This window comes from Balaenoptera acutorostrata, chromosome 2 (genome assembly GCF_949987535.1).
Source record: "Balaenoptera acutorostrata chromosome 2, mBalAcu1.1, whole genome shotgun sequence".
Lineage (NCBI taxonomy): Eukaryota > Metazoa > Chordata > Mammalia > Artiodactyla > Balaenopteridae > Balaenoptera > Balaenoptera acutorostrata.
In genome coordinates this window covers 110,141,838-110,430,195 of record NC_080065.1, presented here as the reverse complement: position 1 = coordinate 110,430,195, position 288,358 = coordinate 110,141,838, and the positions used below count along the sequence as shown (strand labels likewise).

At 36.3% G+C, this 288,358-nt stretch overlaps 1 protein-coding gene and 2 non-coding genes across 10 annotated transcripts; 2 read left to right on the top strand and 1 right to left on the bottom strand.

Moving 5' to 3' along the window:
• Nucleotides 1-52,149: 52,149 nt before the first annotated feature.
• Nucleotides 52,150-52,256, top strand: LOC114238654 (U6 spliceosomal RNA). Its single transcript, XR_003623968.1, has one exon. It is a non-coding gene; the product is annotated as a U6 spliceosomal RNA (small nuclear RNA).
• Nucleotides 52,257-104,584: 52,328 nt separating this feature from the next.
• Nucleotides 104,585-232,824, bottom strand: CSNK1G3 (casein kinase 1 gamma 3). Of its 8 annotated transcripts, none has more exons than XM_057540792.1 (14): nucleotides 232,460-232,822; nucleotides 193,919-194,344; nucleotides 185,353-185,393; nucleotides 174,422-174,491; nucleotides 153,458-153,606; nucleotides 151,690-151,924; nucleotides 135,456-135,541; nucleotides 135,254-135,338; nucleotides 132,884-133,032; nucleotides 129,858-129,953; nucleotides 126,025-126,114; nucleotides 116,241-116,347; nucleotides 115,701-115,724; nucleotides 104,585-105,693 (listed from the first exon to the last, which is right to left on the bottom strand). In XM_057540792.1, the coding sequence occupies exons 2-14, from the start codon at nucleotides 194,094-194,096 to the stop codon at nucleotides 105,639-105,641; spliced, it is 1,365 nt and encodes a 454-aa protein (XP_057396775.1). In that variant the 5' UTR covers nucleotides 194,097-194,344; nucleotides 232,460-232,822; the 3' UTR covers nucleotides 104,585-105,638. The 8 variants fall into 8 exon arrangements, with proteins under 8 accessions (XP_057396775.1, XP_007188550.1, XP_057396773.1 ...); XM_007188488.3 differs by having other exon boundaries at nucleotides 126,019-126,114; nucleotides 232,690-232,822; XM_057540790.1 differs by having other exon boundaries at nucleotides 126,019-126,114; nucleotides 232,460-232,821.
• Nucleotides 166,889-166,995, top strand: LOC114238652 (U6 spliceosomal RNA). Its single transcript, XR_003623967.1, has one exon. It is a non-coding gene; the product is annotated as a U6 spliceosomal RNA (small nuclear RNA).
• Nucleotides 232,825-288,358: the final 55,534 nt, after the last annotated feature.

The following is a 288,358-nucleotide window of genomic DNA, read 5'->3' as shown; positions in this document are numbered from 1 at the left end:
AGAAATAGAATGGAAGCACAGATTGAGAAAATACAAGAAATATTTAACAAAGATCTAGAAGAAATAAAGAACAAACAAACAGAGATGAACAACACAATAACTGAATTGAAAAATAGAAGGAATCAATAACAGAATAACTGAGGCAGAAGAACAAATAAATAAGCAGGAAGACAAAATGGTGGAAATAACTGCCGAGGAGCAGAATAAAGACAAAAGAATGAAAAGAATTGAAGACAATCTCAGAGACTTCTGGGACAACACTAAATGCGCCAACATTCGAATTATAGGGGTCCCAAAAGAAGAAGAGAAAAAGAAAGGGTCTGAGAAAATATTTGATGAGATTATAGTGGAAAACTTCCCTAACATGGGAAAGGAAATAGTCAGCCTAGTCCATGAAGCACACAAAGTCCCATACAGGATAAACCGTAGGAAAAACACACAAAGACACATATTAATCAAACTAATAAAAACTAAATTCAAAGAAAAAATATTAAAGCAGCAAGGGAAAAACAAAAAATAACATACAAAGGACTCCCCATAAGGTTATCAGCTGATTTCTCAGTGGAAACTCGGCAGACCAGAAGGGAGTGACAATATACTTAAAGTGATGAAAGAGAAAAACCTACAACCAAGATCACTCTACCCAGCAAGGATCTCATTCAGATTTGATGGAGAGGTCAAAAGATTTTCAGGCAAGTAAAAGCTAAGAGAATTCAGCACCACCAAACGAGCTTTACAACAAATGCTAAAGAAACTTCTCTAAGCGGGAAACACAAGAGAAGAAAAAGACCCACAAAGACAAACCCAAAGAAATTAAGAAAATGGTAATAGGAACATACATATTGATAAGAACCTTGAATATAAACGGATTAAACACCCCCACCAAAAGACACAGACTGGCGGAATGGACACAAACACAAGACCAATATATATGCTGTCTACAGGAGACCCACTTCAGACCTAGGGACACATACAGACTGAAAGTGAGGGGATGGAAAAAGATATTCCATGCAAATGGAAATCAAAAGAAAGGTGGAGTAGCAATCCTCATATCAGACAAAATAGACTTTAAAATAAAGACTATTACAAGAAATAAGGAGGGACACTGCATAATGATCAAAGAATCAATCCAAGAAGAAGATAAAACAATTATAAATGTTTATGCACCAAACAGAGGAGCACCTCAATACATAAGGCTAACACCCCACTTACACCAATGGACAGATCATCCAAACAGAAAATAAATAAGGAAACACAAGCTTTAAATGACACCATAGGCCAGATAGATCTAATTGATATTTATAGAACATTCCACCTGAAAGTGGCAGAATACACTTTCTTCTCAAGTGCACATGGAACATTCTCCAGGATAGATCACATCTCGGGTCACAAATCAAGCCTCGGAAAATTTTAAAAAATTGAAATCATATCAAGCATCTTTTTTGACCATAGCACTATGAGACTGGAAATCAATTAGAGAAAAAAAACTGTAAAAAACACAAATACATGGAGGCTAAACAGTGTGCTACTAAATAACCAAGAGATCACTGAAGAAATCAAAGAACAAGTAAAAAAATACATAGAAACAAATGACAATGAAAACACAACGACCCAAAACCTATGGGACTCACAAAAGCAGTTCTAAGAGGAAAGTTTATAGCAATTAAATCTCACCTCAAGAAACAGCAAAAATCTCAAATAAACAATTTAACCCTACACTTAAAAGAACAAGAGAAGAAAGAACAAAGAAAACCCAAAGTCAGTAGAAGGAAAGAAATCATAAAGATCAGTGCAGAAATAAATGATATAGAAACAAAGAAAACAATAGCAAAGATCAATAAAACTAAAAGCTGGTTTTCTGAGAAGATAAACAAAACTGATCAACCCTTGGCCAGACTCATCAAGAAAAAAAGGGAGAGGACGCAAATCAATAAAAATAGAAATGAACAAGGAGAACTCACAACTGACACTGCAGAAATACAAAGGATTATAAGAGACTAGTACAGGGCTTCCCTGGTGGCGCAGTGGTTGAGAATCTGCCTGCCAATGCAGGGGACACGGGTTCAAGCCCTGGTCTGGGAAGATCCCACATGGCGCGGAGCAACTGGGCCCGCGAGCCACAATTACTGAGCCTGCGTGTCTGGAGCCTGTGTTCCGCAAGAAGTGAGGCCGCAATAGTGAGAGGCCTGCGCACCGCGATGAAGAGTGGCCCCCACTTGCCGCAACTAGAGAAAGCCCTTGCACAGAAACGAAGACCCAACACAACCAAAAATAAATAAATAAATAAGAGACTAGTACAAACAACTATATGCCAATAAAATGGACAACCATGAAGAAATGGACAAATTCTTGGAAAGGTAGAATTTTCCAAGACTGAACCAGGAAGAATTAGAAAATATAAACAGACCTATCACAAGAAATGAAATTGAAACCATTATTTAAAATCTTCCAAAAAACAAAAGTCCAGGACCAGATGGCTTCACAGGCAAATTCTATCAAACATTTAGAGAAGAGCTAACACCAATCTTTCTCAAACTCTTCCAAAAAATTGCAGAGGGAGAAACATTCCCAAATTCATTCTACAAAGCCACCATCACCCTGATACCAAAACCAGACAAAGATATAACAAAGAAAGAAAATTATAGACCAATATCACTGATAAACATAGATGCAAAAATCCTGAACAAAATACTAGCAAACAGAATCCAACAGCACATTAAAAGGATCATACACCATGATCAAGTGGGAGTTATCCCAGGGATGCAAGGATTCTTTAATATACGCAAATCAATCAATGTGATACACCATATTAACAAACTGAAGATAAAAACCATATGATCATCTCAATAGATGCAGAAAAAGCCTTTGACAAAACTCAACACCCATTTATGATAAAAACTCTCCAGAAATTGGGCATAGAGGGAACCTAACTCAACATAATAAAGGCCATATATGACAAATCCACAGCAAGCATCATATTCAATGGTGAAAGACTGAAAGCATTTCCACTAGGATCAGGAACAAGACAAGGATGTCCACTCTTGCCACTCTTATTCAACATAGTTTTGGAAGTCCTAGCCACAGCAATCAGAGAAGAAAAAGAAAGAAAAGGAAAAGGAATTGGAAAGGAAGAAGTAAAGCTGTCACTATTTGCCAATGACATGATACTATACATAGAAAATCCTAAAGATGCCACCAGAAAACTACTAGAACTAATTAATGAATTTGGTAAGGTTGCAGGATACAAATTAATGCACAGAAATATCTGGCATTCCTATACACCAACAACAAAAATTCAGAAAGAGAAATTAAGGAAACACTCCCATTTACCACTGCAAAAAAAAGAATAAAATACCTAGGAATAAAACTGCCTAAGGAGGAGAAAAACTTGTACTCAGAAAAATATAAAACACTGATGAAAGAAATCAAAGATGACATAAACAGATGGAGAAATAGACCATGTTCTTGGATTGGAAGAATCAATATTGTGAAAATGACTATACTACCCAAAGCAATCTACAGATTCAATTCAATGCCTATCAAACTACCAATGGCATTCTTTACAGAATTAGAACAAAAAATCTTACAATTTGTATGGAAACACAAAAGGCCACAAACAGCCAAAGTAATCTTGAGAAAGAAAAACAGAGTTGGAGGAATCAGGTTCCCTGACTTCAAAATATACTACAAAGCTACAGTAATCAAGATAGTAGGGTACTGTTTTTCTTGACAGCCACAAGAAATCCAAGGTTTCAGGACTTTTTTTCTTGTCTTCAATATATGAACTTTTTCATTTGAGTTTTTTTCTATGTTCCACAACAATACATTTGCAAGCCTTTGAGTATGTTTTTGCCTTGTGTTCCTCTTCTCATGGTTACCCCTGAAAACATAGCTTAGAACCATAGTATTCGACTATAGTCTTGATTTAAGACTGTTTAAAGCACTTTCTATACCCTGAGCAGACACATTTCTTCAGTGGGTTTGAGTAGGACTGACCAAAAGTTTGTGCCAGTTGACTATTCTTTTTTGAGATCCACTTTGTCTAGCCAGATACAGGCTTCGCCAATCGAGGTCTTTTTCATAAACTTCCCTCCATTGGAAAAAAGTAAAATCTAGAAAGAAAAAAAAAGATAGTATGGTACTGGCACAAAAACAGAAATATAGATCAATGGTACAGGATAGAATGCCCAGAGATAAACCCATGCACATATGTGCGCCTAATTTATGATGAAGGAGGCAAGAACATACAATGGAGAAAAGACAGCCTCTTCAATAAGTGGTGCTGGGAAAACTGGACAGCTACATGTAAAAAAAATGAAATTAGAACACTACCTAACACCATACACAAAAATAAACTCAAAATGGATTAAAGACTTAAATGTAAGACCAGATACTATAAAATTCTTAGAGAAAAACATAGGAAAAACACTCTTTGACATTAACCACAGCAAGATCTTTTTTGACCCACCTCCTAGAGTAACAGAAATAAAAGCAAAACTAAACAAATGGACTTAATTAAACTTAAAAGCTTTTGCACAGCAAAGGAAACCATTAACAAGATGAAAAGACAACCCTCAGAATGGGAGAAAATATTTGCAAACAAAGCAACTGACAAAGGATAAATCTCCAAAATATACAAACAGCTCATAGAGCTCAATATCAAACAAACAAACAATCCTGTTAAAAATGGGCGGAAGACCTAAATAGACATTTCACCGAAGAAGACATACAGATGGCCAAGAGGCACATGCAAACATGCTCAACATCACTAATTATTAGAGAAATGCAAATCAAAACTACAATGAGGTATCACCTCACGCCAGTCAGAATGGCCATTATCAAAAAAGCTAGAAACAATAAATGCTGGAAAGGGTGTGGTGAAAAGGGAACCCTCCTGCACCGTTGGTGGGAATGTAAATTGACACAACCACTATGGAAAACAGTAAGGAGGTTCCTTAAAAAACTAAAAATAGAATTACCATATGACCCAGCAATCCCACTACTGGGCATATACCCTGAGAAAACCATAATTCAAAAAGAGACATGCACCACAATGTTCATTGCAGCACTATTTAGAATAGCCAGGACATGGAACCAACCTAAATGTCCATGGACAGATGAATGGATAAAGAAGATGTGGCACATATATACAATGGAATATTACTCAGCCATAAAAAGAAATGAAATTGAGTTATTTTGTGAGGTGATGGACCTAGAGTCTGTCATACACGAGTGAAGTAAGTCAGAAAGAGAAAAACAAATACCGTATGCTAATGCATATATATGGAATCTAAAAAAAAAAAAAAAGGTACTGATGAATGTAGTTGCAGGGCAGGAATAAAGAGGTAGACATAGAGAATGGACTTGATGACATGGGGTGGGAGGGTGAAGCTGGGGCAAAGTGAGAGTAGCATCGACATATATACACTACCAAATTTAAAATAGTTGGCTGGTGGAAAGCAGCAGCATAGCACAGGGAGATTGGCTCGGTGCTTTGCGATGACCTAGAGGGGTGGGATAAGGAGGATGGGAGGGAGGCTCAAGAGGGAATAGATAGGGGACACATGTATGCATATGGCTGATTCACTTTGTTGTGCAACTGAAACTAACATGGTACTGTGAAGCAATTATACTCCAATAAAGACCTATTAAAAAAAAAAGACAACATGTTGATAAAGGTAAAAAAAAAAGATTAAAACATTATAAGCCAACCTCACTTGAGTACAAATACAAAATTCCTAATTAAAATATTAGTAAAAATTATCCAAAAATGTATTAAATGAGTAATATAAAATAGGGTTTTAAATATCAATGTTTGATGAAATGGGAGATTGGGACTGACGTATATACACTAATATGTATAAAATGAATAACTAATAAGAACCTGCTGTATAAAATAAATAAATAAAATAAAATTCAAAAATTCAAAAAAATAATATCAATGTAACTATGAGTAATGAAATTCAATACATCAACAGAATTAAAAACTACGAAGAGAATTTCCACTTCTGCAGTGAAGGAATAAATGGTACCAGACCTGTTCTCACCACCATAAATAAATAGAAAACTGGATATATTACAAGAAGCAACTGTTTTCAGACATTGGGTACCAGGCAGCATGTGATCCCTGAAGAGAGGGAAACAACTGAAGCAAGCCCTATGGTCATACTGTCTTTCTACCTGAAGGTATTTTTTTTGAGTCATAGTTCAGAGAGTGGGAATCCAAGCAAATCACAGTTAATGAGTAACTGGAACCTCTACAAAGCCAGGTGGCAAAGTACTGTAGGTGAATTCTAATCTAAACAGTCCCCAAGTTCACACAGAGCTGAAAGATACACATGTTCTGAAAAGTTATAGTAAAGAGACCTCATTGAGAGCCCAAGATATTGAAGAAAGATCTCAGAAGGGTTGTGCTTGAATAGCAGAGCCAAATCAGCTAAATAAAGACTACTGCAGGCCCATAATAACAAAGCATAAAATAAGCCTGGAAAAGATCAGGATGAAAACAAAATTCCATACTTTTTAAAGGAAAACAAGAAAACCAACAACCTCAACAAAATTTCTAATATCCAACAAAAAATTACTGTACATATGAAGAAGAAACATGTGACAAATAACCAGGGGAAAAGATGTTCAATAAAAATAGGACCAAAGTGGCAGACATTACAGAATTATCAGACAAGGACTTTAAAACAGCTAGAATAAATATGTTCAAGGATTTAAAGGAATATAAGAATATATGAAGAGAAAATAGAAACTATAAAATAAAATGACTAAATGAAGCTAGTACAAGTAAAAAGGATGATACCTGAAATAAAAACTTTAGTAGATAAAATTAGCAGCAATTTAGACACTATAAAAGAAAAGATCAGGAAACTTGAAAACATGGCATTGCTAATTATCCAAACTGAAGCACAGATGAAAAGTCATAGCCAATTATATACAGTCTATTTAAAAAGATGACATTAAATAAAGTTATAGAATGATTAAAAATAAAACAATGGAAATAGATACATCAAACTTTACTAAAAAACAAAGCTAGAGTAGTAATATTAGACAAAATAAATTTCAGAGCAAAGGGTATTACCAGGGATAAAAAACATCATTTCAAAAGATAAAGTAGACAAAAATCAAGAGGAATAACAATCCTAAATTTTCATGTCCCTGATAACAGAGATTCAAAATATATGAGCAAACATACATAGAAATGAAAGGAGAAATAGAAAAATTCAAAACTATAGACAGAGAGCTCAACACCTTTTTCTCAATGACTGCTAGAATAAGTAGACAGAAAATCAGTAAGGATATAGGAGACCTGAATACGACTATCAATAAACTCAAACTAACTGATATTTAAGGAACCTTTCACCTAATAGCAGCAGAATATACATAGTAACCAATTGCACACAGAATATTTATTAAGATAGACCATATTCTAGACCACAAAATGAGTCTCAAAAATTTAAAAGGATTCAAGTCATACAAAGTATGTTTTCTGGCAACATGGAATTATATTAGAAATTGATAAGAAGAAATTCCAAAATATTTGGAAATGTAATGACACATTGCTAAATAATCCATGTGTCAAAAAAGAAATCACAAGGGAAATTGAAAAGTATCTTTAACTGAATGAAAATGAAAACACAACATATCAAAATTTGTATACTGCAACTACAGCAGTGCTTAAAAAGTAGTTTATAGGGACTTCTCTGGTGGCACAGACTCCACGCTCCCAATGCAGGGGGCCCAGGTTCGACCCCTGGTCAGGAAACTAGATCCCACATGCGTGCTGCAACTAAGAGTTTGCATGCCATAGCTAAGGAGCTGGTGAGCTGCAACTAAGGAGCCTGTGAGCCACAACTAAGGAGCCCGCCTGCCACAACTAAGTAGCCAGTGAGCTGCAACTAAGGAGCTCACGAGCCACAACTAAGGAGCCTGTGAGCCACAACTAAGGAACCCATGAGCCACAACTAAGGAGCCTGCCAGCAGCAACTAAGGAGCACATGTGCCGCAATTAAGGAGCAGGTGAGCCGCAACTAAGGAGACCGTGAGCCACAACTAAGGAGCCCTCCTGCCGCAACTAAGACCCGGCACAACCAAATAAATAAATATGATATTTTTTTAAAAAGTAACTTATAGACATAAATGCTTTTATCAGAAATAAACTACTTTAAGAAAATAAAGAGGAATAAATCCAACACAATGTAAGCAGGAAAATGGAAATTACAAAGATAAAAGCAAAAATGAATGAATTAGAAAACAGAAAAACATAATAGAGAAAAATGAATGAAACAAAGAGCTGTTTCTTTGAGAAAATCAATAGAATTAATAAACCTTTAGCCAGGCTGATCAGGAAAAAAAAAAGAGAGAAAGCAAAAACTATCTATAGCAGGAAGAGAGAGGGTACATACCTACTGACATTAAAAAGGTAATAAAGGAATACTATAAAGAACTTTATGTCACTAAATTTGACAATCTACATAAAACGTACAAATTCATTGAAAACAAAAACTATGAAAGCTCACTTAAAAAAGAATAGATAAGTCAAATAGTCCTATATGTATTTTTTAAAATCAATTTGTAGTTAAGAACATCTTACAAAGAAAATCCCAGGCTTAGGTGGCTTCACTGATGCAGTCTACCAAACCTTTAAGGAAGAAATAATCCAATTTCTTGTAAACTCTTAGAAAAATAAGAGGAGGTAACACTTTCCAACTCATTGTGTGAGTCCAGCAATACTTTATTACCAAAACCGGACAACAATATTAAAAGAAAGGACAGTTACTGAGCAATAACCCTCATGAACATAGAAACAATTATTCTTAACAAAAACTTCGTAAGTTGAATTCAACAGTATATAAAAATAATAAGAAATCATAACCAAATGAGATTTATCATGGGAATGTAGAGTTGGTTTAACTAAATAAAATTAATCAATGTGGCTCACCATATTAACAAATCAAAACAAAAATTATGTGATAATCTAAATGCATGAAAAGCATTTGACAAAATTCAAAATTCATTCAGGATAAAAACCCTCCAAAAATTAGGAATAGATGGGAACTTTTTCAACCTGATAAAGAGTAACTACTGAAAATCTAGAGTGAACATCACACATGATGGTGAAATATTGAACTATTTGCCCCTAAAAAGAAAGGTGTCCATATTTTATTAGAGGTCTCAACAAGATAATAAGGCCAGAAAAAAGAAATAATATGCATGGATAGGAAAGGAAACAAGTAAAATTATCTTTCTTAGCAAATAACATGTTATCTATATAGAAAATTCTAAGTAATCTCCCAATAATCGCATGAATGAAATACGGAATAATCATGCTAAGTGATAGCACCCTGAAGGAAGTAGAATGGAGTGTAAGAGATGAACAGGATGAGAGTGAGGAAGAAGGGCAGTGCTACTGCCTGAGTAACCCAGAAGACAGTCTCTGAGAAAGTGAAACCTGAAGTGAGATCTAAAGGATGAGACGAGACTTCTGGAAGAGGCTGGTGGAAAGTGTTCTAGGACGGAACAGCAAGCACAATGCCCTGAAGCAATATGAAAACCAAAGACACAGCAGAATAAAGATTTTCAGTGGAAGAATAAATATTGCTGTGATTAGCATATTATGTGGTTTCTACCTGGTTAACCCAAGACAAAAAACTTTAAAAAAATGATTAGAAGTTCTAAAAGGATTTAGGAAGATGCCCAGGAACATGACCATTGCACAGCTTAATAGTATAGTGGTTCAAGAGCACAGACCGTGGAGAAAGTCTTAGCCTTGGTTTAAACTGGTTCCACTTCTTCCTGGATCTATTATAGCTGTGGTATAGTTATTTACCTTCTCTATGCCTCAGTATCTTCATCTATAAAATGGGATTAATAATGGCACCCACCTCAGAGTTGGTTTGAGGATTAAATGTTTTAATATGTGTTAAGAACTATGCCTGGCATATGGTGAAGTCTATCTGAGTGTTAGCTATTTTCTTCTGAGTGTTAGCCCAAGGAATCAACAATTCAAAGATATTATGAAGAAAGCTACACTTTACAATGCCAACAAATACTGTATCATGATTTAACCCTAAATGCTAGAAATATGTGAAGAAAATCATAAAATATATAAGGAAAACTGTAACAATTTATGGAAGTTCATGAAGTAAAAACTGATTAAATTGGTAACTATATTTTAGACTTCAAATCTCAGCCTTCCAAAACTGCTAGTTTTCATCCAAATTTCTACAGCTCAGTGCAAGCCCAATCATAATCCCACAAGAATATTTTATAGGACTTGATACATCGATCCTAAAGTTCATCAAGAGGAGGAATGAAAAGAAACTTGCCCTACCAGATACTGTAATTATGACAATATTGTAGTAATGAAAACAGCATGAAATTGGCTCAGGAATGGAAAAATAAAATAATAAAACTAGAGTGTAGAAACAGAGCTAGTATTAATGGTACATAAAAACATTTAAAATGTCAGAAAAACTCAATAGAGTTTGAGTTATCCACTTGAAAAAGAATTACATTAAATTTCTATCTCACATTATTCACAAAAATAAATTACAAATAGATCACTTAACAATGAATTATATACATACATATGAAAATAATATAATGAATTCACATATATTATATATTGAATTATATATAAATATTATCTAAATATATATTATTTATAAAATATGTGATATTTTATATATTATAATTATAATGAATATATTATTTATAAGTAATTTAATATATGAAAATACAAAGTGTTTTAATATTCTTGTGGTAGTAAAAGTTTTTGTAAGCAACACATAAAATCTAGAAAATTTAAAGGAAAGAGAGAGCTTTGACTACTTAACTTTTTTAAAATTTATCTAATAAGGGTGTGAGCAAATGGGCATTTCCATAGACCCTGAGTGAAGACATAAATTGGTACTGTTTAAAGATTAATCTGGGGGACTTCTCTGGTGGTCCAGTGGTAAAGAAGCCTCCTTCCAATGCAGGGGACGTGAGTTCGATCCCTGGTCAGGGAATTAAGATCCCACATGCCGCAGGGCAACTAAGCCCATGCACCACAACTGCTGAGCTCGCACACCACAACTAGAGAGCCCACATGCTGCAACTACAGAGCCCACACTCTCTGGAGCCTGCATGCTGCAACAAAAGATCCCAAGTGCTGCAACGAAAGATCCCACATACCGCAACTAAGACCCAACTCAGCCAAAAAAATAAATAAAATAACATAAAATAAAATTTAAAAAATATATTAAAAAAAAAAGATTAGTTTGGTAGTGTCTACAAACATTTTAAAATGTGTATGCACTTTGAGCCAACTATTATACTTCCAGGAATCAATAATACAGAAATATTGATAGTTTAACATGTACACAATAAGGAGGGATTATTAAATTGAGGCCAATTATACCCAAGGACCTGCAGTATGAAAATTGTAGGTTCAAATCCTACTTCCAACTCTTGATAGCTGTGGGACTCTGAGCAGATGCAAAATCTCTGAACCTCGATTTTCTCATCTACAAAATAGAAATAATAATAGGATCTAGTTTACAAGTTCATTGGAAAGAAAGAATCAAATAATTCATGTGAAGGGCTTAACACATGGCATGGCATCACATAAGCTTTCAATTAAAAAACTTTTCTTCATTCTCTGCTGTGTTTCCCAGAACTTAAGACAGTGCCCATTATATCACAGGAGCTTCATAAAATACTTGTTGAATGAATTTCACATTATGATTTCGCCAGCAGGCCTCATTTCCTCTGGGAAATGTCTGTGATGGACCCTGTCATCTCTGTGATGTGTCTCTCAGGCCCTCCTTCAAGAATGAAGGACTTATTACTCCAGCATTGGGAGTGCTGCCAGCAGCCAGCACTCCACTGTCAACCCCCTTGGAAACTGCCTTAAATGAAGAGAGCCACCTGGTCCAAGAACACACCCCCCTCCCAGAGCAGTCTACATCAATTGACTTGTTGACGTGGGGACTTAAAAGCCCAGACCCCGCAACCAAACTTAGTGGAGCTTTGAGGAGTCATCCCATCTTCAGAATTCCCCAAAGGATAACCTGAGGTTTCCACTGAGACAGCATTGCAACCTCTCACCCTGCCAAACCCCGCTTCTTTTCCTTCCTTCTTGGGTGTTCATCCCAAGAACATGCCTTAATAAATCCCCTAAATGCTAATCTTTGAAATGGCTTCTCAAGCAACCCAATCTGTGACAGTCTCTGAAACCTAAATATAAATTAGCACAAAATCATCTCTTGTAATACTCTATTTTTTATCATAATTTGTAAATAACAGTAATAATAATAATTTTGTGATTATTACTATCTCCATAACTAGACTGTAAGCTAAGCACAGTCTTAGTTATGTCTGCTTTTGCTTAAAATGTTCATATTTTATTCATCATGGAATTTTAAAATTAATTTTTATTTTTTAAAAATTATATTAAAATATTATTTATCCTGGTTACTCAGCTTTTTGGTATTGTCTTAAATTTTGTGCCTAAAGTAAGTGGCTCACTCACCTCATCCTGGTTCCAAATCTGGCAGGAACTATATATTTTTATTATTGTTTATTTTGTGTTTTGTGTTCATTTTTGCCACACCTAAGGCAATATCTGACATGTAGTAATCGTAATAAATATCGGGTAAATAAATGAATGAATTATCTATAAGGATTTTCATTGCAGTTCTGTTTGTGACAGAAAAAAAATGTATCAGTAAATGAAAGTTTAAATTATGATACATCCTTGCTATGTAAAAATTTTCAAAAGGATAAGACACACATATATATATGCTAACATGAAAAGATCTCTAATACATATTGACAAGTTAAAAGCAAGATTCAAAATAATGTATACGGTATATCATACAAACATAGATGATAGATAAAGAGATATCTGAAAAGATAAATAGGGCATTACATAGTAAATGCTAACAGAAGTTATCTTTAGATAAGTTAGTGGACTTGTGTGTTGGAGGAAGGCTATGAAGGAAAATTTATATCCAGCACTGTATGTAATTCTGAATTATTTAAACTTTCAGAGCACTTGCAATCATGTATTAGTTTTTTAAGCTTTTTAAAAAATTTTTCAAAAAGGTTTACCACCTCTAGGAAACCTTCCTTAATGGAGTAGTATACTATTGAATACCGCTTTTCTGTGAGTTTCCTTAGCCTGGCGCACTGGGTCTCCACTTGTTTGCAGGGTGAACCATAAAGTTCCAGTAACTCACATCTACTTATATTCTACCTCACCCACCAGATTGAAAACTCCTTTGAGGATGAGCTGATACTTCTGTTTCTGATGCCTTTCCAATAATACAGCTCAATAGTATTCTATCCAGAGTTGTATCTGACTACCTCAAAAATGTGAGGCCATGTGGGTCTTACTCATTGTATTTGTATATGGCATACAAATCTACTACTATGGGATTTCCTTTTATATACATTCAAGAAACTAGAATGAATACACAGGTGAACCAAAGTTATAAAAAACAGTTAACAAGCCACACTTAGACATTCTGAAGGTTACCTTCCCACAGAAGTTTCTATGCACCAATACTATTATACTTATGCTAAAACTAATACACTATCATAGGATACCAACTTAATGCCAAGCTTTAAGAGAAATGCCTCTGACACAACATTCAATCAAATAGGTTGTCAAACAACCTCTATTACTTATAAAATGTTCCGAAAAGTACTGAGTCAGATTAAAGAGACAACAATAACCAATGACAGATTTTTAGTGAGGTGTCTTATACAAAGATTTAATCTTTCTTCTTCTAATTCCTGACTCTGGAGATCATTTGACATGTTCCTTGGGATCCTGGAATTCCCACAGGGAGTGGATAAATTGACACCAATAAGCATGACTGTGAAGATTTGGAGAAGACAAAATTACCAAATGACCTGCAAAGAACCAAGTCCATGGAGGTTTACCATTACCTTTCTCTTTGTAAATTTCCTGCAGCTTCTACCTATATTGGATTACATTACAACATATTCAAAGTTGACTTAAGTTTGTGTACAGCCTGAAATGAATAGAGTAGGTCCTGACATGAGTTTAAATCTCTGAATGCAGAGAGATTCAGTATGTCAGTCTTACTATAATATTACCTGCTGACACTGCACTGAATTTAGAGATCAGTTGCATTTAAAATTTCACTGTTCTCATGCTTGCATTCAGATTTAGAGCCTAGTTTTCTTATCTACAGATTTCAAAACTATTTGGATTCTAAAATTTGGATTGGAGGAGGGGGAGGAGGAGGAGGAGCATATTTAGAAAAAGTAAATGGATGTGAAGGAGGTTTGGGAATCTGACATCTGATAGTTATAAATTTTAAAAGCTCTTCTTAACTTCCAGCTAAAACTAATCATCTTTATTTAGTGTTCCTATTAAAAATAAATGTGATGTAACTGCAAACATGTTAAGATTAACAGATACCTAGGAGACAAAAGACACAGTCACAGTTTTCTGGTTTACAACAAAATAAGGATGCTTCAAAGTCTTCTTTTAAAAAAGAAAAGTGATCCCTTGGCACTTACCATTTATTCATTATCCATCTGTCACTACTTCACTTACTATTTCTCAAATAACCATAATTTCTTGGTGCATTTTACATTCTTTTCCTGAAGGTCATTGACAGTACAGATGATAAGTCAATACACGCATTAAAAGCATAAAGAGACCAGATAGCATCTAACGTACTATTTAATCACCCAGGCCCAGTCCTACTTGGGACCCTTCAGACCTAATGTCAGCTCAGAGAAATGCTGATTCATTTTAATAAGATTCAGTGCATAATCAGGCTGGAAAGACAGAGGAATCATACCAAAAATAAGTGCCATATTAATTAACAAACTGAAGAAACTCATATCATCAAACACAAAGGCTGAAAGGACATGTTTTGGATGAATTCTGTTTTATAGGAGAATATTAAATTATTTAATTAAGGCTAGAGTCCTAGTTTAAGATTGAGGATCATTTCAAGTGTCTTTTTCCCTAGAAAATTTAAACTAACAACTGAGATATTGAAGCTCTCCACAAATTGGGAAGATAATGAAGCCAATAAACAGATTTATAAATAATACAGCCTAGAAAATATTTGTGAAAACTTCTTCCTCCCTCCTTTCCTACGGAACCCTCAACTTAAATCCAGAGGAGTAAGGAGCGACATCCATCACATCACCAGAAATGAATTCTAAATGCAAAATAGTGTGTTTCTTGAACAGCAGTTCTCCCCCTCCACTTACGGAATTTGTTCTGGAAGCATGATGGCATCAGAAAAACATAATTCTTTTCTTTTCATCTTCCTATTCTTCAGCCAATGATTTACCTTTGTTGAGCCTCAATTTCCTCATCTGTAAAATGGGGACAATAACACTTTGCTTAGGACATTTGAGGCTCAAATGAGATGTCTACACAGTAAAGCACATAACACACTGACCCTGTACATGAGGTTGCTCAGAAGGCCTACTTCTTCCTATTGTTTTCCTTTTGTATGATTGTGTCTTTCCACAATGTGGCATACTTTCTTCAAAACGAGGGCACCAGCAGTGTCTGCCATACTGGGAAAGTTTCACAGGTACTAAGCAGCATCTCAGATTACTACATTAATGAATTATAACTCTGAATTACCAAAGAGATGAACAAAATCATTCATTTAGTGAGGACTGAAGTCTTTGAGACCAAATTAATATTTATGTCTTTTAAGTAACTAATTGGGTAAATTGTCTGGGAATGTTGAAAGAAAAGAAATTGCTATTAAACAAATATAATTTGGATCAAATGAGCTAAGCTTTTATGATTTTTACTTTATGATTTATACAGAAATATACATGTCAGTGAATTAGTGCTAGGCTCCTTAACGTTCTATTTTGGAGAGTTTTTTTCAAGTGTTCTTTCTTCACAAAACTCTGACTGATTTAAGCTTGGTGCTTAGAATGAAATATCAGAATGACAGTTAAAATATTGAAACTCTTCATATATTAGGAAGATAATAAATACCACCAACAAATGTATAAATAATACAACCCAGAAAACATTTCTGTATATTTCTTCCTCTTCCCATTCACACCGAACCATCAACTTACTTCCCTGAGGCATTTGAAAGAGTGACCAGAGTAGTAAAAATGAAAAGTGTAGCACGGTAAGCAAAAAAGAGACAGCTGATTCCTCTGGAAGAAAAAAAGGTGTCAGCACTTACCAAAATATGTATCCCAATGTGTGCTCACAAAAGCAAACTTTTACAGGGTTCTTGGCTTTATAAATACTAAAGAAAGGAGGGAAAGCGCATATTAACCACAGTCCCCTCATTAAAAGCAGTTTGGCATAGAAAAGATGAGTTGCTGCTAAAATAGCAAATAAGACCTTTTCGGTTCAACACCCAAAGTCTATCTGACATGAGGGGCGACAGTATGCCACTTAAAATGATGTGCTTCCTGCCTAGGAAATGATATGGATGGCAGTACCTGACTGAGTGTAACAGTAGTATAATGGCAGCCTCTGAAGGCTGCTTTATTTGGTAATTGTTTGGGAATAGGTCTCTATACTAGCTACATAATTTCTCACAGGGATGCTATATCATCTGAGGGCTTCAAGTTGTATTCACCTGGAAAAGGTAATCTACAATGAGGGGAAAAAGTATACAACAGCATGACTATGATGTCTCTACAAGGTGAAAATGCCTGCAGTAAAGAACAGCACACTGATTTAAGAGCTGCTGTCAACATGTGCTTCCCGTAGGCCCCAAGGACTAATACACTCTTGCAAGGAAGCAAATTTGGATCTTAGAGACAGACAAAGCTCCTAGAACTGATTATTCAGTCAAGTCCCTAGGAACTCTTAACACATTTCATATTTTTCAGTTTGAAAGAATGGTACTACTTATCTAGAAACCTCCTTTCTCCCAGAAATATTATCCATCAACAAAAATATGACATAAGCAAAAAAAAAAAAAAGAATTAGATGTCTTCTTATTTACTGTTTCCTTTACAGCATCCTATACACAAATATATGTCTAATATCCAGCAGCCTGTCAGAAAAATTATTACTCAGCCAAACTATTTGTGCTCATCCCAGTGAATGACTCAGTAAAATGTTGCTGAGTCAGGGTCTCAAATTCTACCAATTCTGATGACCAGCTTCACAACAGAGTTCATCCCTGGACATTTTGCTTTTAGAAAACTGATCAAAGAAAAATGCACTAAGAGAGATGGACATAAAAATTCAAGTTGTTAAGGTGGGTTTTAGCTCTGGTCACAAGTTCTGATATATTGGTAAATTTACAGTTTTCACCATGTCATTTGATATTATCACTAGTAATTTAACACTTGTTTTAATGTTATAAATTGTCCTGTTACTCTTAGCCAATGACTCAGACCAGGCCAGAGCTAGAAAGAGCCTTAAATAAATTGTCACTCTTTAAAACTGACATATATACCTAAATCTACCAATTTCTATAAAAATTCAAAATTCTGAAGCAGATAAACAAAAATGAAAAATTACACAAAGTGAGGTAAACCAGACAAAGACAAATATATGATATCACTTATATGTGGAGTCTGAAAAAAGGATACAAATGAAATTATTTACAAAACAGAAATAAACCCACAGATATAGAAAACAAACTTATGGTTACCAAAGGGGAAAAGGTGGGGGGGAGTGATAAATTAGGAATTTGGGATTAACAGAAACACACTACTATATATAAAATAGATAAAGAACAAGGACTTACTGTATAGCACAGGGAACTAACTTCATTTTCTTGTAATAACTTATAATGGAAAAGAATCTGGAAAAGAATATATATTATATATATATATAATATATATATAACTGAATCACTTTGCTGTACACCTGAAACTAACATAACATTGTAAATCAACTATATCCCAATTTCTAAAAAAAATTAAAAAAACCCTACACATACAAATTGAAGTGAAAGGAAGTTGATGAATCATAGAACACTAGTCTGGATCATGAGAAAGTTGGTGTAGCCCAGCTGATTCAGTAGATCGAGGCAAGCTTCTATTCTATCTCATTTCACCCCACACTCTCTGCTCCCTTGAAGCTCCAGACATTGTCCTAGGCCCACAGCTACAAGAGTGAATAACACAAACTCCTTATTCTCAAAGACCTCTCCATTTACTAACAGAGGAGATAAAACACAAACCTTTACATAATTCATAATAAGGGTACTAAGAAAGAAGCATCTGAGTAGATAGGGAGGGAGAGAGGCAAGAAACCTGACTCTTCCTCCAGATGACCCTGGAATGGTATGAAGATTTAAAGAAGTCTCAAGCACAGAGGAACTTGCACTTCTCATGTCATGTGATAAGTGAAGGTTCTGGCCTCAGAAAATTGATAAGGGGATCAAATGATGTCATTTGTTACAACAGATAGATAAATCGCTCATTGTTGACTTAAAACTTGTGAACACTTTAACACTATAACATGATCAGATTGCCTGGGAACAGGATAATCCATCCCAATCTGTCCTCTTCCTACTAGGTGGCCCCTCAAACAGGTGCATCACCATGTGTGGTCACCTTGTAATAAGGTGCCTCCTTTTATGCCACAGTGTACATGGAGGATGTACGTCTATGTGAACTCAGGGAAATGGAGGGTTCTATTGGCCAACCCAAAATGCCACTGAGACTATGATGCTGCAGGCATTAGACTCCTCATGAGATGCTGATTTCTCAGACATCACAGCAGTAATCTCACAGGGTAGAGATGTTCAATGAAAGCAACTCCTTCCAACTGAAGTTACTGTTTAAGTTATTTATGACAAAACTTTCTTTTTGACTCTCCTCGATGAATGGCATTATCTGAACCCATCATTACTTTCCGTTCCTCCCTATGATCTTACACCAGTCAAAGAAGCCCTTATCAAATCATGAGCAGCAGAGTGTAACTCAAAAAAACCTTCAGTTCTAGACCTGAATGAAATCCCGAAGGACAATGTCCGTGACCTATAGGATTGTGACTGCTGCCATGGAGCACACTCATCACCCTACACTTCCCTCCCCACCTGCCAATCACTCCCTTCCAAGACAACCCCTGTAGTATTATGATCAATTACATTCCTTAAAAAATGAAACAGGAGGTGGGAGTAAAAGTCACATGACATACTCAACCAATCAAATTTCATCCTTTCTTTCTCCTCTCCCATTCACACTTGAATGTTATCACATAATACTTATATTTAATGGTCTATGTAATAGTTCCTCTGGTATCTATTACTGAAGTAGAACAATTTTTTCTTTTGACTAGAAAAGATTCATAAGGTTATTGTTTTCAAATGAGGTATTATAAAGTATCTGAGACCCTTCAGAGACATGGGCTGGGCTGCCTCTCAGAAAGAAGAGAGGAAAACACTAAAACACCTGTAAATCCCCTAAGTAAAGTCCCTTTGTTGAGAAATCATGCTTGCTTATGTTCTACACCAGAAATGCCATTTGAATATTCATTCATTTACCAATAAATTTAAATAGCTACTATGTGCCAGGCACTGTCCTAGATGTTTAGGATACATCAGTGAACAAAAATGACCAAGATCTTTGCCATCATAGATCTTACATTCTAGCAGAGTGATACTGGGTTTAGGATAAAAGTGGCATTACAAAGAGAAGAATGGATAAACCTGTCAGTAGTGTTGGGACCATTGTGCATCCATTTGGAATAAAATAAAACTAGATCTCTAGCTCACACTGGACATGAAAATCAATAATAGGTAGAAATATTTACAATAAAATACAAAAAAAATCGGTAGGAACTTAAAGCAGAAAAGAATTTCATAAACAGGACACAAAGTAAAATCCATTTTGTTATATTTGGTTATATAATAAGCAAAAGCTTCTGCAAACAACAAAAATGAAGCCACAGTTTGGGAGAAGGCACACAACCAGGAAAGAATTTGTACCCAGGATTCACAGAGCATTCCAACAAATTGATGGGAAGCAAAGATTGAAAGCTTAGTTTTAAAAATGGGTGAAGAATATGACCAGCAATTCATAGAAGGGAAAATCTGGATAGCCAATAAACTAATGAAAGGTGTTCAACCCCTAAAGTTACAAGGAAAACGCAAATTAAAATATCAATGAGATACAGTTTTATGCCCATTAAAGTAGCAAATATTTTAAAGTCAAACAATACCAGGTGTTGATGATGTAGTGTAGCACTAGGACTTCTCATTCACTGCTGAGGAGAGACGAGTCTGGTACTCATGCATTATAGAGCAACTTGGTAATACCTAGGAAACTTAGCTTGCATGCTTGCACAAGGAGACCTGCATGAGAATGTTCCTCATACTACTATGTGCAAGAGCAAAAGTTCAGAAACAAATCCCATGGCCCATTACAGGGGACTAGATAGATTGCAGCATATTCAACAATGGAAAACTGCAGCTATTAAAATGAATGCACTGGGGCCACATATAATTAACATAGAGAGTCTTCAGAAAGAACGCTGAAAGAAAAAAATGAGTTGCAGAAGGAAACACACAGTATAATAATACATAGTTTCAAAATCCACAAGTATTTGTTAAACGTTTATGGAGGTTTAGATTTGTACAGAAAGTATTTTAAAAACCATCAACATGAAAGACATTAAATTCATGATGGTAGTTATTTTTGGAGCAGGGGCAGGGGAATAGAGTTAGGGAGGTGGATACTGTACCCTCAACTCTTTTTTTAATATGTCCAGTGAAGATGGCAAAAATCTTATGATTTAATAAATGTGATGGATAGACATGTAAGTGTTCACAACATTAACCTTTACAATTATCTACAAATGTAAAATATTTCATAATAACTGTTGATTTTTAAATAAGAGAAAAAAATAAAATAAAATTAGATGAAATTTGTTCCTTTGTACCTAATTAAGGCAAAAAGGATTTGAGACCATGGGCTCACACTATCTTCTCTGAAAAAAAAAAAAATTTAAAGAATGGGGCCATGCTCCTACCATTTTCCACTTCCCCCTTACCCCCCTCCAAAGTGACAAAGGGATCTGGCTGTCCCTGCAGTGGTTGGCTGCTGGCTGCCAATTGTATGCAAAATCCCTTTGCCATTGCCCCCATAAGTCACACCCTAGGATTGTTTGAAGCTGTGGAGAAGCCCACCTTCAGGAAAAGTCTGGAAGCAGGACAGGAAATACTCAGCCTTGCAATCAATAGGGAATAAACTGACAAAATTCATTGATCAATTTCCACCTTTTGGTATCTTTTTTAATTTCCACCTTTTTGCAATTAGAAAAAAAAGAATCAAAGTGTGATTTTGTCCAGAGAGAATAGACATCACTAATTTTGGCAGTATAATATTAAATTATTATTCCCCCAACTTCTTCCTCTCAGGGATGTTTTTAAACCCTATCTTAAAGGTTTTTTTAAAACAATGGTTTAATTTATTCACTTGTAATTTCCATAGCTAATAAATTCATCTGTCATCTTGTTTTAGGCACTTCACACTGCTTCCTTTGTGAAATGACCCCATCCTCACAGAGGCAAAGAATTTAGCACAATCTTATTTCCCACATTATACTGATCTTAGCCAATATAACCTAAGGGTTTAAACATAAATTGTCTTATTACATTTTTACATTATAGATCATATATTTCAAAGATGATTTTTAATGCTTAAGGATTATCTAGACAGCTCTATATGTTTAAATTGTATTAATGGATAATATAGTCTTTTTATAGTCAGACTTCCTCATTTTTTTACTTCTTATTTTTGAATTTTGATCAGTAAGAGCTGTGCTTTCCAAACTTTAATGTGCATATCAATCACCTAGGGATCTTGTTAAAATGCAGGTTCTAACTTCTGTAGGTCTGGGGAGGGGCTTGAGACTCTGCATTACTAACAAGTTCCCAGGTGATGCTGATGCACTACCTTTGATTAGCAAAGAGCTCAAGAAAATTTTTCAATGTTGTATGAGTAGTACTTTTTCTGTGTCTTAGCATATTTGAGAATGTTTTTCTATTGTCTATACATGTGAATAATATCTTCACTAGGAAGAGAATACTTGAAACACAGACATTTCTCACAAATCTCTTTGCTAGATGCTCTACTATCTTCCAGCACTTCTCATTTCAGGGAATATTGAGGTTCACCTTGTTTCAGCCCCTTGAAATACAGCAACAATTTTTTTCATGCCAGGAAGTTTGCAAGAGATTTTCAGTATCACATAAGTTCAAACTTTTGCCAAGAAAAAGTCTAGATGTATTTGTATTTATACTTAATTTGGTTAAAAAAAAAAGTAAGCAATTTTAATTGGAAATTAAGAAGTTTTCCAAGCTTGTGAAAAAAATTTTTCTTCATCTCTGATTATGACATTTGCCCTATATTCTTATATTTATTTATCAAGAATTTTTATTTTCCTTAAATTGGATCATCTCCTTTATTCTCAATACCTACTTATTTCATCAGTTATAGTTGGAGATTTTAATATCCCACTTTCAATAACTGGTAGAACTAGATAGAAAAATAGTAAGGATACAATGACTTGAACACTATCAACCAACTTGATGTAACTGACATTTATACAATGGAATACTTTACAACAATGAAAATGAAAGAACTATGGCTAAACTTGTCCATATCAATGAATCTTAGAAACAAGGTTGAGGGAGAGGAAGGCATTTTATAAAATAATACCTTCACTATAATACTATTTCTGTAAAAACAAGCAAAAGTAAATAATATGTATATGTTGTATACGTGTATATATATACATATATCTATATCTATCTATCTATCTATATATATAGATAGGTATGGATATAGATAGCTCATGAGAAACAAACAAAAGAGGAATACAACAAAATTCAGTTTACTTCTACTTCTTGGGGAAATGAATACACATACATTTAAAGTTCTTGAATGTTCTACTTCTTAAAATAGATAATAGATCTATTGTTTTTATTTCATTATTATCATAATCGTAATCAAATATTTAAAATTCCAATCACAGAACCAGCTCCTACTGAGGCTCAGAAACAGGTGGAGGGAATGATGGAGTGAGGACCTCTATAAATCTGTTCCTACATAAATGTAGTAAAAACCTAGCAAAATTTATTTGAATTAATTCAAGAATTAACAAAAATAATAATAAATTCAGAAATCTAAAATTTAACCAAAGGTTTTCAACAATCTTGGGAATCTTCATTAAAGAAATAATGCAGAATCTCAGTAAGAACTTTCGGCATTTTAACTTGACCTACTCCCGACCCCCTTCCCCAGCTCCATGGGAGCCTTGAAGACCAGCAGTCTTTCAACCACCAAGAGCCAACAATAGCCTTACAAAAACAAGAGAAGGAACACTAGGTTTGAAGAGCCTCAAAAAGCTACAGCCCCAGAGCATTGACACTATTTGACTTATTGCACAGCAAGTTGAAAAAGTGCCAAGTTGCAGTATTTTTAAATTATTTGACCTAATTAGGAGTTCATTCCAAAGAAAAAGGTCTATCCTGATAGTGTCTGTCAAAAACAATCAGTGACAACTGTTTACCATCACAGCTTCCTGAGGCTCTGATAACCACTTTGGGCAACCAAGAGCCTGGCCAAAATTTTAAAAAGGAGATCTTGGGAATGAGATGTCCAGAGGGGAGGCACAAAAAAGCTCTGATATATTTCTGAGGATTTAGAAGAACCAAGTCATGTGCGGGACTATGCACAAGCCCAGGAAAGACCTGTCCATGCACCTATCTCTTGCCTCTGGTTGACCTTGAGGCCTCTGTAAGCAGAAAAAGAAGGCTAGGGTGAGAGTTGTAAGTTGAATAAGGCTGATGGTGTGGTCCAACACACATAGAATACCACAGCAAAGGGTGGAAGACTTATTGCTCTAAGCCATTTAAGGAAATCTCTAACCAATCATTACCTGATTACTAAGTTAACCAAGCAAAGATTTCAGTACTTGCATAAAATAGGGAGTACATACTTTACAGAATTAGTCTAAGAAAGTCACTGAACAAACATATAAGAAACAACAAAAAACAAACAGCAAGGACCAGAGGGCAGACAGCAGAAGCAAGAAGAACTACAATCCTGCAGCCTGTGGAACAAAAAACAAATTCACAGAAAGACAGACAAGATGAAAAGGCAGAGGGCTATGTACCAGATGAAGGAACAAGATAAAACCCCAGAAAAACAACTAAATGAAGTGGAGATAGGCAACCTTCCAGAAAAAGAATTCAGAATAATGATAGTGAAGATGATCCAGGACCTCGGAAAAAGAATGGAGGCAAAGATTGAGAAGATGCAAGAAATGTTTAACAAAGGCCTAGAAGAATCAAAGAACAAACAAACAGAGATGAACAATACAATAACTGAAATGAAAACTACACTAGAAGGAATCAATAGCAGAATAACTGAGGCAGAAGAACGGATAAGTGACCTGGAAGACAGAATGGTGGAATTCACTGCTGAGGAACAGAATAAAGAAAAAAGAATGAAAAGAAATGAAGACAGCCTAAGAGACCTCTGAGACAACATTAAACATAACAACATTCACATTATAGGGGTCCCAGAAGGAGAAGAGAGAGAGAAAGGACCCGAGAAAACATTTGAAGAGATTATAGTCAAAAACTTCCCTAACATGGGAAAGGAAATAGCCACCCAAGTGCAGGAAGCCCAGAGTCCCATACAGGATAAACCCAAGGAGAAACACGCCGAGACACATAGTAATCAAATTGGCAAAAGTTAAAGACAAAGAAAAATTATTGAAAACAGCAAGGGAAAAACAACAAATAACATACAAGGGAACTCCCATAAGATAACAGCTGATTTCTCAGCAGAAACTCTACAAGCCAGAAGGGAGTGGCATGACATATTTAAAGTGATGAAAGGGAAGAACCTACAACCAAGATTACTCTACCCCTCAAGTATCTCATTCAGATTCGATGGAGAAATCAAAAGCTTTACAGACAAGCAAAAGCTAAGAGAATTCAGCACCACCAAACCACCTCTACAACAAATGCTAAAGGAACTTCTCTAAGTGGGAAGCACAAGAGAAGAAAAGGACCCACAAAAACAAACCCAAAACAAATAAGAAAATGTTAATAGGAACATACATATTGATAATTACCTTAAACGTGAATGGATTAAACACTCCAACCAAAAGACACAGGTTCGCTGAATGGATAAAGAAACAAGACCCATATATATGCTGTCTACAAGAAACCCACTTCAGACCTAGGGACACATACAGACTGAAAGTGAGGGGATGGAAAAAGATATTCCATGCAAATGGAAATCAAAAGAAAGCTGGAGTAGCAATACTCATATCAGATAAAATAGACTTTAAGTAAAGAATGTTACAAGAGACAAAGAAGGACACTACATAATGATCAAGGGATCAATCTAAGAAGAAGATATAACAATTATGAATATATATGCTCCCAACATATGAGCACCTCAATACATAAGGCAACTGTTAAGAGCTGTAAAAGAGGAAATCGACAGTAACACCATAATAGTGGGGGACTTTAACACCTCACTTACACCAATGGACAGATCATCCAAACAGAAAATTACCAAGGAAACACAAGCTTTAAATGACACAACAGACCAGACAGATTTGATATTTACAGGACACTCCATCCAAAAACAGCAGATTACACTTTCTTCTCAAGGGCACACGGAACATTCTCCAGGATAGATCACATCTTGGGTCACAAATCAAGCCTCAGTAAATTTAAGAAAATTGAAATCATATCAAGCATCTTTTCTGACCACAATGTTATGATATTAGAAATCAATTACAGGGAAAAAAACGTAAAAAACACAAACACAGGGAGGCTAAACAATACGTTACTAAATAACCAAGAGATCACTGAAGAAATCAAAAAGGAAATCAAAAAATACCTAGAGACAAATTACAATAAAAACACGACAACCCAATACCAATGGGATGCAGTAAAAGCAGTTCTAAGAGGGAAATTTACAGCAATACAAGCCTACCCCAAGAAACAAGAAAAATCTCAAATAAACAATATAACCTCAAACCTAAAGGAACTAGAGAAAGCAGAACAAACAAAACCCAGAGTTAGTAGAAGGAAAGAAATCATAAAGATCAGAAGAGAAATAAATGAAAGAGAAACAAAGAAAACAATAGCAAAGATCAATAAAATTAAAGGCTGGTTCCTTGAGAAGATAAACAAACCTGATAAACCTTAACCAGACTCATCAAGAAAAAGAGGGAGAAGGCTCAAATCAATAAAATTAGAAATAAAAAAGGAAAAGTTACAATAGACACTGCAGAAATACAAAGCATCATAAGAGACTACTACAAGCAACTCTATGCCAATAAAATGGACAACCTGGAAGAAATGGACAAATTCTTAGAAAGGGATAACCTTCCAAGACTGAACCAGGAAGAAATAGAGAATATGAACAGACCAATCACAAGTAATGAAATTGAAACTGTGATTAAAAATCTTCCAACAAACAAAGGTCCAGGACCAGATGGCTTCACAGGTGAATTCTATCAAACATTTAGAGAAGAGCTAACACTCATCCTTCTCAAACTCTTCCAAAAAATTTCAGAGGAAGAAACACTCCCAAACTCATTCTACGAGGCCACCATCACCCTGATAACAAAACCAGACAAAGATACTACAAAAAAAGAAAATTACAGACCAATATCACTGATGAATATAGATGCAAAAATCCTCAACAAAATACTGGCAAACAGAATCCAACAACATATTAAAAGGATAATACACCATGATCAAGTGGGATTTATCCCAGGGATGCAAGGATTCTTCAATATATGCAAATCAATCAATGTGATACACCATATTAACAAACTGAAGAATAAAAACCATATGATCATCTCAATAGATGCAGAAAAAGCTTTTGGCAAAATTCAACACCCATTTATGATAAAAAATCTCTCCAGAAAGTGGGCATAGAGGGAACCTACCTCAACATAATAAAGGCCATATACAACAAACTCACAGCAAACATCATTCTCAATGGTGAAAAACTGAAAGCATTTCCTCTAAGATCAGGAGCAAGACAAGGATGTCCACTCTCACCACTATTATTCAACATAGTTTTGGAAGTCCTAGCTACGTCAATCAGAGAAGAAAAAGAAATAAAAGGAATCCAAATCGGAAAAGAAGAAGTAAAACTGTCACTGTTTGCAGATGACATGATACTATACATAGAGAATCCTAAAGATGACACCAGAAAACTACTAGAACTAATCAATGAATTTGGTAAAGTTGCAGGATACAAAATTAATGCACAGAAATCTCTTGCATTCCTATACACTAATGATGAAAAATCAGAAAGAGAATTTAAGGAAACACTCCCATATACCTTGAAACAAAAAGAATAAAATACCTAGGAATAAACCTACCTAGGGAGACAAAAGATCTGTATGCAGAAAACTATAAGACACTGATGAAAGAAATTAAAGATGATACCAACAGATGGACAGATATACCATGTTCTTGGATTGGAAGAATCAATATTGTGAAAATGACTATACTACCCAAAGCAATCTACAGATTCAATGCAATCCCTATCAAATTACCAATGGTATTTTTTACAGAACTAGAACAAAAAAATCTTAAAATTTGTATGGAGACACAAAAGACCCTGAATAGCCAAAGCAGTCTTAGGGAAAAAAACGGAGCTGGAGGAATCAGACTCCCTGACTTCAGACTATACTACAAAGTTACAGTAATCAAGACAATATGGTACTGGCTCAAAAACAGAGATATAGATTAATGGAACAGGATAGAAATCCCAGAAATAAACCCATGCACCTATGGTCAACTAATCTATGACAAAGGAAGCAAGGATATACAGTGGATAAAAGACAGTCTCTTCAATAAGTGGTGCTGGGAAAATTGGACAACTATATGTAAAAGAATGAAATTAGAACACTTCTTAACACCATACACAAAAATAAAGTCAAAATGGATTAGAGACCTCAATGTAAGACCGGACAGTATAAAACTCTTAGAGGAAAACTTAGGAAGAATACTCTTTGACATAAATCCCAGCAAGATCTTTTTTGATCCACCTCCTAGAGTAATGGAAATAAAAACAAAAATCAACAAATGGGACCTAATGAAACTTAAAAGCTTTTGCAAAGCAAAGGAAACTACAAACAAGACGAAAAGACAACCCTCAGAATGGGAGAAAATATTTGCAAACAAATCAACAGAGAAAGGATTAATCTCCAAAATATATAAACAGCTCATGCAGCTCAATATTAAAAAAACAAACAACCCAATCCAAAAATGGGCAGAAGACCTAAATAGGCATTTATTCAAAGAAGACATACAGTTGGCCAAGAAGCACATGAAAAGCTGCTCAGCATCACTAATTATTAGAGAAATGCAAATCAATACTACAATGAGGTATCACCTCACACCAGTTAGAATGTGCCTCATCAGAAAATCTACAAACAACAAATGCTGGAGAGGGTGTGGAGAAAAGGAACACTCTTGCACTATTGGTGGGAGTGTAAATTGATAGTCACTATGGAGAATAGTATGGAGGTTCCTTAAAAAACTAAAAATAGAGTTACCATATGACCCAGCAATCCCACTACTGGACATATACCCAGAGAAAACCATAATTCAAAAAGACACATGCACCCCAATGTTCACTGCAGAATCATTTAGAATAGCCAGGTCATGGAAGCAACCTAAATTGCCATCGACAGATGAATGGATAAAGAAGATGTGGTACATGTATACAATGGAATATTACTCAGCCATAAAAAGGAACAAAATTGGGTCATTTGTAGAGATGTGGATGAATCTAGAGACTGTCATACAGAGTGAAGAAAGTCAGAAAGAGAAAAACAAGTATCGTACATTAACACATATATGTGGAACCTAGAAAAATGGTACAGATGAACTGGTTTGCAGGGCAGAAATTGAGACACAGATGTAGAGAACAAACGTATGGACACCAAGGGGGGAAACCGACATGGGGTGGTGGTGGTGCTGTGATGAACTGGGAGATTGGGATTGACATATATACAGTAATATGTATAAAATGGATAACTATTAAGAACCTGCTGTATAAAAGAATAAATAAAATAAAATTCAAAAAAAAACCCCAAGCAAACAGCAAGAAAAACTCTTGGGGTGGCAGTGGGTGGGAATGGGGATCTGATTTCCAGAGTTACCACATTATATTATCTAAAATATCCAGTTTTTAACAACAAGGACAACAACAAAAATAGTAAGGCTTGCAGTGAAGCAGAAAAGTATGGCCTGTACACAAGAAAAATAGCAGTCATCAGAAATTTATCTGAAGGGCACCAAATGTTGGACTTATTTTATGAAACCTTTTATTATTATTATTATTAATTATTATAAGTAGTTCAAAAAATTTTAATCCCTGTATAAAGAATGATCAAGAGAATACAAACCAAAGACTATGAGAAAATATTTACAAAAGACATATCTGATAAAGGAAATATATATCTGATAAAGGAATATAGTCAAAATATACAAAGAACATTTAAAACTCAACAATGAGAAAATGAACATTCCAATTGCGATCAACAGCTGATTTCTACCAGAAATCAGGGAGACCTCAAGACATTGGGTTGACATAAATAACATGCTAATAAAAAGATTTTAACCAAGAATTCTATATCCTGAAAAACTATCCTTCAAAAATGAAGGAGAAATAAGACATTCTCAAATAAACAAAAACTGAAAGAATTCATCACTAACAGACCTGCCCTATAAGAAATAGTAAAGGGATTCATTCAAGTTAAATGAAAAAACACAGGAGAGTACTTGAATCCAGGTGAAGAAATAAAGAAACACTGATAAAGATAATTATATAGATATATACAAGAAGTACAACTGTATTTTTTTGTAACACTTTGCCTATCTGATTTATAAGAAAACCTCATAAAGTAATAATTATGAAACCATGTTGAAGCACTTACAATATGCTGACGATGTAGTTTGTTTACCAGTAATCACACAAAGGAGTGGGGAGAGAATGAAATTATGCTAGAGCAAAGTTTTGTGTTCTACTAAAATTAAGTTGGTACTAAGGTAAACTAGATTGTTTTCAGTTAGGATATTAATTTTAACCCTAGGACAACCACTTAAAAATGCAAAAAATATATTAAAAGAAATAGCAAGGTCAGAAATTGTAGAATGGATTTTAAAAATAGTCTCTATATGCAACACACTTTAGACTTAAAAGACACAAAAAGTTGAAAGTAAAGTGGTGGGAAATAATACCATGCAAACAGGAACCAAAAGAGAACTAGAGTGGCTATACTAATATCAGACAAAATATACTTTAAGACAAAAATTGTTAACAAAGAACAACACTTATAACGATAAAATGGTCAATCCATCGGTAAAATGTAACAATAATAAATACACATGCACCTTACAAAAGAAACTCAAACTATATGAAGCAAAACTGACAGAATTGAAAGGACAAACAGAGAGTTCAAGAATAATAGTTGAAGACTTCATACCCCACTTTCAATAATAGATAGAACAACTGATCAGAATATCAATAAGGCTATTAAATAGTTGAAAAACACTATAAGCCAATTAGACCTAACAGACATCGCTAGACCACTTCACCCAACAACAGCAGAATACACATTCTTCTCAAGTACCTGTGGAACATTCTCTAAGATAGATCATGCGCTAGGTCATAAAACAAGTTTAAATAAATTTAAAAGGACTGAAATTATACAAAGTAGATTCCCTGATCAAAATGGAATTAAATATAAATCAACAGCAGAAGAAAATTGGGAGAATTCACAAATATATTGAAACAACATACTCCTAAATAACCAATGTATTAAAGAAGAAATCACAATAGAAATTAGAAAATATTTTGAGATGACTTAAAACAAAACTATAATGTACAAAAACTTATAGGATATAGGCAAAACAGTTCTTAGAGGTAAATTTATAACTGTAAATTCCTATGTTGAAGAAAAATAACTACGTTAACATTTATGAAATATTAATCCTTGGGTTGCTCTTAGTTTCTACTTTCTCCTTGGGTTTCCCACCACCCATTCCTCAAGGTAACCAGGCCATTCTGAATTCATCACCTTATCCTTATGAAATCATTTCATTATCACAACAACCCTAAGCTATAAGTACTATTATTAGTTCCAATTAATGAGTTACGGAACTAAATCACAGGGAAGTTAGGTAATTTGCCCAAGGTCGCAGAACTTATAACTGAGAGATGGGGAATGAAACTTCAAAGTCTGGCATCCAGAGATAGGCTGAAGTCAGAGAAAGGACTCAATTCTTGGCTACTGAGTTTCAAAATGAATATTTAAACTTCATGGTATATACCAGGACTTGGGAAATATCAGCCCATGGCCTGTTTTTGTATGACCTATGAGTTGAGAAGGATTCTTAAATTTTTAAATGTTATAAAAATTTGAAGAAGAATATTTCATAACACATGAAAACTATATGAAACTATTTTCAGTTCTTTGCATTTTGTCAGAATAGAAGCTGAATATACTCACTTGTCATACCATACAGCAGTTCCATGGCTTAGCAAGATAAAGTTTTATTGCTATTTTTTGAGCTCAAGGCCAAGATTGAAATTTTTCTGAATGAGAAGAATTGCCTTCAACTATGATTATCCAACACTGAATGGCTTTTGAAATTAGTTTTGCTGAAGACTCAATAATGTTTCTAGACTTAAAAGCTTTCCTTCAGATTTCTAGCTCTGGCCATGACAATGTAGATGGTACTGGACTAAACCTCCTGCTTAACATTGTTATGAAAGCTGGACAACATACTTTACAAATAGTTGAAGGCATATAGAGAAGCCAATGCAAGCAGTATATAAGAGGCTTTGTGTTTCTTCAGAAAAGGGAAACAGAGGAAATGAACTTTACAATCACCTTGGCTTTTTTCCCCTAAGAATATTTCCCAATTTACAGAGCTCAGGAATGAAGCAAACCTAAACAAAAACAGTGGTCCTGCTGGGCTGGCAAGGCAGAGGTCCAAGTCTGGGCAGCCAAAGAGGCTAAAATGTAAGGGGCAAAGTCTCAGAGAGCAAGGAACCACAGTTCTTCTAAAAGATTTGCCAACAAATTCCTTTTTGGTAGTCAGCTGACAGCAAGGCTCTATGTGCACAGGATTGTAGTACACACACAAAAACAAACCCACAAACAAAGACAGCAGCTAGGAGGCTAGAAAGCTAAGCATAGAAGTGAGCAGCCTCCTGGTGCTAGGGAGACAGGGGTTGGAGTTCAAGGTCCTAGCCAAGTGAGAAGGGCTGGAATTTCTGCGTATTTGGAGAACTGCACTCAAGGTCTAAGGACTAACCTTAGGATTACGGGAAAAAACTTGAGCCCTAACAAACAGCCATTTCTAAGATCAAAAAGATTTGCTATACTCATCTCTCTGCCAAGAATATTAACCCTCTGTGGTCCATTTTTTAGCCCATGGTCTATTAACAATTGTGTGCAGGTAAATGTTTCACAGCTGGCTCTCCAAGTCCTGATTTATAGCATTTGTTTGTTTACATTGTGAACTTACTCCCACCATGGCCAATTTCAAGCTACCAGTGTGATATCACTGAACACAGACCCGTAAAGAGATGTGCTCGATTGACTCTCACCAGCTGGTGTAAGCCAGCCCCAGCACACTCCAGGAATCATGCAGCCCAAACCCTACCCTTTACACCTTCAAACTCAACAGAAAGGAAAGAATGACTTTAAAAACTCCAATACATGTCATAATTTAGCATTTGTTTTAGTATTTGAAAATGTTGAATTTATTTGAATAATTACCTGTTTTTAGAGATTTTCTTTTCTGTTAAGGTAAGACTTATAAGATGATATTATTCCTGAACATAATTTCTCTTTTGGGCTACAGCATGAGTCTCTCTCATTCAAAGACAAACAAAAGAAGTGGCTTGGACACCAATGAATAATTTTCCCATTGATATGCCTTAAACAGATGTTGATTAAACATTGTTCGATTCAACAAATATTTATGGAGTGTGTTCTCTACTTAAGGCACTCTGCAATGTAATGAAGGGTTTCTCCTGCCTTCAATTATTCTTATCAAAACAAATATTAACAGACTAAAAGAAAACTTATGGTAAGGGAGTATTTCTCAAGATTGAAGTGGGGTGGGGAGGGAAATACCCAAAGCAAAGAGCAGGAATATAACAGCACACATGAGATTGAAAGATTAGAAAATGAAAATACTATGATTCCAAGTCTCCATTACGTGTCCTTTCAGTGGTGTGGGAACTCAGTTTGAAGTCATCCCCACAATAACCCATGATGGAAAGGCACAAATTTCCATTCTGACTCCATAAATTTGGGATCTTATCACCTTTTTTGTGGCTCTCCTTCTCTGTCAAGAGTCAGCCAAGTTCTTCTGGGCTGTTCACATATGTCTAAATCACCTGTTTTCTAGCACTTAGGAAAAGCATTCTTTTTCTTCCTAAAACCCTGGTCCGTTAATGAATTTACTCCACAACATAGTATCTCTTTGAGGAGGAAAAAACATATTTGATTCTCTAGAGGTGATGGTTTGACTTTCCTTTGCATCTTGATATATAAAAACATACATTCTAATATTGCATTATCTATCCTGCTGAAATGCAGTATTATGCTTGCCTTGGCTTATTTGATCCCACTTGTGCCCCCTTCTGCTTAGCTTTGTTAAGCTTAGTTTATCTGACCTAGTAATGTGGGAAGGTATATTAGTTTCCTACTGTTGCTGTAACAAACTACCACAAATATAGTGACTTAAACAATACAAGTTCATTATCTTACAGTTCTGGACATCAGAAGTCTGAATTGGTCTCACTGGGCTAAGACTGAGGTGTCAGCATGGCTGAATTCTTTCTGGATGCTCTAAGGGAGAATTGTTTCTTATTTTTCCAGCTTCTAGAGGGTGTCTGCATTATTTGGATCCTCCCTCTTCAAAGCCATCAAAGACCAGTCAAGTCTTTCTCACCTCATATCTCTCTAACAATGATTCCCTTGGCTCCCTCTCTCACATATAAGGACCCCTGTGATTACACTGGCCCCATCAGGATAAACCAAGATAATCTCCCCATCTCAGAGTCATTTGGTCAGCAGCCTTAATTCTATCTGCACCTTAATCCCCCCTTGCTATGTGACATAACATATTCCCAAATATCAGGGATTAAGACATGCACATTTTGGGAGGGCCATTATTCTGCCTACTGCAGAAGAGGAGGGAGTAACAGAGAAAGGTCAAAGAGTATGCATAACATTTTTACAAGTCCACTTGTTCTCAAAAAAAGCACTGGCACATTGTCATTCTAAAACTAAAATATATAATTTATAATGATCAATCCCTCTATCCTGTGTATGTGTGGTTGAAGCCCAAAGTTGAAGCATGAAAGCCACTCATTTCACAGTTTAAAAACTGAGGTCCAAAGAGGTGATATAATTCACCTACATTTTCACAGTAGGCAAACCAAAGACAGACTTAGAAACCAGGTCACTTGACTCCCAATTCACGACTCTTTTCCTACACAAGGCTACATACCAGTGACTGAAGGTCCTTGATAACTTTCTTATTGTCAGCATTAGGGAGAAGTTAATTGTAGAACTCATCACTCTAGGAAATGAAAATGAACCCAATCTCTCTGGTGATGAAAACCCATCACACTACCATCTGAATGCTAGTATAAGTGCAGATACAATTTATTGCTGCAAGGAGACCAAGTGGACCATAACTTAGCTCCCAATGTTCCTCTGGCAGGCAACGGTGATTGGCTGACTCCACAGTTATTTCAAATCTTCTCACAAGAGTGAGATTAAAACATATAAATATTCATTTTTCCCCCTAGCATCCAATGAGAAACAAGAACTCTGCCAAAGAGACAAAAGGTTTTCTGAGAAAGATTTTGCCTTCATGATAAGTGGACAGTAAGACCTAGGTTGTATCTTCCTTTTTATTCCTACCTGGGGAACAAGAACTTTTTTGTTTGCTGCTCTATCTCAATAAGAACAGTGCCTGTTTTCACAGAACTAGAACAAATAATCTAAAATTTATATGGAACCATAAAAGACCCAGAATTGCCAAAGCAATCCTGAGGAAAAAGAACAAAGCAGGAGGCAGAACCCTCCCTGACTTCAGACTATATTACAAAGCTACAGTAATCAAAACAGCATGATATTGGCACAAAAACAGACATATAAATCAATGGAACAGAATAGAAAGCCCAGAAATAAACCCACACACCTATGGTCAATTAATCTTCAGCAAAGGAGACAAGAATATAATATGGGAAAAAGACAGTCTCTTCAGCAAGTGGTGCTGGGAAAGGTGGACAGCCACATGTAAATCAATGAAGTTAGAACACTCCCTCACACCATATACAAGAATAAACTCAAAATGGCTTAAAGACTTAAATATAAGACAAGACACCATAAAACTCCTAGAAGAGAGCAGAGGCCAAACATTCTCTGACATAAGTCGTACCAATGTCTTTTAGGTCAGTTTCCCAAGGCAATAGAAATAAAAACAAAAATAAACAAATGGGACATCAAACTTACAAGCTTTTGCACAGCAAAGGAAACCTTAAACAAATTGAAAAGACAACTTACAGAAGGGAAAAAATATTTGCAAATGATGAGACTGACAAGGGCTTAATTTCCAAAATATACAAACAGCTAATACAACACAACAACAAAAAAACAAACAACCCAATCGAAAAATGGGCAGAAGACCTAAATAGACATTTCTTCAAAGAAGACGTACAGATGGCCAGTAGGCACATGAAAAGATGCTCAAAATCGCTAATTATTAGAGAAATGCAAATCAAAACTACCATGAGTTACCACCACACACTGGTCAGAATGGCTATAATTAAAAAGTCTACAAATAACAAATGCTGGAGGGGGTGTGGAGAAAAGGGAACCCTCCTATACTGTTGGTGGGAATGTAATTTGTTTCAGGCACTATGGAAAACAGTATGGAGTTTCCTCAGAAAACTAAAAATAGAGTTACCATAAGATCCAGCAATCCCACTCCTGGGCATATATCTGGATAAAATTATAATTCAAAAAGATACATGCACCCCTATGTTCACAGCAGCACTACTCACAATAGCCAAGACATGGAAACAACCTAAATGTCCATCAACAGATGAATGGAAAAAGAAGATGTGGTACCTATATACAATGGAATATTACTCAGCCATACAAAAGAACGAAATAATGCCATTTGCAGCAACGTGGATGGACTTGGAGATTGTCATACTGAGTGAAGTAAGTCAGACACAGACAAATACCATATGATATCACCTATATGTGGAATCTAAAATATGACACAAATGAACCTATCTACAAAACAGAAACAGACTCACAGACATAGAGAACAAACTGGTGGTTGCCAGAGGGTGGGGGTGAGGAATGGACTGTTGAGTTTGGGGTTAGTAGATGCAAACTATTACACATAGAATGGATGGACAACAAGGTCCTACTCTATAGCACAGGGAGCTATATTCAATGTCCTGGGATAAACCATAATGGAAAAGAATATAAAAAGAATATATATATATATGTATGTGTATGTATACATGTATGTATAACTGAGTCACTCTGCTGTAGAGCAAAAATTAACATGACATTGTAAATCAACTATATTTCAATAAAAAATAAAGTAAAAATAAATAAATAAAAAATTAAAAAACAAAAAAAGAACAGTACCTGCAATATACATAAATATTTATTGAATAAATAAATATTGTTGAATGATGCCAGGAGTTACAACAGCCACTTGAAACTTAAAGGTAAAATCAGGAGAATTCCAGAGATATCATCCTTGATATCACTGTGTCACTGAATTAATACCAACAGCTTCCTCCCTCCAGACACATTATGTGACAAAATTTAACTCTACTTGATATTTACTGTGTGTCAGGTTTTCTGTTATTTGCAGCCAAAAGCAGTACTTACCTATAGAGTTGCTTTGTGCACTATGACTTTGTAAATCAGACATACAAAAAGAGCCCCCTCTCATATAGGGAAAATTTATAGGGTGGTGGTAATATTTAATATCTTTATAGGAGTGGTAATGTTCAGTATCTTGGTAGAGGTTCAAGCAAGCATTCTTCAAAACTCAGTAAATGTACACATTTGTTTGTGCATTTAATTATATCTAAATTTTAACTAAAAGAATAAAAGAACAAATATTGAACACTAGATAATGATTGATATGCATTCTTAAGTTTTCTTAAGGAAGAATGCTGATATCTGAAATTTACTTTGAAATGCAAAATGTAAGATATGGATTGCAGAAGGATTGATAGATACATGATAAAGCAAGTATAATAGAATGTTTGAGGTGGGGAGGGTGACACATGGCGGTCATCCTCAAATATTTTTCAACTTTTCTGTAAATTTTCTGTAAAATAGAAAATGTTTACAGTAGTCCCATCTTATAAATATATACGCCAGACCTGGAGGAAATGATGGCTTTGAAATTTTTATTTATGTTAGAAAGAGTAGCTCTGTAGGGGAAATGGCTGGAAGACATCTCCTTAAAGTGTGTAGCAATCATAGTACTAATCCACACATAATGAAATTCTCAGTGGCACTTTCTTTTGAACTTGACAAAATTAATAGTAAATTTCCTTGAAAGAATGAACAGACAGTAACAGTTAAGAATTAAGAAAAAATGAGTAATAAGGAGGAATTTATTCAGCTGCATAGTAAACCAAAATAGGAAGGTAATAAGAAAGCATTTTCCCTGATTGAAATGTAATAACTCCATTTCTGGAATTATAGTATATATGATACATTTTTTCAAAACCTCCTGGAAATACTGGATTAAATATAACTAACATTCTTTTGCAGGGATAGTTGAGATGTGAAAAAAGTAAGGGAAGTCTCCAGAGGTCAAAACCCCAGACTTGAACTAAGAATCATTTGCCAACTACCCCCCGTCTGACATAGCAGAACACACTTGACTACGATAAAGTGTGAGAAAAGAGACAGCAAAAAGAGGAATTATAAAGACAAATAATTTCATTATGTAAGTACTATACCAAACATTTGAATAACAAGGACAGCTTTATGGGCAAGTGTACAGATGATCATCTAAATAAATAATCTCCAAAATATTTGCCATTATAGTTTGATCAGGAAAAAAACAACTGTTGATCATGATATCTGTGTTTGTCAGGGTTCTCCAAGGAAACAGAACAAATAGGATATATACAGATATATAGAAAGAGATTTATTATGAGGGATTGGCTTATGCAACTATGGAGGCTGAGAAATGATACAACCTGCCATCTACAAGCTGGAGGCCCAGGAAAGCCAGGAGTGTAACTCCAGCCCAAACCCTAAGGCCTGAGAACTGGGGGGCCCATGGTCTCCCACTCCTGGTCCAAGTCTGAAGTCCCAAGAACTAGGAGCACCAATGTCCAATGGCAGGATAGCACGGATGTTCCAGCTCCAGCAGAGAGCAAATTGATCCTTTTTCTGCCTCTGTATTCTATTCAGGCCCTCAGAGGCTTGAAGATGCCCACCCACACTGGTGACAGCATCTTCTTTACTCAATCTAACAACACAAATGTTAACCTCTTCTGGAAACACTCTCACAGACACACCCCAAAATAATATTTTGCCAGTTATCTGGGCATCCCTTAGCCCAGTCTAGTTGACACATACATCCATCAAAAATCCCTATATGTTTATTTGTATATTATATACATGTAATAAGTGCTAGCGTATTATGTGTATTATAAAACTATACACAGAAATGTGAATTTAAAATATGAGTTTGAGTGTGTGTGTGTGCATGTGTATCCATGTTCTAATATAGATTATCTTGAGTACCTCCTGAAATGCTCACCCACCTCCCTCACTTTGGAAACAAATGGTCTGTATGAGTCTATATCATATAAAGTGAGGATGAGGTGGTTAGAAAGTCCCACATCCTTCCTCTACCTCCTGGCGCATGAATGAATGTTTACTCATTTCTTTAGTTTTAGCCTTTAGCATAAATAGCTTCCAGGTCCCTTCCTGAGAACACATTTAATTACAGAAAGTGGAGAGAGAGCATGAAGGCAGCAGTTAACTCAGGGGGAAACAGATCAATATGGAAGGCAGAGGGGAGGGCCAGAAGTCACAGAGGCTCAGATAGCAAACGTCCCTCTAAGTGACATGAAGCCATTTACTCAGAAAGAATTCACTGCACATACTTAATAAAACTGGAATATTCTTCAGTTCTTACAAATTTTGTATTTAAATGAAATGTTTAACAAACAGCCCACTTTCTTTTTTTTTTTTTTAACAAACACTGGCTGAGACCCTGAAAGCAACACCACCGGCGTGCCCTCCCCTCGTTTCTTATTTATTTATTTATTTATTTATCCTTGGCTGTGCTGGGTCTTCGGTTCGTGCGAGGGCTTTCTCCAGTTGCGGCAAGCGGGGGCCACTCCTCATCGCGGTGCGGGGACCGCTCTTCATCGCGGTGCGCGGGCCTTTCTCTATCGCGGCCCCTCCCGTCGCGGGGCACAGGCTCCAGACGCGCAGGCTCAGCAATTGTGGCTCACGGGCCCAGCTGCTCCGTGGCATGTGGGATCTTCCCAGACCAGGGCTCGAACCCGTGTCCCCTGCATTAGCAGGCAGACTCTCAACCACTGCGCCACCAGGGAAGCCCCCAGCCCACTTTCTTATTCCGGACAGATAAGCAGCAAGCCACACTGTCTTCCACCCCATCGATCTGCGTGGCAGGATCTGTGAAGCTGGCTGGCGTGACCAGCCATCTCCCACCCTCACCACTCACATTCTCCTCACACTGCACGCCTGGTCAAAGAGAGCAGGCCCCAGATGAAGGAAGAGGTTCTTTGGTAAAGAACTTCTGAGTATGATGCTTCTTTCATTCTAGTTGAATTGAGGACCTGGAATTTTTTTAATTCTGGAATTTTCCATGCTTCTAATCCTAATTATTAGAAGCAATCCTTTTTTAAAAAAAATCTTTGGATCATTTCAAATTTATACTCTTGCAACTGTTTTAGTTACCTTCCACCCATTTTCTCTTGAAGGTATAGCTACTTTAGTGTTGAGTAAATGTCTTAAATAAAACTGAAAGTAAAACCCAATAATTTTTCTTAGCTTTTACAGAAAAAGAAATTCTAGCTAACTGAATGAGGAAAGAAACTGGGGTGGTTTGGGTTTTTATCTAGCTATTTGTTTGTGAATATATAGAAAACTTCCATTCCTCTTTTCATGTGTGATCCTAAAGCTGTCTTCTTGCCCCACTGGCACAGGTCTGGGCTGGAGTTGGAGAGAGTGACAAACTCAAAGCTTCCATTCCAATGAATCCACACATCTGTAGATCAAATATGGCCCATGAGTTACAGTTTCCAATCTCCTCCTTAAGAAGAAAAAGCTGCTCAGGAAGCTAAGTTTTGCAGATAAAGGAGAATATAAAGCTTTGTATATCAAAAGGTTTTAAATTTTATTTACTTATTTGGTTGACAAACTTTCCAAAATTGATTTCATGTTCTTAATCAAAAGATAGCAATCAAAGTTGGACATCTTCTTGGTAAATTCAGGACAATCAGGATGAATATCAATTTATGTACTCACCCAGACACATGTTCTTTTTGAGTTCATATTTACTTTCTATCTTGTTCTTGTCCCTTTCCTCCCCTACAGCTCTCACACTGAAGGCTTCTCTTGTTATGAAACTCCCTGTAGCCAATGTATCTGACTGCAGGAGCTCTTCTATCAACCAGAAATCTGCACATTCCTAATTGACCAGAGCTTAGAAAACAGAAGCCATCTTATTCTAAGTGGTAATGTAGAGGTTTCACAGGAGAAGCTTAAAGATGTTCATATGAAAAGTGCAAGGTACAATGGAACACTACTCAGCCATAAAAAAATAAAGAAATTTTGCCATTTGCAGGAAAAGGGATGGAAGTGGAGGGCATTATGCTAAGTGAAATAAGTTAGACAGAGAAAGACAAATACCACATGATATCACTTATATGTGGAATCTAAAAAATACAAGAAATTAGTGAATATAACAAAAAAGAAGCAGACTCACAGATGTAGAGAACAAACTAGTGGTTACCAGTGGTGAGAGGGAAGGCGGAATAACAATATACAGGTAGGGGATTAAGACCTACAAACTACGGGGTATAAAATAAGTTACTAGGATGTATTATAGGACACAGGGAATAGAGCCAATATTCTATAATAACTGTAGATGAAGTATAACCTTTAAGAAATGTGGGAGAGACCTTCAAGATGGTGGAGGAGTAAGACATGGAGATCACCTTCCTTCCCACGAATACATCAGAAATACATCTACATGTGGGTGGGAAAACTCCTACAGAACACCTACTGAACGCTGGCAGAAGACCTCAGACTTCTCAAAAGGCAAGAACCTCCCCATGTACCTGGCCGTGTGGATGACAGGGTATTTATTGGTGCTCCAGCCAGGTGTCAGGCCTGTGCCTCTGAGGTGGGAGAGCCGAGTTCAAGACATGGGTCCACCAGAGACTTCTTGGCTCCACGTAATATCAAACGGCGAAAGCTCTCCCAGAGAGCTCCATCTCAACACTAAGACCCAGCTCCACTCAACGACCAGCAAACTACAGTGCTGGACACCCTATGCCAAACAACTAGCAAAACAGGAAAACAACCACACCCATAGCAGAGAGGCTGCTTAAAATCATAATAAGGTCACAGACACCCCAAACCACACCACTGGAAGCGGTTCTGTCCACCAGAAAGACAAGATGCAGCCTCATCCACCAGAACACAGGCACCAATCCCCTCCACCTGGAAGCCTACACAACCCACTGAATAAACCTTAGCCACTTGGGGCAGACACCAAAAACAAGGGGAACTACGAACCTGTAGCCTGCGAAAAGGAGATCCCAAACACAGTAAGTTAAGCAAAATGAGAAGACAGAGAAACACACAGCAGATGAAGGAGCAAGGTGAAAACCCACCAGACCAAACAAATGAAGAGGAAATAGGCAGTCTACCTGAAAAAGAGTTCAGAGTAATGACAGTAAAGATGATCCAAAATCTTGGAAATAGAATGGAGAAAATACAAGAAACATTTAACAAGGACCTAGAACAACTATAGAGCAAACAGACAATGATGAAAAATGCAATATGAAATTAAAAATTCTCTAGAAGGAATCAATAGCAGAATAACTGAGGCAGAAGAACGGATAAGTGACCTGGAAGATAAAATACTGAAAATAACTACCACAGAGCAGAAAAAAGGAAGAAGATGAAAAGAATTGAGGACAGTCTCAGAGACCTCTGCGACAACATTAAACACACCAACATTCGCATTATAGGGGTCTCAGAAGAAGAAGAGAAAAAGAAAGGGACTGAGAAAATATTTGAAGAGATTATATTTGAAAACTTCCCTAATATGGGGAAGGAAATAGTCAATCAAGTCCAGGAGGCACAGAGAGTCCCATACAGGATAAATCAAAGGAGAAACACGCCAAGATACATACTAATAAACCTATCAAAAATTAAATACAAAGAAAAAATATTAAAAGCAGCAAGGGAAAAGCAACAAATAACATACAAGGGAATACCCATAAGGTTAACAGCTGATCTTTCAGCAGAAACTCTGAAAGCCAGAATGGAGTGGCAGGACATGTTTAAAGTTATGAAAGGGAAAAACTACAACCAAGATTACTCTACCCAGCAAGGATCTCATTCAGATTCGATGGAGAAATTAAAACCTTTACAGACAAGCAAAAGTTAAGAGAATTCAGCACCACCAAACCAGCTTTAAAACAAATGTTAAAGGAACTTCCCTAGGCAGGAAGCACAAGAGAAGGAAAACACCTACAAAAACAAACCCAAAACAATTAAGAAAATGGTAATAGGAACATACATATCCATAAGTACCTTAAATGTAAATGGATTAAATACTCCAACTAAAAGACATAGACTGGTTGAATGGATACAAAAACAAGACCCGTATATATGCAGTCTACAAGAGACCTACTTCAGACCTACCAACACATACAGAATGAAAGTGAGGGGATGGAAAAAGATATCCAGTGCAAATGGAAATCAAAAGAAAGCTGGAGTAGCAATTCTCATAACAGACGAAATAGACTTTAAAATAAAGACTACTGCAAGAGACAAAGGACACAACATAATGATCAAGGGATCAATCTAAGAAGAAGATATAATAATTATAAATATTTATGCACCCAACATAGGAGCACCTCAATACATAAGGCAAATGCTAACAGCCATAAAAGGGGAAATCAACAGTAGCACAATCATAGTAGGGGACTTTAACACCCCACTTTCACCAATGGACAGATCATCCAAAATGAAAATAAATAAGGAAACACAAGCTTTAAATGACACATTAAACAGGATGGACTTAACTGATATTTATAGGACATTCCTTTCCAAAAACAACAGAATACACTTTCTTCTCAACTGCTCAAGGAACATTCTTAAGGATAGATCACATCTTGGGTTACAAATCAAGCCTTGGTAAATTTAAGAAAATTGAAATCATATCAAGTATCTTTTCCAAACACAACACTATAAGACTAGATATCAATTACAGGGAAAAAACTAAAAAATACAAACACACGGAGGCTAAACAATATGCTACTAAATAACCAAGAGATCACCGAAGAAATCAAAGAGGAAATCAAAAAATACCGAGAAACAAAAGACAATGAAAATACGATGACCCAAAACCTATGGGATGCAGCAAAAGAAGTTCTAAGAGGGAAGTTTATAGCAATACAATCCTACTTCAAGAAACAAGAAACATCTCAAATAAACAAGCTAACCTTACACCTAAAGCAATTAGAGAAAGAAGAACAAAAAAAACCCCAAAGTTAGCAGAAAGAAAGAAATCATAAAGATCAGATCAGAAATAAATGAAAAAGAAATGAAGGAAACAATAGCATAGATCAATAAAACTAAAAGCTTGTTCTTTGAGAAGATAAACAAATTTGATAAACCATTAGCCAGACTCAACAAGGAAAAAAGGAAGAAGACTCAAATCAATACAATTAGAAATGAAAAAGGAGAAGTAACAACTGACACTATAGAAATACAAAGGATCATGAGAGATTACTACAAGCAACTATATGCCAATAAAATGGACAACCTGGAAGAAATGGACAAATTCTTAGAAAAGCACAACCTTCCGAGACTGAACCAGGAATAAACAGAAAATATAAACAGACCAATCACAAGCACTGAAATTGAGACAGTGATAAAAAATCTTCCAACAAACAAAAGCCCAGGACCAGATGGCTTCCCAGCCGAATTCTATCAAACATTTAGAGAAGAGTTAACACCTACCCTTCTCAAACACTTCCAAAATATAGCAGAGGGAGGAGCACTCCCAAACTCATTCTACAAGTCCACCATCACCCTGATACCAAAACCAGACAAAGAGGTCACAAAGAAAGAAAACTACAGGCCAATATCACTGATGAACAAAGATGCAAAAATCCTCAACAAAATACTAGCAAACAGAATCCAACAGCACATTAAAAGGATCATACATCATGATCAAGTGGAGTTTATCCCAGGAATGCAAGGATTCTTCAATATACACAAATCAATCAATGTGATAAACCATATTAACAACTTGAAGGAGAAAAACCATACGATCATCTCAATAGAGGCAGAAAAAGCTTTCGACAAAATTCAACACCCATTTATGATAAAAACCCTCCAGAAAGTAGGCATAGAGGGAACTTACCTCAACATAATAAAGGCCATGTATGACAAACCCACAGCAAACATCATTCTCAATGGTGAAAAACTGAAACCATTTCCACTAAGATCAGGAACAAGAAAAGGTTGCCCACTCTCACCACTATTATTCCACATAGTTTTGAAAGTTTTAGTCACAGCAATCAAAGAAGAAAAAGAAATAAAAGTAATCCAAATTGGAAAAGAAGAGGTAAAACTGTCACTGTTTGCAGATGGCATGATATTATACATAGAGAATCCTAAAGATGTTACCAGAAAACTACTAGAGCTAATCAATGGATCTGGTAAAGTAGCAGGATACAAAATTAATGCACAGAAATCTCTTGCATTCCTATACACTAACGACGAAAAATCTGAAAGAGAAATTAAGGAAACACTCCCATTTACCACTGCAACAAAAAGAATAAAATACCTAGGAATAAACCTACCTAAGGAGACAAAAGTCCTGTATGCAGAAAACTATAAGACACTGATGAAAGAAATTAAAGATGATACAAGCAGATGGAGAGATATACCATGTTCTTGGAGTGAAAGAATCAACATTGTGAAAATGACTATATTATCCAAAGCAATCTACAGATTCAGTGCAATCCCTATCAAAGTAACAATGGCATTTTTCACAGAAATAGAACATAAAATTTCACAATTTGTATGGAAACACAAAAGACCCAAAGCAAACTTAAGTAAAAAAACAGAGCTGGAGGAATCAGGCTCCTGGACTTCAGACTAGATTATAAACCTACAATAATCAAGACAGTGTGATACTGGCACTAAAACAGAAATATAGATCAATGGAACAGGATAGAAAGCCCAGAGATAAACCCACGTACATATGGTCACCTTATCTTTGATAAAAGAGGCAAGAATATTCAATGGAAAAAAGACAGCCTCTTCAATAAGTGGTGCTGGGAAAACTGGACAGCTACATGTAAAAGAATGAAATTAGAACACTCCCTAACACCATACACAAAAATAAACTCAAAATGGATTAAAAACCTAAATGTAAGGCCAGACACTATCAAACTCTTAGAGGAAAACATAGGCAGAACACTCTATGACATAAATCACAGCAAGATCCTTTTTGACCCACCTCCTAGAGACATTGAAATAAAAACAAAAATAAACAAATGGGACCTAATGAAATTTAAAAGCTTTTGCACAGCAAAGGAAAACATAAACAAGACGAAAAGACAACTCTCAGAATGGGAGAAAATATTTGCAAACGAAGCAAGTGACAAAGGATTAATCTCCAAAAAATACAAGCAGCTCATGCAGCTCAATATCAAAAAAACAAAAACCCAGTCCACAAATGGGCAGAATACCTAAATAGACATTTCTCCAAAGATGATATACCAATTGCCAACACACACATGAAAGAATCCTCAACTAATCATTAGAGAAATGCAAATCAAAACTACAATGAGCTATTACCTCACACCAGTCAGAATGGCCATCATCAAAAAATCTACACACAATCAATGCTGGAGAGGGTGTGGAGAAAAGGGAACCCTCTTGCACTGTTGGTGGGAATGTAAATTGATACAGCCACTATGGAGAACAGTATGGAGGTTCCTTAAAAAACTAAAAATAGAACTACCATACGACCCAGCAATCCCACTACTGAGCATATACCCTGAGAAAACCATAATTCAGAAAGAGTCATGTACCATAATGTTCATTGCAGCTCTATTTACAATAGCCAGGAAATGGAAGTAACCTAAATGTCCATTGACAGATGAATGGATAAAGCAGATGTGGCACATATATAAAATGGAATATTACTCAGCCATAAAAATTAATGAAATTGAGTTATTTGTAGTGAGGTGGATGGACCTAGGGTCTGTCATACAGAGTGAAGTAAGTCAAAAAGAGAAAAACAAATACCGTATGCTAACACATATATATGGAATCTAAAAAAAAATAAAAATAAAAAGGTTCTGAAGAACCTAGGGGCAGGACAGGAATAAAGATGCAGACATAGAGAATGGACTTGAGGACATGGGGAGGGGAAGGGTAAGCTGGGACGAAGCGAGAGAGTGGCATGGACATATATACACTACCAAATGTAAAATAGCTAGCTAGTGGGAAGCAGCTGCATAGCACAGGGAGATCAGCTCGGTGCTTTGTGACCACCTAGAGGGGTGGAATAGGGAGGGTGGGAGGGAGACTCAAGAAGGAGGAGATATGGGGATATATGTATAGCTGGTTCACTTTGTTATAAAGCAGAAACTAACACACCATTTTAAAGCAATTATACTCCAATAAAGATGTTAAAAAAAAGAAAGAATTGTGAATCACTACATTGTACACCTATATATAATAAAGGAAAAAGTGCAAGGTGTTATTCCTTAATTTGGTTATTTATCAAACACTTGGTTATATCTAGCTTTCAGGTGTAATGCCAATACGTGAGTGCTGGGTAGGTAAAATATCACTTAAGGACTAATCCTCAAATATTTGTGTAACAGCCCAGAGTATATCAGTATTTGAGTAGAAAAACCAAGGCTCCAAGCAGAAATGTTTTATCCAGATGACATTAAGTCCATTAAGGTACTGAAAACTAAATTTCATTGTATGCTAAACAGATCTGTTTTGATTTGGAGGTTAATAGATACTCTAAATTCTGATTACATATTACTTAGTCCGCTAGTCTAACCCACAATCTCTCATTTCACTCTATGCCTTGGAATTTTATTCCATTAAGAGTTCCTCAGACATGAGTACAATGTCAGAAAGCCAGAATGAGTGCAGGTCAACCTTAAAATGGAGATTTAAGCAAAAGGGACAAAAAGCAATGCATACAACTAGCCAGAAATAATCATGTATCCTTGAAACTGAGTCTTTACTTTCAAAGGTTAAAGCAATTTTTCCTTTGCCTGAGTGGCCAAGATCATAACTCCAATTCTTCACTTGTTTTTACTTTGTCAGATTTGGTCTCAGATTGCATGGTATTGATGTCAAACACAGTAAAGAGACCTAACATGAAATTCAAGCATCAGAAAAGCAGCATCACAAGTAACAAGAAAAAAGGAGCAAACAAAATGAAACAAAACCAAAAAACCCTTGTTATCCATTCCCAGGATTTGTAGGACATGAATTAAACCAGAGAATCCCCTCTATATGGTAGAACTTTTTTCTCTAGGTGATTTCCACACATCAAAATAACCCACATGACAAATCAAGAGGATAGAACCAGATTGCTAAATCCTGTAACAGGCAAGAAAGCATCAGGCATCATCTATGTCATTAAGTTGTGCAAGTTCTTAGGCCTGATAAATCTGAAGTTTGACAAATGTATTTTGTTATTTTCATCTCTTTAGTATTGTACTATGTTTCTAAAAAAAAAGTCTTGTATTTAACAATTTTGGAACCCTAGCTTCTGGAGTAGATAAAGCACCTCTTTGTTGTAGGAAAGCAGACTCTGAAGGGTATCCATTTACGTAGAGAGGGGGCCTCAACCGTAGGATGGAAGAACTGCCCATTGAAAAACATGTATTGTATTTCTAAAAAGGTGTTCCCACATTTTTTTAGAACAAATGTACTTGCAACTCTTTTCTGCATAGTCTTTGGTTCTTCTTTCACTGAACAGCACCATTACCCAGCTCCTCTTCCCACATTGCAATGATGAATACACTAAATGTAAGAAAATCATATGGGAACAGACATGAGTGGGATCAAATAGGTCCAAGAAAGCACAATGGCTGCATTTCAGGAGGTTGGATAATTCAATACTAGAATATTTGCCTCTGCACACCAAGATGCAAAGAGCAGCCAAGCCACTTCATTCAGCGAACCAAATAAGGTCTTTCCTCCTCAAAGAGAGTCTATGCTGTGGGGTAAATGCATTACAAGATCAGGCTTTCAGGGAAAAAACGATGCTTTTCCTAAATGCTAGAAAACAAGGCGGCTTATTCATATGTGAATAGACCAAAAGAACCTGGCTGACTCTTCCCTGACAGAGGAGAGCTGTATATAACAATATTGTATTAACTTTGTATTATGACCTGGTAACTAGACACAAACTGGAGTGCAAACCCCTTGTTCCTCAGGGAGAATGTCTTTTTATTATTATTACTATTATTATTATTCTGAGATCCATATCAATTGTCAGTCACCATGCTGGGGGTGAGGTTTTTTCTGGTAATAGCCTGTCCCTGCTCCTTCTATCCATTTCAATGCGACCCTTTTATCTTTTATTGTAGGGCAGGTATTCAGCTAGTATTTAGGTTCCTTTCAGAGGGAACTGTTTCATATGTAGTTGTACATCTGTTATGTTTATGGGAAGAGGTGAGTTCAGGGTTTTCCCATGCCATTATCTCACTTTAGTACCTAGGTGTAAATTTTGACCCTACTGTAATAGCTAGAATTTATTGAATGCTTGCCATGTATCAAAAACTGCCCTAATTAACAACACTATAATTCAAAAAGATACATGTACCCCAATGTTCATAGCAGCGCTATTCACAATAGCCAAGACATGGAAACAACCTAAATGTCCATCAACAGATGGATGGATAAAGAAGATGTACATATATACAATGGAATACTACTCAGCCATAAAAAAGAATGAAATAATGCCATTTGCAGCAACATGCATACAACTAGAGATTATCATACAAAGTGAAGTAAGTCAGAAGGAGAAAGACAAATATCATATGATATCACTTATATGTGGAATCTAAAATATGACACAAATGAACCTACCTATAAAAGAGAAACAGAATCACAGACATAGAGAACAGACTGGTGGTTGCCAAGGGTGACGGGGTTGGGGGAAGGATGGAGTGGGAGGCTGGGTTTAGCAAATGTAAGCTTTTATATATAGAATGGATAAACAACAAGGTCCTACCATATAGTACAGAGAACATATTCAATATCCTATGATAAACCATAATGGAAAAGAATATTAAAAAAAAGAATTATATATATGTATAACTGAATCACTTTGCTGCACAGCAGGAATTAACACAACATTGTAAATCAACTATACTTCAATTTTTAAAAACCTGCCCTAATTAAGCAAAATAAACATTATTTCATTTAATCTTGGTGTAGTCTAATTATCTTCATTTTACAGGTAAGGCAACTGAATCTCACAAATATGATAAAGCCATATCTAGAGCCAAGTAGCATTTCACAAATTATCACCAATGAATAATCAGTTACTTCAAGTGTTTTCTTCCTTCCTCACCCATTTGGCAGTCAGATACCACATAGAGAGATACTAAGGGTTGCTCTTTGCACTATGGGTGGGAAGGAAAGAAGAAAATTCATCTCACCAAAGCTGAGATTTTCTTCCCATAACTAGAGTTTGCTTTCCTTGCCTTTTTCTTAACAAAATTTCCAACTTTGTGGCAAGAGACACTGAATAGGAAAAAAAAAAAAGGAAGGAAGAAAAAGAAAAAATCTATGTGTGCAAACCTGGACTAGATGGTAGTTTCTATAAATTAGACATTTCTCATGTCTCCTTCCCAGACTAATTCACTATGTGCCTAATTCACATAAAAAGGAGTGGCTATCAGATATTCTTCAACTCTTAGTTCTGAAGCAAGAATTATGAAATCAATATACACATTACTTTAAAAATTCTAATGCAATGTGATTTTGGTGTACCATAAAACTTAATATAAAAGAACTTCATTTTCCTGCCATCCCTTGGGACTAGGCCTAGATTCATTGATATTCAATGTTCTCCATTAGAATCCACTCAATCATTTCTACTCCTTCACAGCTCTGAAAAACTTTTGCTCATAGCACCTGAATCAGACCACACAGGATTATAGAAGATACCCTATGCTGGACAAACCCTGCCCCACTCTGTCATGTAAATTTCATTCTCTGGTTCTTTGACCAACAAGCCATCCCTGAAGCTGAGGAGGCAGGTCTGGGTGCCAGCCATCAGCTGTGAGTTGGAGAGCTAGAGTTGGCCCAGGCTCAACTGGGAGCCCAGAAACCAAGGTCCCCGCAGCCAAGCAGTGCCTAATTTCAGGCTGATTGCTTTGCTGAGAGTTTCCAGGGCACAGACAGTACCACTGAACAAATTCTGCATGGTTGTCTCCATAACTTGTGTAGCCATTGTCAGACGGATGAGCTGGGAACTTTTTCCCAGACAGCCAAAAGCAGATTTCACTCCAGCTACTTCTACATTTCTTTCTTCTTCTTCTTTTTTAAAAATTTATTTATTTTGTTTATTTTTGGTTGTGTTGGGTCTTTGTTGCTGCGCATGGGTTTTCTCTAGTTGTGACGAGTGGGGGCTACTCTTCGTTGCCGTGCGCTGGCTTCTCACTGCAGTGGCTTCTCTTGCTGTGGAGTAGGGGCTCTAGGCATGTGGGCTTCAGTATTTGTGGCACGTGGGCTCAGTAGTTGTGGTTCGTGGGCTCTGGAGCACAGGCTCAGTAGCTGTGGTGCATGGGCTTAGTTGCTCTGAGGCATGTGGGATCTTCCCGGACCAGGGCTCGAACCTGTGTTCCCCGCATTGGCAGGCGGATTCTTAACCACTGTGCCGCCAGGGAAGCTCCTACATTTATTTCTGCATTCAAAAAAACCCACAGGAATTCCTTAGGATGTCTTACTTGCTTCTGTATACTCTCAATATAGAGCCTGAAATACAGTAAAGTACTCTCTAAATGCTTATTGAATGAATGAATGATAGAAATAATCAGAAAAGCAAGGATAACCATGTAAAAATAGGTTAAATTTTAAAACAGCTATTCTTCAACCTGACGTCATTGTCTAGATGCCAAGGGATGATTCCCAGTATGTCTCAACTTTAAGAACTTAAGAATCACCTGGGGATCTTGTTATAATACAAGTTTTGATTCACTAGGTATGTGATTGAGCCTGAGTTTCCACATGTCTGAAAATCTCCCAGGTAATTCTGTTGGCTTAGACCACATTTTGAGTAGCAGTTTCCTAATCAGCGTCAACTAATTGGTCTTACCATCATTAGAATCTCAGTGAACTTCATGGGTCAGGCAAACTTATCCATGGTTAATAAAACAACATATATGTCTTGGCACACAATAAGCAATCAATTTTAAAGAATCAAATCATAATTTCATCAGAAAGAAAATTTACCTAGTAAATTTTAGGTAATTTACCTAAATTTTCCTAGTAACTAAAGAAAAGAGTTACATGAAAAATCTTCTCATTCCCATATCTCAGAATGAATTTCAGAACTTTCTACCAAGTGAATATAGTGTGGTCAGCTTTGAACCATGGCTTAAATTCACCAGCCAAATCTTCAGTTATAAAATGTCTTCAGATCAAGGTATAATTTTTCCAAATTTCTTCATGAACTTCAATCTCATGAGAAATGGAAAAACAGTGAAAACCTGATCACTATTACAGAGGAGTTTTAAAATTTTAACATTGTTGTTGATTTTAAAAAGGAGTAAGTGCTCATTTCGGCAGCACATATACTAAAATTGGAACGATACAGAGAAGATTAGCATGGCCCCTGTACAAGGATGACATGCAAATTCGTGACGCGTTCCATATTTTTAAACTAACACACCATTGTAAAGCAATTATACTCCAATAAAGATGTTAAAAAAAAAAAAAGGAGTAAGGAAGTAGAGCAAAATGGAACTTACATTGAGTAAAATTACAGATGAAGTTGTCTGTGGTTTTTAAGAAACTAAAGCCTTTGAGACAATGGAAAAGACAACATATCCTCATCAATAATTTAAAAGTGTGATTTTGGAAGAAGGTACTCATTTGTTTACAGTGAGGACTTATATTGGTATACAGTGGCTTCTACAAATTAAATAATTACTGCAAAGTCTCTATGTAAAATTTATTTATTAACAACCAATATTTAAAATAGTGGGTATGCTTAACTAGGAGCTAGCATGCAAGCTAGAATCTTCATAGGACTTAGAAAGTAAACATATAATCTAGAATGCAGAGAACTGAGTTGGTTGTACTCCAAGTTCATGACTCAGTCATCGACTGTCCATGCAAGGCTTCATTGCTTTATTTTTCTTCTTATCCTCAATCTCCACTCCCAATCCACTCCTCCACCTGTAGGAAATTACTCTAATATGTTTAGCACCTTTCCTGAACATGCGGGTATATTTGAAAAGAGGTACTGTTTTGTTGTGTGTTTATGTTTTAAATTTGCCAGGTAAATCATGTTACAGGTCTTTTGTTATCTTACTTTTTCCTCTCAACACTATGTTTGAAAGACTTCTCCACATAACTCTATCTTTAATTTGTTACCTCTGTGAATATCCACAACATTTCACCCATCTGCTCCCCTAGAGTTAGATACCTATGTTGTCTACAATGTCCTGCTCTACAAATGATGTGTAATCAAGCATTCTTACACATGCCTCCTTAGAAACCACAAGTTCCCCTGGAGTGGACTGGATGGGTCCAGGGACCTATGCATATGAAATTAAACTAAGTATCTCCAGACTGTTTTCCAGATTAGCTGTTGGAGTCTATAGATTCTGCTTTACCCATTGATCTGTTTCCTCTTTTTTTAATAAGCGTTTCTTAAATATTCTAGATATTATCCCTTGTCAGTTTTTTTTTAATAATTAATTTATTAATTTATTTATTTTTTGGCTGTGTTGGGTCTTCGTTTCTGTGCGAGGGCTTTCTCCAGTTGCGGCGAGCAGGGGCCACTCTTCATCGCGGTGCGTGGGCCTCTCACTGTCGCGGCCTCTCCCGTTGCGGAGCACAGGCTCCAGACGCGCAGGCTCAGTAGTTGTGGCTCACAGGCTTAGTTGCTCCACGGCATGTGGGATCTTCCCAGACCAGGGCTCGAACCCATGTCCCCTGCATTGGCAGGCAGATTCTCAACCACTGCGCCACCAGGGAAGCCCCCCCTTGTCAGTTTTTGAGCTCTCAGATAACTTCTCTCAGCCTATTCCCTGTCGGTTGACTTTACTGATGGTTCCCTTCATTGAATAGAAATTCACAGTTTTTTATGTAGTCAAATTCATCATTTTTTATCTTATGCCTTGTACTTTTGGGGTCTTATTTAATAATTTTTCTGCAACTCAGAAACACAGAGATATTTTTCTGATGTATTTTTATTCACTTTGTAGTTTTACCTTTCATTCTTAAGCCTGTGATTAATCTAAATTGTGTTTTTGAGAACTAACTTTATTTTTCCCTATATAGCGGCTTGTTTTTCCACTGTAATCTAATGAAGAAATCATCCTTTTCTATTAGGTCCATTTCTACATCTATCAGGTTCCCACGTAAACATGGACTTGTTTTTGAGAACTCGATTCTGTTCCACTGATCTATTTATGTTTCTGCACCATATTGTCTCATTTCTATGGCTTTGTAGTAATCTTCTGTTTCAGGATTTACTTACATTTTTCTGAAATAACTCAACTACTTCATGACTTTTTTTACTTGCTGGATTCAACTTACATTTGGGTAAGAATTTTGGTACCTATAATTCTAAGAGTCACATAAAATTATTCTTTCTTGAACTATTTGTAGCAGATATGATTTCCCTATTTTTTCCTGGCTAAAAGAACATAGATACTGTAGCACACATAGATCTCTGATTTCAAGGAAAAATAGGTCTCTCTCTGACCTAGAAGATGAATCATGATTGATTTAATCCAGACATAGGAATTTCGCTCTCCTCTACCAGTGATTTCTCTCTGTATCTGTGTGTGACACACTTCTGGCCAAAGAAACATCATAGGACACATGCTTGGGAGCTCTCCTTCCCCATATATAAATAGCCTCACTTAGGGAAAGCCTTGCCCAATCCTCTTCCTTTCCTTGCAAATCTTGAGATTGTGAGGCTCTAAGTTATAGCATGAGGTAACAACCATGAAGATAAAAAGGCAATACTAAAGATGGAAGAGAAGTTAGAAAAAAGCTAGGTTTCTGCTGGCATCACTAAGCAAGTGAATTAATTCTATCAAATTTAAGCACTATAATTTTTGTTGTGTGAGAAAAGTAAATCACTATTTGTTTAAGCATGGCCAAGATTTTTTATGACTTGATGCTATATTTATCCTGTATTATACATTCTCTGTCTGATACTAGGTTTTCCCAGAAGCAAACAGTAAGATAAGGATTCAAGATGTAAAAATACTATATAAAATATTAGCAAAGTACAAAGATATTTGAAAAGGACAATATATCAAGATCAAATTTGGTTTATTCTAGTAATACAAGGCTGATTTAAGATCTGAAAATCAATGTAATTCACTACATCAAAAGATTAAATTAGAAAAATCACATGATCATCTCAGTAGATGCAGGAAAATGATTTTATTAAATTAAGCATCGATTCATGATAAAAATTGCTACTATAGTAGAAATACATGGGACCAGCTTATTGCAGAAAAACATATCTGTGAATCCTACTGAAAAAAATTATACTGAATGGTAGAATAATGAAAGCTTTAACTCCAAGAATACGGACAAGATGTGAATGTCTGCTGTTACCAATTCTAATCACCACTGTCCTAGCTATTGCAATAAGGCAAGGCAAGAAAAACATAAGAAAAAGATTGGAAGAAAAAAACAAAACTGTCATTTTTCCAGATAGTATAATAAGTATTTAAAAAATCCAAAAAATTCTACAGATTAACTATTAGAATTAATACATGAATTCAGAACAATCACAATATTTAAAATCTATTTTATGTCTAAATACTAGTAACTAACAAATAGAATTTAAATTTTAAAAATTTAAATTTAAAGAACATTTATAATAAGATTTTAAAAACACCTAATAGCTTAGAATAAATCTAATGAAAACTATGTAAAAACTATAAAATATTACTAAGAGAAATTAAATAAGAACTAAATAAACAGTGAGATGTAGTATGTTCACATACTGTGAGTTAAAATTGTAAAGATGTTAGTTTTCATGGTTCATCTTATAGATCCAATGAAATTCCAAACAAAATTCCAGCAGGGTTTTGTGTGTGTGTGTGTGTGTGTGTGTGTGTGTATGCATGAAAACTGGTTAACTTAAAAGCTATATGGAAATTTAAAAGGTCAAAAGCTCTGACCTCTTGAAAAAAAACAAATTGGAAAACTTCCACTACTGGATATAAAACTACTTTAATTAAGACAGTGATGCATTGGTACAAAAACAGACAAAGCCAAGATAACAATAGAGAATAGAGAGCAAGGTGGCAGAACAGGAAGCCCCATACCCTCTTTCCCCCCATGACATACTGACACAACAATACAGGAACCAATTCCCTTTGTGAGAAACCTAGAAACCCCTGTAGCCCAGACGAGCACAAAATCAGCCACATCAAAGTGGGTAGGAAAACTCACAGCACTCACCATAATTCCTCCCCCTACTCAACGTGGCACAATCAGGAGAAATTTCCCAGATCTTAGATTCTCCCTAGTGAGAGAAAGAGAAGATTGAAACATATGTCTAACATTTAGACTCTGGGTGGCAGGGGGGAAGGGGTGGCTGCCTGAAGGACTGGTCTCTGTCTTGCCTTAACCTAAGCACTGACAAGAAAGAGCACCAGATTGCAAGCCACTGAGAACAAAGGCAACATTTTGGAGCACTCACTCGCCATAGACCCTTCCCCAGCTCAGCGGATCAAGTAGGAGAAAACCCCCAATTCTCTACTTCTCCCTGGGGAGGAAAAGAGTTGGAACATATATCCAGCATTCTGTCTTTTCTGTGGGCTGCCTGAGGACGGGTATCTGTCTTCTGTCTCAGAGCACTGATGGGACGTGATATACTCTAGATGTCCGGGGGTTGCTGAACAACAGAAAAGAGCTTGGCAGCTCGCTGCTGCCCCAGAGGGCCTGCGGAACAGCATACAGAGGGAGGCTGATATAGCTCCACACCTCTCCCTCTGGGGAAGGAGAGGAGTGGAACACGTGTCCAAAATTCTGACTGAGTGCTGAAAGAAAACTGTCAACCAAGAATACTACATCCAGCAAAATTGTGCTTCAAAAATGGAGGAGAAACAAAGCTGAGAGAATTCATCATCACCAGACTTGCCTTACAAGAAATGCAATTTCATTTTCATTTAGTCATCCAAGGAAAATTTGTACCTACCTGCACCAAAAAAAAAAAAAAAAATCACACAGGAAAAAAAGAATTTTCATGGCAACATTATTCATAAAATTTGGGGAAAAAAATCAAATGTCCATAAAGAATAGAATGGATAAATTACAGTTTATATGATAGGATATTACACAGCAACAAAACTAAACAAATTATTGCTACATGCACCATCATGGATGAACCTCATTAATGTAATGTTGATTTACAATAGCCAGACACAAAAGAATGATTTCTGTATGATTCCATTTTTATAAAATTTGAAAACAGGCAAAACTAATCTATGGTACTTAAACTCAAGGTTATCTTTGGAAGAGTGACAGGGAGTAGTGAAAGGAAGGGGCACAAAGGGAGTTTCTGGGGTCGGGTCATATCCTAGTTCTTAATCTGAGTGGTAGTTATGTGGGTGGGTACATTTTGTGATAAGTCATCAAGATATAAATTTATGATTTGTGAATTTTCCTATGTCAAGAAAAAGGCACATACTAAAAGGTATCCCTGCCACTACTGACTCTTATCCACTGGGCACCCATATCTACAATCCAACCCAGGGTAACCACATTTTTCTTTTTATTTGACCCACTCTGTGATTTGTTGTTTATGTTTTTTAATTAAGCTTTTTGTTTTGATGTAATTTTGGATTAACATGCAACTGTAAGAAATAATACAGCAATATCCCACGTACTCTTTACCCAGTTTCCCCCATTGGTAACGCTTTGTAAAACTATAGCAATATCACAACCAGGATATTGACGTTGATACAGTCAAGGTACAGAACATTTCCATCACAAGGATTCCTTATGCTGACTTTTATAAACATATCTACTTCCCTCCTGTCCCAATGCCTGGCAACCACTAATCTGTTCTTCATTTTCATAATTTTTTCATTTTAAGAATGTTATATATAAGTGGAATCATACAGTATGTAACCTATTGGGATTGGCTTTTTCAGATCGGGACAATTCTCTGGAGGTGCATCCTGGTTGTAGTGTATTAGTAGTTTTTCCTTTTTACCGTAGAGTAGCGTTCCTTGGTATTGATATTCCACAGTTTGTTTAGCCATTCACCTGTTATTTCTAGTTTAGGGCTATTATGAATAAAACTACTATAAACATTTGTGTACAGGTTTTCATGTGAACATAAGTCTTCATTTATGTGGTTTAAGTCTCCAGGAGTGTAATTGTTATGTCATATGGTAGTTGCATGTTTAGTTTTTTAAAGAAACTGCCAAACTATTTTCCAGACTGGCTGTACCATCTTTCATTCCTGTCAGCAATGTATGATTGATCCAGTTTCTCTGTATTCTCTCCAGGATTTGGTGTTGTCACTATTTTTTATTTTATCCATTCTGATAGGTGTATAGTGATATTATCATGGTGGTGTTAGTTTGAATTCCCCTGTTGTCTACTGATGTTGAACATCTTTTCAAGTGTTTAATTTGCCATCTGTATATCTTCAGTGAAATGTCTATGCCTTTTGCCCATGTGTTAATTGGATTGTTTGCTTTTTACTGTTGAATTTTCAGAGTTCTTTATATATCCTAGATACTAGTCTTTTGTTTAATGTGTGGCTTGCTACTCCTTTGTCAGAAACATGTGTTTCTTCCCATTCTGGAGCTTGTCTTTTTATCTTCTTAACGGGGTCTTTCACAGAGCAATTTTTAAAATTTTAATAAAGTCCAATTTAGCAATTTTTCCTTTTGTATGTTGTTCTTTGGTGTCAAATCTAGGAACATTTGCCAAGTCCTAGATCCTGACATTTTTCTCTTCTGTTTTCTTCTAAAAGTTTATGGTCTTATGTTTTACATTTAAGCCTGTGATTCGTTTTAACTTTTGTATAAAGTGTGAGGATTAGGTTTAAGGTATATTTTTTTAACATATGGATGTCCAATTGTTCCAGCACCATTTGTTTAAAATTCTATCTTAACTCTATTAAATTGCTTTTTCACATCTGTCAAAAATCAGGCATGTTTGTGTGTATTTCTGGGTTCTCTATTCTGTTCCAATGTCTATATGTCTATCCCACCACCATTACCACATAGTTATGATTATTTTAGCTATAATAACTCTTGAAGTTGGAAAGATGGATTCCCTCCCACTTTATTCATCTTTTTCAAAATAGTTCTAGCTACTCTAGTTCCTTTTTCTTTCCATGTAAATTTTAGAATAATCTTGTCTGTATCCATAAAAAATATTGCTTGGATATATATTAAGCCTGTTCATCGATTTGGGAGAATTGAGATGTTGAGTCTTCCAATATATAATCAGATATTTCTATTTACATAGATATTTAATTTCTTTCATCAGTATTGTATACTTTTCAGCATACAAGTCCTGTACAAGTTTTGCTAGATCTACACTGAAGTATTTCATTTTTTGAGCGATTGTAAATGATATTTTAATTTCAGTGTCCATGTGTTCATTACTAGTATATATACATACAATTGATTTTTATATGTTTATCTTGTATCCTGCAACATTGTTGAACTTAGTTATTAGGTATTCTCATGTTATATTTGTTTAATCTCATTCTTTTTCTCATTTTCTTGACATTTAAGTCCTTAAGAATCTAAAATATGCTACTTTTATAGTATAAATTTCACATGAATTATATCTGAACTTCTTGAGGGTCAAATTTTACTGGCCACTGATTCTTATACATGCTTGATTATTTCCATGTGTGTTTTATATTTTGGAGGTTATGATCTCTTTAGTGACACATTATTAGAAGTAACTCAGCATAACCTGATTTATGCTGTTTGTGTGATTTTACATTTTCTTCTCAAGCACTCAAGGGATAGTATTATCTTAGGACTGATTTTTATGTCAACTAAAAATGTATAGATGCATTAGGGCATACCCACAATTAAAAGTTATTTGAGAAGAATTTTTTCTACTATGAAAAAAGAATTTTTTTCCTTCTATGCTGATGAGATTAAAAAAGACTGGGAAAATGCCAGAATTTTTCTGGTCGATTTTGCACACAGTGTATAGTTCTTTGAGGGTTTAATTTCAGCATCTCTGAGTTCAAATTTCCTACCTCCTGTAGCCTGTTTTGTTTGACCACCAAGACCAAGTCCGTTGGTTAGTGAAACTAGTATCCAATCTCTAAGACAACCACAGTATCAACTCATCTTTATTTTTTTAGTGTTCAACATTCCTACCCCACCCCCCCACCCCTCCATTTTGGATCACTACTGATTTCCTTTACTTTCTTAGAGTTCAGTTATACATTTAAGGTGATTCGTTATACTTTTTCCAACATTTCAGGATATTTTGTAGTATGAAGGTTTTAATTCTATTTAGACAGACATAATGTCAGTTAAATTATTTTCATTAATATTTTACTTAGAATTTATCACCTAGGCTTATAAGTGAAATGGGTTTATAATTTTATTTTTTACACTTTTTATTTGGCTTTGTAACCAAGGTTATAGCAGCTTCTAAATGAGTTGGGTGGCTTTAATATTCTTCTAATTTCTAGAACAATCTGTATAATATAGAGAGATTCTATTACTCAAATGTTTGGTAAAATTCTCCTATAAAATATTCTGGGTCTGAGACTTTACTGGCAAGAGGTCTTTGATCGCCATTGCTGGGTTATTTTTAGTGATTATTGGTCCACTCATGTTCTCCCTTTTCCTCATATGAATTTTGGCATTTTCAGAATTCACCCATTTCATCTATGCTTTCAACTGTATGCATATACTGCTTCATAATATTTTTATTATTTTAAATCCTTTGCTACCAGTAATGATAGGAAGTTTTTTCTTTATTTTTGTCTTCTCTCTTCTTGTCTAGTCTAGGTCAGTCTTGGTAGAGGTTTGTCTGTCATAAAGCTTTCAAACCAGCTCTTGATTTTGTTCTGTACTGAAGAACTTTAGACACAAAATAATAAAATTAATGTCTTCCAGGCATTTTGGCTATAAAGATGTTTTCTACAGCTATAAATTCAAAATATCATAAAGCAAATCAAGAATTTATTTACATCTAGATACTGCTCAAAATCAATGTTTTTTTTCCTATTATGACCAGTATTTTCACTTGTCTAGCCCTCCTGCACTTATCACCTGAATCTTATCATCCGTAACACCCATTGTCATGATGAACAAATCACTAGAACACTCAAAGCACCTGAGTTGCTCAGGCAACAGCTTTACTCCAGCAGTTACCACATCATGACAAATTGCATCTTCCATAATATAAATCCTGCTTCCTAAGAAAACAAAAAAGTCATCTCCACTTACATTGATAAAAATGCATGCTGTGGGAGAAGGCCCTGCGATTACTTTTTTAAAAAAGGTAGAAAGCAAAGTGAACTCTTTCTGAGTTTTTCCATAGGGGAACTGAAACTAAGAACCACAGGATTTTAAAATTAAACGTGACCATAGCAGTCAAACCGTTTATCATCCTCATTTTGCAGGTGAAGAAGTCTTGGCCTGGAGAATTGACATATACTAGATGACATGTGAAAACCAGAACTCAGTCAGATCAATGACTACAACCTGATAATGAAATGAATTTTTTTCCCTTACTGCAATATGCTAGAAAAGGAGCGAAATTCCCAGGAACTACAAACTTGATCATGATGAAGGGAGGATGGAGAATGGGAAGTGCAAGAGGGGAAACAGAACTTAGGGAAGAGTCCTACAAAGCAACTTTAATGAGGACAGATGAATTTGAGAACACTAATTAAGTTACCATTTGCTAATAAATGAGAATTGACCTTTTTATTCATGTCACTTCTGTAAATCAAAGCCAAAGGTCCCATTTGTGTTTTGTTACTCAAATTGGTATTAGTGTTCTCACTGTTCAAACAATGCCTGAATATTTACCTGTAAGTTATCTTTGCAGTTATGAAGGATGGGGCAACAAGAAAGACGGCAAACAGAAAGCAGACATCAGTGTTTCTTTTAGTAGAAAATGCTAAGCTGTGCCAGTATTTCCTGTCACATTTGCAATCTAGGAGGAAGAGGAAAAAACATATTGCAATTTAATTTAAACTCAGAGCCTAGTCATCAATGACCTTTAAACTCTGAAACCAGTGTTACTGCCCACATGGTAAATGCAATTATGAAATTTGATTTCCTATATGTTGTAAGCAATGAAACTGTTTTGACACTGACAAACATATTTGTAATACAAATATATTTGTAATAACTTCTGTATAAATTAAAAATCAATGCCAATTTCAACTCTCTGGGTAATTTTTTACTGAACATACAAAAATTTCACAGGGGCCAAACATTTGCAAACAGCAAGATGACAAATAAACAAATTTGACACAGAACTCAATTGTTCTAAACCCAGAAATGGTATTTGGCTACAGGGCTTACCAAGCCCTTTAAGCAAACTTGCAAGATCTAAGTTTGCTTCATAGTTCAGGGAGATTCCTACAAGGTTATGGCAGGTAGGAGCCCCTCAATCACTTCAGCCATTTCTCCACTCTTACCCTCAGACTAAACCAGCACAGTCCGCTTCCTTCTCTTTTCTGAAACCCTTTTGTTCTGCTTTAACTGAGACACAGCTGAGCATAACGGAGCCGCCCTCACTGTAGTCAAGCTGGGTACCTGTATTCAGAGACCTCACACTGTTTGAGATGGGTTACCCCTCAAACACTGACCCAGGTTCCTGTGGCCAGGCTTTGACTGAACTATGCTAACTAGAAAACACAGCATGCAAGTTTGAACACACATTCATGCGTGCAAGAACATACACACACACATACACACACACAAATTAATTGGTGAGAGGGCTGCAGTTGAGACTGCTCTGACTTCCGGTTGGTATTTCTGGGCAGGCAGTTCAGAGCACCTTCCATCACCAATGAGGGAGACAGCACTGTGCTGGGGCACTCAGCAGTTCAGAGCACTGGCAAAGTGAAAGCAAGGCTCTCCTGAAAGACAACCAGCCCCTTTCTAGTGCAGCCACTTAAGCGTTTCCTTCCTTTCTAAACCGCTGGCTAGAACTGAACAGCACTTTACATACAGCAAAGCCTGCAGATTGGGAAAGCTGTCAGGGTTATTATTTTCTTTTTCTTTTCTGCATTGATTTCATCTGAGACTGAAGATCACAGCAATTATGCCTGTCAGATCTAGACCGTAACTTCCTATACAATTTTGAAAGTGTCCCTGTTGACATCAGGCCATCTGGAGTTGGGTCTTCTTTATGAATTTCCATATGTATGCAATCAGACCTGGTGGGTCTGACTAGAGTGGTATCACTTAAATGTTCTTTTTCCAGGGGTCCAAACCAGGTAGCATGTCTCATAATGATAAATATAAAAATGAGGATTATGTGCTTATGTTAAAAAGAAAAGGAATATAAGTGAATTGTGTAGCAATAGAAATTGTGTCTGGCTCAGCTGTGAAAACCTGTACAAGACTAATGTGTGACCCAATTCCTATAATATTTTCGTATTTATTTGCAATATATATATATATACATATATATATATATATATACATATATATATGACTATAACACTCAAATAATGGCATGGTAAGATATTATATGTTTTTATTTACTTTTCACATACCTATATTTTATAAGTAATCTTGCATTACAGTAATCTTGCATTACTTTTATTATAGAATCTTTTTTTAAATTTTAAACTAGCATAAGATTAGTTACAAGAAGAATGTATACGGAACATAAGTCTCCTTTTATAGACTCAGAATACCCAAGCATATATAAACAAAAGGAAATGTACAATTGTATGTAAGTAAACATACATAGAGCTCAGGAAAATAGAGTTGAGCTTGTGAAAATAGCAAAGCTGGACTCGCCTCCCCAGAATATTTATATACACCCACAAAGATATTTATATAAACTCGCCATCAGTCCAAGACTTCCCACGTTACTTTCTTGCCATTTATGCAGCCCTGATGGTCCAGCAGAGCCTCTTTACAACCCTATATTGAGTACCTTAACCTTACTCTGACATATAAATTCAACTGGCAGGGAATTATAATATGGGGAATCTTCTCTGGTAAAAGCTCAAAAAACAAAAGCCCACCAAACTTTTCCACATGCCATGGTTTTTTTTTAAGAGAAATAAGGGACCAGGGGAAAACAGGGGATGGTTAAAAAAAACAAAAACAAAAAACAAAAATACTATTCCTTTCTTTCAAGCCAAAAGCACTAAATCGTAACTGCCTTGTAAATCTCTACCAATTTGTGTTCCATGTAAATCTCAAATGGGAGTTCTCTTAGTGAACCCTCCCCTAGAAAGTACCTGCCGGGATGTTTATACAATCATTACTGGTAGGTTTTTCTCTGCATGAAAAAAGTCACGGCTGCAGTTCCAATCTTTAGGGGGTACAAAAACATATTTCAGGAGGCAGTAAGCCTTTTCATTAAAAAAAAAAAAAAAAGACTTTAGTTCCAACCATAATTATATTCTCACAAAGAAATTGAGAAATGGGATTTTCTTTTTTGGTAGATCAATGGCTTTATCCAAGCAACAGCTCATGAATAAATCTCTTTTTAAAGATCTAAGATGTGACACAAGCTCATTATTAGAAAATATCCAAATAACTAAGTATATAGATATAAGGGGGAAAAATTGTGGTACAGTATTCTGAACCAGAGCTGCATTCTCAATGATGTATCTTTTTTTAAAAAAATTATTGGGAAAGTATATTTTTGGTTAGATTAAAGTGTATCTTCTCTGAAATCACTTTCCCTACATATTTCAACTGTAACAAAATAATGCAACACTAATCTGTAAGACTTTTTTCAGTAATAGATGTTTTTCCTCAGTAAATCAATGCAAAGGCTAATTGGGGTGGAAGGTGACTATCTCTCTTGGTTATAAATACATTTGCATTGCTATCAATCTTTTCCACTACCAATGTTAAACGAGGCTGAACAACCTAGAGAGAAAAAAAAAAGTTCAATGTTAACACATAGTAAATGCTGCCATCAAGTGGCTCAATAGAGAGTTGCTCTAACAAAAAATAAAGCTGTCAACTAAATTACTAACACAAGGTTTAAAACCTGGAATCAATCTTACTTAGAGTTTGACAAGCATTTTTATCATAAAGAGGGGTTTTAAAACTACTACCGTGGGCCAGATGTGCCCATGGTATATTTCTGTACAGCCCTCAAGATAAAACTGTGGCCCACAAAGTTTGAAAAAAAATTACAATGCTCTGCAAGTGAATATTCTTTAGTTTGGGTAGCTTGTTACTAAATCATATTTCCTTACCCCAAAGCCTATCTATGATGATTTATATGTTAGTGACATTGAACTTGAACTATTTAATGTTAAAAGTCATTGAACTCTATTCTCTCACATTTAAAAAAATATATTTTATCTAATAATCTTAGGACCTTAATACATGCAAACTTTATTTTAATAATTTCTACTGTTCATTGCTTAGAATTAACTTTGAAGTAGATAGGGTATGTCTGAGAAATGAGAAATGGCTTCCCTAGAACACAGCATGATACTTTCACATATTGGGCAGTGGGAGGTACAGGTTTTTAACTTATCAAAGATTGGCCCCCACATCTGTATGAATAATTACAATGTTAACTTATTTCCATTTTGCATGGCAGGGAAGAAAAGTATGATATAAAGATGAGAACTTTTTGGGCTTCCCTGGTGGCGCAGTGGTTGAGAATCTGCCTGCCAATGCAGGGCACACGGGTTCGAGCCCTGGTCTGGGAAGATCCCACATGCCGCGGAGCAACTGGGCCCGTGAGCCACAACTACTGAGCCTGCGCGTCTGGAGCCTGTGCTCCGCAACGGGAGAGGTCGCGATAGTGAGAGGCCCGCGCACCGCGATGAAGAGTGGCCCCCGCTCGCCGCAACTGGAGAAAGCCCTCACACAGAAACGAAGACCCAACACAGCCATACATAAATAAATAAATAAATAAATTTATTAAAAAAAAAAAAAAAAAAAGATGAGAACTTTTTAAACATACAATTTTTTTAATCAACAGATTTTAATGATGCACATGAGAAGCTGATTTTTTCTTTCATTTCCATAATGGCAGATGTGAAAGCACTGAGCCCAAGTTAGGATGTTTATTCTCAAAGACATTCTAAGTGATGCAGGTAATTAAATAGTTTATCATTGCTCAAATAACAAACACATTTTAAATATACATGTCATAATCAATAGAATTTTGCAAATGGGAGCTGGTTCTGAGGTTTTCAAAGTTCTAATACAAAACCTATGGTGTTAAGTATTTCTCAAAGCATGGTCAAGAGACCACCCGCAACAGAATCATATAAGATACTTATTAAAAAATCAGGTTCTTAGATCTTGGACCTACTGAGTCAGAATTTCAAGGGAGAAAGAGACAGGATTTGAATGTTTAACATCTCATAGGTAACTTCTATGACCTTAAAGTTTAAGAACCTCTTCATTTTAGTAAATGAGTGACAAAAGTAAACTCATCTTCTTAAGATCACAAAACTAGGATTAGAAGCAGAAATAGAAGACTGTCTTCCTGCCCTCCAGTCTAAAATTCATTATCCTTTACTATATAAACTGGAAAAAGCTTTCCCATTTCAGGTCTCAAAATCCTTGCACTATGATTGGGAGCTATTAACTACATACAGGAGAGTCACTTCTTAAGTTACAGCCTATGGTCTTTAATAAGTAAAAAATAAAAGGTGCTATATTATTATAAAGAAGGTATATTATTATTAATTACCATTAAAACTAATAATAGCTGACTTCCTATAAAGGCAACAGTGTAAAACTGTCTCTGTTCCTTCCTTTACCATTAAACCAAATGAAAACATGGTCAAGAAACATAAATCAAAAAACGAACCACAACGTTTTAGATTGTTTGCTCAAAGAGCTAAATTCCTTCTGTAACTGGATGACAATTACAATGTGACTTTGCCACCTCTTGAAACTGGATTGGTCTTCTGACTTGCTTCGATTAATGGAATGCAGCAGAAGTGTTGCTTTGAGACTTTCTAGTCTCTGCCATGAGAGGTTTTGAAGCTTCCTACCCTCTTGGAACCCTGAAATCATCATGCCATGAAGGTAGCCAGGATGAAACCATGTGGAGAGAGAGGCCCAGACATCCCAGCTGTCTCAGCCATTGCAGATGAGCCACCAGCTGACTGAAGCCAGGTAAATGAACCCAGATAAGATTGGCAGAACTGCCCAGTCACCAACAGAATTGGGAGAAGTAATACATTGCAGTTGACTGAAGTCACTAAGTTTTGAAGTGCTTTGTTACATAATAATAGATAACTAAGACACTAAGAAACAACCATAACCACAAACCATAACATATGAAGAAACAACCACAATGCTAAAGCACAATGGCTGCCAGGTACAGTGAAAATAATACAAAGACAGAGGAGGGTTCCACAAGAGACAGAAGCCACTACAGGCCCTGAGCACAGTGAGGCATTCACCACAGTAGGTGGGATATACCAAGACAAAAAAGAATCTCTCTTCACTTGAATGGCCAACTGGGTTTCATGCAGGAGCTGTGGAAACCTCAGTAAATCTTACTTTGTACCACAGAGTGGCAGATATTGCCAAGCTGAATATGAAAGCATACAGACATGTCATCTTCCCAAGAGTTGCTGTGGGTGAAACATGGTGGTAGAGAAATTATCAGTGGAAATAGCCCTGCAGACAAGCAGGAATAAAAGGAAGAAAGGAAGTGGGGAGGAGGGAAAAAGGGAGGGTGGAAGGTGGGGGAGGGAAAGAGAGAGGGAGAGAGAAAGGAAAGGGGAGGGGAGAGGAGAGGGAAAGAAAGAAAGAGAAAGAAAGAAAGAAAGAACAAAGAGAAAGAAAGAAAGAAAGAAAAGAAAGAAAGTGAAAAAGAGAGAAAGAGGAGGAAGGAAGGAAGGAAGGAAGGAAGGAAGAAAGAAAGAAAGAAAGAAAGAAAGAAAGAAAGAAAGAAAGAAAGAAAGAAAGAAACTGTGGCTTCACTAGGTGCCAGAAAGACTTCTAGGTAACACAGAATTGGTTTACTATATACCTCGGGTAGAATATTCATGGGAATGTGTTCAAAAGCCATGGTCTAAAATTCAAACTTCCTGCTGCATTCTACCTAACTCTCCTCTATATTATCCATCATTGAATAGCTGATTCAGGTATGTATTATAGATGAAAAATAGAAAAAAATCAGCTGGGACATATGTAAAAATAGTACTAAAAGTCTAAGGAAAAGAATATAGCAAGCAGAAGGCAGATAAAAAATTCATAAGACTATAACAGAAATCAGGCCAAAAATTATGAAAAATATAGTATTCCTTAAATTAAAAATCACAACCCCTCTGAAACAAGAATCCAGATAAGACATAGTTGGACTCAAGGAAAAAGATCAGAAAATAAATGTAATGAAAAATGCTGTGTCAGAGTCAAAAAATAGAAGAGAAAATGAAACTATTACATTATTAAAGGTCACATTAAAGGTATCAGAAGGAAAAAACAAGCCATTTCTAAAAACACATAAATATAGAAGGACAAAGACTTAAGTATTTGAAAGAACATTACTGTTATAGAGCCAAAGGAGATCCAATGTGTGTATAGTGACATTTCTAAAGAAGAAATATAAAAAATATCCAAAGATATAATAAAAGAACATTTCTTTGAAATAAAGGAAAAATCAAGCATATAGGTAAAATGAGTACATTGTATACCAGGAAAAGTTGCTATAGAATGATCAGCACATAACCTGAGAAACTTTCTGGAGTTTAATGATAGAGCATTCTGTGGGGGGGCAAGAAAGAATCTATTCTCCCATAAGAAAGAAAAAAAATTGGCTGACCTCAGACTTAAAAATTACTGTAGAGGGCTTCCTTGGTGGCGCAGTGGTTGGGAATCTGCCTGCCGATGCAGGGGACACGGGTTCGAGCCCTGGTCTGGGAGGATCCCACATGCCGCGGAGCAGCTGAGCCCGTGAGCCACAATTACTGAGCCTGCGCGTCTGGAGCCTGTGCTCCGCAACGGGAGAGGCCACGACAGTGAGAGGCCCGCGCACCGCGATGAAGAGTGGCCCCCACTCACCGCAACTGGAGAAAGCCCTCTCACAGAAACGAGGACCCAACACAGCCAAAAATAAATAAATAAATAAATAAATTTAAAAAAAAAAGAAATTACTGTAGAAGGCAATAGAGCAATATCTACCACATCTTTGGGAAAGGGAATATAAACTAAAAATGTTAAATCTAAACCAGTTATCATTTCAAGTATAAAAGTAATTGACAGATCATACGAAACATGCAAGAAATCAGGAACACACCACCTTTGAGCTCTTCTTTAAAACAACTATTATAGTATGGTATCCTAAAAACTTAGAGGTTAAGTGGAGAAATCACTGTAAAAACACTACTCAACTGTGAGAGTTATAAGTAGAACAGAATGTAAATGTTATAGACCACAGTAATTTAGAAATAATAATATAATCTGCCTCTGGTGATAGAAGAGAAGGGGAAGTAGGTTAAAGAGAAAGCATACTCATATCTGTATCTCCTAGAAGAGGAGTCAAATAGATATTGAATCTTAAAGGGATAACTCATTAAATCATGACTTAATTATATAAACACTTGGAAAAATATGAATATCTCAGATCATATAGTAAATAAAAATGATTAAAAACTAAAAGTATATCATAAAGAGTGACAAGTTTAAAACAAAAATGGTTGCCAACAAACTAAATACAAATGAGCAAAAAAATCCCCTATAGTTCTATATCTAAAACCTTCAGATTATATTAAAAAGAAAAAAACCATCTGCTATATAAAAGGGTGATTCCGAAAGGCCTGAAGAAAAAGAAAAGGCAAAGATAAACCAATAAACAAACAGACCTGAAACTGCTGGTCAAGGAGGAGCCGGAAATCCAACAAGTTTCCTTGTAAAGACAGGGGATTTTACTCTTCCCTCATCCATGACGAGGACAATGAAGCCCATTCCTGCCTGCAGGAGGTATACCATTTAAAATGGGAAACCAAAATTCCACAAATAATTATAATAAATCATAGCCCCATTTCAAGACACCTCACTTATCTCATTCAATATTTACTCAACAGCATTAACAATTTTTAAAAGCCTTTTAGGTATTTGTATTAGTAAGTCATTTTAAACTGAGAATTTAGATGGGTCTATTCTAAATTTTTTAAACATTGCTTCTTTCAATAGCTGTGTTTTAGGGTTGCTTTTACAAAAACAATACTTCCCTCTTTTCAAGTTGTGTTTTTTTAAAAAATATCTTTCATTTCACTGGCACAAGGGCCAAAAGAGAGGAGAGAAAAATGAAGTTTATCTGAAAGATGATGTTAACCCATTGAGTTCGATAGTCTTCTCTTCATGTATGCATAACTCTCACAATATGCGTCAAATGCTTCTTCTCAATGAATTAAAGTGGTTTGACAGCCCCAGAAAGCTGTGTCGTCGTCCTCTAGGAAATGATACCCCCATTTTATTCCAAGCAGCTTAGAAGAACTGTAACACTCATGGAAACTATTAGCTGTTCCTGACACTAAGAGAATCACAGGACAATCAGAGACAGCGATCTCATTCTCCACCAACAGAGGAGGTGAGAAATAGAGATGACAATCTAGGTCATAACTTAGAGCCAAAAGAGGAAGCCACTAAGATATGAGCAAGGAAATTTTCACAGGGAGGTGGCAAGTTTAAAAGACATTGTGACTATCACAGGGCTGGACATACTAGTGAAGAAAGGAATCCTTAGCAGAGAATACCAAATACCAATATGCACCATACGTGCCCAAATAGAGGAGTACATAACCTCAGTTGATTTAAATCAATAAGTAAATAAATATTAAAGTTTACAGATACCTGATTGTGAGCTCTTAAAATTATTTCTAGTTAAGCTATAACATTTGAAAGTGGATTCACTTTAACCTTTTCACTAAAATGGATCAACCAGGTTTGAGATCAGTGCTTGAGCCAATGAAACAAGGGTAAATCACCAAGAAAGCTGCTTTCTTAGGTTCTTCTAATAAGATTATTACCTAGTGATCACACGACTTTCCTGAGGTGATCAATCATATCTAAACAAACTTTTAAAATGCACATCTTGGGTGTTATCATGTATGAGATTAGCTGGAAACCTGGCGGCCCTTGTCTCTGGAACAACTGACATAAGCAGTGTACTTACGGAGGAAGGTGGCTGCAGAGCGAGTAAGGCAGAGACAGGAAAGAACAAAAAGCTCAACACTGGATTAACACTTTACTTTTCCTTATAGTCTAGATGTGCATGGGCCCAACAATTCACTTTTTATTTTTTCAGCTGCGGCAGGTCTTAGTTGCGGCATGTAGGATCTTTATTGAGGCATGCAGGATCTTTCATTGCAGCGTGCAGGCTCTTTGTGGTGGTGCGCGGGTTTTTCTCTAGTTGTGGCGTGTGGGTTTTCTCTTCTCTAGTTGTGGCACGCAGGCTCCAGGGCACGTGGCCTCTGTAGTTGTGGCGCGCGGGTTCCAGAGCGTTTGGGCTCTGTAGTTTGCAGTATGCAGGCTCTCTAGTTGAGGCGTGCGAGCTCAGTAGTTGTGGCATGCAGACTTAGTTGCCCCATGGCATGTGGGATCTTAGTTCCCTGACCAGGGATCGAACCCTCGTCCCCTGCAATGCAAGGCAGATTCTTTACCACTGGACGACCAGGGAAGTCCCACCAACCATTCACTCTTAAGCCATTAACTCTCTTAGTAGAATCACCTGTTTGAGAAATTACCTATATCTTAATTTCATGCAGCTCATCACACAAAAATGAGAAGGCTAGCTGGATTTCACATTCATAGGTTTCAGGACTTCCCTGACCTCAGGAAAGAGTTAAGAAGCTTTTGTTTTTAAATCCTAAGGAAAGTGGCCAAAAGTGATCATAATGAATACTTACTTACAGTACCTACAAGTGCCAGGCTTCTCACACACTCTCATGTAATCCTCACGACAACCCAGAAAGATAGGTGGTCCTATCATTTCTCAATATTTTACAGAAGAAGAAACAGGCCCAGAGATGAAATAACTTCTGCACTCCCGTCAAACCACACCTCTTTCAAGAAGTTTTTCCTGAATTCCTGCCCATCCTCTAATCAGACGGAGTGGTATCAGCTGGGTTCTCTCTCAACTTCAGCATTTCCTTAGCACTCTGAACCGTAACTAGCATAAATGCTTGATCACCATGCCCACCCTCTCGAAACAGTGTTGAAGGCAGTAACTATGCTTCACTGACATCTCTGGAAGAGCAGCTGGTATATAGTTGGGGTTCAATTAATGTCTGATAAATTTAAAGATTAAGTAAGTACGAAATTCCCCAAGGGCTGAGGCAACGTTGATGGCTCATCCATCAGTTCAGGTGTGATATTAGGGATCTTCTGGTCCTCCTACAAGTTCTTACGGCCCCCTCCAGTCTTCTCACTAGGGAATGAGCCTAGGCAGTATACCTCAAATCCAGGAATCAGGCAGAGATTAATATAGATATATATATATCTCTTATTCTTACCTCCAGTTGTTTTTAGCTAATATTGTTAAAATTAGTTGTTTTTAGCTAATGTTGCTGAGTTCAAAATTACATAAATTTGTCTTCCTAAACTATCCCATAATATCTTGCATGTTTATCTAAGGGAAAACACACCATTTCTAGATAAAGTACTTACACTATTTTTTTTTTTAATTACACTATACTAGGTGTGCTTTATTTATTTATTAATGGCTGTGTTGGATCTTCGTTTCTGTGCGAGGGCTTTCTCCAGTTGCGGCAAGCGGGGGCCACTCTTCATCACGGTGCGCGGGCCTCTCACCATTGCGGCCTCTCCCGCTGCGGAGCACAGGCTCCAGACGCGACTTACACTATTTTTTTGAAAACCTACCGTGTTGGTAATGTTTCTAGTCATTAATTTCAGATTGGAGGAAGAGAGAATTCAGCCATTTTTCATAGTCTTGCAAAAATCATCCACAGCTCTGCTGAATCAAGCACAGGATAAAGCAGCAAGATTCACTCAACTGAAACACATCACCTCAGCCACCATGTGTTACTAACTATTAAAACAAAATAGGAATCGGGTTTTCAACCCAATGGTTTACCTAAAAGTCTCTCTTAGGCAAGTCTGACCTTTACAATACGAATTTCATTTTGTTGTAAGCTCTTACATTTCTATTACTGCTTAACATGCACTCTTCATAGAGATCTGCCCTAACAATTTCTAACTGTATTTATTCATGCTGAGCATTCTGCTTAACTACTTGCCTAAAATGCAGTACGGTTACCAGAGAAATAATATTTCCTGTTATTTCAGGACGGTGAAGGTCAGACCAGTTTCATGCAAAGGGAAATGAAATGTTTTGTGTCTTTAGGCTGTATAATTTCAATGCTTTTCTTGCTGTTTATGGTAGAGCCTTCGACTGTTCCTCATTTTACTGTGATCACCATTGTTATACCCTGCCCTCTCTCTCATGCCATTTTAAATGAGCAAGGTTATTTCTAACATTCTACCACCTATAGGAATTGTGTATCATGCACAGCATTGAAAATTTAACTTAAAAGCAGCCTTTGTTACCAGAGAGCAAGAAGAATTATATTCTTGCTTATATTATATTCTTATATATGCTTATATTATATTCTTTAATCAAGTAATTAATCCTCTGGATAAAGTAATGTATTTCTTTCTCTACAGTATTTTGAGGAGTCAGATGATCTCATAGAGATTGCCTGTTGTGGGGTTCTGTTAAACTTGGCCACAGTGGTGACATAAGCCCATCCCTGGTTCAAGTGGCTGCTTTCCAATGGAACCTTACAGCATAGTGGCTACACGCTTGGACTCTGGAGTTAGAAAGACCTGGATGTGAAACTTAGTTCTACCAGTAACCTGCTGTGTGAACCTAGGTAGGTTGCCTAACTTTGTTTTGCATTCAACAAATTGGGTGCCCACTGTTCTATTATTACTACTCCTTGCTTACAGAACTACAGCAAAATGAGCTTAAGTACAATGACAGAATTTGCAAGCATTTTCTTCATTGAAAATGCAGTATGCACTGAAATCATGCCAGGACCCTCACAATATGGCTGAGAGTGGAAGGGGAAGTTCTACAGAACCAGGCAGTGTGTCAAAGTGTGGGCCCACATAGGGTCAGCAAAGTAAAACGCAAAAAGAACAGAGCAAGTGTAGATGAGGTTGGGACACATGTCAATGTCAGGAGAGTTCAACCTTGTGGGTGAGGCACAGCAAAAAGTAAAATCCTGGCTATACACAAAGACAGGCATTTAAGTGGCCTTATATTCATCCACTGATTTTCAACTACCACTGCAACAGTTCACTGTTATGTTAGAGGTGAGCAGGCAGGAAGGAGGTGGGGTTGTAGCTACCTCCTTGAGAATCTCACATAAATCACAGCTTACAATTTTCCTATATATCAATTTATTACTGATGGACTATGTCTGTCATACATGAGAATGTTCTCCAATACATGTTTTGTAAGTGTAGAGGGTTGAATGCCTGCTCCCAAAATATATATCCACCCAGAACCTGTGAATATGACTTTATTGAAAAAAAAAGGGGGGGGGGGTCTTTGCAGATGTAATTAAGGATCTCAAGATGAGATCATCCTGATTAACCAGATGGGCTCTAAATCCAATGACAGAGTCTTTGTTTCAGACAGAAAAGGAGAAGACAAAGGCATAGAGTAGAAGGCCATGTGAATACAGAGGAACTGCAACAGGGCCCCAGATGAGTAGCCAGATTTGAAGCCTGACTCCAGTCCTAGAAGGGAATCAAAGCATTCATTCATTCAGCAGTTATTTTATGGAGGGCCAGAATTTGATGGGTATAGTCCAATCATAAAATAAAAGCTGGGTAGTAGGAAGGTATTTCTGCAATTTGTCAGCCACCTGAACACCTTGGGCTTACCCTTGATCTGTGGACAGCACTGCTAATTCCAGGTCTTACCAACCAATGAATCTGGGACTGTTAACATCTTGCCTTGTTCAGAACTGTCTCAGGAACCAAGGAAGTACAGAGTCATTAGGAGAATGCCAGTGGCTGTCACTGTGAAAGTCAGTGCCTGGAGCAACAAGGCAACACTTCTTCCCTCATCAATTTCTTCACCCTTTAGGCAGCTGCCACTCATGCTTCTCCAGCACTTTCCCATGCCCTTCAAAACATGATAAAAATAAATTTAGACTCCAGTGTTTCTGACTTAAAGTGTCACCATGTCATTAACTCAGTGTCTTCATTCTAGAAGGTGATTGACAGTGAGAGAGCAATGCTTAGTCCAGAGGAATGGCTTTCTCATATGACCATTTCAAGAAGTCTAGTTAATATGGCAAAGCCTAGGCTCTCTTCTTTGAAACAGACAAAACTACAATGTGAAGAAGAATGGGAAATATGAAATAGAACTAGAAATATGAAATATAAATGTGTATGTGTATGCAGCCACAATGAGGAACCATACTTTAAGAAGTTTGTCAAAGAATGTCTGCATGTGGATAACTGAGTCACTTTGCTGTACAGCAGAGATTGGCACAGCATTGTAAATCAACTCTACCTCAATTAAAAAATATGTATTTAAAAAAAAGAAGTTTGCCAAGCATGGTGAGTATTAGACCTCATTAAGAAAGAAAGCTGAGAGTGGATTATGCATATCTCTGGATTACTAGAGGGCACCAGATAAGGAGTGAAATCCACAACTCCTTACTTGCAAAGGTAAGATCTGGGTGCATGGCAGAGCACTTGAGAGCAATGAAGCCAAGAAAGGGAAAACTGACATACTGAAAGAAAAATTCACCTGTTGGGTGAGAGGTGAGAAGAGAGATGGAGGACAGTCACCAGTTCTTGGCAAGGTAAGAGCTAAACACTAAATCAGTACACAAGAAATCCTGAAACACAGGAATTTTCAACATGACCCAATAAGAAGTTCTACTAGGTAACAGCAGAATCCAACCCACAGATGAGGTTTTCTCTTAATTTATAAAGCCTACAAAGACAATTAATTAATCCAGTTCACTCTTGAAGCTCTTCCACTATACTTTATCTTCAAAAAAAAAAAAAAAGCTGGTCCACTAAGAAATGGCTTTCCAAGCCTATTCTACTCATCATTGACTATGTTTTCATGCTGTCTATTTTATCTTTTGCAGCATCTAATGTTGTCTTCATTTCTGTTACAATTTTGTTTTTCCCTCCCATTTCTTTTTGAGCTCCACAGTTCACTATTCATTTCTTTCTGCTGTCTTATCCTTTGTTCTTTGTCTTTTGTGCTTTTTCATCTCTTCTCAGTGCTCTTATTTCAAAGGATCATATCTTCTGTTATTTCGACAAATGACTCAGCTTTCCCTCCCCCTTTTTTAAAAGCCTTAATTCTAAGATGAGTAATAACTATAAATGAACCATCATGAAATATGTAAAAAGATACACCAAAGGAAAAAACCCACCAAAATATGTAAAGAAATACTTGAAGAAAAAAATTAAGACAGCCAAAAATTACACCAGGAAAACTATATCACAAAACATATAAAGAAAGCAGATGAAGGTCATAAGGAGCTTTTACATAAAACTAATGCAATAAAATAAACAGAAAAATAAAATCATGATTTAAATGAATGAAACATTAGAAGCATCAAAAAAGGGGCACTGATACTACTGAAAGCAAGGCCATGAATATGGAGAACAACATTGATAAAACTGAGCTAAATAAAATGAAAAAGAGAAAATACTTCACAAATAGTAGACAGAAAATGAAAGAATATGACAGACAAAAGAGTTCCAAAATAGGCATAACTGACATTGCTGAAAAAGGAAACAAAACAAATGCGACAGAAGTTTGCTAAAAGATATAATAGAAGAAAACTTTCCTGAAATAAAAGATTGAAAGATAAATTTTCCCCTCCAAAATTGATATAAAACAATCAACCCCAAAATTTCAAAGATGGACTTAAAAGATATTATGAGCACCCAAGCCAAAAAATCAATCAAGTCACCTATTGGTGTGTGGTGCATAAGAACCTGAGTTCACTTTCCATGAGAACTTTCATTGCCAGGTAACAGTAAAGCAGGTCTAGAGGATCCAGGTGGTAAAAGGGTGATGTAGAAATTTCATTCCCAGCCAGATATTCTTCACAAATAAAGGAAAATAACATCTCAAACATGAGGGAACTCAAGAATAATTGCAAAAATAATAAAGGGCTAATGGAGTAAATTGATTCTACTTGAATAAAAAAGCCATGGAAATTATTTAAGAGTAGAATTTGGTGAAAGAATAGAATATAAATGCTGTAAATAATAAATATGTTGAAAAACAATCTAATTAATAAATATTGAGAGGAAGAACAAAGGAAAGAATATGGTATAAAGAATATAAGCACACTGATTTTTCTAATTTTGCAAGGCAGATTATCACTAGATATTGTTTAGAGCTGATAAATCAAGCAATGGAGATAATCTTATTTTAGAATATAAATGGAAACACTTAAAGATATACAAATAATAGTAAAACCATGTAAACTAAAATAATATGCATGCCCTTTTATTACATAAGGAGACACTTAATGATTTTAAATCTCCATAAATCAATCCAAACTGTTTGAGGATTTCTTTTTAAACTTAAAAAAAGCGAATTTTAAGGATTAGATCAAAAAGCAAACATACAAATGTAGGTGACCAGCCTATTCTGATATTAATATAAAAGCTATGGTAGGGCTTCCCTGGTGGCGCAGTGGTTGAGAGTCTGCCTGCCAGTGCAGGGGACACGGGTTCGAGCCCTGGTCTGGGAGGATCCCACATGCCGTGGAGAGGCTGGGCCCGTGAGCCACAATTGCTGAGCCTGCGCGTCTGGAGCCTGTGCTCCGCAACAAGAGAGGCCACGATAGTGAGAGGCCCATGCACCGCGATGAGGAGTGGCCCCCGCTCGCTGCAACTAGAGAAAGCCCTCGCGCAGAAATGGGGACCCAACACAGCCAAAAATAAACATAATAAATAAATAATAAATAAAAATTAAAAAAAAAAAAAGCTATGGTAATTAAAAAGATGAATAGATTAGTTGACTGACAGAATAGAGAATAAAGTCTAAATATATATATACATATGGAATATATATATATATGGAATATATATATATATGGAATTCCATATATATGGAATTTAGTATATGATAAAAACTATGTATGTTGGAGTAGTAGAGAGAGATTGATTGGTCAGCAAAGAATGTTGGGGAAAACTAGCAGCCATCTGGAAATGGATCAAGCTAGATCCCTACCTTACTCCTATCAAAATAAATTCCAAGCAGACCAAAAGTTTTTAAAAGTTGTAAATACACATGTTCTTTGATCAAGGAATTCCAATTCTAGGGATATATCCAATTTTTATATTTGCTAATAAGTAATACTAGTGTTAATATGGAATAATTTCTAAGATCTATTTTTAAACAAAGAAGCAAGTTATAAAACAGCATGTCCAGTATGTTTGTACTTACACAGCATTACACTGTATGATATATATATGTGTATATTTAACATTTAACATTGTGTACATGTGTATACATGTATATTTTAAAATTTAACATTTATATATAAATATATATATATATTTTATATATGTGAAGTTTACACATGCACAGAACATTTCTAGACAATATATTCAAGAAACTTAACAGTTGCCTTTGGGGAGGAGGGATTGGTGAATTGCATATCTGGCATCAGGAGGAGACTTTCCTTTCCTTGCATAACCATCTATATCATTTGGATTTCTATCATTGGCATATATTGCTCTTTGGATGAATAAAAAGATATTTTAAAGCTCCAGGTAGCAGAAGTAGTCAGAGAAGCTCTGCACGGAACTGTACTTCCCAGGACCCAGGTATCCCAGTAACAATGGACTTACTGCACAAGTTACAGGCAATATTGCTGCAAGTTATAAAATACTTGATTAATTATAAAAGATGAATGGAGTCAGAATCAATATTATACAGCTGTAGTATATCATTTATTCAAAGAGTTAATTCTAGAATCACTGGCCTAATATCTTAATACTCGGTTGTGAAGATAGAAAAGTTATATTCATTACATATATTCTAGAAAAACTAAATATGGTTTAAGAAATTATGGAAATTAATATCAAATCTGGTCTCCTTTACTTGAGGGCAGATACTTGGATTTCAAGGCATCACTAGAAAAAACTATAAAAAAATATCTGGTGATGTTTGAGGACCACAAATCTGAGGGTCACAGTCAAAATAATTCTTTTGTGAGCCAGTTTAATATGGAAATTTTATCTATATTTTTCTAATCAGTTTACAGATGCTGCATGGAAAAAGATCTAAGTTAAAAGGCAGAGCTTTGTCAAATTCTTGGTAATAACTCCTTCAGTTTCAGCATTCCAAAAGTGGACTTATGCCCATAATTTCACATGAAATTTATTTGAGCCAGAAAGAAAGAAAAGCCCACAGAGTAGCTCACATGAGAATGACATACTCATTTACTCATGCCATTTTGTTCTGAAAACATTTTACAGTTGAAGAGTACATTTTTAAGGTATGTGATGATGGTACATTCAACTCTGTGAAAGGTTAAGTAAAGAGGACTTCAGGGTATCATTGCAATTTAGATGTAGTTAATCCATCAAGAAGGCTCCTGAAAACCTGTCACAAGTTAACAGCCTGTCATTTCCTAACTGAACTACAGGTTTCATTTACTATCCTTACAAAATGGAGAGAGAAGTCAATAGCTTCAGAAATGCATTTAGTATAGAGATTCTAGGGGTTAGATGCTATAAAATTAACAGAAATTAAAAAGCATTTCACTAAATAGTACTAGGTCTACTATATAATGTTACTTAAAATTAAATTTATCAGAGTGGTCCTTAGCCTCAAGTAACCAAATAAAGATATATAGACAATATGAGAACCGTTTTATACTGCAAAACCCTTAAGAAGCTGGTGTCTTGGAGACACCAGGAAAAGAGGGCTCATGGGTGAGACGTGAATTAAAAACAGGGAAATGGTTTATAAGTTAATTTAAGGAAGAGATGTCACCTCTCTCACCACCAAACATACAACACTAGGAGCTAGGCAAGTACACTTCTGTGGGAGAGATGAAATCTTCTCAATAGATATTAAACAATCTCAGAAGACATTCACATGCCAATAAGAAAGAATTCCCTATGTAAAAACAAACAAAACAAAACAAACAAAAAACTAATAAACAGAAACCTCAATTAAATAGAGTCAGGAGACCAGAAGAGGGAGCTCTCATGCCCTGCAACAATAGCAGAGCCCAAAAGGAAGAAAGACTCCTCTTCTTTCCCAGCAAGAGCTCAGTCAATGAAAAGCCATGGACTCTTTGTTTACTCTATTCCTCCCAACTTCCTTTTCCTCTCAATAAGAGCACTCTCCTTCCCTTTGCCCTGTTGGGACTTGCAGGTGGCTCACTACGGTAACCAACCCCAACTTGCAATTCTCTGCTAATCTCAAAGAACTGGCAGTCTATTTGTTTTAGGTCAATATTTTGGTGGCCTTTAGGGGGACCAGGGAAGACTCCTGATGGCTCCGGGGCTAGTGAGCAAACAAGTGAGATGTCCACAATTGAGTCCACTTGTCACTCACTTAAAAGGCTTTTCTTGCCAACCCTGGAGTTTGAAGGTACATCTTTCTCTGGGATCTGAGCTTCTGCCCTCTTTGCATTTGAAGCTCTCCAGGCTATATTCAGGATCTATTTTAAGGTTTTGTCCTTTCTCGTTAAGGTCTTGTTCTGTATACGAGTATTCATTCGGCACTTCAGTCTGATTTGGGATCAGACTGTTTCAGCTGAAACTGGCCAAGAAACCTTCAGGCCATTCCTTCAGGAACAGGGGGTGTTTCGATATAACTGCACTGGTTTTCAGCCTTCAGCCCATTCCTTTGGAATAGGGGCTGTTCTATGGGAACTGAAAGAGAAGCCTTCAGCCTGGCTCCTCCGGGACCAAGCTGTTCCCTTAGAAAAGCCTGCAAGTTGAGCTGTTGGAGCTGTTTAAGCTGTTTGAATTTCAAGCTGTTTGAGCTGTTTAAAAAGTATTCTTTTACTCTAGAGAAAAATCTCTGAGAAAGGAGATCCCAGTTATCTAAATATTTTGAGGGTGCCCCGCCTGCCCTACAGGGACTGCAGCTGATGTCATATTTAAAAACTGTGGTCCTTCCTCATGCGCATGTCTAACCAAATGGATTGGCCTGACCAAAGGCAATTTAGGATATCAATGGCCATTACGGGAAACTTTTGAAATCCCCAAACAATTTTCTTAAAATCAAATTGAACTATGATAGCTCCAAACTTTCTAAAACGGAATGGAATGCCTATCTTGACTGGTATTTTGAGACTTCCACGTGTTATCAGGAGCCTAAAACTGCCTCTCTGCAAAATAAGATTTTAAGATTAACTGAGGCAAATAAAGAAAGATAAAATGGCTCCCAAAGCCTCAGGCTCTGCTTCCCTGGCCTCTGTCTCAGGCTCTGCTTCCAGCACCTTCTTGTCTGCCTCCCTCAGCTTCTCAGGCTCAGGTTCCGTCCACCTCTGGCACTATCTTCCTGCTTCCCTTCTATGCCACCTGCACCTCCTCTGTGCCCTCAGTGGCCCCATACTAATTCTCCCACCCAGCCTCCCCTTCTCTGTGAAACTCTCCCCACTCCCTTTTCCTCTGAACTTAGCAGAACTGTCCCTTCAAAATTAAGCCTTCTGAGGGTCCAGACGCTAAACTCTTATTAAATTCTAATATTCTCTGGACTAGAGATGAACCGCCAGCCATAGTCAAAGATTTTCCCAAAGTAACGGAAGACCCTCACAGGTGTGCTGAGGAACTTAATCCAGCCATTCAAATGTATCAACGTGGTTTCTCTGACTTACATCGACTAGTGCATATGCTTGTTGGTGAAGGCCTGGTCCAGAATTGGGTGAAAACCACTAACTGGGAAAGGTCTCTAAAATTACAACAGGGAGAACAGCCTGCTAACTTATTACATGATCAGGCTTGGGCAATCACTAGCCCACTTCACAGGGCAATACCTAAGGCTTTTCCAAAGCCTGTTGATTGGATCCAAAATCAGGCTTGCACACAAAAAGTTGATGAGCTTGTTCATGACTACTATCACAATTGACTTCAGATTGCTTTTAAAGAAAATTCCGGGCACTTCCCTGGCGGCACATTGGTTAAGAATCTGCCTGCCAAAGCAGGGGACACGGGTTCGAGCCCTGGTCTGGGAAGATCCCACATGCTGTGGAGCAACTAAGCCTGTACGCCACAACTACTGAGCCTGCGCTCTAGAGCCCGCTGGGCCACAACTACTGACGTCCGTGCGCCTAGAGCCCATGCTCCACAACAAGAGAAGCCACCACAATGAGAAGCCCGTGCACCGCAGCGAAGAGTAGCCCACGCTCGCCACAACTAGAGAAAGCCCACGCACAGCAACGAAGACCCAACACAACCATAAATAAATAAATAAATTAATTAATTAATTAAAAAAAAAGAAAGTCTGGTCTCCCTTCAGATGTTGATTCCACCCGGGTAGCTTTTAACTCTGTTTATCACTGGGCTGAACGAAACCTTTCTCTTCTAGTAAAAAGGGCCAGGATGGAATGGGAAACTATGTCCACTCCAGATTTAGTTCATCTGGCAAACCAGCTCTCTCATACTCTAGATGAGCCACCTCCAAGGAAGGCCGTGAAAATTCTTAATCTTTAACTCCAGCAAATGAAGGCTCCTAAACAAAAACCAAAACCCGCTTAGTTTCTGCTACTATTACAAAGAGCCAGGACACTGGAAAAGAGAGTGTTACAAATTCAAGCACTTCAGGTACCTTCACCCCTCTAACCAGCCTTTCCAACGTCCTCCCAATTCTTAATGACAGGTCTCCAAGGAACAACAGGGGCTTTTCCCAATCCTCCCTCTTAGCTTGAAGAAGTATCTCTGCAAACTGGGGACGAATATCTTCCAGTCCTGACACCAGAGCCACAGTCTTGGTGCTCAGACCCACTACTATGAAACAGCCCCTGCCTCGGAATACTAAAACATTTCAAATAGTGGAGATCTCTGATGAGCCTCGAGGTTCCTGTCTCTGAACCTATTCCCTTTTGTGTAGGTCCTTTGTAGATACCCACCCTTTCCTCCTTTCTTCCTCTACCCCATCCATTTATTAGGCTGAGACTTGCTAAAAGTATCATGTCAAAATTTCTTTCTCCCAAAAGGGAGAAATAACTCTAGAATTTGACAGTAGTCATCAAGTAACCAACCAGGTGAATTATGTGACAATTTAACATCTTTTATTTGTTCCATCCCTGATGGTACTAGAGCTGAAGCTGCAAACACTGGTCATTTGTCCCTATTGCATCAGCCACCATCCTCCTTATGGGCAAAATCTCCAACTATTTTTGGCAAAATTCAAAGCAAGATTTTTCAGATCAAGATTCAAACAGATCCTTTAAAAACTCTTCCCAGAATTAACCAATATTCTATAAGTAAAGAAGCCCTTCAAGACATAAAGCTCAAAGTATATTACAAGGCTCAAGGCCTTATTATCCCTTGTACTAGTCCCTGTAATAATCCTATTTTATCAGTGAGAAAACCTAAGAGCCAAGGCTGGAGGTTGGTCCAGGACTTCCAAGCAATAAACAACATTGTTATCCTTCAACACCCTATCATTTCTAACCCTCATACTTTACTAACATCCATTCACCCAGAAGCAAATTCTCTACTGTAATTGATTTATTACATGCATTTTTTAGTGTTCCAGTTGATGAATCTAGCAAACACCCTTTTGCCTTCACTTGGGAAGAAAAACAATTCACCTCCACAGTAATTCCTCAGGGTTTTACTGAGAGTCCTTCGTATTTCTCACAAAACCTGAAGGCTGATATGGGTGATATAAAATCCCCTAGGGGTTCTACTTGTTGCAGGATGTGGATGATTTGCTTCTTTGCTCTCCATTTCAAACCTCTTCATAGGAAGAGAGTATCCACTTGCTGTAACTTTTAGCCTTAAAGGGACATAAAGTCACCAAAGAAAAATTGCAGTTTGACCAAACTCAGGTTTGATATTTATGACCTCTGATATCAGAACAAGGGCAACACCTAGATCCAGATAGGCTTCAGGTGCCCTAGGTTTCCCCAAATCCAAAACTAAGCGCCAACTGCAAGGTTTTCTTGAGCTCGCTGGTTAATATTGAAAAATGGATTCCAAATTTCTCTCTTATGGCCAAAGCTCTGTATGTTTTACTAAAGAAAAACAACCTCAACTCAATCTTATGGTACAAACTGGATGACATAGACTTTCAGGCCTTGAAGGAGAGTTTGATGTATACAACTTCCCTTGGACGTCCCAATTATCAGACTCTGTTTTACCTTTTCGTTTATGAAAAGGAAAGGAATGCTCCTGTTGTGCTCACTGAAACACAGCAGGATCACGATCAACCCATAGGGTAGCATAGCCAGCAACTGGACCCCGTGGCATGGGGATATTCCCCTTGCATTAGAGCCATTACTGACACTGCCCTTTTGGTTAAGGCCATCAGGAAAATCATTGTGGGATCCCCTTTAACCATTTTTGTACCTCATGCAAGTAGAAGCCCTCCTGAACTCTCATCATACTCAACATTTCTCAGTCAGTCACCTCACCTCCTATGACGTCCTTCTGTTAAATGCTCCTCACGTAACTCTTTTACAGTGTAATAACCTTAACCCTGCTATTCTTCTCCCCCGTCATTAACGAAGTCCCTCATGACTGCTTAACACTGATGGATCACCTTCTGACTCCTCGGGATGATCTGCAGGAAATTCCTTTGAGTAACACTGACTTCTCATGGTTCACTGATGGTTCTTATTTAAAAGGTGACAATGGCAAATACCGTGCTAAGTATGCTATTGTAACTCCTTTTGATGTTGTTGAGGACCTATGATTACTTTGGTCCAACAGGCTGAAATATATGCTCTTACTTGGGCTTGCACTTTAGCCAAGGGCAAAACTGCCAATATTTATACTGAAAATATATATGCTTTTGGAGTAGCTCATGATTTTGGAATGTTGCAGAAGCAATGTGGCTTTCTTATTTCCAGCAGAAATAAAATTTTAAATGGCCCTTATGTTCAGGAATTACTGGATACAATACGTTTACCTTTAACTTTAGCTATTGCTAAGATTCTGGGGCATTCTAAATTTGACTCTCTGGAAGTTACAGGAATTCACCTTGCTACCATTTCTGCAAGGAATGATGCCTTTAAAGGAACCAACAGGCACCATGTCTCTGTCATGGTCCAAAGGGATATTTCCCCAAATGATAACTTAGAAAAACTGGTTAGAGAACCCAATAATTGGCCCTAGAAAAGGAAAAATAAGACTGAAAATTCAACAATTGCTGGTTTGATAAAAAGAAAAAGCTCTGGTTTAGGCCAAACAACAACTCAGTCCTACCAGAGAATCTTACCACTCCTCACCACTGTACATGCATTAAACCATTGGTCTACTGAAAAAATGATTGCAGTCATGAATCAGTATTGGTTGGGAAAACATTAACAAAAAGTCCCTACCTCACTTGTCCCACTTGTTTGAATTACAACCCAGGGAAGCCTGTTCGTACAGTTCCTGGACATTTTAAACTGCCTAATGGACAATTTAGGGCCTGGCACATAGATGTCATACAAACTCCTCCCCTAATGGATATAAATATATTTTAGTCATGGTCTGTGTATTTCCACATTGGACTGAAGCCTTCCCTTGCAGACAGGTTACTGCCTCTTCTGTGGCTAAAGTCCTTTTGAAAAAATATTATCACTACCTGGGTAACTCCTCTCAAACTTCCTAGTGATTGAGGAACCCATTTTACTGGCTAGGTACAAGTCTGTGCTGTTTGGCTGGTTTTACAACACTTACACTTCATTTACCACCCTCAATCTTCTGGTTTAGTAGAACACACTAATGGCATTATTAAGACTCATTTGGTAAAATTTGTAGAGGCCCTCTAAGTACTTTGACCAAAAGCATTGCTTCTAAATCTTAGATCCACCCCTTTTGGAACTATAAACTCTCAACCCTTTGTAATAGTCACAGGATGCCCAATGCACTTGACTCTTGCCTCTTTTGACCCACAATTGACAAAAGAAGAGATAATCCAATATAGCAAAGCCTCAACTGCTTCTATTAAAAATAACCATGTTTTGGGACTTCCCTGGCACTCCAGTGATTAAGGCTCTGTGCTTCCACTGCAGGGGATAGAGATTTGATCCCTGGTTAGGGAGCTAAGATCCTGTATGGTGTGTAGTGTGGCCAAAAAAAAAAAAACACACCAAGTTTTGGTAGAGCAATCTTTTTACAGTGCACTCTTGGGAGACTTAAGCATCACACCTTGCAACCTGGAGATTTCCTTTATTGGAAAAGACACCTCCAGAGAGACTCCTTTCAACCTTATCAGAAGGGCCCTTATCAGGTATTGCTAACCAACCCTGGTACTACGAAACTCCAAGGCACAGACTCTTGGATTCATGTAACACACCTAAAGTAAGCACCAAACTAGACTGGAACTGCACATCATCTGGTGACCTGAAAATAGAGATTTCCTGGAATCAAAGCAGACAATAATTGATGACATGGCTTTCTCAAAATATCCAGACCAGGGCCACTGGAAGATTATTGCCAAAACTCTGATGATGACATAACACTTCAGATGATCTCCAATGTCTATAATCTTGACAACATGTGGACTTCAGATAAAAGTGTCTGAGAGTTTTCCCTCTTAACCCTCCTTGTTACTTGAATGTGACCTCATTAGGTTTCCAATCTGACCACTTACCCATCCATATGAGACACTATACCCAGGAAAGGTCCTTCCTGGTATTGAGGGACAAAAAGCCTCTAACACTGGAAAACCTGACTCTTACTCATGATGCTTTTAGGGAAAGATCTTGATCAAAAGGGGGAAATGTAAAGAAATTAATAAACAGAAACCTAATTCAAATAGAGTTAGGAGACCAGCAGGGGAAGCTCTCATGCCCTGCAACAATAGCAGAGCCCAACAGGAAGAAGAAAGACTCCTCTTCTTTCCTGGCAAGAACTCAACCAATGAAAAGCCATGGACTCTTTGTTTATTATAGCCACACAACTTCCTTCTCCCCTCTATAAAAGTGCTCTCTTTCCCTTGATGAGTGGGAATTTCCATGTGGTTCACCATGACAGCAGACCCAGAACTGCAATTCTCTGCTGATCCTAAATAAATCCATTTTTGCTGGAGAAATAACTGGTAGTCTATTTGTTCTAGGTCAACACCTAGAGAAAAAATGGCCTCCTGCCTGGCCACCCTAAAAAGAAGGCTAGGCAGCCACAAGACAAAAACACGTTTTGACAATTAGAGATCCACATGTAAAATTAATTTGGACCCTCACACCACATACAAAAATTAAATCAAAATGGATCAAAGACCTAAATGTAAGAGGTACTACTGTAAAACTTTCAGAAAGATACACAGGTGAAAATCTTCACCTTGAGTTAGACAATGGTTTAGCAAAAGCACAAGGAACAAAAGAAAAAATAGATAAATTGAACATCAAAATTTAAAACTTTTGTGCATCAAAGAACATTATAAATAAAATAAAATAGAACCCAGAATGAGAGAAAATATTCAAAAATATATAACTGATAAGGGTCTAGTATCCAGAATATATAAAAAACTCTTACAGCTCAACAATAAAAAGAGAAATGACTCAATAAAAAATGAGCAAAGGACTCAAACATACATTTCTCCAATATACATACAAATGGTCAATAAACACATGAAAAGATACTCAAGACCATTAGTCATTAGAGAAATTCAAACCAAAACCACAATGAGATACCATTTCATACCCACTAGGATGGCTATACTTTAAAAAATTATTCTGAAAAATGAAAAGTGACAAGTGTTGACAAGGATGTGGAGAAACTGGAATCTTCATATGTTGCTGCTGGTGGGAATGAGAAAAGTACGATTGCTGTGGAAAAGTTTGACAGTTCCACAAAATGTTAAACATAGAGTTACCACGTGGCCCCGAAATTCTATCTTAGAAATTTGAGAGCCTAAGTCTACAAAAAACTTGTACACCAATGTTAATAGCATCACTATTCATAATAGACAAAAGGCAGAAACAATCCAAATGTCCCTTAACTGATGAATGGATAGACAAAAATGGTACACACATGGATAAACAAAAATGGTACATACATACAACAGAATATTATTCAGCCAAAAAAAGGAAGGAAGTACTCTTACATGATACAGTTGGATAAACCTTGAAAACTTTAGGCTAAATGAGAGAAGCCAGTCTCAAAAGGCCATATACTGTGTAATTGGATTTAGATGAAATGTTCAGTATAGGCAAATCAATAGAGACTGAAAGTAGATTAGACGTTCCCAGAGGCTGGGGTGTTGAGGGGGAATGGGAAGTGCCTGCTTAATGGGTACAGGGTTTCTTTTGAGAGTGATGAAAATGTTCTAGAATTAGATAGTGGTATTGGTTGCATGATGTACTTAATGCCACTGAATTGTACATAGTTGAAATAGTGAATTTTTATGGGAACTTGATCTCAATGTTAGATAGAAGTTAGATAGAAAGAATTCTCCATCTGTGCTTACACGTAGTGAAACCCACAAGCGTTTGCTTATTTTGAGGGTTTTTATTTTTTTTAATTAGAGAATAATATCTTTTCAATGATAAAATGCCTACTAGGAAAGAACACTTTTAGATTAGCAGTTGAGAATGTTGCTGATCTGCATTCATATTCTTTTTGGCCCCTAATCTTTATTTAGCAACACACACAATTTATTCACTGTACCTATATTGTGAAAGCACAAAGGATGGAAAGAGATAAGTAAAATCTAATTTTTCCCACTACAGGAAGAAATTTCTTAGGTGAATTGATATATAGACATAAGTGCAAATAGAACTTACATATTTGTGTCTAAATCATCATAAAGACTCAGACCTTAGCTGGTTAAAACTTTATTTTGTTCTGAAATAGAATTTAAATTTATATTTTTAACCAATCTGACTTGGGAAAACTTTATCCTTTGTATATCATACCCCATGTAAATATATAAAGATTATAATTTATGGTCTATACATATCTGAAAGTAAAACGTTGAGTTGCATTAATACTGAATTTTTAGATCTTGAGCTAACTAGGTTTCTATATCTATACCAAGAACAATGTAGTCTGATTAATATGAAACATTCATAAAATGTCAACTAAATGCATAATACAACTGATATTACCAAGGACTCCTTAAAAGAGCAACTTGCTTATGAAACACTTCTTATATGAAAAGGTCTTTTTAAAAGTAGATTATTATCATAGCAGCAGGTGAAGGCTTTCTTTCATTTTTAACTACTATATTATTATTCAATAATTTTTATGTCATTAACTATACATTGCCTAAAGAAAAACTGAAGGTCATGGGTAGCAAATATTATAACAAAATTAAGTTTGAAATAATTGTGCTTGCTCTCTGACTTTTTTCAGAACCACCCCCAGTGTCTTAATGGTTCCATTTTCTTCCAGATAAACAGCAACCCACGGGCAGCCTCCTCTCAGGCTCACGTATATCTCAAGTCAACAAAGACGCTATAGCCAATCACTTGAATGACTTTCTCACTTCCCTCACACATATCATCTCTACAAAGCCCAACTAGCCCTTTCTCTTTTCCACTTTCCCCTTTCTTTGGAATCCTAGCTCATTCCCCCAGGGATTTCCTTTCCTCCACATCATTCTCTCCAGCAGCTTTTACCTCATCTTCACTGATAGATTCTTCCCCCAGTAAACAAACACATTCAAGCTGCTCCAATCATAAAAACACAAGCCAAACATCCAGTTATTCCTCTCTCCTTTTCTCTCAGCCAAGCTTCCTGAAAGAAGAGCCTGTATCCAAAGTTTCTGTTTCCTCATCTTTCCACTCATTTCATTGGTTTTAAATTTTCATTTGCAAAACACTGGAAAAAAAATCTAAAACACTAAATTCACTCACAATCTCACCACTTTTAAAGAGAAATTATTTAAGTTAATAAATGAAAGTTTCCCCTCTTCATCTAGGCCTATCTTTGTCAGGGGGCTTCTAGAAAACTCGGCCAAGGTTTCTTGGCCTCTGGCCAAATGGCCATTCTTCCTTCCTCTGGGATAAAAATGAGCCATCTCCTGGATATCAGTTTAACACAAAACATGCTCTTTTGTTCCCCAGGAGTAATTTATATAGCTTTTAACCAGGGGAGGAAACAACCCCAAGCAATCATTTTTTTTTTAATTGATTGATTGATTGATTGCTGTGTTGGTTCTTCCCAAGCAATCATTTTTAATCATTTTATCTTTCTCTGTGGCATGAGAACTTTTGAATATTTTCATCTTTGAATATTTCTATTTGAGAAGAGAGGAAATCTACTTCTCATTGTCCTGTGAAAGGTTAAATTGGGCTTGAATATCGTTATTGTTGATGTTCTTTGGTATATTAAAAAGGGAGGAATGACCAGATTACATCATGGAGCTTAACCACAGACACACCTCTCATTTGGCTGTTTTCACTCTCTGGGCTTTTTGAATTATTCAAGGAAAGAAGCTACATCAAGAGAGAACTGAGAAACTGGTGAGGACAATATCTAATAACCACTTTATATTAAGTGGAAAATAAAAGGGTCTTTGCTGAAGAGACAGAATCTGTCCCTTGGTGTTCTGGACCTTTCACTCACTGTCTTATGAAAAGAAGTTATTAATTAAGCTGGGACCTGGTCAGGAGAAGGGTTTTAGCCAGAAATCCCCCTAAATGTCACACCACCTGGCTTCTAACAGTTTTTTAATTTTTCCTTACATCTGTACATACTTAGCCATGGATGCTCACAAAACCAAAAAAAAAAAAAAAAGCATTCAAATGAAGTAAATAGTATAGCTTTTACCATTACAGTCCTGGACCTCAAAGCAGACCACATAGAGGCTGGGCCTGGGAGGGTCACACAGTGGTAATGTTACACATTGATTCAGGTACTGGAATATTATAGTACAATATTGTAACTCTTCTTTCAAGACGCTTGGCTGAGTGAAAAGAAGAAAAATAGAAGAATAACTGGATGGGGGAGCATGATCAATGGAGAGTGTTTTGTTTGTGTCTTTGGGGTTGGAGGGGCTTGACTGTGTTTACTGAGGGAAGAATCTAACAGGAGACTGGGCAAGTGTTGGCCCAGGTCTGTGGAGGGAGGCCAGTCAGGAGCTAAAACACTGAGTGGAGTCAGAAAACAATGGTCTAGGCTGTGAGTCACATGGCCTTACCCAACCACAAGCGAACAGGAAGTATAGCACTATCATGTGATTGGACAAGGGGAGAACCAGAAATACTTGCTGAACAGCACTAAGAGTACCATACCAGGGAAGAGGGTATTTTAAAGAGACATCTCAGTAGCCAACTCTCAGAAGTTTACCTTATTTAAATCACCACCTTCAAGGACAATTTAGGAAGGTTGTTTCAGAGTAATGCATCCCAAAACTTGTGATACATGAGAATTTTTAGAGGAGTTCTTTAAGAATAGTTTCTCTTTTCCTCCATTAGAATGCCTAGGAGTAGGGCCCAAGAATCTTCTTTGAAAAAAAAAAAAACAAGAAAAAAGTACTATCTATAAGTGACTCTGACTTCCAGCTAGGTGTGGAAATCCCCACTTTAGAGATCACAATGTCTTCCAAATGTATTATTTCATTTGATTATCACATTCTTGCGAAGATGTCAAAGGCTAACAGAATCATCTTCATGGAAACTTTAAGTTAGTTTTCTCAACCAGTTTCTGTATTAGTCATCTCAGGCTGCTATAACAAAATACTGTGGATTGGGTGGCTTAAACAATAGACATTTATTTCTCACAGTTTTAGAAGCTGGGAAGTTCAAGATCAAGGTACCAGCAAATTCAGTTCCTGGTGAGAGCTCTCTTTCTGGCTTGCAAATAGCTGCCTTCTCACTGTGTCCTCAGTGGTGGGGGGCAGAGAGAGAGCTCCAGTTTCTCTTCCTCTTCTTATAAGGACACTAATCTCATCATAGCGCCCCCCCTCCCCCAGCCATGACTTCATCTAAATCTAAATACCTCCCAAAGGCCCCACTTCCAAATACCATCACACTGGGGGTTAGAGGCTTCGACATACGAATTCTAGGGGGACACAAACATTCAGTCCATAACATTTCATCCCCAGAACTCATGTCACTCTTATAGGCAAAATATATTCATTCCATCCTAACAGCCCCACAAGTCTTAACTCGTTCCAGCATGAATTCTAAAGTCCAAAATCCAGAGTCTCATCAAAATATCATATAAATCAGATAAGAGACTTGAGGTATGATTCATCCTGAGGCAAAATTCCTCTCCAGCTATGAACCTGTGAAACCAGATAAGTTATGTGCTTTCAAAACACAACGGTGGGCCAGGCATAGGATAGACATGCCCATTACAAAAGGCAAACTGGAAGGAAAAAAGGGGTGACGGGTCCCAAGCAAGTCCAAAACCTAGCAAGGCAAATATGATTAGATCGTAAAGCTCAGGAATAATCCCCTTTGGTTCAATGCTCTGCCTTAAGGCCACTGGCACAGCAATCTCACCTGTAGCTCTGCCTGATGGGTCACAATCCTTAGGCTCTGGGCAGCCCCACCCGCAAGGCTCCAGGCAGCCACTGTCTGACCTGTTGAAACTGAGGTGATGGCCCCAACCTTAGAAGATATGCAGGCAGCTCTTATGATCTCTGAATTGCCTTCTGGATCATTCTTTCCTTGTCTTGAAGAATAGCATATGTTCTAAAAAAGAATGAAATAATTCCATTTGCAGCAACATGAATGGACCTAGAGATTATCATACTAAGTGAAGAAAGTCAGACAGAGACAAATACCATATGATTATGACTTATATGTGGAGTCTAAAATATGACACAAATGAACTTATCCACGAAACAGACTCACAGACATAGAGAACAGACTTGTGATTGCCAAGGGGGTTGGGGGGTGAAGGAGTGATGGATAGGGCGTTTGGGATTAGCAGATGCAAACAATTATATATAGAGTGTATAAACAACAAGGTCCCTGTATAGCACAGGGAACTATATTCAGTATCCTGTGATAAACCGTAATGGAAAAGAATATGAAAAAGAATGTATATATCTGTATAACTGAATCACTTTGCTGTACAGTAGAAATTAACACAACATTGTAAATCAACTATACGTCCATAAAATAAATTTAAAAAAAAAAAAGAATAGCACATGTTCACAGCTGGATAGCTGTATGATCCAGTCCTGTAGGATCTGAGAAATCTGACAGCCTTCTTTCACTTCATCCCAACTCTGTTCCCTTCAGTTCAAAGTGGCAGTGTTTCTCCTGGGGTAGTTGATTTAGTCTGTGGTTCACACCCATATGAATCTCCTTATCAAATGGTTGTTCAGCCACACTCTTAATGTTCTTCTCAGAACAAGCTGTTCCAGTTTTTGCAATATGGATAGGCTAAGAATTTTCCAAATCTTTAAGTTTTGGTTCCATTTTGCTTAGCAATTCCTTCTTCAATTCATCTCTGTCCTCTCACATTTTACTCTAAGCAGTCAGGAGGAACCAAGCTCCTCCTTCAACACTTTGCTTAGAAATCTGCTCAACTAAATATCCAATTTCATCACTTACAAGTCCTACCTTCCATAAAACACTATAAGACAGTTCAGCCAAGTTCACTGCCACTTTATAACACGAATCACCTATTTTCCATTGTCCAATAGCCTTTTCCTCGTATCGGTCTGAGACCTCACTAGAACAGCTTTTACTATCAATTTTTCTACCAACATTTTTTGCTGGCATAATTTATGTATTCTTACTCTCTAAGGAGATGGAGGCTTTCTCTACGGCTCTCCTCTTTTCTTTCTGAGTCCTCACTAGAATCACCTTTAATAGTCCCATCACGGCAATCTCAGTTTTATCTAGCATGTACCTCAACATTTTTCCAACTTCTACCCCTTGCCCAATTCCAAAGCCACTTTTACAGTTTTAGGTATTTGTTACAAGAGCATTCCATTTTTTGGTATCAAAATCTGTGTTAGTCTGCTTAAGCTGGCAAAACAAAATACCATAGACTGGGTTTCTTAAACAACAGTTTTGGAGGCTGGGAAGTCCAGGATCAAGGTGCTGGAATGGCAGATTTGGTACCTGGTGAGAGTCCTCTTCCTTGCTTGCAGAGGGCTACCTTCTCGCTGTGCCCTCATGTGGCAGAGAGAGAGAGAGAAAGAGAACTCAGGTCTCTCTTCCTCTTCTTATAAGGACACTAACCCCATAGTGGGGGCCCTACCCTCATGACTTCATCTAATAACCTCTCAAAGGCCTCACCTCCTAAAACTATCACACTGGGTGTTAACGGTTTCAACATATGAATTTTGAGGGGATACAAACTTTCAGTCCCTAACAGTTCCCTTAGAGATGAAATGGATACCCAGAAAGATTGACAAAGCTAGTTAGGGGTTAATTCCTGAACAGAACACATTTCTAATTTCCTATTCCAGTCCTCTTTCTCTGAAGCCAATGTGTCCCTGCTGGGGTGGAAGAGAAGAGAGCGAGGGAACATATGACACTTAGTCACTGGAATCACTACCATCTCTCTCAGTAGTCTTTTTTTCTGTTATCTCCAAAACAAATTTAATTTCCCCATTGATTTGTTCCTTGCCACAAACGCATCATTCACAAATATTTGAATTACTACAAACATATGCCTCAGTTTCACGCTAAGTGTACAATCGAGGTTTCCATCACATCATCTTTTCCTTGGTAATTTTCTGCCCTGTACTGCTTAAATAATAGCCAATAACAGCTACTATTCATTGAGCACCTACTATGAGCCAAACTTGGCTACAATTAACATATCACATCTTCCTCACCAAAACTTAGTAAAATCAGTGTTATTAATTTCCTTCTTGAAATGAGGCAACTGAGGCTTAGAGAGGTTAAGCAGTTTACCCAAGGTCATAGAGCCATCAAGTGTCAGAACCACGACTTAAACACAGGTTTATCCAACTATAAAGTCCAAACCTTCAACCACAGCACCCTAAGCCCTAACGGTGCCCAGTTTCTCACTGCTACCTTTCCTTCAGGGTCCCATATCCCCCCAGTGGCTGAGACTCTAACTGCCCAACACCACTGATAATATTTGATCCTTCTGGGAGAGACCTAAAACTCAGAGCTGTTTCTCTTAAGATGTGCACAAAGGAGGCTTAATCTACTTTGCCAAGCAGGCCTTCTTGAGAAATGAGTCGGCACAAGTAGATAGTCTTGACCATGAAAGCTTTGTTGATCCAGGTGTCAGATCTTGTTTAATACATTAGGATAGAAATCTTCCTATATACTATTAATATATAGAATATATAGTTTTCTGTTTTCTTAAGTACCACATAAGGAATGAATATAATATTCCCCGATGATTTAGGGCAGTACTTTCCAAATATTTTTTTACATTAAAATCCATTACTCAAAAAAATTTTTTTCCTAGTACCTCAATGTATCAGTCAGCTTCACAGAAGGAGAGAGAGAACACAGAGTAATAGAGAAAAATGTAAAAAATGAACTATTTACAATGGTGCAGCAGGGTTTAGGGAAACCAAAAAGGCTGCTAAAACCCCTGGGGTGTGTCGCGGGAGGAAGGCTGCTGCTGGCCAGCTGCCTTTCAGCAGTGTGGCCCCTGGAGTGAGGCACTTCTGCTCAGCTGTTGTCCGCAAACGTGGGGCTGTCACTGATTTGCTCTGCTTCAGAAGGCTGGAGTCAGGTTGCTGTCGACTTGCTCATTTTCAGAAGCAGGGCCACTGCAGTGATACTGTCACTGATTCACTGTCAGCGCTTGTGAATTGATTGGAAGTTATCTTGATTAACAGTGGTTGCTTGTTCGCAACTTGGGACTTTGACTAAAGAATAGTCTTAAACCTTTCTTGAATATGAAAAATAAGTACTTTCAATTCTTAGTCCTCTCTTTCGGTCTTCTACCAGCCAAACCTGTAGAAGAGACCATACGGTATTGTCCGGATGTTAATTTGTCAACGTACTATTTTCAGCTGTTGTTGCCATTTAAGTAACTTAAACACCAATTACTGTGGAGGAAAAATAGCTCTAATTGCCAAATTTTTATAATTCATTTTATATATATACATATTTATACACAATTTATAATATTAAACTCCAAAAAAAGCTGACTATAGAATATTTAGGGCATCCTGACAAAGTCAGTATGGGATTCTGGACAAAATACAAAGTACAAGAAGGAAGTAAGTGATTTTCTTGCCCATATGATATTTTTAAATGAGACTTTAATTTCCAAGGCACAATTTAAAATGGGTAGAATGTCATCTCATGAGATATTGGTATGAGTATATTTGACTTGTTAAAGAGATTTTTTTAACTGAATGAGGAGGCGGGTGAAAAGATAGATAAAAAACAAGAAAGTGGCTGTTATATACACCATCAGGTTAGAGATGGCCAAGTGATTCACTCAAGAAGAGAACTTAAGCAGGAAGTTTGAAAACAACACCCAGCAGTCTTCACACTAATGTACAGACAAGAGCTATAAACAACAAGACTTAGATAAAAACAGGGCATGGTAGATATGACACAGGAGTTACTGATACTGGGTATGGCGAGATTCCTGATTGGAATACACACAAATGAGAAGAGAGGTATAGGGAAGTATCCTGGACTTATAACACTGAAACTTGGACACCCAAGGTAAAATGCACTGTGGAAAATATGTGGGAAAAGAAGAGAGGAAAACATCAGGATACAATTATGAAAATACATTACAGAATGCCAGGCCAGAAAAAGAAAATCAGATTTAAGCACACAGCCCATTGCCTGAAACAAGGTGTTAAAAAAAAAAAAGTAGTTGAATACATAAACCTTAATTTAAAAAGCCCAGAATTGGGAAACAAAATTTAGTCATTATAGAGAGCTCCAATTGTCCAAACAACAGCTCTAACTCTTATTTTAACATAACCAGAGCATCTGACAATTCTTTATATGCCAAAAAAACTAGTCTTCCAGAAAACAGAGGTAGCAAAAATTGAAGTTACTACTCTGGACCACCAAAATGACCAGCAAGAAGGAAGTGATTGATAAAGTGGTAGGGTCAGGAATCTTGAGAGAATGTGATCATCTCATCTTAAGATTGGTGATACCTAGTGAAGGGAACTCAAGACTGTGATTCCAGTTCTGCAATTAAAAATGGCTCTGATAAGGGGGGAAAAAAGGAGCAAGCCTGCAAAAAATGTCTCTTCTGACAAGTTTGACTCCTAAAAGACTGGAAATAAATAGAGTGTGCATAGCAAATGAATATAAGAAATGGTAAAATCTTTAAGCACCCCCCCCCCAATTAGCTGATGATTTCTTAAAAGGAAAAAAAAAAAGCTAAAGTCAATAAAAAAGGGTTTTATAAACTACATGTAGAGCCAAATGTAAGGAAAGGGTTGAGGAATGACAAAAAGAATGTAAGACTTAGCTTCTTTAAAAATTTTCTTTTACCATCTTTTTTTTAATCAAGAATAATCTTCAGTCTAGAAAGTTAAGTGGGGGATGAGGGGGAAAAGCAAGAAGGAAATGAAGCCCATCACAGGTACAAATATTTTCAAAGAACAACTAAGTCTCCAGACCTGGACAAAAGCCATCCTGAGAGACTTGGCAGGTGGTAAATGGAGCAAGGCAAAAAGACTAGACTGGAAATGAAATTCCTATTTTAAAAAAAGAAAAGGGTAGATTATACAGCTACAGGTTGTTAAATAATGTTGATTCCAAGTAAGATTAGACTGAATTAGTTAAAAGGCAATTTGTAATATTAGAAATGGTGATCTTTAGAAGTAAACATGGATTCACTAGGAAAAGACATCGCAAACTAAATCCAGTTCCTTTTTCAGATGGGATAATGAGAATGGGAGGGCAAAGAAATGGACTAAATGGTTCACCGAGATTTCAGAAAAACATAAATAGCTAATGGTAGTCAAGTGGTGGAGAAGGATTAGAGAGACCACTTAGGTATCGTGTTATGCGTTCAGTGGATTGATATTCACCTTAGGGCAGGATTAGAGTGACTTGATATAGGGTTTTGCCCTTGCCCTCTGCTGTTTGTTATTTTTATCAAAAAAGGTATAGAATTAATGATTTTGAATTTATCAATGCCATTAATTGAGTCAAAATAGTCAATTGTGCAACGCGACAGAATTAGGGTGCAAATATTTTTAAACAGATAGGAATGACAGCTTCAATCTAAGACACAGTTTAATAAATACCAGAACTTATTCTTGTCTCAAGGAGCAGAAGCATACACTCTGTGTGAGAAATAAAGGTGCTGCTCAGTTTTCAATGATAGTTTATCACGAAAATAATGGTAAATGGCAGCTTGCATGGAGAGCTATTATAAATATCATTGCTAAACTTCAGAGACATGCTGCAAAGAAGGCATTACTCCAATCCGAGGTGAGGAAACTGATGCTAAGAGGTCAAATAACTTGCCACCGTTCTCACAAGGAAAGTGAAGAAGCTGAGAATCAAATTAAATTTGTTTGGTCCCCAAATTCGTGCTCTTTCCAAGACCATGCACTGCTTCAACATCTAAGTTCATATGGGAGCTGGAATTATCTCATTTATTTCTAACTCCCAAATGTGCTATGACGCATTTTCTTTAACATTATCATAATTCTTGATGTTACTTCAAAATGACCCTTCCTTTTATAAAGTGAGAGAAAAGTTATCTTTTGATAAGTTGTGTCACTCAATTAGGTTAAAAAGAATTAACCTCCAACATCCAAATAGTTCCAACGTGGTCTAGAAGAGAGGTTGGCAAAATACAGTCTACAAGTCAAATCCAGCCCACCTCCTGTTATTATTTGGCCCACGAGCTAAGAATGGTACTTACATTTTTAAATGGGTTAAAAAAAAATCAAAAGAATACTTCGTGACACATAAAAACTATATGAAATTCAAATTTCAGTGTCCATACATAAAATTTTATTGGAACACAGCCATACTCATTCATTTACATATTGTCTATGGCTGCTTTCATGCTACAAAGGCAGAGTTGAATAGTTGTGACAGAGACCATATGTGGTGCTCTCACTGCTTTACACTGCTGTTCAACACACTACAAATCTCAGTTGCAGTTATAATTTGACAGCATCTCAAGTGCCACACATACTGTCATACAGACATTTTACTATTTTTATTACTAATGAATATTAATCATGTAAAAAAAAGTAAAGTGAACTTTGAGTGTTACGCTTTTAAGGCACAGTCGAATGTGGATTATTTTGTTATACAATTATATGGCAATTATATGGCAAAGCATCATGTTTATTATGCAATGACACTTCACCTGTGTTAAAAGAATACAATTTATTTTCACATTACCAGACTAAGCACTCATCACAATATCCCCAACTCACAGAAAAGCAACAGTAAGAACAATCAGAAAACTTTAAAACAGAATATCTCATCACAATAGAATTTATTCAAACACAAAAAAATGAGAATGAGGGTGCAAGCCACTTACTTTCCAAGTGGCTCATTTGTTAGCCAAGCAAAGAATGCTCTTTATTGATGGTGAGTTCAAGTTAATTGTGTTTGACTGCAGCAGCTAAAAAGTGTGTCCAGAGGAGAAAAACATGTTGAAGACCACTAGCTTTTTAGCAAGGACAGTTGCTTGAAGACTTCAATTGCCAACTAAAAGACAAGGCAAAATGATTTGGCTTTTGATGAGTCAATAGATGTTACCAATACTGCCAGCTACTGATTACTAGGGAAGTCAATACTGAGTTTGAAGTGCCTCAAGAAGTACCCTCTGTGAACAGTCTCCATGGAACAACTACAAGAAAGAATATTTTTAAACAACTTGAGAAAACATCAGTGCTAATTAAAGTAGAATCTGCTAAGATGTGAAGTAACTTAATGGTGGTAAAGACATGTGGAGCAGAAAAAGGTTTACTGAGCAAATTTACAAAGCTTGTGAAAATGTAAAATGTTTAAAGTCAATGTTTATGCTTTATATTATTCATCAGCAGGTATTTTGTGGGAACTACTTGAATGTCATGTTAATGAACTAGTAAAGTCAATGGTGAATTTCATTCACTCTCGCAGTCTTAACTATCATTACTTCCATTTTTATTAGAAACAGAAACTGAATATCCTGACTTGCCCAACTACACAGCAGTTTGATAGCAGTAATAAAGTTTTATTGCAATTTTTTGAGCTCAGGACCAAAAGTGAATTTTTTCTGAATGAGTATCACCCTCACCTATTACTAACGAACACTGAATGGATTTGAAAATTAGCTTTTGCTGCAGATTTGATAATGTTTCTTAATAACTTCAACTTAAAAATTACAAGGCAAAACAGCACTTATATGTGAAATTTATACTGCAACAAAGTCATTATGATGACAACTAATGCTGTTTAAATCGCAAGTTATGTCAAGCTGCTTTATATACTTCCCATGCTGTCTAGTTAAAACAAGCAGCAAGATACCCATTCCCACACAAATATGCAGTGGATGTGTTTTCCAAACTCAACTGCAGTTCCAGCTACATTTTTGGATCTCAATCCAAGTGCACAGGAAATTTCCATATTTCAAAATCCACTTAACTGTATAAATAAGGAGCATCCATCTAACCTTTAAAAGGAAGTAATTGGGCTTCCCTGGTGGCACAGTAGTTGAGAATCTGCCTGCCAATGCAGGGGACACGGGTTTGAGCCCTGGTCTGGGAAGATCCCACATGCCACAGAGCAACTAGGCCCGTGAGCCACAACTACTGAGCCTGCGCGTCTGGAGTCTGTGCTCCGCAACAAGAGAGGCCGCGATAATGAGAGGCCCGCGCACCGTGATGAAGAGTGGCCCCCGCTTGCCACAATTAGAGAAAGCCCTCGCACAGAAACGAAGACCCAACACAGCCATAAATAAATAAATAAATAAATAAATAAAAAGAAAACTGATTCCTTAAAAAAAAAAAAAAGGAAGTAATTAATCTGCGGTGTAATGCTATGTCAAAAGCAAATATTAAGGGCTTCCCTGGTGGCGCAGTGGTTGAGAATCTGCCTGCTAATGCAGGGGACACGGGTTCGAGCCCTGGTCTGGGAAGATCCCACATGCCACGGAGCAGCTGGGCCCGTGAGCCACAATTGCTGAGCCTGCGCGTCTGGAGCCTGTGCCCCGTGACGGGAGGGGCCGCGATAGAGAAAGGCCCGCGCACCGCGATGAAGAGCGGTCCCCGCACCGCGATGAAGAGTGGCCCCCGCTTGCCGCAACTGGAGAAAGCCCTCGCACGAACCGAAGACCCAACACAGCCAAAAATAAATAAATAAATAAATAAATAAATAAGAAAATCCTTAAAAAAAAAAAAAAAAAAAAAAAAAAAAAAAAAAAAAGCAAATATTAAGAGCAGAATCTAATGGAATTCCATAAGCACCTTCCAAATGGTGAATATGCTCAATTAACATCCACACACTTGTGGACTGACAACAGTATTTGGTAGTTATCTACCTGTATGAAGACATTTTCAAAGATGAAATACATAAAATCACATTACAGATCAGCATAACAGATGAACATTTGCAATCGATTTCAAACCCCAATTAAGTGAAATATTATCCTCTCAAAATAACTTAATTTTTACCATTAGACCTGTATTACAAAAACTTTGTACTCAAGTGTTCATATATATTTTTAATTTCATCAATAAAAAAGTAGTGGAAATTTGTTTTCTTTCTCATTACACAAGTATATAAAAGCCTCAATTTTGCCTTTTGGCCCATAAATCCTAAACTTTACAAAAAAGTTTGCCAACCCCTAGTCTAGAGCAGTGCAGGAGTGTTCTTCAATTTGAATAAAATCACAGTATGGTAAACACTGCTGTGAACAACTGTTCCTTCTAAAACCATTTTCATAACCCAGCAGTATTACCTGAGAATACTTCTATATGTAGTTCTTTCCTTGGTTACGATCCATGCATTCTTATGAAGTACATTTCCTAAGAAAATAATATGTGGGTCTGTATTAGAGATGGTCAGAGAAGAAACCAGTTATCCCAAACATCAGCAAAGCTTTATAATCCCATTTATTTCTCTTCTAGAAGAAAGGTTAGCTTTTAACTCTACTAATCCAATTCTATCACAAAAACCTTTAAACAAAAGCACATCAAATAGGGTACTTACGACCTCTGTTTTTACCTGAGTCCAAAACATTTTTCAAATGTATTCATTCACTATATTAGTGATTTCCAATAATATATTCACATTAATAAAAGTCTCAGTAATAACAATGTTTTCTAATTTAAAACAATTAAGTTTGCCTTTATACTCTATTTTGTTTTTCTCACCATGACTGCAGATATCTAGATTGCCTGCGCAGAATCCATTCACTCTCCTTCTGATAACAATATCCTCATTTCCTTTTGGGGAACACCCCTTCTACCTTATTTCTCAGTTCAGTGTGTCCTCTGAAGATGGGAGAACAACATTCCCTGGGTCACAGTAGTTGGCTCGAGGGTGGGCATGTGAACCAATGAAGGAGTAAATGTCAGTCTTAGGATTTTGTTGGAACTGTTGAGAGAAACTGTCCTTTGTTTCGGCTGAGATTATGGCAGAAGTCTGAAGCTGCTGGGTGGTCACTTTACCATCACACATGAAGAATCTCCCTGACAATGAAAACAGCAGGGTAGGAAGCAAAACAGAGATAAAGAGAAAAACAGACTCCTGAACTTTGCACCAGGATCAAGCATGCCTGAAGCTACTCCTATCACTGGACTTTTCAGTTAAATGTAATAATGTGCATGCCTATTGCTGAAGCCATGTTAAGTTTCTGTCACTTGCAAAAGCAAAGGGTGCTAATGCAACTATAGTCATTCAGATTGAACTCTAATCTTGTATCAGATATTTCTAGACAGGGCCTTTTAACCCATGCTTAACCTGTTATGTTTCATCTCTAGATCTTATTGTTTCGGAATGGTGGTGCTTAATGGACACACATGGGCTTAGTGTGTGCTGCTTTGACTTATCTTACCTTTGGCATCTTTCAGTAAACAGAGCACCATTTTGTAAAACCCTTTAAAGCACCTAGCACAATGATGAACTGTGAGATACTCTCACAGATATACGCTCTTCATCTGGAATGATATTAAAGTCATTCACTTAAAATTGGATTTAATAATATTTCATTTCTGTGAACATCATGACTTCATTTTTGAAAAGGGATGAAATGATTCAGCTTGTTTCCCTCGGTTTATTAGTGGCATTAGTTCTAATTAATTGCTCTATTAAGGAGTTCAGAGAAGTATAAAAAAATTTTTTTTAACTTTCATTAAAGAAAGCTGAGATACTTCCAGGTATGTACTCTTTACAGTAGGGTTCCAACAAAGCAAAACAAAATCAAAAACACAAAAGAATATTCCTTTAGCTCTGTTTTTCACATTTAGTAAATTAAATAAACTGAATTTTTAAAATTCCTATCTTCAATTAGTGAGTGGCATTATTTTACCCATATTAGAGGAAAGGGGAAAGAGCAAGTTTAAAAAAACTACCTTTATTTTTTATTTCTTTTTCAGTTACATACTTTTAAACAGGGATGTGTTTCATTATTCAGACATTCAGGCAATGTTGACTTCATTAGTGTTGACAGAAAAGAAGCATAAAAATGCAAAACATTGTTGGCTTAACCTGAACATACCTGCATTACCTATTATTGACCAGTTTGTGTTGCCAAAAGACTTATTCCTTGGCATTAAAATGGAGCACTTAAAAATATTGCTAAAAAGCAAATGTCTACACACTGGTCTTTGCAGCAAATAAGGGTATTTATAGTTTTAAAATATTTTAAGTCCATAATTGGATTAATATACACACCTTCTTATGTATAAGGAGTTCAGATCATATAAACACTGTACAGTCCAAAAACCCTACTGAGAATAAAACTAAACAGGCTTATGATAAGAAATACAGATATCGCATGTATTTACAAATATCATAGACACACAAATTTGGTCAAATACTGTAAAGAAAGAAGTGGTTTCACATTATAATGGCCAAAACATCCATCTACCTTGCTCAAAGCAAACAAAAATAAAAACTCAGTATGTAACTCCTGTAGTTTTAAGACATCATGACAGTATACAAATAGATAAAATGGAAACTGTTGACCAAATTATACAACAAGTGTTTTCTAGGCTGAGTGTAGGTCTTTAAAATCAAGAACTTATAAAGATCATTCATAGGATTCAGAGCAACAATGATAATGTCCTGATTTGCGGTATTCATATGGGTGCCTAATTCATCAAAAACAATGCACTGAACTTTTGGCTAACAAGAAAAATAAATTACAAAGTACAGTTAAATTCCTGTAAATGCAATAATGAAGTCAAAAATGTAGATTTATTTACTTTAATTACATATTTTAAATGTTACCTTGAGACAATAAAAATAAATAAGCATGCCCGGAGGCACACACTTAAAGACAAAAAGAAGGGGCTGAGTGGAAGGAGTAAGCAACAAGTTCATAAATGAAAGGTGAATGTGAGATTTGAACAACATAATTATCTTTCTAGCCAGTGTTTTTGTCTTAACTCTCCTTGCAAATTCTGGCTAGTAGAATGTGACAAAAGTATACCTGTGTCTTCATGGCTTAAAACAAAGCATACTTGAAAAGTGGAATGGGTTTCCTTTTTTTTTTACAGAACCATTACTTTGTTCATATGCAGGCACTTCAAAAGACTACGGGGACAAAGCACCTGACCCATCCTCTCCAAAATAGTTTTCAATCATCAAAATTATGCTAAAAAGTAGGAAAATTCCAGAGAACCAGCAAAGTTGAATACAAGAGACTAATGTGCGCAGAGGGCAATAGAGTGACCCCGCTTTTATTGCTGAGGGTCTTTTTTTTTAAATCAAAGGGCAAATAATTAATAAACAGACACCATTGTGTGGCACATCCAAAGTTTTCTGCTTAAGGAGAAGGTAATCGTTCAGCAGCAGGTTTCAGTGGGATCTCCTTAGACTTCAGCCTCATATGATGCGGTGAGATTCACATTTATTCCTTCTCCTTAGTGTACTTTTCAAAAAACTCCAACATATCTCACTTCTCAAAGTATTCATTTCTTGCTGTCTAACATACATTATTAACTGGAAGCATAAAGTTACATTATACAGATATTTTGCATTTTTAAAAAATAAGCGCTTTTGCCACTTCGGCAACACTGTACTTCACATAGTGGTGCAACAAAAGCAGAGCTCATATTTACCACACTACTTGTGATTCATTTTACCACTACCATCTACCAAACCCATAGAGCTTTTTCCTCAGTACCTCTGGGCAGTAACTGTACCATGATTTCACAGAGAGAATGTTAATATGACTCATGAATAGCAGTACCGTCAGTAACAGTGAAATCAATGCAGATGTCACACAGATAATGATCTTCTCAAGGGATAACTTCTTTTAAATATTTGGGCAACTCTGTTTTCTCTGTTGCATTATCCACTGGGGAGAAAATTCCTCTTTGATTATTCTCTTACAGAAGTTATAAAAACCAGATTAGGTATATAACTGGTTGACATTTAAGATACTGTACTGCTTTCTACAACAGGAGGAGAGCTTCTGAAAAATGTTCTACAGAACTGTAATTCATCAATACCACCTCATTGGTCCATTCCATTCAATGATGGGCAAAGCACTCATGTTTTGACAAAACTTTAAAGCTTCCATAAAAGTTAAATTAGAAAAAAATACGAATGTAAGACAACCACAAAATGAAGTATGAAAGTATGACATTTTTGTTTCTAACAGTGAGTCCTTGAAAATATATGTGGTCACTATAGAGATGATTTTAATCACAAGACAGCAGATGAACACGTAAGTAACTCCCCATGATCTGTCTGTGTCCAGAGTCATTTGTGGCGCTGTATGGTTTTCCTTTTCCTTCGTTTGAAAAAACAGCAGCACCTGCAGATGGAGGGAAATACTCCTTTTATTATAAAAATACTAAAATGTTTCAAAGTAAGGTTGAATCTATCATATTAACTTAAATGTCATAGAAAGCCACAGGCTAGTGCAACATAAACAGTGAACATACTAATGAAGCATATATATTAGTGAAACGATGGCAGAGTTGTTACTATCATTTCATCAGTGTGCCTTTTTAGAATAGCAAGACATTCTATGCAACATTAAAAGGAGCCACTAAACTGAAAAGGCTCTGCACGAAGACTAACTAAAAAGCCATAAAGTTCTGAACCCCAACTGACCCATCACATTCTATTTTAGATACTATTTTCTGGCAATGGCATGCTGTTATATAAAGTACATCTTACGTATTCTTTCCCTTTTTTCCTGGTATTCATATATGATTGTTGAAGCCATTGTTAGAAAAGCAATAATAAGCCTAATTTGGGGATTTTATTTTCACTAAGAATTAGTTTAGATTCCAAAACTAAAAAGATAAATCCCCAAAACACTCTTCAACAAACATTTTCCATCATATTTACGAAGTGGAAGAGAGAAAATACATTAAAGAGAATAAGAATGCGAAGATTGGCACTTTTAATTCTTCAGAGGTTAAAGAAGGTCAAGCTGATCATAAGTTATTTTAATTAAGGTAAAAATATGCTTAACATTTAAAATAGCATAATCAAGATGATTCAGTTTTGCAATTGAAAACTGATTCAGTTTTTGTAGTCTATTTAAGAAATATCTGGTTTTTACTCCTAGGCGGAAAAAACGTAGACATGACCCCTGAGAGAACTAGTTTTTCTCACAGTAAATTCTCCTAGTCATGAGAAGATGCAACACATGTAGAGCAATGCTGAGGTTGGTAGGAACTGAAAGTTAAATGAGAATCACTGATCAGCAACTAACAAAAATACACACATATGTATATATATTCTAAAAGTCTAGCATTCCTTCAAATAAAGGTCTGGCCATTTTCCCCTTCCATACCTAAAAGAAAGTCAATCTATCAGAATATCAAGATGACAGGTACCACATATAGAGAGGCTCCTTTTTTTTTCCCACTGAAGTCCTTACAAAGATGTTCCTTTAATTCTTACCAGCCCACCTTCATAAAACAATATTAACTCAACATTTTCAAGCTAAGCGTAAAATAAAAGAGACCATGTAGCTTCAGGTGTCCTAACCAGCAAAAGATCATGGAAGATGAAATAAAGGCTAGATATCGTTATTTCTGTGAAATAAATGTAAACAAAAATCCACACTGTCCAGTTAAATTACATGCTCTCTCCACTCACATTATCTTTAGTCAAAAATAATTTCAGACCATTTATTGTGATTTATGCCATAATTATGAAATCACTATGGGGCATTCAAAACCAAATTACACAATTGCATTTTTAAATTGCATTTAAGTAGTACATAATGACTAGACCATGGAATGTGAATAATTCAAAATTGTATATATCAGCTGATAAAGATTCAACTAGAAATATGTGCCATTATCAATCCTGATGGGTTTTACTCTTACTGAGGTAACTACCAGAAAGAATGGAAATAAATTACCCAATCAAGGGCCTTAAAAAGAGACACCACTGTAAAAGAAGACTCTAGGCACAATACATTTTTCCTAGACTTAGAGAAGTAAGTCAAATTTTTCTAACTGTTAGGTACCTAATACTTTCTCAAATCTGTTATATATATTTTCTAAAATAAAAAAGCAAAACAAAAAAACTACTAGGAGATAAAAATCATTATTCTAAAAAGAACCTTTCAATTAAAAACTTAGAAAAGAGTTAGAAAATGTCCATATTGTAAAAAAAAAAAAATTTAAAAATTGGTATTTAAAAGAAAGACCAAATAATTAGAATATTAAATTTAAGAATATGGTCATATATCAATGGAAATTTATTGTTTAATATAAAGTTTTATTAACAATGTTCACTGTTCCTAAATAATGTCATTTGTCTTTTCAAATTCCTAAGTATATTCTTTTAAAAAGTTTTCTACTAAAAAAGTGTTGTAAGGTATACATAAGCCTTTTGGAATGGGGAATTGAATATAATAGATGTTTTGATGAACAAGTTCAAGTCTCAGCTTTACCACACTTGAATTAGTACTTCACCTTGTCTGATTTATTTTTTACCATTAATCTGCTTTCAGTTCTGAGAGTTGAGTGCTTCCTATTTCCTAGGTAATCTTTCCTTCCATTGTGTAAGTATTGTTGAACACAGAAAACTACTCCAAGCATTTATTTAAGATTAAATAAGATCTTCAAATGCATTATAATTGTAGAGACCTTTTAAAATCAAAAGCAATCTAAAAAAGGCATCTATTTTTTAGAAATAAATCCCACTGAATAGAGTACACCCTTGAAATAGATTTGCCATTTGCCTAAGTAGAGCTGGCATGCTATTAAACTGACTACCACTAGAGGACAGCATTACTTTATGCGATATGAATGCATCCAAGTACAGAGAACAGAGGTGCTCTCAAAATATGATATACTCACAGCAGTTAAGAAGGAAATTGACATTAACCTTGCGGCTGACTTCTTAAAAGTCATTATCAAAACAGCTGATTTATAGTCTTAGTGATTAATGAATTAGGTCTCATCTCAATTGCCCTGAGCACTGAGTCTAAAACACTGTTTCTCGCATATGGCCACTCTGACACACGACTGTGTTATTTTCCTCAGTACATAGTACTAATCTGAATTTATTTTATTTATTTACTTATTATCTATCTCCACATAGAATGTAAGTTTCCTAAGGTCTTGCTCACAGATACATCCCACAAATGGGCACAAAGTTGGTACTCATTTAATACCTATTGAATTAATGAATGATTTGCCTCATAAATGCAACTAACTTCTAGAGTAAGAACCTGGTCAAAACTCTAAAGCATGTTCTAAAGCTAAAGTTCTTACCCTTGGGCCACAGACCCTAGTGAAACCTTACAAAATACAGATTTTAGTGCCCGTGGAAGCTTTTCTGGAGAGAGATGATTTGCACCAAATTATTAAAGGACTCTGAATCGCAAGGAGCACCGCTTTCTATATCCAACTGCCAGGTCACCCTTCTGCGTCTCCATTTCAATGAGGCCTCGTCCTGGATGCAATAAGCTGACCCCTGGAGATACTGAGTGGACACCATGTCATCAGTTCACACGAGAGCAGGCAAACGCATAAAAAGAAACCATGTAATTTTAACTTGGTACAGTTGGGGGGCGGGTGGTATTGGAAACAATAACTGCAAATAACAGCACAGATTCCGGGGATCAGCACATACAGAAGTTTTCACAGATGACGTGAGCAAGTTATTTTATCAATAAATTCAATTATCTGGTCTTAGAAAATAACTCACACCTTTACAGTTTTCAAGGATATTTTCTCTCCTTGCTGCTCAGTGGCTACATTGTCTTATCCACTATTTCATACCTCATGTGGGGTCTCCTCAGATCTAGGCTATTGACAACTACCTTGGGGAAAGAATAAGCTGACCAGACATTTAAATCATGTTCTTGTCAATGATTCTCCTTTTCTTGGCTCTTTCTTGATTATTCCTTGTGTGGTTCCAGTGAGCCAGTATGTCCTCACAAGTCAGGTTCATGCTTCTGACCTGATCATTTGGTGGCTAGCCTAGAAGCTTTGAAGCCACATCTCTAGTCTTAAATCCTTTGGGAATAAATGTTAAGTTCTGCTTCTGATGAACATTAAGGCTGTTGCTTGAAATACTGTTTAGGTAGGAAACAAGAAATCATAATGGGTCAATGTCCTAAATTCTGTAGAAAACATAGATGATAATAGCCAAGGTTTTCCTATTGACATCACACCACCATTTCCCGTTATTGATTGCCCTTTTCTTCTTGGAGAATATGGCTTGTCTTCCTGGATTTATGTCATATACTTTCTTCTCAAAAGTCTACCTAGAAACTGAAGCGTGTTCCTCTGTCTGGATCTGAAGTTCTTTTTTTTTTTTTTAATTTAAAATAAAGTTTTTTCTTGATTTTACATTTTTTTTTTAACATTTTTACTGCAGTATAATTGCTTTCCAATGATGTGTTAGTTTCTGCTTTATAACAAAGTGAATCAACTATACATATACATATATCCCCATATCTCCTTCCTCTTGCGTCTCCCTCCCACCCTCCCTATCCCACCCCTCTAGGTGGTCACAAAGCACCAAGCTGATCTCCCTGCTTCCCACTAGCTATTTATTTTACATTTGGTAGTATATATAAGTCCATGCCACTCTCTCACTTTGTCCCAGCTTACCCTTCCCCCTCCCCGTGTCCTCAAGTTCATTCTCCCATTCTCTACGTCTGCGTCTTTATTCCTGCCCTGCCCCTAGATTCTTCAGAACCATTTTCTTTTTTTAAGATTCCATATATATGTGTTAGCATATGGTATTTGTTTTTCTCTTTCTGACTTACTTCACTCTGTATGACAGTCTCTAGGTCCCTCCACCTCACTACAAATAACTCAGTTTCGTTCCTTTTTATGGCTGAGTAATATTCCATTGTATATATGTGCCACATCTTCTTTATCCATGCATCTGTCGATGGACACTTAGGTTGCTTCCATGTCCTGGCTATTGTACATAGAGCTGCAATGAACATTGTGGTACATGACTGTTTTTGAATTATGGTTTTCTCAGGGTATATGCCCAGTAGTGGGATTGCTGGGTTGTATGGTAGTTCTATTTTTAGTTTTTTAAGGAACCTCCATACTGTTCTCCATAGTGGCTGTATCCATTCACATTCCCACTAACAGTGCAATAGGGTTCCCTTTTCTCCACACCCTCTCCAGCATTTATTGTTTGTAGATTTTTTGATGATGGCCATTCTGACCGGTGTGAGATGATATCTCATTGTAGTTTTGATTTGCATTTCTCTAATGATTAGTGATGTTGAGCATCGTTTCATGTGTTTGTTGGCAATTGGTATATCTTCTTGGAGAAATGTCTATTTAGATTTTCTGCCCGTTTTTGGATTGGGTTGTTTGTTATTTTGATGTTGAGCTGCATGAGCTGCTTGTAAATTTTGGAGATTAATCCTTTGTCAGTTGCTTCATTTGCAAATATTTTCTCCCATTCTGAGGGTTGTCTTTTGGTCTTGTTTATGGTTTCCTTTGCTGTGCAAAAGCTTTTAAGTTTCATTAGGTCCCATTTTTTAATTTTTGTTTTTATTTCCATTTCTCTAGGAGGTGGGTCAAAAAGGATCTTGCTGTGATTTATGTCATAGGGTTTTCTGCCTATGTTTTCCTCTAAGAGTTTGATAGTGTCTGGCCTTACATTTAGGTCTTTAATCCATTTTGAGTTTATTTTTGTGTATGGTGTTAGGGAGTGTTCTAATTTCATTGTTTTACATGTAGCTGTCCAGTTTTCCCAGCACCACTTATTGAAGAGGCTGTCTTTTTCTCCATTGTACATCCTTGCCTCCTTTATCAAAAATAAGGTGACCATATGTGTGTGGGTTTATTGGATCTGAAGTTCTTATCTGTCCCTACAATGACTCACTGGCTCATCTGCCGGTTGAGGGACTGTTGGTACCTGCCAGACCCCACTCACTTAGGACTCCAGAACCTAGCCTCTCCTCGTCTGGTTGATGAGTATACAGAAAATATCTTTCATGACATCTAAACTTTAGTTCATTGACAAAGGATTTTTCTCCTGAAAACTTATACTTGAAATGTAATTTCATTTCTCTAGGTCTCTCGATTATAAAAATGAGAAACTGTTTGGTTAGGCAAGTAAGTTTAGATCAGAGAGCAAGACCACATAACTACTCTAACTAAGAACCTGCAGACCCATCCTCACCTTCAATTTCTTCCTCTCCATCCACGTGCAATTAGTTCCTCAAGTCTGAAATGACTTTTAAAATCTCCCCACCCTCTCATGCTGGCTTAGTTCATAACTTCTTGCCTCCACCACTAAGAGCCTTTTAACTAACTTCTAGCCTAAGACCCTCCTCTCTCCAATCTGCCATCCAAACTTCCCCCATCATAATATGGCCATGCCCTTTTCCTCTTAAATCTCAGCAATGGTTCTTCACTGTCTGAGGCATTAAGTCCACACAGCTTTTAAAATTTGGTTCCAACCTATTTCTATTCTCCTCTCAGTCTCATCCTCCATCAGCCTTCCTTACCAGGCAGCCTGTACTTTAGGAGGAAGGAAGGAAAGGAAGGAGGAAGGGAGGGAGGGAAAGAGGGAATGGAGATTTTCTGCAATCTGAGGAACCCCAGGAAGCAACATAAGTCTCAAACTGCTGCTGAATTAATTTTCTTAAGATTCAATCTGATTATACCATTTCTTGGCTTAAAACCCACAGCATGCTTTCTTGTGCTAAGAAAGATAATGTCTAATTTATTTATATTTTACCTTGCTACTAAAGGCCCTTGAAGATTGGGCACTTAGCCTATCTCAGTTCCCAATATATTCACACTCTCTATGTGCACAGGTTACTACTCAAACTAACCCATTCTTTCCTTGCTCCACATTGTTGCTCAACCTCTTCTTCTCTCTGACCCCCATTCCCTTGCCAAATCATACTCATCTTTGAGAACTAGTGCAAATGTATCCTTACCCACAAAGACTTCCTGATCTTCAGCTAGCAGTGCATACTCCAGTCTCTGAACTCCATACTGCTAATCCTATAATACCTTGCTTTAGACCAGTGATTCTCAATCCTGGTTGCTCCTTAGAATCGGCTTAAAGGCATTTAAAAAATACTGGTAACCAGACTCTACAACTCAGAAAGTACAGCTTAAGTACTGGCATATTTTTAAAACTCCCCAGATGATTGTGATATGAAGCCAGGGTGAGAACCACTATGTAAAATTCACTGGTGTACGTACTATCTCCTCTAATGGAACAAAAGGGCCCTGACTTATCTTCATAATCATCATATTACCAAACACACAATAACTGTTCAGTAAATGACGGAAAGCGGGAAAAAAAGAGAAACAGAGAAACAGGAAAAAAGATGACTTCACAGTACTTAAAAACTCAATAACTAAACTTAAAAGAAGCCTTGTTCTCCTAAATTCCTGGAAGAAATGATGAGGGTGCTATCATTTGTATCACCTGCCTTAAAAAAAAAATTCTCTGCTACAGTAAAAAAAGGTAAGGCAAAGTCTCATTACTAATGAAGGAGCCACTTTATCTTGGGGGAAGAGACTATTTTCCATCACTTGGAAATCATACATTTACCCCATGAGGTACTATTCTAGGAAACATGAGACTCTAAAATATCCATTATAGAATACATTCTAGTAATGAGATGGGGTGAGAGGGATCTCTGCCAATCAGAGGTAAGAAGAAGAGAAGGAAGTAGGAAACAAATTCTGAAAAAGAATTCTAAGCAGGTCTCTAGCTACCCATAAAATAGTGGAAGAGAGAAGAGAAGCATTAGATGCAATTTAGAAAAAGAAATCACACTCACATTTCTTAATCACAGACGAAGAGGATACAAGGAATGCAATAATAAGCCTGTAGTAATGTCAGAATAACCCTGATTAAAGACAAGACAAAATGCTGTGTGTTTTAAAGGAGTTTTTAACTAGTGAAGAGTTGGGGAAGATCTGAGGATCTCTGTAGCCCATCTGGAATAAAGCTTCCTTGAAATCATGGATTGCTATCCATTTTCCTAAATAACTGCTTTTTTCAGATATAATTCACACATCATTAAATTCACCTTTTTAAAGTGTATAATTCAGTGGTTTTTAATGTATTCAAAGAGTTTTGCAGCCTTCACCGCTACTTAACTTCAAAACATTTTCTTCACTCCATAAAGAAACCATATAACCTATCAGCAGTCACTCCCATCTTCCTCAAAGCTGCCCTAGGCAATCACTGTCTATTTTCTGTCTCTACATATTTGCTTATTCTGGATATTTAATGTAAATGGATCATATAATACGTGGCCTTTTATGTCTGGCTTGTGTCACTTAGCATCGTGTTTTCAATTTCATTTTTTATATTGTTAACTGATAGTCCATTGTATGGATAGACTACATTATGTAGTCAATTATTTAGTAATAATTTGTTGAGGTCTTGGGGATCTTAAGATAAAAAAGACCTTGTTTTTAAGAAATCCAAGAAGTTTCAAGAAGTGGGAGATAGATAAAGAGAATAACATATCAATGGCAGACTTAAGGAACTGACGGAACATAGACTTCAGAATGGAAAATGAGGCTGGGAAAGACAGGCAGGAGCCAGACCATGAAAGGCATGAAGGGTGCCTTGCCAAGTGATCTAGACTTGACACTCTATGCAAAAGAGAACCTCACTTCAGGAAGAGTCTTCCCACCATTTTCCTTTTTCTCATCTTCCAACACCTACAGATAAAAACCCAAACCATAAATATACACACTCACGCCCATCTCAGCTAAATAAATTACTACTCATTCTTCAAAGCCCCCTCCAAAAAGCATTCTCTGATCATCTTGTCAGTAAACACTCTTTTTCTTTACAAGCTCTAATGGATTTTTCATACCTTTTTCATAGTATTTATCATACATTGATAAATGCTAATACAACTGCAATCACCCCCACTGGAATATGATCTACTTAAGGGCAAGGATACTATCAGATATTTCTGAAATCCAAGCAGTGTAACTGTTGAATGAATACATGGAAAAATGTAATAGATTTGGTGGAAAGCAGGTCTCTCGGAGGATGCGAACACAGAAGAGCCAGTTTCAGGGAAGAGTGGTGTGGAGGTAAAAACACAGAATACTGACGGAAGAGGCACAAGCCTGGGAAGAGCACAGATGAGAGGTCACTGGCAGCCGGAAGCGGAGAAACAGATAGGGGTGATAATGGCAACTGAGCACCTGCCGTGTGCCAGACAAAATGCCTGTGCTTTATCACATTTAATATTCTCAACAACCTATGAGGCAGATATTATTAGCCTCATTTTACAGGAAAAGAAACAAGCTTGAAGGAAACAAACAGTGGCAGAAGTAGGATTCTACAACCTATGTTTAATTGCAAAGGCCATGTGCATTCTTATCTGCCACATGCCACCCACCTTTATAACCGTGCTTAGGATTGCACAAGCACATATATACTGTTGCTTTTATTTTTGACGTAAAAATACAAAAGTATGTAGCTGACTAATTATATCCTGAAATCCACCAAACTAAGTCATACTGACTATGAATTAATTCCACAGTCAAACTGGTTAAAATGGACATTTGATCATTACTCTTTAAAAAGAAATATCCACAAAAGTTTCCTCATCTTGCAGCCAGCAAATGAGCATTTATGTAAGGTTCCCTTTGGATATGAGTAGATGAGTAAATGTTCCAAAATTTACTAATTTAAACAACTTTCTTTATTCACTCCAAGGCTGACTCAAAATTTGTCCTGAAATTGAGAGAAGCATTTTAAACACAGCATTATAACTAAAGGCAAGGGCAGGAAAATAGTTTAAATTCAACATTATTGCAACAGATAAGAATATTATTTTTCATAATATCTTAGCAGGAACTATTTAGATGAGGATTTTTCATAACACTCTCTCACTATAGTTTATCATGAAATTTATCAATGTATACCATGTGTATTCAATGGCAATATAATTAGTAAGTGAAATACTGGTTTAGTGATACTATTGCTATGTGTACTTAACAATTACAAACAGGAAAAAAAGAAAGCTTAACTCAAAAACTTGCCTTTCTATTTAAAATAGCAAATAAAGCCTTGTGTTACAAAACAAATGCATAAGCGCAAGCAAGGTTGGTGTATCATCTACTCAATAAAAAAGTGCCCCCAAATCTATGTCACTTGAAGCAAAAAAGTTGCAGCAGGCAAAAGAGCTCCTCAATTATTTCTTGCTTTTCAGAGCTAATGTAAATGACATCAAATACTTTTGGACAACTTTTACCAATTATAATTTCTATGTTGAAAAGTTTGTTTTTAAAAAACACAAAATGGTGCTAAATCTTTGAAATAACAGTCAACGGAGCTATTTCTGCCTGCCTACACTTGAGAACTCACCACATGTTCAACACTTTCTGGCAGCTAAACACAAAAAAAATACAAGGAAAAAGAGAGAGAGAGAGAGATCATCAGAAACTGCACACATTGAAATTATCACATTGTTTTTCACGCTTAATTTTTTTCCAAGCAGAATTATTATAATTTACTTTAACAAAAAAAAAGTAACTTAAAACTAATACTAATACATGCAGCATACTACAAAATTAAGTTATTTATTCTTATGTTTACAGAAAAAAATGAGCATCTATAGTGTAGCAATAACTTTCATGCATCAACATTCTTAAAAATAAAAAGCTAAAAATATGCTGTTAACTCTAAATAAGAATTTGAGCATAGTTCTTATTTTTGTATTATTAAAACATCTACTGAAATAGCGCTATTTTAAACTTAGTGATTAAAATAATTAAACATACCACTTGTTTTGCATGCATCTATTCCTTGAAAAAAATTTCCTTAAATAACTGTAATGACTATAAATCTCAAACATGCACAGTTTAAGAAAAAAAAGTTACTAAATCAGGCAAAACCAATACATACTTGGTTTCATCCATCACTTCTACTTCCGTAGGGGCTGTGATAGGTGCATTTGAACGTCCTGCAGTAGGGTCATCTGTGTTTAATTCTCCATTTGTAGAACTTACAACCTGCAAAAAAGAAAAAATACACATACACACACACGAAGTAACAGGTTATACAATGATAAAGTATTTAAATTAGAAAGTTAATATGAGGAACACAAAACAATTAGTATGCAGTTGTTCATAACTGAATATACTAATAGGTCTACATTTTATTAATGATAAGGTCACTCATTATTTGCTTTGCAACTTGCTTCCTTTTCATCTTGAAATCTGTCCTTTGGTTTTTAAGGCTAATGCAATCAGTTCCCTCTTGTGTGCCAATATCTTTTGGTACCTTGCTACATCATGAATTACTTCCTTTGGAAACTTCAATATTGTTCCTTCCAATGGATCCTTCATTTCAATCTGTAATCATGCTCAGGTCTCACTCTCATGTTGCCCATTCATTCACCCAGTTGTTCAAGCTCCAAATCCAGAAGTTACTGTGATTCCACTCTGACTTAAACCATCAGCATATCCTGTTAAATCCTCCCCGACACACACCCCAAACCTAATTGGTCCTCCCCACTCTATGACTACCAGATCTGCAGTCCAGACCACCATTATCTCTTGAGTGAAGAAGAGCAAAAACCTATTAACTGGTCTGCTTTTACCCGTGTCCACCTCCCATTAATGGATTGTCTACACAACAACCAAGGTGCTCCTTTTAAGATGTAAATTAGATAACACGTAATTCTCTGCTTAAAGTTCTTCTAATGTCAACTTCCTGGTTTCATTTAAAATAAACATCCATACTCTTTACTCCAGTTTACAAAGCCCCACAAGATCTGAATCCTGCCTACCTCTCTGATCTCATAGCACTTTCCGTTTACTCACTAGCCTCCATCCAATGTCAAGGTTATTTCCACCTTAAGGCCTTGGCACTATCTATTCTCACTCCCTGGAATTCTCTTCTTGATTATTGTCTGTCTTCTTACCTTTCAGATTCTCAGAGAACATCTCTAAAACAGGACTTTTCCAACATACAATCTAGAACTTCCATGCAGACACACTCTTACATGTTATACTTCACTTTTAACTCTTTGTATAGCATTTATCCATGTTGATGTTTTTCTGATTGACTGATTGATGTGTTTCTTGATACCCACCCCCATCTCCATTAAAATTAAGCTCCGTAACAGCAAGAGCCTTGTGTTGTTCCCCAAGAGATCTCCCCACTCTATCTGGCATAGAATAGGCACTCAATAAATATTTGTTGAGATAAATAAATACATGCATGCATGTATGAAATCTTAAAGCAAGATAAAAACCATAACAAAACTCCCAAATTCTCTTGGTCCTACAAAGTCACCTTACTGTCTTATCTCTTGTTTTCCTCCAAACTTCTTGAAAACTATTGTCTTAATTTACCACTTCCATTTTTATAAAATTCTCCATTTATTCCTTAACTCCTCCCAATCTACACTCTGTCCCTATATCAGAACTCAAATAAGAGTTTATTTGAAGGTTGCCAATGATTCCTAGAAAATATGTTAATAGTCTTTGTTCAGTCTTCATTTGCCTGTACCTCTCCCTATGACTTGGCACCAGCTAATAACTTTGGAGTAAGACGAATCTAGATTCAAAACCTAGTTCTACCACTTACCAGCTATGTGACCCTGGAAAGACATCTTACCTTGCTAAACCTCAGTGTTCTCAACTATGAAATTGGAAACAGAAGTATCCATTTAATAAGGTTGATATCAGGATGAAATGAGTATATAAAGTGCAGTGACTGGCATATAGTAAGAGTTCAACAAACGGTGGCCATCATTATTACTGTCAGTCTGACCTAAAGTGTGGCTTCAACTGTCATCTCTATGTAAAGGATTCCCTGAGCCTAACCACTCACCCACATGGCCAGTTAGCTAGACCAAATTTGGCACCTCACTCAGTATTTCTAAAACCATATTTTTCATACTCCCTTTTAAATCTGTTACTTTCCCTATAGTTCCTATTTCTATTAAAGCCCTAGCCTCTTTCCAGACCTCCAAGCTCAAAATCTAAGAATCATTTTTGATGCTTTCTCTACCTGATCTTTTTATAATGTAACAAGGGCCTAAGCATCAGAGTTGACAGGTGACTACTAGACTTAAGAGTTCCATTTACAGAAGCCCATATTTCTAAAACTTAAGTTCTAAGAGGCTACAACACGTCAGGCACTGCTCTAGGAACTTGGAATACCATAGTAAACAAGAGAGACAAACATCCCTGCCCTTGTGGACTTAATAGTCTAGTTTGGAGAAATATGCTCTCTCCCCACCAACTCAAGAAAAATAACCAGAAATTAATCAATGTATCTAGATTAAGTCATGATTTATATGTATCCTATATGGAACAAGTACTTAGAAATGCATTTGTGCCTACAGCTGAAAATATAAAAGTGCCTTGATCATCTTTAGAGGCAATGCAATGGGAGGGATACTCCTATGTCTAAGTCGCCCTCTCTGCTTCTGTGCCACCTGCTTCCTCCTTTCTGTCATTCTATTGATCTCTGTGGCTCTGTGCCAATTTTTTTCTCTTAAAATTCTCCCTCTTTCTGAACACATTAGAAAATACTTATTTGTTCTAATTACTGAATATAATTGGGCTCTTTATTCTTAATTTTTAAAATGTCAGAGCCTCTGCAATGAACTGGAAAGGAACTAGAAAGCAGAATTCTTATCCTATACTTTTGTATTCTCCACCACCTTTAACTAGCAGAGTGCCTCGCATGTAGTGGATAATCGAAACAGTTCACTGAACAATTTCCATTGTTCTTTCCTTAACATAATTATTCAATGGGTTTCTTTTCCCACTTTTGTTCAATGGCCCTAAATAGGTGGAGGGAGACTTACAGGCAGCTCCCCAAAAGTGTCTTCCCCTACTTAAGCAGCACAAATGAGAATTTGAAACTCAAGTACTCTAAATTTCCAGCAACAGTAATTATATATGCATTATAATTATAAAATCTGATTTATGTCACTTCACACACAGTAATAAGTGACTTTAATAGTCTTTATTTTAGTGAAATGTTTCAAGTTTCATTCTTCCTGGCTGATCAGAACCAGATCAAAAGGAAGTAACATCTGACTTTATGAATTTTTTTAATGTAGTTTTCCCTGGGCTTCCCAGACTCCCTAACCCTCTGAGTAAAGGCCAATATCCCAGGGTCAGAAGAGAAGCAATGTGGTGACGGAGTTCTGTGAAGCTGACCCACTTAAAAGTAGTGATGTGAGAATGTATCACAGCATTAAAATTGTTTCCACTTAAGAAAACTAGTGGTCTTTTTGCAAACAGATTTTAGAGGAAGAAACAAAGACATAATATTATAAATAATGTGTCAGTATCTTCCTGGAAACCAAAATTTGGCTTATTTTTGTAAGCCAAATTTTGAAGAATGATTCCATTTAGGTAACATTTCTAGAATTATAACTCACACTAGAACATAAGAGTCTCTGAAATATTAGTGTTTATCAGGCTCCTTAACGAAAGTATATCTAAAAATCACAGATGCCTTGAGGTTTGACATTTCAAAAGAAAATTCAGGGGTTTTGTTGCTGCTGTTCTTGTTCTTAAAGAAAATTTCTGTTATTCCCACTTGATAAGAAACTTAGTGCAATTCTTGTTTTAAGAGGTTTATAAAAAAGGCAACTAGGCCACAGTTTTACTATCACTGTATCAGAGTTGAAGGGGAGGCAGTGGGGAAACAGCGTGCAGCTAAGCGTGGGAGAAAAACAATGGTCCATTTAATGGCTGCCTGCCCAATCTAATTCCAAAAGAAGTCATTCTCAAGGACTTGAGTACAAAGATAACACATGGTATCTTTGTGATCAACCATGTCAAACGGCCAATTAATACAGTTTCCAAATATAATGAATTCAAATTAGTTATACTACTATCTTCCTAATTTGGAGTCTTGTAAGCATGTTACCAAGCGCTCAGTAGAGGCGCAATATATTAATTAACCAGATCTTCATCTATCCAATAAATATATTAGAAACATTAAAAGATTATCTATTTTACTTACCCACTCAGCTTTTTCTAAAAGTCATCTATAAGAAAGCACACTAGTAAATAAGATATAGTTAAAAGAGTAACTTCCAAAGAGTTTATTGGACCTGTGCTAGGGTTCACATAACTATATGAAACCAACTTTCCAACATATTCTAAAAGCTATAGAGTTACAATTAATATTCTTGATATTCCAACTGATAATCCAAAGGCCCAGTGACACACTCACTGACTTTCAACAAAGAGAAACCAAAACGGATTCTCAATCTAATGTTCACTTACAGAAGTATTAAGCAGAGCACTCTATTCTTTGAGTATTTCAGTCTTTAGAGATGTTACTGTAAATGTTACAGGCAAAGTGCTAAATTCCTTAACTTGAGATATCTGGTTTTCTTTAATTAACAATAATCTTCTGATGTTAACACTACCTGCCCTTTGTTGCAAAACTCCTATTTATCCTAGCTCCCCCCATCACCTCCTTGGATCAGTTCTCTAAGGGTTACTTGACATGCTGCCTTCTGGGCCTGACATCCTAAAACTTCCTGCCGAATTAAATATAACTCTCAACTTTTAGGTTGTGAATATATATTTTTAGTCGACAAAACCCCAGCATTTAAAAAGTCTCCTGCCTTTTGTTTTGGGAAAAGCAAGCTCAGTTTACACTATATTCTCTTCCCTACTATAGTAGTTATTAAAATCTTTCTTTACTGCCAGAAAAAAAAAAAATATCGAAACAAATGCGTAATGCTGATTTACCCCAATTATAACTAGACAAGGAATTCCCTAAACTAAATAAAAAAGATGAACTGGAAATTATTTATGTAATAAAGGCAGTAACTACTCCCCTTCCACAACCTCCCTCTCTTATTCAGACTTCAGTACCCCTGAAAACAATGAATAGAAAGATATGACTGTTCTAGTCACTCAATTCTTTTTCTTGTTAGTACCTCAGTATTTTCAAAGATTTGATAAAGAAAACTGAAACTGGTTATCTGAAACATTTTAGAAAGGTCTGCATTAACAATTAGCATGATGGAGAACTGACTCAGATATGACATCTATTACTCCTCTGACTTTTAATCACATATGTTTTCTTACCGTTTCAGGATACATTTGTCTAATTCTTTTTCTGTTATCATCACCTGTATCTGTATTTCTGAAGTGATACCGACTAAAATATCAGACTGCTTATTACAACAATTAATGTTATTCTTACATTTCATAATGTTATTCTGGCTGCATAACACATCTGCACCACTTGTGATTCTGTCCTTTTTCCCCCAGTGTCACATTGTTCCTTAAATGCAAAGCAGAGGGGTTTTCCGAACAATCAGAAGGTATCCCATACCATGTAAAATAGTAGTGCCCTTAACAGCTGTCTTCTTCCCTCTGCTTGCCATGCCCTCTCAGCTTTTTTTGGATCAGATTTTTAGTTAGCATCGAGCTCCATGGACTGTGTTACAGTGAAAGGCTCAACACAGTGGAATTAGAGACTAGTACTATCTGCTGCCAGCAGTACATTTTAAAACCTAATTTTGGAAATCCTGATTTGCCAGGTACTGACCCCTCCCTTTCCCTCAACCCCCATACCCAACTAAATTCTATCTTCTAATTATCTTTCAAGTCCTTTTATTTCTCTTCATCTCCACTACCCATCATCTCTCCTCAGCTGTGGACTTTTGAGAGTTGTGTCCTTGCCTTAGACTTGTCTCCCTTCAATCTAGTCTCCAGCAAAAGTAAGCTTTGTAAATACTAACCTAATCAAGTTAGTTCTCTATCTAATTCTCTTTATGGCTACCCAATACCCTCAGACCAAAGTCCAAATTTAATAACAAGACCTTTTAGGTCCTTCACGATTTGCCTCCTGCCTACCTGTCAGTCTCATTTCTCAATACGTACCAGCTTGACCAAATTGCATTTAATTCCTCAATCTGTCAATCTCTCCTCCCCAGTCTTAGGTATGTTGTTTTCTCTGCCTGGTACACTCCTTTCTTAACCCCTTCTACCTTCTTCGACTGCTAAGCCCTACTGATTCTTCATTGAAAATGTGTGAAAAAATAGAATATAAATAATACCATTTTTTCCAGGAAAACTTAACCCACTAAACCCAAGTTAGGTGCTTCTACTATACATTCTCATAGCACCTTGTACTTTCTCCACTTATCACACTGCCTGTTTATTAGCCTTTCCCATTAACTGAAAGCTCCACGGGGACAGGCACCATATTTGTTATTCTCCCTTTTATTCAAAGAACCTAGCACAGTGCCGAGCACCTAGTAGACATTTATATATATTTGCTGAATAATGAATAGCCAAGAAACTGAAAGTGGTAGTTCTAAGCTTCTCAGCCATATTTATTACCAGTGATTCTAAGGGGAGCAGGAGGGGGCATACTTGTTCCCCGAAGAGCTTTTCCAAAACACATAAAAGCCAAGAACAGATTCAAAATAAACTCTTTAAGGTATTTGAATATTATTCGTAGTCTCTTAAGTGGGAAAAGTTTATCAAATGTATAGCATTATCCTTCTGGTTAGTAAATTAACATGATTTCACTAAAGAGACAGAATAAAATTAGATAAATCCCATTTCACAATGCATTCGTTTGGCTGTATCTCTATACTTCACTTCTCAGAGATGGATAAAAATACTAGTCAAGTTTCTTAATTTGCAAAAGCAATAGATTCTACTATTTAGTACTTCCTAAGCCTCAGCCTCTATGCTAAATACTTTAAAAAATTCTCACAACAAAACCATGAGGTAGAGCTATTATTATCTCCATGTCACTGATGAATAATCTAAGGTACAGAATTTGAACTTATGCTGCTCACCACAATTAAATCAACTTGGTAACCTATATGTCTGATCTGTAATAATACATATAATAATTGTGAAAAGATAAGGAGTTCAAATGTAGACTCCAACGTGCAGTTCCTATTAAAAGAACATGTGAAATAATGAGTATCTGAGGATTTTTCTGTAGGTCCAGTCAAAAAGGCAAGAGGTGCTGGTATACCTTTTATTAACAGATACCAACCTACTTATTTTGGAAATGTCTTTCCTGAGAAACTATTTGATGATATGCCCTTAGTATTTGTTGAGGATAATTTTTTTCAATTGCCATTTAAAGTCTTTATATTTCTTGCAAAGCTAATACTTGAAACTTTGTCCAACAGGTGGATTAAGAACCATGGAACAAAGAACCTCAAGGCAAATTCTACTCATACTTTTGTATTAGGAAAAAGATTTTTCTCTTTATCAGATAATGAGAAAGAAAGAACAAATTGTTTTCCTTTCTTCCTTCATTCAAAGTCAAATATAGTATTCAATTATCGTAATAATATTAGCTCAGATTTAAGGCACTTTTATTTCCTCTATTATTAATTTTTAAATTACAATTTCATTAGTCCAATTATACCAGTGTCATATTATAACTTTTCAAATTTTGAAAGTGGGTAGGATAAAAATTATAAATAAATTCAACATTTTGGAGTGGGGCAAGATTCAGGCATGATCTTACTTAGGCTGCTAGCAAATTCTTCATGACAGTAAAACTACCTTAATGTTCATCACATCAGGTTAGTTAATTCAGGAAGTAAATGAAAAATAGTGTAAAATTTTTTATCTTACTTATGTATTACCAGAATTCTAGTAAGTAAACTGATCACTTACGGAATATTATAATGAAGCCAGATGTAATCTCTACAAGGCAGAAAAGTTTTAAAGAGATGATGAGAGATAAGCAGAGTTGAAATATATCTTTGAGAACATGTGAAAAAATAGAACAAAGTTTTTGAGTGATGAGCCAATAATCAAACTCATTCACCCTTTGATAGTCCAAAGAGATCCCATGAGCCATCTTTGGAAATTCCAAAACGTAAGAAAAAACTAAAGGTAAATTTGTGGTAATGGTACAGAAGTGGTAGGAAAGCTTTCTAATAGTGCCTTAATTGTTACAGATTTCCCTGAACACTGAGCAAGACATCTGATATAAAAACATACAACACTTAGAAACATGTAAACGTATACAGATACATACACAATCCAGTTTGTGTTTATGGGAATTAAACATAATTTTCTTAATTAACTTTCCAGTGATATGAATTTGGGTCACAAAAAATTTTACAATTTAGGCACCCTTGCCTCTGAATCCCTCACTCTAGACTTTGACAGCGCTATTCAAATACTTCTGTTACACACGACTGAAAGTTCCATAGACTACGAAGTTCTTTAAAAATATTTGGTTTCACAATTTAAATTACCTCTAAAAGTTAAAGATGGGAAAAACATGATAACTAGTAAGAACTGATCTTTTAGAATTCAAATCAAGAAAGAATAAAACCCAAGCATAGATTCAGATTATGTATATGTGTGTGTATGTGTGTGTGTGTATATATATATATGTATGTATATGTATATATACATACTAAGAAAAATGCAGATTTGGTAAAACATAATAGAAAATTGTTCAAGTGGAAATATGTGGAGGAAAAAAAATAAAATCTAGGTTCTAGATTGAAATGGATTGAGATAACATTTATCATCTCAATTACTTTAAACCAGCATTCAGATTACCTTAAACTGACATTTTTAAAAGAAATAAGAGACACAGTAATCTTTTTCTATTTTTATAATACATACAAAAGGTTAAAATTTAGGGGGGCATGTGAGGGCAGAATATAGTAGCTATCTCTAAATATATAGAAAAGGCGGAAAAAAGGAACACATCAAAAAGAATAAGGGACAGCATTAAATTTTTGTAAATATCCAGAAAATTGAGGGAAATATTTTTTTTTTTAATGGAAATGCTTATTTCACCTTGAGGATTATGTGTGGATCTTTTTTTTTTTTTTAAGTATTTCTTTTTATTTATTTATTTATGGCTGTGTTGGGTCTTCGTTTCTGTGTGAGGGCTTTCTCTAGTTGTGGCAAGCGGGGGCCACTCTTCATCGTGGTGCGCGGGCCTCTCACCATTGCGGCCTCTCTTGTTGCGGAGCACAGGCTCCAGACGCGCAGGCTCAGTAATTGTGGCCCACGGGCCCAGCCGCTCCGCAGCACATGGGATCTTCCCAGACCAGGGCTCGAACCCGTGTCCCCTGCATTGGCAGGCAGATTCTCAACCACTGCGACACCAGGGAAGCCCAGGGAAATATTTAATAAATACTTGTCCTTGAAATTATTTTCTCCATGTGCTATTTTCTCCAAGTACAAACAAAATATATCATGATAAAATTAGGGTCATGTTTATTTGACCAATTAATCAGAAAGTACATTCTAAGGACTGAGAATGAAAAAGTTAGATATCTACTTAACTAAGTTTGAAGGAGGCAAAATCAATGAAAGGTAAAAGATATAAAAAATGTTCTATTACTTAAAGCATGAAAAAAGACTGAGCTTATTATTGGAAAATCAAGTTTAACACATATTTCAAGTAATACATTTTGTTTTTCTAACCTATTGTGAGTATAACTTAACTTAAATACTGTTGCATATGCTTGCAAAAATGAACAAAGGCAAAATCTTAGTATCCCTGGTGGTCTTGCTAGACCATGTTAATTCTGTTTTTTGGTTAAATACAAAGGAATAGAATTATGGAGGTTCAGCAACAAGTTTTTCATTAGGATATGAAATCATGCCATGAGTTCCAAAAAGGGTTAGTTGTATAAATTTGGGAAATAATCGCTCATGCAAAAATCAGAAAATACCTGTACCGAGCCACCATGTCTGTCTGCTGCAAGGTGAGCTCTCAAATGATGGGGATTTGCCTGCTGGGAGTCCCAAGCTGCCCTGTGGTCTGCCGACTGCCATTTATTTAATGCATGTGGCATGCATGGAAGAAGAGAAACCCAAAATGTTAAACATCTCATCCTTATAATATAGAAAACAAACGTATAAAAGGAAATTTAAAATACCCTTACTATTCTGAGTCACAGATGCAGTTATCTTTGCATACTGAACATGGAGAGATTTCAGTTAAAATGCTACAATAATGTAATGATCAACCACAAAAATAAAATAGAATCACAGAATTTTAGAAGAGAAAGGACTTTAGATATCATAGACTCCACTCGCTAACTTTATAAAGTTAACAAAAACTAGAGAGGTAAAAATGATGTGGTCAAGAAAGTACTCCAAATAAACCATGAAATGTTTTAAAAAGCCATCCACTATATTTTCTTACAGTAGAGGTCCCCATTAGTTTTCTGATGAGGAACTACTTCTAGCAAGGTGAAAAAAAAGATAGTACTCAAATAGCCATACTTAGGTCCCAGAAAACTTTTCTCTTCTTGCTTAGTACCCTGTTTCTGATTGTGAGGATAATACAAGAAAACAGAAAAATTCTTCAAAAAGCGAGAAGTGCTATATAGAATACCAAGAGGATATGGTAAACAATTTTTTTAAGTGACAATCTTACATATACGAATCTCTTTGCCTCCTTGATCTTTTTATCTGGTTCAAATTAAGAAACCCATTTCCATGAAATAGGCTGATAATTCTTGAAGCTTTTAGATGACTTGGCAAACTTGTATGGCAATAACCACGAACTAATAATAATCTACTAACAGAATTAGGAGTTAACTGCTTAATAGGGGTCAATTTCTATGTTTCAGGAAAATGTGGACAGCACTAATAAGAAGAGGGGGAAGGTATACAATATTTAAGTTTCTATTACATGTTTGGTTCTGCATTAGCTGCTTTATATGTGTTATCTCATTTTTGAGATAGATAGTATCACCCTCATTTTAGTGATGAAGACACTGAAACATTAAATACTTCTCTAAGGTCATAGAGGTAGCAAAGAGTACACAAAGGATTCAAACTGAGAGCCTACTGCTCTTCCAATATTACTACCTAGCTCCTTATCACAATTACATTATGTCTTAAAGACTTCAGGGCTCTTTTCTTTCTTTTTCAACCAAAGTAAGGAAAATCTTGCCACAAAGTGCCAAGTACACTGGGCTATTCGGAGCCTAAGCATATCAGGAGCCAGAGTAACCCTTTAGGGGAAGAGATGTTGAAATCAAGTAGACACAAAGAATAAATGTTCCAGCACTAAACTTCCTAAATTAAACTGTACAACGAAAAACTACATTCTGTGGCATGAAATATGTCATCAAAACAATTATGACAGTTCTATAATATCTTTTCATTAAATCCTCCAAATTTATCACCAGAATTGAGCAGATTTGTAGGTTAAAGTGAAATAAATTAGACAAGGCCAAATCTTAACAAGATGAAAGAATGAAAATCATACTAAAAGAGAGACAAAGATCTAAATGTTGCCTAGGACAGCAGGCAACATTTGGGAACCATGGACCTTTTAAGAAGACAGTAAGAGCTTTGCAACCTCGCCTCAGGATAAACATTTGCACGCACCCAACATTTTCTGTAAAATTTCCAGATTCCCTGAACTTCAACCATTGACTCTAAGTTACAATTGTTTATCTGGGGATAAACCATTGTACTTCAACCATTGACTCTAAGTTACAATTGTTTATCTAGGGACATTATGAAGGTTTCAGACATTTAAAGAATTAACCTTTCTTCTTTTGGGATTGTGAACTATGGGTTTATCACACAACTTAAGCTGTTTACTGCATCACAGATAGTTAAGCAATTTTTTCTAGATATACAATGTTTCTATCGTGGTAAGAATCTGCATCTCCTGGTTTCAAATTCAATATATAAGCTATCCTAAAGGATTTTCTGAGAAAAAAACTGACTCCCTACATTTAGTGCAACAAGGACTACATCAACAAAATATGTTTCCCACCCTCAGTGAGCTGGCAATCGAGCTAGCAAGATATATCTGAAACATGTAGAAAGTTAAACTTTAAAACATTTAAATCTATTTCAACAAAAATTTAATTCAACAATAAAAGAGGAGTTTCACTTATTACAATACCTAACAGCTCAAGTGGAGATCTTCACAGAACATGAATTACTGATTTTCTTCCACATACATTTGAGAAATTAACTTATTTATAAAACACAAACTCCCAAGTTTTGATTTCTCCCATTTCTTTCTATATACAGCATCTTATCAGAGTACTCAAGCTATCAACAAGTTGTAATTTATATTGGAAGTAATTTATATATAAGACCCTTTACGGTCCCAATTTTTCTAAGGTGAAATTATAAAACTAATCTTTTTAAATTCTCTATACTTTAAAGCATAATGTTGTTAAATATTTCTTAAATGCAGCATTTTATTTGGCTATTATTTTTAATAAGTTGTGCTTTTTCTTTGATTTCATTTCTTATTTAACCCTCACCTGAACCCTGATGGGATATAAAAAGGATAAAACACTATCCTTCTCCAAAAAGGGTTATAACCAAAAATTCTAAAGGCCCTGTTTAACTCAGGGTGACAGCAAAACTTTTTATGTCAAAAGGATTCAATAAAGCTTCTTTATACAAAAATGAGAAGAGTGAAAACGTTGCTCAAAAGTTTCAACAGCTTCCAATATAACTTACCCAGGAAATACAAACTCTTCAATGAATCTTCTATGCCTTGTCTTGAACCTACTCTCTGCTCCAAGCCAACTGCTTATTTCTCCTCAAACATATTCTACATTTTTAAACTTCTGCTTTATATTATATTTTTTACTGTTCACTCTCCCCAAAATGCTCTTATTCCTTCACCTGCCTTTAAAAATTCCATTCATTCTTCAGGCTCATCTCAAAGGCCACCTTTGCCATAAAATCTTTATAGATCCTACATATTCCAATGATCCTCCTTGGCACTTTATTAATGTATTTCCTATGGTAGAGTTTATTCTGCATTGTAATGTAGTTATTTGTGAATTTATTGTAATAATGATAACAGTAATACCAGCCACAAGAGTTGAGACTTAATGAAAGCTTACTATATGCTAGGAATTAAATGCATTATTTCTATTTTATAGATGAGAACTGAGGCTTTGAGTGAATGAGTAAACCGCCCAGGGTCAAGCCATATCCAGGTATGACTGATTCCAGAGGCTGAGAGAGGTCTTAGCCACTGATTACAAAATCATTTCTTACAGGTTATATGTTTTCCTTACTTCCGAATTTCTGCAATGTGGAGAATAGTAGCTTTCAAATAACAGGAACTCAGTAAATAATTTAGTACACTAAACTACACTATAGTTAGAAAGACAAACCGCTATTACAATTCATTCCAACAGGGTATCCACATACTTCCATTCTAATAGAATATCAAACATTGCTCAAAGTTTATTATACTAACTTACACCACTAATTTGGATTTATGATTAAACATGTTTAATGTGAACATTAGGGGAAATAGTCTAGCTATTGAAAATATATGCATTTTCTATCCTTAATATGTGTGTATATAGTCTGCTTTATAAAATAAAAAATATGTGTTTCAATCCTTTAATACGTATATACAAGTATGTATAGACACACATGCACACGCAAATACATACACATATAAAGCTGTCACCTGTGCATGATAAAACACCAAATATATTTATAAACTGTGAGAAGGTAATACAGAAGCAAATTAAGACATTTCATATCTAAAAGGGCAGCAAACCTGATTTTTGGATTGTTGTATCTTATCTCTGTGTTGATGTGCTTCTCTGTTTGATGACAGAGCAGGATCTTGCTGAACTGCACCCACTGGAGTAGGCTACAATACAATAACAATTAAAATCAATGCATTCTATTTCAGAACTCTTATTTAAAATTATATAGCTACTTAACATAATCAAGGAAAAAAAATAAAAGACACTGTTAAATAAAGTAAGGCCTTAAGAAAAGATATCTTTCCTAAAATATGTTGTTAAATACAACAAAGAGATTATAGCTACTTTTTAAAGTATTTTCAAAATATTTAAATACTTTATCAAGTATTTATTTTTATATCAACAAACGACCCTCTAATACTGTCATTACTTTTAGGTTACTTTTTCATATCAAAAAATGAAAGTGTATTTGTTTATGTTTCTCATTTCCAAAGCCAATATATAAACAGAAAAAATTATTTTAAGAAAATTAAGGGAATAATTTTTTAAATAAGCTAATAAAATTGTTTACTGTCAATATTTTAACTCAGAAGAGGCTTATACAAAATTTAAATTTTCAAATATAATTCAAAACTTCATATAAATACTTTAATCAAAGTATATTCAGATTTGCATTTTAGATACCATATATATTCAAATCACTTTGGAGTTAAGAAAAATACAGATTAAATGCTTAAGTAAGTCAGTTGTTCAAAAATACTTGAATCTGAGAGTTCCGCAGTTCCAAATTTGGAAAAAAATTTGCTAACAGTGAGCCATAATTATAGAAAATTTTGTAAGGCATTCTTACTTATTTAAAAAAAAAAGACTAGTGAGAATACATATTTGATTTTCTGCAAGTCGTCTCTTCAAAGAAAGAATTAAATGATAATTTCATTTAAGTAATGACACCCATCCCACAGTTATGATCAAGACAATTTTTTTTTTAACTATGAAAACTTGGTACAGTTTTAAAAACCTAAACATGCTCCAATATATAAGTATCAGTCCATTCCAAGATAACCTAAAACTGCTAGAATAATTAAAACATATCTTAAAATTACAAATGTTTTGAAAGATGACTAAAGGAAAAAAACTAGCTAATCTTTTAAAAGTAATCACTAGAATATTATATTTTTAAAAAGTATATTTGACATTAAGGACTAAATCAGAAGTAAAAAGTTCAAAATAACTCATCACTCTAAAAAGTAGACTCCAAATGTAAGGTTTTTACAAAATTCAAAGAATAATTTTTATATTATGCTACCTGAAACATCCATAAAAAAGAAATAAAATCAACCCTTTAAAAATTATTTATTCTCAATCCTAAAATGTATATGGAACCACAAAAGACCCTGAAATGCCAAGGCAACCTTGAGAAAAAAGAACAAAGCTGGAGGTATCACACTCCCTGATTTCGGACTATACTACAAAGCTACAGTAATCAAATCAGCATGGTACTGGCACAACAGACATATACGTCAATGGAGTAGAACAGACAGCCCAGAAATAAACCCACACACTTATGGTCAATTAATCTATGAAAGAGGAAGCAAGAATATACAGTGAAGAAAAGAGTCTCTTCAATAAGTGGTGATGGGAAAACTGGACAGCTACATGTAAATGAATGAGATTAGAACATTTCCTAACACTATATACAAAAATAAACTCAAAATGGATTAAAGACCTTTATCTATGAAACCATAAAATTCCTAGAAGAGAACATAAGCAGAACACTCTTTGACATAAATTGTAGCAATATTTTTTAGATCTGTCTCTTAAGGCAGAGAAACAAAAGCAAAAATAAACAAATGGGACCTAATTAAACTTAAAAGCTTTTGCACAGCAAAGAAAACCATCAACAAAATGAAAAGACAACCTACTGAATGGGAAAAAATATTTGCAAATGATATAACCTACAAGAGGTTAATATCCAAAATTTATAAACAACTCATACAATACCAAGAAAAACAAAGGACCCACTTAAAAAATGGGCAGATGACCTGGATAAATATTTTTCCAAAGAAAACATACAGATGGCTAACAGGTACATTAAAAAATGCTCAACACTGCGAATCATCAGGGAAATGCAAATCAAAACCATAATGAGATATCACCTCACACTTGTCAGAATGGCCATTATAAAAAAGACAAGACATAACAAGTGTTGGTGAGGATATGGAAACAATGGAACCCTTGTGCATTATTGGTTGGAATTTAAATTGGTGCAGCCACTATGGTAAACAGTATGGAGATTCCTCAAAAAACTAAAAGCAGAACTACCATATGATCCAGCAATTCCACTGCTGGGTATATATCCAAAGAAAATGAAAACAGTAATGCATCCCAATGTTCATAACAGCATTATTCACAATAGCCAAAATATTGAAGATATGGAAGCAACCTAAGTGCCCAACGGATGAATGGATAAAGAAGATATGGAGATGATACAGATATAGGTATAGATATAGATATACACACACACCCCCCCACACACACATATATATGAATATTACTCAGCCATAAAAAAAAGAATGAAATTCTGCTATCTGCAACAATGTCGATGGACCTAGAGTACTATGCTTAGTGAAATAAGTCAGACAGAGAAAGACAAATACTCTGTTATCACTGGTATGTAGAATCTAAAAAATAAAACCACCAAATGTACATAACAAAATAGGAACAGACTTACACATATAGAGAACAAACTAGTGGTTACCAGTGAGGAGAAAGAAGGGGGGAGGGGCAAGACAGGAGTATGGGATTAAGAGACAAACTACTATGTATGAAATAAATCAGTAATAAGGATATACTGTACAGCGCAGAAAAATATAGCTCTTATTTTGTAATAACTTTAAATGGAGTATAATCTATAAAAATATTGAATCATTATGTTGTACACCTAAAACTAATATAATATTGTAAATCAACTATACTTCAAAATAAAATATTATTTGTTCTCAACTCTTTTCAAATAAAGGATCTGTACTATGAAAAAGAAGGTTAAGTACTACAAATAATCTTTTATTTTTATTATATAGCCTAGAGTACTCACCAACTGCTTACCAATCCAGTCATATTCATAATCAAACATATACCCTTTTCGATCAAACAAGTCAGTAAAAAGTTTTCTTAGGTAGTCATAGTCTGGTTTTTCAAAAAAATCTAGCCTTCTTACATAACGAAGATATGTTGCCATTTCTTCTAGAAAGGAAATAAAAATTTTCTCTCATTAAACTTTTCTAATACTCATTAATAATAAAATTATAAATATCTAAAAGCACAAGATATTACAAAAACATGAAAAAGTAACAAAATTCTACTAAAATTTAAAATATTATGAACTTAATAACAATGAAATTAAAAGCGGGAAAGAAGGGAAGAAAGGAAATAGGGACAAAAGATAAATCAGAGATTTAACAAACATTATTTTTGCTTCAATTCATTAGGAAAGGCTAAAATTTTTATTTTACATTATTTTTAATAGAAACCTTGGACAGTATTCAAGGTTGAAATAGAAACTTAATAATGCATAATTATTTAATCACAAAACACCATACTAAGCTCATATTTTTAAAAAATTATTTTAAATACTCATAGGAATTGATTTATACATGAAAGCATTTGCACTACCTTGCTGGATTTCCTTTAGAATCAGTAACACTAACTGACCAATAGATCAGTAGAAGATTCAAATTCTTAACCTTGGCTAAATGGTATTCTAATCAACTGACCTAGCAACATAAAGCTAAAACAGATTCAGGAGGATGGTTTAATTTTTCTCTTAATTTCTGGTCATAAATGTAACAATTATTTCGTAATACGTAAACCTTTGCATGCTATTATAATTCCCAAATATATTAGAGATATGTATTCTTTTTAAAGTCATATTTTCCAGAAGTAAAAGAAAGAAAAAGCCATAAAAATCAATAAGTAAAATAGTCAGCAATTAGTAAAACAGTGTTTAACCATCAGAGCACATAAAAGCACTATCATAAGAGATGGTAGGTTACACCTAGCTGCTTTTTTGATCCCATTTATTCATGGCAGCTAATAAGAAAAGGATCACCCATAGCCTAACAGGCATGAAAGTAGCATCCAGTGACCCAGTCACATGGTGACTCTCCCACTATTCCACCTTCTAGCTAATCACCTGGCTAATTTACTTTGGCACCCTTATTTTTCCTGTAGAAATTTGTATAAGCTTCTTAATAAGGTATAGCCAATCTGCCTACACCTAAACTGTTAGTACTATCAACCGATTTTTTCTTTTAATCTTCCAGTTCTAGATGTTATAGCAAGAAAGCAAAATACATAATTAAAGTTTACTGTCAATGAATAATAAAAGCAAACTTGAAAAAGGGCTACCTGAGATTATGCTGCTGATACTACAATACAATACAATGCAATAATAATGCTAGCACTGTACAGGAGAACCTGTAAATACTGAAGTGAGATATAAGCTCCATCTTCTATCTTTAAGTTTGGTTCTCATTTAATGTTATTGCATAAATCACAACAGGTATTTTAACACATTAGGGACACATTATTCTTATCCCTTAATTGATTTAGGAATCTTAAGTAAATTTTTGTTGATTTCACATGAGTTGCCAAAAATCTACATGAGAGCAAAGCTATCTTCATAAAGCTCCCCAATACAAAATTAGCCTAAAAGTAGTAAGGTTAGTAAGATTTTACTGTACTTGGAAAACTAGACTAAATCATACATCACATACCTCCTTTGAGCTTGACATTGAGACTCAAATGACTAATATTGGATACCAAAACTTTAGTTAGTATTTCTAAGCAAATATTTCAACTTATTAAAAGTATTCTATTGAAGAAAATATTAATTTAGCTGGTACTGGTCAACACTATTAAAAGATGAATTTTCTTCCATTAATACCATTTTACAAAAGCAAATATACACATTGCCCTGTGGTCTGTGTATCAAATGCTGACATCTTTTTTTTCTTTTATTAATTAATTAATTTATTTATTTATTTTTGGCTGCGTTGGGTCTTCGTTGCTTCACGCAGGCCCTCTGCGTGGCGAGCAGGGGCCACTTGTTGTGGTGCACGGGCTTCTCATTGCAGCGGCCTCTTACTGTGGAGCATGGGCTCTAGGCACACAGGCTTCAGCAGTTGTGGCTCACAGGCTCCAGAGCTCAGGCTCAGTAGTTGTGGTGCATGGGCCTAGCTGCTCCACGGTATGTGGGATCTTCCCGGACCAGGGATCAAACCCATGTCCCCTGCATTGGCAGGCGGACTCCCAACCACTGTGCCACCAGGGAAGTCCTGCTGACATCTTTTGAATCATATTTTTTAAGCATGAAAAAGGTACTTATCAACTTAAGCAATGAAAATGAACAGTTCTAGTTTTCTGTGTATAATAAGCACATGTATCAAGCAGCATTATTCATTACCTGGAAAATTTTCACATAACACTTCTATTGGTGTGGCTCGTTTTGTATCTCCAATTTTCTGATACCTCTCTTTTAATGTGTCAGCCTAAAACAGAAAGAAAAAGAATCTTGAGACATAATTTTAAAATTAAATATGTGGAAGCGAGTATCTTAATATATTAACAATTTATGAAATTCAATAAGGAAACACAAAAACAATTACCTTTAAACCTTGCCAAGGAAGACTGCCTCTCAGAAAATACATGAACATATGACCTAAAGCTTCTAAGTCATCTCTTCGACTTTGTTCTGAAATATAAGAGAAACATAAATTTCATTTTCCTTTCCCAGTTTAGGATGCAAGAATGGAGAAATGATTCTTTCCTTATATGTAAATTAATTCCCCAAAGCTCAGCATATAAATATAAAATACAGATCTGGTGCTTACGAGAGAGAAAAATCATGTTTAAACAATAATGTTTTACATTAAATTTATCATGCATCTTTAAAACATGCCACTATGATTTTTTTAGATACTACTGGAGATTTCTTTCTTTCCTTAAATATCTATTCATAGAACTATAAGGCAAGGAGGAAAGGGTTCCATGATCAAAAAGAGAGTCACTGTGTACTACAGCTCCATCTTAAAAGATTCACAATGTAACATATTAAAAGTTTTGAAAATACCTAGAGCTAAAAGTGTTTAACTTTAGCTCTCCATTTCCTAAACTTGTATGAGCACAAAAATTCCACCCCACATACTCTCTATTAATATCAAATACAATTAGTATATTGTGTAACATATTTTTAAAAGCACTGTGTTTGACACAGTCCAACAGTTAATAACTCCTCTGACAGCACCAAAAATATGCTGCCAGAACAAACTGCCATTTTCTAGTTGCTATTGTTGTTCTAGTAACAAAATGTTGTATAGCATATAACTGAATGATAATCACAGACCAAGACTCAGGGAGGTACTTATAAATATTTGCTGAGTGAATCTTTTTTCAATTTTTTGTCACTTAAGTTAAATATTTAAGTTTTCTTAGTATTTTAAAATAATACAAAAATGCTAACAATAAGAGGAGAAAATAATACTTTAATATGGGGATGTTCATGTGCAAGTTGTTTCATCCAAATGAATACTCATACTACCCAAGCAGTACTAAATACTTTAGAAAAAGCACACTTTTCAAAGGATGGAACCAAACTAGGGTAAAAGGGTCAAAAATGGTTTTAATTTTTACTATGTAATCTTACAACATTCTATAATTGTCTTCTGTAACACTTGCTACAGTTTTAATATATATGTTTATGTTTTTATTTTATCAACATCTATCCTCCCATCTGACAACATCACAGGAGAGCAGGTATCTCTTTGGCTCAATAGTCTCAGGGCCTAGTGTAATGGCTCCCACAGAGCAGGCACTCAACGCATACTACTTAAATATATAAATGACTATTTAAAAACATATAAAACTAGATTAGAATATATCTCTTTTCTATAAGCATAGGGAAATATCTAGAAAAATATGCATCAAATCATTAGTAATTAGGGGTATGAGACTGGAGGATTAGACAGGACATTTCAATAGCTCATTTCATATACTCAAAAATGTGATATAATGGGAATTTTTCTTATATTTCATATTTTAACAATGTAAGCATATGCTATTAAAAATAGCAAACTTTCAAAATAAGTAATATAAAGTTCTTCTAAAAGCCATTACTGAAAGCAGGATGTGAAAAACATGAAAAAAATCAGTAATGCCTTTTATAACTAAAATTTCACTTTATTAGGTCCTAGGAGTCTTAAGAATGAAAAGTCATGGAAAGAAAAAAAATTATTTTTGAAGTCCCGCTGAGAATCAGAATCACCTCTGAAACTCTTAAGAACCTCAAATGAGAAGGCCTAATGCTGAACATTGATTCTTTGGGTATGACATAGGGTAGAAAAATGTACACTTTAAAAAGCTTAGCAGATGATTCTGAAATACAACCAGATTTGATAATCACTAAACAAGAAACTTCTTTTACTTTAGTATAATTTTACATATAATAAAATACACTTATTAAAGGGTACAGTTTGATAAATTTTGACAATACACACAACTAAGTACTGCCACAATCAAGAATTATTTCCAACACTCCAAAAGATTCCCTTTTACCCCTTGCCTGTTATTCTCCCCCTCCTCTGGTCTCAACCACTCACCTGTTTTCTGTCACTCTATAGCAAATTTGATTTTTTACAGAGTTTCACATGAATAGGATCATACAGTATGGACCCTAGTGTCCGGATTCTTTTGCTTCATTCCTGTTGTTGTATGCATTAGTACCTCATTACTTTTAACTGCCACAATTATTTATCCATTCGCTTATTGATGGACCTTTGAGTAACTTCCAGTTTGGACTTAATGTGAATAAGGCTGTTAGGAACGTTCTTGTACAAGTCTTTGTGTGGACATATGTTTTCATTTCTCTGGGTAAATATCCAGGAGTGGGATTACTGCGTCATATGGAAAGTGTAGGTTTAACTTTATAAGAAACTTCTAGGGACTTCCCTGGTGGCACAGTGGTTAGGAATCTGCCTGCCAATGCAGGGGACACGGGTTCGAGCCCTGGTACGGGAAGATCCCACATGCTGCGGAGCAGCAGCTAAGACCCTGCACCACACCTACTGAGCCTGCACTCTAGAGCCCGCGAGCCACAACTACTGAGCCCACATGCCACAACTACTGAAGCCCATGCGCCTAGAGCCCGTGCTCTGCGACAAGAGAAGCCAAGCAATAAGAAGCCCGCACACCACAGTGAAGAGTAGCCCCCGCTCGCCACAACTACAGAAAACCCATGCACAGCAACAAAGACCCAATGCAGCCAAAAATAAATAAATAAATTTATTTTTAAAAAAAAGAAAGAAAAGAAACTTCTATACTGTTTTCCAAAGGGGTTGTGCCATTTTATATTTCCACCAGCAATACATGAGACTTCCAGTTGCTCCAGAGCCTGTCAAACATTTAGTATGGTCACTCTTTCAAATTTAGCCATGCTAATGGCCATGAAGTGTTAGCTCACTGTGATTTAATTTGAATTTCACTGGTGACCTTTTTTGAATGTTGTTTCATGTGCATTACTGGTGATTCATATATCTTTTTGTCACATATCCAAACATTTTACCCATTTTTTAAAAAATTGTACTATTTGTCGTATAATAAATCTGTAAGAGCTGTTTGTATATTTTGGATATAAGTCATTTTAAGATATAAGTTTTGCAAATACTTTCTCTCACACTGTAGCTTGCTTTTTTCATTTTCTTAACAGTATCTTTCAAAGAACAGAAGTTTACACTTAGATGAAACCCATTTTTTGGGTTTTTCCGTTGTTGTTTTATTGTTTATGCTTTTTTATGTCTTAACCAGAAAATCTTTGACTACCCTAAGGTCACAAATATTTTCTCCTATTTTTCCTTCAAGAAATCCTATAGTTTTGGTTCTAACATTTAAATCTATGAATCATTTGAAGTATTTTTTTTTGTTTGCTTTTGTTGTGGGGTAAGGGTTTAGATTCCTTTTTTTCCATATTGATGCCTAGTTTTCTCACACAGTTTCTTGACAAGGCTATCTTTTCCCCTTGAATAACTTTTGCACCATCCTCAAAAATCAATTGCGAATCTATGTATGGGTCTATTTCAAGACTGTATTATGATTCACTTATCTATGTTGATGCTAAGACCATCCAAAATAAGTAGACTAGGAGAAAATAATGACAAATCAGAAAACCAATAATGAGAAAATGGACAACCAGTAGAAAAAATTTTGAAATCAAATGCTGGTTATTTGAAAAGTTCAATAAAATTAATCCTCTCATTAGGATACAGGAAAGAAACCACAAATTACTAATATCAGGGGCAACAAGGGGACATCAGGACAGAGCCTACAGACATTAAAAGGATAATAAAGGAGTATTACAAACTAACATTATGCCAATACATTCAACAACTTAGATGAAATGGACAAATATCTTGAAAGCTACAAATTACCAAAACTGCCTCAAGAAGAAAATGTGAATAGCTCTATACCAATTAAACAAAATTTAATTTCTAATTTCTGATCTCCCCATAATATAACCCTAAGCCCAGATGCCATCACTGGTGAATTCTATTAAACATTTAAGGAACAATACTATTTCTACACAAACTCTTTCAGGAAATAGAAGAGAAGGAAACCCTTCCCAAGTTAATTCATTACACCGTTACCAAAGCCAGACAAAGGCATTATAAGCAAAGAAAACTACAGGAAATATCTCTAATCAACACAGATGCAAAATACTTAAAAAGATAGTACACCATGACTAAGTGGGGTTCATCCTATGACTTTAAGGTTGGTTTAACTTTCAAAAAGCAATCAATGTAATTCTCCATAATTAAAGAAGAAAATATATAAATCATAAGATTATCTCAAAAAACATAGAAAAAGTACTTGAGAAAATCTAACATGCATTTATGATAAAAACTCTCATCAAATGAGGAAAAGAAGGAAACTTCTTCATTCTGACAAAGGCCTTCTATGAAAAACCTTCAACCGATATAATTCTTACATGAGGAAAGGCACCCCTAAGATCAGAAACAAAGCAAGGGTGTTCACTCTCACATTTTCTATTCAATGTTGTACTGGAAGTTCTTGTCAGTACAAAAAAAGCAAGAAAAAAAATTAAAAGATATTCAGATTGTAAATGAAGAAATGAACCTATCCTTCTTTGCAGACAACATGATCTTTTATGTAAAAAAATCCTAAAAAAAAAATCTATTAGAGCTACTAAATGAGTTTTAGCAAGAATATAGGATACAAGGTCAACATATAAAAATTAATTGTATTTCTATACTAGCAATGAACAATTGGAAAATGAATTTGAACAGCAATAAAATTTACAACAGCATCAAAAAACATGAAACATGTGGGGACAGATTTATCAATCACAAGCAAGATCTGTATATTATAGCATATGGTTTTAAAGCTAAATGCTAAGTGATATATAAATATAGTGAGCCCACCATATCTATGGGTTTTACATCTGTGGATTCAACCAATCACAGACTGAAAATATCCATGAAAAAATAATTCCAGAAAGCTCCAAAAAGCAAAACTTGGCCATGGGCTGGCAGCTATTTACAAAGCGTTTACATTGTATTAGTTATTATAAATAATCGAGAGATGCTTTAAAGTATACGGGAGAATGTGTGTAGGTTATATGCAAATACTATGCGATTTTATATTAAGGGCTCGAGCACCCCCGGATTTTGGTATCCTCAGGGGGTCCTGGAACCAATTCGTGGATACCGAGGGACGAGTGTACTGAGCCCTACAGTAGGATTATTTATTAGGGAAAAGAATTCACCATAAAGGCAATTCTTTGAATTCAATCCGGGGGGGGGGGCTTTAGTTACCACAGTGACAATAAGCCATGATCATAAGGTGATCTTGCCTACATGCTTGTCTCAGAGAACAGTATTAGTCTCATAACCTACACAGAACGTAAAAATTCAAGCCACAACTATGAGCTAGTAAAATAAATGTACTACTGAAACTCAGTCTGCTAATGCTCCTTACCCTCATAATTCCCTTCTTTGTGTTCTATCACCAACTGACAAATTTGGAAGTAAATTTTGCCAAGAAATAGAAGTCACGAGGAAGGCTTTCTCTTTGAAACACAGTAACTAAAGAATACATCCGTCTGGTTTTTAACAGTTGTGTTAGATGAAAAACATTCTCCCAAAGGTAATTTGGCCCTTAGTAAACCCTGTTCACATTTTTAAAGCACTTAACTACAAAGGCCTGTTTGAAAATGGATGTTTTTCCCAAAGGCAAATATCCTTATCATAGGAACACTTGCTTTAAGCAACTAAAACATTAAAACGTGAAAATTTTCTTTACAACAGGTACCATTAAAGATTATTTTAAATAGGTTCTCCAATAAATTTTAAAGTTATGTAAAGAGTCAATTAAAATTTTGCTCCTCAGGAATATATGTATCACATAAAATATACAACCAACACATATTAATAGCCTAGTATGTGTCAGTGCTTCATACAGATGATCTTTTAAAACTGTAGCTATTCCATGACTTCAGACTATACTACAAAGCTACAGTAATCAAGACAGTATGGTACTGGCACAAAAACAGAAATATAGATCAATGGAACAGGACAGAAAGCCCAGAGATAAACCCACACACATATGGTCACCTTATTTTTGATAAAGGAGGCAAGGATGTACAATGGAGAAAAGACAGCCTCTTCAATAAGTGGTGCTGGGAAAACTGGACAGCTACATGTAAAACAATGAAATTAGAACACTCCCTAACACCATACACAAAAATAAACTCAAAATGGATTAAAGACCTAAATGTAAGGCCAGACACTATCAAACTCTTAGAGGAAAACATAGGCAGAACACTCTATGACATAAATCACAGCAAGATCCTTTTTGACCCACCTCCTAGAGAAATGGAAATAAAAACAAAAATTAAAAAATGGGACCTAATGAAACTTAAAAGCTTTTGCACAGCAAAGGAAACCATAAACAAGACGAAAGGACAAACCTCAGAATGGGAGAAAATATTTGCAAATGAAGCAACTGACAAAGAATTAATCTCCAAAATTTACAAGCAGATCATGGAGCGCAATATCAAAAAAACAAACAACCCAATCCAAAAATAGGCAGAAGACCTAAATAGACATTTCTCCAAAGAAGATATACAGATTGCCAACAAACACATGAAAGAATGCTCAACATCATTAATCATTAGAGAAATGCAAATCAAAACTACAATGAGATGTCACCTCACACCAGTCAGAATGGCCATCATCAAAAAATCTAGAAACAATAAATGCTGGAGAGGGTGTGGAGAAAAGGGAACCCTCTTGCACTGTTGGTGGGAATGTAAATTGATACAGCCACTACAGAGAACAATATGGAGGTTCCTTAAAAAACTAAAAATAGAACTACCATATGACCCAGCAATCCCACTACTGAACATATACCCTGAGAAAACCATAATTCAAAAAGAGTCATGTACCACAATGTTCACTGCAGCTCTATTTACAATAGCCAGAACATGGAAGCAACCTAAGTGTCCATGGACAGATGAATGGATAAAGAAGATGTGGCACATATATACAATGGAATATTACCGAGCCATAAAAAGAAATGAAATTGAGTTATTTGTAGTGAGGTGGATGCACCTAGACTTTGTCATACAGAGTGAAGAAAGTCGAAAGAGAAAAACAAATACAGTATGCTAACAAATATACATGGAATCTAAAAAAAAAAAAAAAAAAATGGTCATAAAGAACCTAGGGGCAGGACGAGAATAAAGACGCAGACCTACTAGAGAATGGACTTGAGGCCACGGGGAGGGGGAAGGGTAAGCTGGGACGAAGTGAGAGAGTGTCATGGACATATATACACTACCAAATGTAAAACTGCTAGCTAGTGGGAAGCAGCCGCATAGCACAGGGAGATCAGCTCGCTGCTTTGTGACCACCTAGAGGGGTGGGATAGGGACAGTGGGAGTGAGATGCAAGAGGGAGGGGATATGAGGATATATGTATATGTATAGCTGATTCATTTTGTTATAAAGCAGAAACTAACACACCATTGTAAAAAAAATAATAATAATAAAAAAATTTAAAAAAAAAAGATGGAGCTCCAGTCATCTGAAGGCTTGACTGGGGCTGAGGATCAAAAAAAAAAAAAACAAAAAAAAAACACTGTAGCTATACTCAAAGTGTCAGTAATAACCCAATAAAGAAACTAAGGCTCAGAATGGTTGTGACTAGCTCAAAACTATGCAGGATTTCAGACCACGTATCTGGAATTTTTTCCATTTCGGAAAACAAGGTAGAACCAATCAATTAATCAAATGTTTATTACAAACCTCTGCAATCCTTTTCTATTTAAAAATTCTACTCTTGCTTCTCAACATTATTTTTCTCTTTTTTTTTAAATAAATTTATTTGTTTATTTATTTATTTTTGGCTGTGTTGGTTCTTCATTTCTGTGCGAGGGCTTTCTCCAGTTGTGGCGAGCGGGGGCCACTCTTCATCGCGGTGCGCGGGCCTCTCACTGTCGCAGCCTCTCGTTGCGGAGCACAGACTCCAGACGCGCAGGCTCAGTAGTTGTGGCGCACGGGCTTAGTTGCTCCGCGGCATGTGGGATCCTCCCGGACCAGGGCTCTAACCCGTGTCCCCTGCATCGGCAGGCAGACTCTCAACCACTGCACCACCAGGGAAGCCCTATTTTTCTCTTTTTAAAACTGATTTTATACCTCATTTACCTAGTTTCCATTTCAACTGAATTTCTATTCAATTTTCAACAACAGAAAAATATTGTTTTAAATGAGCTAAAGTTTACCTCTCCGCCCCCCAAAAGATCAAAAGCCTCACTTAAAAGTGGGAAACTTTCTAATATACAAGTGTATACTAGCAAAAATAAATTTACTACTGCATTTCCCTGCAAAAATAAAAAATGAGGCCAAAAGACATGTTAGTTAACTAAATACAGGCATGACAAGAGAGTTGAACAACAAAAATTCTCACTGAAGAAGGTTTAAATCATTATTTATATGTAACCAAAACAATAAAAACAAAAATTACTATAAGCAAATAGAAGTTTCACTTTATATTTCCTTCTAAAATGTTAAAAGGTACATTTCCTTGGCACCTCACAAAAGAAAAAAAATTTTTTTTCCACAAGATTCACTGAGCTCATTTACATTTTTCAAAATGACATAATTTGAGTTTTTTAGAAGTGAGAACACAAACCCAAAAGAAAAAAGCACTATTATGGAAGACAATTCACAGCAATAAACCAATAATCCAGATACCTAATCTAGCAATATCAAGAACTCAGAAAGAAAAAATACATTTCTGAGCAATGGAACTCAGAACAAGCATTCATCTGATTCCTCAAGAAGTCCTCTTGAAATCTAGTTCTCTTAATTTAGATATAATTCCAGTAAGTTTGTCTATCAGGTCAGAAGAAGCAAATCAAAAGATGAGAAAGTGCTGCCAGCAGTAATAACAAAAAGTAAGCAAAAATACAGTTGAATGGAGAAAAATCTGTTAAAAAATACACTACTTCAAGACTTACTGAAAAGCTACAGCACTCAAGATAGTATGGTATTGGCTAAGGAACAGACAAATAGATCAATGAACAGAATAGAGAGCCCAGAAATAGACCCACATAAATATAGTCAGCTGATCTCTGACAAAGAAGCAAAGGCAATACAAAGAAGCAAAGATAAGTCTTTTTAACAAATGGTGCTAAAACAACTGAACATCCACATGTAAAAAAGTTAATCTAGACACAGAACTTACACCATTCACTGTTCAAAAATTAACCAAAATGGATAAGACACCTGAACGTAAAACACAAAATTACAAAGTTCCTAGAAGATAACATAGGAGAAAATCTAGATGATCCTGGGTTTGGCAATGACTTTTTAGATATAATACCATAAGCACAATACGTGAAAGAAATAATTGATGAGTTGGACTTCATTAAAACTTCCACTCTGCAAAAGACACCATCAAGAGAATAAAAAGATAAGCCACAGGCTGGGAGAATATATTTGCAAAAGACACATCTCATAAAAAACTGTTATCCAAAATAGACAAAGAACTCTTAAAATACAACAATAAGAAAACAAACAAATTGATTAAAATGGGCCAAAGACCTTAGTAGACACCTCACCAAAGAAGATATGCAGATGACAAATAAGCATATGAAAAGATGCTCCATATCATATGTCATCAGGAAATTCAAATTAAAACGAGGTAACACTACACACCTATTAGAATGGTATAAATCCAGAACACTAACAATACCAAATGTTGGTGAGAATGTTGAGCAACAAGAATTCTCATTCATTGGTAGTGGGAATGCAAAATGGTATAGCATTTTGGAAGACAATTTGGGGGCTTCTTACAAAACCAAACACACTCATACCACATGATCCAGCAACAGAGCTCCTTGGTATTTACACAGAGTTGAAAACTTATGTTTATACAAAAACTACACAAGGCTGTTTATAGCAGCTTTAGTCATAATTGCCAAAACTTGGAAGCAATGAAGAGGTCCTTCAGTAGGTGAATGGATAAACAATCTGTGTTATCTCCAGACAATGGAATATTACTCAGCACTAAAAGAAATGAGCTATCAAGCAATTAAAAAACATGGAGGAAACTTAACTGCATATTACTAAGTGAAAGAAGCCAATCTGAAAAGGCTACATACTGTATGATTCCAACTATATGGCATCTGGAAAAGGCAGAACTATGGAGGCAGGAAAAAGACCAGTGGTTGTCAGGGGCTGGAGAGAGGGAGGGATTAGGTAAAGCATAAAGGACGCTCAGAAAGTGAAACTACTCTGTAGAACACTATAATGGTAAATACATGTCATTATAAATTTGTCCAAACCCAGATAATATACAACACCAAGAGTGAACCTTAAACTATGGACTCTAGGCAATAATGATGTGTCAGTGTAGGTTCATCAATTATAACAAATGTACCACTCTGGCGTGATAGTATGATAGTGAGCACGTGTGGGGACAGGGGTAAAAGAGAAACCTCTGTACCTTCTGCTTAATTTTGCTGTGAATTTAAAACAGCTCTAAAAATAATGTTATTTTTAAAAATACACTACTATTCAAATGCATTTTCCTCTAAACTTTTTAAAATATACATACTAACACTCTCCAAATGACCTTGAAGGTATCACTATATAATAGTAATCATACAAAAACTATAACACTGAAATACCAAGAAAACATCAATTAGGTTTATCATACTTTATTTCAAAAAGCAAGGAATTGTGTAATACATTTTTAAACTGTTAAAATGTAATCATAAAATGTAAATACATGGTTTTAAACGGTTAAAAAGCTGTTTGGGAGGCTTAAAGAGTAGGCCTCAGGATTGGAGCAATTAGCTGGAAATTATATGAAACACATCACAGAATGATAGCACAGAAAGAAGGCATTTTTGTAACACCATAATTCTGTGATTACTTCTCTCCCACTCTGAAAGCTTACCACTTAGGGGCTTGAAATGTCATTCTTCTATGGAACACAGATTTTTCTTGACACTTACAAAGCAACTGGCAACTTATTCCTCAAATCCTAGTCTTTTTATTCATGAATACTCAATAATATTTAAAAATAAAAGACCATTTTATTTCAAGACACTAAAGAGAAATACATTTCTCTTATTTACTTAATTTCAAATCACTTCAATTAAGACATAAAAGAAAAAATAGTAATCCAAAGGAAGATTATAAAATGAGGTTGAAAGCACTTGACAAAAAAAAAAAGCCTTTAAAAAGATATTAAAAAGATACTTGATGAGACACAATTAAAAATAACAATTCAACCTGACAGTACTAAAGAATGCTTCCATTAAAGCAGACCAAGGAAATCCACATCTGTCACATGCAGCTTTATTGAGATTTCATCTTGATCAGTGACTTCAGGAGGTATATATGAAAGGTGTACAAATGAATCACTACATCTGCCTTCTGAACAGAAATCACCTAATTAAGATCAATAGACACACACCACAGGAATAAAGATGCTAAATTCTACAATGTGATTTTACACTATTCCTCCTTATTATTATGTTAAGGGACAACTCTTTCCTTTTCGAATCTGATACAGTGTCCATCTCCACAAAGGAAAAATACATATAAACCTGCACAAATGTTCCTCTGACCAAATTCTCTATTTTGAAAAGTTCATGTGAGTAGGAAGTCCTTGAATGCACAGAGTGAATGAATGAATAAGAAGGCTTTAAAAGTAACAACCAAAGTTCAGGTGAAGCAGGAAAGGAAGAAATTATATATACACAAATTAAAATCAGCACTAAAAGGTCACGTTTTCACTGTTCTTTTTTCTTAATCTCTTCCTGATTCCTCACAAAGCCAAGTGCTCTAAGCTCAAAACACCACTAAATATTTCATGTTCACAGCCATCTCAAAACTTACAGAATACTTTAACTCTTTAGCACTCAAACTCACTGTACATTAGTTTACTCTTAATTTTAGAAAAAGGGAAATCATGTAATCTGTCAAATTTTCTATTTGTACCCATCTACTCCCAAGTTCTACATCAAAACTGAGAAGCAGGGCTTTTACAAATGACAGAAAGTAAGGATTAAAGCTTTTGTTCTTTGCAGTACCTGCCAAAGAAATAATTTTTTGTTTTCTTCCTGAAAGAAGAGTAAAAAGAGATTATTACAATAGTTAAATGCCATTTCCCAAGCTCTGAAGGCTTTTCCTAACAAGGACAAACATATCAGACTTATTTTGCCCTTTCTACAAAAAGAATGCTGTTACATTTACCATTGTTCAGATAAAGAACACTAGGCCAGAAGGAAGTCGTGACTTCATGGCTCACAATAAAATGGTGGTGAACCTTTGTTAGTTGTTATAAAGCAGTCTTAACAACTACCATGAAATGAAAATTTCTCACAGACACTGTTCATATAAACACAGATATGCCTGGTTTTAACAGAAGAGACAATCCTGAAAGTTGTATATCTACCCAATCATATTTTAAATCTATCAGGAAAGTTTGCTATTGAAACGCACTTGCCCAAATGCCACCTGAAATGTAAATACTACTACTGACTTTTCTTAAAGAAAGGCAAACCTGCATTTTCAGGTATTTCAAACACCTGAAAAAATACCATGAGCCTACTATCAGGTAAGCCATCAGGGGAAGATGCCAAGTGCTATTTAGTTCTGACTGAGATGCAGAAGCAGGGAAACACAGTGGGCAGCAGATAGGTCTGGGGAGAATGGTTAAAGAAGCTAAGACTAGGAGTTAGAGGTTGGATTAGATGACTTCTAAGGTTCTGGACAAATTGTGATTGTACTGTAAGGTACATCTGAGCAGTGACAGTGGATAAGTACTGATCAGTTTACATTCCTGTCTATTCTCCCTTGTAAGTGAGATGTTAGATATAGAATCTAAAAGCAGAAAATTAAGTTATTAGACTTCCTGTGATATAAAAACCGACCATGGCTTAAGACTTAGGAATAACCTATTGTAAACACAACCTAGAACTGATTTTTTTAGGAACACACAAAAGTAATTTGATGGGAAAGAATATGATATCATAAAAAGAATATCTCAATCCCTATCTCACACCATACAAAAAAATGAATTCTAGATGGCAGAAGAAAACACAAAATGTTCTCATTACAAGGGGTAAAGATTTCTTAGGATTTAAAAAGTAGTAATCATAAAAGAAAAATTTGATAAATTAGACTTCATAAATATTTACAACTTCTGCTCATCAATTGTCAACACTAGGAAAATGACTAGACAAGCCACAGACTAGAAGACAATGTCCACAGAGCATGTATTTGCCAAAGGACTTATATCCAGAATATATAAAGAATTCCTACAAATCAACAATAAAACAATGTGCACAACACAAAAGAAGACATACAAGTGGTCAATAAGCACATGAAAAGCGCTCACCATCATTAGTCACAGTAAAATACAATACCACTACACAAATTCACCAGAATGGCTAGAATGAAAAAGACTGACAACACCAAATGTTGTCAAGAATGTGAAACAAACAGAACTCTCATTCACTGCTGGTAGAAACAGAAAATGGTATGAATGTTTTGGGGAACTGATTGACAGGTTCCTATAAAGTTAATACCTATAATATGACCCAACAATTCCAATCTTAGGTATTTACCCAAAAGAACTGAAAACATATGTGTGCTGGAAGATTTGCAAGGATGCCATAGCAGTTTTATTCATAATAGCAAAATACTGTTAATAATCAAAATGCTCATCAACGTTAGGATGGATAAACAATTTGTGGTATATTCATATTTATGTAATGGAATACTACTCTGTTGCATAGGAACAAACCCTAATCAACTTAGATGAATCTCATACATATTAGACTGAACAAAAGAAGTCATATGATTTCATTTATAAGAATTAGAGTCAGCAAAACTAACCTATGGTGATAGAAATCAGATCAACAGTTGCTTTTGTAGACTGACCGAGGAACAGCAAGAGGGAAGTCTAAGGAGTGATGAATAGTGTTCTAAATCTTGGTAGACTTGTGGGTTATATAGGTGTATACATTTATTAATACTCATAAGTTATACACTCAAACGTTGTGTATTTTACTCAATGTATATTTTACTTGAGTCAATTTTATTTCTTTATTTCTTTATTTATATTTTTGGCTCTGTTGGGTCTTCATTGCTGTACGCAGGCTTTCTCTAGTTGCGGCAAGCGAGGGCTACTCTTCATTGAGGTGCACGGGCTTCTCATTGCAGTGGCTTCTCTTGTTGTGGAGCACGGGCTCTAGGTGCGTGGGCTTCAGTAGTTGTGGCACGCAGGCTCAGTAGTTGTGGCTTGTGGGCTCTAGAGAGCAGGCTCAGTAGCTGTGGCGCACGGGCTTAGTTGCTCCGCGGCATGTGGGATCTTCCCAGACCAGGGCTCGAACCTCTGTCCCCTGCACTGGCAGGCGGATTCCTAACCACTGTAACACCATGGAAGTCCTACCTGAGTCAATTTTAAAAAGGACTCTTCAATAAAATAAGAATTACAAACATCGTAATTCTAGTAAGCTTGCATTAACACAGTGTTATCAGTTACCAATTCTGAAACTACATTCTGAGTATCCTAGGCTTCTAAAAATGAGTAAATATACTAGAGTAGTGGTAGCCAGATTTCTCAATGTTGGCAAAGGAAGATATAAATATAGAAAAGGGAAGGGAATTACAAATACGAAAAGGAGGGGATCCTACTTTGTGCTGTTAGACTGAAATTAGAAGTGTCAGTATAAACTCATAGTTTTTAATAGATAGATATTAACATATGCATATAAGTGCATACACATGTGTAGGCATATTTGTACGTGTACATAAATGTGTGTTGTATATACACACAAATGAGTATATATGTGTATATTCACACACACAGACATATACACATTTCCTAGTTCTGCTACAGAAAGGCCTTAGAAACAATAACATACTAGGAGCAATAAATACACCTAGTGTTCCAAAATCTTGGTTTCTACATACCATTATCCAATAAAAGGAACCAGGGCTTCTTAGAAAAATGTTGTATCTGGGCTAGAGCCAAGAAACTATAAGATGAGCCTGGAACAACTTGTTGCACAAGAAAAGAGAGAAGTTTTCAAAGAATCATGAGAACATGCCAAAGGAACAGCCGAACCAGCTTGACGGAGCAACCAGTAGCCAAATCTGGGACAATCTGAGCATCAAAATAAATAATGATAGTAATGGACTATAATACATCCAATTAAGAATCCATGAGTCCATGAGTCCATACTGATGTAAGTTAATAAATAAGGGAAAGCTTTTGCCTACACCAGAATGAAACTAGTAAATTCATAAGGAACGATGGAGTTAGAAAATCATCAATTGATATTAAATCTAGTGGGTAAAAATTTGATGAGAAACAACATATTTACATAATCTCAAAAACTGACTTAGAAAATATTTTCTAACTACAAAGGGAAAATAAGAAACTTTTAAGTGGAGAAACTTAGCAGTCACTACCCTAAGCAAGTGATCAAAGCTACTTGGAACCAAGTGACATGTGCCTTCTGACATGATGCACTGAGAACACATCACTTCTATGATACTTGTGCTAAAACTGGATACCCAAATGTAATCATTATGAAATATCAGACAGCTTCAAACACAGGACATGCTACAAAACAACCCGTACTCTACAAAAATATTAAGTTCATTAACCATAAAGAAGGCAAGGAACTGTCCCAGATGAAAGGAAACTAAAGAGATAGGATGATTAGGTGAAATATGTGATCCTGGATGGGATCCTGGACCAGGGAAAAAAAAAATCTATAAGAAACCCTGTGCAGTTGATATTTTACCCTTTTTACAAATAAGGAACCCTCTTAAAAAGGTTGAATAATAGCTAGTACAAAGTAAACAGTACCTGTAAGATACGTATTCTCAGTATTCAATGTATTAGGCAGGTGGCTACCACCCTGGCCAGCTGTATCAGAGTTATAGTCTCAATCAAAAATCTTTACATACATTAAATTCAGTTAAAATTAAGTACTCTATCACATTCTTTAATAGAAATAATCAAATGGATCACCCTAAGTGTATCAAAGTTGAACATTTCAAGTAAAATAAAAAAGATATAGTGAATATAAGGATATCTGTCATTCATTTATTTTAAAGCCACTTACTTTAAAAGACTTATTAAATGTAAATGAAAGTAAACTCTAGTTAGATGTGTAAAATAAAAATTACAATACAAGCGATTGTAACCTGCAAAAACTGAACCATAATAACAAATAAAAACCCACACTATTAGCGTACTGAGTTCAAACTTCCATACTTACAAAAGGTACACATACCTTTTCCTAAATGTGTGTTTATGCTCATGTATCTAGCTGTTCCTGTAAGGCTCTTATGTTCTCTGTATGGTATGTGTTTCTTTGTCTCTGGATCAATATATTCCTTTGCCAAACCAAAATCTATAATATGAATAACTTGCTGGGTTTTGTTTCCTGGTCGTCCTATTAAGAAGTTCTCAGGCTTTACATCTCTGTATATCAAGTTCTTTGAATGGACATACTCCATGCGAGAAATCTTGATTCAAAAAAAAAAAAAGATACATTTTATTTTAGGCTTTGACTAGCATAAAATAGTATGATAGAGGCAAGACAATTTTTACAATGAAAACAACATTAAGAAGAAAAAATCAGAAATTGTTTCAACCCTTTAAAAGCAACATGATATCACTCTATAGTTTCTTAAATATATGTCCAATTATGATTAAATATCTTTGTTTTTTACTATTTTGGTCACTTATAAAGGAAAGTGCTTCAATTTTATGAATTCCTTTCTTATCAGGAAGCCTGATTCAATCAACACTTTCAGATGATGCTATCTTACAGAATTAAAAAGCTTTACTAGTACAAAATCTTGAACTCAAAAATATAAACAGATATATTCACAAAGTTGCAATTTATTCTTCCTTATCAGTTCAATAATGGAGAAAGTTTTACAATTACACTAAAGAAACTTAAAGAATCTAAACTGTTAAATAAAAAGAATTAACAGAGCACTTTGTTATCTTTTTTATAACTTGTTTACTTTTTTCCTTAGGTATTAAACATTTAAAAAGATCTTGAGACTAGAAAACTTTGGAATACAACTCTAATAATAATATAATACATTTTTATTCATTGCTTTACACATTCTCAAATAATGTTCATTGTATAAACTGTCAGAAAATAGAACATTACAAAAAATAAAAGTGCTTCATTTAATGATATTCATGGTTGACAATGCAATGTAAGTGAACACAGTCACTCAAGCCATTTTAGTTTGTTAACAAATTTTGGATCATATAACATATACTATTCTATGACCTATACTTCTCATTAACAATATATTATGAGCATTTTCCAGGTCATGAAACATTCTTTTAATGTATACTTTTTAGTGGCTGCATATTATTTTATGGCTATTAATAATTTATCCAACTAACACTGTTATTTCTGTGCATTCGGGTTGTTTCCCACTTTATTATAGACGTCTTTGCACAAAAAGCTTTAAGTACATCTGAATACTTCCATTGGATAAATCTATAGAAGTAGAAGTAATGAGTCAACAGATAAAAACAATTTTAAGACTTCTGCAGCATACACTTATTGGCATTTATTTCAAAACTGTCTTAAAATTATCCTCTAAGTTATTTCCCCATAGGCTCCCTGAAATTTAAATGATTTATACGACTTTCTCATTAGTTTGTTTCTTCTTTTTCTAGGCCATTTTAATTTATAACCAAGATTAAAAACCCATGTTTCTGAGGGTTCTCTTCTCTAAGTATTCATTTTCGACATGAAAAGAGTGCTGGAAACAACTTAATTCTCAAACTGAGCATTCTGACCTTAAAGTAGTAAGATACTAATTTTTTCATACAAATAAAATACACCTGATTCAGTTACTTTAAGTTACAGTCATCCTAAAAGGACAATGATATGAAAAGCAGACATTTTTATTAGGTCAAATGCTGTGGAAGATAATGTCACAAAACTTTAAACTTTCAGTGTAAATTAGTGACCAAACGAACCACATAATTGTTCAAACAGCTTCAAAACATCCTGCTTTACTTACCAGTTGGATAGCTATCATGAGAACCGTTTTAAGAGAAAATGTTCTGTCACACAAATCAAACAAATCTTCCAAACTAGGTCCCAGCAGTTCCAGCACCATAGCGTTGTATTTCCCACAAGGGCCAAAATAGTAAACTTGAGGTATACCATCTGGAGGAAAAGAGTAACAATAAACAATATTTTAATAATTTTGTAGCTTCAAGAACTGCAGCAGTATTTTTATTTTTTCCATACAAACAATAAACTTCTCCTGACCCAGCCTCCTCCCTCCCTATACCTTCTCCTTCATGTTCACAGAGTAGCCTGGTTACACTTCTACTGAACCTGCATTACTGAAGTACATTATAAACAGTGCTTCACTGTTGGTCTCCACCAACCTCACTATAGAAAGGAACTGTGCCCTTGAGCCCTGTATTTCCATGGCCTACAGAAATGCTTGGCACATAGGAAAGATCTTATTTTTATTGAACAAAGGAGTTACTGCACTCTTTCTTAACCCTGTGGTAGGCATAATGCTAAGTTCAACCCCCAAGACTGCCATCCTCTGGTGTACACAACCCGTATAATCCTTTCCCCCCAAGTGTGGGCAAGATTCCCAGACTTTACTCTTGTCATTAGATTATGTTATATGGCAAAGGTAACAAAATTAAGATCCCTGTTAGTGGAGGTTAAATTAATCAAAAGGGAGATTATTCTGTTGGGCATGACTTTATCAGGTAAGATGTTTAAAAAGCAAGTCTAGAAGTCAGAGATAATCAAAGCAGCAGAGTAGTTCTCCTGTTGACCTTAAAGACACAAACTACTATGTTGTGGAAGAGGGCCACATGCCAGGGAATGGTGGGCAGGCCCTAGGAACTGAGAGCCTCACACAGCCATAAGGAACTGAATTCTAGAAATAACCAGTGAGCTTGGAAAAGGACTCAGAGGCTCAGAAAAGATTGCAGTCCAAGCTTACACCTTGATTTAAGCCTGGAAAGACCCTCAACAAAGGACAAAGCTAAGCTATGCCTGGACTCACGACCAATAGAAATTGGGAGATAATAAAGTCTCTTATTCTATGTCACTAATTACTAAATAAGTCATTATGCAACAACACAAAATAATACAAACTCCAAATATAAAGTCTAAATACACAGAAATCACCTGTATTTTATTTTTAAAACTAACAGACTCCCAATAAACTAACATACAATAGGGGGTCATTTTATCTTAACATTGTATCTATTTATTTGTTATGAGGAAATGAACAACTTCCATCTTAAATGCCTCAGTTTTACTTACAAGTATTTTTTGTTTTGTTTTGTGTAATGATTTTAGAAAGGAAAAAAACTTTCTAAAATATACTAAAACCTTCCCATCCTTTTTAAAATAAAGAGTATGGAAAACATAATTTCACTCTGTTGTTTATTTTATCATTTTGCATAATAATTATTGCATGGGCAAAACAAAACATTGAACTAGAAGCCAGGATAACTAGGTTCTTAGTTTGGCTTAATACTAACTATCCAACCTCTCAAACAGACTTCAGTTTACCTATATTAGTAGTTTAGATAAGACCAGTTTTTCTAAAATGTGAGTATGAGAAAGGCAGCAGAACAGCTGAAGATAGGAAGGTAAGATAATATAATCATGATAGGGGTAGGGGAAGGAGACAAGTTCAAATTGTGTACATGGTCCCCTCCCCCAAAATATAGATTCTCATACACCCCCATGTGTACACATCACCACCCAGTACCACACCACACACACACACACACTTCCCCCTGCCACTGAGAATCATTATCTTAGCATAAGCCACTCTTACTAGAGCCACTCATATCATATTTGAGTCATATCTACCCCCATTATGAGTCAAAAACAGATAAAAGGCTTAGAAATAGTGGATGAGAGACTCTAACATTTATTCAACTCTCAAATACTGATTTTAGTATGCTATATACATCAAGAGCCTAGAGATGCAATTAAGACTTACCAACAGCTCTCAGCTACTAAGTTTTAAAAAATATTTCTACAATGCTCTTTCCCCCCTCTATTCCACTGAAAGTGCTAACTTTTATGCTCTTAATTTAGCAATCTCTTAATAACCCATTTCCACTCTTTAGTTTGTTGCTTCTTGGTGATAAAGATGTTCACCGAACTCAGGAGGAGAATGGATGAACACAGTGAGAGCTTCAACAGGGATTGAAATATAGGAAAGTACCAAAGAGGTTGGTAAATATTTCAATTGAAATATTTCAATTGAAAAATATACTAGAGGAGTTCAACAGTAGACTGGATGAAGTAATGAATCAGTGAGCTGCAAGACAAAACAACTGAACTCATCCAGACAGAGAAGCAAAATGAAAAGGAGAATTTTAAAAAGCGAAATTAATTTAAGAAACCATTGAGACAGCATCAAGCAAAATAACATTTGCATTATATGGATCTCAGAAGAAGAAGAGAGAGAAAAGGGGCCAGAAAAACTATCTGAAGAAATATGGCCAAAAATTTCTCTAATCTGGGGAAGGAAACAAATATCCAGGTCCAGGAATCCCAGAGAGTTCCAAAAACGATTAACCCAAATAGACATACACCAAGACACATTATAATTAAAATGGTATAAGTTAAGGATAAAGAGAGGATCCTAAAAGCAGTGAGAGAAAACCAACTTGTTACATACAAAGTAAACTCCATAAGACTCTCAACAGATTTTTCAGCAGAAACTTTACAGGCCGGGAGTGAGTGGCATAACCTATTCAAAGTGCTAAAAGGAAAAAAACTCCCAACAAAGAATTCTCCACCTAGCAAATTTATCATTCAGAATTGAAGAAGGGATCAAGAATTTCCCAGATAAACAAAAGCTTTTAAGAGTTCATCACCACAAAACTGGCCCTACAAGAAATATTTAAGAGATTTCTTAAGCTGAAAAGAAAAAGTACTAATTAATAATAAGAAAACATATGCAAGTAAAAAATCTTTCTGGAAAAGGTAAATATATAATAAAGGTAGTGGATCAATCACTTATAAAGCAAACATGATGGTTTAAAGACAAGAAGTAGTAAATTTAAATTAAATTCCAATAGTTAGTTAAGGGATGCATAAAATAAAGAAGTAAAACGTGTCATCAAAAGTATAAAACATTGGGGCAGGGGGCTGGAGTAGTAAAAAGATAAAGCTTTGGAATGTGTTCAAATTTAATTTGCTACCAGCTTAAAACAGGCTACTACTTACATAGGATGTTATATATGAACCTCACAGTAACCACAGGGAAAAAAACTTACAGTAAATACACAAAAGAAAATGGAAAGAATTTTAAATATAACACTGAAGAAAACCACCAAAACACAAAGGAAGAGGAAAAGAGAAGAAAAGAACAGAGAGGAACTACAAAAACAACCAGAAAACAATTAACAAAATGACAAGTACATACTTATCAATAACTACTTCAAATGGACTAAAATAGCCAAGAAAAAGACAGTGAGGGACTGTTTGAATTAAAAAAAAAAAAAAAAAAAAACAGATCCATCTGTATGCTGCCTACACAAGACTTACTTCAGGAGAAAGGACTCACACAGACTGAAAGTGAAGGAATGGAAAAAATTTCAATGCAAATGTAAATAAAAAGAAAGCTGGAGTAGCTATACTCATATCAGACAAAACAGACTTTAAAACAAAGACTATATTAAAAGACAAAGAAGGGCAAACATAATGATGAAGGTGTCAATCCAGCAAGAAGATATAACATTTATAAATGTATATGCATCCAGTAGAGGAGCACTAAGATATGCAACACAAATATTAACAGACTTAAAGGGAGAAATTGAAAGCAAAACAATAATAACAGAGGACTTTAACACCCTACTTACATCAATGGATAGATCATCCAGAAAAAAAATCAAAAAGAAAACATCAAACTTAAATCACACATTAGATCACATGGACTTAACATATAGGACATTCCATCCAAAAGCACCAAAATGTAAATTCTTCTCAAGTGCACATGAAACATTCTCCAGGATAGATCATATATTAGGTCACAAAAAAAGTCTCAATATAAATTCAGAAAGGCTGAAATCATATCAAGCATATTCTCTGGCCACAATACTATGAAACTAAATATCAATCACAAAAAGAAAATAGTAAAAACCACAGAAACGTGGAAATCAAACAACATGCTACCAAACAACCAATAGGTCACTAAAGAAATCAAAAAAATACCTAGAGACAAATGAAAGCAGAGATACAACGTACCAAAATCCATGAGATGCAGCAAAAGTGGTTCAAAGAAGAAAGACCATAGCAATATAGGCCTACCTCAAGAAACGAGACAAATCCAAAATAAATAATCTAAATTTACACATAAAGGAAACATAAAAAGAATAAATGAAGCTCCACATTAGAAGAAAGGAAATAATAAAGATCTGAGCAGAAATAAATGAAATAGACATTTAAAAAACAACAGAAAAGATCAATGAAACTAAGAGCTAGTTCTTTGAAAAGATAACCAAAATTGACAAATCTTTAGCTAGACTAACCCCCCAAAAAAAGAAAAAGAGGGGACTCAAACAAATAAAATCAGAATGAAAGAGGAGAAATTACAACTGATACCACAGAAATACAAAATATCATAAGGGACTACTATGAACAATTATAGGCCAACAAATTAGACAACCTAGAAAAAATGGAAAATTCCTAGAAACATCCAAGCTTCCAAGACTGAATCATGAAGAAATAGAAAATTTGAATAGAACAATTACTAGTAAGGAGACTGAAACTGTAATCAAAAGCTCCCAACAAACAGAAGTCTAGGATCAGATGGCTTCACTGGCAAATTATATAAAACATTCAAAGAATACCAATCTTTGTCAAACTCCTTCTCAAACTCTTCCAAAAAATTAAAGAGGAAGAAAACCTTCCAAACACATCTTATGAAGCCAGCATTACCCTGATACCAAAACCAGACAAGGACACCATAAAAGTAAATTACAGGCCAATATCCTTGATGAAGAAAGATGCATCCAGCATCTCAGGTTCAGGAGCAGCTGAGCAGACCCTGGAAACTGCAATTTCCTGTCAGGTGTCAATGCTCCACATCCTCTGCCTGCCTCTGAGATCACATTGCTTTATTTTACCAGTCTGGGCACCCTTAACATCCAGGAAGTCTTTCTGTATGAATCTCAAGGGAAGTTTAGTGGCATTTTTGATATCCAGTCAGGAATAGAATAAAATTTTGTGTTCCTGTCACTGTAGAGGCCTACCCTCACAGCAATCTAAATTGATTTTATCACCTGCTCATGGGTTACAACCTGCAACTGAAAACCACTGCAATAGAGAAAATTACAAAGAATAAAGTAAAATCATCACTCAAACTAAAAAATTCTTACTGTTTTGTTCAACAAGAAGCCTGGCTGGGACTTCCCTGGTGGCCCAGTGGGTAAGACTCCATGCTCCCAGTGCAAGGGGTCTGGGTTAGATCCCTGGTCAGGGAAATAGATCCCAACATGCATGCCGCAACTAAGAGTCCCCATGCTGCAACTAAAAAGGTCCTGAATGCCACAACTAAGACTCGGTGCAGCCAAAATAAATAAATAAATAAATAAATAAATAAATAAATAAATATTTAAACAGAAAAAAAAAAAGAAAGATGCAAAAACCCTCAACAAAATATGAGCAAACCAAATCAAGCAATACATTAAAAGAATCATACACCACAATCAAGCGGGATTTATTCCAAGGATGCAAGAATGTTCAACATCCGCAAATCAATCCACATGATACCATATATTAACAAAATGAAGGATAAAAATCACATGATCATCTCAATAGATGCAGATAAAGCATTTGACAAAATTCAACATCCATTTATCATAAAAATTCTCAACCAAGTGGGTATGGAGTGAACATACCTCAACCTAATAAAGGCCATATACGACAAAGCCACAGCTAACATCATACTCAATGATGATCAGGAATAAGAGAAGGATACCCACTCTCACCACTTCTATTCAACACACTACTGGAAATCCTAGCCGTAGCAATTAGGCAAGAAAAATTAATAAAAGTGATCCAAATCAGAAAGAATGAAGTGAAACTGTCACTATTTGCAGATGACATGATACTATACATACAAAGTTCTAATGATGCCACAAATAAAACCTGTTCAAACCAATAAATGAATTCAGTAAAGTCACAGGATACAAAACCAATATACTTAAGTCTGTGGTTTTTCTATACACTAAGAATGAACTATCAGAAAGAGAAATTAAGAAAATCCCATTTACCACTACATAAAAAAGAATAAAATACCTAGCAATAAATTTAACCAAGGAGGTGAAAGACCTATACACTGAAAACTTTAAGACACTGACGAAAGAAATCGAAGAAGACACAAATGAATGGAAAGCTACTTCATGCTTATGGACTGAAAGAATTTATACTGTTAGAATGTCTATACTACCCAAAGCAATCTATAGATTCAATGCAATCCCTATCAAAATTCCAATGGCATATTTCACATGACTAAAACAAACAATCTTAAAATTTGTATGGAACCACAAAAGACACCAAATAGCCAAAACAATCTTGAGAAAGAAGAACAAAGCTGGAGGTTATCATGCTCCCTGATTTCAAACTACAGCAAACCTTCAAAAAGCACATGTTTGAACTGCACTTACCCACGGATTTTTTTCAATAATAAATACTAGATAGAGTACTACACAATCTGAGGTTGGTTTAATCCAAGGATGCAGAACCATGGATATGGAGGAACTGTGTATACAAGGGCCAACTATAAGTTATACATGAATTTGCAAATGCATAGAGAGTGGCAACCCTAACCTCCATAATGTTCAAGGGTCAACTGTACACTACAAAGCTACAGTAATCAAAACAGTATGGAACTCACACAAAAACAGACACACAGATCAATGGAACAGAACTGAGAGTCCAGAAATAAAACCACAAATATATGGGCAATTAATTGACAACATAGGAGCAAAGAACATACATGGAGAAAGAATAGTCTCTTCAATAAATGGTGCTGGGAAAACTGGACAGCTACAGCCAAAAGAATCAAACTAGACCACTATCTCACACCACACACAAAAATTAACTCAAAATGGATTAAAGACCTGAATGTAAGACCTGAAACCATAAAAACCCTAGAAGAAAACATAGGAAGTAACTTCATTTATATGAGTCTTAGAGATATTTTTATGGATCTAATTCCAAAAGCAAGGGAAACAAAAGCAAAAATGAACAAATGGGACTACATCAAACTAAAAAGTTTCTGCACAGTGAAGGAAACCATCATCAAAACGAAAAGGCAACCTACTGAATGGGAGAAGATATTTGTAAATCCAATAAGAGATTATTATCCAAAATATATAAAGAACCCATACAACTCAAAAACAAACAAGGTGATTAAAAAATGGACATTTTTTAATGAATAGACATTTTTCTAAAGAAGACATACAGATGGCCAAAAGGTACATGAAAAGATGTTCAACATCACTAATTATGAGGGAAATGCAAATCAAAACCACAATGAGAGATCACCTCACACCTGTCAGAATGGCTATTAGCAAAAAGAAAAAAATTATAAATATTGGAGAAGATGCGGAGAAAAGGAAACCCTTGTACACTGTTAGTGGGACTGAAAATTGGTGCAGCCACCATGGAAAACAGTATAGAAATTCCTCAAAAAATTAAGAATAGAACTACCATCTGACCCAGCTATTCTACTTCTAGGTATTATCTGAAGAACACAAAAACAATTTGAAAAGATATATGAACCCCTACGTTTATTGCAGCATTATTTACAATGGCCAAGATATGGAAATAACCTAAGTGTCCATGGGTGCATGAATGGATAAAGAAAATGAGGTACATATACACAAAGGAAAATTACCCCACCACAAAAAAGAATTAAATCCAATCCTGCCATTTGCAACAACATGGATGGACCCTGAAAGTTTTATGTTAAGTGACGTAAGTTAAGCAAAGAAAGACAAATACCGTAAAATTTCACTCATGTGTGGAACGTAAAAAAACAAATGAACAAACAAAATAAAACAAAAACAAACTCATAGATACAGAGATCAGATTAGTGTTTACCAAAGGGAAAGGGAGTTGGGTGGAATGGGTGAAATGGGTAAAGGGCGTCAGCTGTATGGTGATGGATGGTAACTAGAAATGTGCTGATGATCACGTTGTAGTGTGTACAGGCATATTTAGGGGATATTTTGGGTTCAGTTCCAGACCACCACAATAAAGGGAATACCGAAATAAAGTCACACGAATTTTTTGGTTTCCTGGTGCATACAAAAGTTATGTTTACACTATACTGTAGTCTATTAAGTGTACAGTAGCATTGTCTAAAAATACCATGTACATACCTTAATACCTTAAAAACACTTTATGGCTAAAAATGCTAACCATCATCTGACCCTTCAGTGAGTCACAGTAGTAACATCAAAGATCACTGATCACAGATCACCATAACAAATATAATAATAATGGAAAAGTTTGAAATACTGTGAAGATTACCAAAATGTGATACAGAGACAAGGTGTGAGCAGATTCTGTTGGAAAAATGACATCGAAGACTTGCTCATTGTAGGGTTGCCACAAACTTTCAATTTGTAAAAAAAAAAAAAAGAAAAAAAATGTGTGAAGCACAATAAAGCAAAGCACAATGAAACAAGGTATGCCTGTAGAGATGTCAAATTATAATGCTGCACACCTGAAACTTACATAACTTAAAAATATTATTCTGGGACTAGAAAGAAAAACTTGAATTGGAAAAAGATTTAGACCACATTTATTTAATCCAAGTATTAACTATAACTGAGCAAGTATTTCTCAAACACTCTCCCTAATATTTAAAGTTACAGAGCCTTACTTCTACTCTTAACTATTAACTTCATTTTGGAGCTACTCGGAATTAAGCAAAGTAGAGTTGACCCTTGAAAAACACAGGAGTTAGGGGCACTGACCCTCCATGCAGTCAAAAATCCATGTATAACCTATAGTCGGCCCTCCACATACATATTTCAGTTCATCTGTGTCTGTGGTTCCAGATCCTCGGATTCAACCAACCTTATATCGTATAGTACTGTAGTATTTACTATTGAAAAAAATCCATGTATAAGTGGACCCACACTGTTCAAACCCACATTGTTCAACGGTCAACTGTGTACTATTCAGACTCTGTCGCCCTATAAAATAATTTTGGCTTCCTCTCCCTTCCTACCATACCTCCTTAACAGAAGAAATGGATCAATCCTAGGGCTCAGATTTACTCTGCCTTACTGTTTGAGCTTTTCTAAGGCTGCATTTCAAATTTTTCTACCACAGTTCTGCTATCCAAATTGCCAACTTTTCCTTTTACCCAACCTTCAAGTCTCCTCTTTTCAAACTTGTCGATTAAGCATGACTCAAAATTCATAATTATTCACACAGAATTTCTCAGAGTTGAAGAGATATAAGCATAAGTAAATCTGCTCTGCTGTATTTCATATAAGCCAACTCATTGTTGAGAGAATTACTGTGTACCTAACATGTACATTCAATCAAGCTATACACATAATATAACTTTGGGTTTCTAAAATAACACCAAGAAAAAGATCAATAAAGGGACAAATGAGAACTGCTTCAATTTTCTCCAAAACTTCCTTTCTTTAATGGTTTCAAAGTGTCTCAAAAATATTTATCTCTACCTTACCCAAGATGGCTAAATTCCATAAACAGCATTACATTTCACTGAGTAAATTAAACAGACATTTAGTCTCCAATCCGAATAAAAGTACCTCAGCTTTATCACGCAACATAATTTTACCTTAAAACATGACTCAGCACAGATCTCTGGTGAAAAAAAAGACGATCTCACTCTGACTCTTTGAGATACATACTGTTTTATGAGTCAATGAATGCAAAAACTTCTTACATAACTACTAATGTATTTCAACACATATTTTGTCATTGAAGTATAGGATCAAGAGTCATATTTTTTTTAAAATCAAGAATATAAAGCAAACACTGTAAAGACCAAACTAAAATTTCATTTCCCAGGACAAGGCTGGGCAGTTTTCTAACACTGAGCAAACAAATTAAACTGTTATGAGTTAGGAAAAGTTGCAACTAACAAACAGGGGCTGAGGAGTACCCTAAGCAAACACCAAACAAAACAACCACACCAATATAAATATGATACACAAGAAAGAGGGTTTTTGAAAGTGGGAGAGGTGAAGGTCAAGAGGGCAAGAAAGAAGAGAGAGGCTCAGAAAGAAGGCTGAGGACAAAGAGTAATGAAGGTTTTAAGTTACTAGCTGTGTCTCTTGATCAAAGTTTTTGGCTACTGAACTGCACGAATGCAATCCAACTCATGGGCAAAAGCAAGCTTTTTTATTTGTTCTTACACCCAGTGAATTTTCAACTATAAACTTATACTCCACCCAATTCCAATTGTTCTAAGAGTATTTTTGAGACTACTATAAAAAGTCATTGATGGTGAGTTGATGAAAGTTAGTCTGATAGCTTCAAACACCACTAATTTTCAGTGATGCTTATCAGCATCCCCAATATTCAAGACAAGTATATTTTTTCCCAAGAAAAGCTCAAGAATTGGCAAGAATACAAAATTCACATATTGTATGAAAATACAATCTCACCATCACTCTCCCAAAATTAATTTAATTGAACACTTCATTTTATATTTCAGCATTCCACTTAAGTGACAAAACAACATTAATTAATTAAAGTCACAAAATAACACTTGGAGGTCTAATACTCTCAATACTGCTTGGTACTTCAGTTCCTTATAGGTGGGCAACAGTTAAGCATGTTATTAAAAGAAATATTATCATGATGTTTCTTTCCATTTTCAGGTCCAGTATTGTTCATGTAGGAAGAACTAGAACAACAGTATTAACATTCTTAACAGGAAATTTAAACTCTACAGATTCGGTCAAGAAAAACTAAAATCCGGGACTTCCCTGGTGGTCCAGTGGTTAAGAATCCATCTTGCAATGTAGGGGACGCTGGTTCGATCCCTGGTCGGGGAACGAAGATCCCACATGCTGCGGGGCAACTAAGCCTGTACGCCACAAATAGAGAGCCCAAGTTCCACACTACAGAGCCCATGTGCTCCGGAGCCCATGCGCCACAACTAGAGAGAAGCCTGCACACCGCAACGAAAGGCCCCATGTGCTGCGACTAAGACCATTAAAAAAAGAAAAAAAGAAAAACTAAAATCTGATTAGAAATAACTAAGTATAGAATTATCAGATAGGCTATGTTCTTTTCCAAGGAAGTTTTGCTTTCAGGCATTCTTAACCTTTAGAACAAAAGCTTATACTTCTAGCTCAGCAGTTCTCAACACATCGTCTGGAGACACTTAGGGACAGGGGTAGGTGGTCCATGAGACTCTTTCAGGAGGGCAGTGACATCAAAATTATTTTTATAATAACACCAAGATGTTATTTACTCTTTCACTCTCATTCTCTCACAAGTGAAAGTCAAGTTTTCCAGAGGCTATGTGAATGTGACATGGCAATGGATTGAAGGCAGAATCCATTGTTTTTTATTAAGCCATACATTAAAGAGATGTGCAAAACATGTAAAACAAGACCACTTTTCTCACATTTTTTTAAATTTGGAAAATAGCATCAGTTGTGATTTTAAAATACTATTGTTGTTATTTTAAAATGAATTAATATAGCAATATTTTTATATTTGTTTTAATTTCTCATATGGTAAATATCAATAGCTATAACCCACAATAACAAAAGCCCTCTGGGATCCTCAAAAAGTTTTAGGAGTCTAAAAGGATCATGAGACCCAAAAGTTTGAGAATTACTGTTCTGTCTGATTAGGAACCCCTAATATGAACAAATAGGTGCAATGAGTTCCAGACTTGGTAACAGTCATTCCATTAAAACACCATATCACCCACATTTAGTAGTAATATTCTAGCAATTAACCCCAAATAAAAGGAAAAGCCACCCCACTGTAAAACAGAAGAAAAGAGTCCTTTCAGTGATAATTCTATATTTACACATTTAAAAATTAGTCTTAATTTCAAAGAACATTAAAAATAACATCACCTACAAACAAGTAATGTTTATTACAATATATGGAATATTGAATAAATATTATATATTATATACTATTCAGTTACTATCCTCTTTAGGCATAAACAGTTAAGAAAAAATGGACTCTCTCTTACCATTTTTACACTCAATCTGCAAGCTTACAGATCTGTTCTTCTCACAATATGCTTCTTTATATTTAAATCAAAAATAAAAATAAAACATGAAATCATATTATTTTTCAAGGCTTTATACTTCTTATGATTACATAGGGAATTACAAAAATGATGCTGTATTTCAGAAAATTAAGTCCTTCATCACCATTTAGTTATACCCTATTCAAAAATAAGGTCTGTTTTTTATGTAAGATTATTGTGTGATTAATTAATCACTGAAAATATTAATAGTATAATTACCACACAACATAAACTATCCTAATACCTGGACCATATAAACCAAATTGAAACCACTATCTGTTAACCTTTCCTTCTTATATTGATAATGCATAGCATTCTTTAAACACACACATTCTCCATAAACTACAAATTTAACAGAAAAACTTTGTACACTTCTATCCAACAGTACCAATATACATATTCACATATAAATTAGTAAAAGTTTAGCAATGCATAACTTATAGAAATTCCCATACAGAAAGGCCTCTATAAAGAGACAGGAATATTACATATACTTAAGATGCCTTCTAAATGTAATTAAGCTAATACAGAAAAAGGAAGTCTAAGAAGCTGCTACATAAACTGTTGGTTATTTAGGCTGAAATAAGTCTACACTAACTACCACCTCACCTGTATAGTATTCTTCATTATTTTTGTTAATACCAAAATATAATAGGTAATGTTCTAATTATTTTATTCACTTAACTTTCATGGTTTTGACAATATTTTCTCTTTTTTCTCAAAAAGACACTTATAAGATATACAGAAAGAGTAGAATTTCTTAAATTCTTAAAACATGGTCAGAGAAACTCTAATCTGGCAACTTAATGAATAAAAGAAATTTTAGAAATTATTTAATGCATATACCCACGTTTAAAAGGTTTATACTATTACCTACAACCTTTCTCCAAAGTGAACAGTATGATAAAGTGTTCATACAATATGGAATCACCAAAGCCCACTTAGCTAGGAGACAGGGCTAAATAAACCAATAAACAAGACATAAACCAAGAAGCCAGAAGGGTCAGTATAAAGAATGAAGAGAAGTTTTTCTAATTCTTCGAAGACGATACTATGACGAGTGTTAATTTTAGAAACAGCCACTGCTGCTATTATCAAATTATTCTTTAGAAGTACAAAATTATTCTTTAGAACTACATAGTTCAGGCAACATCAAAAAGTCAAGCCGTGCTTGCTTCGGCAGCACATATACTAAAATTGGAACGATACAGAGAAGATTAGCATGGCCCCTGTGCAAGGATGACACGCAAATTCATGAAGCGTTCCATATTTTTATACACAAAAATAAACTCAAAATGGATTAAAGACCTAAATGTAAGGCCAGACACCATCAAACTCTTAGAGGAAAACATAGGCAGAACACTCTATGACATAAATCACAGCAAGATCCTTTTTGACCCACCTCCTAGAGAAATGGAAATAAAAACAAAAATAAACAAATGAGACCTAATGAAATTTAAAAGCTTTTGCACAGCAAAGGAAACCATAAACAAGACCAAAAGACAACCATCAGAATGGGAGAAAATATTTGCAAATGAAGCAACTGACAAAGGATTAATCTCCAAAACATACAAGCAACTCATGCAGCTCAATATCAAAAAAACAAACAAACCAATCCAAAAATGGGCAGAAGACCTAAACAGACATTTCTCCAAAGAAGATATACAGATTGCCAACAAACACATGAAAGAATGCTCAACATCATTAATCATTAGAGAAATGCAAATCAAAACTACAATGAGGTATCGCCTCACATCGGTAAGAATGGCCATCATCAAAAAATCTACAAACAATAAATGCTGGAGAGGGTGTGGAGAAAAGGGAACCCTCTTGCACTGTTGGTGGGAATGTAAATTGATACAGCCACCATGGAGAACAGTATGGAGGTTCCTTAAAAAACTAAAAATAGAGCTACCATACTACCCAGCAATCCCACTACTGGGCATATACCCTGAGAAAACCATAATTCAAAAAGAGTCATGTACCAAAATGTTCATTGCAGCTCTATTTACAATAGCCAGGACATGGAAGCAACCTAAGTGTCCATGGACAGATGAATGGATAAAGAAGATGTGGCACATATATATGATGGAATATTACTCAGCCATAAAAAGGAACGAAACTGAGTTATTTGTAGTGAGGTGGATGGACCTAGAGGCTGTCATACAGAGTGAAGTTAAGTCAGAAAGAGAAAAACAAATACCATATGCTAACACATATATATGGAATCTAAAACAAAAAAGAAAAAAAAAATGGTCAGAAGAACCTAGGGGCAAGACGGGAATAAAGATGCAGACCTACTAGAGAATGGACTTGAGGATATGGGGAGGGGGAAGGGTAAGCTGGGACAAAGTGAGAGAGTGGCATGGACATATATATACTACCAAACGTAAAATAGATAGCTAGTGGGAAGCAGCCGCATAGCACAGGGAGATCAGCTTGGTGCTTTGTGGCCACCTAGAGGAGTGGGATAGGGAGGGTGGGAGGGCGGGAGATGCAAGAGGGAAGAGATATGGGGACATATGTATATGTATAACTGATTGACTTTGTTATAAAGCAGAAACTAACACACCATTGTAAAGCTATTATACTTCAATAAAGATGTTAAAAATAAATTTAAAAAAAAATCAAGCCACTCACTTGAGAAACAATTATTTAACAATTTAACATATGCATGGTCTCAAATAGTATATTTAATATCATTTCCATAGTTAGAGATCTTCCAAGAATAGTAATTTATGACAGGAAAAAAAAAAGGTTATTTGACTTTCTGTGATGAAATATCAGCTGATAAAGAAATTCCAAGGAATAAATGATTGCAAATTAGGTCAATATGGCCTATATAAACCATCTGATGTCAAGGAAATAATTTAAGACACAGAAGCATTATTCGGAATCACAGATCTTCAAAAAAATTTTCCCCATAAATTGCAAAATCTGTCCCATGCATTTTCATGAAGTGTCATATCAACAATTCAACTAAACTTTTTTTCAAGTAAATAAAAAAAAAACTGAATTAATTCTAATAATTAAAACCTATGCTTCTCTAGAAAGTGATTATTTTTAGGCACCTGAATTGTACAGTCAGTTAATTAAATAACTACCTGCATATGTCCTTGGTTTATTGTTTCTGATCATTTAAAAATTACTCATCACTGACTTTTTTTCCTTCTATTTCTGGACCTCTAAAATTAAATTTACCTAATCATAGGGTGATACAAATGATATTAATTAAAATAAATAAGTTTTTGAAATTACATGGTTATGTCTATTTGTCAAAAGTGGAATAAACTCAAAATGTAATAATATGATTTTACATAATATTAATATATCAAACTTTAAACATACGATCACAAAAGTTAAAAAGCTATAGGAAATCTTGGAGATTATGTACTGCAACTTCACATCTGATGATAGAAAACAGTCTACTATTCTCATTAAAGAATTTACCATTTCAACCATTTACCAAGGGCCCACAATCGTCAATCATTCTGCTCAGTTTCAAGGATAAAAATATGATTCTCACTGCCCTCAAAGAGTTCAAATTTTAATGGAGGAGAGAGACATAAGCAAATAGAAATATAATATGGTATGATGAAAGAAAAATGAAGATATATTCAAAATAATTTCAGGTCAAAGAAGAAGCTTTGTCTGTAATGAAACAGATACCAGAAAATGCATTGCAAAAGAGGAGACACTTTAGCTGGGGACTGAAGAAAGAAGAAATTCATTGAGAAACTAAGACATTCCAGAAAGAATACAGATATATGAAAATAGTAATAAGATCTATTCAGAGAACACTAAGTTTAGTGCAACTAAAAAGTGGGTCAAGTAGAAAGAGAAAGAAACGTGGACTATACTAAATGACAAGTCTCTAACAGGAATGGAGGGAAGAAGGAAGTGAGATGCACAAAAAGAAGCCCAATTCAAAAAAAAGGTGACAATGAAGAATGGGAGAAGAGAATGAAGTCAAGAGATCTCTTAAGAGACATAACTGACGTACCTTTTTGATGATTATCCCAAAAAGTCAAAATTTAAGGCAACTAACACTTTCAGCTCGAATGGGTGAGCCACTAATGGAACAAGATAATCCAGAAAAACAAACAGGTCTTTTGGAAGAGAGAGAAATCATTGGAAAAGTAAGGGGAAAGAAGATAGGGAGAGAAATTCCGGGTATATAGAATTTCTGATTCTAGTAGGGACATACATGTATGACTAGATTTTAAGAATGAAGGCTAGCATAAAGAATGGGAAATTATCCTTATATAGATAGTAATTTCATCCTTTCCTTCCTCCCTCCTGTTACAAAAAAATCCAGGATCATAAAAATGAAAGCCACATACTAAAAACAGAAGGAAGAAGCTAGAGTGAGCCTGATTGCTTACTTCTGTGTAGCCATATCAATCCTACAATTGCCTACTTCAGGACTCCTTGTTTATTTTTCCTCACATAACATTGCTTTACTTGTTTAAGCTACTGCTGGCATGATTTTTGATACTGACAGTCAAATTTATTCCTACCCAATCCAGTGGTCATCATGGTTTTGCCTGTGTTCCTCTTCTCTTGACACTCTCTACACTCTCCTATGGGAGACCTCATCCATTCCCTTACCTTTAAAAACCACCTATGTGTTGATGACTCCCAAATCTAGATCTTCATTTTACTCAATAAATGCTGAGTGGATATTTCAAAACAAGACCATTTGAAACATTAAGTTTTTGCTATCAGGGAAAGTGATAATGGTATAAAACAATATTCTAATCCTATGGAAAGCTATAAATAATATAAAGAGTCAACCCTCATATGCACACTGCAGTAAAGCTGTACAGTCCTACTGTATATATGTAACAGATTCAGTGAACAAATAAGAGAGAAAAGTGAGATACTGCCAGGGAGGTTAGATAAGGAGAAAGACTTACAGGAGAATCAAAACCTAGAGAGTAGAATTAGATAAACTGTATATTATTTCCACAGATATCTCAGTAAATAATTCCAAATAAATCTGTTTTAATTTGTTTTTGCTGTGGCAAAATATAAATAGAAAATTTATCATTTTAACCATTTTTAAATGTACAGTTCAGTGGCATCAGGTATAGTCACATTGTTGTGCAACCACCACCACTATCCACCTCCAGAACTTTTTCATCATCCCAGACTGAAACTCTATAACCATTAAACAATATTTTCCCACTCCCCTCTCCTCTCAGCCCCTGGCAACCACCATTCTGCATTCCGTCTCTATGAATCTGACTACTCTGGGTACCTCAAAAAGTGGAATCGCACAGCATTTGTCCCTTTGTGACTAGCTTACTTCATTTAGCATAATGTTCTCAAGGTTCATCTATATTGTAGCACGTGTCAGAATTTCCTTCCTTTTTAGGGCTGAATAATATTCCCTTCCATGTATATAACCACACTTTGTATATCCATTCAAAGTTGTTTTCACCTTTTGGCTATTAAAAATCACACTATGAACATGGGTGTACAACTATGTGTTTAAGTCCTTGCTTTCAGTTCTTTTATGCATATAATTAGAAGTGGAATTGCTGGATCAAATGGTAATTCTATGTTTAATTTTTGAGGAACAGTCGTACTGTTTTCCACAACAGCTGCAGCAATCCACATCCCCACCAGTAATGCACAAAGATTCCAATTTCTCCACATTCACACCAACACTAGTTGTTTACTGGTTTTTGGTTTGCTTTTCCTTTATTCAGTTAATAACAGCCACCCTAATGGGTGTGAAGTGGTATGTCTTTGTGGTTTTGACTTACATTTTCCTAATGATTAGCGATATTCAGCATCCTTTCATGTGCTTATTGGCCATCTGTATATCTATCTTTTTTAGAAAAATGTCTATTCAAGTTCTGTGCCCACTTTAAAGTTGGATTGTTTGTATTTTTGTTGTTGAGTTTTAGGATTTCTTTATATATTCTGAATATTGATAAAATATATCTACTTTTAAAAATTTATTTATTTTTGGCTGCACTAGGTCTTCATTGCTGTGCGCGGGCTTTCTTTAGTTGCGGAGAGCAGGGGCTAGTCTTTGTTGTGCTGCGCGGGCTTCTCATTGCGGTCGCTTCTCTTGTTGCGGAGCACGGGCTCTAGAGCGCAGGCTCCGTAGTTGTGGTGCATGGGCTTAGTTGCTCCGCAGCATGTGGCATCTTCCCGGACCAGGGCTCAAACCCATGTCTCCTGCACTGGCAGGTGGATTCTTAACCACTGTGCCACCAGGGAAGCCCAGTATATCTATTTTTAAAGAGAACACTAACAAGCAAGTTGCTACTTAAATGAAACTTACAATATCATAAAAGAATTATAGATTAAATTACTATGAATGCCCCACTTATGATTAAGAGCAGTCTGAAAATACAATCCTTTCAAGTAGCAACTCCAAAATCAAATCATTTTTAAGTCATCAGTCTCTCCTCAAAACAATTAAACACTCTTGTTTTTCTATAAAGCTCATACGAGTACTCAAAAATGTTTTTAAAATTCATGATTGATAAAAACACTAACAAGTAACTAAAATTCACATGATTCACATGAAACACTCAAAACTACACACACCTGTCAGAGTTTCAGAGCCACCATAACACACACCTTCAAGCAATAACACTCATATTTCAATTTATGTAAGTGCTATGCCCTGGAGTACAGGGGAGCACCCTTATATATGCAGACTAAATGGCGGTCCCTGGAGTCGTGGGGCACAACAGCCCTTTGGCATTCAAGTGCTAAGAGATGTATGTTCCACTTTATTATTACTATCCCTGACATAAATTTTAAAGTTAAAAAAAGTAAAGAATATAATAATAAAAGTGCACCATGGTATTCAATTCAATGACTCCCTAAACTCTAAATTAACTTATTCATTCTTATCCAATTAAAGTATTCAATCCTATTTTTCCAAATGATAGTTTTACTACTTAAGTAGATAGATCTCTTATTTTCATCTCCCCAGCATCCAATCTTCCTTCTTCTGGTAACACCCCAATTTCCCATTAGACAACACCTCTCCCCATTCTCAGTCCCTGAACTTCACAGGTAGTGCCTGAGATGAGTAAGTCTGGGCAATCAAATTCAGTGATTAAATCATTAGACACAAAATAAGACAGTAAGATTCAGTCCTAGAACTTTTGCTGAAATTTTTAGTTAACAGATACTTTTAAAACTGCTAAGCTGGGCTGTTGGTAAGCACCTCTGCCATCTCATAAGAAGGGCCAATCAGAGAACAAAGCTTACACACACACAAAAAGGCAGAGCATAAAGACAAACTCAAGAATGTCCCTGATGACAGTATTGCAATGTCTTATAGATAAGTCCTTTCCCTGAATTTACAGTACATGAGTCAATAAACTCCTTTTTTTTTTTTTTTCCACTTAGCTTCTCAGGGCTTTCTGTCACTTGCCAGTCCTAACTAATATGTATGGTTTCACATATAATTAGTTGTGTCCCCTTATCATTTACATCTCAGCTGTCAGTGATAATTTTGATAAGTCCTGGAGGCCTGTCTGTATCAGACTTAAACATGCACTATAGAACGTTTATAATGATAAAAACATTATTACAAAATGTCAACTTATTGTCTCCACAATGACTACTCATTCGGAAAGTATGCTCTTAGAAAAAAAAAGAATGCAAAATTGATAATGTATTAATAAATGTACAACTCTAACAAGTAGAATGTAAACATGTGCTTACAAAAAAAACACATGAAAAAATTCCATTTTATTAAATCTGGGGAAACAAAATATCCCTACTTGATAAGAAACTGTATGTATAAAATCATTACAGTTAGAATAGTAGTGAACAGAAAAAGGGGAGCTGAGAGAAACGTTAACATAAAGTAAATGCAATGTAAACTGGGAAATTTTCTCATTAGTTTTTTCCAATGGCACAAAATATCCATTCTCATTTAGATTTAGAGTTTATGTAAAAATATATCTGTATTAATTTCCTACAGCCACTGTAATTACTACACACCTGTGGCTTAAAATAACAAAAATTTATTTTCTCACAGTTCTGGAGGCCAAACATTTGAAATCAGTTTCAACAGACTGAATCAAGGAGGTTCTATAGGACAGTCCTATACCAGGTTTCCATGGCTGCCAGCATTCCTTGGCTTATGGCTATATCACTCCAATCTTGCCCTCTGTAGGCACTTTGCCTTCTCCTCTTCTGTGTATGTAAATGGTTCCTCTGACTCTCTTTTACAAAGACATTTGTGACTGCATTTAGGGGCCACCCAGATAACCCAGAATAACCTCCTGATCTCAAGATCCTTAACTTAATCATACCTGTGAAGTCTTTCTATAAGGTAACATTTACAGATTCCAGGGATTATGATATGGATATTTTTTATGCAGCCATTTTTCAGCCTACCACCATGTCGTAAGTCATTTCAATAACTATAATACCACCAAAAAGGCTAAGCATCTGGAAACTATATGCACCTTATATTCTCAAATTAAATTTTTTTACAATGTTCTCTACTTATATTAGTACCAACACAAAAAGCTCCAAAAATGTCATATTTAGAATAAAAAGGGAAGACTCTAGTAAGAAAATATCTACTAAGCATTGCCTTAAGAAGTGATTAATATTAACTAAATTTAACATACTATTCTTTGAAACTACAGAGTTATTATCATGACAATCCATTTTATTACAAATTTAAAAATTAATATAAGACTTTACCTCCAGATCCTAACTGCTTGTAGAATCTGTATTCCAAATGTAGCTGTGGTGCTCTGGATTTCATGGGCTCCTAATTAAAAAAAAAAAAAAGCAACAACAAAAAATATTTAAGTTATTAAAATATCACTAGGCCCTAATTCTGAATTTATAAATCTTGGTGTCAACTCTTTTTTTTTGTTGTTGTTTGGTATTCCAAGGATTGTTCCTTATAATATTTCAACTTTTTGCCTTGATTAAAATACAATCTGAGACAGAGTAAAACAGTGTTCAACAATTTCCAGAAATACATATAGTATCCATACATATGAAAATACCCACCTCAATAAAGCAAAATAATATTTAATATTTCAAACATTCAGAAGCATATGAATGCATTAGAAAAGGTCTTTAAAAGCTACATAATAAACCAGTATTTAACTCAGGAGAGGAATCTAGGTTTGAGTAAGGTCAAAGGTGAAGTTTTAATTTCTGTTGATTTCTTTTTAAAGATCAAATATATATATATATATATATTTTTAGACAATACATATGGTCTATTTTTGCTTCTTTCCAATAGAATACATTTGATCATTTTTTTTTTATACAGCAGGTTCTCATTAGTCAACCATTTTATACACAACAGTGTATACATGTCAATCCCAATCACCCAATTCATCACACCACCACCACCACCCCCCCGCTGCTTTCCCCCCTTGGTGCCCATACGTTTGTTCTCTATATCTGTGTCTCAATTTCTGCCCTGAAAACCGGTTCATCTGTACCATTTTTCTAGGTTCCACATATATGCGTTAATATACGATATTTGTTTTTCTCTTTCTGACTTACTTCACTCTGTATGACAGTCTCTAGATCCATCCACGTCTCAACAAATGACCCAATTTCGTTCCTTTTTATGGCTGAGTAATATTCCATTGTATATGTGTACCACATCATCTTTATCCATTCATCTGTCGATGGGCATTTAGGTTGCTTCCATGACCTGGCTATTGTAAATAGTGCTGCAATGAACATTGGGGTGCATGTGCCTTTTTTTTTTTCACTTTTTTTTTTTTTAACATCTTTATTAGGGTATAACTGCTTTACAATGGTGTGTCAGTTTCTGCTTTATAACAAAGTGAATCAGTTATACATATACATATGTCCCCATATCTCTTCCCTCTTGCATCTCCCACCCTCCCACCCTCCCTATCCCACCCCTCTAGGTGGCCACAAAGCACCAAGCTGATCTCCCTGTGCTATGCGGCTGCTTCCCACTAGCTATCTATTTTACGTTTGGTAGTGTATATATGTCCATGCCACTCTCTCACTTTGTCCCAGCTTACCCTTCCCCCTCCCCGTATCCTCAAGTCCATTCTCTAGTAGGTCTGCATCTTTATTCCCGTCTTGCCCCTAGGTTCTTCTGACCATTTTTTTTTCTTTTTTGTTTTAGATTCCATACATATGTATTAGCATACGCTATTTGTTTTTCTCTGTCTGACTTACTTCACTCTGTATGACAGTCTCTAGGTCCATCCACCTCACCACAAATAACTCAGTTTCGTTCCTTTTTATGGCTAAGTAATATTCCATTGTATATATGTGTCACATCTTCTTTATCCATTCATCTGTTGATGGACACTTGGGTTGCTTACATGTCCTGGTAAATAGAGCTGCAATCAACTTTGTGGTACATGACTCTTTTTGAATTATGGTTTTCTCAGGGTATATGCCCAGTAGTGGGATTGCTGGGTCGTATGGTAGCTCTATTTTTAGTTTCTAAGGAACCTCCATACTGTTCTCCATAGTGGCTGTATCAATTTACATTCCCACCAACAGTTCAAGAGGGTTCCCTTTTCTCCACACCCTCTCATGCATTTGTTGTTTGTAGATTTTCTGATGAAGCCCATTCTAACTGGTGTGAGGTGATACCTCACTGTAGTTTTGATTTGCATTTTTCTAACAATTAGTGATGTTGAGCAGCCTTACATATGTGCTTCTTGGCCATCTGTATGTCTTCTTTGGAGAAATGTCTATTTAGGTCTTCTGCCATTTTTGGATTGGGTTGTTTGCTTTTTTAATATCAAGCTGCATGAGCTGTTTATATATTTTGGAGATTAATCCTTCGTCCGTTGATTCATTTGCAAATATTTTCTCAAATTCTGAGGGTTGTCTTTTCGTCTTGTTTATGGTTTCCTTTGCTGTGCAAAAGATTTTAAGTTTCATTAGGTCCAATTTGTTTATTTTTGTTTTTATTTCCATTACTCTAGGAGGTGGATCAAAAAAGATCTTGCTGTGATCTATGTCAAAGAGTATTTTTCCTATGTTTTCCTCTAAGACTTTTATCGTGTCCGGTCTTACCTTCAGTTCTCAAATCCATTTTGTGTTTATTTTGGTGTATGGTGTTAGGGAGTATTCTAATTTCTTTCTTTTACATGTAGCTGTCCAGTTTTCCCAGCACCACTTATTCAAGACACTATCTTCTCTCCATTGTATATCCTTGCCTCCTTTGTCATAGAGTAGTTGACCATAGGTGTGTGGGTTTACCTCTGGGCTTTCTATCTTGTTCCATTGATCTATGTTTCTGTTTTTGTGCCAGTACCATATTGTCTTGATTACTGTAGCTTTGTAGTATAGTCTGAAGACAGGGAGTCTGATTCCTCCAGCTCCGTTTTTTCCCCTCAAGACTGCTTTGGCTATTCGGGGTCTTCTGTGTCTCCATACAAATTTTAAGATTTTTTGTTCTAGCTCTGTAAAACATGCCATTCGTAATCTGATAGGGATTGCATTGAATCTGTAGATTGCTTTCACAATATTGATTCTTCCAATCCAAGAACATGGTATATCTCTCCACCTGTTTGTATCATCTTTAATTTCTTTCATCAGTGTCTTATAGTTTTCTGCATACAGGTCTTTTGTCTCCCTAGGTAGGTTTATTCCTAGGTATTTTATTCTTTTCGTTGCAATGGTAAATGGGAGTGTTTTCTTAATTTCACTTTCAGATTTTTCATCATTAGTGTATAGGAATGCAAGAGATTTCTGTGCATTAATTTTGTATCCTGCTACTTTACCAAATTCATTGATTAGCTCTAGTAGTTTTCTGGTGGCATCTTTAGGATTCTCTATATATAGTATCATGTCATCTGCAAACAGTGACAGTTTTACTTCTTCTTTTCCAATTTGGATTCCTTTTATTTCTTTTTCTTCTCTGACTGCCGAGGCTAGGACTTCCAAAACTATGTTGAATAATAGCGGTGAGAGTGGACATCCTTGTCTTGTTCCTGATCTTAGAGGAAATGCTTTCAGTTCTTCACCATTGAGAATGAGGTTTGTTGTGGGTCTGTCGTATATGGTCTTTATTATGTTGAGGTAGGTTCCCTCTATGCCCATTTTCTGGAGAGTTTTTATCATAAATGGGTGTTGAATTTTGTCAAAAGCCTTTTCTGCATCTATTGAGATGATCATATGGTTTTTCTTCTTCAATTTGTTAAGATGGTGTATCACATCGATTGATTTCCATACATTGAAGAATCCTTGCATCCCTGGGATAAATCCCACTTGATCATTGTGTATGATCCTTTTCACGTGCTGTTGGATTCTGTTTGCTAGTATTCTGTTGAGGATTTGTGCATCTATATTCATCAGTGATATTGGTCTGTAATTTTCTTTTTTGTAGTATCTTTGTCTGATTTTGGTATCAGGGTGGTGGTGGCCTCATAGAATGAGTATGGGAGTGTTCCTTCCTCTGCAATTTTTTGGAAGAGTTTGAGAAGGATGGGTGTTAGCTCTTGTCTAAATGTTCGATAGAATTCACCTGTGAAGCCATCTGGTCCTGGACTTTTGTTTGTTTAAAGATTTTTAATCACAGTTTCAATTTCATTACTTCTGATTGGTCTGTTCATATTCTCTATTTCTTCCTGGTTCAGTCTTGGAAGGTTATACCTTTCTAAGAATTTGTCCATTTCTTCCAGGTTGTCCATTTTATTGGCATAGAGTTGCTTGCAGTAGTCTCTTAGGATGTTTTGTATTTCTGTGGTGTCTGTTGTCACTTCTCCTTTTTCGTTTCTAATTTTATTGATTTGAGTCCTCTCCTTCTTTTTCTTGATGAGTCTGGCTAATGGTTTATCAATTTTGTTTACCTTCTCAAAGAACCAGCTTTTAGTTTTATTGATCTTTGTTATTGTTTTCTTTGTTTCTATTTCATTTATTTCTGTTCTGATCTTTATGATTTCTTTCCTTCTGCTAACTTTGGGTTTTGTTTGTTCTTCTTTCTCTAGTTTCTTTAGGTGTAAGGTTAGATTATTTATTTGAGATTTTTCTTGTTTCTTCAGGTAGGCTTGTATAGCTATAAAATTCCCTCTTAGAACTGCTTTTGCTCATCCCATAGGTTTTGGATTGTCATGTTTTCATTGTCATTTGTCTCTAGGTATTTTTTGATTTCCTCTTTGATTTCTTCAGTGATCTCTTGGTTATCTAGTATCGTAGTGTTTAGCCTCCATGTATTTGTGTTTTTTACATTTTTTCCCCTGTTATTCATTTCTAATCTCATAGCACTGTGGTCAGAAAAGATGCTTGATATGATTTCAATTTTCTTAAATTTACTGAGGCTTGATTTGTGACCCAAGATGCGATTTATCCTGGAGAATGTTCCGTGCACACTTGAGAAGAAAGTGTAATCTGCTGTTTTCGGATGGAATGTCCTATGAATATCAATTAGATCTATCTGGTCTATTGTGTCATTTAAAGCTTCTGTTTCCTTATTTACTTTCATTTTGGATGATCTGTCCATTGGTGTGAGTGAGGTGTTAAAGTCCCCCACTATTATTGTGTTACTGTCAATTTCCTCTTTTATAGCTGTTAGCAGTTGCCTTATGTATTGAGGTGCTCCTATGTTGGGTGCATATGTATTTATAATTGTTATATCTTCTTCTTGGATTGATCCCTTGATCATTATGTAGTGTCCTTCCTTGTCTCTTGTAACTGTCTTTATTTTAAAGTCTATTTTATCTGATATGAGTATTGCCACTCCAGCTTTCTTTCGATTTCCATTTGCATGGAATATCTTTTTCCATCCCCTCACTTTCAGTCTGTATGTGTCCCTAGGTCTGAAGTGGGTCTCTTGAAGGCAGCATATATATGGGTCTTGTTTATGTATCCATTCAGCAAGCCTGTGTCTTTTGGTTGGAGCATTTAATCCATTCACGTTTAAGGTAATTATCGATATGTATGTTCCTTTGACCATTTTCTTAATTGTTTTGGGTTTATTTTTGTAGGTCCTTTTCTTCCCTTGTGTTTCCTACTTATAGAAGTTTCTTTACCATTTGTTGTAGAGCTGGTTTGGTGGTGCTGAATTCTGTTAGCTTTTGTTTGTCTGTAAAGCTTTTGAGTTCTCCATCGAATCTGAATGAGATCCTTGCCGGGTAGAGCAGTCTTGGTTTTAGGTTCTTCCCTTTCATCACTTTAAGTATATCATGCCACTCCCTTCTGGCTTGTAGTTTCTGCTGAGAAATCAGCTGTTAACCTTATGGGAGTTCCCTTGTATGTTATTTGTCGTTTTTCCCTTGCTGCTTTCAATAATTTTTCTTTGTCTTTAATTTTTGCCAATTTGAATACTATGTGCCTCGGCATGTTTCTCCTTGGGTTTATCCTGTACGGGACTCGCTGCGCTTCTTGGACTTGGGTGGCTATTTCCTTTCCCATGTTAGGGAAGTTTTCGACTATAATCTCTTCAAATATTTTCTCGGGTCCTTTCTCTGTCTCTTCTCCTTCTGGGACCCCTACAATGCGAATGTTGTTGTGTTTAATGTTGTCTCAGAGGTCTCTTAGGCTGTCTTCATTTCTTTTCATTCTTTTTTCTTTATTCTGTTCCACAGCAGTGAATTCCACCATTCTGTCTTCCAGGTCACTTATGCGTTCTTCTGCCTCAGTTATTCTGCTATTGATTCCTTCTAGTGTATTTTTCATTTCAGTTATTGTATTGTTCATCTCTGTTTGTTTGTTCTTTAATTCTTCTAGGTCTTTGTTAAACATTTCTTGCATCTTCTCAATCTTTGCCTCCATTCTTTTTCCAAGGTCCTGGATCATCTTCACTATCATTATTCTGAATTCTTTTTCTGGAAGGTTGCCTATCTCCACTTCATTTAGTTGTTTTTCTGGGGTTTTATCTTGTTCCTTCATCTGGTACATAGCCCTCTGCCTTTTCATCTTGTGTATCTTTCTGTGAATACGGTTTTTGTTCCACAGGCTGCAGGATTGTAGTTTTTCTTGCTTCTGCTCTCTGTCCTCTGGTGGATGAGGCTATCTAAGAGGCTTGTGCAGTTTTCATGATGGGAGGGACTCTCAACTCTTATATAATGTAATACTCTACTAGCCATCTTTGTCTCCCTAAGGTTAATAAATCCAGATAGTCAACTTTAAGCACAGTGTAAAATAAATTAATGCCATAAATGTACACAAGGTTAAGTGGCTATTAGATCAAGCATTAGGGAAATCTGTGTTTGACTCTTTGACCCTGAAGAAGAGTATACTGTGAACATTCATGACTAGAATGGTGGCCCTGATTCTATTTCTCCTGTTCCCAGGAATTCACCTCTAAACTATATATTTCTAATGTAAAGAGAAGTAAGAAATTACAAAAAAGTAAGAAAGAACAAAGACGGAGATAGGAAAATTCTGATAGTAGCAACAATATATATTTTTTTAATTTTTAGCTGGAGTACAGCTTACAATAAAACACACAGTTCCTAAGTATTAGGCCCATGAGCTTTGAAAATTGTATATATCCTTGCAACCACCATCTCAAAAAACCTTTAGCCTCTAAAGTTTAGAGCATTTCAATCACCCTTCTCTCAGAGATAATCACTTTTGGACTTCTATCACCTTTGGATTTGTTTTGTCCGTTGTTGGATTTCATACAAATGACATTATACAATATACGTTTTATATGTATGTGTCTGGCTTTTTTCATTCAACATAATGTTTTTGAGATTTTTACACACACACGCACACACACACACAGAGAACATAAACAGAAGCAAAATAGATTTAACATATAAGAAATAATAAATGTGTGAAAATATTTGCAGGAAACAAAACTATAACCAAGTAATAACACAGGAAAATTGAACAAGATTCAACAGGAAAGTACAGTAAGCTAACAAAATTTAAACAAAACCAACAAAACTTCAAGAAGTACAAAAAAACTACAATAACAAAATTTAAAACTAATCTACCAGCACATTAACACAACAGAAAAGAGAATTTGGAAACTGGGAGATAGAAAAATGTCTAAAGAATGAGAAAATTTTGTAGACTGCATCTATATAAAGTATACAAAATACATTATGAAGGAAGAAAAATAGAAAATATAGTAAAAAGATTAGAGTTCTGGACAATATAATGAGAAGGTCTAATATGCATTTGATAAGTGTCTCGAGAGAAAAGTGAGCAGAGGGAATAACTGAAGAAATAAATGCAAGAACTGATGAAACATAAACCAGAGATTCAAGAGGAATGTGAATCCCAAACAGAATAACTAAAACATTTATACTAAGATATATCGTAGTGAAAGAACCAACGACAAAGACTTCAGATAAAGAACCTGTAAAATCCCAGTGGAACAATTATAATCATAAAGATTATTATAAGAGAAAACAATCAGCTTAGTTCTTGAGAGGCAGAATGGTAGGGTACAACTCTAGTTAAAAGCACAGGCACTGAAACTAAATTGTATTGGGTTTGAATTCTAAATTCACTACTTACTAGCTGTTGTAGAGACTTTGGCAAGTTACTTAATCTTTTTGTACTTTTCAGTTCCCTCATCTACGAAAGAGGGATAGAATATTCTTTCTCATTTTGTTTATATACACATATATATGACTTAAAATAGCTCCTTCCACATAGTGGAATTCTTCAGTTAACTATATAATAGTATATAACCATAAGATATAATAGAAGATGCCCACTCAGGAAATCACAAGTAAAATTAAATACATAACTGGGCTTCCCTGGTGGCGCAGTGGTTGAGAGTCTGCCTGCTAGTGCGGGGGGCGCGGGTTCGAGCTCTGGTCTGGGAGGATCCCACATGCCGCGGAGCAACTAGGCCCGTGAGCCACAACTACTGAGCCTGCGCGTCTGGAGCCTGTGCTCCACAACAAGAGAGGCCGCGATAGTGAGAGGCCCGTACGAGTGGCCCCCGCTTGCCGCAACTAGAGAAAGCCCACGCGCAGAAACGAAGACCCAACACAACCAAAAATAAATAAATAAATAAAATAAAATAAAATAAAAATAACTTATTCAATCACTAATATTCCGTAGGTAAAAACAGAAACTCAGATCTAACTTAGTTGAGTCAGTTCAACTTGATTCCAATACTTTACTAGCAGTAAAATTTTATTGTGCCACCATATAACAAAAGTCACCTCACCACAGGATGAATTTTTCATTATTCATGAACGACGGGTTACTATATAACTACAAACAACAAGATATGAGGGTGGTGGCTGAGGTCAAATTTAACGAATTACCTTGAAACATACTATCAATACGAACTAGGGTAACATTAAATAAATGTGAAAACCTTTATAGGAGATAACAGAGCTAAAAGTAGTCACTGAAGTTTGCTCTCTGAACACCACTGTCAACAAATAATGCCTTTATTTGTACCAACATACAAAAATAAGATAGCACTGAAGGTATACAGACATAACATTTTCAAGTGGTTACTTTTTCGGGAGGTTCTGAACAAAATTATATTATTTTCAATAAACAGAGACAATAGATACAAACAGATAACATAAGATACAAAAAAATATATAAGGACACTTTATATATATATAATACATACCCATACACACACACACACACACACACACACACACAAATATTTAGTAAACTAAGTACCAAACCCTGGTCCAACAGTTTATGTGAAAAATTTTCTGCCCTGCCAATATATTTTTTGGATGAGTCTGAGGCAAGCATGACTCTATACCATACTTCAACCTCAAAGTACCACAAAGAGATCCAAAAATATTCCCAGTTCTCCCAAAGAATACCGAATAACCACAATTATTATATGTAGTCCTGATCACTGTGCTTTAAAAAGGGATAAATCAGAGCAGAAAAAGAATGTCTGCCCGCCAAAAAAAAGAAGAAAAATAAGGGGATAGTGATATGGCATGAAGGTAAACTAAAAAAAGTGACTTATGTGTGTATACATAAGAAGGCTAAAAGATGACATAATACATGTTTACTAAGGCATCAAAGATGTCAACAGGGTAAACAAGTTCCAAATCTGAAAATAACAGGACCTAAGGGTCACCAGTTAATGACTGAAATGGACAAGTAAAGGTCAGCCTAGAGGGGCTCCTATTTTGACACAACGGTTTATTTGCCCTAACATATCAGTTAAATATCTGAAGCTACTCACTACGGGCCATCAATAACACAGAATATGGGTGTTGCCACACTTCCATTCTGGTGTGCCCCCCCAACTCCCAACACCGTACAACATCTAGATCCCAGACCACTGGCCTAGAACATGGGAAAAGAATGAAATCCAAAGAAAAAGTCAGCAGTGCCCATTCCCTGCATCCTGGGCCTCCCTACTGTGATTCACACAAACTAACTCCCCTCGTCCTGATTTCACACTCATGAGGGAACCTTGTAATTTTAACTTAGCATTCTATGTATATCAGCCTACAGAAAGAAAGCATATTATTTATACTGATGTCGGCATTCTGGACCCATAACAGTAAAATACCTCACTGTAAGTTAGAAATTAACTCTTCCTAAATATTTACACCTCTGAGAGCTTGACTGATTGCATGAATTAATACTGTGAATCCACTTCTGATTAACAGTGACAATCTTAATGAGACAACCTAACCAGATTTTCTGTCATAAAGTCAAGGACCAGAACTTAAACCTAGGTGAACTCATGGCAGGTAAATGCCAGTCCCAACTCACATGTCAGCCAGCTAGTCTCTCCTGGTGGCACCACAACCCTTCTGTACATTTTTATTTCCCAGTAAAAGTAAACAGCATTTGTTGCAGTGAAACTTGGTTTACACTCACAGGACACTTAAAATTAAGTAGCACAGTTTTCTATCTCATCCCAAAAGTTTTTTTTTAATTTTTTAAATTTCTCCCACTTGCCTCTTCCTCAAGTAGTCTCTCTTTCTATATTAAAGCACATTACCCTAATAACAGTGGTTATATTGGCAGAGACAAGATTGAGACTAGCAGGCAGGCTGGGAAAACCAAGCCATGCTCAACCTCAGGGAAACATGGCTGGCAAACCAGATAGAACAGATGTGCCAGGACAAAGTTATATCTTATGAAAATTCCCAGATCCCAACTATTCAAAAAAAAAGCTGCCTTATAGCTGTCATACCAGGCACATTTGGGACTTCAAAACAGTCCCAGGGGAGTTTGCTTGCCTGGGTATCCACCCACATCAAGAATTTCTGAATCCTAGAAGGTCAAGCAATAGCCAAGTTTTACCAAATATAAAAACATCAACAGAAAATGAGATTTTGGAAGGTACCTCAAATACATTTTCAAATAATGTAATCCTGAATACTAAGGACACCTTTGTCCAAATGCTTGAATCAGGAAGAAAAATCTTGCATTCTAACTTTTATCTAATTAAAAATGCCAATACGCCAGCTTCCTTAAATTCAAAATTTTTAAAATTCAGTTCTATAATGCTGCCAAAGTAAAGGGATTAAGTTTTTGTAACACACAAAGACACAGATATCTTATATATACATTATCATACACTTGAGGGGCATGATGATGTTAGGAGCTTAATAACAAAAGATCAGTTACACTTACCACTTTCCCAATAAACACTCAAGTTAAAATGATATGAAAAAAAAGTAGTGAAAATGCAACTTAATCATTAAAGAAATAACAAGAAAATAATTAAAGAAAAATAAGAAACATGAACTTACCAGTTTAATTGCCACATATTCATTTGTGTATAAATTTTTCCCTTGAAAAAAAAAGAAAAATGTCAGATTCTACCAGCAATGAATTTTTAAAGATACCTTATGTAAAACTGTACTCTGGGGGGGTCGGGGGAAGCACATAACACATTTAAATGAAACATAGGTTTTTGCTTCCAACTGTTTAGCAGAAGTCTCAATAACAAGGAAATATTTAAATTTATGATCAACTCCATAACATATTTAGTATTTCACCTGGATTCAGAGTAGAAAGCAATACTAATAAATACTTTAGTCCATTTATTAAAAAAAAAAAAAGAAAAATTCTTGTTTTGTTGGAATACTGCATACAATTTACAAAGTAATCAGTAGGCAAACACATGCTAAACTAAATTTCAAAACTAGAACCCTATATAGAAACAGGAGTACAAAATTCCTTTCTCGATCACCACCTCGTTTTAAATCCTTCATTATTATGGGACGTGATCTTAATAGGGCTCATATGCAATCTAGTAAATAGATCAAATATATAGAAAAAATCTGGAATACCTTTAAAATAAAATAAAATTTTAAAAGTATTATTCAATAATTGGCTTTGACAAACTAGTTAATTACTCTGAGGGGAAGAGGGTTATTAATAACTTGCCTTATAACCAAATTAAATTCCAGGTATTTTAAGAGTTAGATATAACCCATAAAACAAGAAAAAATACTTATCAGGCCAGTATATAGAAGCCTTTTTGAGCATTAAAAATAAATGGAAAAAGATTAAAAGATCAGAAGATTTTATACAGATTTGATAGCTTAAAATATTTTAAACTTTTGTAAGTTGAAAAAAACTATTATATACAAAGAACAGGTGAAAGACAAATCAGAATAAAGATTCAATATAATTAATATGTAAAGAATTCAAATGAATTACAGTAATCATTGGCACCAGCAAGTTGAAAATAATCTAGAAAATTCCAAGGGGTCAACATCTGTAGTTCAATTAAGATACTATGGAGAATTAAGTATATGAAGAAAATCTGATACAGAAATTAATGTGCTTCTTTACAAGTACAGTTCAAAGAATAAAAAACAGAACAATATTTGATTTCTGGATTTCCAGTATTCTTTCAATAAGCATGTACTATTTTCATAGTAAGAAAAACAGAACACTGATCATTGTTGTTTTTAACTGTGATAATAACTGGCCCTGGTCACACTGGCTACTTAACACAAAATAGGTAATCATCAACTTTCACACATGTGATTTTTCCAACATAATACTCCTAACTTCATTTTATACAACAGCTAATAAATGGCAGTAAAACTTCTAGACAAAATTTCAGTCTTGGATATGCTGCCACAGTGAGCAGTATTTTCACCATAAGAATCTTTGCCACAAGCAGTATCGCAGCACAGCTAATTGCCCATGAGGCAATTTTGCTGGAAAAGATAAAACAATGAAAATAAAATTTAAAATGAACATTAAAAAGGACACAATGACACATGAAAGACTAGTAATAAAATATTTTTAAGATTCTACTGTGCAAAATGAAAATACAAAAAATATCTGAATACATTTAAAACGTGTATAGATTCATGATTATAGTTGTATTATGGTATATCTGCGAAAAGGTGACACTTCCTTTGTCAAAGTCAATCATTAAGGATTCAGAATCTCATGTTGGACCTAAGTTCCCTACAACATAAAAAAACTAACTCGGTCTTCCCTGGTGGCGCAGTGGTTGAGAATCTGCCTGCCAATGCAGGGGACACGGGTTCGAGCCCTGGTCTGGGAAGATTCCACATGCCATGGAGCAACTGGGCCCGTGAGCCACAACTACTGAGCCTGCGCGTCTAGAGCCTGCGCTCTGCAACAAGAGAGGCCGCGAAAGAGAGAGGCCTGCGCACCGCGATGAAGAGTGGCCCCCGCTTGCCGCAACTAGAGAAAGCCCTCGCACAGAAACAAAGACCCAACACAGCCAAAAATAAATATAAAAATAAATTAAAAAAAAAAAAAAAACTAACTCTAAGTCTCCACAGATATCCCTGGAAATAAAATGAACAATCGAGGGATGCTCCTATTTATTATCAATATATGTAACCTATATAACTGGTAGTAAATCTCTAGACTACATTTAAATGTTCCATCACATGACCAGTCTTTATGTTTTATCAAATCATCTAAGCCAGATTCTGTACTAAATACAAAAATTCTGTCTCCATAATGTTCTCCACTATCAAAGAGCAAAAATTTTCACCATTTTCAAGAAACTTACACTCATCAGGAATCACGTAACCATTTCTTTACGGGGGATAGGAAGAGCTTGATTCTTCTTTTGCCTCCAACTTCTAATATTGCATGATAAATCTGATAAAGACAGCATTAGAGCGCAAGCTGTTGTATCTAAATTAGCCAAAGAATTGACAATGCTCTGAATGACTGTTGTGAGTTACTAGCTGCTTCTTTATATTTGCTATAGCTTGGTAAGCTTTTGGTTTGAGGTGTGGCAGGGATGACTGCGTTCCCTGAAGGATCTGCAAAGTGATGTTCTCATTTTCTAGTATTGTATGCAATCTGGCTTTTCACTCTCTTATGTCATACCTCTAGTAAGTTTTCTTATCATTTTATTTTCTATCAAGTCAATATATGTAGTTGTTTTATTCACTATTTTAAGACCACCACGCTACTCGTCGCTATTTAGACCATTATGAGGCCTAAGATTTATATAAAATAAAAATATAAGGAGGTTACGAGGTTGGGCTAGACATACTACTATATATAAAATAGATAATCAACAAGGACCTACTATATAGCACAAGGAACTCTACTCAATACTCTGTAATAACCTATATGGGAAAAGAATCTGAAAAAGAATAGATATACATATAACTAAATCACATTGCTGTACACCTGAAACATAACACTGTAAATCAAGTATACTCCAATATAAAATAAAAATTAAAAAAAAAAAAAAAATGAAAGCACTGCATCAGTGGAGAAGTGAAACCAAACTGTCAACCAGTCGAAACCAAACTGTCAAACCAAAATGTCAACCAGTTATTTTATCTTTTACAGCATTGAAACCAAATTGTCAATCATTTATTTCACCCTTTACAGCAAAACTGCCTTATGGCCAATGAGTTGTATGGCCAAACAGTAAAACTGCTTGCAGCAAAGACTTATGGCGAAAATACCTAGAACCGTTGCCACTACTGTACAGCAGTGTTTGTTCGTATAAATATTATAATGTTTTTCTGAGTTTTGTCCTTATTTTATAAAAATTAGTGAAAAAAAAGCATTCATTCTAATGCTAAATAGCATGAGTCTCATAAACCCGTCACACTTATCACAAAGATGGAGCTCAATAGGAGTACCCAAAGTGGTGAATGCTAAGCTATAGTGAGGTACTCACTGAGCCCATAAATATAAAAAAATTTTAGAAAACATACCATATTTTTAGCCAGTAAGTTCAGCATTTAGATGTGCCTTCATATATATTTTCAAGAATGCATTATGTATAAAATTGTAGTCTTCCTCTAGTAAGCTTGAGGTGAATAATTTAATGGTACAATGAAAAACTTAATCTTGAGGAACTGGTGTCTAACAAAGGAACAATTGTGTTTTGAGTTTAAATATGGAATTTATATTTCCTCAAGACATTATCATCTTTTCATAATTATCCTGTATATGATATTTATTCGCAAGCGCACAGGGAAAAATATTCATAGGACAAGAAGTTAGGTTAAACACAAATTCCACAGAATCAAAATAAACCATATACTTCTAAAAGTACTGTTTTTGTTGGCATTTACATGGTCAAATGTCTACTTTTAAGTCGCAGCAGAAAGTACAAAATCCTAAAAGCGTCACCTTTTTTGAACATAAGAGATTTTGCTGAACTTTGAGGGTTATATTTATAAAGATGAACATAGACTGAACAACACTACCAATGCATTTTTGTCACCTTGCATAGGCACAGCCTTCAATAATTGGCTTTCAATCGATATTTGTTATATATATGAACTAACAATGCACAGAATATGTGTTTGTGGGTAAAATACGAGCGAAAGAGAGGGAGTGTATGTATAGAGGGAATGCAGTTAAGAGAAGGCTCCAAGTAGACTGGTTCCAGTTAACTGATGTTTTAAATCCAATTTCAAAAGACATTTCCAATAGAGCTTTGTGCCACACTGAACTTGAAAAGATAGTTTTACCAATTCTGCGGCATTTGGGTGGTCATTATTATAAAACTATGTTCTACAGAAACTACATATATGTTTATATCAGGGATTACTAATTAACCAAAATATACCTGTGCCCCTTCCCTAATAATAGAATGCCCAAGTTTTAAAATGGTTGTCCAGCTACACTAAATTTCTAGCCTCTTTTTCAGCTTGGTGCGGCCATGTGATCAAGTTCTGGATATGAGTCAATGTTAAGGTATGTCGCTCCCCACTTCCAAGAATGAACATGTGCTCTTCTGGCCCTTTTTCTTCTTCTTGCTGGCTGGCTGGAAGAGAGACTGAAGCCACATATTGAGGATGCAGAGATACCCTGACAGCTCTGGGTGCTGTCCTTCTGGTCTGTGTTATGTGAAAAAGAAACGATTTTGCCTAACACCACTATATCCTAGGTTCTCTTTGTCATAGCATCATAGTCTATTCCTTATCATTACATTTTTCAGATAAGTTTTAAGCTTCAGTTAGTAAAAGTAGAAAATCAATAAACATTCATAAAAATGATGAATCCACTCAAATCTGTATATTTACTTGATATATACTGTAAGGCCTGCAGAATTTTCAACAAAACAATTCTTAAATATAAACAATAAATTAAGAAGAGTTATAAGCTATACAGGAACAAGAGGAGAAAAAACAAAAATAAAAGAAGTTATAAAAACTCCTGTGGTCTACTTAATTATATCAAAATTTACAATATCTTATTTCAGATAATGGGAATTCATAGACAAATATATAACACCCTTGTTCTGTGTTCCTTTGCGTCGTGGTCAGTCAGGTGTAGCCACAAGAGGGGACACAGAAGAAGCTCAGGAAAACAAAGTTTATTATACTCCAGTTCCTAGAAGGGGGGTCACAGAAGAAGCATCATGTTTTGGTCAGGTGGTAGAAGACAAGAGCAAGGGAAGAGCTTAGGCCAAGGCCTTTATTGGTGTTTCTGCAGGAAAGGCAAGGCAGGGCAGGGTAAACAGCTTAGGACTGGGTAATTTGAATAATTCTGTTAGCCTTTGGTGGGCAGGCTCTAGTTGTCTTGTACTTGGCCATGGGATGAGTTAAGGAAGAGGAAAATTGCCTCCTGGAGTGTATGGGCCAGAGAGGAGGTATGGCTCCAGATTGGTTAGTTTGCAGATCAAGGCATGCTCCCAGTTGAGTCCTTTGCTATCTTTAAGAACTGGCTAGCCTGTAGAGGAGCAGTCTCTCCACAGCTAAAAAGGTTTTGAGGTTTTTTTGTTTTTATTATTAAAGCAATGTTATGTTGGCTGAACTGTAAAGCAGAAAGGTATTCCATATATTCTGGAATACATCTGCAGTAAGAGGTCTCACCTGAGGTTTTTCTTATTTTTTTTTAATTGAAATATGGTTGACCAGAAAGGTTTTTTTAAGATGTTAAAGCATCATGGGAAAATAAAAAATATATACAGTATAACCCCACATTTTAGCTAGCTTTGTTTTGTCTCATTCAGTGCCTGTTAAAAACATTTCTAGGGGTTTTGGTTGACTGTCTAAGCTAGAAATACATCTAACATGCAGCAGGATGCAAGCCTTACCACAATACAAAGATAAAATAAAACCAAAAATATATCAATTCATCATTTAACAATTAAAAATACAGATAAAAATGATAGTAAATACATTTACTTAAATTTAATTTTAGATTACTTCAAAAGTTCAACAATTTTTTTTTAATCTCAAGGCCAATTTTTATGTCCAACTTTCTTTTTTTTTTCCTGTACTTTCAACAGAGGGTAATAGTGTCTCTCCTTGGGGCATTTAGAAATGGCAGTGGAGGTTGGGGGAAGGGCATTTGGGGTTGTATGTGGAGATGCAACTCCTATTTAGTGCCCAAGAAGTCTGAAGTTCTAAACACCATGCAGTGCATTGGACAGTCCTCTACAAAAAAAAAAAACAACAAAAAACTGTCCAGCCCAAGGTGCTAATAGCATCTTTGTTGAAAATCACTTACCTGTAACATATATACCTTATATTCTTTCTTACCCAATACTAAGAACAAAAATTTCAGTGCCAGAAATCAAATGTCTATTAACATGGTTTTAAAGAAAGCACCTTAAGAAGTCAAACCAGCTTTTAACATTAGCATGCTTATCTAGGTACAGAAAGAATGATACTTATCACAACTCTTTCTGTACAGAGAAATCACTTGGGACCTTTAGAAAAAGGAATAAAATGTCCCTTTATTTAATAGTCTATCAAGAAAGAAAAATATGATTAAATTAGTTCTGCAAGTGTATATGTTACATGTATCATAAGTACACATAAAACACAGTTACATGTATAGATAATACATTTAAATAAATAGATGTACACAAATATATAATAAAAACCCATAGATAGATTAGGTACAGAGAGATAGATAGATGATGGATGGATGGATGGATGGATGGACTAGTAAGTCATCTTATGCCTATTCCTGCTCATTCACAGACTGCAAAAGAAAGGGTTATTTTGCTGTTTTTTCAGTACATAGCATATATAGTTTCAGTATACATGGGTACATATAGTTTCTCATATTGCCCTAGTTAAAATGCTCCACTAGATTGTTTTGTGTGTATACACACACATACACACACACATATATACATACATGCACACACACAGATGTATATATACATAGTTATTTTGAAATAAATTACATGAAACCAATTTTGAATAAAAAAAGGCCGAAGTACTACGGTACTATAGTCAATATACACAAAGAGAGATAGAGTGACAGGTGAAGTACAAATATTTATATAAGACAAAATATATAGCTATAAAACTAATTTATATAAATAAATTTAAATATACATATAACATGCTATAATTTTAATTAAAAACAAATATCTTGATATCTTTTAATGGAGCAGAACAATCATTGTTTTCCTAAAACAGGCAAGTATAGTGCTGGTCCTTTTACACTATTATCTAAATTTAATCTTCACAATAATTTAGGAAGTGGAAATAATCCCATTTTAAAGTTGAGAAATCTGAAGCCCCACATAGTTAAATGACTTATGTATTCCATAATGGCAGAGACAAATTTTATATTTTTCTAGTGTATCATCAGTGCCTAATCATGCCTCATACATAATACTGTAGACATGCGATAAATTTTGAATGGATAGATGGATGTATAATAGTTCAAGGTTGGATAAGTAAACAACCCGGTTTTTTTTCTAATGCCAAAATCAGAAACAATTTAAGAATTTCAAAATATCTAATTCAATATCCTTCAAAAAATAAAATGTAAAACATTCACCCTTACAAATATTTGCGTCCCTTCTAAAATGCAGAAGAGTCTGTCAGACACATCATTTAACAGCAATGTACAAAATATGTCATTGCCTTTTATTGCCTTGCTTCAGTCAAAGATTTAATGTACATTAGCTACATAAAACAGTAATAAAATGAAGGAATAACTACAAATTAGAGTGCTTTACAAGATGAAAAAGGAGAAGTCGAGTAGATGAACATACAATTGCGTATATTTCTAACACCAGGGTTGAATCTAATGAAAATTGTGAAGCCAAGTTTTTTCTTTTTATTTCCGAAGTTTACACTCTTGCATTGACCAAAGAGCCCTCAGGGTACCTCAATACTGACTCCCATAAAACTGTGCTACCCTCCTTCTTGTTTCTCTTCAGTGAAGATAGCCACATCTTTATTGCACTAGGAGTTAAAAATGTAGATTTGGATCACGAGTCCATCTTAAATTGCTGTGTGACATTTGGCAAGAAACCTTCCCTCACTGAGTTTCAAATGCCTTAAATGTAGAGTTAGGAGGTTTAAATTAGACCAGTGTTTCCCAAACTTACCTGATTATAAGAATAAACTGAGTCAGTACTTTGTGTCCCTTATTAAGAATATAGATTCCTAAACTACCCTGGATATACTTGGGGGAAGGGGAGAATAGATTACAACACTGTAAATTTCACTGATTTTTGATGCAGTTTCAGCATATTACCTTGACTTTAAGCCATACATATCCTCCTAAAGTAACCAGTTACTAAATGTTTTCAAATCAGAAAAGGTAGCCTAAATATCATTCCTAAAAAATACATTGCAAAGGCTTTCCTGGTATCTATTTCAGCCTGCTGGGGCTTTTAAATTTACTTTCTTTTTTCTCATATTCTGGATGGTTTATCTCAAGTAAACAGACATTGTTATACTAGGGAATTACTGACAAATGAAAATAGAAGTATATTAGAAATTCCTAATATCTATATTCTTTAAAATTACCACAATTAAACAACTAAACAATTAAGTAACTAAATCATTTCATTAAAAAGTATCTTTCATTTTTAAAAATGCTCCCAACTTTATGGAATAAACAAAATAGTCTTACCTAATCGTAATTCTCCAAAATTCCCACATCCAATTTTTTTTCCGACTCTAAAGTTAGGTCCAACCATTAAAACTCCAGAGGATGAAGAACCAGTTCCTCGAGTGTTGTGTCCTGACCGACCACTGGGTCGTGCCATTCTATCATCTGATTTGTCCTTGTCTTTCTTTTTATTATCCATATCAAGTTTGCGGTACTCCACTTTGAATTCTTTAATCAAGACGAGCACACTGAAATAGGGTATCGTGAGAATAGGTACATCACTAAGTAACTGTACCAGGTGGGTAATGTTAACATTCAAATTGCAGTAGGTAGTCAATTAACTGGTGCGTGTTCATCCCATTCGTAAAATTTTTCTCAGTTTTCTTTTCAGCAAAACATGTCTTCAAAATTATCTTTTCAATGATGTGAGCTAATATTGATAGTGACCTAGAATAGTAAGAAAAGAAAATCAGTCAACTTAGAGAATTAAAAAACATATGTTTGGGAAATTAATAACATAACCAAAGTTTAGGCAATGGACTATTACTATTTGTTGATGCCCACTGAAATCAAACCTCAGTAGACTCTTAATCATTACCCTTTATTCCTATACTTTAATACCAAAGGGATCACAAAAACGTTTTAAAACCAAACAAAGAAATCAGGGATTTGGTTACTTCTTAAAAATAAATAAAAGTAACAAAAATGTATTGAGAGGGACTTCCCTGGTGGTCCAGTGGTAAAGAATCCACCCTCCAACGCAGGGGACGCGGGTTCAATCCCTGGTTGGGGAACTAAGATCCTGCATGCCACGGGGCAACTAAGCCCGCATGCCACAACTACTCAGCTCACACGCCTCAACAAGAGAGCCCGCATGCCGCAAACTACAGAGCCCATGCGCTCTCGAGCCGGTGCACCACAACTAGAGAGAGAAAACCCACACGCCGCAACTAGAGAGAAGCCTGCGCACCACAACGAAGAGCCCGTGTCACAACGAAAGATCTCGCATGCCACAACTAAGACCCAACATGGCCAAAAAAAAAGAAAAAAGAAAAATAAATAAAACCACTGTTTAAAAAATATGTATTGAGTGTTTCATAAGCCAATATACATTCACTAACCAAGTCCTTCCAACTTAAAATCATTTCAATTAAAAAAAAAATACTCAAAGAATTCCAGTAAGTCAATATAAGATTTTCAATTTAAATTAAAGCAAAAAAAGAGAATACACTTCGCAAATTAGTAAAAGATCTTAATAAAAATATCTTCCACATATTCATACACTTAATAATTTTCAAAGGCTTTTCAAATATACATTCTAATTTGGTCTTCATTTATTCAAATATTTATTACCCATTAAGTATATATTATCCATAACTATATATGGGAATGGAGCAATCATAACAAGGGTTGAAATAAATAGTATTTTCTGATCAGCTTTTAGCAACCCACCAAATATGCAATTATTCCTAACACCTAATCTATTTATAAAGTTTCTTATTATATTTGCTATACTCAGTATTGCAGATGAAACTATAAGCATGTTTGGTATAAGTAAAATCGAATCATTTTTACATATACTGTTTGCTCTCTTTCCAGCTATAATAGAGTAACTAATACTGAACTTCCCCTCTTGCTATAAATAATTATGAAACTGGACAAAACATATGAAGCACCTGTTTTCAGGGACTGGATAATAGGCAGTATAAGAGAAAATAGAAACACAGAAGGTGATTTCCACCATCACCCAAGATCTCCAGCTAGGGACAATTTTCTGACTACAGCACAGGGAAATGGAGGCTCAGGCAGTGCACAGTGATCATAGATCAGAGTTTGGGACTGTTGAAGCTAGTGGAATTTGCAGGAACTCACAGTACTGAAGGTGAGGCAGTTGTACAGTTTTAGGGATAGGAGGTGACAGGGCAGAAGCTAGGCTAGCAGACAAAGGCTACTATGGGGTTAAATAAAGAGAGATACTAAAGGCTGTGCAGTGCTAGAATATCTTAAAGTTCCTATCTAGTCATGGTGGAGGAACCTCATTAATATCCCAGAATTCAGCTGAAATACCAGAAAGACCAAGTCTTTAGAATAAGGACCATACCCTAGAGTAAGGACTACTATACACTGGCCCAACTAAAGCCTAAAACCAAGCCTAGATAGGATTAAGAATACCTCCAATTACACTAACTACATTCCAGAATGAAATTTGACATGCTTAAAAAAACAGAGGAAAAAAACCCCCAAAATCAGACTTCCAACAATGTTGAATTCATAATGTCCAGACATGAAAATGAGCAGTAAATGTGACGTGCAGCCACGAAACAAAGCCATCAAAGGAAATAGACTCCAAGATTACCCTGATATTGAAATTAGAAGACAGGACTTCAAAATTACTAACCAGCTGTTAAAGTCCTATTACATTAAAGAAAGAGACTGGAGCAGAAAAAAATATTTGAAGAAATAGTGGTTGAAAATTTCCCAAATTTACTGAAAAACATTAACCTACAAAATGAGGAAACTCAGCAATCCCATAAAGGATAGGTACAAAGAAAATTAAACCTAGGTACATCAAAGTGCAAAAACCCCAAAATAAAGGGAAAATCTTGAAAGCAGACAGAGAAAAACTACACGACATACAAGTGAACTTCTAACTTCTTATCAGAAACAATGGAGACCCAAAAGAAAATGGGAGAATACGTTCAAAGCAATGAAAGGAGGAAAAGAACTCTCAACCCAGAACATGACATCCAATAAAAATTAGTCTTTAAAACTGAAAGTGAAAGAAAGCCATTTTCAGACGAAGGAAGCTAAGAATTAGTCACCAGCACACTTGCACAACAAGAAATACTTTTTAAATAGTGCATTAGGCTTAATTAAATCACATGATACCAGATAGAAATCTGAAACTTTAAGAAGAAATGAGGAACACTAGAAATGCATGTGTATTCATTTCCTTAAAAGATAAATTACTCTTTAAAGCACAAATAATTTCTTAGTGTCACTTATAACATATGTGGAAATAAAATATATGTATAACAACAGAAATGGCAGGGGCAGGTAGTAAATGGAATTATGTTATTTTAAGAATTTTTTTTAAACTTTTTTCTTTTTTTAAAAATTTATTTATTTATTTTTTTTTATTTTTGACTGTGTTGGGTCTTCGTTTCTGTGCGAGGGCTTTCTCTAGTCGTGGCAAGCGGGGGCCACTCTTCATCGCGATGCGCGGGCCTCTCACTATCGCGGCCTCTCTTGTTGCAGAGCGCAGGCTCCAGACGCGCAGGCTCAGTAATTGTGGCTCACGGGCCCAGTTGCTCCGCGGCATGTGGGATCTTCCCAGACCAGGGCTCGAACCCGTGTCCCCTGCATTGGCAGGCAGACTCTCAACCACTGCGCCACCAGGGAAGCCCTAAGATTCTTATATTTGTTAAGAATGAAGTGGTTCAGTATTAATTTTAAGTAGCCCATGACAAGTTAAAAATGCATATTGTGATACCTAGACCAAATACTAAAAATTAATTACAACAGAAATATCTAAAAAGTTAACACAAGAAATCAAGTGGAATGACAAACATTTGATTAAAACAAAAGAAGAGAAATAAGAGATATGAGACAAAAAGGAAAACAGCAAGAGAATAGACTTAAAAACACACATATAGGGCTTCCCTGGTGGCGCAGTGGTTAAGAATCTGCCTGCCAATGCAGGGGACACAGGTTCGTGCCCTGGTCTGGGAAGATCCCACATGCCACGGAGCAACTAAGCCCGTGAGCCACAACAACTGAGCCTGCGCGTCTGGAGCCTGTGCTCCGCAACGGGAGAGGCCACAACAGTGAGAGGCCCGCGCACTGCGACGAGCAGTGGCCCCCGCTCGCCGCAACTGGAGAAAGCCCTCGCATAGAAACCAATACCCAACACAGCCAAAAATAAATTAATTAATTAATTTTAAAAAACAAACAAACAAAAACACACACACATATAATGAAAATGGATCATATTTTCCTAATAAAAGGCGAAAGGCTATATATTAAAAAATCAAGATCCAACTATATGCTGTCTCTAAGAAACAACTTTAAATACAAAGACACAGATAGACTGAAAGTGAAAGAATAGAAAAAGAGGGCTTTCTTGGTGGCACAGCGGTTAGGAATCCTCCTGCCAATGCAGAGGACATGGGTTCGAGGCCTGGTCTGGGAAGATCCCACATGCCGTGGAGCAACTAAGCCCCTGCGCCACAACTACTGAGCCTGTGCTCTGGAGCCTGCAAGCCACAACTACTGAGCCCGTGCACCACAACAAATGAAGCCCACATACCTAGAGCCCGTGCTCTGCAACGAGAAGCCACCACAATGAGAAGTCCACGCAATGCAACAAAGAATAGCCCCCGCTCACCACAACTAGAGAAAACCCGCGCACAGCAATGAAGACCCAAGGCAGCCAAAAATAAAATAAATAAAATAAATTTATTTTTTAAAAAAAGAAAGAATAGAAAAAGAGATACTATGCAAACAGCAAGTATAATAAGCTTGAGAGGCTATATTATCATACAAAGTAAACACCAAAACAAGGGAGTATCTCCAAAGATACAGAGGTCCACTTCATAATAACAAAAATATCAATCAACAGAAAGACATAAAAATCATTAAAATGACATAAAAATGAGCAAAATGAAGCAAAGACTTTAAAAAACAATGATTTGTTTGAAATGATTGTTTGAAAAAGACAATCATAGTTGAAATGTTAACACTGTTGTTTCAATAACTGATAAAGTAGAAAACAAAAATATCAGTATGTATACTGACACAGGAGATCTAAATAATACCATCGATTACTCTGAACTAACTGACATTTATAAAATACAATATCCAAAACTGAAGAATAATATTCCCTTTCAATGTTCATCAAGAAAGATCATATGCTGTCATTATTTAAGTCTCAAATAACTCAAACATTAGAGTATACTCTCTGATCAAAACAGAATTAGATGAGGAAACAATAATTATATGATATCTAGAAAATCGCCAAATATTTGAAATTTAAACACACTTTTAAGTAACTCATGAGTTGAAAAATAAGTCAGATGGGAAACTAGAAAAAATTTTTCACAGAATAATAAGGAAATATAACACATTAAATTTTGTAGGTTGCAACTAAAGCAATGCTCAGAACAAAATTAGAAGCTTTAAATGCCTACATTAGAAAAGAAGTTTTTAATCAATGATCTAGATTTTCTCCTTACAATGTCAGAAAAATTAGACATAACTTGAGGAAGTACTTTAATAGCGCTATTGTTAATATTCCATAGGCTTACATGAAAACATAGTCTTAACAAGTGAAAACATTGGAATTCTCGGCAGATAAATAGGAGAATATCAAAGAAACAAAACAAAACAAACAAATAACAGAAACGTTAGAATAAAAAGGATCATATCTGAAATGAAAAACATCACTGGATACACTCAAAAGTAGACTGGATAAAGCAGAAGGTATCAACAGACCTGAAAGGAGATCTAAAGAAATTATCCAGGGAGCAAAATCAATACAACAGAGAAAATAAAGCCGAAGTTTACTCTTTGAACACAGTCAATAAAATTGGTACTGCCTAGTAAAAATGATCAAGAATAAAAAGAGAAAATATACAGATAACCAATAACAAGAATGAAAGGAGGGATATTACTAAAGATCTTATAAATACTATAAGAATAAAGAACTATTATGAGCAACTTTATGACAACAAATTTGATAACTTAGCTGAAATGAAAAAATTCTTTGAAAAATCCAACATAGGGATACAAGATGAAACAGAAAATATCAATAGTTCTGAATCTAAATTGAATTTCTTTAAAAAAAAATCTTCCCATAAAGACAGTATCACTGGTGAATCTATCAAATATTTAAGGAAAAAAATAAGACTATTCTTACAAAAACTCTTTCAGAAAAAACAAGAATAAGGAATACCTGTCAATTTACTTTGTGAGATCAGCAGAACTCTGATAAAAAGCCTGGCTAACACTTGAAGCAAAGAAAATTAGACCAGTGTTTCTCATAAAAATAGACACAAAAAGTTCTTCACAAAATATAAGCAAATATATAAAAAGTTTAATAAATAATAATCAAACAGGGTTTAATACTAGAAATGTAAGACTTAATATTTGAAATAAATTTACCAAATTAGTAGGAAAAGAAAATATCTCGACAAGAAAATACATTTGACAAAATTCAACCCGTTAATGATTAAAACCTCTCAGTAATCCAGAAAGAGAATCAAACTTCAACCTAATAAAAGGGTTTTTCCTACAAAAAAAACTACAGCCAATATCACACTTAAATGGTGAAACACTGAACTCTTCACCAAGACTAGGAGAAAACACAAGAATGTTTGCTCTCAGATCTTCTATTCAACATTGTACAGAAGAACTAGCCTGTACAATAAGGCAAGAAAAGATGCAAAAGGCATGAAAACTGGAGAGGAAAAGGCAAAACTATTGTTATTCAAAGACATCATGATTGTGTGTGCAGAAAACCTTATAGGGTGACATCATCAAGAAAGCAACACAGGTCATTCCAAACTTCAGTCCCCCTCACAAGAAGACCAACTAGCAACTATCCACCGACAACACTAAAATAAAAAATCCCAGAACCCGGGGGTAAGGCTAAAGCACCCTCCTGGACCAGAGAGACAGAGAAGGGTAAGAGGAGTGGCTACACTCTGACCACACTGTCCCTCCCCCAAGCCTGGCACAGCACCACACCTACAGGGCCCCCCAAGCCTATGGTTTCTCCAGCAGGAAAACAGGAGTCCAAGACAGACATCCAGCTCCCCAGGTATGGCTGGATGCTTCCTGGGAGGCCCACTCAGATCTCGCCTCATCAGGATTACTGAGGGAATCTGTGGGAATCATTAAAGAAAAAAAAAAAGAAAAATCTCAACAGAACAATAGCAAGTAAGGATATTGAATCAGTAGTCAAAAACCTCCCAACAAAGAAAACTCCAGGCAAGAATGAGGAGTAAACAGAATTCGCAATTCCTGATGGAAATATAAAATAGTACAACTTTGGGGGAAAGTTTGACAGTTTATTGTAATTAAAATATATACCTATCCTATGACCTAACAATACCACTCTTAGGTATTTACTCAAGAGAACTGAAAACATATGTTTAGAGAAAGACTTGTACACCAGTATTTATAGCAGCTTATTCGTAACAGCCAAAAACTGGAAACAATCATAATGTCTATTAACAGGAGAATAGATATGTAAACTGATATATTCATTCAATGGAATACTACTCAGTAAATAAAAAGGAAAGAACTGCTGATACATGTAACAACATGGATGAATCTCTCAGATATGAGATTGAGGTAAGTCAGGCACAAATGAGTACATATTATATGACTCTTGTTATATGAAGTTACAGAATCAGCAAAAATAAGCTGTGGTGAACAGAAATCAGATCAGGTGTTGCCTAGGGTGGTGGGAAGTTTGGAAAGTGGCATAAGGGAACTTTATGGTGGGAAAGGAATGTTCTATATCTTGATTGGGAGGGGATTACACAGGTGTATACATTTGTCTAAACTCTTCAAACTATACTAAAAATCTATGTGTTATATTATATGTAGATGATGCTTCAAAACATGATTTTTAGAAATAACCCACACCAAAAATAAATCAAAGCTATATCTCTAAGTTCATGTTTTTTCCCTATTATAACTTTATCATAAAACTCACCTGAAAACACTACAGTTTTCTAAAGTTAATGAACATACACATATTTTATTTTAGACTGTTTTCTTTAAAATGGCCCTTCTACACTTTTTCTATTTAGAAGTAATTTCCCATTTGCAATGTTTCATGTTATTTTCAATATATAGCTTTTTGTTTACCAAATATCCAAAATACATTCTACATGTTATAAGAATTCAAATAATACAAAGTAAAAACACCCTTGAGATGCCCATACCCCTTGTCCCTCATTCCGCTTGCTCTACTCAGAGGTAAACATTATTTTCCATTTGTTTTGTATGGTCCAGACCTTTTTTGTAATATATTTATGTATAGCAGTATTTGTAAGTCTGCTTGTTTGTTTTACAGAAGAGGTCAGCGTAAAGCCTCTGAAGAACCAAAACTTCCTCAAAAAAGAAACAGCATTTGAAAGCATATCATACATTGAAAAACTCTTGCCTTTTCCCTTTCATACCCCACCACTCCATGTGAACCCGGGAGGAGCAAGGGCCAGCATAATGAATGGCTGAGGAGGCAGGAAGAAAAGTCAAGAGACAATGCCAAATTCCTTCCCCAAGAGAAATCCCAGAACCAGTGGCCAAGCCTGAAACTAGGAGGTGGGAAAACAGAAGCAGGAAGAAGTGATCAATTAGCTTAAAATTGAACTTCAAATACAGCACAAGTGGGGCATGCCTTCAAGATGGTGGAGGAGTAAGACGTGGAGATCACCTTCCTCCACACAAATGCATCAGAAATACATCTACAGGTGGAACAACTCCTACAGAACACCTACTGAACGCTGGCAGAAGACCTCAGACCTCCCAAAAAGCAAGAAACTCCCCATGTACCTGGGTAGGGCAAAAGAAAAAAGAAAAAACAGAGACAAAAGAATAGGGATGGGACCTGCACCTCTGGGAGGGAGCTGGGAAGGAGGAAAGGTGTCCACACACTAGGAGCCACTTCGCGGGCGGAGACTGCGGGTGGCGGAGGCGGGGAGCTTCAGAGCCACGGAGGAGAGCACAGCAACAGGGGTGCAGAGGGCAAAGCGGAGAGATTCCTGTACAGAGGATAGGTGCCGACCAGCACTCACCAGCCCAGGAGGCTTGTCTGCTCACCCGCCAGGGCGGGCGCGGGCTGGGAGCTGAGGCTCGGGCTTCGGAGTTCAGACCCCAGGGAGAGGACTGGGCTTGGCTGCGTGAACACAGCCTGAAGGGGCTAGTGCACCACAGCTAGCCGGGAGGGAATCCGGGAAAAACTCCGGAACTGCCTAAGAGTTAAGAGACCATTGTTCCGGGGTCTGCGAGGAGCGGGGATTAAGAGCATCGCCTAAACGAGCTCCAGAGACAGACGCAAGTGACGGCTATCAGCACGGATACCAGAGATGGGCATGAAACACTAAGGCTGCTGCTGCAGCCACCAAGAAGCCTGTGTGCAAGCACAGGTCACCATCCACACCTCCCCTCCCGGAAGCCTGTGCAGCCCGCCACTGCCAGGGTCCCGTGATCCAGGGACAATTTCCCCTGGAGAACACACTGCGCCTCAGGCTCTTAATAATTTTTTCTATTTTAATAACTTTATTTTCTTCCTTCCTTCCGTCCTTCTTTCCTTCTTTCCTTCCTTCCCTTTTCTCCCTTTTCTTCTGAGCCGTGTGGATAACAGGCTCTTGGTGCTCGGGCCAGGTGTCAGGCCTGAGCCTCTGAGGTGGGAGAGCCAAGTTCAGGACATTGGTCCACCAGAGACCTCCCGACCCCAAGTAATATCAAATGGCAAAAGCTCTTCCAGAGATCTCCATCTCAACGCTAAGACCCAGCTTCACTCAACGACCAGCAAGCTACAGTGCTGGACACTCTATGCCAGACAACTAGCAAGACGGGAACACAAACCCACCCATTAGTAGAGAGGCTACCTAAAATCATAATAAGTTCACTGACACCCCAATACAAACCACCGGACGTGGTCCTGCCCACCAGAACGACAAGCTCCAGCCTCATCCACCAGAACACAGGCACCAGTCCCCTCCAACAGGAAGCCTACACAACCCAGTGAACCAACCTTACCCACTGGGAGCAGACACCAAAAACAACGGGAACTACGAACCTGCAGCCTGCGAAACGGACACCCCAAACACAGTAAGTTAAACAAAATGAGAAGACAGAGAAACACAGAGCAGATGGAGGAGCAAGGTAAAAACCCACCAGACCAAACAAATGAAGAGGAAATAGGTAGTCTACATGAAAAAGTGGCAGAGTAATGATAGGAAAGATGATCCAAAATCTTGGAAATAGAATGAAGAAAATACAAGAAACATTTAACAAGGACCTAGAAGAACTGAAGAGCAAACAATGATGAACAACACAATAAATGAAATTAAAAATTCTCTAGAAGGAATGAATAGCAGAATAACTGAGGCAGGAGAACAGATAAGTGACCTGGAAGATAAAATAGTGGAAATAACTACCACAGAGCAGAATAAAGAAAAAAGAATGGAAAGAATTGAGGACAATCTCAGAGACCTCTGGTACATTAAACGCACCAACATTTGAATTATAGGGGTCCCAGAAGAAGAAGAGAAAAAGAAAGGGACTGAGAAAAATATTTGAAGAGATTATAGTTGAAAACTTCCTCAATATGGGTAAGGAAATAGTCAATCAAGTGCAGGAAGCGCAGAGACTCCCATACAGGATAAATCCAAGGAGAAACACGCCAAGACACACATTAATGAAACTATCAAAAATTAAATACAAAGAAAAAATATTAAAAGCAGCAAGGGAAAAGCAACAATTAACATACAAGGGAAACCCTATAAGGTTAACAGCTGATATTTCAGCAGAAACTATGCAATACAGCAGCACGTGGCAGGACATATTTAAAGTAATGAAAGGGAAAAACCTACAACCAAGATTACTCTACCCAGCAAGGATCTCATTCAGATTCGACAGAGAAATTAAAACCTTTACAGACAAGCAAAAGCTAAGAGAATTCAGCACCACCAAACCAGCTCTACAACAAATGCTAAAGGAACTTCTCTAGGCGAGAAACACAAGAGAAGGAAAAGACTTACAATAACAAACCCAAAACAATTAAGAAAATGGTAACAGGAACATACATATCAATAACTACCTTAAATGTAAGTGGATTAGATGCTCTAACCAAAAGACAAAGACTGGCTGAATGGATACCAAAACAAGACCCATACATATGCTGTCTACAAGAGACCCACTTCAGACCCAGGGACACATACAGACTGAAAGTGAAGGGATGGAAAAAGATATTCCATGCAAATGGAAATCAAAAGAGAGATGGAGTAGCAATTCTCATATCAGACAAAACGAGGAGACAACCCTCAGAATGGGAGAAAATATTTGCTAAAGAAGCAAGTGACAAAGGATTAATCTCCAAAATATACAAGCAGCTCATGCAGCTCAATATCAAAAAAACAACCCAATCCAAAAATGGGCAGAAGACCTAAATAGACATTTCTCCAAAGAAGATATATAGATTGCCAACAAACACATGAAAGGATGCTCAACATCACTAATCATTAGAGAAATGCAAATCAAGACTACAATGAGGTATCACCTCACACCGGTCAGAATGGCCATTATCAAAAAATCTACAAACAGTTAATGCTGGAGAGGGTGTGGAGAAAAGGGAACCCTCTTGCACTGTTGGTGGGAATGTTAATTGATACAGGCACTATGGAGAACAGTATGGAGGTTCCTTAAAAAACTAAAAATAGAACTACCATATGACCCAGCAATCCCACTACTGGGCATATACCCTGAGAAAACCATAATTCAAAAAGAGTCATGTACCACAATGTTCACTGTGGACATGGAAGCAACCTAATTGTCCATCAACAGATGAATGGATAAAAAAGATGTGGCACATATATACAATGGACTATTACTCAGCCCTAAAAAGAAAAGAAATTGAGTTATTTGTAGTGAGGTGGATGGACCTAGAGTCTGTCATACAGAGTGAAGTAAGTCAGACAGAGAAAAACAAATACCGTACGCTAACACATATATATGGAATCTTTAAAAAAAAAACAAAAGGTTCTGAAGAAACTTGGGGCAGGACAGGAATAAAGGTGCAGACGTAGAGAATGGACTTGAGGACACGGGGAGGGGGAAGGGTAAGCTGGGATGAAGTGAGAGAGTGACATTGACATATATACACTACCAAATGTAAACTAGATAGCTAGTGGGAAGCAGCCGCATAGCACAGGGAGATCAGCTTGGTGCTTTGTGACCACCTAGAGGGGTGGGATAGGGAGGGTGGGAGGGAGATGCAAGAGGGAGGAGATATGGGAATGTATGTATATGTATAGCTGATTCACTTTGTTATACAGCAGAAACTAACACACCATTGTAAAGCAATTATACTCCAATAAAGATGTTAAAAAAAATTTTTTTTAATGCCAAAAAAAAAAAAAATGGCCCAAGTATTTTTAACACCCCAAAATAAGTCTTGCCAAAACTGAACTTATTCCTATAAATATGTGGCAAGAATCAATGGAAACTGACCAGGATATCATTTATGAGTGGGGAAAAAAGAATAATCAAAGTATAGAAGTAGTGGTTAGTGAGAAATGAGTGAGGCTGTTTTGTATTTTACTCCATCCTTTTTACCACATTCAAGAAACTGTTCAAAAACTTGTCATACTAGATTTTTTTAGTTTTTAAAATATATTTAACAAATTGGATTTTTGATTAAAATATTTTTTATTAAGGATCTCAAAGAGTGCTAGTACTTTCCCTGTTGTTGCACCTATCAAACAATATTAGTATCGACAAGTTTGTCTATAGCCATGGTCAGCAAACTCCAGCCTGCAGGCTAAATTCAGCCTATTGTCTATTATGTACAGTCTGCAAACTAAGAATCATCTTTATAGTTTTACATATTTGGGGAAAAAATTAAAATAATATTTTGTGACTCATGAAAATTATATGAAATTCAAATTTTGGTGTTCATAAATAAACTTTCATAAGAATGAATCCATGCTAACTCATTTATGCATTGTTACAGCTGCTTCATACTACCAGAGAAAAGTAGTTTTGAGACCATATGTGGCACTCTTATCATTTCACAGTGCTGCCCAGAGCATCACAAACTGCAGTGATTTTCATGCTTTTAAGGCACAGTGAAGTCTGGATTATGTATTTCAAATTATAATAGATGGCAAAGCACTGTGTTTATTATGTAATGAAACTACACTAAAGAATATAATATACTTGGACATGACCAAAAGTATTAGTTTTCTATTGCTGTGTAACAAATAACCCAAAACTTAGCAGCTTATAGCAGTACATTTATTAGTTCACAGTTTCCGTGGATCAGAAGTCTGGGCATGGCTCAGCTGAGTCATTTGCTCAGGGTTTCACAGGCTTCATTCAAAGTATCAGCTAGACTACATTCTTATCTGGAGGTGAAGGTGGGAAAGAATCTTCTTCCAAGCTCCTTCAGATTGCGGGCAGAATTCATATCCTTGCAGTGTATAACTGAGGGTGTCAGCTTTTTGCTGGCTCTCACAGGCCACCCTCAAGTCCTACATGGTATCTACAGTTCCTAGAAGCTGCCTACAGTTCCTTGCCACATGGACTTCTCCAACATGGCCACTTACTTCTTCATGCCCCTAAGAAAAATCTCTAGCTCCAATCTTTTAAGAGTAAGTCTTAAATAAGGCAACATAACCTTCTCTCACAGCTAAATCCCAATCTTTGTACCCTGCTCCAATACACCAGTTCTCCCAGGTCTTGGAATCCCTGCCATCTGCTTCCAAACCTCTTTGATGCTGCCTGCCTGTCTATGTACTAGAAAGAGCACTGGATTAGAAAAAAGAAGTCTTAAGAGTCCCAACTACTTGTGAAGCCTTAGGCAAGGCTTAATCTGTCTAAGCTTATTTTAATAATTATAAAATACGAGGATTAGACTAGGAGATTCTGAGGATATTTCTGTATTATACACAATATTATAACTGCCTGTTGCATTTGATGACAAGGACTCTTGTTATATGTAACTTGGTGATCTCTGAACCTAGCACACTGCCAGGCACCTAGGACAGTCAATAGATATTATACATTAAGAAATGAGTTTTTTCTATCTCTAAACATTTCTAGGTTTTGGTTGTGTGATTCCCACCTAGAGCTCTCTCAGTTACATATCACCACACCCCCTAACATCAGTCTCTTCATTCACCTGAAGCACATCACTGAACCTCACCAACCAGTGTAATACTCCCAAGTACTCCCAAGAATTTCTTGTATGTGACAGCATTCCCTTGCCTGAATTACTCTTCTAATACGGTCTATGTTTGTGCCTTCGGTACTGATTCATCCCAACACCAAAGAAAAATCAGCTCTGAAAACTGCAGATATTCTTTCAGCTACAGCTAATACCAGTACATCAGAAGTCACAAATCCAAATGCCCAGAGACGAGGAAGGTAACATAAAGAGAGTGAATCAAACTGAGTATGAGACAATAAGGAGTACTAGGGGTATGGCAAACTGGAAAGCAAATACCCCAATTAAAAAAGGCACCTACTACTCAGCTGTAAACAATTGCTGCCATTCAGGAACATCAGATGTTCAAATTTTTGAAGAAAATCCAGAAACCTGGATTTTACATAAAATCTCTCTAGTTGCTATTTGCTGAGCACTTACTGTGCTAAGTATTTTAAATAGATTAACTCATCAGTTCTCACAGTTATAAGATACTATTTCAATCCCTATTTTTACCAATAAGGAAACTAAAATTTAGAGAAGTTACACAACTTGACCAGCATCATAAAGTCAGTAAATGGTATAGTGAGAATATGACTACAAAGAGTCAGACTCCTGAGTTCATATTCTTACCCACTTTACCTCTGCTGATGTTTTTGCTAATTCTCTGACCTCCCGAAGTCTGAACTGTGCCTTTCTCTCTGGATCAGCACCGTCGCTCTGTCCCTTCTTGCCAGCCTATACTGTCTCTCCCTACAATACCTCAACGTCGCCAGATCCTAATTTGAGCCAACATAGGAGATGGGAGGGGGTACTCACCAGTCAATAAGCCCCATGCATGTGCACAGGGCTCTGAGACATTTATGAACAAAAAGACAATATATATACACAACAGCAAAAGAAACGTTAACCCACAAAACTGCAATGTGTTTCCTTACTATGATACACCCTCCTGTGGTGATATTAGATTTTTTTGAGTTAACAACTGCAACTTTGTATTTCCCTATCAATAAGAAGGCTTAAAGGGAGACAAGAAATATTAAAAAACTTTTGGAAGATGGGAAGAAAAGAAGCATATATATATATTTTTTTTTAATAAATAAATTAATTTATTTATTTTTCTGGTCGCACTGGGTCTTCGTTGCTGCACACAGGCTTTCTCTAGTTGCGGTGAGCAGGGGCTACTCTTTGCTGCGGTGCACGGGCTTCTCATTGCAGTGGCTTCTCTTGTTGCTGAGCATGGGCTCTAGGTGCTTGGGCTTCAGTAGTTGTGGCACGCAGGCTCAGTAGTTGTGGCTCGCGGGCTCTAGAGCACGGGCTCGGTAGTTGTGGGGCACGGGCTTAGTTGCTCCGCAGCATGTGGGATCTTCCCGGACCAGGGCTCAAACCTGTGTCCCCTGCATTAGCAGGCGGATTCTTAACCACTGGACCACCAGGGAAGCCCAGAAGCATATACTGACAGATGAAGCAATGAAGGAAGCTAATGCCCAAACTAAGTACTGGAGAAGACCACAGCAGAGTAAGGAGCTGATCTGCCAGACAGACTTCCAAAAGGCTTCCTAAAGGAAGTTAGGTGAAAAGGTAATAAGCAGGAGTAAAAAAGGGAAGGGAGGCAGGGACAAAATGGGGGGAGGTGGATAATTGCTACTAACTATTGTTACTGTCTCCTATGTAAAAGAACAACACAAAACAAAAAGAAAAATAAATCTCTAAAGAAATCAAAGGAAGTTCCAAAGAAGTGGGGAGGGGGGAGTATTTGCTGGCATCACAGAATAAAACCTGTCCCCGTCTGGCATTTTAATGTATCTGTGGGAAGGAAGGTGATCTCCTCGTCTTACTCTTCCGCCATCTTCTTCTCCAACCCCATCTGGCATTTTAATGTATCTGTGGGAAGGAAGGTGATCTCCTCGTCTTACTCTTCCGCCATCTTCTTCTCCAACCCCATCTGGCATTTTAATGTATCTGTGGGAAGGAAGGTGATCTCCTCGTCTTACTCTTCCGCCATCTTCTTCTCCACCCCCATCTGGCATTTTAAAGAACTCTTTGCCTAAAGACTAATTCCCTGAGTGCATACCTGATGTGGAATGTGCCAATCAGTAAGCCCCATCTGTGTAAACAAGATCCAAGAGATTGATAAAGAAAAAAGCAGCAAACAGAACGACAAAGAAAACCCAAGCCATTTACGCAGAAATATTAACCTATCACTCCTTCACAAATATGAACTGACAATCAAGAATCGCTAGATTTATGAAGAAAGGTAACAATATGAAAGAAAAATACCCCCAAAAAAGCAAATTTTAAAAAATATGAAAACTAAAAAAAAAAAAAAAATCCTCAGACACTTTTGAGAAGGACAATAATATATACACAGAATAAGAAAATCATGCTATATTATATGGAATAATCAAAGACAAGGTGGGAGAACGATCCTATTATGTGAAACAAAAATATAAAGAAACAAAAAATAAAGGAAAAGAGACAGAAAGAAGCAATCCAATACCTCCAACTTCCAAATAATAAGAGAAATTAATATGAAGGACAGAGGAAGTTAAGAAAAAGAAATTTTTCCTGAGCTATAGCAAAAACGGCCCAGAGAGCTAATCAAGAAAGAAAACTAACCCTGGCATTCTACTGTTAAGTCCTAAAAGTGTAAGCAAGCTTAACTGATTTTCAGCTTTTAGAATCAATTTTATCCCCCCAAAAAGCAAGATAAATGTTATTGAAGAAAATATAAATTTTTCCAACCTTAACAGTGTTAAAATAACACTACAACTGACAGATGCTCAGCTGTTAAGGGGGAGTAGAAGAGGTAGAGGGAAAGACAGGGATATGAACATCTGCACCTTACTAAATTCAGATTAAAGAGATAATGTAAAATTTGCTAGAACAACACAACAAAAAAAGGTGAGCAAAAGATGAAATAAACATAATAACTATCCAAACATTTAAACACAGAAGGGGAAGAGGTAGTATGTGAGCTAAAATCTCATCACTCAGTAGACAAAAGATAATGCATCTGCAAACACAATTTTACTTTTTCCTTTCCAATTTGGGTACCTTTCTTTTTCTTGCTGAATTGCACTAGCTAGGACCCCCCCGTATTATGTTCAACAGAAGTGGTGAGAGTGGAAATCCTTGTATGTTCCTGATCTTAGAGGAAAAGCTTTCAACCTGTCACCATTAAGTAAGATGTTAGCTGTACACTTGTCACATGTGGCCTTTATTATGTTGAGATACATTCCTTCTATACCTAATTTGTTAAGAGTTCTATCATAAAGGGATGCTGAATTTTGTCAAATGCTTTTTATGCACCTATTAAGATGATCACACAATTTTTATCCTTTATTATGTTAATGTCATGTATAACATTTATTGATTTGTGTATGTTGAATCATCCTTGCATCCCAGGGATAAATCCCACTTGATCATGGTGTATAATCTTTCAGATGTTCTGTTAAATTCACTTTGTTTATACTTTATTGAGAATTTCTGCATATATATTCATCAGGGATATTGGCCTGTAATATTCTCTTCTTGTAATGCCCTTATCTGGCTATGGTATCAGGGTAATACTGGCCTCCAGAAGTAAGTCTGAAAGTGTTCCCTCCTCTTCAATTTTTTGGAAGAGTCTGAGTAAAACTGATGTTACTTCTTCTTTAAATGTTTGGTAGAATTCACCAGTAAAACCATCTGGTCCTGGGCTTTTGTTAGTTAGAAGATTTTTGATTACTGTTTCAATCTCCTTAGCAATTACAGGTCTATTCAGATTTTGTTTCTTCCTGATTCAGTCTCGGTAGGTTGTATGTTTCTAGGACTTTATCTATTTCTTCCAGATTATCCAATTTGTTGGCATCTAATTACTCACAGTAGTCTCTTAGGATTCTTTGTATTTCTGTGGCATCAGGTGTAATATCTCCTCTTTTATTTCTGATTTTATTTGAGTCTTCTCTCTTTTTCCTTAGTCTAGCTAAGAGTTTGACAATTTTATCTTTTAAAAAAAAACTCAGTTTCATTCAACTTTTCTATTGTTTTTCTAGGCTCTATTTCATTTATTTTGCTCTGATCTTTGTTATTTCCTTCCTTCCTTCTAACTTTTGGCTTAGTTTGTTCTTCTTTTTCTTGTTCCTTGAGGTGTAAAGTTAGGTTTGTTTTATTTGAGGCCTTTGTTTTTTTCTTAATGTAGGCATATATCGCTATAAATGTCCCTCTTGGAACTGCTTTTGCTTCATCCCATAAGTTTTGGTACAATATGTTTCCAAAGACTCTACCAAAAAACTATTAGATATAATACACAAATTCAGTAAAGGTTATAGGATACACAATCAACATACAAAACTCAGTCGCATTTCCATACACTAACAATGAATTCTCTGAAAGAGAAATTATGAAAGCAATCCCATTTACAATCATATCAAAAAGAATAAAATACTTAGGAATAAATTTAATCAAAGAGTGAAAGACCTTTACATTGAAAACTGTAAGACATTAATGAAAGAAACTGAAAAAGGCACAACTACATCAAAAGATATCCCATGTTCTTGGATTCGACGAACTAATATTGTTAAAATGTCTATACTACAAGAAGTGATCAACAGATTCAATGAAATCCTTAAAACTCCAATGGCTTTTTTTCACAGAAATAGAAAAAAATCAAAAAAATTCAGATAGAAACACAAAAGACCCCAAATAGCCAAAGCAATGATGAAAAAGGATGAATGAATAAAGACAATATGGTCTATTCAACAGAATATTATTCAGTCATAAAAAAGAAGGAAGTCCTGCCACTGTAACAACATGGATGAACCTGGAAGGCATTATGCTAAGTGAAATAAGCCAGAGAAAGACAGATACTGTATGGTATCACTTGTTTGTGGAATCTTAAAAAAAACAAAAAAAGTCAAACTCATAGTAACAGAGAGTAGAAGGGTGGTTGCCAGGGGCTTGGAGAAATGGAAGATGCTGATCAAAGGATACAAACATTCAGTTATAAAAACAATAAGTTCTGAGGATCTGATGTTCGGCCTGATGACTATAGTAAATAATACTGTACTGTATACTTTAAACTTGCTAACAGAGTAGATCTTAACTGTTCTAACCATGGGGGGAAAAAAAAGGTAACCATGTGACATAATGGATGTGTTAATTAACTTGATATTGATAATGATTTCACAATGCATACATACATCAAAACATTACAGTGTACACTTTAAATAGATACAATTTTATTTGCCTCAAAAAAGCTGGAAAAATAAAGTTAAAATTAGTTTAAAAAAAAAGAATGCAAAACTTGACACAGAATCAAAGAGAAAATTGTATGCACATTATTTTAAGTTATGTCAGTAACCACCTGAAGCATTTAAAAGTGAAGTAATTAAAAGTGGTTTCAAACATGCTCAGTCTTAGAGACAGTTTAGATATGGAGTTTGGGAGACAGGAAGGAATCTAGAACAAGACACTGGAGAGTTTACAATCTATATACTTAAATATTAAAGTCTGTGAAAACAATAAATTCCTTTTCACTTTAGAGTACTCTGAAAAATATCAAAATGACCCATCCTTTAAACATCAAATTTTCTTCTGTCTAGGATCCTGATTAAATGGTCCTATTCAAAGTAGTGTTCTTTTCTTCTTTTATCATCTAATGACAGGCTTTTAATATTTCCTCAAGAAAAAAAAAAGTGGTTTCATCTACTGAAAAATTCAAAGACATGAGGCAAGAGACTATTAATTATACATCTTTCTGTATTATTTTAATATTCTACCATATATAGGCATTAACTTAATAAAAAGATTAACTCTACTATGAACAGGTAACTTTCATCCTAAAATAAATAACTAAAACATACTGTCAGAACTTGATAAGAATATTTCAAATAACTGAATAGTAAAGTATTAAGCCCTTCTATAAATTATAGTTTTTGTTTTGATTTGGTTTGCCCTGCTTTTGCTTTACATGATAATGGAGTCCACCAATACTAAAGACAGGTGCAGCGTTCTTAACCTGAAATCCATGGACCTCCCTAAGCATTTTCTCAATAGAGAATCCATAGCTTTCAACAGATTGTATGACGCTAAAAAAGTTAAGAACCACTGAAAAGTACACTGTTATTTTCTCACTGTATTACTTTATAAATATATTCTTAGAAACAATTTATCCTAAAATTAAATAACATTTGTACTTAATTTAAAAGCCAACCTTGTTATAGAAAAGTATATAGGGCAGTTCACAATACACACACACTACCAAAAGACTGAGAACAGTTTTAAGTAAAGAAATCAGGAGGGAAGTAAAATAATATTAGAAATAAAACTATGTAATACTAACAGGAAATGGATAACATGCAGTTCAGCACCCATACTTAATTTTTCCACTTTCTAGTAGACAAGCAAAAACAGAAATATGAGTAGGTAAGATTCAGAGTGTCCATTAAAATTATACCAGTTGATAAAAAGCCCACAATTAATCTTAGTATTGTATTATATCTACAGATTCAGTCAATAGTAATAACTGAAAATTTCTCTCAGAAGCTTTAAATTCAAAAATTACAAGGAAGAGAATAGAAAAATACAGCTTGAAAACTTAAAAATTAGACAACCATAGAAATAAAAACTATTGAGAAAAGACAGTTTCATAGAAATATGCCTGGCTTACAATTTCTGATAACATAAAGTAGTGATTTACAGGGCTTAAGGATATTTTAATTTTTATAAGAGATATTACCTCTTTAACTGAAACCTTAAACATTATACAACCAAAAAGAATAAACATGTATTTAATGTGATTAAATTGACATGAATGCACACAAATGGTAACAAAATATTTAAAATTATGTTTGATTCTATCATAATTCTCAGCACACTGACTTACTTAAATATCTATATTAAAAAGATGGAATTGATCAAAAGGATGAATTTTCAAATTATCCTTGAGAATAGATGAATAATCAATTACTTTGCTTTCATAAACAATTACAATTTTGATGGAGTATCATCCACTAATAAAGATAAAAATGAGCTGCTAAATACAGAAAACATTAGATATAATCTGATTATATGAGTAGAAATGTAGGCCACAGGCATACTTCTAATTTGATGATCACTGATGAATCTTCAAAACAGAAAACAGAAAATCAGATTCTTTAATCTGCATGGCCCAATAATTTAGGACATTACAGAGCCAACTGACCTCCTTGAAGTTGCAACTAGATAAATCAAAGTAGTCTGAGAACATATTAGTATGTATGTTCTACTTCCACCACAGCTAGCTAAAGTTTTCAAGTAAACATTAATGAGCAGTTCTAAATTTTTAAAAATAATTATTAGTACTCTACCTATCTTCCAAAATATTATTGCAATCAATATAGAATTGTTTCATATACCTGTGATATTAAATATTAAAAGTTTCTATAGGTATATTTTCGTGTTCAGCATGCTATTCAGTGTCCTTTGTAAATAGAAAATCACAAGGAATGGAAATTTTTAAATTAATTTTTTTCACAAGTTACTTGTCACAGCATTGATTTCTCACTGCTTTGTTATCTTAAATTAAAAAATCCATTTTTAATACACGAAAGGAGCCACTCAGTGTTTCAAAGGCCTTATGCAGTCTCTATAAAAATGACACTACAATACATGTCTACAAGCTTCTCCAAAATTTAAATGAGTAAGGATATTTGTGATGTGACGGCTAGCCGTTACATCACATGCTTCTATTAGCAGCAAGTGTCCCAGTTACTGGTTTCTGGCATGAGCTCAACTGTGGTTGTCTAAGAAAAGACTAAACACTTATTTTTAAAAGCTAAATCATTAACTGTAATGTCAAAAATGGAGATCAATTTTTCTAATTACATACTAGGGAAACTTATTTTGTCTCAGAAATGTTTAGTAACTATCATCTACAACACTTTACATTTTTGAAACCTGATTTCAGTGATGTCCCTTGTATATTCCTACTAAGAGAGCAGTGTTCTCCAAACTGTGGACTATGATCCATTATTGGGTCTTTAAACCAACTTAATGGGTCTTAAGCAACAGTTTTTTAAATAAAATAGTATCAAAAAGAGAAACAAAATGGAGTGCATAAATGTAGTAAGAATAGTTTTGTTTAGTGAGATTGTCTTTTGGTTCCTTATATGAATACATAAGTATCACTAGGTCACAATGTAAAACATATTTCTGTAAGTTGTGGTAAATATATTTCGATGAGTTGTAGTCAAAAATATTTCTAAGTTTGAAAGCTACTGTAGAATACATAATAGCAAAGGAATAGCAAAACATACTATATTATAATCAGTTATAACTAAGTCAATTTTAAATAGGAAATTGTATTAAAAGCTAAACTTTCTTAACATACATAAATATTACTGAAAGTCTAATTAAGTAAATTTTCTAATTATCCAGGTCTGACTATTCTCTAGTAACTAGGATATGACTGTTTCATTGGTCCTCAAAATGTCTTTTTGTGCCTCCTCTTGTCAATTTCCAGGTGAATTTATACTCCCATTGGTAATATCCTTTATCATAGCTAATGAGTCTCAATATTTGGAAGAGAAGGGAATGTTTAATTTGAAAATGTCCAGCCCCTTAAGCACTTATTATAAATACAAGAGAAGCATAGATCACCCTCATCTCCTACGTGATGGAAATCAAATATCAAGTAGACATCATACTAAATTTACATTACTGAAATACTCCCAATATCAATCTCTAAGAGTAGGTATCTCACTACCTCTAAGCACAAACTTGACTGCAAATCCCAATCACAGGAATGATATTAAATTTAAACTCCAAGCTGTCAAAGAAAATCATGTTCTATTTGGCCACACTTACTTACATCCAACAAATATTTATTGAGTATTTACCCTGTACCAGGCACAGAAATGACCCAAGAAGCAATGAACTTCCCCAGAAAAGGTCTCACCAAGCCTCTTAATGACTTTCTACTTACATGACTTCCAACTTTCTGTAGTATATTTTTTACATCAGTTAAAAAAGGATATTCTTCTGTACCTCAGCAAAACCAAAAACAGTTGATTCATAGTTGTTAACGTTTTATAAAGGTTGCAAACACTGAACCATTGCTCCTACGAAAAATACAGGGTTAGGTTCCTACAATCCTCTGGTCACAACATTTTCATCAACTGATCAATACATATCCTTGTTTTATGTGTGATTCTGTTTAAAGACACCTTATTTAATATACAGCTGACCCTTGAACAACACAGGAGTTGGGGCACCTACCCTTCACGCAGTTGAAAATTCACATTTAACTCGTGGGTGGCCCTCCATATACACAGTCCCTCCCTCACCCGATCCGTGGTTCCGCACCTGCAGATTCAACCAACTGGACATCGTATAGTACTGTAGTACTAATACTGAAAATAATCCCAGTATATAAGTGGACCCACATGGTTCATATCCCTGTTGTTCAAGGGTCAACTGCATATTGTTGAGTCATTAACACTGAACTCACAGCCAACAGCACTGTAACTCATGCCTGAACTAAGCTCATCTAATGTATTTTCTCCATAAGGCATATCACAGCCTTTTTGGGTTTAGGAACACTAGACAGCAGTGCAGCACTACACTTGGGGGCCAATTTAAACAGTAAAATCACCCAAAAAGCACTAAATAGGCCTTAAAAAACAAAACAAGACAGCAGAGCACCTAGTTTGACTTCAGCTGGGAACATGCCCCTCCAGTGACTCAAAGTTTTTGCCACTCTACCCAAGCTCATGTCCATTAATGAATGGCAAAGCACAAGGGATACTGATTTGGGGGTTACAAATAAATTTTAGCAAGTAGACAAATGTGCAAATATGGAATCTGGGAATAATACCAATCAATGCTAATTGATGAAGGGAATTTTTTTCTTTAAATTTATTCCAGTCTAATAAAGTAAGAAATGATAGAATTCAAATCTCATCATTATGCAACTCCTAATGAATTAATGGAACTAGGCAAGGATCATCAATTGCCACTAACATCACAAAAAGAAAAAACAACCTTTGATCTTCCTGATGGAAGAAAAAAATTGAAACTGAATCTGATCAAATCTCTACACCTCACAACCAATTTACAGGGAAGACAGGGAACAATGTTTTTACTCTTTAATTTTAAGATAGCCCATTTTTTAATCTGATGTCCTCAAGGACAGGGATCATAATTTATTCGACTCTGTCTCCCCATTATCTGTTATAATACATAGCACACACCAGACATTGGTTAAAACTTTGTTGAAGAAACAAGTAAATGAATGAATGAACAAATGAACTGTCTTAGAAGTTTAAGAATGTTAATTTATATGATCATCTCTTTTCCAAATAAAGAAGGAAAGAAAAAGGTATTGGCAGGCAGGCAGCAATTTATAGGTCTGAGAGATACTACAAGCAAGTGGAATACCACCTCACAAATCAAAGGTCATTTATACTGTAATTTCAACTCTCCAAGAGCTATGAATCAGAAGAAAATAAATTCACTACAGGAGGTCACAAAAGGCATATTCTGTTCATTAAATAAGAGCCCCTAAACTCCATTTTAATTTTAATATAATTCTAACAAGTTTACATTGGAAATCAAACTTAAAAGAGAAAATATGAGGTGAATAGTAAAAACATGAGAGAACAGGAAGAAAACAACCTTATAGACCTCAATAAATTCATAGACATCTATGCATAATAGCATACTTTATAAGTGATGTTCAGAATGAGAGCCCTGCATCAGCAAGATCTGATATGTTTAGAAAATACTGAGAAAACAGTACTACCGTGTAAAGTTTACCATTTAAAAAAATTTAAATAAGAAAATATTTAAGTATAAATTCAAGCTCCTAATTTATCTAACAGGTTGTTCCCTAATAATGCCAGATAAATGAGAAAATACTTGAGGAACCTCAGTAGCTGTTTCATGCATGGTTCTCATAACAAAGTTATATCCTTTCTTCTTAACTACAATGCTTATTTCTTAATTTATAAAAATATATAATTACAAACAACAGTCTAGTATAGGCAAAGGCCACAGACTTAAAACAGTCATTCAAGGGTATTAGCATTTGGAAATTTCAGTTATGAAGCTAATATTGTCAACTCTCAACACAGAAAGGACTGAATAGTATGACTGACAGTAAACCATGAATAAGCAAGTTGACTTCTACAAAACTGTGGAATGAAACATGCAACAGGTGACAAAAATAAGCTGAAAGTACAACCACTTCTCCACAGGAAGGATTTCCTTCTGCCCAGTCCAAATGACAAGAATCCAAAGTAAGTGCTGTAAACCTGAAGACAGATAACACAGAATTGATCCAAAGGCACCTTAATCCCCAATATGAACCAGGGTTAGTTAAGGCCTAGTTTTTCTTACAAAGCTCAGGGCTGCATGATCTCAGCAAGAAAGAACAGTTCCAAAGCATATGGAAGACTGTATTCACTGAAAAGTGAGGCTCCCCTAAATTACATCTCTGACAGATCTACAGCTATAAAAATATCATGTTCAGAACTAATATTATTGTCAAGATATTCTGGTGTGCAATCAAACCAACAAATTACTAAAAAGTAATTCAATATAGCCAATTTAAATTTTACGAACTGCTTATTACTAGAACTCTCCCACATTAGTGGTGGGAATGCAAAATGGTATACCTGCTTTAGAAAACAGTTTGACAGTTTGTTATAAAGTTAAACATACACTTGCCATATGACCTAACAATTCCCCTAGAAACTTACCCAAGAGAAATGAAAACTTAGATTCACACACAAAACAAAAACTGCACACAAAGGTTTGTGGCAGCTTTATTCATTATCACAAAAACTAGAAACAAATACTTCAACTGGTGAATGGATAAACATGCTGAAGTACATCCATATAATGGAATACTGCTCAGCAGCAAAAAGAAAGTACTGACACACACTACAGCATGGATGAATCTCAAATGCATTCTGCACAGTGGAAGAAGACAGATTCAAAAGGCTACATACCACATGATTCCTATAATTTTATATTATATTCACGATTCATTATTCCTATAAGTTATATGATATCTGGCAAAATTATAAGAATAGAGTAGTGGTTGTCAGGGGCTAGAGTGGGAAAAGGGGTTGGCTACAAAGGAGCAGCATGAGGGAATATTTTAAGGTGATGAAATTGTTTTCTAATTTGATTGTGAGGGGGAATGAATTTTCCTGTGTGAAAAACAGAAAAAAGAGAAAAACTTTAATATAAAAAATATCTTACAACACAATCACAGTTAACTGAAACGCTCAAAAACACAGAATATTTCCTCTAACTAAATTTTCTGGATAGCCCATGAGTGCATTTCATTTCAGAAATCTTTCTATAATGTGTTTCTCTACTTTTAAGCCTGAGTAAATAAGTCACAGGCTTGTGTTTATCCTTTTATTTAGATTAGGCCCAATTTATTTGTTTGAAATTTGTCTCATACAGCTGTGATGATGCCAACTAAATTGGTTTGGGATGAGCATGGTGCCTCAGGAGGCATTTAATCAAGGTTCTTCCATGTTAAAATTCTCCCTAATAGAGATGAAATGACTAATCTATTCATTCAACAAATTAGTAATCATTAGAGGCCTATTATGTACCAAACACAGGAAATACAAATGGCAAATAAGACCACTGTAATCCCTGACATCACATAGCTTAAACAAACAATAATACAAGGTATAATTTGTCCTACAAGAGAATTATAGTGCTTTCAGAGCACATAGCAAGTGCACATAACCTAACCATATAAAGTCTAAATTTCCCATCAGGATCTATACCTTAAAGTGCCTGGAATCTTGGTAAACACAAAAATACATGTACCACAGTGCTCACGACCCATTACCCTTCAGTATTTAAAGATGGAAAGAAGGCAAAAACCATATACACAGAACACTATCACTGAACAAGCAGTACAATAATCACTCCCCTACAAAAGGTCCTCTTTACGGAAATACCAGAATATGCAGATTTACTTCTGTCACCTTTCCAGCAAACATTTTTCTGTATTTTTCTGATACAGAATACCATAAGTATGAACTTCTCTGGCTGAGGAATATTATTTTAAAGGGGGTGGGGGCAGGGAAGTAATAAAGAAAAGAAAAAGAGAAAAAGAGACAGGATGGGGAAAAAAAAAAGAAGCCAGGGCTTCCCTGGTGGCGCAGTGGTTGAGAATCTGCCTGCTAATGCGGGGGACACGGGTTCGAGCCCTGGTCTGGGAAGATCCCACATGCCACGGAGCAGCTGGGCCCGTGAGCCACAATTGCTGAGCCTGCGCGTCTGGAGCCTGTGCCCCGCGACGGGAGGGGCCGCGATAGAGAAAGGCCCGCGCACCGCGATGAAGAGCGGTCCCCGCACCGCGATGAAGAGTGGCCCCCGCTTGCCGCAACTGGAGAAAGCCCTCGCACGAACCGAAGACCCAACACAGCCAAAAATAAATAAATAAATAAATAAATAAATATAAATAAATAAATAAGAAAATCCTTTAAAAAAAAAAAAAAAAAAAAAAGGTTTAAAAAAAAAAAAAAAAAAAAAGAAGCCAGAGTAGGTGTAAAGATTTTTGCAGTGAACTCTTAAAAACAAATTAAGGAAGTTTAAGGAAACTAAAATAGAGGCACTGCAACCACACCCCTTCTTTCTGTTATGAAAAAGGAAGCCAAGATACGTAAAAAGAGGGCTGCCTGCAGGTGTTGTGGCATGAAGTTACCATGTACAGAGGTAAAATTACATAACCCCAAGGACTAAAGAGAGTGTGATGAATACTCAGCTATTCCAAAGTTACCCGAAACATTTTCCATCTCAAGAATCCTAATTACACAATGCTTCTGGGACCACAGTGGGCCACACAAGACATAGTGTCAAAAAACCAGAAAAACTTTCAACTGCTAAAGAAATAAACACAGATTAAAATAAAGTGCCTCTTGGTATATACATATTTACAAGAGTAAAAAGCAAAAGAAATTTACCAGGATCTTACTCAAACTCCATCTCACAGTACTAAGATGCTGAGTAGTTTCTATCAAGAAATAAATGGTAGAAGCAAATTAATGCAGTTCCACAGTTCCTTTTCCAAAGTTCCTGCAGTTAAACATTTTGGAATTCAGAATTTCAGGGCATTTTTGACAGGTGATACAGTGTGTAAACACCATATACTTTTGAACACCCATAGAGAAAGCTGTAATGGCACAGAGAAGTCTGGGACAGCACACTGTGATTAAACATTTACTATTTTTGCAGTGAAACCTACAAATACATGAAATAAAGACAAACAGTTCACAACAGGTTTTGTGAAGAAAACCAATTTGTGCCAAACATACAAAAAAAGAATTTTGGTTTTCAGAGCATTTTAGATGTCAGAATTGTTGATAAGGAATTGTGGTCCTACAGAACAGTACCCATTACTCTATTACTAATTATATGTGCAAAATGTAACTGGTAACCTCTTTATCATGTGCTTTCATTGTAGTATTTTGATGAACTCAAAATAATTCTAAAAGTCTCCCAATGGTTCATACATAATATGCCCTCTACACTCTATCCACCCTTAAATTTCTCTAACACAAATTCTCCTATCAGGGCAGTTTACAGAAATCTAACCCTTGAAATTTATAGAAGAAATGCAAATCCAATTTTGCCACCATGCAAAAAATGTTCATTGAATGGAATTTAATGTATTGAACTCATAAAATGGCTTGCTCTTATGTTGTCACAAGAAAAATGCTAAAACTGGTAAGAGTGTTCCTGACCTAGGAAGCAGTAGCAAATGAGTTACCATGGACCCTGATTTGCCATAAATGATAAGATACAATAATCATAAAACCCTATTATCATAGTGCATTTATATGTATACATTTACTGACTACATACAATATAAACAATATACTACACACACAATATACTACAACTGAAGTACTAAACTATTTCTACCGAGGGGAAAAACAGAGACAGTACCTCATCAACAACGGTATAAAAGAGAGTAAAGCGGTAGAAGTACAGTTATACTAAATAACCATTAAGGCCCCTTCCATCCTTACGTTCCATGAAAAATACAACTCAATGATACTGCAAATATGATAAATATAACTAATAAAATATGATAACTAAAACTAATCAAATTTTGATGAGCAACATTCTTATACTAACTTTAAAGATAGGATTGCTTTCATCACTTAGGTTTCTTAAGATTCCTAGGAGCATCTGAATTGGTACCTTAATTTATTCTAGATAAATTTCCCTTTAACAAATTTTCCAAACTTCAAAACTCCTCTAATTTTGGTGCTATACTATTCAAAAGCTGCTAATGAACAAGGAATATAGTAGCTTCACTAAGCATTCTGAGTATGAAACCCTGAAGAGAAGTCATTTCATTAACCTGGTCCTCTTGCATATATTTTCTATGCATTTCTATCTCATCTTCACACCTCCATCTCCGATTAAAAAGAGAATTTGAAAGTATAAAGAAAACATTTTTTTAAAAAAAGCTAACAAATGTGTATAAAAAGAAGGAGAAATCAGTCATTATCAACCCTGAAGCACACTGGAATCACCTGCAGAAATCCTAAAATAGATCAATGCCTTGGCCCCATCCCCAGATTCAAATATAAAGTAGCATGGGTAGAATCCCAATATCTGTAATTTTTTCAAGCTCCCCAGAAAATGTTAATGTGAAGTCAGGGCTGAGAACCACTGGTCCACGCTGCCTTCTCCACAAATCCTTTTCTCTCATCTACTAGTAAGTTAGCACTCCCAGCCCTACAGCAAGGACTGAAAGCACTGTCTTTAAAATTGCCCTATTTTGTTCTCTCGTTTACTCTGTCACAGAAAAAAATTTACTAATTTTCAGTTGGAAGATTTTTTTTAAAGTGGGTACGGTAAAATTTATTTTAACTTATTTGAAATTCTCATTCCCAGTGCTCAGGATTTTATTTTTCAATCAGCCTTCAAAAAACAACCTTCATTAGTATTTAGATTAACAGTATACAATAAACACACAATACACATTCCAGTTATCAACTTTCAACAGACTATCAGAAAATACTCAAGGGAATGAGTTTAAAGAGCTGATTACATTTTGATATTTTAACTGCAAATATTTTCAGAATCTCAAATATATAAAGAAATATTAGCCATAATATGCCCTGACTCTCATATGATAGAAAAATAACTCAGTAAATAATCTACCACTTTTTAAAATAAAAACTGGCATTACAAGATTCCACATCTTTAAGATTTACACTTTTTGGGGGGGGGGGGCAGTGTTCAAGTTGTTTTCAGATCCTTGGAACAAAAGGAGAAAATAAAATAATGTTTTACAAAAATATGCATCTACAAATACCAGTTTCTTTTTCAGATGTCACCAACAACTGATACCTACTAGTTTCACCTCCAAAACAATGCTAGGTTATTTTTGCACACCAAATTAGGATTTTATGAAAAGGCCTTATAGCCATGTGTACACACACTGTAAGACTAGTGGAATAGTCTTACGGGAATTTTCTCTCCCTATAACATTACCTACTATATTTGCCTGCCATTTGAAAGTATTCATTACTAGAATATATAATAAGTATTTCACAGAAATAGAAAATAAACATAACACAGACTGGGTGTAAGGGAAAAATAACATTTTCACTTCCCTTTTTACTATAGGAAACTCTGACTATAACTTTGACTCCAATATATCATACTGATACCTTGCCAAGTGTACCACTTGAAGTCAAAACCAAACAAGTTAAAAAAATAGATAACACAATTAATAATTAGAAAAATTCAGAAGTCCACTACTTTTATAAAATATACTTGTATCAAATGGTATCATACGGCCAATTTCAACTTAAAATTTTAAGATATATAATTTGTAGTAAGTCCAATTTTTAAAATAAATACTATTACAAAGTATCAGTGCATTCAAGGCACACTCTATTCAAGGTAATATACAATGAAAGCAGAATTATATGTTAAATTCTAGGTTGGTAGAAAACATCCCACCCCAGAATTTTAGTTTCTTCCCTCAAAAAAAAAAAGTAATATTTTTTTCCAATGGTAAAAATAATGCACAATCACACCTGAAAATCCAAACACTACAGAGAAGTATAAAAAGTATAAAAATAAAAATCATTCCAAATCTATAAATATCTGTCATTAATGTAAATATCCTTCCAGGGCATGGATGGATTTACTCTGTATATTTATAACAATACTGCAACAATTAGAATTACAACAATTAATTCTGTATATTAATTATGTATTTATACATACATGTATCTCCATGTATGTCCCCATACACACACACACACACACACACACAATTTTCTTTTACATATACTGAAAACAAAGAAATCTTTAAGATAACAACTTTCTTGAAAATAAAAATATATGAATTGTTCCAAGCACTCATTCTGCTTCTGCATTTTCGTTTCAGCAGTCCAGGTTTGAGGTTACTTTGTGTGTGTGTGTGTGTGTGTGTGTGTGTCTGTGTGTGTGTGTGTGTGTCTCTGTGTGTGTGTGTGTGTGTGTGTGTACGCACGCTGTTTTTGTCGACTGCTTGAGAGAAGATTAAAAGATTTGTCTGTTTGCTTGTTTTACTTAAACACGCACACACAGACACACACACACACCAACTCTGGCTACAATTTTCCAAACCCTGAGAACCCAGATATCTGTATTAAAGGTACTTGGCTGACTGCTTTACATAACTAGCCCATGGTCCTGAGCAAAACTGCAAGGTAGACAAAACTTTTCATGGCCTCCCACCTTTTGGTCAGAAAGAGCACTACACTATCAATGATAGGAGAGTTCTACCAACCAGGTGTGTGACTTAAGCATTTCACTCAACCGTCCCACAATTCATTTCAATTCTGAAAGTCTGTGATTCTCCTCTGCCCCTATTCCCCCACAATTTTTATTTATTTTTTATTTTTTTGCTGTATTCAAGATATGTAACACCTATCTTTCCCTCCTACCTCAATCAGATTCCTTGATTCAAAATAAACCATTTCTCTGACTGATAAATTCCCATTTCCTCAAGGCATCTATTCTCCTCCAGGTATGACAAAGAAATCTGATGAGATCAAAGATGTGGACAAGTTTTGTCCAAGAAGGAGGGTAGCAACACAGAAAAAAATTAAATAAGTTTACAAGCACAAATGTTTAATTTAAAGTTAAAATAGCTTTATAAGTTCCATGAAAAAAAGTATAATCTTTAACTGATTTTACTGACTCAAAGTTAGTCAATAAGAAAACCAGCAGTGATTTCAGTTCCTAAAATATTCATACCTGAGCATATTTAAGAGAGTCACATAGAAGCAGCTTTCTAATCTTTCATCCGTTACATTGTACAACACTTTAAAGTTCAAAGTGCATTTAGATGCATTATTTATTTTCATCCTTAAAACAAGTAGCTGTGTAGATGTGGTGGTCACTATTGATTGCCTCTCTAACATCCGTTTCCCCCATATTCCTCCTTCCCACAATTTTTTAAAATATCCTCCCTCCACCATGTAACTCAGGGAAATGTGACCCCATCGCCAATTGCAAGGGTATATATCCTGATTGGTGGAAACTCACTATGATAACCCTGTCCCCCTTGTCATAACTGGTTTGGGAGTGTACGTGACCTAATTCTGGTCAATAAAACATGAAGGGGAAAATATGCTGGTAGGCTTGCGCAAAAGATGTCCTGGCCAGTGCACCAGGATCTTGCTACCAGTCTGAGGATGAATCCAACACACATGGGAAAGCAGAGCCAAGTAAATTTCACAGAGGCTAACCAAAGCTCTGAAAAACGAACCCTGCCTTCATACTTCAGCATTCCATTTCAGGAGCTACTGCATTTCAGGCGTTGTAATGTAGTGACACCAAGATAAATAGTATACCCCATCTACCTTTCCTTCTCCAACTTCGACCTCCTTTTTCAACACCTATAAGCTTTCCTTTGCCTTTGGGCTGAGCTAGACAAGAAAGGCAAGTAGTTACTGTAAGCTGTTAGACCAGCACCCTTTGCACCAAGCTCAACTGCTCCTGGGTATGGCATTTCCTCTTCCAAAGGACAATTTCCTCTACCAATTCACTCCTGCAGTCCCTACTCAGGTTGAGGAGATGGTGGAATTACAAGAAGGCTCTCTCCAACCCTGATGCTGTAATAAAAGCTGTAAGGTAACATACAAAATCAGAGGAGGGATCCTATCAGGAAACATGTGGGAACCATGTGACCTGATAATTAAACAATTCACCCTAACGTATGAATGACTATATGTTCAGGAATACCAGTATTTCTCTTTTTTAAAAGAGGATGCTGTTAAACAAATCTCTATGAGAGAGTATAAACTAGGTGTTACTTTAGAAGTAGATACCCCTTTAATATATTATTATTAACCAAAAGTTCATAACTTAGTTAAAAAGGGGAATCATAAAAGAATCTACCTTAAACAGTTTAATGCAACTAAAACACAAAAATATACAATCACAAAACAGTCTTTTAATGCAGGGCCAAGGCCTTTCCTTCAAGCATGAGTCCACGGATTACAGTTCTACTTTATCTTTCTTGCAAAAACCACACCCATAGTACATCACCTGTGATTTCCAGTTTGTTTCTTAAACATGGACAGACATCTCACAAACACTTATAAGCAATTTTATTGCAGAATCTTATTGCAAAATCTACAACTTTTAGGGTTTTTTCCCTAGTCATTTAATTTCACCTACACTGATTTTAACTGTAAGTGACTTCAGCTACTCACCTGTTTCCAAAGCAGCCACTGGCTCTCATACAAACACCTTTTCGCCTTCATAGTTCACTGAATAACATCTCATTAAACTATGTAATTACAACAAGTACAACTGCCATTAACAATTTGTTGGGTACACAGACAAATGATTCTTGGTAGGTATACACGGTATACAATAACCGGTGGGAATAAAAGTTCAAGAACAAACTAGAGGATAGTCTACTGCCATTTAATGTAGCATGGACATCAAGTAGTAAATGAATGAAGAGTAATAACTTAATCTTTTGAGTGGGTTAAAGAGAGGTGAGCTCAGAGATTCTCCTGTAATAGGCTATCCCCAAAAGTCTTTGCTCATTCTACGCACCAATCAACACTCTGACAACTCATATAGATCAGCAACTCCTAAATTTAAGAGAAGATTTGCAAAGCGCCTGCTATGTGCCAGGCATCATATCATGGCACTTTATATAAATTTTCTCAATCGTGATGAAGAATATAATGGCAGAGAAACCCTCTCCCCCGCCCCCTTGTTTTTCTAACATAGCTATCAGCTAAGGAAAGTAGTTCAACACAAAATCAACTAAATATATGTAATAAATTTGAATACAGTTAAAATCTGCATTACCTCACTGAAGAAGAAAGCATTAGAAATTTGTGTTTAAGAAAAAGATTATATACATCATGAGATTTTACTAATTACAGTAAAAGCTATAAAAAATGTGGACGTGATATAGTCATGTGGACATAGATTTTAGCTATAGATTTTCATTTAATTAAATTATAACTATGTGATATATCATTAGTAAAGAAAATGATCAAAACGTGTGTCTTATCTACCAAATACACAAGCACTTCAAGTTCACTGTTAAGAATTCTTCCTCAGAACTAGGATGATTGGCAGGGAGTAGAAGGAGAGAACATAATATAATAGAGTTTAAGAACAAATCACTATGCACCTTCCATAGGTCCCATTATAGAAGGAAACCCAAACATTTATAGTTCCTAAATCTCAGCTTTGAGAAGGGAGCTAGAAAAAACATGGCTAACAGCAGTCTCCACTGTGTCTCTAAAACTTACCCATCCCCGCTTATCTGTCCCATTCCATGTTTTCTGACTAGTTCAGAGGCTCTCCAAAGTCACTTCACATTAATAGACAATACACACTTGATTTCCACACATTAACAATCTCATGTATGGTTCTTTCCTACAGATCAGCACAAAAATGATACTCTGAGGTAGCTTACGTTACTAGAACCATATCCTCTGCTCCTAGAGACTCACTACTAGTAGAGAACTACAGATATTCCCAAACCGCCATTTCCAAAGAAATTATATCTTAAAGAACAAGCACCCAAACACATACTAACAACACCAGTCAATACCACTAAGTGCCAACTGCATGAGAAAAGACAAAAAGGAAGAAGATGGAAGATTAGAGAGGACATCATTGGTGTAAGACTGTGAAGTCAGAAAAAAAAAGAAAAAGATTTAAATATGCACTCTACTACTTCCAAGATATATCTTAAACAGGTTGCTTAAATTCTAGAAAACTCTGCCTCCTACTGTCAAAAGCAAGGCGTACACCACCTAACTCACAGAGTCGTCTTAACAGTTATCATTTATGGTCCTTAGACAAAGTGGGCACTTAATAAATTGTAATAGGTATTGTTATTATCGGGAGGTTCAAGATACAAATTCAGTTATAATGTAAATCCTTATTGAACACTAAGAGGGGAATAGTCAGTAAAAAACTATCAAACAATCCCCCCTGTTACATGACTGGATGATTAAACAATGGTGTCATAAGGGTGATATTTTTCTATGCACTCCTTTGATAATGATTAAGTTTGGGATTAAATTTTTTAGAGTCGTCAATATTTAAGATGACTAAAATCCCTGTATATATTTATCCATAACTGTGGAAGTTTCTCATGTTGTCATCTTACTGGTATAGTCAATTCTCTTCCTATGTAGATTCTTCACATTTCACTTTATCCAGAGCAAATCTCACCTTAAAGTGTATTAACAATAATATAATTATCCAATGACCTGTATTTTGTTACTTATTGTTTCAGCATTCCCACTATTTAGTTTGATACATCCTTTTGGGAAGCCCTTTGAAACTAAACAACTACTTGTTCCATTCTGAAAAAATCTGAACCAATAAACCACACCAGAATGATGGTCTATTCCCAGCATGAAGGGGATTACAGAGGGGACCCAGAGAAGAAAATGGAAAGATTCCCATTTCTTCCCAAGTCATATGTTTAAAATCTAGATTTATTTCATATAAAACCAATTACCAGGTTACCACACACTCATATCCAAATGCAAGCAAAGAAATATGACAAAGCCATGCAGGAACTGTTTTAGATTATATACTCTTCTGCTTTCCTCCATTAGCATGAATGATAACAAACTGACTATTCTAATTTGTTTCCTTTAAACTTACTAGCCTTATTTGCCTACCTACTTGCTATCAGCATAGAATCTATACACTTGGACCTTCATACTTTAAACTGACTCACTTTTAAATACAAAGCATTCTAGATGTCCATGGACTGATCTCCACCTAATTTTACAGCTTCAATTCCCACAGAGACCTCCTGGCACAGCAGCCTTAGGTCCAGCTCAACAGGCCCCATGATACCAAACCAGCATGCCGGTTCTCAACTGCTCCCTTCACCTACAAAACTACCCACACCACCCCACACACACACGGACCCATTTTGACCATTAAAATATTTTAAGCCCCAAATGGGGTACTACTAGCTCTAAACTCGTTTATAATTCCCCAGTCAAAATTGGTATCTCACACACACACACACACACACGCATGCTTCCATACATTTCTAATAAACCCCACAGGAGTCCTGTGTTGCAATTACTTCTGTGCATGTCTGCTTCTCCCTTAAAGGTAGCTACTGGGTCTTAGTCCTCCTCATGTTTCTACCACTCCTCCATCCTCACCACACAGTAAAAGTCGCCTGCACAAAGTAAAGGTTCAGGTTCATCTAAACTATTCCTTTGTTCTAACCTAGTTCTTTTATTTGAAGGAATAAGTGACTTCTGTGTGCTGAAGATTTTGTTAATAGTTAATGCTTGCAAATCTAACAATGAAAATGTCAATAATTATATAATGCATTAGTTTTTAAGTTGATGAATGGCAGAAGAGGTCAGTGAGCACAATAAGCCATCAGAAAAGATAATCATTTTCCAAGATTCCCCCAAAAGTCTCATACATATCAACATTAAAATTAAACTTTCTGTCCCCCATTCTAATAAGAACTACTTACTCCTTATACCTGAGGCATATCCAGAAATGCAAGCACCCTGAATGCAAAAGTGTCTATACACTCTGCTACAAATCTATACCAAAGCCACGCAATTTATTTTATTACACCTTTCTTCCAATTCCCATAAATATGATTTTCATCTTTTGTGCAACTATAAAGGCTAATGTATATAAAATAAGAAAATAATTGATCTTAGCTCAGAATACAGTTGGAGCAAAGTTTGGGACTAATTACAAAATACACTAAACACAACTCTCCACTCTCCTCTGCCAAAAAAGTTATTAAGAATGTCACAAACCAGATCTGATTTTTGGTGGGAAATGTTTTCTTAAATTGGCCTCACATCTTATAACTTTTGTGATACTTTTCTTTCACAATCTGCTTATTTACAGGAAAAGCAAATATTCTTCAAAAATATATACATGGCTTTACTAATTAGATATTTTTAATTTTAAAAAGCATTCCAACTCAGATATAGTTTAACCTCTTTTACTATCTGTGGGCAAATGTCATTCCTATCACAAGAAGTAATTGCAAACGTAAAAGAAATAAGTACTAACTTCTTTCCTTAACTTATTAAAAATCAGTAGGTTTTTAATTGTCCAATTAAAGTCGATGTTCTAAAACCAAAGGTTAAAAAAGGGTCACTTGCTGACCAGCCTTGGTACTCATACAACAGAGTTAAAACTAATTCGCACAGTGTAGCAACAGTAGCCATCTCCCACACACACTCCCACCCATTAACTTTTCCTCCTTCCCTGGGAGAACTGGAATGATCGTAACACAGGCCTAACTATCCACCCCAGGAGCAAACACACATCTCCATCACCACCCCGCAGAAAAGAAACGCGGGGGCTGTGGACCAAGAGAGCCGACGCTCCTGTGGGTCACTTCCCCTCTGCAAGTGGGAGAAACAAAGCAGCAACCTAACAGTAACCATCAGAGTAATTTTGAGCCCCCGACTAATGCCTTGGATAAGTTCTGAGCTAAGTCAAAAGCTCTATCGAATAGGTAAATCCCTACCCCCCCCTTAAAACAAACACCCCATCGGGAAGTTTCTCCCAGAAATGAATGCTGGCCCCTGACACCTCCTCCAGCCGACCGACGGCTCCCTCCCTCCTGCCTAAAATCCCCACTCTGAAGGGCCTGCCTAAAATCCCCGCTCCGAAGGGAATTGTCTGGACACAATCGCGGGGCGCTGGGGGCTGCACTCCCGACCTCTCAACCCTCCCCCCAAAAGCCTCTGCCTTTTCCCAGCTCGCCCACCTCCCCGCCGTCCCCACTCGCTCCGCACCACTCGGGCAACTTCTACTGCCAGCCCGGCCCGCCGCCCGCGGACCCCTCCCTGTCCAGCGAGCCCGAGGCGCCCTCGCCCCCCGGCCGCGGCCGTCTCCAGCCCGCGCCTCCGCGCCGCCCGCCCGGGTCCTCGCCCACCCCTCTCCGGGGCCCGCGCCGGCGGCGCCGCCCCCGCCGCACCCCACCCCACCCAGCCCGGGACCCCAGCCCGCCCAGCCCCACCCGGGCAGGAGGGCGCCGCGGCCGCGCCGAGGCAGCCGCCGGGCCGGGGCCTCCCGGCCAGGCGCCAACGCGAACGGGGCTTTACCTCAAAGGCGCGGCCGCAAGTGGCGGGTCGGTCCCGGGCGCGGGCGGCGCCCCCCGGTCCGTCAGTCAGCGGCGGCTGGGGCAGCGGCGGCGGCACATCGCACCCGCCGGCGGCCGGAGGAGGAAAGCGAGGCACGCAGGGAGGGAGCGAGCGAGGTAGGGGGGAAGGAACGAGCGAGGGAGATAACGCAGCTCGGACTCGGTCCCCGCACTACTGCCGGTGCGTCCTACCGCCGCCTCTGGCCGGAGAGTCGCCGCCCGGGCCGCGGCTGTCGCCACCAATGCAGCCGGGAATGAATGCACAGCGGCGCCTCGCTTATCCGGAGGTCAAACATCCTTCTGCCTCGGGCATCCGGATCGGCGCCGGACCCGGAAGTGAACGCTTGGAAAAAAAATTAAAAAGGAAAGCGTCTTTCTAGCGGCGGCGGCCACTCGAGCTGCCCGCATCAGCGAAAAGAGCCGAGTAGAGCCGAAGGTTACACCGACTTGCTCGGATTGGTTGGCTCGCCGACCGGAAGAAAGGCAGCACGCTCATTGGCTGGCAAGGCTTATAAAGGCGAAGCCACGCCTCCCTCCCCACCTCCGCACCGGCGGTGAGCGTAGGGAGTGTGGAGTAATTGTGGATGCGCGATGTCTCCCTGGGTGAGGCCTTGGGAGGAGACGTTTGGCGAGGTCTGTGGAGACAGCTGGGAGAAAACGCTCCCATGGTTTAGAGGAGCTACGAAAAGTTCCCCGCTGCTTGAATGAGCAGAGAGCCTAAGGGCGCCATTGTGCCAAGTCAGGGTGCCGAGGCTTTTCCGGGTGTGCGGAGCACAGCCCTTCAGGTGCCAAAGAATTTTAGGGCCCGGCCAGAGGGAGTGACCTCACTGGGTTGACGTTTTCCCCCACTTTCTTGTAAATCCAGGGCTGTATCAGCGATTCAGCTGCTTAGAAATGTAAACCGTGGCTCACGTTTGCATTCCGTTTGCTGTCTATAGAGAACTTCGTTTGTGAGTTCAGGTAACCCTCTCGACTATATAATGTGGTAGCTATTATCTCGGTTTTTCTAGTGAACCTCCTAAAGTTCCTAGAGGCCAAACATCACTCAAGTCATCAAATTGTAGACACAAATTGGAACCGATGTTTTCTGACTACTCTCCAGTCCAGTCTGCCCACAGAGGGGAGGCAGAAGATTACATTCTTTCACTTATGGTTGGTTAACTGGGATGAAGATATGTTACTATGGAAGACCTGTATGGAAATCGATCCACCATGAAGGCATTGTAGAAGACTCTGAAACTATCATTTTTTTAAAAATTGTGTCTAAAGACTTTTCAAAAGTCAGACATAAAGGTGTGCATGAAGAAAAATCATAGTCTGGTGCTATGTTTAAATATTTATCAAACATATTTTTATATTTTCAATACACTTGCTGCATCAAGGAAGTCTTCAGTCTCTTCTCTCTCCCTCTTTCTCTTTCCCTCTCTCTCTCTCTCTCTCTCTCTCACACACACACACACACACACACACACACAGACGAAAAATTTGAAAGCCTCCAGTGAAACAAATGCACTTTAAAATAATTGAGGATTTATCTCATTCTCCATTTCTACTTTAGCAGACTGATGATAGGGTCGATGTGTAATCTGCAGGGGGTAGTTAGTATGGAAAGATGCCGTTTTTGTTTTTGTAATACAACAGTGCCTTTTTTTAACTCTCTACTCTCATGCTTTCTCAAACGGGAGGTTATGAAGTGACTGGTATCACCCATCTTAGAGGAAAGTGATAGTAAGGACTGCTTCTGTGTTTACCACACTACCATCTTTCTGTTAGAGACTCAAAAGCAACTAAGATTTGTGCATGCTCAGGCTTGAGAATAATTTGCCTAATAAATAAAACATCTCCACTTTTCTGATATATCCCAGGACCCGATACTAGACAAGAAACAAAGTTAACCCTATCTCACTAAATGGAGAAGAAATGTCTGCAATACTGGGAACTCTAAATATTGTCATCAATGACCAACAAACCATTTTATACTCTACACCTCAAAAACCTCAGTTTAGATCAAGAACACCTCTACTGACCCCTCAAAGTTCTGATAAATGTTTAAGAAATACAAGCATATAAATAGATCATCAAATCACATTTTTAAATTATATATGGATAGGAATAAATATTTATGTTTTTGAACACCTCAGTAAAGACTGCTTTTAGTTAAAATTTGACCTAGACGCTCCTATAGATTAAAATTCACAGGTAGCCTAGGTAGGAAGCCAAAAAAATTTCATGTCATTCTATTAACTTGTAAGGAAAAAACTGGCAATATGAAAACAGCCTGTGTTAAAGAGGGAAAGACCAAATTACTTGCATCTCAATCAAAACTCTTTGTTCTGTAGCGTGATGTCTCAACATAAGCAGACAGATCATAATTTCCATCTGCTATATTGTACATCAGATATAGTTAATTTTTTGTGTCACCCCATGTTTCCTAGCATTTGCTACTCTTCAAGTGTTTATATACTATTAATATGTTTTCATGTTTCCCAAAGCAGTGTCATATTTTTTATTACCCAGAACTTTATTCTGTTGAATTATATCTCTATAGATATAAGTAAATATTTGTCCCAACATTTGGGCATGCAACAACTGTTATGATTACTATGAAAAACAGGATAAAAGCAAAAGAAGCTTTACTAATATATTTCTATTAAAACAAGCGGGGGTGGGAGAGTTACTTCAAAATAACTTCAGTCTAAAACTATCATGAATTCCTTAGGAAAAAACAATTTATCAAGTGGGAATTTGAAAAGGGAAGAAAAAGAAAGTAAAATTTCTGGGTGCCTTTAATTTCATATCTGAGATAGTGTAAGTGTTCCAATATCTCCCTTACATCTTTTGATTCTTTACTTCTGTTACTATTTCTCTTCTTCTCACCCTTCTGCACACTCACTGTGGTTGCCCAGCCATGCCAACATACACACATAGACACACCCATACAAACAGAGTGGAGAGACTGTAGGAATAAGACCTTCAATTAGAGCAGGAAAACTATTCCATTTCTTTCTTTCTCCCAGTTGAAATCTTTTTTTAAAAATAAATTTATTTATTTTATTTATTTATTTTTGGCTGCACTGGGTCTTCGTTGCTTCGTGCGGGCTTTCTCTAGTTGCAGTGCGCGGGCTTCTCATTGTGGTGGCTTCTCTTGTTGCAGAGCACAGGCTTTAGGTGTACAGGCTTCAGTAGTTGTGGCTCACGGGCTCTAGAGCGCAGGCTCAGTAGTTGTGGTGCGCAGGTTTAGTTGCTCCGCGGCATGTGGGCTCTTCCCGAACCAGGGCTCAAACCCGTGTCCCCTGCATTGGCAGATGGATTCTTAACCACTGCGCCACCAGGGAAGCCCTTGAAATCTTACTGCTTACCAAAAAAGAAAAAAAGACCAGCTTTACTTTCCGCAAAATATACCTACCAATCTCTCTCTCAAGCAAAGCACTTGTAGGACATGAAAAGAAAGCATTTGTCAAAAGAGAAATTTGATAAATATAAGTTTCCAGGGTACCATTAAAGATTATGAGCACTAACACATAGATTTGTGTTATAATCATTTTCCCCTCCACCCCTCATTCATACCATTAAAATACTCTCCTAAGCCAAACTTGTTTTGCACAGATTGGTCAAGAAATACCCTAAAAATACAAATAAGCACCAAAGACTAATCTACACTCAACTATGTGGCCAATCTGGCTGAGTTAAATACAGGCAGATATTTCCCAACTAACAATGTAACAACCAACATTTGCACAAACTCTGATTTATATGATTCTGTCTGATTCTGACAACAACCTATGAAGTAATATAGCAGCCATTATTATTTTTTCCCTGTTAGGAAAGAGGAAGGATGGTCTCAAAGTGATGAATTGACTTGCCCAAGATGATATAAGTGATAACCTGTTAAATGTAAAATACAAAATTATGTGATTAAAATCTTTACCAAAACTTTTCAAAATAAAAACAGAGGAAACGTTCATTCACCTGGAGGACAGATGTAATTAGGAAAAAGTAAATGGTCTTACAACTGGAAGTTATAGGATAAATAACTGCTAGGGAGGTAATGTACAACATGATTAATACAATTAACACTGCTGTACGTTATATATGAAAGTTAAGAGAGTAAATCCTAAGAGTTCTCATCTCATGGAAAAATATTTTTCTCATCTCATGGAAAAATATTTTTTTCTTTTTATTTTGTGTCTATATGAGATGATGGATATTCACTAATCTTATTGTGGTAATCATTTCATGATGTATATGTAAGTCAGATTATTATGCTGTACACAATGTTATACAGTGCCCTATGTCAATTATATATCAATAAAACTGGAAGAGAAAAAAATTTTAAGGTATGTGCCCTCAAAAAATTTTATTTTTGTAAACATTAAAAAAATAATAATAATAAGAGGAAAAGAAGAAGTAGATAGTCAAATAGAAACAGGAAGAGTGCAAAATGAGACACTGTAACAGTAGCCAGAGCCTGGGAGCAAAGCAGCATATTTTACTCAGACTAGGAAAATAACCTCTTCCCCAGTCAAGCCTGCAGTCAGGAGAGGCAAAGGAAGGATTCTGGGAGAAAGCCAGTCACAGACAGCAGCTAGGTCAGGTTTGGGGAAGGCTGTCACTTAGCAAGCTTTCCTTCAGATTGTTACATGAGTAAAGCCAGAAAGGATCAAGACACTGTTTTATACATCCCAGGAAGGATGATTTTAAGTATTCTGTAGTTGGCAAAAATGAGAGTAGAGGAATCACAGAACTTTTCTGAGAGGATTTATCGTATTTTATTATCATAATCTCCAGTATTGTATTTTATAATCGCATCTTTAAGACTCCTTGTCTTAGCTCAGGCTGACATAAAATATCATAGACTGGGTGGCTTAAACAACAGAAATTTATTTACTCACAGTTTTGGAGGCTAGAATTCTGAGATCAGGGTGCTAGCATGGTCAGATTCTGGTGTGAGCTCTCTTCCTGGCTTTCTGATGGCCAGCTGCCTTCTCATTGTGTACTCATATGACCTTTCCTCAATGTATATGATCTCTCTCTCTCTTCCTCTTTCTAAAAGGGCACCAATCCCATCACGAGAGCCCCACCCTCATGAGCTCATCTCAACCTAATTATCTCCAAAAGGCCTCATCTCAAAATGCTATCACATTAGGGGCTAGGGTGTTAACATATGAATTTTGGGGGGACACAATTCAGTCCATAGCATTCCTCAAAGGAATACTTTCTATGTAGAGAGTATGTCATCTATAAATGAAAGAAAAGCTAAAGGTTAGACAGGATAAAAATAAGGAAAGACAATTGTAAATAACATAACATTAAAACCTCATAGAGGAAAAGAATACATCCTTAAGAGAAAGAACTTCAATAAAGAAAACTGTCTATAGAGAAAAGCTACAAACACCATGAAAAAGTGTAAAAGTGTCTTGCCAAAAAAAGTGGTTAAATCTCTAAGTAGGCAATTTAATTTTTGGTTTTTTTCCATTAACAGACCTGAAGTTTGGCTGCTTTTATGCAAGTTTGGCTGTTTGAAAGATGCTGTTTTGTGATAAATGGAAGAGTTAGCTAAAGCTGTGATTTTTTTTTTGGTAATGTTTTCAAGAACAGTTTGAATTCTGGATCGTATATGAATCTAAGGTTTAGAGATGGCCATAATCATTGGTCCCTGTTCCATTTTCCTTCCCCTGGTCTCCTTTTGCTTTCCATAATTATATTTCCCAATATCTTCCTCAAGAGCCCATCCTAGCTCATGGGCTACATCTGACCAAGACTGAGTGTCTCATCAGCCCCACCCACAGGAATCATACAGTCCTCTGGCTGAAGAAGCAGAGTGCCAAGTAGGAGCTCTGGATTAGAGTGTAGCCTTCCAACTGTGCCACTCCCCTATCTGTTATTCCTTATAATGGTTTCCCAGTCTATAGCACTGGACTTCTCCTTTGGTTTCCTTTTCTAATCGAAACTGTAGCCTTTCCCAGAACCCCATCCAATATAGAGAAGGTATAAATTTGGTTTGGAAAATTATTCACTAGTCCAAGTTCTGACTAGATCCTAGGTCACTGGCTAAGGTCCTGCTCTGAGGCTCAAACTACTAAACTTCTTCAGATATCACCCACTGACTAGGCTTACTGGATTACTATATCCTTCTTCCGGATAGTACCACATTGTTGCCAAAGCTCATCTCAGCCATGCCTGAACTTCCTGTGCCCTTTGGGCAGTGAACAAAGGACTACCTTGATTGGGGTCAGAATCTGTGTTTAATTACGTTTCTTTAGTCTCTGTCATGTTTGATCATTCTTGGTCTTAACTTCATCACTCTCCTCACCAAGCAGTACTGCTCAATTCCTGACATATTGTCATCGTCCCACCTGTTCCTATTGTGCTACCGATGCCATATCTGACTGGACAAGATCACAAGGTCAACAAAAGTTAAAACTGATGTGAGAGGATACCTTAGTTAGAACCTCACTTCCGTTTAGTTCTCCTTCTACTTCTTCTATAATTAGAATTATACCATTTTTCAGTTTCCTTCTATTTTCCTTCCTTGGACAATTTAAGTAGTCAGAACCTCATTTGGCTCATATGTAAAATGAACTGGTAATACCTACATCATATAGATATCAGGAAGATTAAATGCAATGATCTATCCACTTACCACAGTGTGTAGCATATAGAAAGCACTAAATGTATGTTCATTGTTAGCTACCATGTGACCCCTAAGAACCTTCATTTTCTAATTCAACATGAATGACAATCAATAGTTGAAAATATCAGGTCCCAAGCTGTTCCATAGCTTTAAAAGCCCAGGAATTATGGAACTGGATTAGTGGTTCAGAGCAAATCAGTATTTTAATTTGCTCCAGGCCCTATTTTTCTTGATTTTACCATGTATACTTGGACACTCATGGTAGACTGGCTGTCCAGCATCTGTCTACCCTTTCTTAAGGGCACCCAGATTTCCTTTTGATAAATATTCTCCATCTCACTGTATTCCTTGACCTGGGGCTCTGGCTTCCTGTAGGTGTGGTATGAGGTGGGGAAGAGTAATAGGGGACACATTGCCCAAACAATGCCGAATGGATGCCCTGCCCCTAAATTTGAACCTTGAGTAGAGGGACATGGAATCTGAAAACAGTTGGAATTGCATTCCTTCCAAGAGCAGCATTCTGACCATACAGTTTCTGCTCTAGGACAGTGGCTATGATCTTACTTCCCAGCCTTTGGAGCATTTTGGATTCTGCCCAAACCTGGACCTCCAGCTTCCTGTTAACTCTGTTAGACCACCCTTATCACCAGTCCCCCCAACACACACACACACACACACACACACAATGCCTTTCACTCAATTCTGTTTTGCTTGCATTACCAGAGCAAGTTTCTATCATTTGCAACTGAATAATCCGGACCACTAAGCTTTCATTCCTGGCTTTTGGTTCAGCTCACCACTGTCTCTCCTATATGTATTCTTTCTTTTGTGGCCTGGCTCTGTGTCCACGTGAACACTTGAATTCCAAACTGTAGTTCAGTCCTGCTTCACGTCTTTGGCTTCGCCCTAGTATAATCTCTGACTATCTTACTGTTGTTGTGAGGCTGCCTGGCTTCAGGTTTGTATTCTCCTAATTGACAAAGCTGGCCACACCCTGCTGAAGCTTTGTATTTCAGTGCAGCTGCCTCCAGTCACCAGGCACCTCTACCTAAGCTTCTGGCTGAAACCCTGCCAATTGCAGACCTAACCCTCTGGACTGTGACTTAATGCTTTGTTTTCTCCCAGCTTGGGTGACTTGATATTAACTAAGAACAAACTTCAACCAAATGCCAGTACTTGCTGCTCTCTAGAACTGTTACTCTGTTACATAGTAGTATGTATTTGTCAATTTATATTCATGACAATGAAAGCCAATGTCATCCTGTATCTCATTGCCTTTCTATATATTACGTCTGCTCTTCTGATCTGGACTCGTATCAGCAAGGAGATATCAACCTGGTCTCCTTACAGTGGAATAAATTCTGTAGTCTAAAATTACTATAGCTACTTGAGTACTTAGTGATGGGGTACCCCTTGTTTTTACAAGCCATCTAATCAACTTAATCCTGGTTTTGGAATACTAAAGAGAATCTAGTTGTGGAGTGTTTGGACTCCAAACCAAAGCTACAGTCTTCAGCTTCCTCCTGCATGCCTTTAAACCAGACATTGATATCTCACTTGAAATTTATAAGTGGTGTCGAAAAGAAACAGAGTCATGATCAAGGTTTCAAAAAAGAAAATAGAATCTGGCTTTAGGATTCATTTCCAGATATCAGAAAAACCCAATTGTATGCGATTGTTATAATAAATGTTAATTATTTCTGAACTCAATAGGCTAAAACATTGTCCAAAGAAACAGAAATAATTATCTGGCAGATATTGGAATGATGACTGGTAAATAGAGGAAAAGAATGATGATTTTATCCTGTACATGTAAAATGATTTTTTTAAAATTTTTATTTATTTATTTATTTATTTATTTATTTATTTATTTATTTATTTATTTATTTTTGGCTGTGTTGGGTCTTAGTTTCTGTGCGAGGGCTTTCTCTAGTTGCGGCGAGCGGGGGCCACTCTTCATCATGGTGCACGGGCCTCTCACTATTGCGGCCTCTCTTGTTGCGGAGCACAAGCTCTAGATGCGCAGGCTCAGTAGTTGTGGCTCACGGGCCTAGTTGCTCCGCGGCATGTGGGATCTTCCCAGATCAGGGCTCGAACCTGTGTCCCCTGCATTGGCAGGCAGATTCTCAACCACTGCGCCACCAGGGAAGCCCCCTAAAATGATTTTTTAAAAGATTGTAATTCCAAGTGACTTTAAAATACAGTAAATTGACTATATATCCCTCATAAGTTATATCCTAAGGACAAAAAAAAAAAAACACAAAAAGTTTTCTTTCTTTTTTTTAACCTTTCAGTCATCATATTGTTGGTGGTAGTCTTGTTTTTCTGAGAGTGTTATATGTGTAATGTGGGATAAAGCAAAATAAATAATTATGGTATCTTATTCTACTATCCCTGATGTTGATACAGGTGAAAGAAGAGACCAACTAAACAGCCAATAATCCTGAATTTGGATGGGAAATATCCTCATGAACTCACAGGAATTTTATATAGATGTTTCTTAGCTCCGTCCATTGAAAAGTTGCAGAAACAAGCCCAATACAGTTGCAATGAGTACCTTTAGTCCCCACACTTTACAAATAACAGAACCTTTGGAAGAGAGACAAGCAGAAAACGGCACAATATTAGCTTCCTATTGCTGTGTAACAAATTACCACAAACTTAGTGGTTTAAAACAAACAAATTTATTATCTTACAGGTCTGGACATCAGAAGTCCAAAAGGGTTCTCACTAAGCTGAAATCTTGTTGTTGGCAGGGCTGTGTTCCTTCTGGAAGCTTTAGGGGCGAATTCATTTCCTCGTGTTTTCCAGATTCCAGAAACTTCCTGCATTCCCTGTCTCATGGCCACTTTCCACCTTCAAATCCATCATCACATAACACTAAATTCTGCTTCCATCATCACATCTCCTCTGATTCTCTCCTGCCTTCCTCTCTCACTTATAAGAATTCCAGTGATTGCATTGAGTTCTCCGGCATAAACCAGGATAATCTCCCCGTCTCAAAATCCTTAACTTAATCTTAAAGCAAAGCCCCTTTTGCTATGTGAGATAATATACTCATAGGTTTGGGGAATTAGGGTGTGGACATCTTTGGGAGGACAATTATTCTGCCTACCACAGGCACCAAGTCAAAGAGAAGGATTTGAGTTCTTTTTAAGGAGGTAGAGCCTAACCCCAGTTGCCAAGATAAGGACCCACTTACAAATGCCACTGTTAGTATAATTTTATCAGTATTGCCTACAAGCCTTACATAATAATAAATAGGATAGAGTGGAACTAACAACTACTGAGTGCCTGAATAAAGAGTGTCAGGCACTTTCTAAAAACCATCCTTTTGTTGTAGGTAAGTATCCTTTCCTCCTTTTCATAGTTGAGAAATTAAGACTCAGAGAGGGTTTAAGCAACGTTCTGATCACTCAGCTAGTGAATGGCAGAGCTAAAATTTCAATACAGATATGTCTGACTCCAAAGTCCATGTATTTATGCTGCTTTTCGTGATGTAACAGGAGAGGTAAATAAGGAGACCCTGGCACATACTGTCAGACGGAGGGGTTACTTACTACACTGCTTCTCCTCTAGATTGAACCCGTTTAGGCAAAGAAAGAAAGAAGGAGGAGGGAAGGAAGAAGGGAAAGAGGAAGGGAGAAAGAAAGGGGGGAAAGGAGGATCTGAAATTAGTGATTTATACCCAGCTGAACTAGAGCAACTCCAAGTATGCATATGAAAGAGGGCTGGAAAAGGACAGGCTGAAGGAAAACCAAGACCTCTTTCTAAGCACAGCTTCAAGGATTTTAGCACTCACAGAAAACAGCACCAGTCAGAGAATTACTATGGTCTGTAGTCAAATACATCTTAATCAACTCTTATTCCAAATGTCAAGTCCCAATGAGTGAGAGGATCATTAAACCAAAGAGCCAACATTTACCTGCGTACAATTGGCTTTGTTATATATATAGGTCTTTTCAGCCATGTAAGTACACAAATAGTTATTAATAATTATTTTTAGTAAACATTCTCCAACTGTTAACTGCTAACAATTCTATATCCCAGGCATTCTTTTCAACTAGTTTATCCTTGAGGACTCTATAGGAAGTTACATTGTTTGAAATTAGGTAGTGTCTGTTCTAACATGTCCAGATTAGGCTTAGCTTTGATAAGAGGATGTCCATCTAATTAATAGGTCTGCCAATAATTAGCAAGAGAGACATGTGTTTGAGAGTATAACTTTAAGCTGCTTGTTGTGTGATACTGAAAATTCATCTTAAAAAATATTTTTGGAGGATTTGCTAAAAAATATGCAGTCCAATTTCAACAGATACTCCCAAATTTATCACTGGATTTAGTCAGGTGTATCTGGCCCGCATTCTTTTGTGTCTCTTCTACTGCCCCCCAAAACACACCTTCATAGACTTGCTTTACCAAACTCTTCCTTTCTGTTGTGATACTGCTTTCATTGAGGGACATTATAAGAAACAGCCCTATGAAACTCATTATAGTAATTACTGTAGGAATACTTTAATGATAATATTTACTATATCATATCATATCTTTTACATGAGGACTCAAGAAACAAATTCCTTTTATGTTACAATACCAGGAAGAGATATGGTCCTTTTAAACAGCTGGTTTGTTTTCATCTTACAGATGTCATAAATCAATTAACTCCTATTTACTTCCAGCGCTGATTTCTAGGAAGCCTAGAGCCAACTTTTTAGCCTATTTCTAGGTAGTCCACATACCTTTTGACATGCATGTTGGGAACCAACTCTGGCATAATCTTATTTCATACATTATTTTCCCCCTTTTACTTTTATATTGTTATACTGTAAGTATTTTTGTAAACTGCCTTGGTTCCTTTAATAATGAAACAGAATACAGAAAATATGTGAAAAAAATTAAGATTCTGCTTGTCTATTTATTTAGCATATTGCATGAACATTGTTAGTTTTTTTCCAAATTTGGAGAGTATATTTGGGTTATTGTGACCTAAATGTGGCACTCCTGAATTTCATACCAGGGGTTCCTGAGGGGCAACTTGAAGAGAAAAGTATTCATCTTCTGGAGCAGACAATACTGAGGTACGGGCTTCCCTGGTGGCGCAGTGGTTAAGAATCCGCCTGCCAGTGCAGGGGACGTGAGTTTGAGCCCTGGTCCGGGAAGATCCCACATGCCGCGGAGCGACTAAGCCCGTGCGCCACAACTACTGAAGCCCCCGTGCCTAGAGCCCATGCTCTGCAACAAGAGAAGCCACTGCAATGAGAAGCCCGCGCACCGCAACGAAGAGTAGCCCCCGCTTACCACAACTAGGGAAAGCCCGCACGCAGCAAAGAAGACCCAACACAGCCAAAAATAAATAAATAAATTTAAAAAAAAAACAAAAACTGAGGTACAACAAGACTGAAATGACTGTAAATTAGGAGTAAAGTGTTATTAAATTAAGGTATTTTACTCAAAGAAAAAATGGTATCTTAAAATATAAGCCCAAACAAAGAAGCAAGAGCAGGCAATCATTTGCATATGAAGCTGCTTTCCACATGTGTATTCTATATATATATTATTCCAAAATGTGTAGTAACAGGGACTTATTTATTTAGTGATGGTTAATGATTCTCCCAATTAATTGTCCACTGAACCATCACTAGTAATTCAAAAAATGTTTTAAGTAACAAATAGCTGTCAACTCATTACACATTGAACAAATATAATAATATTAGCAATGATACTACTGAACATTTATTGAATGCTTACTATATACCATATACTTATCTCATTTAATTTTCAGAACCCCAGGAAATAGGCATTTTCATTAAGTCCATTTTACAAATGAGAAATGTAAAGGAAAGCCACTGGGGGATTTAACAAGGAGCTTGGCATTATTTGATTTACATCTGAGGAAGGTCTCTCTGCCTGCTATGAGGAGGTTAGGTTGAAAGGGCAACCATTAAGGAAGCAATTTTAACAGTGCACACACAACATGATGACTAGGAGCAGAGAAGTAGTAATGGACGTGCAGAGAGGTGTGAGATTCAGAATATAGGTTAATTAATATAGGTGTGTTGTGTGTGTGTTATGGCAGACAACTCTTCTTTCTCAAAGACAGTAGCTTTCAGTGGGCTAAATGAAGGTTATCAAATGGCAAATGATCAGAATTTAACGTTACCCTGTCTTTCCAGTCCATGGCCAGAGCCTTTTGTTTGGTGATTTGATGCTGGGAGGCTGCCTTCCAACAAAGGGGTGTGATCTCATTGTGGGGAGAGCTGGAGAAAACTGCCACCTTTTTCTTTGTGTTCCCTTTTAGTGAATGCCACAGTCAGTTCTCCTTTGAGCAGATGTCAAACCCTCTGTGTTGAGAAACAAGAGGGAACAGGTGTTAGGGAGCCAAAAACTTAGAAGTAAATTAAGACCTCAAAACATCTTAGTGATGTCTTGACTTTCCCCTTCTATATGCCTTCCCCTACTTAGTACAGGTTTTCCACATGTAAAGTAAATAAAGCAGCAGGGATTCTAACAACCTGGAAAGTCTCAAGTAAAAATGTGAGAACAGCTTAAATCTTTTTCAGGTCTCAAGCCTAAGAAACGTGACTAAAATGAATCTATTGTGAGTTACCAAATTTTCAGCTCCTGAAAAACCAAATGTGTTTCAAATGACCTAGCATGATGATGTAGACATTCCAGTCCCACCAAAGAGCTAATTCTTACCCTCTTTTTGCCTCAAACATATTTTCTCCCTTTATGATATCTTCATTGTGGCCTCACTAATGTGAGTTTCCCATATGTCTCTCTACTGTCTGCAAGTAGATTGTATGTTTTATGGATTCTCTAATGTGGCATGAGACTGCCGCCACACCACTGGGCAAGCCTGGACAAGATCCAGGGTGGGATGGGCAGTCATAAAGGGTGTCACTGTGAGTTTGTAGCTATCTACATTATAAATGTGTGCATATATGTATAATATATTGATAATATGCCTTTGGATAATATATAATCGACATAACATGTGTTAAGTAGTGTATATAATATGTAAATATGTTTATGTACATGATATACAACAGAAAGATAAGTAGTTGTTTTGTATGTTATCCATCCACCCCTACTATTATAGCTCACAGACACTTTTAGTGACATTGGCTCTGTATCACCTCATATGAGCAAACAATTTCAACCACATTGAACTCCAAAAAACTTCTGGACCCACATCCTTTTCAGAGTAAGGTTTTGTTGATCTCTGGTGAAATAAATGGCTCTTTTTCACCTTGAATTCTATCTCTTTTTTGAAACCGTAGACTCCCAGATCACTTTGAAGCAGATCCTGAAGAGTCTCATGTGCTCTCAGACTGGATTATGAAGACTGGCTTGGTAAAGTTACTGGGAGTAAAGCACAGGAAGCAAAGGGTACCTCTGTCGTTGAAAGCTAAAACAGATCTAAGTGTGCTGAAGCTAATTCCATTTTAATCCCACTTCTAGACACTGAGCTAATTCCAAAATCATTCTTTGGTTCTAATAATCTTCATTGTGGGTCTTTTTCCTACATTAGAACAAAGTTTCTAGGATAATTTCTCCCTGGCCTCTTTTAGTACCTTTCCTATTCTCCAACCAGACCCACCTCAACATACACACAAACCCCCCAATTAACTAGAAAAATATGAATTGCTAAGGTGACTCTTGAATAAAGCTAGCTCTCCAAATATCTTCAAGGTTAGGAGTGAGAACAACTTCCTGCAATTATTGATTCCTAGATATCACCTTCCTTATTTTATCTTCCAGATCTTATAATATTTTCATTTTTTAAAAGGATGCCTTAATTAAATCACCTATGTTTGAAATACCCAGAGTGGTTTCTCATTCCCTGACTGTGTACTGACAGAGTTCTAAAGCAGCACTTGAGATGAAAGCAAACCCCTGGGGCTAAACTGACATTCAAAATTGGCTCTCTCTCTCTATCTGTCTCTCTCTCTCTCTCCCTCCCTCTCTCTCTCTCTCTTCCTCTGTCTTATTAATTGGAGGCTTTGTCTTTGTCACAGTTCCTAGTCCTCCTTTTGTTACTGTAGTTTCTCCCTATGGGAAATTCACTACTTAGGTACCTGGTACCATCTTATTGTTCCCCGGGTGCTTGGGACAACTTCACCCATTATTGGTGCAGCAGTTCATGCTCTCCACCCTTCTTAAACCTAGATTTCCCCTTCCAGACCAACCAGCCTGTGTGCCAAACTTAGTGCACTTTTCCTTCTGAAACATGATGTAGTGGAAGGTGTTCTAAAGTTAGAGATAGAGGGTATAAGTTTATCAGTTTCACAACTGGTGTGTAACCTTGAAAAAAGATACTAAATCCATTTGCACCTCAGTTACCACACCTATAAAATGAGAATAATAATGAAACCCACTTTCTAGGATTGTTGTAAAGTTCAAATGACACCAACTGTGTTGAGAGCTCTGTAGACTGTACAAGACTACATGCAAGAATTTTATTATACTTTTCTAGGTCATAACTCACTATCAGACAGACTTTCTGGATATAATTCTCCATCTAACAGTGGCCTAATGATTACTGTGGTAAACTAGTTAAGAGGTTACTATAAGATGGGTAGGACTTTCCTCAGTTCCTCCTCAAAATCACAAATGAAGAAGCCACTTTCTCCACCAGTATGAGTTAACTCCAGTGGTATGCTAGTAAATGTTTAACAACTGGCTCTCTGGGGAGGAGAGTTATGGTTTGTAGAATTTGCTAATTTCCATAAAGTAAATATTCCCACCATGGCCAATTTCAAGCTACCAATGCGACATCAGCCATCTTACAAAAATTCCTCATTATTTAACAATTGGCTGTCCACCACACCACTGTTTCAGTCTGCCTCATTACCATAATAAGAGTATTTCTTGGTGTTAATATAGGTTATAGAAAAAAATTCTGGATATTGATGTTGGCCAAGGTTAGTTTTTTTCCTTTACTCTTTATCAGTTAGGGATCACAAAATCATCCTTCCTTTAATAATATCCTTTTATAACAAAAATCCTGAAAATAAAGCCGTACTTTTACTTTTCTAATCAGTGAAATTGTTCTCTGCTGCTGAGGATGCCATTTAATTGTAATTTAATTAACTCTCAAGAGTTTAAAGGCTATGGAGTATATTTCGGAAAGATTAAGAGGTAACACAATGACTGTTAAAAGTCCAAATAGTAATAGAATTTATAAAACCTATAAAATTAATACAACTACAAAATATCTAATATTAATATATATTTTTAAAATATTAACCAAGGTCTCTGCATTTTGTGTATTAAAACATCCCTTAGCATTTGCTTTGTCTTTCATGGGCTGACAATTCTCTGTGGTTGATGTCATAACAAGATGATCACCATGGAGAGATTGTATTGGCAACATGCCCACCACTCCAGTTATGTACATGCTTCAGAGAATTGATCTGGTTTCCACTGACTCTTGGAGGTGGGAGTGCCCAGGGAATTCTTGCTGACTCAGACCATGTCCAAATTGAAAGGCTTTTAGGCGTGTAATTTCTGGCCTGCTTATGGGTTTGAATTAACTCCACTGCATTCTTACACATTAATTTAATCTTGCTGTTAACGGTGGTTTTAGGATCCTTATTGCCACCATAGACCTACCCCAGATTAGACTTAAACCCTTAAGTAAGTTTCTATAGGCTAGAGATGAATGAGACCAGCACCTCAGGACTAAGCCCAAGTGAAAATTGTTACCACATCGTGGTGAAAACCATACTGACATACAAAGCCATTTATTTGGCATACTGTCAAGCATAAGCTTATCTATTTGTGGTCTGAGCAGTTCTGTATATTCATCTTCTGGAGAAAAAAAAGAATGTTAGCACAAATTGATATTTTAATCTATTCCCTTTCAGCTCTCTTCCAACCGAAACTAAAGGGGACAACAGAAGATAAAGTATCTTATAAAGCATCACACTAAAAATTCATGTTTGAAAGTCGCTTATAGGAAGACTCTTGAAAATGTGCTAAAAAGAGCTTTGGACAGGTGATATTTTGTATATCTTGGAATGATTTATATTATGCATTCCTTACAATGACCTTAATTATTATAAAAGGATAAAATTGGCAGTGTAGAGAACTTAATGTCCCAGGGGATTACATCATGACTTGATTCAGGACAAAAATGGAATATAGCTGAAGTATAGGCTATGTTCTCCTTATAATTTATACTTTAATTAAAAATTATATTTTCTGGAAAAGAACACAAAACTTGAATATAATGAGAGATTACTCCTTGTAAATTAAAAATATTTGGAGGAACTTAATTTATATAGGAATTTTCCCTTCAAAAACACCTCAAAAAACTGGCAGTCACTGACATTGGAAATGATATCAACCAATTTCCAAATACTATATTAAATTTCAGAGGCATCAAAGGACATTTTCAGAAGAGCATGAATTCCCCTAAAGCTTAGGGGTAGTGATGAATATCCTAATTACCTAGAGGAATCCCTTATGGATAGATCATCTATGTAAAATTATCTCAAATTATTTTATTCTGTCTATGTTTTTCAGCATCTGAAATTAGACCAATAACTAATAACCGTTTTAAAACATTCATCTCTCTCCCACCTTCTCCTCAAAACTACCCTCCTCACTCTAATCCCTGGCAACCAGTAATCTTTCCCCCACTTCTAAAAGTTTGTTATCTCAAAAGTGTTATATAAATGGAATCATACAGTATGTAAATTTCAGGATGGGCTTTTTTTTTTTAAGGCAAACATGAGTTTGATATGGAAAACTTCACACCAAGAATTTACAGCACATTACCATTCCCACTAGAGATAAAACATTCATCGAATAGATGCTTCAGGAGGTTAATTGACAGGCCTAGGAATGAACACCTGGGAAAGCACCAAGCCACCAGGAACCATCTGATACACTGAATAGTGTCCCCTTCTCTTTGCTCAAGGGTCCTAACTAGAAAAACACCCTTTTGGAATGCTCTACCTTGTGACTGCTTCCTAAAATACCAATACTCAGCACAATTACCCATTAAATAATTCGCTGAGGCCTTCCCCACAGCCCCCTCCAATAAGGAGACTCAAGACCACTGTCATGGGTAGTGGGAGCACGTGTGTGGAAGGGGGAGGAGGTACCACAGTTATCCTTAAGGTTCACAGCCGTTTTGATTAGTAAATGAGCCAGGCTTGGTCACCATCTCGTCCCTTGGTAAAGGAACATGGGTTAGGATAAAACTGTTTCTAAATATTATAGGTTTCAGTTTTTCACTGGATGAGAAATAAACAATGACCCCCATCTTCCGAGGATTTAAAGTAATTTAACCCATTGCAGGGATAAACCCAAAGAGTATGGAATGTCAGTGTGCTTGGGAAAAGGCTAGGCTCTATAGTTTCTAATTTTTTTTAAAAAAGGGTCATTTGAACTTGGGTGGGTAAACTTCAGGTTCTGTGATGCCAGCTTCTGATTGAAACGTGTCCCATTAGAAAAGTAGAGGAGCCAGAGTTATCTATTGAGACTAAAGATTAGAAGTCTCTTTGAGAACATTTTAGAATAGTGCATATTTCTCTTTAACACTCTTCTCCTCTTTCAAATTATCAAATGTCTTCACCTGAATTTTGATACGTTAATCACCACACAAAAAGAAGTGATTTATATAGAAAAGGAAAGAGTGGAGACCTTTCTAGCATTGCCAGTTAACAGGCACCCTCTGGCCTGCACTGGGTTCACGTCCTGGCAAGTCCTCACAGGTGCGTGTGCTGAGCCACTTCAGTCTCCACGTAAGGAGTCTGGGTTGATCAGAGCAGAACGTCGCTCCCAGCAAGGAAAAGCCTGGATTCCTGAGCTGCCTCTTGCTCCACAGCAGGATTAAAGATGTGTGGTTTCCAAGGAGATACTTGAGTAACTTCTAAGGTAACTTGCTGGCCCTTCTGATACATGTCATACTAGGAAAAAACGAATCTGAGCAGCACAACCTCTGCATTTTTGAAGTTTATTTTCAGCAGGCTGTCCAGTCCATCTTGCTGCTGTCTGCTATTGTTTGGTCAGGACAGTTGGTTCCGGGTCCGTTCTCTTCTCTTTACAGGCCCATAGGCCGACCATTACTGGACTTCTCCATCACTGGTCACTTTTGAGATCTCAGGAAAGGGAGCGGCCATGTTCTCTACTCACGGTCCACTGGGATGGGCTTTTTCTTTTGCTCAGCATAATTTCTTGGTGCTTCATCCAAGTTGTTGCATCTATCAGTAGTCCATTTCTTTTTTTTTTAAATACAAAGAAAATATTTTTATTTGTGTAACAAATATTCTAAGAAATGATGACATAATAAAATGAACAGAGTTGAAGTGATGTCAAGACACAACAAGGTATGAAATGCTATTGATGATTAATCATTTTGTTTCATCCAACCTCCCATTGATTATTTTAGAGAGCATCTCTGGTATATTTCTGACTGAATCTTAAGCATGATGTATCCAGGTAATTCAATTATGAAATCTTTGAAAGAATAGTTCCTTCCATTAGTACTCATTAACTCTTTTTTTCTTTTTCTACTTTTTCTCTGGACTAGCAATGGCTGTGCTGGTGCATGTTCTTCCTCAGAAAGCGGTTCTTCCTTAATGTGTTTCTTCTTCTCCTCCTCCTTCTCCTCCTCCTCCCCCTCCCCCTCCTCTTCCTCCACCTCTTTTTCCTTCCTCACAGGTATCTCCTGTTTTTCCACCACTTGTACTCCTTCTTCTTCTCCTTCTTCTACTACTTCTTCTTCTTCAACTTTAATTTTAACCTAATAGTCCATTTCTTTTTATTGCTAAGTAGTATTGCATGCTATATATTTAACAGAGCTTATTTAACCACTCATCTATTGAAAGATATCTGAGCTGATTCCAGTTTGTAGCTCTTACGAATAAAGCTGCTGTGAACATTAAGTACAGGTTTTTGTGCGATTGAGTGTTCATTTTTCTGGTAAAAACACTCAGGAATGCAATTGCTAGGTCGTATGGTAGTTAGATGTTTAATTTTTTAAGAAACTGCCAAACTATTTTCCAGAGTGGCTGAAATATTTTACATTTCCATCAGCAATGTATGAGTGATTCAGTTTCTTCACATCCTCACCCACATTTGGTGTTGTTACTATTTTTTATTTTAGCACTTCTGAGAGGTGTGTAGTGATATCTCATTATTGTTTTTAAGTGCATTTCCCTAAAAACTAATGAGGTTAAACATCTTTTCATGTGATTACTTGCCATCTGTATACTTTCTTTGGTGAAATATCTGTTCACGTCTTTTGTCTACTTTCTAACTGGACTGTTTGGTTTTTTACTATTGAGTTTTGAGGGTTCTTTATATATTGTAGATAACAGTCTTTCGTCAGATAAGTGGTTTGCAAACATTTCCTCCTAGTCTCCACACTGTCTTCTCATTTTCTTAACCAGGTCTTTCTCTGAACAAATTTTTAGATTTTGATGAAGTCCAATTTATCAAATTTTCCTTGTATGGAAAATGCTTTGGTGTCATGTCTAAGAACTCTTTGCCTAACTTGAGATCCTAAAGATTTTTTGTTATTTTCTTCTAAAAGTTTTGGGGGGTTCCTTGGCAGTCCAGTGGTTAGGACTCAGTGCTTTCACTGCTGTGGCCCGGGTTCAACCCCTGGTCAGGGAACTAAGATCCCACAAACTGTGAGGCATGGCCAAAAATAAATAAATAAATAACTTATTTTAAAAAAAAGATTTACAGTTTCACATTTTACATTTAAGCCATGATTCATTTTGAGTTAATTTCTGTATAGGTATTAAGTTTGAGTGTTTTTGTTTTGTTTTGTTTTACTTATTCAGTTGCTTATTCAACTGTTCCAGCACTATCTGTCAAAGTCTACCGTTCCTCCTTTGAATTATTTTTGCCCCTTTGTCAAAAAGCAGTTGAGCATATTTGTGCAGGTGTATTTCTGGGTTTTTTCTTCTGTTCCATTGACTTATTGTGTATCCCTCTGCCAATACCACGTTCTTGATTACTGCAGCTATATAATAAGTCTTAATACCAGGTAGAGTAATTCTTCCCACTTTATTATTTTTTGTAATGATTTTTAAAGCTATTCTAGGGTCTATGATTTTCCATATAAATTTTTAAATAAGCTCGTCTATGACTACAAAAATTCTTGCTGGAATTTTGGTACAAATTGTATTTAGCCTACAGATGAATTTGAGGAAAATTGACACGTATACTCAATTGAGCCTTCTGATCTATGAATATGGTATTTCCCTCTATTCAGTTAGGTTTTCTTTGATTTCCTTCATCGGTGTTTTATAATTTTCAACATACAGATTGTGTACATACTTTTTAAGTGTAAATCTAAGTATTTAATTTTCTTCGGACAAATTAGAAATCATATTGTGTTTTAAATTGTGATTTCAGCATGTTCATTTTTGTATATAGAAATGTGATTGGTTTTTGTGTATTGCTCTTGAACCATGTTGTTGAACTCCTTTACTAGTGCTAGGAATTTGTGGGTTTTATTTTGTAGATTTCTTGGTATTTTCAGTGTAGACAGTCATGTCATCTGACATTAGAGATTGTTTTATTTCTTCCTTTCCAAACTATATGACTTCTATTTATTTATTTTCATTTTTTTATTTTTTTGCCTTATCACAGTGGTTAGAACTTCCAGTAATACAGTTTTTTTTTTAACATCTTTATTGGAGTATAATTGCTTTACAATGGTGTGTTAGTTTCTGCTTTATAACAAAATGAATCAGTTATACATATACATATGTTCCCATATCTCTTCCCCCTTGCATTTCCCTCCCTCCCACCCTCCCTATCCCACCCCTCTAGGTGGTCACAAAACACAGAGCTGATTTCCCTGTGCTATGCGGTTGCTTCCCACTAGCTATCTATTTTACATTCGGTAGTGTATATATGTCCATGCCACTCTCTCACTTTGTCACATCTTACCCTTCCCCCTCCCCATATCCTCAAGTCCATTCTCTAGTAGGTCTGTGTCTTTATTCCTGTCTTGCCACTAGGTTCTTCATGACCTTTTTTTCCCCCTTAGATTCCATATATATGTGTTAGCATACTGTATTTGTTTTTCTCTTTCTGACTTACTTCACTCTGTATGACAGACTCTAACTCCATCCACCTCACTGCAAATAACTCAATTTCGTTTCTTTTTATGGCTGAGTAATATTCCATTGTATATATGTGCCACATCTTCTTTATCCATTCATCCGATGATGGACACTTAGGTTGCTTCCATGTCCTGACTATTGTAAATAGTAAATAGAGCTCTATTGTAAATAGAGCTGCAATGAACGTTTTGGTACATGACTCTTTTTGAATTATGGTTTTCTCAGGGTATATGCCCAGTAGTGGGATTGCTGGGTTGTATGGTAGTTCTATTTTTAGTTTTTTAAGGAACCTTCATACTGTTCTCCATAGTGGCTGTATCAATTTACATTCCCACCAACAGTGCAAGAGGGTTCCCTTTTCTCCACACCCTCTCCAGCATTTATTGTTTGTAGATTTTTTGATGATGGCCATTCTGACTGGTGTGAGATGATATCTCATTGTAGTTTTGATTTGCATTTCTCTAATGATTAATGATGTTGAGCATTCTTTCATGTGTTTGCTGGCAATCTGTATATCTTCTTTGGAGAAATGTCTATTTAGGTCTTCTGCCCATTTTTGGATTGGGTTGTTTGCTTTTTTGTTACTGAGCTGCATGAGCTGCTTGTAAATTCTGGAGATTAATCCTTTGTCAGTTGCTTCATTTGCAAATATTTTCTCCCATTCTGATGGTTGTCTTTTGGTCTTGTTTATGGTTTCCTTTGCTGTGCAAAAGCTTTTAAGTTTCATTAGGTCCCATTTGTTTATTTGTGTTTTTATTTCCATTTCTCTAGGAGCTGGGTCAGAAAGGATCTTGCTGTGATTTATGTCATAGAGTGTTCTGCCTATGTTTTCCTCTAAGAGTATGATAGTGTCTGGCCTTACATTTAGGTCTTTAATCCATTTTTAGTTTATTTTTGTGTATGGTGTTAGGGAGTGTTCTAATTTCATACTTTTACTTGTACCAGTCCAGTTTTCCCAGCACCACTTATTGAAGAGGCTGTCTTTTCTCCACTGTATATGCTTGCCTCCTTTATCAAAGATAAGGTGACCATATGTGCGTGGGTTTATCTCTGGGCTTTCTATCCTGTTCCATTGATCTGTATTTCTGTTTTTGTGCCAGTACCATACTGTCTTGATTACTGTAGCTTTGTAGTACAGTCTGAAGTCAGGGAGCCTGATTCCTCTAGCTCCATTTTTCATTGTCAAGATTGCTTTGACTATTCGGGGTCTTTTGTGTTTCCATACAAATTGTGAAGTTTTTTGTTCTAGTTCTGTGAAAAATGCCAGTGGTAGTTTGATAGGGATTGCATTGAATCTGTAGATTGCTTTGGGTAGTAGAGTCATTTTCACAATGTTGATTCTTCCAATCCAAGAACATGGTATATCTCTCCATCTATTTGTATCATCTTTAATTTCTTTCATCAGTGTCTTAAAATTTTCTGCATACAGGTCTTTTGTCTCCTTAGGTAAGTTTATTCCTAGATATTTTATTCTTTTTGTTGCAATGGTAAATGGAAGTGTTTTCTTAATTTCACTTTCAGATTTTTCATCATTAGTGTATAGGAATGCAAGAGATTTCTGTGCATTAATTTTGTATCCTGCTACTTTTCCAAATTCACTGATTAGCTCTAGTAGTTTTCTGGTAGCATCTTTAGGATTCTCTATGTATAGTATCATGTCATCTGCAAACATTGACAGCTTTACTTCTTCTTTTCCAATTTGGATTCCTTTTATTTTTTTTTCTTCTTTGATTGCTGTGGCTAAAACTTCCAAAACTATGTTGAATAATAGTGGTGAGAGTGGGCAACCTTGTCTTGTTCCTGATCTTAGTGGAAATGGTTTCAGTTTTTCACCATTGAGGACAATGTTGACTGTGGGTTTGTCATATATGGCCTTTATTATGTTGAGGAAAGTTCCCTCTATGCCTACTTTCTGCAGGGCTTTTATCATAAATGGGTGTTGAATTTTGTCGAAAGCTTTCTCTGCATCTATTGAGATGATCATATGGTTTTTCTCCTTCAATTTGTTAATATGGTGTATCACATTGATTGATTTGCGTATATTGAAGAATCCTTGCATTCCTGGGGTAAACCCCACTTGATCATGGTGTATGATCCTTTTAATGTGCTGTTGGATTCTGTTTGCTAGTATTTTGTTGAGAATTTTTGCATCTATGTTCATCAGTGATATTGGCCTGTAGTTTTCTTTCTTTGTGACATCTTTGTCTGGTTTTGGTATCAGGGTGATGGTGGCCTCGTAGAATGAGTTTGGGAGTGTTCCTCCCTCTGCAATATTTTGGAAGAGTTTGAGAAAGATAGGTGTTAGCTCTTCTCTAAATGTTTGATAGAATTCACCTGTGAAGCCATCTGGTCCTGGGCTTTTGTTTGTTGGAAGGTTTTTAATCACAGTTTCAATTTCAGTGCTTGTGATTGGTCTGTTCATATTTTCTATTTCTTCCTGGTTCTATCTCAGAACGTTGTGCTTTTCTAAGAATTTGTCCATTTCTTCCAGGTTGTCCATTTTATTGGCATAGAGTTGCTTGTAGTAATCTCTCATTATCGTTTGTATTTCTGCAGTGTCAGTTGTTACTTCTCCTTTTTCATTTCTAATTCTGTTGATTTGAGTCTTCTCCCTTTTTTTCTTGATGAGTTTGGCTAATGGTTTATCGATTTTGTTTATCTTCTCAAAGAACCAGCTTTTAGTTTTATTGATCTATGCTATTGTTTCCTTTGTTTCTTTTTCATTTATTTCTGATCTGATTTTTATGATTTCTTTCCATCTGCTAACTTTGGGGTTTTTTTTGTTCTTCTTTCTCTAATTGCTTTAGGTGCAAGGTTAGGTTGTTTATTCGAGATGTTTCCTGTTTCTTGGGGTAGGCTTGTATTGCTATAAACTTCCCTCTTAGAACTGCTTTTGCTGCATCCCATAGGTTTTGGGTCGTCGTGTCTCCATTGTCATTTGTTTCTAGATATTTTTTGATTTCCCCTTTGATTTCTTCAGTGATCACTTCATTATTAATTAGTGTATTGTTTAGCCTCCATGTGTTTGTATTTTTTACAGATCTTTTCCTGTAATTGATATCTAGTCTCATAGCGTTGTGGTCGGAAAAGATACTTGATACGATTTCAATTTTCTTAAATTTACCAAGGCTTGATTTGTGACCCAAGATATGATCTATCCTGGAGAATGTTCCATGAGCACTTGAGAAAAATGTGTATTCTGTTGTTTGTGGGTGGAATGTCCTATAAATATCAATTAAGTCCATCCTGTTTAATGTGTCATTTAAAGCTTGTGTTTCCTTATTTATTTTCATTTTGGAAGATCTGTCCATTGGTGAAAGTGGGGTGTTAAAGTCCCCTACTATGATTGTGTTACTGTCGATTTCCCCTTTTCCAGTAATCTGTTGATTAAAATGATGAGAGTAGACCTCCTTACCTTAATCTCTGTCTTCTACCATTAAGTATGATATTAGTTGCAGGCTTTTTATAGGGGCTCTTTACCAAGTTGTGTTGTTTATCTTCTACTCCTAATTTGCTGAGAGTTTTAATCATAAACAGGTATTGAATTTTGCTGCCAAAAGCATTTCTTCATCATTTGAAATCACATTATGAATTTTGTTGTTGATACAGTAGATTGCATTGATTGATTTTTGAATATTTAACTAAGCTTGCATACCTGGAATAAATGCCACTGGTCATGGTATTGTTTTTTAACACATTGTTGAAGTTGGTTTGCTAATACTTTGTTGAGGATTTTTGTTGAGAATCTATGTTCATGAGAAATATGGGTCTAAACATTTGTTGTTTGTTTTTTGGTGCTGCCTTTGTCTGGTTTTAACATCTGGGTAATACTGGCCTCATAAAATATGTTGGGAAGTGTCCTTATCTCTTCCATTATCTGGAAGAGAGTGTGTAAAATTAGTGTTAATTCATCTTTAAAAGAAGTACCACTACTGCCCTTTCCCACCCCCACCTCCACCTGCTGCCTTGGTGTTTCTGGGTGAGGGAGGAGAGTCTCAGGCCTGTGAGAACAAAGAGGCTTCCCAGACCATGCATGCTACTGTACTAGGTCTCTCTTGCTAGCTCTGCCTGCCTACCTTGGTATCTCTCAGTGGAAAATGGGAGTCTCAGGCCCGGCAGAGAAGGAGAGTAGCTCCTCTGGTCACTTATTTCTGTCAATGTTCCCAATACGTCTCACTTGCTGGTGATATCAGGTTCATGTGGTATTGTCAGAGGGAGTCTGGGGAAGGAATGAACCTACCTGGGCTGTCTTCTATTGCTAGGTTGAAAGTCAAGGAACTCTGGGTCTGGGTGGCCTTCCTTTTTTGGGTAGGGGGGTTCTATTATTCCTACAATTATATTGTTCCGACAATCTTAGGGTCACAAACCACCTTGCATTCTTCTAAACACATTTCACATTTCTCCTTTGGTTGTCTCTTGCACCATTTCCAGGGTTTATATTTGTACTTAGCAGGGAGGAGCGAGAAAAACAGGTCTACACCATCCTACCCTCTTTGGAAGTAACCTTCACTTTTAATCATAGATGCACAAGGACTGACTCAGTCCCAGAAGGTCTTGAATTATACATAAGCAGACAAGGATTTAATATGAAGATGAGGAAGAAGAGGAGACAGAACCATTCATCATTGGAATTGACCTCAAGCTGATACAGCACAAATGAGCAAAGAGACAAAAACCAACAATGAAACAGGGAACAAAAGTCTTTCCTTTGTCATAGGTGCTGGCCAGCTTGTCTTTTTTTGGTATTTATCTCTCTGCTTCATATTTTTAATGTACAGCAAAGTTTTTTATATCTAACATTTAATTATATGGATTGTGAAAATTTTGTGAAACTTGGAGAGCAACTGTACTGTCAGTCAATCAAACAGAGTCAAAAGGAAGTTTAGCTCAAACTATTGGACAAGCAAAGAACAGTTTATCATTCATCAGTCATAGATTGAATGAGACATCAAGGTGGTAATTAGCAATACCATATTTGTTTCTTATCTTGCTACCTTATCTTCCTTCTTTTCTTTTTAATTATTTGTAGAAAATACATGTTGCTTCCTTAGGAATCATTACATGAATTTATCTCCTACCTTGAAGAGAAACTATTTTGATTCCATATACTCATTATTGATCAACTTCTGCCTGTGAAAGTGAAATCAAATACTTTTCTTTGAAACTCCTTATTGAAATTTCATTAAATAGGCCAACATTTGATGTTGTTAAAGAGAGTAGTACATCCTTTGGCTGAAGTGGATTGCTTTGAAATAATAGGGAAAATGATTTTAGACATAGCTTGTGTCCAGTGGTTATTATTTTTGAAACCAGTCCAATTACTATATCATTAATAATTTTTAAACTTTTTATCAGTATATTTTAACTCACTTTTGAGAATGATCCACCCACTTCAGGGTAGGTGCTCCCCTTTGCAAACAATGACATAACAGAGGGAAATGACTATGATAAACTTTGCAAAGTTATACTGCACAGATAATTGTTATAATACCCGATTCAATGTGATGCTAGTGTAAGAAGTGCTCAAGGTAGAATCATAACCATATACCAGGTATTACTCCTAAGACTATCAAGAAGCAAATCTAAATCGTTTCAAAAGCCAACCGAATTTTAAGTAATAGTCACTGGTGACTATTATACTACTCTTAAGAAAGCTTATAGGGGTTTCCCTGGTGGCGCAGTGGTTGAGAATCTGCCTGCCAATGCAGGGGACACAGGTTTGAGCCCTGGTCTGGGAAGATCCCACATGCCGCGGAGCAACTAGGCCCGTGAGCCACAACTACTGAGCCTGCGCGTCTGGAGCCTGTGCTCCACAACGAGAGAGGCCGCGATAGTGAGAGGCCTGCGCACCGCAATGAAGAGTGGCCCCCGCTCACCACAACTAGAGAAAGCCCTCGCACAGAAACGAAGACCCAACACAGCCAAAAATAAATAAATAAATAAAAAGATGAGTTAAAAAAAAAAAAGTAACTAGGATTAAACAAATAAACTTGTTATTAAAAAAAAAAAAGAAAGCTTTTAATAGCAACTGTATTCTGACTCTAAAAATAGCACTCTTCCACTCAGAAAATACTAGCAGCAGTAGCAGAAGCAGCACCAGAAGTCCAGCTGGAAGTCCTGGAAAAAATACTTCTGTGTTATGAAGATCTGCAAGTTCTGAGCTATAATAAAGTTACTTAAATAGGACATATTTGAAATTGTAATATACTTACTAGATTACTTTTTGAATCACAGAAGAATGTTTATATTTTTAAATGGTATCAAAGCGAACCCTAACAGTCACTGATATTTGTAAAGAAGTGAAAACACAACTAAAACCTATTTAACATTGATTATATGCTATCTATCAGTTTCTAAAGAGAGGATTAGATTGCCTTATTTATTATAGTCAATATTAATATATTCAGATAACCTAACATTATAGTCAATATTTCTATATTCACAAATTAACTTTCAGTTCTAGATAACCTAACTTTCTAGTCTAGATGAAAGGACCCAGTCTCTGCTTGCTTATACTTTTCTAGCGATATCCAAAATATTATTGAAAGACTAGTATATACCACTTAGTAGTTCATGAACTCCTTGAGAGCAGGGATTCAGTCATTTATCTTCATGGTCCTAGAACTGGGTGCCATGTGTAATACATAATGGCATTCTGGATGTTCACCATATATTTGTTAAATTAATTTTAAAAAGAAACTAATAGAGAAGTGTTAGTTGAACTAATATTTATACACCAAGCACTATGCTAGGCCATAATCCTCACAAAAACCCTATCAGATCCATGTATTGGTTAGCAATCTTCTGGTGGCAAATAATAGAAAATGTACATCAAAACCTAGTTTAAGGAATAAAGGGAATTTATTGGCTTGTATAACTAAAAAGTTCAACAGTAGGTGAGTCTTCAGGTACAATTTCAACATTGCTCTGGCTGAATTTCTCTGTAGTTCTCTCAGCTTTGCCCTCTCTTGTGTATCAAATTCAATTTCAGCTGGCTTCCTTCATGGTAGCAAAATAGCTGCAGTCATTCCACGACTCACGTCAGCACATCACACCATACATAGGAATAGAGGGTGTCTCTTATAGCAGACGTCTTAGAAGAGTTAGCATGTATCCCAGAAGCCCCCGCCCACCACTGCCTCCCAAAAGTCTCTCCATGCAGCTTTAGCCTAAATTGGATGAAATGATTAGCCTGTACGCATCAAAGTCAGCTATTAGAGTTATGGTTGGATTCAATGCTTCCCAAAATGCCACTGGCTGGGAAATAGGGGCTTTTCTTAGGAGAGGGGACAAGAGAACTGAATGCCAGATAGGCAATCAATATATGTCCACTGGACATATCATTAGCCCCAGTTAGCTTCAGAGAGTTTAAGTAACAAGCCTGAAGTAGAGGGCAGTTTAAAACTAGATTATAACTCTAAAGCTTGTGTTCTTTCCACTTTAAATTTTATCAGGTGTTCAAAGAAACTGCCAGATACTGTAAAACATCATCCTTGTCCTAACTTTAGAAAACTAAAACTAAAATAGTCTTATCCTAGGAAAAAATGTGATTTAAATAAAATGTCTTCTCCCACTCTTCCTCCAACTCCCACCATCCTTACTTCCACATTCCACATTCCACGTTCCACATTCAGAATCCTTCCCATCATTTCAACCCCAACCTTGTGCTCTGAGTCCCAGGTCAGTGGTACCTAATCCAAAATTATCCTCCTCTTCATTCTCACTGAATTTCCATTCCTTTAGGTTTTCGATAAAACAACTCAGCATTAATAATAACGTATTGCTTTACCACTTCAGGAATATTTGCAATTTATATCATGATACTTTTGGACAAAACCCCACACTCTTGCCCCCAGGATCTCTCCAAAAGGAATTTTAAGGGAAGGAGATACCAAAACGTGGGCGAGAATCTTGTTGCAGACAAACCTTTCCAGAACTCCTGAGTTCAAACACTGAAAGTGTTGGTTCCCATCGCTTTCATGAATGAGTTTACTGGCATGCCAAATTGTCTTTTTCCTAAGAGTACAGTTGACCCTTGAACAACACAAATTTGAACTGCTCAGGTCCATTTATACGTGGATTTTTTTCAACAGTAAATACTATAGTACTACAGGAACCAAAGTTGGTTGAATCCACGGATATGGAAACTTGGACATGGAGAAATCAAATATGTGGAGGGCTGAATATAAATTACATGCGGATTTTCTACTGCGTGTAACTGCACGCAGGGTCAGTGCCCTGAACCACCCCATCTGCTTCGTTCAAGGGTCAACTGTATCGTCTTTTGCCTAGAGTATTCCAACTGGCAAATGTTCTTCTTTCCCACTCCCTCCCCCATATATTTTCAGGCCCTTTTTATATTTAAAAGTTGTTATTTGACTGATGTTTCTTACGTGGTGGCTGTTTCATTTTCAGACTGTTCTTTTGTCTACTGCACTTAACTTACTAACTATTATCCTCATTTAAAAATGACTTCCAGGTTTCAAGTTGCTTTTGAAGGCAATTTTATCTTTCCCACCCCCCAAAACAAGTAAGTTTCACTTTCTTAAGGCCTTTAAACTCCCAAGAGCTGATAATAGAAAAAAACACATTATGCCTTAAAAAACCCTAGAAGTTCATATTTTTAAGAATGATGGGGCTTCCCTGGTGGCGCAGTGGTTGAGAATCTGCCTGCTAATGCAGGGGACACGGGTTCGCGCCCTGGTCTGGGAAGATCCCACATGCCACGGAGCAGCTGGGCCCGTGAGCCACAACTGCTGAGCCTGCGCGTCTGGAGCCTGTGCCCCGCAACGGGAGGGGCCGCGATAGTGAAAGGCCCGCGCACCGCAATGAAGAGCGGTCCCCGCACCGCGATGAAGAGTGGCCCCCACTTGCCGTAACCAGAGAAAGCCCGCGCACGAACCGAAGACCCAACACAGCCAAAAATAAAAATAAATAAAGTAGCTATAAAAAAAAAAAAAAAAAAAAAAAGAATGATGGAATTTGGAATTTATTCATCAAAATGTCAGTTAGCTACTTCATAGTCATATAAAGCCAACCCCAGTTGAATTCTAAATTCAGGAAACTGGAATGGAGTTGAGTGGTACAGTGTTGGTGAGGAAAAAGGAAAGTTACATCACCTCAAACTGCCAACATATGTCTGGTCAGATCTGGTTTGAGCTGGTGAGAGCTCAACCAAGGATTTTTAAAACTCATAGTGAGCCAGAATTAGACCATGCGTTCTAGGTTACTGACCCCTTGCTTTAATGCATGTGGGCTGACAAGGAAGTCTCTGTGTAATTGTTTTACGGTCGTAAGCTTTACCAATGTTTTTCCCCTGAGTTGCAATCACAAACATTTGCTGCTTAGCTGCCTGCATATAGGACATCCCTTCCCTCCCACTACCCATGCATAGAAATACTGCTCTTTCAATAGTCTGAGCTGTTCAGCCACTGCAGAATCAACCCACACACAGTAACTGTTAAAGTACTTATTATGTCCTCCTGAGAATCTGATATGTTAAATTCTGCTGTTTTTCCTAATCAAATGCTACATTTTACATATTTATAGACTTTTTCCTAAGTTGAATTTTAAAAGATTCTTGATGATCTTTGCAAGACAATGTCACAATTGTTGAAATTTTGAATAATTTCTATTGCTAGCAGAATGGGGTTTCTTTTAAGGAAAAAAGAAAAAACTTGTACTGTAAAAACCAGAGAATTTCAGATGTGGGTGGCAATTCACTTGGACATCCATATAAGCTGAAATTAACTAAGTTATGGGTGTGATTCTGTCTGCCAACATTTATAGAGTATTCCCTACACTCATAATGTGATACTTAGCACCCTGGGGGTGGGGAATGTGGGGTATGAGTTGTGGTGAAGATTCAGTGTTCCCATTAAGAGCTCCTGCTGCCTGCTTCAGACTGAATATAAAGTGTTCTCCCTGCCCACTCAAAAACAGACAAGGCCAGCCTGAAACAGAGACTCTGAATTGGGGAGTAGTTAATGTTAGAATAATAAAATAGAAGTTTGGAATACAGGCTAAGGGCTTTAAAGTTTATACAAAAAGACAATTTGGCACCATTGTATGTTTCCATGTATTGTGTGTGCAAATTCGATTTATTGGTTCTTTTTAAGTATCAAAGCAGCAATCTTAGATCTAGTTTCTTTGCAGGTGTAAATCTTAAACGCTATTTTTACATCAAAGTTATGTTAAGAAAGGTTGGCAAGGCTGAACTCTGCCTTTACACCTTTCATGAAACAAACATTTATTGAGCACCTACTAAGAGTCAGTCATGGTACTGAGTACAGGGAGACAAAACATAAGAAAAGTAAGGAAGATTGCTACGTTTAAGGAGCTCTGTCTAGTGCGAAGGGAGACATTTAAACACATAATAACCATCTAACATAAAAAATTCTATAGCTGAGACATGTATTTCAGGAAAGGCTGACCCACAAAGAAGATGACTTAGTAGGCTGGAATAAACACTGGTGTTAAGACAGGATGGATATTTAAATGGGCTGGATGTTTAAGTGGTCAGGTTAGGGATGAATAATTCCCTGTTTTGATACCTTTAGTTCCTTATGTAACCTTGTAACTTAGGGGTGTTGGTAATGAATCTTCAAAAAGTGTGGACCTCTGTGTAGCCTTCTTTCCCATGGTCATAGAGCCCTAGGTCTCTGTTGGGCTCTGCTCTAAGGCCCATCTTGTATTCAATTGAAAAGGATTTAAGAATCTCTGATTCAACTGTCGGTGAGCATCCTACCTCAGGACAAAGTGGACTTAAGCAGCTTGGTTACAGCTATGGGGAGCAGGCATAAGAGGGGGGCCAGAGTGCTAGATAATCACTGAGAGCATTTGGATAAAGGACATACATTTCTATCTATGGAGTGCTAACTATGTTTTCATCTAATTTAAACCTATAAGGTTTAAATTAAGGCTCAGAACCTAAGATCACACAGGCAATATTAGAGCTGAAGTTCTAACACAGTTTCCCTGACTTCAGAGTGAAATGGACCCATTCTAACCAGTTGAGCAGAGTTCCCTTAAGAGAGAACGACATTGCATCCTGTTTCTTAAACTGGGTGGTGGGTACATTGGAAACTATTTGGTATTTCTTTAAACCTTACATATATTATCATTAGGATTTGGGATCTATTCAGTATTTACTAAAATAAACTTAAAAGGTAGAATTAAAAGGGAATACTGGATGAGCCAGAACTGCATAAAGAGGTGTTTCTAAATTGAAGAGAAGAGAGAAATTTTGGCAGACAGTCAGCTGGCATCATTAGGATCCCACCAGGAATATCAGAAGTGTTCTGATGGAAGAAGCATGGTGCTGGGAAATCCAGAAGCAATCAGCCAGAGAGCCTCAGGGGAGTTTGATAGTAGGGCACCGGCACCCAATGGAAGTGAAGGAAAGCACCCAACCCTATGGTGGGAATGAGGGACTAGCAAGAAGCAAAGCACGGTCCTAGACCAACTCAGATCTGGGAAATAAGACAAGGTCCTAGTCCCTAGAACTGGAATCTCAGAAACAAGGAGACTGGACCTCAAGAACAAGGCAGAGCCTATTCTAGAGCCAAACTAAGAGCTCCTCAATGCACAGACCTCTCAAAGCTGAACTGGAGTTTTACAATTCTTTCTCAGAGATAAACCCATAATGGAAAGGGTGAAGATAGTGTCAAAAGTGTAGGGCTGTGAAGAAGAGGGTATTGGGACAATGATTATGACAAGTCCTAAAATGTTAGGGTGAGAAAAATACTGCCTGTAAGGTTTATCTGTTGGTTTTTCCTGCCTTTCTTCTGGTAATAGCTTCCTAGTTTGCTTTTGAGATCCCTCCCCATCCTCCAAGAATAAAGGCATAGCAGTATGTTCATTGAAGAGTCTTGCCCACCCTAGGCTCAGGACCCTAGCTAGGTAAATTGTCCTCTCTCTATCCCAGAATTTGAATCTCAAAACAAGAAATGAAGAGATTGAAAATAACTCATGCTATTTCATTTGTCAGCCTGGACTTCAATGGACACTTAGATCACCAAAGCTGTTCTGGTTCCGGTCCTTTCTGAAGTCTGTGTCTTCAGTATTTCCTGCATCTTGGAAATACCAGTATCCCTCTAGTGAATTACTTTTTTCATTTCAATAACTAAGGTCATTTCTGTTGCCTACAACCAAAGTATCATTAAGTGATTCAGTGTGGAAGGTGACAGCAAGATTCCGGGCTCTTTTCTGAATCACCCTTCCCAAAGGTAAAGTCAGGATCAATGTCCCTGAGTCTGCAGTTTGGAGAGCCCCAAAGAGCTGCACTCTATCTTCAGAGTCAGGTTTCTCCAGGAGCCTACCAAGCCACGCAGACTCCTCCATCTTAACTTCCTTCCACCCCATTTTCTGTCAGCTAGTGAATACATTTTCCTAAGCCCCCAAATGCTTAAACCTTGACCTAGTTCTCTGTGATTTCCCTAAAATGTAAAACATTTCTAAGTTAATAGGTTTGCTAAATTTTTTCTGTCATGCTCAAAGTTTGAAAGAAATGTTTGATCTAAAATAAATACATCATCATACAAATGATATATTTTTCAATGTACTGAAACTGAGTCAAAATTATTTTGGACAGGTCAATGTCTTTACCTTAAATTATATCAGGTTATACATGTCCATTTTATTATAAATGTGGCCAAGAAAATGATACTTTTCTAATTAAAAACCCTAAGAAGAAAAAAAAATCATCTTTTTTATGTCCATGAGGAAAGATTAAAAAAGAAAAGCACACCATTTAAGAATTTACAAACTTGTATAGATATGATACTTTCTTTTCTAAGTCTTTGTTTCAATCCCAACATTTTCATTATAAAAACTCATAAAGCCGTAAATGGGGAAGATAGAACAATGAGGCTTAAATACGAAGAGGTAATTGAAGTTATTCATAATCATTTTCACTGGCAATCAATATGGTATTGATTTTCTATTCTTGCAACTCTTGCAGTAATGTCCTTGGCTTGAAACTCAACCTAAGCTAGGAAGTAGTAGCAAATAAAGCAGTTCCGACCTAAGGAAATGGAAAGAGAAAACAAGACAGCAAAAGCCTAGATACACTTCAGAGATGAAAGTAACTGTTGGCTGACGGTTAATTCTGCTGGTTAGAAGATGGTGCCAAGGTGCCCCAGGCTGAGAGCGGGCCTGGTGTGGACTTCCAGGTTTCACTCTGTTCCACAGCTAGAGGCTACACCAGTATCATAACCAGTCAGAATCTTCAGTCAGAGAAGTGGCTGAGAGTCTCCAAGTCTGGATGGATTCACATCCCCACAGCTACAAAATCTATTCAAAGTGTGCGCCCTACTGACTGCCAGTCAATAGCATTATCTGAGTACACGAGGAGAAGCAGAATCTCATTTAAATTTAAAAGGAATTGATCAAATTGGAGAAAATTTTAAATTATCGTGCATTAAAGCACAAACCATTGACGAAGCCCTGGGGAAATTCATTCCAGAAGTGGAGCACAATAATTTCTTACAAAATTGAACATGTTGAGGCCGATGTTGAGTAATCTACAGATAAAGATCAAAGCCCAAAGTTTTAACTGGGAAAACTGGATTCAAAATAAAGGAACATCAAATCACAGAGTTTTACTTGATGAGTATAATTCCAGTAGTCTTGAGGATTCGATAAAAATGACTTTCAAAGAACAAATCTATGCTTTCCTGATCTTACAGTATTGTTTTTTCATCATCATTAATCAAATCTAAGAGTCACACACACAAAACAAACAAACCTGGTACAAGATGAACTGTGCCTGCCTCTAAATCACAAGAGTAGTTGTAGGACACCTTCTTCTGAATATTTTTTTTCTTCAGCTTCTTTTCTAAATTATATTTTTGGGGAATATTTACTATCTAACAAAACTTACATCCAAAAGAAGGTAACAATTATTTGGCATCAAAGGTAGAAAGACAGGTCATATGAATAACTGTCAAAAGACTTTTCAAAATAGTAATATGAAGGATCATTTAATTTTCAGGATTGCAATATTTGGGACATGAGTCACGTTTATTTTCACAAAGCAAAACTTCTTGTAGCCACATAGGAAATGTATACCTCGTTGCAAATTGTAGAGAGTCCCACAGTGGGAAAGGCGTGAAATCCAACTTGGCATGTAAGGGGTGTAATCTGTGTCTAAAAGGAGAGAGTCAACAGCACCACAGCCAAACTGAAATCTGCAGTGTCCGTGTGGGTGGTTCTCTTTATCCCAGCATGCTCACACTCTTGTCAAGCGCCTCTTCTCAGGATCTTCCAGACTGGTGGCCGAGTGATTTCCTGAACTACGCCTACACTGATTTCCTTCTGCTGAAGCTTGGAATAAGCATGGAGCAGCTCTTCTCCCTTCAGCTCACCACTCTTGTGAGCAGGAAGAAAAAAAACAGAAAAAAAATCCTAAACTTTGTAAGCATACACATTTTCATGAATTCCTATACCTATCCTTTTCTATCACTGAGTGATATATAATTATTCAGGTGTTTTTCCAAGCTGGCGTTCTATAAACTTATAGAATGGAACTGGGAACTCCTATATGGTTCACCCAATCCAACTCTCGATTTATTTATTTATTTATTTTATTTTATTTTATTTTATTTTTTTGCAGGAAAGTAAAATATGTTTATGAACATCTTTTTGATACTGCAGATGAGGGAGAATCTGGTGTGCAGGGGATAGAAGATGGAAAGAATTGCACAGTGCTCAATTGTGCAAATTCAAGATGCATAACATTTCTGGTGTTAGCTTTATTTTAGATGCTATCTTTTCTTATTTTGGTGAACTTAATATTGTTGAAGTTTTTAAGTTCAACACGAGTAAACAGGTGTTCACTGCAGCTTTGCTATTTTGCAACTCTCGATTTATTGATGAGACAAAATTCTGTCCTAGTGCCAGAGGATTCGTCCTAATTCCCCTCTCCAAATCATGAAAATGATCACTTTTTGCCACAGTTGCCATTCCATTGGGATTGTTCTTTATTCTCTTGTTCCACACACTGGAATCACTCATTTATTCTGGGTGATGAAAGACTTGTGTATTAGCTCTGCAAAATACACAAATACGCTGCCTTGACTAAAACACCCATTTAAAGGACTGAGTAGTATGTGCTCATTAATGTAGAAAGCAAATACTTAGTGTAAATTTTTTTGAATAGGCTATATAGCCCATTAGAACACATGATTAATTAGATGTCCAAAATATAACTGGAGGAGAGCTGTTATGCTGTCTTTGTGGTGATCTGATGTTGGTATCAGATTCTACTGAGCATACATCAGATCTTCCAGATGCTCCAGAACATGCCATCCTAGGAAGCAAACAGTTACCTAGTGGGAATCCAGATGGCCCAACACTCTCTGTTAGGTATCGATTGATACTAAGAACCCTGACTGATAAGAAATTGGTAAGATGAGTGAGTATAGGGAAACTTTGAGAACAGCCCCTGATGGAAATGCAAAGAATCTGGGATTGGTTATCTGGTATGCTTGGACTTAAAGACAATAAAATTAAGTTAATATTAAGGCACGCTACTCTGTCAGCCTATTCATTCAGATTTAATCAAATTATCATCTAGAATGAAATATCTATTGAAGAAAGGACTTTGAGCAACCTCACGGCTAATGCCATAAGACAATATAAAGAGCATGACTAGAGTGATTATATGTCCAGTTTCTCCTGGATATTTGATGTCTATTGTCCCAGCACAGTTTTCTTTTCTTTTTTTAAAATTTATTTTGTTGAAGTACAGTTAATTTACAACATTGTATTAATTTCTGCTGTACAGCAAAGTGATTCAGTTGTACATACATACACATTCTTTTCCATTATGATTTATCTCAGGATATTAAATATAGTTCCCTGTGCTATACAGTAGGACCTTGCTGTTTATACACTCTATATATAATTGTTTGCATCTGCTAATCCCAAACTCCCTATCCATCCCTCCTTCACCACCCATCCCCCTTGGCAACCACAAGTCTGTTCTCTATGTCTGTGAGTCTGTTTTGTAGATAAGTTCATTTGTGTCATATTTTAGATTCCACATATAAGTGATGTCACATGGTATTTGTCTTTCTCTTTCTGACTTATTTCACTTAGTATGATAATCTCTCGGTCCATCCATGTTGCTGCAATGGCATTATTTTGTTCTTTTTTATGGCTGAGTTATATTCCATTGTATATATGTACCACATCTTCTTTATCCATTCATCCATTCATCATGGACATTTAGGTTGTTCCATGTCTTGGCTATTAGTCCTAGAATAATTTTCATTAGCATACCATCCCCTTTCACTCTCCAAACTGTCCTGGTGTGGATGATAAACCCTATGTTCACCCTAAGATGAAAAGATCAAGGAAAGCTGGATGGAGTAGTTGCTTTGGTTGGTTCTAGACAGTTGAAGTTTATAAATGATAACAGACTTCTATAGCAGTGCTTTAAAAAAACAAGCAAATAAACATACAAAACCTGTTATCCTTGAAGTTACTGAGCTAAAATGGCAAAAAAAAAAAGAAACCTCACAATTTGACCCAAATTGTTGTTGAATACTGTCAATAAAATCCACAACATTTCCCAGTTTCGTGTATGAAAATTAGAGCAGTTATTGAAAAAGAGTTGATCTGTAAGAATAGGAATAGGGATATTTGGAAGGAATAGAATGTCTCAAAGGGTAGTCTCTTCTCCCTTTGGGGATAGGGCTATAACTGCCTTGCTTGAAGACCCTGTAATAATCTTACCTGAGGAAGTTATCAAACAAAGGAAATCCGAGTCCATGTGTCTGACCTCCACTGACCCCAACTGCCTCCAGGCCTATAATTAGAGTCCCTAGAGAAGAGCCGCCAGAGGTCCTGTTTGATTTTTAGAACAACAACAAGACCTCTCTAGACTTGGAGAGGCCTGCCCTCAGCTATCACAACAGAGTCACAGCTTTTCACCTAATTCTCAGACCTGAGTCCCTACACAGACATCCCTAGATCTTTGAGATGATGCAGGATGCATTTAAGAAAGGACCTTGTAATACTTCGTAAATATATTCTGTGATTTTCCTTCCTAGCTTTCCACAAAGGAAATTATTCACTTACCAGTGTAACTCTGCCCTGGGAAAAGGGAACTATCCAGACCTTTCAGGGATATTTGGACATTGGCTCTGAGCTAACACTAATTCCAAGAAATGGCGTTGACTTTCAATGTGGTTCACTATTTGGAATGAAGACCAAGAGAGTTCAGGTAATGAATATAGTTGTGAAAAAATCCAGATCGTGGAGGCCCAGTGCATTCCTGAATCTATGTGGTGGTCATTTTTCTGGTTTTTAAATGCAGTATCAGTATAGATAACCTCAGCAAATGGCCAAATCCCCACACTGGATTCCTGGTCCCTGAAGTATCAGTTTGTATCTGTTTTTCTGGAATAATTATTAGTAATACTCCTTTTCGCTATCAAAAGTAAACTGGTTTTGATGATCAATTATATGGTCACTCTAGCTATCATAGTAGGGAGGATCAGAGAAAACTCTTAGAACTCCCCATCCCTGTCAGAATGTAAATCAAAAGCCATACCATATCCTTGGAAGGAGGCTGGGAGAAGTGGGAGTGGAGATACAAAGTTAAATGCTACCTTCAAAGACTTAAAAGATTCAGAAGTAGCTTGTTTGGCCTATGCAGAAATCACCTAGGACACCAAAATATTTCATAAACATTCTCATCCAGTTGATTATCATAAAGCTAATCTGTTTTTCAAATCATAGTGGCCAGTCCAGACTTAGTCTCTTTACTGGAGCAAATAAAAGCAGGTTTTGGTTTGCATCTATTGATGTGGCAAATGTTTTTTCAATAAACAGAGAATCTCAGAAATTTATTTTCACTTGGCAGGAGCAGTAGTATACTTATCTTGTCTCAGGATTGCAACAGCTCTTGAACTCTGTGTCACAGTTTGGACCATAGCGTACCTGATTGTCTCACCATTTTGTAGGGCCTCATGCTAGTCTAATACAGTATTGCTTCATGCTGAAAATACCCAGAATAGATGGTAGTGGTGACTTTAGATGGGCCTCCCAATTGTTTGAAGCACATAGGAATATCCTTGTCAATATGAAGGACAAGTTAATACACTTTGCATCTGATACCTCTACAGAGAGAGACATAACACTTGATAGGCCTCACTGGATTTTGGAAGCAACTTAGAGAAGAGGTGTGCTTCTTTGATTCAAAGCTCCAAGCTTTGAGTGGGACTTGGGACCTGTGAAGGCTAGAGAGTTCAAGCTTCACTGCAGGCAGCTCTGCTACTTGGCATTTATGACCTAGTGAATCCCACAGGGCTCAAAATTTCTGTAGCGGATTAGAATTCTCTCTAAACTCTATGAAAACGTTAATGTACAATCACAGCATAGGCCTGTAGGGTGTTTGAGCATGAGCACATTCTCTTGGCCAAGTAATAATTCTCCTAGCTAGCTTTGACTAGCTATTGGGTCCTAGTAGAGATTGAACACCTGTCTTTAGGACTCCATTCACAAACTTACCCTCATAAATAAGATATTTGCAATAAAACTGGACATTCCCTGAGACACTCTGTTCTTTCTTGATGAGCACGTAAACAAAGTGGTCACACTGAGACAAATAGAACCTATGCATGGACTTGCCCTCACCAAGGCTGGCCTGACTATTGCCACCACTGAAAGTCCAACTTGACATTTGTAGTTAACTAGACATGAGCCTCCAATGCGGTCCCCAACTCCAGGCAGACCAGACAGGCAGTTGGTGTCAGGCAGAGTACATTTCTTCATGAAGGGGCAGCTTTTGTCTTCATTGGAATGGATATTTATTTTGGATTTGAATTTGCCTTTCCTGACAAATATACATCTGCAAGCAGCACAATCTATGGATTTAATGAACGGTTTATTCATTAGCAACTTCTCTTTCAAATGTTACTTTTAATAAGTCTACTTTTTAGTGAAATAAGGCAATAGCCTGATGCCCGTGGGATCGCAGGTCTCATATGTACCATCACTTGAAAGTAGTTTGCCGTATAGAGTAGCCTATTGAATTTGTCCATTAAATATTCAGTTTTGTAGCTTAGGGAACCTGTCTGGGGTGCTATTCTGTAGATGCAGCATGTACTCTGAACCAAAGACAAATATTTGGTGCTTTTCCACTACAACAATAATATATGGATCCAAGAACCAGTGGGTGGCATTGGGAGTGGCACCTCTCACTACTAAACCTAATGACCTACTTGTCCTTCCTTGTTGCGGCTCTGCTGATTTAGCATTCTTAGTGCTCAAAGTTTTCTTTCACCAGATTAACAATTCTGGTTTCAGTGAACTGGAAGCAACAACCTTGATCTAGCCATTTGGGGGTCCTCATGCCACTGGAAAACAAGCTAAGAGAGGAGTATAGTCATGTCTGTGACATAAAAGGTATGCTGTTTACATTACGGGATCTTGTATATAAGTTATGTCAATTTGAGGGGCTTAAGGTATTAAAGTGTCTTGTTCTAATAAAATCAGTAAATTGTAAGAATTTTCTGATAGATGTCAGTGAAGTGTCTTGAAGAAGGAGTGTCTTTTCCTAATTTCCACAAAGGCACCACATAGCCTATAGAAGTCCCAGGTTACAGTGATGTGTAGGCAAATTGAATCTATCAAAAACAAATGTAGTTGCTACCGTGCAGGAGGGTAAAGAGGTGTTTAGATGCACACAGGAGATAGCTGGGATGCTTTCTAGTCATGCAAATCTTTTGTTGTATTGGACTTTTCCTTCTGTGTACACCCTTATAATCTCTCCAAAGCATTCTAAAACTTGAATCTCTTCACAAGTCTGGAGAAATAAGTTTAAAGTGGATGGCACAGGAGGAAAATTGCCTTCCTCCTTTAAGATAAACCCCTCAGATAAATCGCCATAAATGATTTTCAGATGTCCCCACATTTCTCAAGAAAAATTTCTGATGAACAGAGTCTTGGTCACATGCCTGAGTGTAAGCCTCCAGGAGCATGAAGATGGAATGTTTGACTACCATGGCTTCTGTAACAGGTGATATTGCAAACTGGGGATTCTGCACAAATCAAAAGGAGACTGAGATGCTAGAACGCCTCCCCCACTGCCACAAAAAGGCAATAAAAAAGTCAACTATCTTATATCACTGCAATTACTATGTGGTATATTTATAAAAATAAGTCAATCTACAAGTAAAATAAACAGGAAGATCTTTTTAAAAAATCTATGATTCTACGAATGCAATTGTTTGAAACAATTCTTTGAAAGCCTTGTTTCAAGACAACACAATTCCAATATGGCAAAAGAATTTTGACAACCCCTTACAATTTAGTGAAATGGTATTTAACTTTTGGGGACAGAATATCCTATGATGCTGACAAATGACAGTGACAGTTTGTCACATTTCCTTGAGATACTGGAAGTGACTAATGATATAATTTCTTGGATGCAGCCTCCTGAAATATCCTGTTTACTTGTCTAGGCTCCATTGGAAGGATCAGGAAGGGTACACTGCAAGGTGTTGCCTGCAGAAGCCTGAAAGGAGGTAAAGGCCAAGCAGGTCAAGGTGAAGTGTTTCCCTAAGCAGCCGGAAGCAGCAGCATCAAGGAGGTGAGTATAAATCATGATGGAGGAGGGATGCCAACAACAAAGAAAAAGTTATGAATGAGGTCAGACGTTGAGAAAGCAGGAATAAATCTGAAAGTGGAAGGGTCAGGGGAAAAGCTTTCTGCGTAGAGTTCCCACAAGATGCCAAAGTACCAGCTGTGTGGTATGTGAACAGCCCAGAAAATGTTGAGGCCATGCAGGACCAGGCACCAGTCAGAAATCTTCTGGGTCAGAGGAAGGAGGCTGAGTCACAGGTAGCTGCTTAGCATGTGAAAGCCTCTTGATTTCTGCCCAGGAGTCACTGATTATCAAACCTAGTCATCCCTATAATCAGGCAGGCTTTCGCCTGCACCTATGCCCATAGCATAGTTGCTGGCAGGCAGAGCTCTGCAACTGGGGGATGGCTCCCATTTCTCTTTCTGGGTCACTGGGCTACCTTTGCCTGTGAAAAAGAAAGGTGATCCCCTCTGCCTCATCGAGTTACGAGAGGATTCTCTGCACCTCTTCCACTTTTATTTGGAGCAAGAATTGGGCTGCTTACATGTAAAGGGTTTCCTCAAAAACCAAGCAATTTGTCATCCTCTTCCATGTTTGAGAGATTAGAAGTTGCTCTATGAAACATAATAGACTACCATCGGCTTTACATGGTTGTAATATCTTCAAAAATCTCAAGAAAAAGAAGGGTAATAGTTCTTGTGAACAATGCTGTTTACAGTTTATCAGTGCAAAATTCCAACAAATCAGAAGAGAAGAAAAAGGAACCAAACCTTAGATCTGTTAAGCATATATATAATAACTTGAAACAATTGAGTGTTACTGTTTGGAAGCTTCTAAACAAAAGAATTTAAACAAAATGCAGAAATAGATTTATATAAATGCTATCATAACTTAAAGCCAAGTTATTTTCTATAAAGTGGTTGCTGAATTCTCAAACAGCTTGTATTCTTCTAGACCTTTGAGTCTCAACCATTTAATATTTGATAAATTTGAAAATATTATGTTTGATTCCATATTTCCATGGTCTGATTTTTATCTTTTGCTGACATATTCTTGTTACATAGTTACGTGGAGTTGAAGGTAACAAGTAGGCCAAAATAAAAATAAAGGAATCATTTACTGAAATTTCATTACATACAAAATGAAAGATATCACCTACTTCCAAACGTAATATAAATTGCAAAGGACAAAAATATTTTTTTCAACATAACCTTAACTGATATCTTATATAGTCAGTCAGTCCATACCCTCTATCAGTGAAAATAAAGATGCAAAAATTCTTGCCCTCATATTATGGAACTTATATTATGGCCATCTCTGATATCTTCCTTCCCCATATGCTTAATATTTATTTACAAGCTATCAAATCTTGTCAATCTAATTTCTGCATGATTTCTCAAATTTATTGTTTTCTTTCAGATCCCTTAACCACTGGGCTAATTTAGACTTTCATTACTGCTTTTAATGCTTATTTACTTGTAACCAGTTAATCCATGCACATTTATTATTTTTAAATATTACTAAATACTAAATACTTAAAAATATACAAGCAGTGAAAAATGTCTCTCCCCCACACCTGTTTGTCCTCCCTTCCTTTTCTCAGAGGCAACCACTCTTACCAATTTTTTGTATCTGGACAGATATTCAATGCCTATGTAAGTGTTTATTAGTATTTTATACAAATAATAACATACTATACACTGCATTCAGTATCTTGCTTTTTAACATTAATATATTTGGAGGATCTTTCTATATCAGCCATATTAGCCTCATTTTTTAAAATAGCTGCGTGATTAATGGATGTATCACCACTCACAATTGGATTAAATAGTTCCCTACTGTATTAGTCAGGATAGACCAGGTTATGTTACAGAAACAAATAAACCCACAAATCTCAGTGGTTTATTTCTTGCTTACAAAATGTCTGGGCAGCTGTCCAGGGCAAATGCCTTCCATATGGCTACTCAGTGATCATTAGTTAACAGTTCCACCATCCTAAAGCTGTACCATCTGGAACAAGTGGCCTCCTTAGTTGATGCAGCAGAAGAAGCGAGAGCTTTTGCCCAGAAGTAAACCTACATTGCTTCAGCCTGAAAGAGACACACATTCAACTTGCAACCATTCATCAGAACTAGTCCTGTGGCCTCTCCTAACTGCAAGGATAGTAGGGAAGTAAAAATTGTCCCACGTGCCTGAAGGATAGGAGAGCTGGCCTTGTAATTAATTAGAAATCCTTCAAAAAACCTTATTTGAAAGCCATATTATTAGTCTGAACCCCCTTAGGGAAGTCCTCCACATACCTTTGCATATTTAATAAGCATATGTTAGCTAGCTAGAATTTATAGAGTACTCATATCCACGGACAGCAGAGTCGATGAATAGCATTTTACAAGCATAAAACAGCTTAGTCAAGAAGCACCATCACAAAGGTGGATCTGAGTTATCATTACCATTTTTAGAAAAAGCAAAGATAGAAGATAAATGGCAAATATTTGAGGAATTATTTTAGTGCTAGTTTGGTTTGTAAAGGAGTAAGTTATAAAGCCTTTCAGAGGCTGGCAGCAACAAGAAATGTGAGTAAGTACACCCATGTTTATAGCAGCATCATTCACAGTAGCAAAAAGGTGGAAGCAACCCAAGTGCTATCAGCAGGTGAATGGACAAACAAGATGTGGTCTATACATACAATGGGATATTATTCAGCCTTATAAAGGAAGGAAATTCTGACACATCCCACAACATGGATGAACCTTGAGGACATTATGCTAAGTGAAATAAGTCAGTCACAAAAAGACGACTACTGTATGATTCCACTTATATGAAGTATCTGGAATAATCAAATTCACAGAGACAGAAAGTAGAATGGTGGTTGCCAGGGGCTGGAGGTGGGGGAGGTGGAGGGAACAGGGAGTTAGTGTTTAATGAGTACAGAGTTTCAGTTTTGCAAGATGAAAAGAGTTCTGGAGATGGATGGTTGCACAGTAATGTAGTATACGTAATGCCACTGAATTGTACACGTCAAAGTGATGAAGACGGTCAGTTTTATGTTATACAACATAAAAAAGGAAGACAAATAACTAAAAATCTTTAGGAAATGACTACAAAAGTCTGTGAGAAAATTCTGAATTGCTCTGATTCCTTTAAGGCACTTAAGGAGCAGTTGAGGTACTTTCCTGGTGATCCAGTGGTTAAGACCACTCTCCCAATTCAGGGGGTCGGGTTAGATCCCTGGTCAAAACTAGATCCCACATGCCACAACTAAAAAAGATCCCACATGCTGCAACTAAGACCTGGCGCAGCCTAATTAATTAATTAATTAATTAATTTTTAAAAAAGAAGCAATTGACATGAGAGGAGGGCACTAGTGAGCTAGGAAGGGAAAGGTTGTAGTCAGAGAACAAGAAATATGAGTTAATGATTTGGAACGTAAAACAATTTCAGATGGTAGTGACAAGATCTAGGATATGACCATGGGAGCAGTGGGCTGAGGTGGAGCAAAGGAAAAGTTAGTAGAAAATGTGCATGTGAAAGGGCGAGGAGGCCAGAATGTTAGGTGGGACATCCGTACAGATGTTGACATCACCCATGGGGATGGCAGAGTCTGGGATAAAGAGGAAAACTGTGAGCAAGGGGTCAAATTCTATGAATGAGTAAAAGAGTTAGGAGATTTCATCGTGTTTGATCAGCATCCCTAGACTGTATTTCATCTCGAACTCTCCAGCGTAGACCGGATATGCTCATAGAAGATGGCTTGTGTAAATGAGAATGACAGCCAGCTGAGAAGAGAAATGTAGCTATCCCATGGACTTTTGGAGTCTGCAAGAGCAGCACATTCCCTCCCTGTAGGAAATCTGTGTGGGAAAGCACATTACAGTCAGGAGCTATTTAGTGAACATGGAATCAGAGAGAGTGGCGGTGGTTGAGAGGGGAGCAAGGACAATTGTAATATTTAAATGCCTAGTGGCATGACCCTGTAATGACCTGATTTATCGGCCTCTAAACTAGGGTCACCTACCACAGGGACAAGGTAGAGGGGTTGTAGACTAGAGCATCTGCCCTCCACTGGAGACACTGAGTTGGTATTGTGAAGTTTTCTCTCTGGCGTCTCCTTTTTTCTAAGCAGTCATACTGACTACCCAACTTTCATTGTTTTTTCTTTATAAAAACAATGGCAATGATTAATATGTAACCAATAATAATATGATTAAGGAGACATTCTGCCTCCATAAGATGTGTTGGCATTTGCCATGGACTGAATGTTTGTGTGTCCCCCCCCGCCCCCAAATTTATATGTTGTAGTTCTAGTCTCCATTGTAATGGTGTTTGGAGGTGGGGCCTTTGGGAGGTAACTAGGTCTAGATGAGATCATGAGGGTGGAGCTCCCATGATGTGATTAATGCCCTTAACATAAAGAGGGAGACACAAGATCTCCCTCTGTCTGCATGCATGTACCAAGGAAAGGCCATGGGAGGACATAACCAAAAAGAGGGCCCTCACCAAGAACCTGACCATACTAGCACCCTGATTTCAGATTTCTGGCCTCCAGAACTGTGAGAAATAAACGTTTGTCATTTAAGCCACACGTCTATGGTATTTGTTATAACAGCCGAAACTGACGGAGACAGCATTTTCTGATATCATTCATTGGTGTCACTTTTAGCAGTGATGAATTTGCCTTCCCTTATAGCAACTATTATTTTTTTACTACTATTGTTTTATTTATATTATTATTTTGTCACATTCAGCTTCTCAAAATTTCTGACTCACAGACTGTCCTGTTGGCCATGTAACTATATATTTAATTATTCTTTCATTAATTCATTCATTTCAGAGAAGCTTCTAAGTGAAAGGCATTTTCATAGGTGCATTATGCATTAAGATCTCAAGAATCCTAAACTAAGCTGTGTTCATCATGGAGAGACTGAAATTTCTAAAAGAATGATCCCTAATCTGGACCAAGGACCTAATGGAAATGGGTTCTTAGTCTCAACTCTGGAGAAGGCTGTCACTAATTGGATTTTACTAGGGCATCCATCCAGTTTTGAAAGACCATTTTTATTTGCTGCATCTTACTTTTTGTTGGGTAATTAGAGAGGTGTGTTAATGCTTTAAAGTCTCTAGAGAACCTTTTAGCATAGTATCACATTAAGAAAAAAAAAGTCTGTGGTGTCATAAGCATGAAATGGCTTTTCATTTACTTATTCCAGCTCCAAATTTTCTATTTATTTTCCCTTTTATCGTGGATAGGCCATTAAACACGCTGATGGATTGGAATGTTGATAAGTATGTATTATCCCAAATTATGTGTATTTAGATTTTTAAGCTAAAACCCATTTTCTTTATAACAATCTTTATCAATTACCAAATAATTAAAAAACACAAGAGAATATAAGCAAGCAAAAGTAAACTTGACAACAACCATAATCCCAAATTTTTCCAAAATAATTTGTTTGCCTGTGGTTGTGTCTCTTTTAAGTCTTCTATTATGTATAAGTAAATAGTTTTTCATAAACGTGATAGTATATACCAAATATATTCAATAACTCGTTATATTTTGCCATATTGTGAACATCTTTCCATGTTGATGCATATAGATTGGTATCTCTGGGTTTGTTTTTTTAAAAAAAATCTCCATGGTATTTCCTTGTACAGATATATCATATTTTAATTCTTACTCAAAAAATTGACACACGGCTTGTTTCCAAATTGTTCACGTTTATAAATAACTCTGTCATGAACATCCTCATACCTATACTTTTTGCAGTTCTTTCCTTGGAATAAATTTCTAGAAATGGAATTTATCCCAAGGAAATAATTTCATTACTTATTGCCAGACTGTACAAAGTTTGTTCTGATTCACTCTCTGACTACAAAAATACGAGAGGGCTGATTTTCCCACACCCTCCTCGTTATGAGGCCTTGTTATTCTCCTTTCTTTCTGCCAACTTGCAGACAAAAACAGATAATAACTTGAACCTATGCTTGAACGTGTGTAGATTTGCCATTTGGGGAAATTTTAAGAGAAAATAAGCCACAAAATGGAGACTGAGTTTGGTAGCTTCTGGATGTTGGCCAATTTCTCCCTTTCACCCCTTGCTCTACATTTCCTGATTCTCATTCCCTGCTTCGTTAGAGGGAGGAAGAAGATCATCTCTGATGAGACTGAAGCAGAGACTGATGATGAGACTGAAGCAGAGCACGAGCTCTTTCATTTTCAAAATTAATACCACCAACTCACACACATCTAGGTTTCCTTTAGTTTTAATTGTCTATACAGTATTGGCCTAATCACAAAGTGAAACAGACTCTTTTCTTCAAATGCCTCTTGCATCTAACTCGCCATCACTGTAGTTCAGGACATCTTTATTCTACCCATTTTTCAAGGCTCAGTGTATATACCACATCCTCCCTAAGTCCCCCACCCAATCTCTCTCACACTAAACTAGATAACTTATTATATGTGCCATATTGTGAAGTGTTCTTCCCAGTATAAGGAGGGATCTTTTCAAGCGTGCATATACCTAATTATAGTATAAGCTCCCCGCAGAAGTCCAGTTTTTTAGGTTCCTCTGAATCTTTGCAAATGCAACACCTTCACTCTTGCCCTCTCTGTAATATCTGTACTCAAATGTGTCACAAATGAAAGCAAATCCCCCTATGATTTCACATCCTTCTGCAGTAACCACCTCTTCCTGTGTAACCAAATTAGAAAGATAAATATGCTCTTGCTAATCCATTTCCTTGTTCTCACACTCACTCCTCAGTAGAATTCAATCCAGCTTCTGCTCTACCTACTTCAACTGCCCCCCACCCAATTTTGAACAATCTTTTTTCAATGTCAGATTTAGGGTTTAAAAAAAAACAAAACAAAACAAAGCAGAAACAAATCAATCATACTCCCCTGCTTAAATGTCCCTCTGTTATTAGAAAAATGCTGAAATCCTTAGCCTTCAATCTCATCGTATACTTGTTTCTCTGAGCTCCTGACTCATCAACCATTTCTCACTTCCTTGGACATGATGTGCTCTTATCCATGTTCTTGGCTGAAACTCCTTCTATATATATACACCTTTGCCTGAACAACTCCTACTTGGCTTTAAGTCTTACTTGAAATATAGGTCAGGTCCCCCTGTCCTATGATCTTGTAGCATCCTGTTTTCATGATAGTGCTTATCACAAATATAATTAATTTTTAGTATAATTCTTTAATGGATCTCTTCTCCACCAAACTATGAGCTCCACGAGGTAAGAGACTGTATCTGTCATATGCTTCTTTGTATTCCCAGCACCCAGCACAGTGCCTGGCACACAGCAGATACTCAGTAAATATTTGTTAAGATGGAAGAAGGAAAGAGTGGATGAAGGTGTAGGTAAGCTTTTAGGTCTTAAAATGACAAATTGAGGAAATTCTCGCTTGTGGTTATCCTCTTCTCAATAAAGTAGGACATGAGAAAATCTGGGCATGACTAAGAATTTGAAGGTGGAAGAGAGAGTATCAGAGTTTTGAGGATAATTAGAAACGTTTTGTAGTAATTATGGTGAAGAATTGGAGACTTGGCTAAGTAACATAAATATATGTTTTGGCACTGTGAGGATTAAGGCTAATAGTCATGAATATATGGCCATATTAACCTGCCTAGTGTAGAATTTTCTCCAGCAACATGTTGGAACCTGAGTGAGCTTGGTGATGAGGTAGGATGGAAGAACAACTGGGCCAAGGAGTTTAGGATATTGGGAAGAAAATATTGAAGTGTTGGATTATAGTAGTTAAAGTGTGTAAGAAAGAAAGTTGAAGTGTTGATTGAAGAGAAAGATAAAGGGTCAAAGAACTGGAGATCTACCGTGGCTTTTGAAAAACTGTAGTGAGAAAATAGTTCAAGAAGAAACTGGAAAAAGAGAAGCTTTGTCAGAGCATAGAATACTTGAATTAGTCATTCTGACAGTGGAGTATTTTCAGTTGATTATAAGTTCCATGGAGCGGCCATGGGGGTGTATGTCCGAAATGGGATGGCAGAGGTCTTGGAAGATGTGTGAGGCAAGTGTTGAACCACCAGGATATTGAATCACCCAGAATGAAAGCCTAGCTTGGGGTGGAGAGGATGAGTGAGCAAGGTGCCAAAAATTTCAGAGAATGGGAGGGGAAATAACCAGGATGTAGGAAATATGGTTTTGGAAGTTGCAGTAGTTGAAACTATGAAAGTATGTAAGATTGCCCAAAGGAGAGCTCAGAGCACAAGAAAATGAAAGGTCACCAATATTTACAGAGCAAGGAAAGAACACCAGGTACATTAAAAGGATGGGAAATCATGACCAGATAGGGAAGAGGGAAACCACTGTAACGTATTGAAAATAAAGAAAGTGACAGCAATTGGAGTGTGCCTAGAACAGAGCCTTGCATATATTGAAACTGAAAAAAAAGGAGGTCAGTGAATAAGAGGGTTTAAAAGAGATGATTATAATTGGGGATCAACACGTTCTTCCTGCTTATTGGTAGTTGTAGTGTAAATATAAGGCATCAAATCCAATATTTAAATTTTACCCTTCTTTCAGATCTTCTGAGAAATACTCAGTTATTTGGCATTGGAAGAGAGGTCTTTTTTTTTCACATTAAAGCACCTGTCATCCTTATAATTATGCATTGGTTTTAAAATTTCTTAGAAGACTCCATCTCCTCTGTATAGGCTACTGATTTGTTCTGTCCTAGTCTCTGTTCCCCCTTTTTTAAAGCTTAGGTTATTCTTATGGGAGCATTGCAATTCAACTGCTTTCCCATTGAGAAATAGTCTCAAATTTAAAAGATAGGGTACTATAAATTTGGAAAATCCACTACAGCATTATCAATATTTAGACAGATGTCTTTTGCTGGATATCTACACTTCAGTCTATTGATTTTTTTTGCTGTGTGAGTGTGATCTGGCTTGGAATATGTACTATGTTGTGAAATATTTACTTGAAGATTTATGAAATACATGCATTTTTTCAAACTAGAAGCGGAGCAAGGTGTCAATCATTTATTACCTGAGATAATATTTCAAATTGTGTGTAATAAGGATTTTTATTTGAAAACACATGCTATATGCACTGTATAGTACTATTTTTTGGAAGCAAAAAATATATCTATAAAATGCATAGAAAACAGTTATCTTTCCATTGCCAATATTTGTTGAATGCCTGCTATGAGTCACATACTGCACTAGGATCTCTGGTTATGACATTGCCTAAGGAAGGCAGAGACAGTGCTGCTTCCAGAAGATTGCAGTCTTTAGGAAAAAGCAAACATTAAACTAATATTATAATTATGAGGACTAATATAAAGGGGAAAATACCTGGTGCTATGGGCATGTGTAATATGGGACTGGAAAGACAGCCCAAAATGTTAGTAGATGTTATTTCTGAAAATCAAAAAGATTGCAAGGGATTTTATGTTTTTTCCCTTGTTCTTTTTTATTTTCCATTCTTTCTGTTTAGAATAAAACATTTATTACTAGAAAAGACATAATGTTCATTGGGTGAAAACATCAAGCAAGGCAATTTTGGCTCTGCATCTTCTCTTGCAATTGTAATCAACAACTTCAGAAATTTAAAGCTTATTTTAAAACACACTAAAATGTAAACTAAGACACATTACATGTTCTTTTCCTGGATTACTCAGCTAGAGTTGACTTTTATCCAATCCTGGACATCCTAATAGCATTTGGATTAAAGAATAGATTTGTGGTAAATCTAGCAAAATAAGCACTAATTAAGAAACCCAAAGATGCAAGGCCAAGTTTCATGCTCTGCTTACATAGAATCATGAATACTTTGTGCCTCAGTTCCTCCAAAGGAAGAAAGCAGAGACTGAGACTGACCACCAGAGCGTGTGAGTAGGTTGGGAATCTTATTTAAAGGCTCTGCAATCTATGATCACATTTATTGCCATCAAACGACACAACTAAAGGGTAGTTGGTAGAAAATTCAGTATCAAATGGTCTCTGGTGATAATTGGAGAGAAATAACTTTCACAACTATGTACTATAACGTTTTTATCTGGATTCCGAAATAACTTACCTTTCTCAGACAAAAAAAATAAAATTTAAATGAGAACAGAGCAGATACCTAGAGTGGGTAATGACAACTTTGTGCACACAGGGCAGGCACTCTAAGAAGAGACTAATGACAATTAACAGTTAAAAATACAGACTAGGTTAGAACATCTATAAACACATGCATTACCTTTCAAAAGGGATTAGCAAATACATGCACTCAACGCTAAAAATACACTGGCCATAATATAATATTTGGGATCTTGTAAGCTCTTTGAGTTCATCATTATAGACGTCATTTACTGTAGATATTTGCAAGTGCCAGAGGATAGAATGCTGGGTAGACATGCTTTTGTGATACTTACACTATAAATGTATGGTACAAACTATAAATCAGGGTGACTCCTCATTTTTCAAATAAGAGTAAATTATTACTTTAGCTTGGTAACTGTTATTTTATGTGAACTAGTTGGTTTTAAAAACTAAAAAGGGAATATTTAAAGATACATGCATATATGATGTTACATTTTGAGCTTCCTTTAAGCCAAACTTCAAACTTTAAATATGCTGAATTAAGGCACTACTATAAATAGAGCATAATAGAATTGTATTTATTTGATCTTTAGAAGGATATCAGTGATCAGTGAAGGCTGGGCAAAACGGCAAGTGTTTAAGTGGAAAACAGTGTGACAGGGACTATGGCAGGGTGATGGCATTGGCAATTAGCTAATGTCAATGACGCACTTAAGAAACACTGTGCAAGAAGGCTAATAAATCACAGCCAATCATCATTAGTAATCCATGACAGAAGGGAAAAGAGAAAGAAAGGAGGAGAGAAAGGTAGGAGAGAGGGCTCAGTAACAAGTAAAGCATACTGTCCTATAATTAGAATAATTTATATTGCTGCAGGACCCAGGAAAGTCTTTCTAGTAAATAGTTCAACAAATAATTAGGGGGGTTGATAACCATTTTGTCAGAATATGAGTTTTTCACTTATTTCATTTCATTTTAACTCTGTGTGTATGTGTGTGTGTGCCTTTTAAGGGCACATGGCACTATACCAGGTAGGCGTAGTGGTATTGAGTTTCAACTTCCTATCTGTTCTGAAGGATATAATAATTCCACACGAAAAAAGAGCTAATATATTGCTATCTAGTCTCTGCTGGAAATTCTTAGCTAGACAATTTCCCTATGGTGATGTGTGATAATAACCATGACTTTCAGGTCACCTATATATGAAGAACTGAAAACTCTTCTAATATCCATTTGATGTTTCCAGTCAATGTTATTGTCTTACCAGTGATGCCAGAGTTCATTGTGAAAAGTGCACCATCATAATCTTTAAGCACTGACTAGGCGATTAAAGTGCAATTACAATATGGTGTGTTAAGTGGAATGATAGGGAAAGTAGACGGTGGTATTTTCAAGGTGGTGACTTTGGAAGACAGGGAAAGTTTCCCGAAGGAAGTGACCTATATTATGAGACCTAAAGAACTCAGACAGGCAAAGATAGAGGAGGAGTGAGATGGAGAACGTGATTCAAACAGAGGGATTATCACGTGCAAATCTGAAAAGAGAGGGAGCACGGCAATCTGGAAAATGGAAAGCAATTTCTTCTATACTGAGTGTAGATTTTGAGGTATTTTTGAGGTATGAAGTGGTGATAGCTAAGCCTGGAGAGATAAGCAGAGATCTAATTAATCATAGAGGTCTAAGGCCAATGGACAGGCAGGAGAGTTTAAGCAGGGGAATGGCATGATCAAGTCTGGAGCAATTGCAGTGATCCAGCACAGGATGACGACGAGCTTGAGAAGTAGTTGTAGTTGTATCAGATGATGGGTAAATGGAGTTGTTGAAGGGGATGGAAAGTTGGTGGAGGCAGAATTGACAATATTTAGTGTTGATTTTTCTCAAATTACAAATTCCTAGAGGAATTTCTGATTATTGTTTGATCCCACATTAGGTAGCACAGAGTAAATACTCAATAAATATCTGCAGAATAAATGAATGAATGAAACAAATTCAACCAAATTTGTTTTCCTTTTCAACCTAACTTGGGAGAGGAGTTTTCACCTCTGTTTCTTATATCGAATTTTTTTCTCCCACATATTTGTCTCTGCTTATTACGTTTTATTTGACTCCTTCAGGTCTGGAAAACAGGCTTTTCCCACCACTTTTAACGTTGGTGCTGCCTGGAGTGTTTGTTTTCATCAAACTGTTCTAACTGTGAAAGAGAAGTTATTTTCTCAAATTTTTATTATGACAATTTGCAAAAATATAGAAAAGTTGAAAGAATATTGCAATAAATAACAAAATACCCACCACCTTGTTAATTATTTGCACTATTTCCTGTATTTATACATGTGTATATCATTTTAAAGTTACAGACATCACACCTCACCCTGAAGTATTTCAGCTGCAACTTCTAAGAATAAGGATAGTTTCATGTAAAACTATGATAGCATTATTGCCCCTAAGAAAATTAATATTAATTCTCTAATATAGTCATTTTCAAATTTCTCCAATTATCCAAAAATGTCTTTTATATATATTTTTTCAAATCAGGATCCAATCAGGTTTCACAGATGTCATTGATTGTTAGGTCTCTGAAAATGAGAGCTTTTTCAGTGAAGAATAAAAGTGATAGAATTATTTAACCTGGAACAAAAGTGCTGAGGATGACTTAATATTCAAAAGAAAGTACTGGGCAACCAGGTTTGTTTCCTAATTGGAAATGCTTTCTTTTTCTTTGGCCAGTGAGTTCAGTTGGCAGTGCATTGTATTTATGAGTCCTAGGTCAAGGGTTCAGTCTCTATGTGGGTCTCCTCCCACTCCATGCGGAATAATCTGTGTCCATGTGATCATACATTGTACTCCATGCTCCAGGTAATCACCTGGTAAAAGATTGGACTTTGTCACCAGCAGGAACTGAATGAGTGTATATAAATGGTTAGGTGAAAGTCTATTATTCCTTTAGAGGGAAAAAAAACCCCTCAATAAATAATAAATTATTCATTTGGTGGGACATCTTCATATACAAAATAGTCTTTGATTTAAGGTGCTTACATCATGGCGTGATTTGCACGGTGCTTCCAGTTGAGTTTGTGTCTGGGGACAAATGATAAGCTGAGAGAAATGCCGAACGAAGTTGGGCATTTGTCTCTTCCACTGCACCTACCAAATCATCAAAGCATTGATAATATTAAGAGCAAGTAAGTGAGCCTACTTTTAAGGGCTAAGTTTTTGTCCTCCTTTAATTTCCCTTTCCCTCCCCTCCCACTTCTCTCTCTTTAATGGAAATGCCAATAGGAATTTAACAGTGGTGGACAGCCTAGTGGCACCTTAACGAAGTTTGCAGGTCTGGTCCAGCATCTCTCTTCTAACTGCACAAGACTGAAAAATGATTATAATCTGCATCCTTTGCCTATATTCCGATGCAGTATGGTATTCTAGAGTGATGACTGTCTCTTCTAAAACTGTGAAACTTCCAGCTGTTTGTTAGCTC

Coding starts and splice junctions, on each gene's coding strand:
- CSNK1G3 (XM_007188488.3), bottom strand. CDS start 194,096: ATGGATAATAAAAAGAAAGACAAGGACAAATCAGATGATAGAATGGCA. Junction 185,394..193,918: donor TTTTGGAGAATTACGATTAG/GTAAGACTATTT, acceptor TTTTTTTTCAAG/GGAAAAATTTATACACAAAT. Junction 135,339..135,455: donor TTCCTTGGCAAGGTTTAAAG/GTAATTGTTTTT, acceptor TTTCTGTTTTAG/GCTGACACATTAAAAGAGAG.